This window comes from Dunckerocampus dactyliophorus, chromosome 10, assembly GCF_027744805.1.
Source record: "Dunckerocampus dactyliophorus isolate RoL2022-P2 chromosome 10, RoL_Ddac_1.1, whole genome shotgun sequence".
Taxonomy (NCBI): Eukaryota; Metazoa; Chordata; class Actinopteri; order Syngnathiformes; family Syngnathidae; genus Dunckerocampus; species Dunckerocampus dactyliophorus.
The window spans coordinates 9,035,768-9,274,460 of NC_072828.1; the positions used below are offsets into that span (position 1 = coordinate 9,035,768).

Below are 238,693 nucleotides of genomic sequence, written 5' to 3' on the forward strand. Positions count from 1 at the left end.
CCACAGCCAGGGGAAATATTGGCAAAAGGGGTGGGATTAGTGACTAAACATGTGATCTTTGCACGAGCACACACGTTAGTCACACATATGCAACAAATCCACACGCTCATTCATGTTTTAAGAGCATGTAAGTCTGCCATCAGGGCTCTGAATGAATGATGTCCACATGCTAGCATTGCACTGAAGAAAGCTTAACAGTGACTTTCTCATGTATCGTCTGAATGCACAACGCTGTAGATTGGAACCATGAGCGTGAGAGAGAGCAATACTCTGGAACCTCCACACAATAATAATGTGTTCCAAGGTCAAACTGTTGCCATCATAAAAACTTATCTTAACAGGCATACAAGTGTAAAAAGAAGTGAAGCAGTGTTAATAGCAAAAAGGTGAAAGCGATAAAGGCGGTAGATTTACTAACTAGCCACAAGTGAGCAGATGACATGCAAAGTACTACATTTATTAGCTACGTATTAGTGCATGCCTTGAAGCGCAGCCTTGTTTTGTTATCTCTGTTAGCTGCTAGCTAGTCGCTGTCAAGTGGTTCCTGTCATTTTGTAGCACGCCGATAGGGGGCGCAGAAGTGTTGCCACAGCATAGTACATAATAAGCAGAGCTGATAAAATAGCCACACACTGCAGAAATGTTTGACGAGGGAATGAAGGATGATTGTGGCTTTTTACACGCATGGCAACAACCAGATGTCACGCACACACAGCAAACCACAACAAGTCTCAGGCATGCTTGTATGTCTGAGGCACACAACAACAGAAGTCACATGACTGCCGTGGAGTGCATCTATTTGCAGACTTGCTATGCGCACAAGTCTGCTCAAATGGATTTCTGCTAATCCGCTGCTATTCTCATGAGGCATTTGTCCATACATTACTGAATGAAATCCATGTGAACCCTAAGCCCTCATGCACACCACCTCACTGCCACGCAAACCAGCGCCACCCCTTGATAAATACTATAGTAGACACAACAATAGGTACTACAGTAAGTACTTAGATATATCTATGCATTACATTCCATGTCAGAGTAAGGTGTGACTTCCAATGGATCAACAACCCCAGACCCTCACTGCAAGGAGACCACCTGAACAAGTGGTTGGCCCATTGCGACTCTCCAACCTGTCGCTCTCCGGTCCACAAGCACCTTAAAGCTAACCTCCCAAACAATTAGCATTAGCATTAGTACTGCAATGACGTTTGAGGGTGCAGCGCTTGAGGACTGTTTGGGCATGGGGGGGGGGTTGTTCGCTACCACCTGACCAGCATCATGGGGTTGGGGGCGAGATGTTGGGCCAATAGCGTTTGTCAAGTTGTCCATGAGATGTTAATCCAGCCTCAGACCACTTTAATACAGCGGCCGTGTAACAGGATTGGACATATTAACCCACACAGACATGGCCGCCAGCTGTTGATGGGTGGAGCAGGGAGGGAGGGGCCGATGATGGCGGTGAGGGGGGGGGGTGAAGCCTGGAAAGTGAGAGGCTGTGTGGAGCTTAGCACAGAGTGTCGAAGCCAGGAGGACTAGCGGGATGCTGATGCGGGAAGTGCTCTAGAATCAAGATCTGGTCGGGAAGCTGCCTCTTCATCTTCATTTCCTCTTTGTGATTGTTGTCTTCTTTTGGGGCCTCGCAGCGCAACCTGAGCTTTATGGCCTGCTGAGAGGGGGCGGGCCAGGCAGGTGAGCGACCATGGCGGTGGCGTTGGAAGCCGTGTGGCTGAGGGTGAAGAACGTCTGCAAACAAAATGGCCTCCTCATCATGTCGGTGCTGGCCGTGGTCATTGGATGCCTCTTGGGGTTCTTCCTGAGGACGCGGCGCCTCACGGAACAGGTCAGTCCCACCGCAACATCCTCCCGCCTCCCGACAAGTGTGACGTCACATGAGCTCAAGTATTTCCTGACACACAACTTCATCCCAGCAGCTTTTAACATTTGGCTAGTGTCACGCTAAACAAGAAGCTCCTCCCACTTTGCACCTTGACCGCGATCCTGGTCCATTTAAACTTTTAACTAACTGGTGGACAACAACTGTCTTCTTCATGGACACACCGTCCTCTACGGCCATGTTTGGACATTTTGTTGTCATCCACATGGTGGCCATCTTGCCAGCGCTCGTCTAGGAGATGACAAAAGTTGTAGAAAAGACAAACTCTGAAGGCTCATTAGTGACAACACATAATAATACCACTATTACACGTATTTTAAAGATGCTATGTAAGACCGAATTTTATTTAGTGAACTATTATTGATAGATTTAGTCATCCCGCAGATTTTATTGTAATATGTACGTGATTGATGTATTTAAATATTGTAAAAATTAATTTAAATATTAATAGGTTGTTCTTTGGAAGTACCTTGTGTCTCATGTTGAATCAACGTAGCATGTATGTGATGGTGTTTTGTTGTCAAAATGTTGCTAGCTTTAGCCGTGAAGCAACGATTGGAAACGCTAACAAGTAAAAATGGCTGTCCGGCTTAATGTTCAGTGCTTATTTTATACTTTGATCGACGGGTCGGAAAACTCTGCACACATATCCACGTGCACGGATCCCGGCAAAGACGTATGGCACCAGCTCACAGTGAATTAAAGATAAAGAACTCAAGAAAAAGCAGCTGTACGGAGGATCCGTAAACAAAACACAGCCGTCACACTGTCCCAAAAATAACCTTTCACAATGGAGGATTATCATCCAATCTAATAATTGCGTTCCATAAATGTACATCCAATAGAGTGTGTGTGTGTGTGTGTGGATTAACAATTGAAAAGAAAAAAAGGACTTTGATGGTGACTTATACTAAGATGTCAAGATGTCATGACATTAGTGTACATTCAAGTATGACGAGAACAAATGTGCACGATCCAGTACTAGACTCCTCTTTTGCTTCCGTGTCTTGTGTTTATGTTACATAGATGGTCTAATTTGCATAACTGGCCATGACGGAAGTACATGTAATTTTTTAAAAAAGGATTTAAAAAATGTTTAAACATATATTTTAAGGACAAATTTTTGTGTTATTAGAGTCAACCTGTCAGCTTTTTTTCATTTACATTATGACTTTTTGCTCTATTTTCCTATTTCTGCTGGGTTTTTTGGGGGGGTTTACTGTATTTCTACAATGTGCCACAGGTCCATTAAAAGAAAAGAGAGCCGTGATCCACAAATGCTCCCTGCGCCGCACTTTGGACAGAAGACGTGTTACTAAACGACAGAAGAGTGTCTCTGTGTTGTTGACTATTGGTCCTGCTAATCAAAGGCTGGGGTACACCCTTGTAGAGGTGTTCTGCGTGCTTCCCCACCTTGCCTTACACGGAGGAGGTAATGCACACACTTGTGGAGATGCCCTGTGTGCCAGGATCTCCACTCCTGTGGCGAGTACTTTCCCATTCGTGAATGCATTTCTTAAATGCATGCCGCAAGAAACATTTACTGTCTTTCACTTTTAACATGAACCACGTGGGAATTCGTAGCAGAGTTATGATGCATACAGCCACCTGACAGGTAGAGCCAAAACCATTCGTGGCAAATGCCAATGATCTAAAAGTTTGGAATGTAGTACACAGATAGGTAATCAAAGAAATACAGTATATACGTATACAGTGCCGCTGCATCACAACATATTATAGCAATCCACTGATGCTGTCTATACAAATGTACCGCTTAGTGGCATCAAAGTCAATGTAATCTGATTAGACCCTTTGTCAGTGGTATGATCTTTGAGCGATCCTGTGACACAATTTGGGGGAAAGGGAAACCTAGCTGCACATTTGGTTCTCTGAATTCTTTGAGAAAAGTCTTTTAAAAAGAGAAAAGCCTTTAGTATTAGCACATAGCAATAACATTAGTGTGAATGCTTCATTACACCATACTCCATTGAAGTAACATCTCTAACTAGTGGCATGGCATGCGTATTGCAGTATTTTCACTCCTTTTTGCATGTCAGTGTGAACCAGTGACTGAAAATACATGATATCAAATGTTCATTATTTAAATGGATTTATTTAAACCTCAATGAACAGCTAAAAAAATATATTAATATATTAATATGTGCCCTGCGATTGGCTAGCGACCAGTCCAGGGTGTCCCCCGCCTGTCGCCCGAAGTCAGCTGGGATAGGCTCCAGCATACTCCCACGACCCTAATGAGGAGAAACGGCATCGAGGATGAATGGACGGATGGATATATTAATATATTGTTATTAATATAATAATAATAATAATAATAATAATAATAATAATAATAATAATAATAATAATAATATTACAATATTACAATATTATTATTACAATATATTATTATTATTATTATGTCATATTATAAAATACAAAGATCCATCTCAATTGACAAATTGGGTCAAATGTCTTCATGCAAATTTCTCACGGACGAATCGGCTCTAAGAGCACCACAGCGTGTTTAACCCCGCCCCTCCCCTCCCCCTGGTCAGTATGAACACAGAGATGCCGCAACACATCTTGACCAATGACATTCGACTTTAACAGAAAAAAAGATGAGGAAAAAACTAACAAGCTCCCAATTGGCTGCCAATGACGTGAACCGGCTCCTGTCTTTTATTTCAGAGAGACGATTTGAGCCGATTCGTTCGCGACTGACACATCACTAGTGTGAACAGGCATCATTTTGACATTGTTGGCAGCGTGTGAAAAATCTCACAAGTGTAAATTAAAAGTCACTTTACTCAAGGGTTGTATCGCATTTTTTTACTTCCTGCTTCATGGAAGATGTTGGCTTCTTGTGAGCTGCTATTCTCTCATTTACCTTTCTGTCAACCTTGTCATCAGGTCGGCCATTTTTATTGTTTACATCTTAGGCTGCTGATTGGCTGTAAAGGCCAAGAAAGAGGAGGTCTCGCTAATGAACTAAAAGTAGTTAGTGGACATGCATCCGTCCACAAAGAGCGCTTGTGGTGTTGTCTTGCTAAACGTGTGAGCTGCACACGACAAATGTTTGTGAACGCTGATCCTGCTCTCACACAGCAAACTAAGCTGTGGCTGCTTAATGCCTGCCAGAAAAGCGCTTTAGTCACCATTAGGCCCCGCCCCCCTCACCACGCGGCCCTTCCATCCACTCTCCTCCATCACAGCTTGTCACCTGATGTCCTCTGTTCCTCTTTGCTTCTTCAAACACCACTCATGCAACTTCCGCTTCCTGTTGTTGGCCTCATAGGACAGCTTTTCATAGCTCACATGTCATTATTAATGTCATATATTCATTTATATCATCTGTCATTACGTATAAAATAGTTATATTGATGCCATGTTTGTGTAACTATTATTCTCCCATCATAATGCAAGTTAGGGCAGATGTTCATGCAAGGGCATTTGAAGGGAGATGTAGGTCACCCGCACTCTTCATTCAGTGTTCCCAGCAAAGGAATATTCCTTCTTTAAAGCACACAGCTCGGACCTGGAAGCAAAGCAGCTTTCCCCCCCACTCTTGACTCGCTGCCAGATTGATTTGGACCAAGCGGCGCCGCCACTTCTGGCTGCAGAACACGACAGCTGATGGGGAACAGCTGCTGCGTCACACTGCAACACAGCAAAATCCTGTCAGATCGGCAAACTGCCGCCAAACTGTCACCAGAACCCTCTGACCCGGAAACATGTCACGTCTGTTATCGTGCAACCCGACGTCACAGAGGCATTTTACTGTCAGCCCAAATGCCGTTTGGCATGTCCGAATCGTCTTGTTCATTAGAACACCAACACTGCTGACTTGATGTTACAGTATTGACTTGATGTCACGTTGACTTGATGATGTCATAGTGTTGACTTGATGATACCACAGTGTTGAATTGATGTCATTGTGTTAACATGATGATGTCACGATGTTGATCCAATGACGAACTTTTTTAAAAGAACATTTAGAAGTTCTTTTAAATCAGATGGAATTGTTGCTTAAGTTCATCCACTTTTAGGTGACTTATAAGCCATACTTGATCATACATGTGCACTGTACTCTAGGGCTGGGCATCGTTTGAATTTGAGCAACTCGGGTTCAGATTCTGATTCTTTGTTTTGATTCCGGTTCCTAACGATTCTCGATTCCGATTCTTTTCAGGGGTAGGGTCATAAAAGTTTGCATGGTTTAAATGAAGGTGGTAAACCAAATTCTTGGATGAAATGTCTGAATGTCTCAGTGATGTTTTAAAATTAGGTATGTGAACTTTTTATGAATTACCTTACCATGAATTTCTCACAAGGCTATTTTCAACCAATATATAAATATCAAACCATTGAACTTGAACATAAATGTTTTGAAGTCTCTTTACGTACAGTAGGAATACACATTCACAAATGATTTTTATTTTTGAAAGCCTCATGAAAAACCAATTACACATATCCTCTTGTTTATGGCCTCCATTGCAGACAAGACAAAGTATAACTTAACCATGTTACTGAGTTCCTACTAAGCTGCATGCAGGATATCAAACAAGTACGGTGAATAATAAAACACTTAACGCGAGGTCTGGTCAACTTCCTGGCTAAAGCTAGCGTTAACGTCAAGTCAAGTTGTCTATGAAAAAGTACACAGCCTTACGTTAGCTGGATATATGAGTTGGCCACCGTATTTGCAGTATAGAGTATAATTTGTTTGCTGCTTCAATGGTTGGCATAAGAGCGACGTAATTTATTGTTTTACTTACCTGACTGGAAGAAGTCCGGCGTAGCGCATCAAAAACAGGGTACTCCGTACACCGTGAATCTGGAGTTGTTAAATCATGTTAGTGGTGCACTCTCCTTTCATTCCTGTTCATTTTTTTTTGCAGAATTTAAGCCAACGCGCCATCGCACACATGTTTGAAATGGATGAACACAAACGCTTCATGCCACTTCTTCTTCGTTGGTGTTAAGCGGCCATTTTTTCCGTTCGTTGGTCACCGAAAGTAGGAATCCAAATAAAAAAAAATTAACCATTCTGGGAGAATCAGAATGTTCAATGCCTAACCCTACGGTTCTCATGCACACGTAGGTGCTCATGTTCTTCCAAGCTAACGTTGTGAACACAGAACACGCTTGTTGACCCTAGCATGTTGACCCTGAAGTCACCAGGAGGGTTGGTGTGCTCTCCTGACAGGAAGTGAAATATTTCCAGTTTCCTGGTGAGCTGCTGATGAGGATGCTGAAGATGTTGATTCTGCCTCTGGTCGTGTCCAGGTACTGACCTCGACATAGATCTTACTGGTGTGGCAGAACCTTTTCGAGTTCTGTTGTGTTCCACTTCCAGTTTGATGTCGGGCCTTGCGGCGCTGGACGCCAAGTGCTCCAGTCGACTGGGTCTCATCACTGTATCCTATTACCTTTGGACCACCTTTGTGGCCGTCATAGTCGGCATCATCATGGTGTCCATCATCCACCCGGGTGGCGCCGCTCAGAAGGAGGACTCGGAGGACAGCGGAAAGCCCATCATGAGTTCTGCTGACGCTCTGCTGGACCTGATCCGGTGAGGCTGTCCCACTAAAGTCCTGCTTGGTTCTGGTCATGAAGTGCTTTTTTTCTCCTAATCATCACTGTATCCCTGCAGAAACATGTTCCCGGCCAATCTGGTCCAGGCCACCTTTCAACAGGTGACACTTTAACACATGATCATCTTGTCCGCAATCGTATCATCCGCCTTGTTGGCCATCTTGGTTGTCATCATTTTCACCCATTGTGATGTTTTCCATCTTGCTCCCCATCGTGTTTGCCACCTTGCCCGCCACCACATTCAGAACGCCGACGCAAGTTTGTCGTACTCTGTTTGCGCCAGTATCGAACCAGTAGTGAGTACACCGTGCAGACCAAGCCCACGTTGGGTCAGGCGCAGTCAGAGTCCACCACACGGCGAGCGCTCATCTACGGCATCCAGGACGACAATGGAAGCGACATCCAAAACTTCTCTCTTGACCTGACTCCTCCCCCTGACGTGCTCATTAGCACCAAAGAAGGAACCAGCGACGGAATGAATGTCCTGGGAATTGTCATCTTTTCTGCCACTATGGGTATTGTTTGCATTCTTTGTATTTTCATCACCAGCAGCAGTACACAATTATTTTACTGAAAGGTGAGACTGTACTGCAGACAGCCACTAGGGGTACACTTACGCACATGGTGTCTGAGGGTTGCTGTGATATGCTGTCATGTATTAATCAATGTAGTTATGGATCTTCTTGCAGGTATCATGTTGGGCAGGATGGGTCCAAACGGCAGTGCCTTGGTCAACTTCTGTCAGAGCCTAAACGAGGCCGTGCTTCGAATAGTTGCTATTGTTATTTGGTAAGTTCAACGCATCAGTGGACACAATAAAACAACAACACCAGCTCTCCCCAAGGGAATGGTGATATTGAGGTTTTTCTAATTGCTGATCACATTGTTGTGTTTCCGTGCATGTTTGCCACTTCCTTTCGCCCCACAAGGTACTTCCCGTTTGGGATTGTGTTCCTGGTGGCCGGTAAGATCCTAGAAATGAGCGACCCGTCAGCCATGGGGAAGAAGTTGGGCTTCTACGCGGTCACGGTGGTCTTTGGCCTGGTGCTTCACGGCCTGTTCATCCTACCCGCAATGTACTTCTTTATCACCAAGAAGAGCCCCATCGTTTACATCCGCGGCATCCTGCAGGCATTGCTCATCGCCCTGGCAACCTCCTCCAGGTAACAAACCTCAGCGAGGAACATTTAGCGATGTGATCACCAGTTCGTTTCTTGTGTTGGCAGCTCCGCCACGTTGCCTATCACCTTCAAGTGCCTCCTGGAGAACAACCACATCGACCGCCGCATCATCCGCTTCGTGCTGCCGGTGGGAGCCACCATTAACATGGACGGCACGGCACTCTACGAGGCCGTGGCAGCCATCTTTATCGCTCAGGTCAACAACTATGAACTGGACTTTGGCCAGATCATCACCATCAGGTCAGTGGAGTGGCTCCCATCTTTAGCTACAACCATGGCAAATAATTAGATACACTCAGGTGGTTTGTTTTAAATGTATGTAATGTATATTTGCAGAAACAATTTTGTTAAAAAGTAAATAGTAAAGTTCCATTTATAAATAATAATAGTAATCCACTGCGTGTCCAATGATTAATCAAGTGAGTATACGGAGCATATGATGATTTTTGTGCATATTGTTACATTAAAGGGATAGTTGGGATTTTTTGACATAAAGTTGTATGGCATCCCCATCAGCAGTGTACTACAGCAACAGTGACTTACCTCCCCAATTGGTCCTGTGAGTCCAGTTCTGTCGAAACTACTTCCGCTTAGTTGCTGGGGCCATTTAAGTAAAGAGTTTGGCTTCTCAAAACAATTTGCTATCAAAAGAGTAATACATTTGCATCACAAAAATGCCTCCTCACAAAAAATGACACCTCACAAAACGCTTGGTGTTATACTGTATTTGTCTCCCGCCGTATCCGTCTCAGGTGAGGTCACAGGGACAGCAGCCTAAGCAGGGAAGCCCAGACTTCCCTCTCCCTGGCTATATTGTCCAGCTCCTCCCAGTAGATCCTGAGATGTTCCCAGGCCAGTTGAGAGACATAGTCTCTCCAACGTGTCCTGGGTCTTCCCCGAAACCCCCTCCTGATTTGACGTGCCCTGAACACCTACACAGGGAGGCGACCGGGAGGCATCCTGACCAGATGTCCGAGCCACCTAATCTGGCTCCTCTCATTGCGGAGGAGCAGCGGTTCTACTCGTAGTTTGGCAAGTTTCTTCCGGATGACAGTGCTTCTCACCTTTTATCTCTACCGGAGAGCCCAGCCACCCTAAAGAGAAAAATCATTTCGGCTGTTTGTACCCACAAGCTTGTCCTTTCAGTCACTACTCAAAGCTCATGATCATAAGTGAGTGTAGGAACATAGATTGATGGGTAAATTGAGAGCTTTGCCTTTTAGCTCAGCTCCCTCTTCATCACAACGAACCAATGCAGAGTGCAGACACCGCACCAATCCGCCTGTCGATCTCTCGTTCCATCACAGAAAACATGACATGGAATGCAGGAAGTGAATAACAAGTGTTGTAATAGATGTGGAATAGACGGAGGGTAGGATTAAATAAGCTTTGCTTCTTCCTACTCCTTTTGGACATGTGAAACTGTCAAAGAATGATTCATGAGATGAATTCCATTGTAACCTTCATGTTCAAATAAACTAAACCAAACCAAAACCAAACCACACCAATCCTTTTCTCACCCGTAAACAAGACCCCAAGGTACTTAAACTCTTCTACTTGGGGCAGGATCTCATCCCCGACACGCAGATGGCACTCCACCCTTTTCCGGGCGAGAACCATGGACTAGGACTTGGAGGTGCTGATTCTCATCCCAGCCGCTACACACTTGGCTTGAACCGATCCAGTGAGAGTTGAAGATCACGGGCCGATGTAGCTAGAAGGACCACATCATCTGCAAAAACCAGAGACCCAATCCTGCAGCCACCAAACTGTATCCTCTCAATGCTGTGTCTGCAGCCAGAAATTCTGTCCACAAAAGTAATGAACTCAGCCTTGGCCCTGGCCCTTCCAACCCTCACTGGAAACAAGTCAGACTAATTGCCGGCAATGCGGACCACGCTCTGACACCGGTCATACAGGGAGCGAACCACCTGAATTCGGTGGTCTTGTACCTCATACTCCTGGAGTGCTCCCCACAGTTTTCCTCGAGGAATACAGTCGAATGCCTTCTCCAAGTCCACAAAATACTTGTGGACTGGTTGGGGAAACTCCCACGCACCCTCAAGGACCGTGCCGAGAGTGTAGATTGGTCCACAGTTTTACAACCAGGACAAAAACCACACTTCTCCTTCTGAATCCGAGCTTCAACTATCCTGCGGATCCTCTTTTCCAGAACTCCTGAATACCAGGAAGTGTGATCCCATGATAGTTGGAACACACCCTCCAGTCCCCCTTAAAAAGGGGGACCACCACCCCAGTCTGCCAATCCACTACTGGCATTGCACCCGATGTCCACGCAATGCTGCAGATTTGTGTCAACCAAGACACCCCCAGCATCCAGTGTCTTAAGCAACTCAGGCAGGATCTCATCCACACCTGGGGCCCTGCTGCCCAGGAGCTTTTTGACCACCTCGGCAACCTCAGCCCCAGAGATAGGAGAGCCCACCATGTAGTCCGATTGAGGAGGTCTTTGAAGTATTCTTTCCACTGGTCCACACCATCTTGAGTTGAGTTCAGCAGCATACCAAACCCACCATACACGGTGATGACAGTGTACTGCTTCCCCCTCCTGAGATGGCGGATAGTGGTCCAGATTCTCTTTGAAGTCGTTCTCCATGGCTTCCACAAACTCCTCCCACATCTGAGTTTTTGCCTCTTGGTCTGCCGGTACCTATCAGCTGCGTCCGGAGTCCCATGGCCAAAAATGTCCAATAGGACTCCTTCTTTAGCTTGACAGTATCCCTCACCACTGATGTCCACCAACGGGTTCTGGGATTACTGCCACGTGTGTGTGTTTGTGTGTGTTCAACATGTTGACACTTAATAGAAACATAATCTGTTAATTATGTTTTACTTTTTGTCATTGAAAATGTGTTCACTTCCTGTGTTTAGGTGTCTCTATTTTCTAATTGTAAATATTTACAGCATATGATGATTTTTCTGCATATTGTCAAAGTTCAAACTGTCTAACAGTTGTAAAAGATGAGATAAAATAAACACACTGGGGGAAATTCCTCTGATGCCGTAGAAAATGTACAGTTAAAAACAGAAATTTAAAGTACAAAGGAAGGAGGATAAATGTGACTAAAAATACAAAACTGACTGCATAATGTGAAAGTAATAAATAAGACTATAAAAACAAACATAATGCACACAGAGTATTGCAATAGAAAAAAAATTACACAAAACGCAGATTTGTTTACAAATGTGAGGTATAACGGTATAATGCTTATTGGATGTAAGCGTAATGTAGCTGAACAACCTATAGCAAGGCATGCACAGTTATTACTTGTTTTCCTCAGATGAAAATAAACAAGTCCAATGGGGAGACTGTTTTTTCATGTAGTTACATAAACATGTGGTTATTTTCCTAAAAAAGACAAAAGCTGATGTTTACTTTTTAAAATATTCAGCTAGAGCTTAATTGACATTTTGAATTTACTTACGAGAGTACTGTAGTTGTTCAATAATAATAATCGTCCTTGACTAATCATTGTGTGCGTGTATGTGCTCTTGGCATGCATCCATCACATTTGACCTGTTTATGTTCTTCAACAAGCTTCACTACATGTGTCTACATAATGCAAATGATCCGCTTATCTCTCGGAAAAGCACCCACATGACCTCCATACAGGACCATATTCCCATCATGCCACTGCGTCACCTCTGACCCCCACCTCCACTCATGCTTGTCTTTATTTACCCGCAAGGTCCCTTTGAGATACAACATTTCTTTGTTTGCAGGGAGTCCTTGGCCAGATGGCAGCAAATGATTGAACATTTTTAAAAGACACTAATGGCTTAAAAGAGGAATTTAGAAATAAATACAATAATACTATATGTAGCTTAGCAGCATAATGTAATAGTGTATGTGCTATTAGTAAGTTAAAACAATAATACTGTATGTAGCTTAGCAGCATAATGTAATAATGTATGTGCTGTTAGTAAGTTAAAATAATGAACAGGTGTGTCTGTCCTCCTTCACAGCATCACAGCCACGGCTGCCAGCATCGGTGCTGCAGGAATCCCCCAAGCTGGACTGGTCACCATGGTGATTGTGCTCACATCCGTCGGCCTGCCAACCGATGACATCTCTCTGATCATTGCTGTGGACTGGGCGCTGTAAGTTTGTTCACGAACATCTTCTGGAACCTTTTTAGAATGCATCACCTTTCCCTCCCGCTCTACAGAGACCGATTCCGCACCATGGTGAACGTCATGGGTGATGCTTTGGCCACAGGAATCATGGCACACATCTGTAGGAAAGACTTCATGAAGGAGGGAGACGGGGTGAGTCCGCACTACCGTTGCATAGCAACAACATACAGTACATGCATGGGTACTATTGATTAGGTACACCTGACTTCATAAGTTTCATAATGATGTCATTAATTTAACAGTATTGTTAGCATTCTGGTTGTGAGAGTTGTTTTAATTGTACTACTTTGAAGATATTGTAACAGCTTTGACTTGTGTCATTGTCGCATGACGATATGGTGTTGTATAATGTTGTCTTTGTCCTCCACGTTCACCTTCTTCACTTCCTGTATCCTCACCTCCGCGTGGCATCCAGGTGCCGCTCATCTGTGAGAGTAAGCCGGCGGCCAACACGGCGATGCTCATGAACTGTCACAACAACAACGGCAACTACCGGCTCCCCTCCTCGGGAGCCAAGCACGCCCTGGTGCCCCCCGAGGTGGCTCGCCTCATGCAGCTGGAGGAGGGCGTGCGGCCGCCGCCAGACAGGAAGAAGCCCCGTGTGCCCCCGAGGCACCTCAAGAAGAACAAAGACCACTGCTCTGTGGACATGAACGGCCTGGAGACCAATGTGTAGTCTCCTCCTGGACTTGAACTTCATGTCTATCCACTGGCTCACAGCACTGGTGGGGCCCACGGCGCTCAAACACGTGCACAGGAGAAGGGACGTCAGGCACCAGCTGGTTGTCCATGTTTTGTCTTTTGTCTGAGCTGTGAAGGCTTCACAATAAGACCGATCCTTTAGAACATTTGATGTTCTCCAGGTGGACCCGCACCAGACTGGTGGTGCTAGCATGGAGCTTGTGGATCCAAAGTCACTTGTTGGATTCTGCCTTAAGACAGCGGGGGGGGTGCGAGACACTGATGAGTCAGCACAAAGTCCTTCCATTCATCCATCCATTCATCTATTCATTTAACCATCCATCCATCCATTCATCCATCCATGGCCTGGGAATACCTCAGTGTCCCCCTAGGGGAATTAGAGGACTTCTGTCTCTGCCAGTTGGAGACATATTATTATTATTATTTCATATATGTTGGATTTTTAAAAAAAAGGAAGATCAAAAGTCAGATTATGACCATTAAAGCGATGGTGCCCTGGCACCACCAGATGATCATGGCACTTACTAAGTCTGCAATCAGCTGACTACGTCACACCATGACTATACTGCTCGTAGCCACAAGGGGGCCTATTACATGGTTGCTATGATATGCTGTAATCTACAAATCCATCATCATTTCCAATTTATGACATAATCGGTCAGCGTCCAGTTTGTAAGGGAATTTTAGTTTGAACATAATTAATATCAATACATACTGACTATATATTTGATATGATAGATTGTGACATCATACAGTTTAGTTTTGCATTGAGGTTGTTCAAGTAAAAGAGTTTAGCTAAGTTTGATGTTAGCGTTCATATTATTGCTTTAAAAATCAATAATCAATTAAAGGTCACGTCATGACAACATATGACTTTGGATGTGTGTCATGCATGATGTTTATTCAAATAGAGTTGAAATTAAGGTTGGCTAATAATCATTGTGTAATATGTGTTGATGCAATACCATGTTGTTATTCTATAATTTATAGACGTTAATGTTGTGTCACTATGTGTCATTGTGTCTATGTGTTTGACAGACAAAAGAAGTGACAGTTGTGGTGTTGTCATGTATTTATATGCTGTTAGACGGACGCAAAGCAAACTTTTGCTCACATGTTTGATTCCCATGAAGCTCGGCTAGAAGGACAAGCTAGTCCAACAAGCTCAGACGAGGACACTAACTTTATCCGGTATCCTGCACCAGAAAACTGTCCTGGACCATCCTCAGGTAGGCTGGCACTCCAAAGACACTCAAAGTCTCTCCCTCCCTTTATGATGTCACCTGCTACTCCTCTGTCTCCTCCTCTCCGTCCATGTCCATTCTCCTGAATGGGGCGTCGCCGGGCCCCCCGCCGATGTCGAGCACCTGCAGGTTGGACAGGTGAGCGAAGGAGCTCTCGTCCACGGCATCCACCGACAGTCGGTTGAACCTTGGACACGACCACAAGGTCAGGTGAGACCAGATACCAGCTTATTGCCACTTGGTTGTCGTAACACTACTTGTTCACACTATATGACTGCACTAAACAAATGATATGGACATAAGTGTTGGTGTAACCAGTCTGGGATTACCACGGTCTACCGAATGAGAGTAAAGAGAGGTAGGCATCGAGCTAAAAGCCCAAGCTGTCAACTCGATGTCCAGCGCAACTCTTAACGTCAGGGAGTGAGGTTTGCCAACGCAAACGCATCTGGAGCACTGCTCATAATATATAAATGAATCGAGATGTTACACTCGATTCCTTAGTTGTCCTGTCAACATTTTGAAGAATTGTATGCCTCCAACTCTATGGGAACACTTTGATGAAGACTCTTTTCCAAGGCACATAAAGGCATGCTTTGAAGGAGTTTGCTGTAGAAGAACTCAAACATTCTTGTTTTACCGCAGGAATATGCCTTTGATGTTGGGCGTTCCTTCAAAGGCAGACGCGGGAATGCTGGAGATGCGGTTCCTCTGAAGGTAGAGGTACTCAAGAGACTCAGGCAGGTCAGACGGGATGTGTGATAGTTGGTTAGCAGACAGGTCCAGTGTCTACAATATGAATATCATAAATAACATTATTAAAATGATTCATGGAACACCAAACTAAGGAACATTCACAAGAACATAAACCAAACCAAGTTCATGCACTTAACAATGACTAGGATCATCACACCAACCCCCTGCCACTCACTGTGAGTGCACTGAGCTCCATCCAAGCCCCCTGGTAGATGGAGTTGAGTCTTAGCTCGTTCTCGCTCAGGATCAGCTTCTGCAGCTTGTCCATGCCTGTCAGAGCACCCTCCTCTATGGAGCTCAGACGGTTGTTTTTGACCTCCAGCGCCTTCAGGCTGCGAGGCAGGCCCGCTGGCAGTGAGTGAAGCGCATTCCCCGACAAGTCCAGGGTCTCCAGCAGACGCAGCTTCCTGAAGGCGTCGCGGTGCAGCTTGGCGTTACTCAGCTGGTTGTAGCTGAGGTTGAGCTCCGTCAACGTGTACAACAGCGCTAGGTCGTTGCGACCAATTTCCGTGATGGAGTTGTGGAGCAGCATGAGGGTCTTAGCCCGCCGGGGCAAGCCCCTGGGAACCCGCTCCAGCAGGTTGTTGTACATGTGAAGAGTGTGCAGCTTCTTAAGGCCCTTGGTAGCATGTAAATGAAGCGATCATTGACAAGCATCTCATCAGGTGGACAAAGGAGGTGAAAGGTACCTGGAAGGCAGCCGGGTGGATGAAACGTGAACGCAGCTTGTTGTTGTGCAGTAGAAGATACTCCAGATTCCGAACAGAAATGAGAGCGTCCGCAGGGATGCTGCGGATGGAATTCTTCTCCAGGTGCAGCAGCACCAGGTTGCGAGGGAGACCTTTGGGCACCACGCTTAAGTTGTTGTTGGACAAGTCCAAACACTCCAAGCTGTTCAAGAGGCTGAAAGACACAAGTCCTTAGACCACTTCTTGCTGCTCTTCCTTCACTGTAGGTTCTTGCCTTGTTTCTCCACCTGAAGGTCTCGTTGTCCATGCCGTCGTTGCTGAGGAGGTTGTTCTGAAGATATAGCTCACGGAGGTTTGGCATACTGTCGAAGGCTCCAGCGGGGATTTTCTCCAGCTTGTTGCTCTGTTAAAACATGGACAGATGTGAAGGTTACACCGTCTCATCCTCCAGCGAGCACACAAACATGCTTGTGAAGGACCTTCAAATGAAGACGGTACAGGGTTGGGGGCAGGTTCTTGGGGACGGTCCGCAGGAAGTTGCTGGACATGGTGAGGATTTCCAGATTGTCAGAACCGTTGAACATGTGATCTGGAAGCCCGGCATCTGTTAGCTTGTTGTTGTGGAGATACACAGACCTGGAAACATGCATTAGTGTGCCAGGAGAAGACATTGTGGAACATTCATCATCATACCTCAGCTTTGGTTTGTGGCCAAACGTGTACGGGAAGAGCTTGGTCAGCTGATTGGCAGCAAAGTCGGCACTGACCAAAGAAGGTGGTAAAACCTTCGGCGCTGAGGTTAGCTGAAAGAGTAAGAGCATGTGTTGCATGGATGGAAACATCTAGAAAGTCAGAAGCCGGACCAGGATCACTGAGAGCTCTCAGGAGATGAAGTGTGAGTCACCTTGTTGTTGGCCAGGTACAAGTAAGCCAGTTCTTCCAACATCTCAAAGCCTTCATCTTCCAGGCCTGCAAATCCCAGCAGACAGTCATTCCTACTGCAGCCATCCCATAATATGACGTGTAATATGACACACCATACTGACCATCAGTGGTGAGCCAGTTGTTCTGCAGGTTGAGCGTCTCAAGCAGATGGAGGTGAGAAAGGTGCTCCACTCTTATCTCCTCAATTTTGTTGTTCTGGGACACAGACGCAGACCACAGGTTATGACGACTGGCTCCGCCCACATGTCCACATGTCCTCACGGGTCAAACCTGTAGTGCCAGTTGGCGGGTTGTGTCCGGCAGCTCCCCAGGGAACTCTGTGAGGTCCACTCCGGCGCAGTCCACCGTCCCCTCAGCCGTACAGCTGCAATCCACCGGGCATTCACTGGGATCCGATTTCGCCACAGCGATATCAGGCTGCTTCACTGGCTCCTCTGCCTCTTGTTCCACTGGGACCTGGCCCAGAACCAACAGCCCAGCCAGGACCAGTACGCTGAGGGCCTGCGGGATGGAATGCTTGGGAAAGGCCATGCTCGCTGCTGAGAGCTCCTGTTGCAAAACAACATGTATGCTTTGGATCAAAACAAACTTTACTGGAAACAGAACCTTGTCTGAGACATTTTTAACCATAAAAGTTCTGATGTGAATCATCTTCTGGCTATGCTGGGCAGACAAGACTGTTGGGGGATTCCCAGCATGCACCCAGACAAACAAATTGATCTTTCACTAGGACGGTGTTTAACTTCACGCACTTCTGTCAGTACACTTAAATATGCGTACTATGTAGACTGTGTACTTAGTTCCTGAGGGTGTGAATTTTGACAGTGTCGTGCTGCCCCAAAATGACTACTATTTTTGTGCACTTACTTGGAATGACGATCACAATGTCACAATATATTGGCTACGTAGCCAAGATGGTGATGATACAGTACCTACGATGCACTGCATTTTGCTGTACTTCTTAGGCTGTGTTTTAATTTGCACATTTTCACATTTAGACTTAGCATTTTCAGTGCTTAAGTGCATTCCAACCAGAAGTACAGTAAAATGTAGCGCACTAGTAGTACCCAGATGTGCACTCAAACGCCCCAAATGGTGAGTGTGCAGCACCTAACCATCCTCATCATTGCCAGGAAGGGTAGGGACTAACTCAAATGGTTGCAATTTACAATTAAAAAGGAGAGAAGAAGAGGTAGCGGATAAATATTGCTATCGTCTTTTCCAGTAAGTGCGCATCAAAGTGAGTAATGGATTTGGGAGAGCACTACACTGTCAGACAGAACTGCTCAGTGTGCATAGTATACATATTGAAGTGTAAGTGAACACACATATGCACTCAAAATGCTAAGTATGGAAGTGCACAAATTGAAACAGCACGTCATAGAATGGCATAGAATAGCAAATAGCAGTATAAGGATCTGATTGGACACCTCGTAAGTGCTATGATCTTCTGGCAATGCTGTGACATCATTCCTTCTCTGGCCATGATCTAACCTTTGACTGTAGGAGGTGCTGTGACAGCCTACCACAAAAACAGCGACAACATTTTTCCTCTATGGATAAGGCATCAATCATGCAACATGCGCCATCACGCCCACTATGATCTATATTGTATGACTTGTGTTGTCATAGCAACATGCAACAAGAACAAGAACAGAGGACTCACAACAAACATGAAGCAGTCTTCTTCGACTTCAACCTTTCAGACACGCTTCAGTCCACGAGCACGCTGTCCATAGCAGGCGAGGAGTGTGCTCGACGTGCTCCAGATGTGCGACAAGAGGGAGGGACGAAGAGGAGGGAGGAAGAGGAGGGGAGAGACAGGCTGTCAAGAATCCAGAGAGAAGTTTTCTCTGGTGTTGCCGCCATGGTGGTGCTGTTCAAAGCTCTTCTCCTTCTGGACCCAATCAAAAGTGAGCGAGGGTCCAGCTCTGGTCACAATCATTGAGTTGGATGGGGAAGTTAATGTTTTATGACTATTATGGGATGAATTTGATTACACAGCACACATAAGTATTAGCACACAACAATGACACATGATATCTAGAAAATCAAAGTTGGAGGAAATCAATATCGACATATTTCATGTAAAAGACGTCATGACCTTTGACCTCTTTCTCTCCTTTGAATGTCAGCTTTTTCTGTTTGATTACGAACATCATCACTGCCTTCAAACCTTTTCTATTATTATTGTCTACCTTTATAGTTGATGCTTTTTCTCGGTCAATGGGTTAGTTTGGCTAACTAACCGACTATCGATCGCTTGGTTAGTTATTTTGCCAGTTGATTAGTAAGTCAGTTTGTTAGCTAGTTATTTAGTTGGCCCATCAGTCAGTTGGTTAGTCAGTTGTTTAGTCGGTTGGCCAATCAGTTAGTTAATCAGTCATTTGGTTCATTACTCACTCGGTTGGTTAGTAAGGTAGTCACTTGGTTAACTAGTTAGTTTGTTGGTTGATCAGTTACTTTAGGGGATACCTAAACGTTTTCCAGTGAGGGACGCATACCTGTGGCGGCTGCTGGTCATTCAAGGAGGGGAACGTCATTTTTTTCCAATCTACATCATAAATGTGTTTATTTATATGTCAATTCTGCCATGACGTCCAGCTTGCTAGCAGCTGGAGCATCTTTATTATCTTTTATTTATCTTTATTACATCTTTATTCTTTGTTTTGTTTCTTTTTTCTTTTGTTTGTTTCCTTTTTTAATTTTAACTTTTAAAAAAATATATGCTTTTTTTCTTTAATATTTCAACTTTATGCTTCTAAAATATATATTTTTTTGTCTTTATAGCATGATTTTATTATAATTATAATAATAATTATGACTTTTTTTAGAATGATTAGCATTTTTTTTCTGGTTATTAAATTAATTAAAAAAAATTCAAAATTAAGTTTCCAGAAGTTACATCTTTATTGTTTGTTTTGTTACTTTATTTTTTATTTTCACTTTTTTTTAAATATCCTTTTTTTATATTTCCACTTTATGCTTCTAAAATATATTTTTTTCCTCTTTATTTTATGATTTTATTGTTGTAAAATTATGACTTTTTTCTTGAAAGGTTACTTGATTTCTATATCCTAATATTTTAACAATTCTCATTTTTTCCTCTTATTATATTTATATATTTATTCTCTATTTTTGCTGTTTAATGGTATTGTTAGAATGTTCTGAGGACCATTAAAAAAAAATTGTGGGGGCACAAATGTCCCCCCGCCGCACTTTGGACACCGTGAGTTAGTAAGTTATTTTGTTAGTGAGTTACTTTGTTGGTTTTGGATGCAGATCCATTTAAAGGTGCTAATGGCGGTTGTTGCACTCACCTTGCACTGGGGCCAAGTGAGGCAGTGAGACCCACCACATCTAGCAGATGGCGCTGTGCTTTGTGTGTCAATTGGCAGCCACTTTGTAATACACATTACTACCATCCACAGGACTGGAGTGGACTATGTCATTTCTTTTCTTTTTTCTTTTCTTTTTTTTAAACCAAGACAAACATCAGGATGGTTTGGCCTTGAGGGGATCTGCGTTCATGTCAACACGTGTTTCATGACTTTTGCCACAAGTTAGCATTCTTGTCGATCACAACATATGGACGGCAGCTGTCGCTTGGTTCTGGCGTCCAACTATGACGGACATCTGCTTCCTTTTTATCTCTGTGCGCAATGCTAAGATAAGTGCAAGCTAGCGGCTGTCACACTTGCCGCGTGCAGCTCTGGTGTGTACCTCTGATAATGACACAAATACACAAGTGTTGCTTCTCATGACTTTGTGCTGGAGGGCCTGCTCTCTGTTTGGGGGTTCCATGCACAAAAAGTGCAGCAACACAAAAAGCATTAAATTCAAATAATGTGTGATGTAAAAGTCATCTGCTTGTTTGTAATCATTGTGACAGGTTGATTGAAACCGCTCTTCGTTGTTCCTATACTGACCTCCAAACAATCACTAGTGTGTTACATAATGCAGGAAGTTACACAACATTGTCTGCACTTGAGGTTCGCAAAGCCATGACCATTTATCAGCTTTGCTTGACAACAACTGTTTAGCTTTGCTCTTATTAGAAACACTGCTCCGTGTTATTCAAGCACAATAATATACTAGTTGTTAGCCTACATTAAGACCTACGTACAAGTCAGCATTATCTTTGGAAAGGCAGATTTTTTAATCATTAGAAAGTGTACCTAATGACGTGGCCAAAAGGCGTTGGTGCCAGAGAGCAAATGTTCTGTACATTATAGTGTCTATTTAATAGGGGTGTCACAAGATCTCGTGGGATTAAAACGTGACAAGATTTCTCGTCCAGAAAAAAGCTGGCTTGTTGCCACTAGGCCTGGGACGATAAATTTATAATTTAATTAATCACACAATAAATTAAAATGAACTACAAAATTTAGCTGACCTCAATACATGGCCATGTCCATGTGTGTCTCTTTTCCTCGGCTCCCACCTTGAAGCAGGCTGGAAGAGAGTTCACTCTGTGCATTGGTTTCAGCACCTTGGCACGTTTGTTCCATAGAACAAGAGTGAGTGAGCCCTTTTGTCAGTCATATAGTCTCTTTTTCATGGCCGGTAGCATACAAACAGAGTGCAGAAGAGTGTAACGTAGTAGAAATTATATTAGTAGATTGCAATATCCATCCATTTTCTATGCCGCTTGTACTCATTAGGGTGGTGGGGGTATGCTGGAGCCTATCCCAGCTGACTTTGGGTGAGGGGCGGGGTACACCCTGGACTGGTTGCCAGCCAATTGCAGGACACATACAAACAACCATTCACACTCACATTCATACCTATGGACAATTTAGAGTTGCCAATTAACCTAGGCTGCACGGTGGCCTAGAGGTTTGCATGTTGGCCACACAGGAGATCAGCGAGATCTGGGTCAGTATCTCCGTTTGGAGTTTGCATGTTCTCCCCGTGCGTGTGTGGGTTTCCTCCCACATTCCAAAAATATGCATGTTGTTAGATTGCAATATATATATTTATTTTTTCATTGTACCTTTCTTACAAGTACAAATCCTGTGTCTTAGGCCCAATCTCGTGTAAAGGTCTCATCTCGTAACTGTCCTGTGACACCCTATTTAATATATACAATGTGTATTTAATTTATACAGTATGTCAGGGGTGTCCAAAGTGCGCCACTGGGACCGTTTTAGGACCATAGGTCACTTTTAATTGGCCCTTGGCATATTCTAAAAATAAAATTTATATCAACCTACATTGGATTGGTTTTCACATCTTTAATGCACCAAAAGTCTAAGGTCAGCTGCGATGGTCACATCCTGGTCCATAGTGACTCTCACATCTGCTAATGTGTTTTTTTAATCAAATGTACACTCATGTTGTGATGTTTGTGGAAATGGCTTATTTTTGTTAACCTTTCATTTATCTTCAAAAAAAAAAAAGTCGAAAGTCGATCTTAAAAACATTTATTGAAATCTGCAGCTGGTCGTCACGGTAACTAGAGGCACGTATCAACAGATAAAGACGGGAGGGATGACCAGCTGGTAAGTTAGTCTTTAAGAAATCTTCGTACAAAGAATAACACCTAATAATTACTGTAAAAACACATTAGCGGACAGTGGCAGGATTAGTGCAGTGGCGCTACCTAGTGGAGAAACTGGGGAATGACACTTTCATAAAGAAGAAAGTCATACTTTGAAGAAAGTAATAGCATTGTGGTCCAAGTGGTGTTATAAACACAGCAAACGTCAACATGCTCCAAATTCAACTGCGGCCTGTGTTCAACACACACAGATGTGTGCGGGAGATGACATAAATCCGAAGCATCCCTGCGGGCTACAATAACAGTAATCCCAGAGTGAGCACAGAAAAGGTGGAGCCGACTGAAAGCTGCAGTAGAAAGTGGGTCAGCGCCAGTAAACACATTTGCTGCTGGACGCCACAAGCACAAGTACAGCGTGGCAGTCTGGAAGCTTCTGTCAGGAGCTAACATGGTCAACAAACTACTAGCACAACCTTTACATCATTATTACCATTATCATCAGTGATTGTTAAAAGTCACAAAAGTTTAATGAACAGCATTTCATAGTGGCTGACAAGACATCATGTCGATGAAATGTCTAAATTAGACTGAAGTTAGTGTCAGAGACTAATAGAAAACATGTGTTTCTACTTTTCCACAGAGTCCATCTTTGAGTCTTTCCAGGGGCAGCTTTGCTCTACAGCTTGGCCTTGGCTGGCTGCAGCTGAAGATTCTGGAGCTTCATGGCCAGGCCCATGTTGCCTGTGATCTTCAGCTTGCCCTGGAAGAAGGCCTGCCCGTCAGGAGAGAGAAGATGTCAGTTTGGGCCAAGCTGGGCAGAGCTGGCCCGGGCCGTCATGCACACGCTACTGGCTTGCAGAGTTACCGTGAGAGATTAACTATGGTCGGAAAGTGGGACAAGAGCTTATGGGAAGTGTGTTGAAGCTGGACGCCTGTCAATCAAACCATTTCGACATTTCACACTAAGACTTTTATTTCTCCTTCCTTTGCGTCACCATCGACTTGTTCTGCTCGTACTTAAAATAACTTGGGTCAAATAGGGGCAGGCATGACTAAGTGATTACAGATAGTTTTTTCAGGAGACGTAATTCATCTTGACAGAGTATTGTCTGACCTAAACAGATACAGAACATGAACATCACAGAGTGGATGGAGTGTTTCCTACAGGACTGCAATATATTTGTGGCGGCTGGGAGTTACAACAACTAGTATGAGAGTTATATCACCTTGTCATTTTTGCACTACATAGAAGAGAACCCCTCCTCCTGTGAAAAAAGTACATTTTAAATGAGCTACTTTTTACGTTTACTAGATTTTTAGACCAGTCATCATACTTATAGTTTGGATTGTTGGACATGAAGTTGTATGACATCCCCATTAGCAGTGTAGTGCAATTACAGTGATGTTTCCCTCCCAATTCGTCCGGTGAGCCGAGTTCTGGTCGTTTTTGGTGTTTAAGAAAAGTATTTCCGGCTAGTTGGTGGGGTCACTACAGAGTTTTGCTTCTCAAGACAATATGTGTTCAAAAGAGTAATACATTTGTATCACAAAACCGTTTTCCACGCCAAAGTCGTCAAAATCCCTCAGCGTTTTCTCTCCATTTGTATCAGCGCGCTGCCGCCAGCTGTCAACTGTTGCACACATTACATGAGCTGTTTCACAGTGTTTACTGTTTGGATAGTGAAAGTAAACATTGGGGGAACATTGGTGATGACAGGGTCATTAGGGTCCATCGTTGCATGCTCACCATTTGGGGAGTGTTGAGTGCAACATCCGGGTGCTGACAGTGTACTGCATTTGCCCTAATTCTATTTGACGCACTCATACACTCGAAATGCTAAGCGTAAGTGTGGAAGGGCACAAATTGAAACACATCCCTAGTTTGCTGTCTCAGTGAGCTGCTATGATCGGAATCACAAGAGGACATGAACAGGAAGACAACTTTGGTGACATTTTCTTTTAGAAAAAAAAAGTTTTAAGTACAATGACCGTGTGAATGGAGTTAGGCTCCGCAGGCTGCTGATGTTAGCATGTGTGTTGGTTTCTTTCTTACACTAGACTAATATTTGTGAAAGTTGTCTCTATGAATGCTCACCGTCTGAGGGTTCATCTTTCCCGTCAACAAGGCCAGCAAGTCTGAGTCAGACATGGCGATGGTGCAATCTGCTTTCTTAGCTGATGGACACAAGTCGACATTGTGTTAATGATTGGTGAAGTCAGACAAATGACCCAACGAGCGAGGGCCCTCACCTGTGTCATTGTGCACACAGCCACTGCCGTTCTTCACATCCACAAACCACGTGGCCTCCTGTCCGTTTGGACCGTCCTTCACTTTAAAGGCAAACACGCCCCCGATCTTCTTGACAAACTTCTCTCCTTCCTGTCGAAAGAGCACAAGTATTGAGAGACACATGAGAACATTTTAGCATTAGCAACAAGTCATGTGATCACCTCCTGGAGCATCTTGTTGATCTCCTGGAACACAGCGTGAGCCTTGAACCCTTCCAGTCCATCAGTGGCGCTGCTCCACACGGCCTGAATCCTTCATAGTACAATTAGCATAGTATCAATGATACAGGCTGTCATCCATACCTGCTCACATTTGCATTTGAAATTAAGGGCATTTTTATCGTCACTAATCGCCAACATAGTGGAAGGTTTAAACTCTTGGAATGTTTGTACATACCATCACTGAACACACACACGATGAGGAAACGTGACACAATTTGAACAAGACGATGACAACTGATAACATTAGCTAATGCTAATTAGCCTCACAAATGTGAGCAGTTATCGACGCGTCCAGCAACATTCGTGTTCGTACCTTGGTGTGTGTGTTTCGGGCATTTTATTGCCGCTCTATGGGAACAAAAAAGCTCTTCTAGGTTGTAAAAAGCTGCAAGGTGTCGCTGAACTTTGCTGTTCTTTGCTAACTGCACTTCCGGGTCCCCCTCCTGAACTTCAGACTCGATGTGTCAATGTCAGAGTTATCTCTCAAAGAGTGTCTGCGACAACTGTTATCATTAGCTAATGTTAACTTTACCTCGTTAATATGCGACCTCCCTAATGAGAGCAGTTTATCGACACTTTCAGGAACATTAGTGTCCGTACCTTGGTGTGTGTATTTCGGGCATGTTATAGCTGCGCTCGAGGTACAAAAAAATGCACGTGAAGGTTCTTAAGCGCTGCAAGGTGTCTCTGAACTTTGCTCTAGTGCCTCCTCCCGACTCCTGCTCAACTTCAGACTCGATGAGTCGATACCAGAGTGATCTCTCAGCATAAAACTCGCAACTTCAAACGTCAAGTTCTACTGTTACATTGTTGTACCACGCTCACACTGTCTATAATATAATACAATGATGTTGTAGTGCCCTACGATGGAGTAAAGGCAGCATATTTACACTTTGTTGGAATGATTGTCCCTCGCTCGAAGTAAAGCACGCATACACACACAAAAAACATTCCGTCAGTAATGTCAGCAAAATACACTGCTCTCTGCTGGCCAAAAGGCAAAACTGCAGTAGCCTCATAATACTTGTATTTTTCTGTGATTGGAAATTCTTACTATATGCACTTTAAATCATACTGATGTTTTTCAAGAAATGTCAGTCATTATGAAATTTAAGTTTTTTTCTCGTTTAACTTGTGGTCAAATGTAAAGGTGTATTGTGCAAACTAAATAAAATAATGACTGCTCATGTAAACGTCCATAAAATTTCTATTTCACGAATATTAATTCCATCATTTAAAAAAAGTGCGGATGAGGATACTCTTGGGTTGTTTTGGGGACAACTCTGACCCCATCCACAGTGGACTCCACTGTACTGGGTTTGGTAGTCCACACATGACGTAGGCGTACAAAGGTCACGTGACACACCTGTTCATTTTACTTCCTGGTTTAAATTCGTTTTTAAGTGAACGTGTTTTAAAATTATATGACCTTAAATGCTCAACGGTAAGATTTTCTGTGCGGGGCGACGTTTCGTCAGAAGATTAAAAAAGCGAACAAAGGAAGCTGGTTCTTAGCGAGTAAGCTAACGAAGCAGCAGGCGGTTGCTAACGTTAGCTAGCTGCTCCTTAGCTTCAGCTGTCTTCCGACTTGTCGTTTGGCCTGTGAGCTTCTTCATCAAAGCTTCAGTTTGTTTACTTCACCAGTCATGGCCAAGCTACTGTCAATGCAAAGTTTGGCGTCTTTGAGGAAACCCGCTGGGTTTGTTCGTTCCAGAGTGACTTCATTGGGATTTACAAAGCGAAACTACAGCGGCAAAAATGAATCTTCGTCATCAGAATACCTGCACAGAAGCGTTGTGCCAAGCATGCATTATCAGAAGAGTTTGCCCAGGTAAGAAAAGTTTAAACAAGGTGACCGATAAACTCTCAGATGAATGCAGGTCAAAGTGCGCCATTGATGTCCACCCAAGTGACCGCTAGGGGCGGTGTTTGATTTATACGGCAGCAATACGACCTAATTTATGTAGTTTGACTATTAATATTCAATTTGTCCAGATTACGTATCCCAAAGCTGGAGGAAACCATCAGGAAGTATTTAGCCGCTCAAAAGCCTCTTTTAGACGATGATCACTTCCGGTAAGTAATTAAAAAAAAAAAACTTTCCTGCCATAGCTTTCTTTGTGTTTGTTGAAATCAAGTTTTTTTTGTTGTTGTCCTTCTTCAGAACCACAGAGAAACTGGCTCAAGACTTTCTAACTGGGGAGGGCAAAAGCCTACAAGAGGATTTGGTGGCTCAGGATAAAAACAACAATCATACCAGCTACATTTCTGGTGCATTGACATTTGCTGCTTTTATGGCAGTTGATTATTATTATTATTATTATTATTATTATTATTATTATTATTACGTTGTTCAACCTATGTAAATAAGTAGTTAAATTATTTACAAGCTACATTTAAGAAGACTTTATCATCTCTTTTAGCAGCATTATAGAAAATGAGATTTTCAGTCAAAGCTTATTGATGAGCGTCATGTCTTCGTGCAGGTCCGTGGTTCGACATGTACCTGTCGGCACGTGAGCCAGTGGTGCTGAACTTTAACCCCTTCATGTCGTTCAACCCCGACCCCAAAAGTGAGTACAACAACCAGCTGGTGCGAGCAAGCAACATGGTGTGCTCGGCTGTGCGCTTCATGAAAACACTTCGAGCTGGACTGCTAGAGCCGGAGGTTTTCCACCTCAACCCGGCAAAGAGTGACACGGATGCCTTCAAGAAGCTGATCCGCTGGGTGCCCTCCTCCCTGTCCTGGTACGGTGCCTTCATGGTCAAGGCCTACCCGCTGGACATGTCACAGTACTTCCGCCTCTTCAACTCCAGCCGCATTCCCAAGCAAGGACGTGACGAGCTCTTCACCGATGAGAAAGGGCGACACCTGCTTGTGATGAGGAAAGGCAACATGTACGTGTTTGATATCGTGGATGGCAACGGCAATTTGGTGGCACCCATGGAGATCCAGTCCCACTTGAAGTACATTTTGTCTGACACAACGCCGGCGCCAGCCTTCCCTCTCGGAGTCCTGACCAGTGAGAATAGGGATGTGTGGGCAGGCCTTCGAGACAAGCTGATAGCTGCCGGGAACGCAGAGGATTTACGGACTGTCGACAGCGCTATTTTCTGTCTGTGCCTGGATGACGTGAGCCTCAGCGATCCTGTGCACGTTTCGCACAACATGCTGCATGGCGACGGCTGCAACCGCTGGTATGACAAGTCCTTCAGCATCATCATAGCCCAGGACGGACAAACTGCCATCAACTTTGAACACTCGTGGGGCGATGGCGTGGCCGTGCTCCGCTTCCAGAATGAAATCTTCAAAGACACCACAGAGAAGCCGCTCGTGCATCCGGGCTCCACCCCCGCCGCCGATTCTGTGTCTGCTGTGCGCCGTCTGCACTTCAAGCTGGACGGCGAGCTGAAAAATGGCATCAAGAAGGCCAAAGCCACCTTTGACTCGGCCGTGTCCAAGCTCACCATTGACGCCATGCAGTTCAAACACGGCGGCAAGGAGCAGCTGAAGAAGAGCAAGCTGAGTCCGGATGCCGTCGCCCAGCTGGCCTTTCAAATGGGCTTCCTGAGGCAGTACGGCCAGACGGTCGCCACCTACGAGTCTTGCAGCACAGCCGCCTTCAAACACGGACGCACGGAGACCATCCGTCCTGCCACCGCCTTTACCAAACTATGCTCGCACGCCTTTGTATGTGAGGCAGGGAAGCACAGCGTGGCGGAGCTGCAAGCCATGCTCCACCAGTGCTCTAAATATCACGGGCAGCTCACCAAGGAGGCTGCCATGGGTATGTATGTGCTACCTCCTTCCTCCATTTTGACTGTACTTCTATTATATTAGAAGGATGCTACTTTTGAAAGCAGAAGCTCACAGGTCAATGTTTAGGCCAGCAAGGGTCCGAATCCTAACTTCCTGTTTCTGTGTCCAGGTCAGGGTTTTGACCGCCACCTGTTCGCCCTGCGTTACCTGGCCGGGTCCAAAGGTCAGCCTCTGCATGGCCTGTACACTGACCCCGCATACGCCGCCATCAACCACAACATCCTATCCACCAGTACCCTCACCAGTCCCGCCGTCAGCCTTGGAGGCTTTGCACCAGTGGTACCTGATGGTTTTGGCGTGGGGTACGGTGTTCACGAGGATTGGATAGGCTGCAACGTTAGCAGCTACCCAGCTCGTGACGTGCACCAGTTTCTTGAGTGTGTGCACAAATCTCTGGAGGACATTTTCTGTGTCGTGGAGGGAAAGTCGCTTAGCTGAGGTTCACTCGTCATGAAGAACTTCTGATGCTCTCGGTCAAAATGCGGTAAAATTTTAGACTTACGACATGTGAGACCAAAAACTGAACATCGACTCAGTTTCATCAGGTGTGCATGAGTGAAAAATAGTGAAAATTACACTGGTTCATGTTTACATGCGTGAGGTCTTGGTCACATGATTCAGTGGTTCATAGCCTGCATTGCCTTATCAGAGACATTTCTCTTCTCCTCCAGCCAGAATCGTGTCCTTGAATGTGTGTCAAAACATACGCATCGGTTTGTATAAATGACCATTAAAAGCAATAGAGTTAAGTACATGTGAGTGAGATGTGTGAATGATTTCAAAATAAGATATCAAGTGTATAAGATCATTACACTGTTTCCTGTTCAAGAACACAGATCACATTGTATTCCCAAACTTTAATTAAAATGTAAACCAAAAATCAACAAGCGAGCAAATGTACAAATGCGGTGGTACAACAAAAACATCAGCTAAAGCACTTAAAAGTTTAGATTGGCTTGATCTTGAAGTGTAGACCGATGAGACTGAAGACGAGACATTTGAGGTCCTGCACCAGGTAATAAAACACACGCAGACCCTCAGGATCCCTGGAAAAAAAATGTTTACATTTAGTTTCAAGGCAAGATACTCGTACATTTTCAGCTTTGGACAAACTACTCACTTGGACTGATTGACGTCAATCAAAGAACCAATTTTGGAAGTTGTAAAGGAAATGTGCTCATCCCCGATGACAATCTCCAGCTCCTTAAAAGCCAAACATCAGTTTCACCGACAGTTTTTTATGTTGGCCTCACAGCATACACATGCAGGCTCACACTAATAATGCTATATAAGGAAGCAGTCGTCAAAAACAAACCTGTCTGCCCACTCGGTCTGGAGGCGGCCACAGTGCGTCGTCTTCTTTTGTGATCTCGCTGTCGTCAATGATTCTCTTCAGCTCTTCCATCACACTCTTGTGCACATATGCCTGCCACGGTCAACAACAACAAATCAAACAATGAACTTGCATTTCACAAGTTCAGCTTTTACAGGAGCTCTACATTTACATCATACATCCAAATCACTGATATGATGACGTTATTAGGACTTTGAATTTTACTTTAACCACCTCTAGTTGAAACAACTAACTCTATTTGTATGAATTCTATATATTTATATAATACAGTTACCTCCTTTCTGATCATGACGTCATTCTTGTAGTTGCTGTTGTTTGCATATCTGAGTTTACCTGCAAGAAGAAATCATTGCATGAACTATGAGGAATGAATGAATAAATGAATGGCAGGACGTCCACTTTAAGTACCCTGTAGGCCACATGGCGTTTCTACTGAGATTTCATTGGAAACGTAACAACTGTCACATTTACATTATTTACAGTTTAGATTTCAGTTGATTTTAACTTAAAAAACCTTACCAGATGCGAACAATGAAAAGAAAGAGATTTGAACGTTCGCAGCATGTTTCGAATGTCTGAGGCCTAGCCTAGCCTTAGCCGGCTAGTGATATTAGCTTCCACTCAAAGCGCAAAAACATAAGACGTACCATCAGGTCTGAACTCAAACTCCAGGAACTCGTGTCCAAACTTTCCTTTGTGTCCAACATAATATCTCAAATAGAAGTCACTACTTGACATTTTCAGTTTTTTAAATGTTCCTTTACCGCTAAAGCCCGCCGACACAACCAAGCTAGCGACTGCCACTAGGCGGAGTTTACAAATTCACGCAAGTAAGACTTAATTCTGCGGCCCTGAAATTTGCCTGGCAGGTACTACAGAGCCGTAATTTAGCATGAAACACGTTTAACTGGGGATCACTTGATGAAAACATGTATTTGTTAAACAAACTTAATAATTATAGATACAATTTTTAAAAAGTTGAGACATTTAAAGACAATGCCTTTTCTGAACACAAAATACAAATATGTTCCTCTGCACCTTAAGCGTCGCATCTTAACGACGTCATCACCAGAGCGCCACAAGGACAGCACGCGTTGACTGTTTAGAAGTTTCCCAATGGCGAATTCCTTCTCTGAGGAGCTCCAGCATCTCCTTAACCCGCTTCCAAAGTTCGCCGATCCAGAGGACGACGATGACGAGACGACCAAAGCCAAAGTCAGTGATACTTTCATTGAGGACGACCTCCTCGAAGAGGCGGCGGTCGGCCTCAGCGCCTTGCGGAGGCGGAACACGATCATGCTCGCCGAGACTGACGGCAAGTATTCAGGGAAGGCCGTCTCCCGCAAACAGATGCTCATGGACATGGAGGAAGAGCAGGACTACGACGACGACGACGATGATGATGATGATGATGATGATGATGATGATTATAACGAGGAGGATTTTGATGAAGACGAGAAGAAGAGCAGTATTGAAGAGTTAGAGGAAGATGAAGAGGAGGAAGAACATGAGGAAAGTAGTGATGGTCCTGATGTCACACTTCCTCAAGGAGTTGACTTCCACAAACTGACGGAGGGCATGGATGACTTGGGAGTGAGCGAAGAGGATGACAGTGGGGAGGAGTTGGATGAAGAGGATGAGAATGATGATGAGGAGGAAGATGACAATGAAGATGAGGTGGCCATCTCCACTTTCTCCAAAGAGAAGGTGTCTGAGGAGGTGGAGAAAGGGAAGGCAGTGAGGAACCAGCTGGCACTCTGGGACCAGCTGCTCGAGGGCCGCATCAAGATCCAGAAGGTTTTGGTGAGTGCAAACCAGCTACCTCAGCCTGAAACGTTCCCTGAATTCAGAAGAAGGGGCGGGGCAGAGCTGGCGGGGGCTGTGAAGAACACACACAAGGCCCTGAAGGCTCTTCAGAGGTCTCTGTTGGAGCTTCATGACCAGCTGCTCGAGCAGAACTCTGACACCAGAACCGTCCTGCAGGGGGATGACTGTGATGATGAGGTTGGTGATGAAGAACGCAAACCCGCCAAACACAAACTAGACATGGCTGACTACCCACAGTTGGCGGCCAAGCGTTTTGCCGCCTTCCAGCCGTATCGCAACGCCACGCTGCAGAAGTGGCACGACAAAACCCGACTGAGCACGGGCAAGAGCGGCGGCTTTACGGCATTCGAGCGGAACATCGTCACCCAAGTGGAGCAGGTTCTGATGGACAACGAACGGCTGGTGCGGCGCACTCAGACACGACGCTCCGAGTACCATGTTCTTGGCAAGAGAGAGGCCTCAGACGCCGTCACTGCAGACGTGGAGGAGGCAGCTTCCCTGAAGGTGAACCTTCATCTGAAGGACGTGAACGAGGACATCTTTGACGACGACGACTTCTACCACCAGCTGCTCAGAGAGCTCATCGAACGCAAGACGGGCGCCGTGGACCCCAATGACCAGGTGGCGGCGGGCCGCCAGTGGCTGCAGATCCAGAAGCTGCGCAGTAAGATGAAGAAGAAGGTGGACACCAAGGCCAGCAAAGGTCGCAAAGTGCGCTTCCACGTGCATGCCAAGCTGCTCAACTTCATGGCACCCATGGACCACAGCACCATGAACGACGAGGCCCGCAGCGAACTCTACAGAGGCCTCTTTGGGGGCAGTGGCATGGCCCGAGAGTGAAGGAGGCGTGGTCAGCTTGTCCTTATGAGTAGAAAGAACACGTCAGCTCCTGTCGTGTGTGTGCGTGTGTATGAGTTGTAACACGCAAACACAACATGCTTGTCTGACACGTACGCAATGATTAAATGATTAGTTGTATTTTGGAGGATAAATGTTATTATTGAACAACTACAGTCCTCTGAGAGTTGTTTTGAGCAGGAAACTAAATGAGACACAAAAACAATATAAAACAATCAACCAAGAAGTTAGTTTGACTTTGTGTTTCCTCTCACGTCCTTCAGTGTCACTTTACTCCTTAAAAAAGAAGACAATTTAATACACATGACTTAATTACACATTAGCCTCAGTTGGTGGAGACAGCTGTAACAGTCATTTGAGTACGTAATAAGAAGAAATACAGTGGAAGCTTGGTTAGTGTCATTTTGTTCCAGAATATCAGACTCAAACCAAAACAGATTTTCAGTTTTTCCCTTGAGAAATAATGTAAATCCAATTAATCAGTTCCAGAAAACAAAAATGTTAACACAAACATGTTTTTATAGTTTTACATGCAGAAAACAATTCTAAATACATATTATGAATGAAAGGGATAAATGAACATTTAAGGTTATGCTTAGCTGCACTGAAGATATGGTTCCTGAGTGGCTGTTCCCAAAAACGTTATTTGGCAACGAGATCACCCACAGCCACCTTCCTGTTTTGCCTTGAAATTGTGTCTGGGAATACTCACATCTTAAATGAATATAAAGTAACCTTAAATGTTAATTTATGCCTTTCATTTGTCATTTATATGCATTCAGGATTGTTTTATTCGTTTAAAACTAATTGTAAAACTCTAAAAGCGTGTTTTGTTTGAACATTTTTGAGAGTCAACCCCTGATGACATCATACTGTATACAGGCGATGTAGCTGACTTCCGGTTGCCATTTTGTAAGATAGCTAATAGTATACAACAAGGAAGGATGTTTTGTGATAAAAAAAAAAAACACAATAACACAGTTGGTCAGTGTATTAATAACACGGCAAGATGCGCACCATATTGTACGCTAACATGAGAATTCATACAAACCGAGGCAAAATTGCGACGTAATTTTTTGACGTTAACCGAAAACACGCTAACCAAGGTGCCACTGTAATAAAAGTAAAAACTGTTGTTCAAGGTAGCTTTCTTCAAATGGCTCCAAAAGAGTGCAAACCGATGAAGCTTTTTTTCTTAAAACTCTTTTGTGCTACAATGCACAACACTCTGTGTGGAGTCATTTTTGGGACATAACACAAGAGGTGTAAGACCTGGATAAAAGTTTGAAATCCTCCACAAAAGAAATAAGCTGAAGTCTTTTGTTTGGGAATAAATGTGCTTCTTTCAGTTTGAAGGATGTGATGTATCAGTGGATGCTGCAGCTGAGGCGCTTGGCTCAGAGTCAGCGTGTTGAGGTGAAAGAGCTTGTCCTCCGTGCAGAGTCTCCTCTAACTGCACGGTGGCCTGGGTGCTTCTGAGAGGTTTTTGTTGTCCGTCCCCATCAAAAATATTTAATTTGCAAATTCTGCACACTGCTTTGTCGCCTTCACTGTTCAAGTACAACCAGAAGCTGCTTCCCTTTTGCTTCTGTCATTTTGTACTTTTTTATCCATGTGCATATATTGAAATTCAGCAGTCTTGTCTCTCAGTCACTCTTGGTGTGTTCCTGTTATGGTGGGAATTTCGACTTTTTGGAGCAGGTTCCTTTGGCTCCTAAATGGCTCCTCAGATTATTTTGTTTTGTAACATAAAATTATATCAAATGTTTATTATTGATATGCGTCTGTGTAGGCTCTCAGTTGTACAGGAGTTGTCCATCGAGATTTCTCGGTAATTTCTCAATATTATTGATATGGCTTTATTTTTTTATGCTCAACATGGAACAGATTGCCACAAAAGAGAAATGACAAAATACAACAACAAAGACCCACAAAAAGTCCAATGTATTGTTTCCAGCTATTTACAGTGAACCAACACAACATCAACGGAACATTATACAACAAAATATAAATTAAAATGTGAAAAACTCAAAGACAAAGCAGCATCCAGGTGACCAATTTTTGCCATGGTGAAGATTTCCATTCTGAAACTCAAAGTGCCTCAGCTTTTGTTTCCTGCTGCTCGTTTTCCTCACCTTTCCAGCATATAGTCAGTCTGACGTTCTTTCACACTCCTGTTCCTGTGGTCACGACTGTGATGTGTGTGTAACCCAGGGACACCATAGAGGGGGGAAAAGTTCGGACAATTCCAAGGGCCCATGACTGACAGGGGCCTTAGTATATACGTAACTAATATTGCTATCTGGATGTGATTTAAAAGAAAATATAGTCGATTAAAAATTTGGTAGTAACAGTTAAATATCGACATTGACCAAAGGTAAACTTCCATATTAACTGACCAACCCCCATAGCTACATGAAATGGTTTGGTCCACAGTGGAATGGGGAGAGTGGGGTTAATCCCTGTTCACACCACTGATCTGTATAATATACTGTACCTGGATACACCATACGTCGCACGCGCCCGTGCAAGCCGCTGAAGCCACAGAGACGCCATCTTACCACTCACATCTCGTATGTAGCAGACTACATTGGCACAGCGTACATAGTGTACAAAGCAGACGAAGAGGCTCGCAGAACATCTATATTTTAAATTAAAAAGCGGGGAGATTCTCCCAATCCTTCAAGTAACGCAACCGTCGTCCCTTAAAAACGATTTGATACGTTATTCTCTATCTTTTGGCTTTATTAAATGTACTTTTTCCCCTTCCAATTCTCATTGCCTTTGGGACAAAATTCTACTCTGCACCCTGGCTCAGCACTCCCCTATAGCAATGCATAGTTTTACTCCTCTAGAAAGAGATTTTCATTTTAACTGCATATCCCATCCCTTTTTTCCACTAAAATCCATGGTCATGATCCTTTACTTTTTTCCCTTACTTTCATACAATTCACTATGCTCTCGTCTGTACAAAATATGAATCATCAAAGAGAGTGACTTTGGACAAGTTTTAAAATCATTTAACATTTTGCTGATTTTTTTTGTTTGTGTTATGAAATAGAAATAACCTCTTTTCTGATATATAAACATATTTTAACAAAGGAAGGAACACAGGAATAATATGTAATATAATATGTTATAATATATAAACATTGTCTCCATTTGCGGGTTCATTTTAAATTTGGGTAAACAACAAAAAAAAAAACGTATTTTTTTATATTTGCAAGCAACCGCAAATTATTTAGTAGTCTAGTCGCAGTTGTTTGTTTACATATCCCCCACGGCCCCCGATGTAAAGCCGTTATGCCTCAGGGCCCTGTCACACCTTGACGATTTAGCCAGCGCATGACTGACGTGATGATTTTGATGGCATACGTTGAACTGTGGACGTTTTTTAAAATTTTGGGCGTATACATAGCGTATTCATAACGAGTTCGACGTATACATGACGTATTAGTAACTTATATAGAACGTTTCTAGAACTTATAGACAACTTATACCAACGAATGCGTAGCATGTTGCCGGCGTTCACAACTTATGCCCAACGCCAGTCTAACTTATGCAAACCGCACGGCAGCGTTTGGCCGACAATGACGTGCCGTAGCCTATAAAAAGGCTGCCACTTGTCAACATCACCATCATGCCGAAGACAATTTCCAAGACCGCTGCCAAGAAGTATGAGAGCAGTGACGAAGGGATCCATCACCACCCACAGCCTCCCCCTCCCACTCTCACTCTGATGGTGATGACGCAGGTTGTAACACCTCTTCCCGTCCTGTTAGTTCCATTCCCCAAAGTTGTTTGAGTATTATTAAAGTGTTGCACTGTGCAATACCACTTGAAGGAATACGTTTATTATCGTTCATTGCTGGGGTGTGGTGTCATTATGACGGATGATCATGTATTTCCAGCAAACGCTAACTTGGACAGTAACATGCTGTATTTCTCCATTCTTTTTGAATGTAAATACTCCTATGCACTTTATGTCGACCTGATCAATAATGCTTGATTAAAACGTGCATTGTTTCTCTCAGACGAAGAGCAAAAAAACAAAAAAAAAATGTTAGTTCCATTCCCAGTGTCACAGTGCCCTCTACTGGTCAAGCATGTACAGTATAAATAAGGCGTTCCTACAAGGCACACCATGATGTACTGTATAATGTAATCTATGCAAAAACAACAGCCTCCATCTCCTCTCAGTCAACGCTTCCCAAGAAGAGAGCCAAGAAGATACAGTTTTGTCTCAAGGTATCTTGACGTATTACGACTTGCGCGTAACTTACAAATAACGTGTCTGAACGGGCGTCAACGATCGCATAACTTATTGCCCGCGTATGCGGGACGTATGAATCATACGTTGACATACGTCGAAAAGTTTTGTGCATGCACAAAATTTTTGGACGACTTGGACGTACTACGACGTATGCCGGCGTGCTTCAGCGTGCTCTTAACTTATGCAAAACTTACCCATAACTTATTCGACGTACACCAGCGTATTGGCCAAATTTTTCATACGTTGGCGTGAGTTGGCTAAATCGTCAAGGTGTGACAGGGCCTTCAGGTATGGTATGATATCGACAGAATTTTTTAAAATGATCATACCCGAGTCCTTATGACTAAGGTCAAGCACACCTGTTGTGGGTGTGCGAGGTTAGTCTGTCGTATTTAGTGTGAGTGGGTAACAAACTAACAACAGACTTAACAACTCACAAGTTCTGACATAAGTCATTGTCCGAGAAGTGTTTCTTGTGTCTGGTAATATGGCGGCCGCGTGGCTTCACAAGTCATTGACCAATGGTGTATCCAGATTTATTAGTACAGATCAGTGGTTGAAACACACAGCAACACACATTTTGACCAATCATGTGCAGCTCAACATGTTGACTTTAAAGAGCCGGCTCTCATCACAAAGCTGATGTTTTGCACACTTCCTGAGTGCCCCTCTTTATGGTAGGGTGTTCACTTTGGGAAAATCTTTCTTTGACGACAAATTGTGGTGGGCCCATGCTGCCGTAATGTGACTCTTAGGGCAGTTTCAGGTGATAATGGATCGTTGTAAAAGGTAAAGGGTTTGTTGTTTGTTACATCATGATGTGTCATGATGTATAAAGCACAAGTGCACTCGAGGTGTTTGCCTTCGCTCCTTTTGTTTCTCAGCAAGATGGACTATTGGACTTTCATTAAGTGAGTCTTTAAAAAACGTGTTAGTTAACTGAGTATTGTGACGAAAATGTGTTTTGGTGAATTGTCGTCTACTCTTGTTCGTGTTAACTTTTGTTTCCCTTTAAATCCAGCGAGGAGAAAGCAACTTACAGCGTGACCGATCCCGGTTACCTAACAGAAGCTGAGGGCCCTACTGGTATGTGCGGTTGTGTCAAAAGTCGAGTTGTTGTGGAAGATGTTTGCTTTGAAAATAAACTCATCTCTCTCATCTTCGCCAGCAAAATGTTGGCCGATGGGTTCACCACTGACACTTTAAAGTGGTTAACCATTCTCAACAATGGCTAGGTTGGTTAACTGCTGGTTTTCCACTGCATAGGCCACCATTAGGGGCCTCTTGCAATGGCTGAAGTTGGTTGATCACAATTAGACAGTTTTTACTGGCATTTACCACTTCTGCAGCGGTTTACCAGTTAGGCCAACGCAATAATGGTCATTACAGAGCTACTTGGACATTGTCTAAAATGTCCAAAATGCCTCTGATGGTGGCCTATGCAGTGGTAAACCAGTAATTAACCTTTCTCAAAAGTTTTAGCCACTTTTTGGATTGCTTAACCGCTCTGAGGCACCCCCTGGTGGTGGTGGCGGCCAATGCAGTGGCTAATCTCGCCGCAGATTCACATTTGTCAGGGATACGAAACAAAATTCAACGTTTTGTATGCTGCCCATTTGTGTGCTGAAAACTTTTTTACATTTTAACATTTACATTTTTACACTGGCATATAGATTTCATTTTACTGAGGTGGTTCATCGGGTTTGTTTCAGCACTGTTGGCCCCACCCCTGCCTGAATTTTCTGTCCCCAGCGCTCCACCAGCCAAAATGTTGGACAACATGCCCGGCCATGGAGACACTGTGGCTGGGGAAGGAGGTACAGTATGGAGCCCCAGCCACTTGTGGATATTTCACTGCATGTAAATGAAAACATTAATACGGCCTTTGCCATGTCAGGCGGTGTATTTCATACCTGGGCTTTCAGTCGGGACTTAAGCGACTTAATCCACCTCTTAATACCACCACTATCACGTCACAATTATACAAACCATCAATAATACATAAAAATGCAATATAAGAAGGTGTGGTATTACGGAATTGGGGGTTAATCACTCTTATTTCTGACGCAACAAACACAATTAACCCTTTATCTTGGAATGCAGCGTATTTAAACAACTACAAACTCCAAACCTTTACAACGTAATCTGGTCAGTTCAGAATGGATATTTATCCAACAACATGACAAAAAAAATACAAAAACCAAATAAAAATAGATCACGCTCACCACTGTCTCATAAACTTTGGTCTGGAAACACATGTGCGTTCATGTGAATGTGACTAAGATGCTTGCATATTCCGCTGTGGAACACATACGTAAACAAGATGGCCGCTGCGCTCCGTCGCGGAAGTAGATGCGAGCGTCTTCGTCACTCACACACATGAACGCACAGGCGACGGGATACGCCGGGAGACAAATATATCACGCCAAGCATTTTGTGAGGTCAGATTTTTTTTGAGAAGGCATTTTTGTGATGTACAATATTAATGTTTTGAACGCATATTGTTTTGAGAAGCCAAACTCTTTACTTAATTGTCCCCAGCAACTAAGTGGAACTACATTCGATTTAGGAGACCAAGTGGGGGGTAAATCTCTGTAATGGGGATGTCATACAACTTCACATCAAAAAATCCAAACTATCCCTTTAAGAGAAGTTAAAAAATAGCAAGAGTGTACAACACTGATGGATCTTAAGGAAAAGGTTTTAAGTAGAGCTTCAAAATGCAAAAAGCTGAAATGGGATTGAAAGTAAAAAAAAAATTCAGTAAGCAATTTATTGCAAACAAGCATTAAAGTGAAATAGGCTGTTGAAAAGCTGATGAAAAGTTTAAGACCCCAGCCTTTAAAAGGCCAAATCTTGGAAAAATTGTGGATTCAATGTGATTTTCTTTCATGTATTCAATTCACACTGTCATGATCTCTTGACGGCAAAGGCAAAAAAGCTTTCTCTTGGAACGCGGTGGGACTGTTAAAGAGATAGTTAAGATTTTTTGTCATGAAGTCGTATGACACCCCCATCAGCAGTGTACTACACCAACAGTACCTACCCCACTTGCTGCTTCAAGTGCTTTGTATCTTTCTCTGCTTCAAGTCTCGTGATGTCAGCTTTGCGTTTTGGCAGATGCTCATTCATGTAGCGTCTACATGAGTCTACTTCGTAGACATTTGTGCCTCTCATCTTCTTTCCCTGTTTCAGCAGTGCAGTTTTGAATTCCCTGTTGGTGAACTTAATGATGACAGGTGTGGTGTTGTTTCTGCTCCATAGTGGGATGCAAGTTTCGATGGTGTTGATCTCTACCTCCACCTCCTTTGAATGTAGGAAGTTGGCAATCTCTTGCTTTGTTAAACGGACGACCATATCCTCTGGTTCTCCTCTGTTATGAGCTGCTCTCTTTTGGCCTGGGTGTAAGTTGGAGCCCTGTGATGATCACTTCATTCATTCGTGCGTTCTGATTCAGCTCATCAATTATATTTTTCATTTGCTCAATGATATTTTTCTTAGCTTCCTTCTGGTGGTGTGCAAGGCAGCATATCCACTAATAGAGCCTCGATATCATCCTGTAGGACATTGATATCCTTGCATAATGCTCTTATTTTCTTCCATTGGGTTTTTTAACTTAAGCGCAGCACGCAGGGCAGCATTGTCTTCCGATAATGCCTTGATATCATCCTGCAGAACCTTGATATTGTTGCATAATGATCTATTTTTCTTCAATAGGGTTTTTAACCAGTGTTTTCATTTTGCTTAGTGCATTGGTGTCCTTGCTTAGTGGTCTATTTTCCTCTCTAAGGTCTATGACATCACCATGGAGCCTCAAGATGATATCGCTGAGGTTGATGTTCTGCGAACTTAAATGTTGAATATGTGTATACAGAAAACTTTCTTGCACTATTGCATTATTGTGCTACTGTACGCTCTTGCATTTCATTCATCTCGTCTTTCTCCCACAAGACGTGTAATAATATGAAATCCTACTCATCCAACAGCCAGACTAACCCTTTTTCTGATTTTGAATCCGTATTTCCAGGGCCAGTATCTTTCTCTTTGAGTTTGACATTGTTGCTAGGCAACCTCTTTGAACTTCAGCAGTTAGCCTGTTAGCTTGAGTGCGAGCAGCTATTAGCACTTGTAACTTGTTTATTTCAAGGAATCTGTACCTCTTTCCTATGCGAGTTCAAGTTGAGGGAATCAGCAAGCAGTCTTGGTCTTGTGCTTGTGAACTGTAGTCAGGAGAGCACCAAAATAGTTAACATTTCTACTATTGTCAGCAGAGCTCTTGCCATGTGAATGTCCTCTCCAGTCAACAACTAGGAAAGAAAAAAAAGTCTCCTTATGGAACAAAAAAGTCAAGTGATAGACCCAAAAAAAGTCACCAACCATGAGCTGGAGGATCCGATTGGCTGTCTGTCAAGACAAGGGACGATCCTCGGCCTCATTTCTATGTGTACATAGAAAGTTTTATCATCAATGCTCATGAAAAATGGGAGCAGAAAAGTGTTGGGTTTTTTGTGTGTGTGAGTATGTCCAGTATGCTAGTATATACGTATACTTTTTAATAGCACCATCTGGCTCTCACAGTGTCTGCTGAGAAATGTTCTGGATGGAGTGAGAAGTATACAGTGTCTGACAAAGGTGAGTACACCGCTTACATTTCAGCAACCATTTTATTACAGTTTATCTTGGACAATCTATTGAAAGTAAGTGTAGTAGTCGTGCCCCCGGGATGCAGTGAATGAAGTACAGGTAAGAGTCTAATGATTCAGCAGGTGAAGCGGAGGTGGCAAAGACTTGACAAACAGCGAAGCACCGTGAGGAGTGTTGCTCTAACAAAAAGCGAAGTGCTGCGAGGAGAGGAGCAGCACTGGAGTAGCATAAGAAGATGCAGTGGAATGCATCCAAAGCTAGGTTTAATGAATGTCAGACCGTCATACAAGACGTGTGTCAAAATCTCATACAATGAACCAGCAACTCCAAAGTCCACACACATGCTATAATAAACCTAATTATCATTGAGCACCAGCTGTGACTGGCAACTTCCTCAGAAAGGAGTATAGAGAACTCGAGCACATAACAGAAAATAGGGAAAACAGGAAATAAATTGAGTATTTGAGCAGAAAAAAAATGTATCATTGACAATGAGTCAACTCACAGATGGTCTAAATAGCTGGCAACACAAGTGCATACAAAGATAACTGTCTTACCTGCAGTCAAGTGCGGTGGTGTGTCATCGCCTGGGGCTGCATAAGTGCAAGTGCAGGTCGTTACTCTTACCAGTCTTACGTGATATTAAGACAAAAATGGCTGTGTTTTAAGGGGACAGTAAAAAGTGGTCAGTCACTTCATTAAGCATCAGTATAGTGTGAACACTTAAGGTGGCTTGAATAAAGGGGATGCACTATCCCTTACAAGACCATAGGACCTCATTGAATGTATCATCAACTTCTATTAGTACTCTATTAGTACTTGTTGTACCATACAGCCATGCATGAAATTTGAAATAATGACATTTAACTCTCTGCTTCTGCCATCTGAGGATTTGTGTCTCCTTCGATGCCCATCCACACTACTCTTCAGCCCCAATATGGAGCTTACCAACAGCAGTGGAAGTAAGGCTCAAACTATGATTGCAAACCCAGTGCTCTTGCAGCTGAGACAATGCATATGTGGATCTCATTCATTTGCAGCTTTTGCAGTATGCCGTTCATAAATGAGATTACAGCACGAGAAGCCATTGCTCTGTGGGCCTCCAGCAAATGTTCTTACAATTTTGCACCAAAAGATGGGATGATCACCACCATGGAGGCTTTTAATACCTATAGGGTATGTGCGTGTACGTGACGGTACATGGCAAACAAAAATGTCATTAGACCACCGCAATTTAAATGTTTTTTTTTTCCAGTACCGCCTGGAAACCTTCACTGAGTCGCGATCTGCGGAGTGGAGTCACGAGCCGTACAATGGTATGTCACTGTTACCTTGTTTATCTCCTACCTTGCAACTGTCAGATTATCATTGTTAGTAGAGCCCGACCAATATCGGCAGGCCGATATACACTAGGTCCCCAACTTACGAACATGAAGGCTGCAAACAAAGACAAGGCTGCAAACCAAAAACAGAGCAATGTGGTCTATTCCATCCACTGTAAAGATGAGGAATGCAATGAGCACTACATTGGGGAAACTAAGCAAATGCTCCAAAAAAGGCTTTATCAACATCGCAGGGACAATTCGAGTGGTCCTCAATCAGCAGTACATCTACACCTTAAAGCTACCAATCACTCTTTTCAGGACAGCGATGTAAAGATTTTGGCCAAAGAAAACAGATGGTTTGAAAGAGGAGTAAAGGAAGCTATTTTTGTCAAACAACAGAGCCCATCATTGAATCGGAATGGTGGTTTGAGGTTTAATTTGGACCCTGTGTTCAGCAGGTTACTGAGACCAAAACCCACAGCTCTTAGTCTTGCAAATGAGGTGAAGCCAGGGCCGAGCCAGAACAATAGATGCTAACGAGCCAGTATCACAGTCGTTCATACCCAACTCAGGGAGCGACACTTCCTTTTATCGGAGGTGTTAATAGCAGGAGAGGATTAGACCACAACTCCGCCCAGGCTTAGTGTAAGGAACCAATAGAAGGAGGGGGTTTGCACACCAATTCCGCCCACTCTTACTGTATTTAAGGCCTAGGCTACCAGCACTTATTAGTTCGCTGACGAAGCTTTTTGGATGAGGAGCGAAACGTCCGACACCTTCACAGAAGTACAGATGACGTCTCAAGAAGCCTTTTCCTCGATGGACAACTCCTGTACGACTGAGAGCCTACACAGACGTGTAGCTGATACAGTATATATATCTTTCTGCTGCGCTGGGATCCATGTGTGTGTGCTGCCTGCATGCACCTGGCCCTTCCCCCTCTCACACACAGCAGCGCTCTCCCTCTGCCGCTCTCTGCCGTAGGAAGAGACGCTTTAGTCATGAAAAGAAACTGCATTTTTGTACACGCTGTCAGGACACATCAAGGAGAACATTCTAGAACATTCTAGCTTTCCTGACTACACCTCATGAACACAAGATCAGCACTGCTTGCTGAATCCCCCAACTTTAACTTGGATAGGCGAGAGGTACAGATTCCTTGAAATAAACTAGTTACAAGTGTCGATACCTGCTAGCAAGTCAAGCTAACTGCTGAAATTTAAAGCGGTTGCCTAGCAACAATGCCAAACACAAAGCAAAATGATAATGGCTCTGGTTTTACGGACTCAAAATCAGATAAAAAAAAAAACAACTCCAGGAATCAAAGATTTTCTCAAGAAGACACAAGAGAACGCCGACTCAGATTAAAAAAACAACTCCGGGATTTGAAGATTACTCTTGAAGAGTACTCTTATTACAAATAGTGCAAGGAATTGAGAATCTGCAGTTAAAATCGGTGCAAAATTCTGCAAATATAAGGATGAATGTATCGCTTCTGAAAGCAGAAATGACATTTAATTACAATAGCCTCCATGAAATGATCATGGATGTCCATAATGGTGTCACAAACATTATGGAAGAAAACATACCAAATCACTAAAAAGAAGTCAAGGAGTTGCGGACCTGAGTGCTGCTCTTAAGGAGGTCAAAACCCCTGTAGAAGATATCAAGAATCTGCAGGACGGCATTAAGGAACTGTTGAAAGACAATGCTCCCTTGCGCTCTGCTCTTAAGGAAGCTAAAAACCCTAAAGAAAATACAGCATTATGCAAGGATGTTAGGGCTCTGCAGGATGATATCAGGGCATTATTGAAAGACAACGCTACCTTGCGCACTGCTCTCAAGGAGGCTATAAACCCTATGGAAGCTGCCTTGGGCGTTGCTCTTAAGGAGGTTTAATGACTCTATGGAAGAAAATAGAGCATTATGCAATGATATCAACATTCTACAGGATGATATCAAGGCACTATTGAAGGATAAAGCTGCCTTTTGCACCACCCTTGAGGAAGAGAAAGCAAATGAGAATATCACTAAGCAAATGAATGGATGTAGATATCAACAGCTTGGACACTTGTGTCCCACTATGTAGCAGAAACAACACCACACCTGTCATCGTTAAGTTCACTAACAGGGAATTCAAAACTGCACTGCTGAAACAGGGAAAGAAGCTGAGAGGCACAAACGTCTACATGAATAAGCATGTGACAAAACGCAATGCCGACATCGCCAACAAAGCACGAGACTTGAGGAAGCAGAGAAAGATACAAAGCACTTGGAACACCAACGGTAAAATCTTCATCAAATTAAATGGAGGTCCAGGAGAAGCAAGGTGCTTGTGGTCAACGATATCAACGATCTGGATACATATTAAAGATCACATTACTATGACAATGAGGACAATGGAGGATGTAACGTACAAGAAAGAACCATGCAGCTAGAAGGACTACATTGAATAACAATGACCTCAAAATAATTGTTGCCAGGGCCAGCTCAACAAAGAAATCAAATGAGGAACTCATGTATCTACAAGTACATTCAGTGACACTCACAGTGCAACACCAAAGACGGAGGATGTGGATATCAACAGGGGAGAAAGGAAAGGATAAAAAAGAAAAGGAAGGAGGAAAAAAAAAATATATATATATATATTTTTTTAAATACTGTAATTACCCTCTGTTGTACTTTTGCACCTGCACGTCGACTACCGCATCTTGGGATCGCTCAACGTTCCCTAACAGATGGTATTGTTAGTTTACTACGACCTTCGCACCGCCTCCTCACTCTATTGTTCACGTACACACCCATTCATGGCTGCTTCACGCGTATCCTGTTAGATCCCATTCCTCAGGCTCGTTCACTAAAATTTTTATTTCTTTCTTTTAAAATTGTGTTTAAAAAAAATCAAAGATGGAAATTAATTTTTAAAAATATTTATCCGCTACTTATATTTTTATAATTGTATTACCTTCTTTGAATTAATTTTTAAAATTATTTTTAAACACTACATTTTTTATTTTTGTGAACATGTTAATATGTGCGCACACAAATACAAAATGGCCACCAAACTGTCTATAGTGGCCACTTTTGCCGTTTCCCTTCAGCGGCCGCTATAGACAGGTTTGACTGTATATGTGTACCTGTATACTGTATATGTGTGTAAGTATGAAGAGGGGGTAGGATTAAATAAGCTCTGCTTCTTCCTACTCCTTTTCGGACATGTGGAACTGTGACTGTAACATGAAGCATTCAATGTACAATATGCATGTTCGAAATAAATTAAACCATAACCATAACCATAGTTTTCATGCAAATTTTAGAGAGCGTAATACAGCGATTTAACGTCGTATGAGTTGCTGTTAATTCACATGTCCACCATTGTCTCAGACTGTACAGGGTTTTAAAAGTGAAATGCAGATATACACAGTGTCCCACTTCAGAATTCCATGTAGGATTTCCAAGGGCTCATCCATTCATAAGTTAATGTCTTCATTCAAATCATTTTGAAAATGTTCTCAGTAATGTATTTAGTTGTCATTTGATATATTGCATGTTTTGAAAGCAGCTGCATCGTTACATAACATTTTTAGTCCCTTGTATTGAGTCCAGTAACGTGATGCTTGCTTTGATTATTTCTAATTTTGTTGTCAACTTCTTTTTCCACTTTTAAATGCTTGCTGCAGCATTTGTTTTTCAGCTGTTTGCAAATACTCAGTGGCTGCAGCTTGAACTTTTCGATAGCTAGTAAATATGACTAATTGATATTGGTAACATGTTTTTGCGAATATCCGTCCATTCATCCATATTCTATGCACTTTCTATAAGACTTTTATAAACACTTCAGTTTAGTATTAGTTGAGAAACATCTCACATTTGCCTGTGTATTATCACTTTAAGACCAATGCAGCCACTTGTTTGTATTTTAAAATGCTCAACTATAGTATCAAACTCTAGGCTAATTACCAAAATGCACTAAATGTATATATTTTCATTTGACAAGCAGGAGGGAAGAGTAAAGTGTAGAGGAGTTGAGCATTTTAAAACAAAACCAAGTGGCTGCACTGGGCTGAAAGTGATAATACATAGGCCAATGTGAGGTGTTTTTCAACTAATACATGAATTGTTTATAAAAGTCTTAGCGCATAGAATATGGATGGATTTGTGGACAATATTTGAGAGAAATGGTGATATTGTGTATGTGGAAAAAGTTTTAGATCTTTGTGTTCATCTTATAAAAAATGGGAGCAAAAACAAAAGTGTTGCGTGTGTATTTTGACTGTATTTTGAGAATTGTAAGAATTTATGTTCATGTACAGTATATATACTGTATATACTGTGTATATCAATGCTCTTTTTTCATATATTGGCCGATGTATCGCTTATTGGCTGATAAATCGGATATCGGCTTTTTTTCAGCCAATATCGGCGTCTGCCCCAAAAATCCTATATCGGTCGGGCTCTAATTGTTAGTGTTACTCATTTTGTCTTCCATCTATTTTCTATGCCGCTTATCCTCATTAGGGTCGCGGGGGTATGCTGGAGCCTATCCCAGCTGACTTCGCTGGGGTACACCCTGCCTCTCGCAGGGTCGCCAGCCAATCGCAGGGCACATATAGACAAACAACCGATCACACCTATGGACAATGTAGAGTGGCCAATTAACCTAACATGTTTTTGCTACATGGGAGGAAACCGGAGTACCCGGGGAAAACCCACACACGCACAGGGATAACATGCAAACTCCACACAGAAATGCCCACTTATTGATTTATTGAAAAAGTTATTAATTGCTTAACTCTGCCAGCACTCGGCTGTTTAAGATAGCAAGCATGTTACGTTCTTTTGAACAGGCCAACCAGTGGATGCATGCGGTCAACCACCTCCAGAACCCTGGAATATTGCTGCAACACCCCCCATTTATTTTGTGGATGGCCAGCAGGTCATCAGAGTTCCCTACACTTCATTTTTGAAGGTTTATAACTATCTCTTATCAATTTCAAACATGTTCAGACAAGAATCTGTCTTCTCCTAATGGAGAGCTTTTGATGAACAGAGCTGCCACGTTTGCCAAGAAATGGGGAAAAAACCTTGCAATGACTGTGACTGGAATCGTGATTGCATGAGGATGAACAAGTAAGACATTTCTCTTCAGCTCATTTAATTTCTCAAGGTTTTGTGATGATGAGTCTCATTTCTACGCGGTTGTCACAGCTGCCGCCACTGCCAGGGGCAAGGATTCACGGAATGTCCCACATGTCAAGGACGACGGCAGCTTTTGGTCTACATGAAACTGACTGTAACATGGTGCTGTTTCACTTACTGTCACGCGAACACGGCTGCACTCTTGACTTTATTATGCCAAATTGTAACAATTACCAAAACAAACTATTATTGCAGGACAAACAACTGTGATGACTATGTGGTGGAACAGCCCAGTGGCCTAAAGGTGGATAACCTCAGTAAAGTGTCTGGTGTGGAGCTTTTCAGAGACTGTCAGTACTTGGTAAGATGGGGGTTTTTTTTTCAGTAAAATGTTTTTCCGAGCTCATTTTCTCACAGTGCATGATTTAATTTACAAATTGTCCACAAAACGTATTGGGGCACGTCAAACCTGGAAGAGAAACTAGAAAGAAATTTGAGTTAGTCTCACTGTTTTGCAGCTACAATAGTAGCGTTCTCTCTTCTGTCTGTGAGAACTTTTGTCCATTCATCCAGAACAACCTCAACAGGTCAGAGGCCAAGGTCAAATAGCACATGTCCAACAGTTAACTGCCCAAAGTGCTGTACAGGAGCCAGTAAAACACAAAACTACACAACACAGCTGATAATAAATTATACAACGGAAAGGTAAAAACGATGGACAAAAATAATAACACTAATAAAACAGTAAAAACAATAATAAAAAAAACATTTAAAAAACAATGCCCAGGTTAACCTGTGTGGAAAGCCAGTCCATAAAAGTAAGATTTCAATAAAGATTTAAAATGCTCCAGTGATTGTGCAGATCTAATGTTTAAGGGCAGGTCATTCCAAAGTTGCGAGAGTTAAGATTAGATCTAGGAGTGGTTAAAAGGAGCTGTGAGCTGGACCTCATAGTTCTAGCGGGAACGTAAACAGTAAGTCAGATACTGTAAGTATGAGGGAGCAAGACCAGGTCGGTGATGCTCACGATCAAAAAGGTATTTGAGGGGGTTGAGTTGGGTGCACACTGCAGAACTCCTCACAAACCTCATCGAGTCGTGGCTTTATGGACTTGCTTTGTGCGCTGAGGCACAGTCCTGCTAAAACTGAAGAAATGCCTTCCTCAAACTACTGGAAGCACAAAAGTGTCAAGCATGTGTGCCTGTCCCTTTGTATATAGATAGTGTGTGTGTACTAATGAGTGTTTTCCTCGGGGCTGTAATCTATTTGAGGTGTGGGTGTATGTACATACACGTCATTGTCTGATTTGCATTATTGACCGTGACTCAAAACTCTGGTCAGAGTGGAGATTTTCAAAAACTCAAGTGTTTGTGTGATGATGGGTAAAAGTGAGCTTTTTCATTTATGTCATAAGAAATGTGCGACAGAACAGAACATGATGTTATTGGCTTAAGGGTGTTGATCTCATTTTGTGCAGCGGTAGACACGCGTGCATGCGCCTTATAACGCGCACGGGTGATTTTAAAAAAAAAAAGTTTTCCTGGGCTTTATGTAAAGATAACGTACACGCCATTGTAAATGTCATAGCTCATTATATGGATGAACACGTGTTATAATGTGCAACCAAGGTATGACATCTACTGGGCGGAGTTGAGACGACAAGCTACACAGACAGTCTTATTACGTGTTTGTGAGCGAGGACTAACACATAGTGTCAAATCTAAAAATAAAAAAAATGTAAAAATGTTGCAGTGGCGGGTGAAATCTAGCTGTGGCAAACCACTATAATTAAATGAATGTACGGCTAACACTGGTAATAGATTACATGCCACGGTGTAAATTAAACTTTGTCGCTGACAAGTTTAGCATGCCTAGAGGTTTTTCTATCAATCAAAGTTTACTTACTGTATACAGTTGTCCCTCGCTACATCATGGTTCGAACATCGCTCCCTCACTCTATGGCATTTTAATTAACAGTAATTAATACATGATGGCTGTCCCATGGTTGACTGGCCTATTATGGCATTACATTACCTTGCCACTGCATGTAGTCAGCAATGGCATGTCCGGCATGATAGAGTTCATGATGTGGTACGTTTTTGGCTTTTGTCCTTCTTCCCCACTCTGTTTGAAACCTTTTCTTAAGTTTATAATAAATAAATTGAAGCCTAACTCGATAGCTCACGAGCATGCTGTGTTTACAGACGTGGCCATCGTGGCTATTAGCGATATTGTGTAAACAAAGAATAACAGGAGTGTAAAAGTGAATATAGGGGTGTTATTTCAAGCCTACGGAGCTCTAATAATGGTACAAATTGTGTTTAGAAAGTCATAAACAGGTTTTCTATGCTCCAACTACGAAAATGTCCTGTTTATGAGTATTGAATCCTACTTCGGAGATTTACTTAGTGATCGGGTCTGGAAGTCCAATTAACAGCGACAAACGAGGGATGACTGTCCGGTACTGTGTTTTGCTGTCACATGCTACATGAGGAGAAACTTGGATGAAAAATGTATTTAGACTTCAGTGTGTTGTTCTTTTCAGTATGCAAAGTCCATTCCAGTATTTAAAGGTTGTGTTAAAACTCCCCCACCCCTCTTACAATATATTGTATGACTTTGTCCAGGTGTACCCGGTTTGTGGTTTCCCAGACACTGCTGTGGTAAATGCTGCTCAGCGTTTAGTCCGCGAACACCAGGGCAATTTTGCCCTGACGTCTCTCATTCTGCGACAGGTAATTGTGCACTCTCTACATTTATAGCGCCAGTTAATGTGGTAAAACATCATTTTATCCTTGGTAATGGAAGAAATGTCTGATGGCATTTTGGTAACACACCCATTCTGCTGCTTTGTCTCCAGCGTCAAATTATTGAGCTGATCCCTGTGACCAAGGTTACCTACTTGTGGAAAGAGGAAAAAAAAGTACTCTTTGTTTATGGAACTGAACTGGAGGTCCGTGCAGACAACCACCCCCCCATTAGTTGCTGTACCTTGATGTAACTGCAGAAGCCGTCATCCTGTCTGCCTGTTGCGACTGTGAAATCATTTCATTTGGTGTTTGCCAGTGTATGTTTCTTCTGGAAAGCCACGAATGATGCGAATTTCAGCTATTTTAAGGGAAACAATTCTTTTGGCTCAGCTCAAAGAGACTGCTCTCGTCTCCCAAGTGACTCCGCAGGGTTTTTGTTGTTGTTGCTCAATTAATTCATGAGGAAATTATGTGTAAAATGAATTTGTAAGGTAAACATGTCAAATCAAATGCTCACTGTGTGTACAGTATGTTCAACATGGAACTGATTACTACAAAATAAAAAAATACAAAACCGAGACCCATCTCAATTAAGACGAAAAGATGCAATGTGATTGTGTGTATTGTTTGTACATTTCCAACTATTAACGGTGAAACAACATCAACAAAGCATGGCAGGGTGGAGAGCGTCTGCACTCCCCGACCTGTTCCTGGAGCACACCTGTTTGCGCATCGGCTTGTCGTGCGCTGATCAGATGAGAGGGCATTTAAACACAAGCCTGTAGTGGCTCGAAATCTTTGTTGCTCCCGTGCGTTGGTTCCTCTCCTCTCTGGTGGGTCCGTGGGAGTTGTGCTCGTGACGGCGTTTGGAGTGGCCGTTTGTGCAGCGGTCACCTGGTGTTCCCGCTACTGTGCTTTTGCGGGTGAGTTCTACGCACATCTTCTACGTGAGATGTGCGCGAACAACTTGAGCCAACTGGTTCGAGAAAGGGTTCATTTCTCGAAGCTTCATGTGCACACGAAACCCCCTACTGGCCAGGTGTATAATCACAGGCAGCTGTTTCTGAACCACATTGTGTAGGATTCATTGAATTTTTGTGTCCATGAATAACAAAATGTATGACCAAATAATGTCTCCACATACTGTAAATGACCACATATTTGTATAATAAAATAGTTATTGAATGTATTGTTTGTGTACATTTTCCCCAAATGGTACTATCATATATGGCAGGTTGTGTGATGTTTTTCTGTCACTTGAGAAAGATGGCATGGCAGAGGACAGTGAAAGTGCTTGTGGAACTACAGTATGAAGAAGGCACTGAATATGCTTGTGTAACTAGGACAATGATGTATGGGACGGGAGATTTTATTCATTTTTATTAAGAAATAACACTTTCTCAACAGTTTTTGGCTGGTATTAAACGATTTCTTTTTTGGCACAACTTCTCCAGCCTTTGAAGCAGGCAGACAAGCAGGTTCAGTGTGTGGGCGATGCAAATATGATTCAAGATTCAAGAGTTTTATTGTGATATGCACAGTAGAACAGGTAGTTCTGCCATGCAATGAAATTCTTGTTCTGTTCATTCTCCCAACAGAACGAAAGAAAGAAAAACACAAGAAAATGAGAACAGGAGAAACATTAATAACAATAAATTAAGCAACAACAACAGAAGAGACATTAGCTTTTCCAAAATGGGGACTTGGAAGAGCCTTCAAAGCACCTTTCATGTTGCTGTAGACTTTGTTACAGGATGCTATTTGCCCTCGGACAAACAAAACACAAATATACTTAATAATCCTTATTACTATTTTTAAATTTTTATAAAAATTCAACCTTAGTGGGGATCTGCACTTACTGAATGACCTTCTGGTTTTATATGGTCATTAAAGTATTGCTAAAACAACACATCTAATGATGGCCAAAGACTTTTGCACAACCCACATATCCAATTCAAAACAGCAGCATCTCCCTTATTATGTATTTGCTGGTAACATTTGGGGAGAACAGTCCCGAGGCTCTGTGTCCACAAGACACCGAAGTCCGATCTCCCTGGCAAGCGGCAAATGTCCCCAACCGGACTGCCCAGTCCGGTATATCCTCCGTCCAGCAAGGCCTCCGCGAACACACAGCACACACATATGGTGCCGAAGCTCCAGCTTTCTCACACAGGCAACCATATTGGGAGCACCATCAGTGACCATACATGTCACCTTATTAGTGACTCGTTAGCATCTATTGTTCTGGCTCGGCCCTCAGCCCCGGTAGGAATTTTCAAAATTCCTACCTATTTCAAACCAGTAAATACCCTGAGACAAAAATGAGTGCATCCTAAAGACAAGGCTCCAAACCAAAAACAGAGCAATGTGGTCTATTCCATCCACTGTAAAGATGAGGAATGCAAAGAGCACTACATTGGGGAAACTAAGCAAATGCTCCAAAAAAGGCTTTATCAACATCGCAGGGACAATTCTAGTGGTCCTCAATCAGCAGTACATCTACACCTTAAAGCTACCAATCACTCTTTTCAGGACAGCGAGGTAAAGATTTTGGCCAAAGAAAACAGATGGTTTGAAAGAGGAGTAAAGGAAGCTATTTTTGTCAAACAACAGAACCCATCATTGAATCGGAATGGTGGTTTGAGGTTTAATTTGGACCCTGTGTTCAGCAGGTTACTGAGACCAAAACCCACAGCTCTTAGTCTTGCAAATGAGGTGAAGCCAGGGCCGAGCCAGAACAATAGATGCTAACGAGCCAGTATCAGAGTCGTTCATACCCAACTACAGGGAGCGACACTTCCCTTTTATCGGAGGTGCTAATAGCAGGAGAGGATTAGACCACTACTCCGCCTAGGCTTAGTGTAAGGAACCAATAGGAGGAGGGTGTTGGCACACCAATTCCGCCCACTCTTACTGTATTTAAGGCCTAAGCTACCAGCACTTGTTAGCTCGCTGACGAAGCTCTTCGGATGAGGAGCGAAACGTCCGACACCTTCTTCACAGAAGTACAGATGACGTCTAAAGAAGCCTTTTCCTCGATGGACAACTCCTGTACGACTGAGAGCCTACACAGTCTCATATGTACAGTTTAACTCATATGTACAGTTTAATAAGTAAAGTTATTTACACTTTAATAGTTGAATAAATAACTTTTTATGGTCGTTTGCAATATCTGTTATTTGAAAGTGTGGTTGATGTGCAACATGTATTGGTTGTCAATCTAACTGTTAGTAGCAGTCTGTCAGTCATTTCATGTCTGTATTGTCATTGGGTCTCTGTAAATGTGACAGCCAATCCAAAGTGTTGAGGGCGAGACTAAGAGCAAGTGCAGTTTAGACAGAGGGAGCCAGAAGCAGAGAGACGTGATCATCGGCGGAGTCACTGATCTGTATAATGTATCTGGATAGCTCATTGGCGATGACTTGTGAAGCACACGGCCGCCATATTGCCACTCACAAGAAACACTTCTCGACAAGCTTTTTCGTTCGTGGTGAACTTCTTTTATTAATTCAGATTGGACACAAATTTTGTCTTAAGATGCCTGCATGTGCAGCTATTAACTGCACAAATCGCCAGTTCAAAGGCTGTGGACGAACATTTCACCTGTAAGTATGATTGAAATGTAGATTTATGATTGATAATTTAAGGGTTTTACAATGTCGATCTCTCAGATATTTTCGATCATGTAAAATTCCTCTGATTAAATGTATGTCCAGAATTGATACGTTTATATAGCTCTATAATAGCTAAGAGGAAATTTACGTACTTTTTTGTTATATCATGATATATGTATTTTTTTAAGGGACGAAGGTTGCGTTACTTGAAGGAATGGGAGAATCTCAGTGCTTCCATGATGTTTACCAGGCATTGTATTCAGTGCAGTTAGCAAGCCAGTTTGCATACAATTGACACGGCATGACCCTTCGTTTGGATAAACAACCTTTTTTTTTTTTTTTTTTTGCTGCTGAATGACTGACGTAAAGGGATTCATTCATATGATATGTTCTGGAAAATAATATCACTGAACATGCATACCGGTATGTTTGAGATTGCAAACAACGTATTGTCTTACCCAAAGCATATGGTTTTGTTTCAGTGTTGTTGTTGTTTTCTGTGTGTGTGTGTGTGTGTCTGTGTTTATGGTTATTACGCATTATGGTTATCACATATTATTTCTGTGATTTTTGTTCAAATATATTTCTATATCAGAAAAGAGGTTATTTCTACACAAATAAACACAAATAAAAAAAATCAGCAAAATGTTAAATGATTTTAAAACTTGTCCAAAGTCACTCTCTTTGATGATTCATATTTTGTACAGACGAGAGCATAGTGAATTGTTGAATTAGTGGAAAAAAGGGATGGGATATGCAGTTAAAATGAAAATCTCTTTCTAGAGGAGTAAAACTATGCATTGCTATAGGGGAGTGCTGAGCCAGGGTGCAGAGTAGAATTTTGTCCCAAAGGCAATGAGAATTGGAAGGGGAAAAAGTACATTTAATAAAGCTAAAAGATAGAGAATAACGTATCAAATCGTTTTTAAGGGACACAGGTTGCGTTACTTGAAGGATTGGGAGAATCTCCCCGCTTTTTAATTTAAAATATAGATGTTCTGCGAGCCTCTTCATCTGCTTTGTTCACTATGCACGCTGTGCCAATGTAGTCTGCTACATACGAGATGTGAGTGGTAAGATGGCCTCTCTTTGGCTTCAGCGGCTTGCACGGGCGACGTGCGACATATGGTGTATCCAGGTATATTATACAGATCAGTGGCGGCAGCACACTGGTAAGTCAGTCTTTCTCAGTCTTTTGGAACTACAGTATGACAGATCATTAATGGAATTGTGATAATTGTGAATTACCGATGTCAAAATCATTCTGATGTGTTGTAATGTTTATGCAGTGAGATGGGTGTCTTTGTACGGTACGGAGCACCAGAGGGGACATGGAGAAAAAAAAATATGATGCGTTCCGTCGCAAAACTTTTGCGAGATAACGCAAAACTGTTTTGCGTTCCCTCGCAGAACGCAAAAAAACTGTGGTAAAGCTGGAAACATATTCACATATTCAAACTTCCGGGATCAATAACCCCAAAGTGAATGGTTCTAACAGAGTAAGCCATACATATTTCCAACCGTGGCAACACAGACAAACAGCTACAACACAGTTTCTATCAAAACGAGCCGTCTTCTGTGCATCCATCCATCCATTTTCTATACCGCTTCTCCTCTTTAGGGTCATGCTGGAGCCTATCCAGTCTGACTTATATTAATCTCTATGAGAAGCGCAGGGACCGTCTACAAATGTCTTCTTTTTCTTCTGTATTATGTCGGTTGGCATCAATGTTGACAACTCCTCAGTAAGACAAGTGTCTATTGGCTGTTCTGGAAAGCGATATATGGCGTCATTGGCTGCAAATATATTTACTAAGCAACACTTTGTGAAAATTGACTTTTACATAATTTAGGGCAATTTTCATTAGGTTGTTAAAAAAATCACTTCTGTAATGTGTAGGACCACAAAACAAAAATCTAAAAGTCCATTTTCACAAACTTGTTGCTTCGCATACATTTTTGTAGTTCTTAACATAACCCAGGTGTTTTTATTTACTTCGTTAATCTATCATACTTACGTTAATCTATCATACTTCTGTTTTTTTCCTACATCTCTTACAACCTCATATACAAAAAACATGCAAACTAGCCAACGATGTCATGTATGGCCTTCCAGGACACCCAGTAGCTATTTTTCTGACTGAGGAGTTGGCAACATTGATCCCGGCTCATTTTGATAAAAACAGGGAGCTGTTTGTCTTTGTTGCCACGGTGGGAAATAGTTATTGTTTACTGTGTTAGAATCATTCACTTGGGAGTTATTGATGCCGGAAATTTGAATCTGTGAATATGTTTCTAACTTTACCGCAATAAGTATACGTACATGGAAGTGCAATGCCCTTAAACAGTTTTGCGAGGGAACGCAAAACAGTTTTGCGTTATCTCGCAAAAGTTTTGCGAAGGAACGCAAAACTGCTTTGCGTTATCTCACTTGCCTCAGTTGAGGTCAGTGTTCATGACTCCACCATAAGAAAGACACTGGGCAAAAATGGCCTGCATGGCAGCGTTCCAAGACAAAAACCTCTGCTGAAGAAAAAGAACACTGAGGCCCGTCTCATCTTGATGATCCCCAAGACCTTTGGAAAAATACTTTGTGGTCTGACGAGACAAAAGTTGAACTTTTTGGAAAGTGTGTGTTCCATTACACCTGGCGTAAAAGTAACGCCTGCATTTCAGAAAAAGAACATCATACCAACAGTAAAATATGGTGGTGGTAGTGTGATGATCTGGGGCTGTTTTGCTGCTTCAGGACCTGGAAGACTTGCTGTGATAAATGGAACCATGAATCTGCTGTCTACCAAAAAATCCTGCCATCTGTTTGTGACCTCAAGCTGAAACTGACTTGGGTTGTGCAGCAGGACAATGATCCAAAACACACCAGCAAGTCCACCTCTGAATGGATGAAGAAAAACAAGATGAAGACTTTGGAGTGTCCTAGTCAAAGTCCTGACCTGAATCCTATTGAGATGCTGTGGCATGACCTTAAAAAGGTGCTTCATGCTGGAAATTAATATATGTGGCTTAATGGCAACAATTCTGCAAAGATGAGTGGGCCAAAATTCCTCCACAGCGCTGTAAGTTGCAAGTTATCACAAATGTTTGATTGCAGTTGTTGCTGCTAAGGGTGGCCCAACCAGTTATTAGGTTTAGGGGGCCATCACTTTTTCACACAGGACCATGTACGTTTGGATTTTTTTCTCCCTTAATGATAAAAAGTTTCATTTAAAAACTGCATTTTGTGTTCAGTTCTGTTGTCATTGACCAATATTTAAATTTGTTTGATCTGAAACACTTACGTGTGATCAACATGAAAAAAAGTAAGAAATCACAAAGGGGGCAAACATTTTTTCATGCCACTTTGTAGACAAACCATCAGTCACACTTACGTTTCCATTTATGGACAATTTACAGTCTCTAACTAGTCTAACAGAGAGGAAGTCAGAGTACCCCGGCTCCACACACACACAAACACACACACACAAGGGGGGCATGCACAATCTACATACATACTTCAAAAATTAGAATATACACTGGACATATTATACGTCTTATTTCCTGTGTAATGTTGCTTTGTTCCGACAGTAACCCTCCCAAGCATTCATTTATACTGAGTTTACATCTTATGCATGGATGTCCAAAGTGCGACTGGGAACAGAAAAAAATCTGAAAATCTTCCCCAAAGTGTTTCCACAAAGCTGGAAGTGCAAAATTAAGATTCACATTCAGATGAGCTGTGTCCCAATACTTTAGCTCCTACAGAAGGTCCACGTCAGCTTAGTTTGTCCTTCATGGTAGGTGTTCAGCACAGAGCAACATTGTAAACTAAACACTAAATATTACTTTGTTGTATTCTCCTATCAACAAATATGTTGCTGAGCCTGCCAGAAAATATATCAGTGTCTTTCCATGTGATAAATCTTTCCGGCCCTGTTCAGACTTGTCTGTTTTTATTCTGTTTCGTGATCTAAAGGGGGAAATGTAATGGCAATATTATATTTTACAAGAATTCCATTTGATTTCCCATTGAACAAGTATTGGTTGTAGTTACTGTATATTCATCGGTGGCAGGCTGTGGTTTTGGTACCTGGCCCTTGGGTGGGCATTTAATCCACCTCTTAAGACCACCACGATCATTACAAATATACAAACTATCAATAACGTACATGAAAACCTGATATAACAAGGCGTGGCATTACAGCAGGGGTCCTCATTATGTAAGTTTGAACCACACATAGCATTCTATATTGCTTGTCCTTATAATAGTTATGGGTAAGCTGGCAGGGTACACACTGCACTGGTCGCCAGCCCCCTCCTTCGTCTCCAAGTGCAATGTCACCATTGTTTCTGTGGACGCCCACCAGGAAGACAACGACCCAGGCGGCTCGTCCAAATGCAAAATCCAATATGTTGGTTTTGATCTTCAGCAACGGAGACGATGAGAGGCAAAATGTTTTTGAAGACAACCTGAACAGTCCAGTTGTGATCAATTCAGTGCCCTGATAACTAATTTGTTGTGTCACGTTAAACACAAAGCTAAGATGAAGATGTTTTATTTCAATAGTTTAGCACATATTGACCTACATTGGATGGACACACAAAAACGTTTGGACACCCTTGATCTACAGGAAGTAAAAATGAGGAGTATTTGTAGCTTCTAATAGCTTGCACCCTTCTAGGAAAACTTTCGAGTAGATTTGGGTGTGTGTCTTTGGGAATTTGTGTCCATTTGTGAGGTCATTGTTTAATAGGTTGTGTGGGAGGAAGTCAGAGTACCCGGGAGAAACACACACACACACACACACACACACACACACACACATACAGGGGGGCACATGCAAACTGTACACATGTACTTCAAAAATTAAAACCATCCATCCATTTTCTATACCGTTTTCTCCTCATTAGGCCGACTTCGGGCGACAGGCGGGGCACACCCTGGACTGGTCGCCAGTCAATCGCAGAAAAATTAAAACCATTTAAATTAAAATATACATTGTATATACTGTATTATCCCTCTCCTGTGTAATGTTGTTTTGCTCCAGCCATACCGTAAAGCACCCGTGTATTAACCGCACCCCCATTTTTAGGCTCACGGCGGGGAAAAAAAAATGTTTAGTTCATAAATGCTTGCCAACTCTTTCATCTCAAATCAACATGCGTAAAAGTACTAAGCAATTTCAAAAAGAAGAATAAAGAAGAAATCTGAACTTCGGCATCTAGATCTTTAATATTATGGCTAAGCACAGATTAATAATAATAATAATAATAATAATAATAATAATAATAAATCGAAATAAAAAAAATTGCAATTTTCAGAGATGTTTTCATATCTTATTATCTTTCACTGCTTCTCTTTTTCTCTATTATTTTATTGCATTGCTTCAGTGTGAATTTGAATAAACTCCAACGTTGTATTGTATTTTACAAATGCAATGTTTTAATGGAAGCTTAGGTTAGCTTCAGTGTATATAGAGATGGTTTCACTGTGTGAAAATACAGACACCCGTCAGATAAGTTAGTTGCATACACAAGAATTTTCAGCAACTGTACAGCAGAGGGCGCTAAAGTCAAAGCAACTGTCTGACTTACAGACGACTATTCTAAAACGGGCTTCTCGTCAATTTCTGCGTCTGGTCACAGACCTGTCATCGTGTATAAACCGCACCCCGATTTTTTGCTTCTTACCAGTGGAAAAAAAGTGCGGTTTATACACGGTGCTTTACGGTATATGCATTTGCACGTCTATTAATTAAAAAAATGTTGTATTGCTTCTGTAAGTTGTTTGCGGCCTGCACTCAGATAAATGTGGTGCTCTGGAGAGGCCAGATGTGTCGTATAATTTGTTGAATGCGTCAGAGAAGATATATCACATATGCCGCTGCTCTGCAAATTCTTGGCTCCAGCAGCTTTTAGAAGGTTGAATTCTAGAAACACCCTTTTAACAGTGTAGATTTTCATACCCTACTTTCTGTGCAATATGCAATGTGCCTTTACTGCCTCACTCAGATTATTTCTTTTGTCATTTGTCACCTCTTGTGTCACGTCCCTGCACACCTGCAACATCCTCCAGCATGACCATTATGGCGGTGGGGCAGTGCTGGCCTCTCGAGGCATGTCCTTGGTGTGCTACAAAGACCTCCGTGCGATAGAAAGACCGAAACTAATAGATAATACCATTGAAAGGGTCATAGAACAATGCCATTTCAATTCACACTGAAAAATTGCTTGCCAAATGCCAATAAAATGTCAAAAGAAGATGCAGGTAACAGTGAGATTCACCAAGTGCAGAAAACGGAGTTCTGCAGGCCCGTGTCTTTAGTCCTGTTTCCATTCCATTTTTTTTTCCATTCCATTTTCCTCCGCTTATCCGGGTCCGGGTCGTGGGGGCAGCAGTCTTAGTAGGGAAGCCCAGACTTCCCGGTCCCCGACTACTTCCTCCAGCTCCACTGGGAAGACACCAAGGCGTTCCCAGGCCAGCTGTGAGACATAATCCCTCCAGCGTGTCCTAGGTCTTCCCCGGGGCCTTCTCCTGGTTGGGCATGCCCGAAACACCTCACCAGGGAGGCGTCCGGCAGGCATCCGGACTAGATGCCCGAGCCACCTCAGCTGGCTCCTCTCGATGTGAAGGAGCAGCGGCTCTACTCTGAGCTCCTCCCGGATAACCGAGCTCCTCACCCTCTCTCTTAGGGTGAGTCCCACTACCCTACGAAGAAAACTCATTTCAGCCGCTTGTATCCGCGATCTCGTTTTTTCGGTCATGACCCAAAGCTCATGACCATAGGTGAGGGTGGGAACATAGATCGAACGGTAAATTGAGAGCTTTGCCTTCCGGCTCAGCTCTCTCTTCACCACGACCGTCCGGTACAACGACCGCATTACTGCAGACGCTGCGCCAATCCGCCTATCGACCTCACACTCCAACCTTCCCTCACTCGAGAACAAGACCCCGAGATACTTGAACTCCTCCACCTGGGGCAGGACCTCATTCCCAACCCGGAATAGTCCTGTTTTATTTCATATAAAATCTGCACACTTTTTAAATTATAATTGCTACTTCAATTAATTTTCATCATTTATTATTTTGTGTTATGTTTGTTATTTTTATCGTGTTTCACTTGCATGCCTTTTATTGTATCTGCATTTTATCAAGCGACTGTGAGTGTAATTTTCCCTTGGGTTTAATAAAGTATGTCTGAATTTTGTTTGCTGAAATTGCAGATGGTACAAAATTGAGCAGAGAAACAGGGATTCAAACGTCCAGTGGCTAAAACAGCATTTCTGTTTTTTGAGAAGAAAAGAAATCAATTCAAACAGTCAGCTCTGTATTCCATTATAGTTGTTTGCCTGTGGGTCATCAGCAAAATAGTATTGAGCAAACTGGATATCAGATATTTGGTAATGAAAGGGGAAGTAAGCAGCTCATTCTACTAAAATCATTTTCAGGGTAGATCGATGTGTTCTTGCTCGATGGTCACCTGTGCATTCATGTGGATGTGATGACGACACTTGCATCTTCTTCCGCTGTGAAACAAAATGGCTGCGGTGCTCCGTCACGGAAGAAGAGTGGCATTACCGCGAGAGACAAATATAACGCCGAGCATTTTGACTCTTTACTTAAATGGCCCCAGCAACTAAGCAGAACTACGTGGCTCGTCACGCATCTCCGACCAGAACTGGACTCACGGGACCAAGTGGGGGGTAAGTCATTGTTGATGCACTACACTGCTGATGGGGATGTCATACGACTTCATGTCAAAAAATCCAAACGATCCCTTTAAGGTCACAATTCATTTTGATTTTCACTTTCAGCTTCACTTAGTTAACTGGAGTCAGCCGAGGATTATAAATTAGGCTCACTTCTGTTTTTGCTAGATTTCCAATGTAGCTCTCTTTATTTCTGGCAAATCCTCAGCATATTTTGATTTCTTGGTTGGAAATATGCTACACCCCAGGCTGGACTCACCGGTCAACCACTGGATTTCTGGAGGGAAGGTGATGGAACCTCAGGAAGAGTCTGTGATCAGTCGGCAAGTAACAGAGTAAGGTACCTGGGTTACAAAGTAGCAAACTTAAAAATTATTTGAAGCAAAACATCCGTATTTTAGTGACTGACAACATTCTTTTGTTCCTTTTTTTTTAACAGAATCTTAACATATCATCGGACGAGCATGCGTCACAGCTGAAAAACTGGTTGGTTGAGAAACAATTGTCAGCCCCGGCGGTCTACATGGCCACCTGCTTTAGGGACACCAGTTGGAACATGGACAGAATCACTGGAGAGTTGCCTAATGATCAGAGGCATGTTAAGTTTAGGATCAACTTACGGCACATGGAAGGATACATTGTTTTAGTCATGTGTGTGTTTGCCGTTATTTTTTCATCACTACATGCTGCGCGCAGTGACACGAACAGAGAGAAAACAGAGTGACTGAGAGGTCCGACTTTTTTTTTTTAGAGCAACGGTTTTGTGATGCAAATGTTACTCTAATAAACGCATATTGTTTTGAGAAGCCAAACTCTTAACTTAAGAGACCCCAGCAACTAGCCGGAACTACTGTCTTCCACAAAGAAAACCGACTAGAACTTCTCACGGGTCGAAGTGGGGGGGTAAGTCACCGTTGATCCACTACACCGCTGACGGAGATGTTATACCACTTCATGTCAAAAAATCCCAAGTATCCCTTTATAATAATGAAATGTGAAATTATAAGAAGATTGACAATTTTGTATTTTAACCAATTTGGACCTGACGATGACCCAGTCAGGTAGGTGGGCTGCACGCATGTTTATTGTATTGATAAACCATCAATGGTTGTGGCTTTTTAGTTCAGTTCAATACTGAATTGGGGAGGGGGGGAGTCTCATGTGTGCTTATTTGCCATGACCCTGAAGACTATAAAAAAAATGTACACTAAGTCCCCAACTAACGAACACAATTGGTTCCAGACGACCGTTCTTATGTTGAATTGTTCTTAAATAGTGGAAAATGTAATATTACCAATGATATAGGTACTACATGTACGTGTATACATATACAGTATATGTGTATGTATGTAAATATGAGTTTGGATGCAGTAGTAATATTAAACGAGGATAATTAATGAAAAAAACAATAATAAAAGTGATATAAAAGTACGTAATGATAAATGTTATTTACCTTTGAAGAGGAGTGGCCGAGCATACGTAGGTTGTGGTGGAGGAGGAGGAGATATTGAAAAAAAAGTACAAATGGTCGTCGTCGTTAGACTCTTCTAAAAGAGGTAGTGTTCTATGGGTGGTGTAGAATTAAGCAGGCCTATTAACTCTTCATAAACTTTAATCACACGCTCTGTCCGGGTTGTATAATTTAGCTTTCCATTTAGCTTTACACTGTATCTCCCCAGCGTCTAACTCTGCCTGTGTTGGGCTCATTAGCGCTAAAGCTGCATTAGCAGTGTCACAGTGCCCTCTACTGGTCAAGCATGTACAGTAGCAGTATAAATACTGATTGAGCGACTACAAGGCAAAATAAAATAAAACATAGACCAGTCGGCGAGTGTGCGCTAGTCGGGTGTTCATAAATTGGGGACCTAGCGTATTTGGAATATTAAGTACAAGGAAAGTTTTACCTTGTTGAATTAGAGATGCACTGAATGTTTTTCAAATTGTAAACCTCGGTAGACTATCTTAAAATGATCATTTTTCTTGTGAGTACCAGGAAAATGATTGTCATAATGTCTATTTTTTATTTTAATTCTACTGAACTTGACATTCAGTCTTTGTTATTTTTACTAAGCATTTGGGTTAGAATATTTTAACTCATCTGCTGGGTTAAAATGGACTAACCCAACGTGCTGGGGCAAAACAACCAAAGCTGGGCGGGTGCTGTAGTAATAGAGTCCCTTAGTGACCCAGCGGCTGGGTTACAGTTGGGCTATTTTCAACCCATCATTTTTTAGTGTGCATCTTCCTAGCAAATGCTTTTGCGTTTATTTTTTCAGTGGCGAAAAAAACCTTGAAATAATTTTTCTTCTTCTTCTTCTTTTAGTTTAATGGCGGGTTGCAACCATGACTTGAAAAGGTGCATACCGCCACCTACTGTACATACTGTTTCACTATCTTTCCATTTATTTTTTAACTCTGTTATATGTATATCTACTTCAGGTTTAGGAAATAGCCAGATAGGAATATTGCTTATGGGTGTAGAATTATTAATATGTATATTTTTTATGTTATATTTATCTATTTTATCTTTAATTACCCACCCAAAGCTATTACTTTTAGTTGTATTATACTCCCAACATTCCTCTATCACATTCTTGGCCAGATGTCCATGCCTACATCCTTTAAGTCTACTCCAGTATGTCAACATAAGTTGATCTCTTCTCAGGTCATACGGTACTTCTCCTAACTCAACCTGCATTGCTTTAATTGGTGTTGATGTGATTGCACCTGTACATATCCTAAATGCTTTGTGAATATTTCTTTCTATTTTCATTAAATGTGTTTTAGCTGCAGCTCCATATACAAAACTTCCATAATCTATATTTGCTCTCATCAAAGCTCTATATATATATATATATTAGTGACTGTTTATCTGCTCCCCACTCCTTACCTGTAACAGCTCTCATTAAGTTTATTATCCTCTTACATTTCTCTTCTACCTTTTCCACATGGGTTTTCCATGTGCCTTTCTGATCTAGCCACATACCAAGATATTTAAAATGATCTACTTTTATCATGTTTTGTCCATATAGCATCAGGTTCTGATTTTTTATGCCTTTTTTCCTGGTAATCGTCATGTAACATGTTTTATTGGGTGATAGCTTAAATCCCCAGTCATATGACCATTGTTCTATCTTCTTTATTGCTTCCTTCATTTTACTTGCCACATTTATAGAATCTCGTCCCCTTGCCCAAATCACTCCATCATCTGGATATAGGGCCGACCCAATCCTTCTATCCAGATTCATGAATATATCATTTATCATTATGTTAAACAAAACTGGACTAATTACACTCCCCTGTGGTATACCATTTGCTATACTGTATTCTTCTGACATCTCTGATCCTATTTTAACTTTGAATTTTCTGTCCGATATGAAATCAAGGACCCAGTTATAGAACCTACCTCTAATTCCCATCCTATAAACCCTCCCGCCACATGGAATCATAAGCCTTTTCAATATCAAAGAATACAATATTCATCAACTCTTTCATTTTAAAGGTTTTCTCTATTTCATTACTTACTCTAACTACAGCATCCATTGTTGATCGTCCTTTTCTAAACCCACACTGATAAGTTGTAAGTAACTCTCGACTTTCAAGGAAATAGTTAATTCTTCTGACTAGAACTTTCTCCATCCATTTGCATAGATGTGATGTAAGAGCAATAGGTCGATAATTCACAGGGTGTTTTGGATCCTTACCGGGTTTATTAAATGGTAAAATTAATGCACTTTTCCATTGCTTTGGTATTTTTCCTTCTTCCCATATTTTGTTAAATAAATATAATATTTTTCCCAACATATTTTCTGGTAGGTTCTGGAACATAATATAACTCAACTGGTCTTCTCCTGTTGCAGTATCTTTACTTTTATTTAATACTATTAGCAATTCATTGATATTAATTTCAACATCCATCACACTCTCCTCACTATCCTGTTTTAGTAACACATCCCTATTCTTTTTTATCATCCTCTCCTTCCCTCGTCTATGATTTTCATCCAGATGGTCTCCACTATGCACCCCTGCAAACTTTTTCCCCAGCACATTTGCTTTTTCTTTATCAGTCACATACATTGTTCCCTTATCTTCTAATATAGGTATTTTAGTAAACACGTTTTTCCCACTCATCTTCTTTAACATTGACCATACATCTCCTATCTTAATTTCCCTTCCTATGGCAGAGCAATAATCCCTCCATGCGTTTTGTTTACTGTTTTTAATTACTCTTCGGGCTATAGCTTTTTTCCTCTGATAATTTATTACATTTTCTTGGCTGAGGTTCTTCCTTAACCTTCTTAATGCGCAATTTCTTTCTTTTACAGCTGTTGTGCACTTTTCATTCCACCATGGAACCATTTTCCTTTCCCCTCCAATTGACTTACACGGTATACTTTTCATTGCTGCCTCTATTATCTTATTTGTGATCTTAACTGTGCATTCCTCTATGCCACCTTCCATTGATATTGAATTTGCTGCTTTGCTACATTCCTCCCTGAATTTTCCCCAATCCGCTTTTGAAAAGCACCACTTTTTATGTCTGTGTCTTTCTTTGATATCTACTTCTGCGTTTATTGTACAACTTATCGGAAAATGGTCACTTCCTATACTTGTGGTTTCATTTACATACCATTCACAGGAACTTGCCAAGCTATGTGAGACCAGAGTTAAGTCAATGCATGACATTGTATTTGACCGTATATCTATTCTTGTTCCATTTCCCTTGTTTAAGCATACTAACTGTCTGATATCCATGAGTTCTTCTACTACTATTCCATTGTGATCTGTTTGCTTACTTCCCCATAAACTATTATGTGCATTAAAGTCCCCACACCAGATCTCTCTACCACCATGCCTCCTTATTATCTTCTCCATTGTTTCAACATCTAGTAGTTTACAGGGGTTATATATATTAATAATGATTATATTTGTATTTGCTTGATGTATTTCAACAATCACGCATTCTATTTCATTTGCTGTTGTTATTCTATTATATATTATTCCATCCCTCACAAATGTTGCACACCCTCCCCCTTGGTTTTCTTTTCGATCGAATCGCACTGATTCATAGCCATTCAACACATAATGAAATAATTTATCGAACAAAGATCGCCGTTAAACGACAAAAAAAGTAAACCGGAAGTACTTCACTGACTCTTTCACCGCCGGTGTTCCCCTCAATGTGACGCCATTAGATAGCTTCCGAGCTTACAAAAACACTTTGTATTAATAACTGTTGCCAAGGCAGGAGTAACAAGATGAGTACCATGTTTGCAGACACAATCCTCATCGTTTTCATCTCCATTTGTACTGCCCTGCTAGCCGAAGGTATGTTTTGTCTGCTAACTGGAAGCTAATTGTACTCCATCTCTGCCAAATACGGCACTTTAACGCATTTAAGGATGTAGTGGAACGCTGTAATACATTCACTGACATTTTTATGGGGAAATAATCATCGTGGGCCTTAAAATAACATTTGTATCAGTTACCAAGCGGGACTTGCCTGCTAAGACAACAGCTAATCCCTTTAAGGCTGACGCTGTGGAAAAGATCATTTCCGGTCAAAGTGTAATAAAAGTCTAAAGACATGCAGGTCTTGTGCATCTTCTCCTAAAGACACGAGTGGTTTCAGCGATGGATTAGTTGGTCAGAAATGTGTCAGGGTTATGTGTAAGCTGTTTTCTCCTGTGGTGTGATTGTTCAGGAATCACTTGGGTGCTGGTGTACCGCACTGAGAAGTACAAGAGGCTCAAGGCTGAAGTGGAAAAACAAAGCAAGAAACGTACGTTTCACAAGATGCACGTATGAATATTTGTTGTGTTTGTTCACCTCCGGTAGTAATGTGTCTTTGCTGTAGTGGAGAAGAAAAAGGAAACTATTACAGAATCTGCAGGACGTCAACAAAAGAAGAAGATAGGTAACATTGTTTTCAAACACAACAATGGTTCGTCACGTGCAGCCGAAATAATGTGATTACATGTCGGTGTTTTTCAGAGAGACAGGAAGAGAAGCTGAAGAACAACAACAGAGATTTATCTATGGTGGGAGACTATTGAGTAATTGATCAGGTTGTTGATTCAATGTAATAAGAACAACAAACACATTGTTTATTTCCAGGTGCGAATGAAGTCTATGTTTGCCATTGGCTTCTGCTTCACAGCTTTGATGGGCATGTTCAACTCCATGTAAGCACACAGCAGCGTAGACTATGTATTGAATGTGCCGCATCACATTTTGTCAGGTATGTTGTCAAGCTCACCACTTTTTGTTTCCCAGTTTTGATGGCAGAGTGGTGGCCAAGCTGCCTTTTGTTCCGCTGTCTTACATTCAAGGGCTGTCACATCGGAACCTGCTGGGCGAGGATTACACTGACTGCTCCTTTATTTTCCTTTACATCCTCTGCACCATGTCCATCAGACAGGTATCTGATCTTATGTAACTTTGTTTATTACTGCTTTGATTGCGAATGACTGAATCTGCTGTGCAGAACATCCAGAAGATGTTGGGCCTTGCCCCCTCCAGAGCGGCGACCAAACAGGCGGGCGGCTTCTTGGGACCTCCTCCCCAGGCAGCCAAGTTTTCCTAATCAACTTCAGGAGTGACTTCATTGAACTGCAACAATTGGAGCCGTTTTGCTATTTTAACCATGAATTGACACAATAACCATCTGTCTCACTCTGTCATTTCTTACACGAAAAATAAAGTTTTATTGAGACTTGTTAATTATTTTTATCATCACTACTGGAGCTTCATCTTTTCCACTGCACTGAGCCAGCAGGATGTGTTGATGATACATAGACTATAATAACAATATTGTCTCCTTACGTTGCTCAAAGTACACACACTTTACTAATATTGTAGAAATAGTATTAATGTTATTTGTTCCCCTCCCGGAGAATCAAATGGTAGTGTAAACTAGAATATGATGTAAGCTTTTTAAAAATACAAGGTATACCAATGTGTTCCCAGCAAGGACTTCGGTATTCTAGCAGGGGGCGTGGCTTTGTGAGTTTAGGCGTGTTTTGTTAAAGGGGGCGTGTCAGCAAACAGTACACTATATAAAGACTAAGCCAACCCCACCCTCTGCCAGCTAGCGGGTATCTTTCGCTCGTATTGTAACAACAAGTTGTAGAACAGAACATGGCCCAGTCCGTACTCGATGCTATGCCCGCCGCTTCCACAGGCACCGTGGTCCTCAACGACCCGCTCAATTTCTGGGGCGGAAAGCGTGTGGCAGCCAAGAAAGGAGCACTTTCGGAGGCCGTCTACGAGCCGGCCACTGGTAGGGTAACCTGTGACCTCATAACAGTGGCGACATGGTGTGAAATACTTGCATGTCGCTGGTCATACTTAATGGGGGCAGGGAGGGTCACGATATCGACATGTTACATAACTCTTCCTACTACTCGGCTCTTTCCGTTTGATTACTTTTACGTGTGTGTGCGCAGGCCGCGTGCTGTGTGACATGACCCCCTGTGGCAAGGAGGACGTTGATGAGGCCATGGGAAGCGCCCAGGCCGCCTACCTGCAGTGGAGCAAGCTGGCGGGCATGGAGAGAATGCGCATCATGCTGGAGGCTGCTCGCATTATCAGAGTGAGAGATGTGCTAACGAGCAGTAAAACATGTTATGAACAACCACATCATTTAACTCTTTCACGCACCGACCACCTCCATTGCGTCGCACAGCGTCCAGCCATCGGAGCATCAGATGACGTCAGGGCCTGGCGTTACGTTTAAACTTGGGTTGACCTATAAAATAAACTAATATTTCAAAAACGAAAGCAGCGCAAACGTTCATTTTAACTGCACAAAACAACACTAACGTAGCACAAGAAAATGAGACTGTTTAGTGTTTCATTCCGAGCATGTGTGTGTGTGTGTGGGGGGGGGTTATGTAATCGGGCAAAACGTAAATGTTAATGTCTCCAAAATGAAAGCAGCACAAAATATTCATTTTAACTGCACAAACAGCACTCATGTAGCTCTAAAAATATAGACTATTTTGGTTTAATTTGGAGCATGTCGGGGGCTGGGTAAATTTTGTTGAGCTATAAAATAAACTGTAGAAACTCAAAAACGGAAGCGGCACGAATGTTCATTTTAACTGCATAAAACAGCACAAACATTGCACTAAAAATGAGACTATTTGACTAGAGTTTTGAGTGGGGTGGGGGGGCAACTTCATCGCTGATATTGCTCATTTTTACTTTACTTTTTTTCAACATCCTATAAAAATGTATCAGCACACTTATTTGTGAACGATTTAAAAACATTTATAAGATAATGTAAGTGTTAAAATAATATTACATTACATTATTCCCTTTTATTACATTCAGTCGTGAATTGTGCACAATTAGCAGAAACTACTATTGCCTCTCATTTTGATCCTTTGAATTTTTGCCCCCAAAGCCCTCCTGTGTCCTCTGACTGATTCCTTGAGTTTGTAAACAATATAACAATATCTGAGTATAGCAACATATTTCAGCAACAAAAACACACAGATATTTGTGGAAAATAAACAGAAGACAACTGAAAAATATACATCTTATCATGCTAGTGTCAACCCCATGCTACCCTGGTATAGACAGCAGTAGTGAAAGAGTCTAAGTGATGCACTTTGACCCCAGGTGAGAGGTCACCTCTTATGAAACACATCTTTTATCAATGGTCCCTTCAGGAGCGCCGGGAGAAGATCGCAAAGTTGGAGGTGATCAACAACGGGAAGTCGATCACTGAAGCTCTGGTGGACATCGACATCGCCTGGCAGTGCATCGAGTATTTTGCAGGCCTGGCGGGAACGCTGGCAGGTCACACTTCTTTAAAGGCAACCTTACAGCTTATGACATGTAGAACACATTATTCATGGTTGTTAAATAGATAATAGGTGATATAATATTTCAAGAAGCATCACATCACCTCCAAAGTGCAGCCCGGGGAGCATCTCCAGCCAGCATTTGTGAAGATACAATTACAAAAAAGAAACGAAGGGGTGGGTGGGGGCCACAAGGTATAACGTAAGGATGCAATGTTGACATTTTAATGCTAATAAGAAAGCTGACATGCAGGCTAAATGCTAGTCAGCGCCCCCTATGGTGTGGAGTTATTTTATTATTTTTAATTTTTTTGCACCACCCTCAGCTCCCTGACAGTGTAAATTTGTGGTGTGTCCCAGCAGGCCAGCACATCCAGCTTCCCGGTGGAGCGTTTGCGTACACCAGGAGGGAACCTCTGGGCGTGTGTGTCGGCATTGGTGCCTGGAACTATCCCTTTCAGATCGCAGTCTGGAAGTCCGCTCCTGCGCTGGCATGTGGTGAGTTTGTAAACAACACATTTTCCCGCTGTGGCGACAACCTTCTCAGCGCCCCATGACATTGGTGTTATCAGGCAACGCCATGGTGTTCAAGCCCTCCCCCATGACGCCTGTGACCGCAGTCATATTGGCCGAGATCTACAAGGAGGCTGGCGTTCCTGACGGGCTCTTCTGTGTAGTACAAGGTGGCGCCGAGACCGGCACCTTGCTGTGCCAGCACCCGACGGTCGCTAAGGTGTCCTTTACGGGCAGTGTACCCACAGGGAAGAAGGTAAGCACTTCCTGGAAGGGGCCATGAACGTCCATTTAATTGTTCAGGTCAAGCCCCGCCTGTCGTCTGTTGTGGGCTGGGATTGCTCAGAGGTGAAAGCACATTTTACTGAAAAAGTTGTCCCCCATGAGATCGCTAACACGTAGAACCACAACGCTGATGGTGGAGATGTGTGTTTGCAGGTGATGGAAATGTCAGCCAAGGGCGTGAAGCAGGTGACGTTGGAGCTGGGTGGGAAGTCACCGCTCATCATCTTCAAAGACTGTGAGCTGGAGAACGCTGTGAAGGGAGCCCTCATGGCCAACTTCCTCACACAGGGAGAGGTGGGCATCTGTAATATCCTCAATTTTGCTCCGGAGCTCCTCGCCAAGCTTGTCTCCTCACTCAGGTCTGCTGCAACGGGACCAGAGTGTTTGTTCAGAGGGACATCATGCCGCAGTTCCTGGAGAAGGTGGTCAAGAGGACCAAAGCCATTGCGGTCGGTGACCCTCTGCTGGATGGAACACGCATGGGAGCGCTGATCAGCAAGCCCCACCTTGAGAAGGTTCTGGGTTTTGTCAATCAGGCAAAGAAGGAGGTGAGTTAGTTAGTTGTGGTGGCTATGCTAATGCTAAAGCTAAGATAGAAGTGTTGTCTTTTCAGGGCGCCAAAGTGCTTTGTGGTGGAGAGATGTTTGTCCCCAGTGACCCCAAACTGAAGGGAGGCTATTTCATGTCTCCCTGTGTACTCGGTGAGTCCACATTGGACACAGTTTTCTTTTTTTGGGACATTCAGGTCAATTTCAGCCACCCTTTGAACAGACGGATCATCCTAAGAGCTCATTGTCTTTTTGTACTTGCGTGATTAATGATCAGCCCAGTCGGCTTTTGAGCCAAAGCTTGTGTTGCCTTCTTTAAGGCTCGTCTTCACTTCTTTCTTGTGTGATGTTCATGCTGCCTCAGATGACTGCAGGGACAACATGACCTGCGTCAGGGAGGAGATCTTTGGACCCGTTATGTCCGTCCTGCCTTTCGACACTGAGGACGAAGTTCTGGAGCGGGCCAACAACACCACCTTTGGACTGGCCTCCGGCGTCTTCACGAGGTGAGCACAACAATGAAGACCGGCTGCCGGCTACCGACTGCTCCAAAAGGTGGCAGTATTTCACGTCTGCCGTTTGTCCTTCAGAGACATCTCAAGAGCTCACAGAGTGGCCGAGAAGCTGGAGGCAGGCACATGCTTCATCAACAACTACAACATCAGCCCGGTGGAGGTACCCTTCGGAGGGTACAAGATGTCAGGTGTGCAAAACCTTTCAAAATAAGGTCCAAACATGATGTGTTTTTCATTGTGAAAGTAGTGGCAGGAAACCTTTTGCAATTCAACCCATCCGAGGATTTATTGCCACCCACTCCGTCATGATGACCTCTCTGTGCTTTTCCAGGTTTTGGCCGAGAGAACGGCCAGGTGACCATCGAGTACTACTCTCAGTTGAAGACCGTGGTGGTGGAAATGGGCGACGTTGAGAGCCTCTTCTGAGGGGCTTTTGTTACTTTTATTTGCACAAACATCAGCGCCATACACGCCTTTTTTGAGAACAAAAAATTTGGTGTCGTCCCTGGTTATGGAACTCAAGAACAACCTGCTTATTAAATGAAAATGAAATAAACAGTCTTTCTTTTGTTTTCTCTGACTTTCAGAGTGCTTTTTGTCCACCGACAACTTCGCTAAGGTGTTTTTATGTCATCTGCAGGACGTCATTTTGATCTACCACTGTTGGGAGGTTCCCCCCACCTTCTGAACCAGAAAAGTGGACTTGAAGTGACCTGAAAAAAACAATACAAAGTAATCGTTTCTTGGCTGTTAGGGTCTTAAACCAATAAAAGGAAGCCCATTTAGACACGTTCATCTCCCATCCCTGCAGCTTTAATCTAAATGTGTTTTACAACATCAAATTATATAATAATCAAATAATACATTTATTTTTTAAGTGTCTTAAGTCGAGAGCATTACATACAAGTAAAGGTCCAAATATTTACGATACATGACATATAATTCATTGTCAGTGTATGTGAAGACAAGTCAAATGCAGTGGCCACGGCCACCCCACTGGCCATCTAGACATTTCTGTTAACTTATTGCCACCGCTATGTGAGTAATGAAAACTTTCTGGCTCCGCCACTGGTCAAAATGAAATAATAAACAGCACGCAACAAGAATCGTAAACAAAATGGCAACAAACGGCACTATATATGTGTAAGTACACCAGAGAATTGACAACCATTAAGAGTTTTGAACGTCAATTCCAAACGAAGTCTCTTGTTTTGAAAAGAGTGAACCGGAAGTGTTTCCATCAATAATTGCATTTAGATTTCACATTAGCTTGTTTCAACATGCAGGTAAGTTCGTGCTAAAATAAACCAACAATGTTGACTTTTAAGTGACAGGTGTTAGCGTTTAAAGAGATTGCATTCGGACTTTATTTGCGTTTAGTCTATCTCCGCCGACTTGGCAGTAAATAGTACTAAGTAAAAACTGCTGGCAGGCGTTAGCTTTAGCTGCCGTGCTACTGCACCAATAACATGAAAGATTGTTTACATTGTTATTGTCGAAGTGAACAGTGTTAAACACGTTATAACATCGCCCTGGCTCAAAAGGATTTAACTTCAGTCAAGGAACTATGTGTGACGCCGGGCGAGATCATTGCAGTTCATTCATCATGATCAGTCCAAACATTCCCAAATACTAAAGCTTTTCCGCAAGATGATACGATGGACTGAAAACAGTTAAGCAGCAAAGATGTCATAACACAACCTAAATTGTGATTGATTGACTGAGCAATAGATAGATGATAGTAGATAAACGTACTATTACTATACTCTTAACGGCCACTGGGAGGCATATTTGCATCTTCAGATGTGCAGCCTGATACAAGTAGTCTTCCATTCATTTCTTCTTCAGTGACGTTAAGGCTGTGTTTCAAATGGAATACTTGCGTCTGTACACTTGAGTATGTACAGGTATACTATGTACGCTCCTGAGGGCGTGAATTTTGCCAGTGTAGTGCTGTCCCAAATTGATTAGTCATTGCGCGCTTATAAAAAAATTACCATGGCAATGTGTATGTGCTTCCTCCTCTGTCTTTTTAAATTGAGAAGTGAAACCACTCAAGTTACTTCCTCTCCCTTCCTCTACGAAGCCAAAATGGCGATAGGGTCCATTGGTGCACACGAACCATTTGGGGGAAAATCCGGGCACTTCATTTTGCCGTACTCGGTGTGAACGCACTTATGCACTGAAAATAATAAGTATGTATGTCAGAGTGCCAATTGAGACAGTCTCTGTCATGTTCTGAATTGTCATCCTGCAGCAGCGGGAAGAGAAACAACTGGAATCTTCGTTGGAGTCGCTCATCACGCAAGTGGCGCATGTGAAAAACGCGCTTCACTCGTTCATCTTCAAGCTGGAGTACGAGCGACTGACATGGTAAGGACACAATGGCGTCAAGAAGCTTCAACATGTTTAGCTCCAATGTATTTGTCATCCTCACTTTTTGTTGTTTTTGTCTGTCAGGCCGTCGGTTCTGGACAACTTTGCTCTCCTATCAGGGCAGCTGAATACCATCAATAAACTTCTTAAGAACGAGAAGACACCGTCGTTTCGCAACCAGGTCATCATCCCACTGCTGCTGTCTCAGGATCGTGATGACGATTTAGCAGTGAGCATCTTTGGCGGGATGGAGGCAAGGATTCTGCTGTTTCCGATCGTAATTTTTTTTTTTTTTCCGTTTGTGGTCCGTCAGAAACTAACTGAGCAGCGCGTCCCCGTCTTCAGCCACGAGATTGTTCCGGACTACCTGCGTACAAAACCCGACCCCGAGGTGGAGGAGCAAGAGAAGCAGCTGAGCGTGGAGGCGGGTCGCATCGGCCCAGAAGTGGCGCAGGTGAACCGGCGTTCCGGTTGGCTGATTGCTCGGAGACAGACCGACTAAACCGGCAAGTTTTTCCCCTGCAGAAACAAATCCAGACGCTGAATAAGTTGTGTTCCAATCTGCTGGAGAAACTCAGCAACCCTCGCGACGACAGAGATGCAGAAAGCGCAGGTAGGTCAATATATTAGAAACACTCGTCATTGTGATAATAAACACATGATTGTTAAATGAATTGCATTATTATTATTATTTGTGTCTTTCTTTAATAGAATACTTCATGAATTGTCCACTGACCGTTTGATGGACAGATGTTCATGAAATAACCACATTTATTCATTATTTTCAGCCATGAGACAGAACAAAGCCTCCTTCAGCCCGGCTGACACCAACGCTCTGGTCGGAGCCGTCGCCTTCGGAGAGGGCCTCTCCAAGTGTCGGCCGCCTGGGCCCGTGGCGCCAGGACATCCAGGTCAAGGTGCCATGATGAGTGGCGGGCCCACCTTACAGCAAGTTACCATCGGTGGTGGTGGGGCAGGCCAGCAGGGGGGGTTGGGAGGACCTGTGCCCCCACAGCAGCAAGGACAGTCAGGTAGTGACCATGCTGCTTTCACTTCCTGTCTGCTCCCACTCTCTATGGTGCTGATGTTGTTTGTGTCATTGCGAACCTCAGGAAAGATGCCAGGCAGCATCAAGACCAACATCAAGTCGGCCTCAGCCTCCATGCACCCCTACAGCAGATGAGTCTCTGCCCACATGTCAATTAGCAGCGTCTCCCTGGGCAACCACAAACAGCCACATGTCACTTGCACATGTGAGCCACGAGATGGCAGCATGTTAACATGACTTTTCCATTAAAGCAGTGACACAAGTGATGGTTTTGTATTTTTTTCTTCAATGGGCCACGCGAACATTGAGCATTTAAACTTTGGGAGCATTACTACGATAATGTGTACCTAATCATTTGTCTGTACCTAAACTATGGGCATACCTAATCATTTGGCCTCACATATAACTAATATTTTGGGTGTGTCTAATTTGGTCATAGCTAAGAATTTGGCTGCAGGCGTTGTAAATTTTGGAAAAACTCAATTTTGGCTGAATGTGTGCTATAAACAACAGTGTGTGTGTGTTTGAGGAGGCAGGACAAGTTGATGCAGAGTGACATCAGCATCACCACCACGTCAAAAAGTCTCATGTTTAGCAGAGATAAGAGTTCCTCTATTCAAAGTACTAACAACCTTGAAGTAGCTTCAGGCGACAAAAACACTCCTACACACAAAAAAATCACTCTTACGCAAACCAACATTTCAAACTTTGGAATCACTCACATATCGTGGGCGGAGGACATCTTGACAAACTTGACACTGTCAACAAACTGCCAGCAGAAAAACACAGCAGCTGACCACGCCCCATTTTAAATAATACATGTTTGCGTCATAATTTACCATTGGTCAACGTCAGTGATCTTACACAATTACTCTCATCCATCCATCTGTTTTCTATGCCGCTTATCGTTATTAGGGTAGCGGGGGTATGCTGGAGCCTATCCCAGCTGACTTCGGACGAGAGGCGGGGGTACAAACTGGACGGGTCGCCAGCCAATCGCAGACGGAATTACTAGCAGCTTCAAATATAACTTCACATGCCCAAATGCTATCATATTTACAGTAGACTTCTCCACATAACCCGGCTGCTCCGCACAGGCTTCGCTTTATTGATTTCCATTCTCAGTTTCGGGTCCACTCCTCTAATTCATCGCCTCCGTTACGGCAAATAAACTACATTTTTACATTACCATTGATTAACCCTGCCAGCTCGTGAGCAGCCAACCCAGCCATCCCGCCAAAGATGCTCACTGCTAAATCGTCATCACGATCCTGAGACAGCAGCAGTGGGATGATGACCTGGTTGCGAAACGACTGCGTCTTTTCGTTCTTAAGAAGTTTATTGATGGTGTTCAGCTGCCCTGATAGGAGAGCAAAGTTGTCCAGAACCGACGGCCTGACAGACAAAAACAACGCAAAGTGAGGATGACAACAGCTAAGGAGCAGCGGCCAACATAAACGTCGTGTTTACTTAGACGGTACACTTTAACAATAACCCAGCTGTTATAACGTTACAGGAGAGAACGAGCACCCGTGAACGTACTAACAGAATTGATTAGCAGGAAGCAGAACAGTAAATAACACAAACCCGGAAATGACTACTTACGTTACCGCCTTACGTCATTACGTCAGGCAGTATCCCGTTTCTGCTGAAAAAATCTTGAGGCGCAAACAAAGGCAATATTGTTTTAGTCTGTTCATGATATGAAAAGAACAAGTTGTCCATATGCAGCCACTTTTTTTTTTTTTTTTTTTTATAAAAGTGCAGCAATTAAAATACATGCAACAAGTAACACAGCCAACATTCTATCCTGGACAAAAGATTCCTTCACTAACTCAGAGTTCATGATCCCATACATGTGTTTACATGTGTAAAAAAAAGTCTTTATTGGGATTGTTGTCTTTTTCGGCTCCCCTTGAGGCAGAAGATGATGCGTGATAGGGACTCCGCCCATGTAAAGCTCTCCTGGCAATAGCAAGACTTGTCACATTGTGATGCAAAACGTTACATCTCAAAGATGTCGTAAAGTTTCCAGCATTTTTACAAATAAATCCAAGATGGCTTCTGCTTACTTGCACATGTCCAACATTCCCGAAATGGAACGTCAACAATGAGCTAAGACAGGAAGTTCAAAGGACAGGACAGAAAGTGGACAATAAAATGTCAATCATTTAAGAAAGAAAGAATGTTCTTTTGGAGCAGAGTTACTGTGGAAATGTCCTTACGCCGCAAGAGAAAGAGTACAAAATGGCAAATAGTCACATCAGACATCAGTTGGACGTGTCTGAGTGGACGCTTCCCGGTCCTTCTGTCGGCGAGGTCACTGAGGATGGCGTGGCCGCGTCCTGCCAGCCGCCATTTGTCTGAAAGCAGAAATCATGATTAGATAAAACTGATGTCATTGACTCGCGACGTGAAGCTGGTGTTGTTCCAATCATCGTTTTTAATTCCCACACAAAAAGTGACGGAGTAATCTCACTCGCCTCACTTGAAGCAGGGAGTACACACGAGCAAGAACAAGTAGAAGAAGAAGCGGATAAATATTGCGATCGTCATTTTTGGTAAGTGCACAACAACCGTAATGGATTTGGGACAGCACTGTACTCTCAAAATGTGTGCACTCAGGAACTTAGTAAACAGTGTACACAGTATACTTATTGAAGTGTACTGACGGAAGTATTCTATTTCAGACACAGCATATTTTAAAGATACAGTACAGAGATACAGCATGTCCTCATTAAGTATGAATACTGTAGTGTAATTATAACAGTGATAATAATAATAACACAGTGAAACCTGTTTTTTTTGTGCTTTTCATACACACAACAATTTTCAACGAAATGTCCCAGTTTTCGTACACCGTCTTGGTTTTTGAACACTGCGCGTAACAAACTAGTCCGTTCGCCCATGTGCCATTTGCGGCACCCAAACAAAGCATCCCACTCGTTGGTGACTCAGTCTATGTGCTTTTTTTTTGTATTGAGTATGACTGCTAAATAACCCGCCGTGCAGCCAAAGCCAGCACTATGATAAAAACGGTGAGTAACACTATTGAATTAAAAGAAATAACTCGTAGTAAAGTACGGAAGTGGCGTACGTGTGGCCGATCCCGCCAGGATGTGCGGGAATAAGTTGGCATCAACAATAATCCCAGCCTGGCGAAGAAAGACAAAATCAAGAAAGCTGCGAAGGGGTAAAGATGTTAACAAAACAGAGATCACAAACAATGGAAGAAGTCCTTATGGAGTACGATTCCTCTTCCAAACAAAAACCTCTCCTCCTCACTCGTCATCTTCCATGCGCCAACTAGAGTCTTCAATAAAAGGTAAAAATGATGTTAAATGTTAATTTATCCATTTCATTAGTCATTCATTTTTACGTGTCATTGGTTTTTGTATGTAAAACTATAATTATCATCTATAAAATGGATTTTTGTTCATATTTTTTCAGTGTCTGAATGAATTGGATGCACATGATTTTGTTTGTGAAAAAAATGCTTTGGTTTTCCTCTGACTTTTTGGAACTGATGCCTTTGAACCAGGTTTCACTGTATACACTCTAGGCACAGACAGCAAAGGAGAGGATGTGGTGCACGTGCGTGCACGCTGGCTGTCAGCGCCATTAGCAGGCTGTAAGGTGACGTGAGCGATGCACTTGGAATGCTGTCCCAGTCGCCACGGAGCTCTCCTTGTGTCTGTCGTATCGATTTTCCTTTTCCCGACACGCCTTGTCGCTGTGGATTTCCTCCTGCTACCCGCCGCCAGCCAGCAGACCCCCCCTCCCTCTAACACCCCCCTACTTACGGCCTTCATCCTCCTCTGTATGTGCTGGCGGGAAACGCCAACATGGGCGAGATCACAGAAAGTCATCACCTGCTCGTCGCTCACGGCGACCCTAGCCGCCACAAGCACCCCCCCCCCCAAACAACACAACAACCTCAGAAGGCTAACGTGACTCTTTTTTTTTGTCTTACATGAGTGGAAAGAAGACTGCTTACATTGAGGCCTTGAGGACTGTACATGTGATTGGCTGGCACGGCTTCACTGTAGACGCCCGTCTGACTGATGACATGACGCAGACGGTCCACCTGGGGGCGACACACCAGTCAACAACAACAATGACCTCATCACTCACATACCCATGAAAAAAAATGGTGACACTAAACTATTTCCTTGTTAAATGAGAAAATAAGGTGCTAGCGGTTAGCGTTTGTTGTACCTGCGACTGCACGTTGGCGCCCAGCTGAGCCCCCTGGTATGAGTCACCATTGAGAGACTGGACGCTCATGAACAGGTCGGCCGAGTTGGACATGTTAAAAGATGCAGCAGAACCTGCGTGGAGACACCAGCGGTCCAGTCACCAGGTGCGTTAGTGTAACAGCAGCCTGAACAAGCGACATGCACGCGCGAGCAAGGAGCACCACGTTCGCTAGCAGGGGCATCTGTTAGCAGTGTTTAATAGGATGAGGATGGCCTCTTTAAAACACACAAAACACTATTAATGCTGTCTGATCACACTAGAGACTGAAACAGCAGGTATCACGAATGCTGTTGTTAGCAAATGTTATGCTGGTTAACAACGGCAGCAGGACGCTTTAGTGGGTTTTTGGTGTGTGTTTAGAAGTGAAGGCATGAGAAAAGTATTATTTTACTATGACGTAATCTATCTCTTCTAGAAGGAAGCTAAAATAAATCCTTTACTGAGTTGAACAATAAACTTAGCATTATAATCTAATCACATTAAAAGTCATAATATTCCTGTTGAAGATAAAAGACTACAGTTGACTTTTCAGCGACATCTGTAGCTCAGTGAAATGGCAATGAAACGCAACATTAATTAGCATTTACAAAGAAGACGTAAAGTGTTTTTTCGCCACAGCCTTTCATTGCCTTCTCAGTGCAGGGGAGGACGTGAATATTAATGAGGAGGGAGGGGCTGAGGCCCCGGCGTCGCTATGGCATTGGTGTCGCTAGTGTCCCGCGACCAGCAGCTTTGGTTCCGCTTGGAGTCACAAGTGGATCAAAGCCAACGTTTGCGTATCAAAGTGGACCACAACCAGGACCAGAGACTTCCTGTCTCACCTGCAGAGTTTGGAGTGGCGGGAGAATTTGCTCGGCTTCCGTGTGACGACGACGCGTTAGCCGCATTGACGGCGGTTCTGGCAGCGTACATGTTGGCTTCTTCCTGGAACTTACCAATGTTTTTCTTGTATCGGATTCTTTTATTGCCAAACCAGTTGGAAACCTGAGCAGACAAACCACAAAAACATCAATCACGCATCTTTCTGGTCAGGCGATTCCTGGGTGGTCGGGGCCTCTGAGTTGTCACCATCATGATTATGCAAACTGGTAGCTATTAGAGATAATGCTAGCCGATATTAAATGGCAATGCTGAGAAGTTAACATGCTTTCATTTAGCAGGGAGCACTTATGTCAACGACTACTTTTACTTTCTGTTTCGACGTCAACTGCGGCCTGTCGAGGCACCAAACTGATCGAAGTGCTCCTTCTCCTGGTTCCTGCAGTTCTTATCCATGTCAACTGATCAAACGATTATGACTTGTGACTCCCCAGCAGTGCCACAAAGGGGAGTACCTGTGCAATGGTGATGGCGCACTTTTTGGCCAGCTCCTCTTTGGCCTCCTCGCTGGGATAAGGATTACTAAGGTGGGAGTAGAAGTACTCGTTGAGGATCTCCGTTGCTTGCTTGTTGAAGTTTCGTCTTTTACGTCTAAAAAAAGGCAAATAAAAACTTCTAACGTCAGCACAAAGTGCTTTACCTCCGACTAAAGAAGAAGCTACGTGATTGGTGGCAAGTAGCACACACACACACACACACACACACACACACACACACACACACACCTGGCGTCCAGGAAGCGCGAGCGCAGGATCATGACAGCCTCGCACGTGCTCTGCTTCAGCTGCATCTGGATGGAGCTGAACTTGCGATGGATGATGGTCACCATGCGCTCGATTTCCTTGGCCGAGATGGGCCTCGTGCGCGACTGCTCCCTCAGAAGGTTCATCACGTGTGTCGTGAACTCGCTGCACGCCTGCACACACGCAGACACACGGCTGAGCATGAGCAGGCTGCACTACAATGTTCTACAAGCGCGAGTGGTCTGGGGGGGTTGCCGCTGTCGCGCTGACAGCATCAAAGTCTCAACAAGATCCAACTTTGACCTGAAAACAAAAATGTCCTGACAGAGCGTACAGTTAGTCGTCAGCTGACCTGTTCGTACTTTTCCAGTTCTGTGTGGTAGATCTGCCGAATCTGAGTCAGCTTGGCTCGGTAATCCGAGTGCTCCGCAGAGTTGTCCGCACCGACTCCGCCCCCCACTGCCACCGCTGCAGCTGCGGCCGCCACCGAGGCCCCACCCTTCTCCGGCCCGGACACGCCCTCCGCCAGCAGCATGTTGTCCAGCCTCATGATCTGAGCATCGGGGGGGTCCTCCTCTTGAGCACCACGGATACTTAGCACTGTGAAGCGCATGGAGAGGTCAAAGGTCAGTGTGATGACAATGAGTCCTGCTGTACTTGCAGCCCCGCCCTGCTCACCCCTCAGATGGAAGATGAAGAAACAAGCTGTGTTTACGTCAGTCATTATCAGCTAAGGGCCAGCTAATTGATTGTTGCTAATGTTGGCCTAGCTACACATCAGTGCTTCTCAAATGGTGGGGCAAATAGTGAACTGTCAGGGGGGAGTGAGAGGCAGGGAGAACTTTCAGTATTAGTGCAGATGTGCAAACATGTATTTATCGTACTCAGCATGCAATTTGACACTTACCATTTTTTCCTGACTATAAGTCGCACTTTTTTTTCATGGTTTGGCTGGTCCTGCAACTTGTGCTCCAGAGTGACTTAAAGTATATATGTTTTTTTCACATTGACAGCCACGAGAGGGCTGCCAGCATCTGCTACTCGTATCACTCCTATCAAGCCTCCTGCCACTGTTTACCATGTTAACATCAACTCACAAAGGCAACTGAGGGGCTGACTATCCACACGGAAATGTTTTCAGGTCAAAACGGCAAAGCATTTTATCATTTCAGCCTCTCATCCACATGAGAACGGCGTTGCATTTCACTGGTTTCAGGTCCGAGTTCAGTCTGTATTTCTCTACAGATAAATAACTAATTACAAATGTTTCTCGATAGTATTTCAAATGGAGGGAGCGCGAAAACATTTCTATCCCCCAGTGGGGGCATGAAAGAAAATAATTGAGAACCACTGCTATACACACACACACACACACACAGAGGGGGTTCTGATCAATATGTAGATCCAAAGCTGGTGCTGGTGTCACTTTGAAGTCCTGAGTTAGAAAATTCCAAGTCCATGCACTTGTCTGGACCACATCCTGGTGGAAGACGGCTAGCCCCGCCCACTCCATCCACACATGCTCTCACACACACACACACACACACACACACACACAAGCGACTCCCTGATGGACCATCGTGTGGCCTCAGGCCTGGAGCGAGAGAGTAAGTGGTAGGCCCTTGTCATTAGAATTGTCCTTGGTGGGCCAAGCTCATTGAAGACGTCTTTCAAAGCAGGCCAAGCACGGTGCCACTCACATGAGCACCACCCCCACAGATGATGAGCTCTTGATGTCCACAGGATGTGCGTGTCTTGTCAATGAGCGTCCATAAAACCACCTCTAAACAGACATAGTGTGCTAAGCTAACTAGCTAGCTAGATCAAGTGTCTTCCTCTTCTGAGCAACAACGAAAGGAAGACTTCATATATCACAGCCTATCATATACATATATTCAAGATTCAAGAGTTTTATTGTCATATGCATAGTAAAACAGGCAGTTATACTAAGCAATTAAATTCTTATTCTGTTCATTCACCCAAGAAAAGAAAGAAAACACAAGAAAAAGAATAAGAACATAAGAAACATATGTACCAATAAATTAAGCAACAACAACAGAAGAGACATTAAAACAGATATAAATAAATAAATAAATAAATAAATAAAGTGCTATGAGTGTGTGCGTGTGTTGCGTGCGGCGTGTGGACTTTAAAACTCCTGTAGCGTCTGCCTGATGGTAGGAGTGTGAATAATGAGTGTTGTGGATGTGTGCTGTCCTTGATGAGGTTGTTTGTTCTTCGTAGGACTCTAGTTTTATAAATGTCTTGCATATATATATATATATAAACCTGTCAAACCTGTCTTAGCGGCCACCTGTATAGAACGGCCACCTGCCTATAGCAGCCACTGAAAAATCCCCCCCAGCAAATTTACATGTTATAGACCCTGTGTATAGCAGTCACCTGTCTAACGCAGCCAGCGGCCACCCATTTTGTCTCCCTTGGTCAATATCTGACTGAATATAGCAGCCAAATTACCAACTCAAGTAGAAGCTTCATGCAAGAAAAAGTTTCGTTTTTCAATCAATGAAGCCGTCGTGTGTAGACTTTAATTACTGAGTCCTAGCTCAGTCACAATCATTCACAAGATCCACACAAACTGTCAGTTGTTCCACATAAAAAAGCTGTCTTCTTTTGAGCTTGCTATTTCCTGGTCAAACATGTAACTTTAAGAGCATTTGCACCAAAACATTACCGCAAATTAGGCTGGGAACAGGACGTGCTCCCAGCGACGCTACAAAAAAAAAAAAAAAAACATACGCTAGCATGCATGCAGCAGCGGGAGCAAAACTGAGTTCGGTTGTACTTAATTGAAGTATTTTAGAATGTACTCACGTTATTTTTGATCAATCCTCATCCACAAATCCATCAAAGTCCTCATCTTCTGTATTCGACACAAACAAAGCCGTCTTCTTTTCCGTTCGCTACTAGTCTGTTAACTTGTCAGTGTTATTCAGCTCCGAAGCAAAGAAGGAAACTTCTCCTGTTTCTTCTGCCAACTTTATTTATTGAACGCGGCCACCAGACAGCAGCTCAGAACACACACACATCTCTCAGCATCGTCTCTCCTTCCTGCTTGCCCACAAGGCAAAGGTTAAACAAGCCCCACTACATAGATGTCCAGCCAATGCCTGTAAGAAATGACACAGTTTATTTCCTGGTGCGCACTGGTCTATACCGTAATGCCGCTTGTTGTGGGGAAGGAGAGACTCACGTCGCCGATGCACTTTAATGGCTTTATTAACAGCGGAGAACACTGCAGGACTTTACATCCACGCCAACATAAACACACTTCCCAACTCTCTCCAAACTCACAGCTAGCACTGAGCCTCGCTCTCCTGCTCGGGACGCCCACCGTCACTTCCCGTCACTTCCTGATGAACTAAAGCTGTAATGACACTGCCGTATAAAAAGTAAAATATTAAAAATAAGCGTAAGACATTACTAGCACAGCTTTGTTCTGTGGGTCGTGGATATATTCTATCAGTTATTATTAAGCCTCTAGCTTCCTTTTAGTAAGTAAAAACCTTGGCTATGATTGCACTACATTGTCATGTAGACCTACAAAGTACACTTGGAAGAACAAGAGGTGAATAAATGTATTGCAACTGATGTGAAACTGATGAGGGGTAGGATTAAATAAACTTTGCTTCTTCCTACTCCTTTTTGGACATGCAAAATTGTGAATTGTACTATGTGATGTGCTACTGTTTGACTCATGCATGTTCAGGATTAAAACCATGAACCATGATAATAACAAGCCTAGTAGTGCTGTACAACTTTTATCAGCAGTCCGCAGTGCCCTCTACTGGTCAACATTATTATAATTATTATTTTCCCTTTTTTTTCTTTTTTTTCCTCTACTGGTCAACATTCAAACTGGACGCCAACCTGTCTATAGAGGCCACCTGTCTATAGCGGCCACTTTTGCAGACTCCCTCTAGTGGCCGCTATAGACAAGTTTGACTGTATATACAAGTACATACACTTATACAGCACGTACGTGAGTTTGTGTGAGAAACAGTCTTGTCCCTTCAACCTCCTTCGTCTTCGTAGTCCCCCTGAAACTAACTTAAACAATTAACTTAAGTTACAAATTAAAATTTTGCACACAGCATTATCGTGTAGCGTGTGTGCGTTTGTCTGTGAGACCAGCTGACTCTTAGACTCTTTGAGTCGCGTTTCGAATCAGGCTTGTCCTCCTCCTCCTTCCTGCCTCCACTTGCGCTCCTGATCAAGACATCTCGTGAACGGTAGGATTGTTTTTGTTTTTCAGTTTTATTCATGTACAGTAATCTTATTTATTACCTTATTTTATATTGGAATGTTACTCTACTATGTTTATGCTAACGTTTTCTTATATTTTCCCACCATATTTGGTAGACTTTAAATATTTTGAAGTGCCAAAGAGGTGAGTTTGGGAAGATCTTGGAACGGATTAGGCTATTTACATGTATTTTACGCTTCGTATAACATAAAAACCCTATAACATAATGGTTGTCGGAACGGATTATTTACATTGTAGGGGCATCTACTGTATATATATACATACATACATACATACATACATACATATATACATAAATATATATAAATACATATATACAGTACATACATACATATATATACATACATATATGTATACATACATATATATACATACATATATACATATATATACATATACATATATATACATATACATATATATATATACATATATACATATACACATATACATATACATATATACATATACACATATACATATACATATATATATATACATATATACATATACACATATACATATACATATATATATATATATATATATATATATATATATATATATATATATATATATCTCACAGCCTATCATGGCAAACCCCCCATACAAACCTGCCCCAAGCCGAGTAGACGGCCGCTTTAGCCTGTGACACATTTCAAGTCACAACGATTAAGTCATTAATGGCAGTAATTAATCGCTCATTAGCATAATTAATGAAGTCTGAAGCAGCGCACTTGTAGCAATTGTGTGGTTAGAGCCCCCTCCCTTGTTCCACTGCTCCACATTAATTACTAGTAATGTTAATTAGCCACTTTAACGAGGTAGTCTGACTATTAAACGTCACACACACATTCATTTCATTAGGTACACCACCTAACGAGATCAATACAAATTCATATTAATGTAATAAGAACTCTACTGCATCATACTGACAACTCTTTCTAATACACAGACACACACTCTTGCACTTTATGGACGGCCATCACATGAACTAGTGGCCAAGAGGGGGTCCAAAGGATGGTGCTGGGCACTGGGGGAGACAACCCCCCCTCCCCAAGACAATAATAACCCCTCCATCATTAGGTGGACCTATTGAGGTCAGAGACTACATGCAAATGTGGGTCAAAACCACCCCCCACCCACACACACACACACACACACACACACACACACCCGCCCCTCAAAGGAAGCCATATTCAAGACGATAAGAAATAAGTTCATCGTCTGTTCCAGGGTCAAACAGTGCCCAGTAAGTGTAGATGCCATGCTTAAATTGATGACAAAGTGTCCTCAGACAAGAAGAGTGTCCTGTTAGACTAGAACCTCAGACCAGGCAAAGCTTACCAACAACTTTTATCTTGCTCGCAAACACTGTCTATCAACACCAAACACAATACTGATAGTCCATGATGGACACCTGCGGCCAACAACCTCCTGCTGCTGGTGTGACACATGACAGCTTATGTTGGCGCATTTGGACCAGAACCAATGCTTTTTCTCAACTGTTTGATTTTGCAGAGCGTTCATCAACATATTAAACAGCATCGACATGCTTTACAGGACGTGAAATGAAAAGGGAAGTTTGGCGGCAGGCTAACAATGGAAACGTAAACAGGAATTGGAAACATAAAAGACCATTTTAAGATGAAAGTCAATGTGTGAAGAAACAGGAAGTGCATGCCGCAGTCACAATGTCACTAGTATGCTATACCATGCTATGTAGAGACCAACCCCTCCAGTTAGTGGGTGGCGCTAACTGGGCAATCGTTCATGTTACTAATGAGCTACGACGATTTGAGGTGATAACGCACCTCTGTAAGCTGTTGCTGCCATGACGTCAACATGACATCATGCCGCCATCACGACTTCATCATGACATCATGCCGCCATCAGATTTCCTCTTGACATCATTGTGCTGCCATCACGACAGCTTCCTGACTTCATGATGCCACCATGACATCATCATGCCATCATCACAACAGCATCATGACGCCACCATGGCATCGTCGTGCCACTATCACATCTTCCTGACATCCTCATCCCGCCGTCACAACATTGACATGACATCATCATGAAGCCACCATGACATCATAATGCCACCGTCATGACAACTTCCTAACATCAGGCTGCCGTCACAACATCATCTTGATTTCGCCATGACATCATCGCGGCGCCATCATGACATCTTTGTACCACCATCACAACCTCATCATGACATGTCACCATCGCGACATCACCATGCCGCATCGCAACATCATAGCTCATGGTTTCCAGACATCATTCATGACGTTACCATCACAACATCATGAAGCAACCATGACATCACCATGCCACGATAATGAGCGCCACGCTAGCGTCTGGTGGAGATCAACATGCGGCGGCCTGCTGGGAAGTGATGTAAGGCTTTGTCGCCATGACAACTAAATGAAAAGTAAATAAGCTCCATTAGCTTCACGGTGCGTCTAAAATGAAACGTGGACGCCATCGAGCAGGCAGAGGTTAGAATAGCACGGTCAGCTGCTCATTAACAAGCAGGAAGTCACAAAGGGGGGTTGGGGGGGTGTTTTAATGTGACACCTTGAGGCGGATAATGAGGCGAGAGCGCCGCACCACGGAGGAGTTCATTAGGCCGCTGCTGAAGGATCCTGCCGGGCCCTGCTAACGACATGTGAGGATTGGGACGGGACACGGGATGAAAAAAACATGAACGCTGTCAGCTGTGACGCCCTTTGGAACCTTCTGGAATGGCCCAGTGGACACTCGTAGACCCGAGAGCAACATCACACAAGTGCAATTAAAATGCAGCTGTCAGACCCCGCCCCCTGACTGCTTTAATGTCAGCCACCTTGGCGCCATCTATCTCGACGACCACAAAGTGACACACAAACACACACTTTAAATACACAAGTAATCCAAATTCAGCGTAGTGAGGAATATTCCAATCCATTCCAGCACATATGTCACATACTGTATGTTTGTTTACAGTCAGTGCTATAGTGCCACCTACATCATGTGTTCTAACAGCACGTTTTGTCAGTACAATACTGGTTAGTCAGTGTGAGAGGCATATTACAGTATCAAAAATGGGCATGATTAGGGCTCTTTATGGGTACAGCCATTATTTGCGTTTTTTTTCACCATTTCCGGGGGGTCTTGAAACATAACCCTCTCTGCACCTATGTTACTCTTACATACACTATGTCACTGGCTGCTTAGTTAACCTTACATACAGTTTTACGTTAGCCACTAAGCAGACATGATGCACACTGTATGAGTGTAGTGTGTGTTAAATATCACATGCAAATGAAAGGAGAAAATCTTTTATGGCTTTAATGTGGTCTGATGTGTGTGTGCGTGAGTGCGCGCATGTGTGTGTGGGAGCCGAATGAGAGCTGAAAGCGTAGCAAGATGTATGTGGGGATTGGGGGTTGTATGGCGGGTGGGATGGTTCTGAGATGGGGGCTCCCTGCTTGGTGTGCCGGGGGCTTTGCGGGGTGGGGGGTGGGGCTCACTAGTGCCTGGGGAGTGGGGTCAAAGTGGACTAAATGTTGATGAGTGCTGATTTCAGGGGAGGGATTTCAGGGTCTTGCTCTGCTTTAACTGTGTGTGTATCATGTTGTCATAGCGATCAAAGCTCTTGATCGTTAGTGTTTCAGCAAGCAGACTGAATATTATGAGCTGTCACTAAGGTCACCTACTTGACACCGTTGACCTCTGACCTCACTAGTATGTACGTCACATGTGTTGGCGAAGCTAAGGGTCGACATGACGCGGGCGCCTGGCTACATTTGCAACCCCCCTAAAAACAACATGGCGAGCCCCTCCATGTGAAACATTACACTACACAAACATGGCCGCCAGAAGGTGGTGAGGGAATAAAAATAAACCTTGAGTCAGCAACACTTTTGTTTGACACGCAGAAATTTCTGATGACGACAGTTTACTTACGCAACATTTATAAATCGCGGCAACGCAACACTGACCCGACACAACTTGAAGAACGATCACGTACATCATTGGTGGTTCATCACACTAAATGCACTAGTAGGGAGCCCACAGCTTACAAGACAGTTTATTCACTCAACAAGTTCACATTTTTAATTGACGCTAGCTGAGTGACTGATTAGTCGGGGAAAGCTAGATCATTCTAAATATCAATAGAATCGATACCAAGACTAGTATCAATATCACATCAATACTAACATAATACTGATATTTTTCAGTTCTCTTCTATGTTTATTTTCACATGTATCTTGAGTGTGTTTTTGTTGTGTTACTTATATTGTTACATGGACGATGTTGTTGGTGTCAAAAGTATTTGAATAGTAAGTAAGTATTTTAATAACAGCCAAGTGTATTTTTTCCCCCTTTTGGCTGTTATTTTACACTATTTATTAATTTTTAGTTTCAGGTATTCACACTGTGATGATCTCATGATGGCAAAGGCAAAAAAGCTTTCTGTCTTCGAACGGGGTGGGATTGCTGAGCTGCATAAGCAAGGCCTCTCACAGCACACCATTGCTGCTGAGGTTGGACGCAGTAGGACAGTCATTTCAAACTTCATCAAAGATGCTGAGGGTTATCCAAAAAAAAAAGACCAAAAAAAACATCACTGGCCCTGAGCCAGAGGATCCGATTGGCTGTCCGACAAGACAATGGACCATCCTCGGCCCAAATGAAGGTTGTTACTGGTGCCGTCCAAATAACAGCATCTGCGAGAGAAGACTTTTAAGAAGAAAAAAACGTCTTGAAAGGCCTCGTCTCCTTCGACGCCACAAAACTGCCTGTTTGGAATTTGGACAACAGTACCAAAACATGGCAGTTGTGGAAGGCAGAAGAAAGTTTTTATTCTCTGATGAGAAAAAATGTAACCTTGATGGTTCTGATGGCGTCCAACATTACTCACTTGACAAGGAGATCCCACCTGAGATGATTTCCACACGGCACAGTGGAGGGGGCTCCATCATGATCTGGGGTGCTTTTTCCTTCAATGGAACTTCAGCTTTTTCAACAGGACAACGCTACAGTTCACAATGTCCGCCTGACAAATGACTTCTTCCAGAGGAAAAACCTCACTCTTTTGGAGCATCCTGCGGGTTCCCCTGATCTAAATCTAATTGACAACATTTGGGGATGGACAGCAAGGGAAGTTTACAAAAATGTTCCAGACAGTGGATGCCCTCCGTGAAGCCATCTTCACCACCTGGAGCAACATTCCCAATAGCCTCCTGGAAACACTGGCATCAAGCTTGCCCAAACCAATTTTTGAGGTGATTAACAAGAATGGTACAGCTACTCATGACTGAGTCCTTTTTTGAATATTTTAATTTCTATTTTAGGGGGATTTCCAACTTTTGATCAGCTGATGAACAGCCTATTTCACTTGAATGCTGGTTTGCAATAAATTGCTTACCGGTACTCAAAAATCTTTTTTGTCTCACACCCATTTTTACTTTTTGAATTCTGAAGCTCTAGAACCTCCTTAAGATCCATCCATCCATCCATTTTCTATACCGCTTCTCCTCTTTAGGGTCGCGGGGGCATGCTGGAGCCTATCCCAGCTGACTTCGGGCCCAACAGTGCAAAATGTAAATTCTTGCAAATTTTCAACTGGTCTTAAGATTTTGATCAGGAGTGTATATACAGTGGTGTGAACGAGTGTTTTCCCCCTTCCCGATCTCTTTTTTTTTCATGTTTGTCACACTTACCTGTTTCAGATCATCAAACAAATTTAAATGTTAGTCAATGACAACACAACTGAAAAAAAATCCCAGTTTTTAAATGAAACTGTTCATTATTAAGGGAGAAAAAAATCCAAACCTACATGGCCCAGGTAAAAAAGTGATTTGCCCCCCCTGTGAAAACACAACCTGACTGAGATTAATATCAGTCTGGAAAAGGTTAAAAAACCATTTCTAAAGCTTTGGGACTCCAGCGAACCACAGTGAGAGCCATTATCCACAAATAGTGAAAACATGGAACAGTGGTGAACCTTCCCAGGAGTGGCCGGCCAACCAAAATTACTCCAAGAGTGCAGCGATGACTCATCCAAGAGGTCACAAAAGTCCCCACAACAACATCCAAAGAACTGCAGGCCTCACTTGCCTCAGTCAAGGTCAGTGTTCATGACGCCACCATAAGAAAGACGCTGGGCAAAAAGGACCTGCATGGCAGAGTTCCAAGGACAAAAACCACTGCTGAACAAAAAACAACATTAAGCCTCGTATCAGTTTTGCCAGAAATGTGTCGAATTGTGTCGATGCCAACATTTGCAGTATTGCCCACCCCTGCTAATTAGGAAACACGCTGCCCTGGTGCCAGACTGGTGCAAAATACATTAATAATATCTAATGAACTTAACAACCATTCAAGTTTTGTTTTTTACATTATTTGCATGCTACCAAAGGTCAGGTCACAGACTAACAAGGACATTGTTGTTGAGACCAAACAACTTCCTGCTATGAAAGAACACATTTGAACATTCCTTCCTGTACTTTTGTCATCATTCACTGCCAACCCTGGCAGGTTAAACGTTCACGCAAGCGTGTTAGTGTGCCCGTGTGCATGTGAGTGAATGCAGCTGCCGAGATGACAGGATGCCCCACTCTGATGAATATGTAGAAATATTTACTTGTCAACATGACAGCAGGTCACATGACAGGAACCGTGTGTGGATAACCACTCAAGACAAAACCACACAACAATACACATAACTGGAACACAATAATCACGCGACACAGTAACACAAACAAACAAAGACGGCGTGATAACATTCGCGGCAGACATGAAGTTAGCGAGTTACTTGAACTTTGGATGAACTCCGACACACACACCAAGCAAGAGGGCCTTCTACCCCCCCCAAACAAAGCATGAGAGCAGCAGGTCACATCACAATGTAAACAAAGCCGGCGCATGTGCTCAGTGTGTGTGTGTGTGCAGAGCTGGTAACTTCTCGAAAATTCAACATCATCATCATCATCAAACATGGCTGACATGTCTCATACTCACACCAGGACAAAAAAGTGTGTGTGTGTGTGTGTGTGTGAGGTGGGTTGGGGTCGGGGGGTACCTGTTTTCTCTTTGATCTCACACAGAACACTGAAGAGCGCTGGCTTCATGCGGTCACAGCTCAAAGCGTGTTTCCTGCAACACACACACATGCACACACAGGGAAAACAGGTATCATATTTAACATCACTTATCGTAACCAAGTTGAAACAAGTTCTCCAATTAAAAAAAATATATATCCTTCAACAGCATTTGTTTAAGGCTAGAAATTAAAGTGGGAGTGTGAAGAAATGCATTCATTGAATAATTCATTAGGAAATGGATTCAAATCATTCATTCATAATTCATTAAATCATTATCAAAGTATACTATTTATTTTTTAATCAAGCAGCATAATTGACTGTGTTAAATGCAACTGATAACATACAGTGAATTCTAATTACAATTCAGTTTCGGTAATGGATATTTCATAAGAAGGAAAATACAGCAATAATAATAATAATAATAATTAGTATTATTATTATATAATTGCAATAAATGAAAATAGTCACCTGGCCTGAGCTTCGTCCAGACTTTGGTCAGTGATGGTCATAATTTGTTGTAAAATGTCTCCAATGTCTCCAGTGTCTCTTCGCTCGCTTCCGTCCATGCCGACCCGCGCGTGAGCGTGCATGAGCCGCGGCTGCTCGTCCATCACACACGCACACGCAAAACACAGGCAGGGCAGATTCCCTGTGGTGCGTGAATGATCGCGCACGCGTCGCCGGGAGGTGCCGCTTGTGAAGGTGAGCTTCTCCCGCCACTTCACTAATTAGTGCACGGGGAGAAAAAGAGCCTTTATTTCCCGCGCTCCATCCTGGGGCTTTTTGTCACCAGCACAGCCAGGCTCCGCCCACCCCACACGAGCTGGAATGGGAGCGCGTGTGGCCCCACCTGGAGGCTGGAGGAGGGGTGACGTCACAGGTCAGCCCCCCCCCCTCCCCCGCCCCCATAACACCACTCGATGCACAACAAAAACCTTAATACGTCATTAAACCCATTATAATCATTATGCCACGCATGGCAGCCATGCTGCTAGTGGCTTACAGTGCTTCAAATAAGTTGATTTAAATATTTTTATTTCTTATTGACTGGCATCTATAAAAACACGTTGAGACACTCAAAGCTTTTACACATGGACCAGTCCCATGGCGGTCTACAACCAAAGTAGTCACATGTGACATTAGATGCTACTTGTTGTTGCCTCAGTAACATGCCATGTTTTTACTCTATGAAATCACAGTGGTGCCTCATGAAAGCTTCTTCCAAGTGGGGTAGTGACCCACTGTGGCCATTGCTATTTATACTGTCATGTGCATTGCTGCTAACTACAGGACTGCAGTGGGACATGTTGTGGACCATTTTTCCTTAACGGAGGTCTGCACTCTAAGTTTTTATGTTGTTTAATGATGAAACAAAGTGAAAAGTTAAAAAAAAAATGTTTACGTTTGATTGCTTTGCCTCGTTAAATGTTTAGTGCAGGCTTTCCATCCATCCAAATTCCAACGCGCTTCACCTCATTAGGGTCGCAGGGGCATGCTGGAGCCTATCCCAGCTGACTTCGGGCGACAGGCGGGGTACACCCTGGACTGGTCGCCAGCCAATGGCAGGGCACATATAGATAAACAACCATTCACACTCACATTCATACCTATGGACAATTTAGAGTTGCCAGATAACCTAACCTGCATGTTTTTGGAATGTGGGAGGAAACCGGAGTACCCGGAGAAAACCCACACACACACGGGGAGAACATGCAAACTCCACACAAGGGAGAATCGGACCCAGGTCTTCCTGATCTCCAGACTGTGGCCAACATGCTAACCATTAGACCACCTAGTGGAGGCTTTGTTGTACAGCAGGGGTCTCAAACTCACGGGCCGCGGGCCATTCGCAGACCACCAAATCGTATCTTGCGGCCCGCGACTGGACATCAAAGAGTAGTGTAACTGCAGCCTGCAACATCCGGGCAAGCTCAGTGTTCCTTCCATACTTACAGGGGCAAGTAAACACCAACACTGAACTAACAGTGGTGTTATCACATGGATGTATTGTGAATTGTATCGTATCGTGAGGTACCCTGAGATTCCCAGCCCTACTCCCAATACTTGATGCGGCCCAGCCTCACCCAGACGCTACCTCCACTGGGCCCCAGTGAAACTGAGTTTGAGACCCCTGTTGTACAGTAACATAAAATGAACGAAAAGATAACCCGCGTGCTGCCTGATGGAAGTTCTTCCACGTGAGCGCGTACATGAAATCATCCCAAGAAAGCCACACTGATATTACCTTCACAATAGCCTTCTTGTCTGTTAGCATCTTCTTGTCTCTGTTAGCGCCTGTTAGTATCGTCTCGTCTCCATTAGCATATGTTAGTATCTTCTTGTCTGTTAGCATCTGTTAGTGTCATCTTGTCTTTTAGCGTCTTCTTGTCTGTTACCGTCTGTTAGCGACCTTGTGTCTGTTAGTGTCTTCTCGTCTCTATATCTGCGAGTATATTCTTGTCTACATTAGCATATGTTAGCGCCTTGTCTGTTAGTGTCTTAATGCAAACAGAATGATCAGAGACAAGAAGACGTACAGACGCAAACAGAAACGTCTGTACGTCTTCTTGTTTCGATCTCGTGTGTCTGTTTGCGTCGTCATGTCTCTGTTGCATCTGTTACGTGTCTTCTTGTCTCTGTTGGCATCTCTGTTAGTGTCTTCTTGTCTGTTAGCATGTGCTTGCTTGAGCTGCTAAACAGTCAGAAGAAGCAGCAGCAGCAGCAATCGAGGTTGAAGATAAACGAGGAACGCTGAATGCGAACCATGCTGACTCAGCGCTTTGTGGCGCTGACCCTGAGTGGTAAAATGCAGAAAGGTTTGTTTTAATGCCTCTCCAATAAATGGGACAGGAGGCACCAATCCATTAGATGGAGATGTTGTTGTTGTGCTGCTGGCGCTGCTTCAAGGTTAACCTCTTACACGCGGCTGATTGGTGGCAGGAGGTTAAAGGACGCATTAACATGCATTAAAATATTAAATCATGGCTCCATCTACTATATGAGAGCAAAAACAACAACATAAAAAAGCCTTTTAAAATTATGAAGGTGTTTGATGGAGAGTCTGGGGGACGAGCGCACTGTAGGCGGGAAAAGAAAGCTGACAGCTTCTTTTACTAGCGCCTCTGTCACCATGGAGACCAAAAGGGAAGCAGCCATCACTTCTGAGCCCTGCATGCAGCCTGGTGGTCTGCAGAGGGCGCTAGGGAAGATGCATTCTACACCAACTTGAAGGTTGACGTTTAGCTGGTCATGACCCTCCACACCAGCAGGTGGCACTCTCTGTTTGGTCACTGACAAGCAGCGTTGTTGTTGTTGTTGGGTCCAGATGAACCAGACAGGAATACTTGTCCCGTCTCAAATGTAATTCTTCTCTCAGTATACTTGAACAAGTATACTGTACACACTGTGCGCTTAGTTCCTGAGTGTGCGAATTTTGCCAGTGTGCAGTCATCCCTCGCAATATGGCACTTTGGTTAGCGCTCTCTCGCTACATCGTGATTTTTCAGGAATGAATTAATGAATGATCGCCGTTTCATGGTAGTCTATTATTAGTCAAAACATATTGAAATACAAGTGATACGTAGCATTCTGGTCACTATGTGGCAGTAATGACACAAAACATTGAGACATTACCTTACATTACCTTAACACAGCATGAAGTCATGAAGTCAGCCATGGAATGTCCAACATGATAGACAAAAAAAGTTCTCCTCCCATTCAGTGTGGAAGTGGTAAGGTTTTGGCTTAGGTTTAGAAGAAATAAATTCGAGGCTAACTGATTAGCTCGCTAGCTTGTTAGCTCGCTCGCTTGCTAGCTAGCTAGCGGCCGTCTCAAGTCCCTGAAGCATAAGAGTTGCGCAGTGTGTTAAATAAATAACAGGAGTGTAAAAGCAGCGGCGGAGCTACCCCACGGCTAGGGGACAATTTTGACAAACACGGCTCTGTGGTCCAGAACATTAGTTCAGCGTCATTGCCGTTTGCGCTTGGACGCATTTCACTGCAGCACACAACTTTACGTGTGGAGAAGCTGTCAGTAAAACCGCGTTTTGCGTGAACTGCAAGCGGTAGGTAAGTTTTCCATGATTACTTTGGTCGGTTACAGTCAAGTTTTCTCACTATGTTGACTTTGACTTAAATTCTGAAGCGTGATTCAGCACATACATCTGTTAAGAATGGAAGCTCTCTGTAGCAGCATGAGTGGGCATGTAGTCTAGAGTGAAAACAGGCGTGCCGATCGGCATCCACTTCCGTATTGTGCCCTGCGCGGGTTTGGCCGCCATGATGGTGAGCAGAATCCAGAAACTATGCATTGAAAACATGTCCTCAGCACACTGCTCAGCTATTAATTGCTCTAATAGACGGTCCAACAGCAGTGGCAGCACTACGTGGTGGCCACCCCACTGGCCATCTAGACAATTCAGGTATCAACGTATTGCCACCCCTATGTGAGTAATGGTCTCACCTTGGCCACCCCAATGAAAAATGTCTGGCTGTGCCACTGTGTAAAGGTGACTACGGGTGTTATTTCATATCTATGGGGCTCTACTGACGTTAAAAACACATTTGGAACATCATAAACAGGTTTTCTATGCTCTAACTACAAAAATATTCCATTATTAACATTGAATCCTATATCACGGAAATGAATTTATCGCGACAGGTCTGGAACCAACTAACCACCATAAACGAGGCAAGACCGTACTTCAATAAGTACGCAGTGTACTTCAATAAGCACACTGTGTACTTAGTTCCCGAGTGTGTGAATTCTACTACTTCACCGTCTCTCTGTTTTACTGGTGAATTGCAACCACTCGATTGCGCATCTGCCAGTGCACTGCATTTTGCCATACTATTCAACGTGAACGCACTTATGTACAAAAGGCTGAGTGTGAGTACGGAAGTGCATGAATTGAAAAACAGATTTAGTTGAAGGACGGAAGTGCGCCAGTTGAGAAGCAGCATAGCATTGGAATTGTGGGAGGAGCTTGTGTGAGGATGCTACCTGGAACTTGACAAATTAAGAAATCATGAAACTGGTCCATAGTTAGTGGCTTTCTGTATAGAGGACAAGATGGAGGACACAAGGGAGTCCAGGCTCACCCTTACAACAATTGCTGTTGTTGGATCATCTCAGTTTTCTTTGTTCTCCCTCCAGTGTAAGATTGTCCGATGTAGGGAAGACTGCAGGATGTGTCAGCAGGGTGACAGGTTCTTATCAACCATACAGCCCCCTTCTAGTGCCCCCAAGAAGAATAACAATAAAGAGAGAACCACTCAGGACTCTGGAGCCAAGTTTCTGGAATGTTCTGTTCCAATTTGCATGACTAAAGAGGATGTTCCTTGTCGTGTAGCATTTCATGCAGCTGACAGAATTCCCGGGCCATTCCTCGTCTCTCAGCGCTGTCAGCAACGTGTCCGAGTGCTGACAGACTGACAGCGAGCGGCAGGCTTCCTTTTCCAATTAATACTTGGGAATCAAATACTTCATCCTTCATTGTGACAGCACTGCTCAGCTGGGGGGGTGTGGGGGTTTGCTGCCAAGCGCTAACAGCTTGTCCCAAATCCACCTGGATTACTGCGCATTGTTTGTAGGTGTGCGTGTGTGTGTTTCTCTTCTTCAATGCAAATGAAAGCATGTCACTAGAACACGGCCCCCCCTCCTCCGCCCGACCCCTCTTGCATCCCTCCTGACATGTAGCAGAGACAAAAAATGTAAAGTGGCTTATATGAACACCTGATAGGTCAGTTTAGGACAACAAGCAAGAAATATGTACTTAAGACAATTTGTGTCTCAACTGACTTCAGTACACTTCAGTAAGTACACTGAACATTCAAGGTAGTCCCTCCCCTTCCGGTATGCAGCCAAGATGGCAACTGTAGAGGGTGGTTGGGGTCCATCGCTGCACACTCACCATCCATTCGGGATGTGTTCAGTGCAACTTTCGGGTCTGCGAATGCACTCCATTTTGCATGAGCACGCTTATGCACTCAAAATGTGCACAGCGAGTGTGGAAGCACATGAATTGAGACACAGCCTTAGTTGGAATGTAAACGTTAATGCTGTGTCTCAATTGGCACACTTTCAGCACTTCCATACTTTCAGTTAGGCTTTTGAGTGCCGTGTGTTCACATAATGCAGCACACTGTCAGTATCCGGAATCAAAACGGTCAAAATGGTGAGTGTGCAGTGATGGACACTTACCACCCTCAGTAGTAGTCATCTTTTTGTTAGTGTTTGTTGATTTCATTTTTAAAAATGAAAATATTTTGTATATATTTATGGGGCAATCCAAAGGTTGGTAATAATGCTCTGTTGAGTCATTTCCAGTAAAGGCGCAATAACATTGATGAATTTGGGACTACACTGTGACAGTACAGTCGTCCCTCATTTATCACGGGTAATTGGTAACCGACTGCAATAAGTGAATTTCCACAAGGTAGGATTCAATATTTAAAAATGTAATATTTTTTGTATTTAGAGCACAGAAAACCTGTTTATGCCTTTTTTTTTACCATTATTAGAGCCCTGTCATCATGAAATAACACCCCTATAGTCACCTTTGCGCTCCTATTATTTTTTGTTTACGACACATTGCGCAACTGTAATGCGCAGGCTACGGGATCACTGCAAGGACACAAGAGACGGCCACAGTTTTAAGCACAGCATGCTAGCGAGCTAACTAGTTAGCCTCCAATTCATTTATTCTAAACTTACGGAAGGCTTTCAAACGGAGTGGGAAAGAGACAAGGTAAGAAGCCAAAAACATACCACTTCCACATGCAATGGGAGGAGAACTTCTATTCACTCTATCATGTCGCACATGCCATGGCTGACTACATGCAGTGTGACCTTAATCTGAAATGTCTCAATAATGTAACATTACTGACGCCTAGTGGCCAGGTACTTTATGTACCTTGGCTTTCAATATTTGTTGCCTAATAGGCCACAGTCAATCATGAAACAGCCATCATTAATTAATTAATTAATTTCAAAAAACACAATAGAGTGAGGGAGCGATGTTCAAACTGCGATGTATACGACTGCATACTCATTAAAGTGTATTGACAGAAGTATTCCATTTGACACACAGCACTAGACTTGCTGAGAGTGCGCTGCCCCCTGCTGGCATGGAGTGTTGTCATTGTTGTTAATTGACAGCTGATGGGCTGAAAGCAAAAAAAGGAGGGGGTGGATGGTGCAGTGCTGTAACATGAGGCCTCGGGGGTGACACAGAGGAACTGGGAACTTTCCAGTCAGTCGCTGTGAAGATTAACATGCAAACACTAAGAAGTCTTTTGAGGAGGCGACGTTAACACGCTCCAAGACACCCGCAGGCAAGTTCCTCAAAAAAACAACAACAACAACAACAAGCAGCTGAAGACGCCTCATATTGAAGTTTTGTCTCATTTGGCTTCAAATAAAAAGTGACATCTTCCACCATATAGACAGTAAACTCACACGACGTGCCCGTCCATACATTCATGCAACAGGAAGTGACCTCTTGTGATGTCTCTGCACTTTACTGAGCCGCCACTGTTGCTTATTACATCACAGACTACTTTGTTTTCAGCCATAAAACAAAAACTAAATATAACAGCACTTCCTGTTAGGACACACTCTGTTAACGAGGAGTGCTAATGAGCTCAAAGAAAGTGTTAACGATCACAACCAGGAAACAAGATGTTGGCGAATGACAACAAATATGACAGCTTTCATTGCATCAGAAGAAGTGCTGGCAGTCCAATTAGAGACGAGACATACAAAGTGTGAACATGAGAAGAAATGATGAAATGATGACATGTGGGTGCAACAAAACATGCTGTTAAAAAAAAACAAACTTTTTCTTCTTCTTGGCCACAAATGTAACCATAAAGCGAGCTGCATGTGTATTGCTATGGCAGCCAAGGACTCAGTGTCACCCACAGGCTGCAATCTATTTGTGGCTGTGGTGGGTTGGCGAGTGGTGGCGCGGTAATGTCATTGTCTAATTTGTTTATGCAGGCGCAAGTAAGAATTGCAATGGCCACTGTAGGACAGAGGAGTAATGTTGTGGGAGATAAAAAGGGAGTAACAAAAACATGAAAAGCAAAACAAACAGAAGCACAAGTTCACTTTGTTCTGTCGCTTCTTTTTGTTGCTTGTTTTGAATGTCACAAACAAGACGGAGCCATCTGTGAGCGCTTCAAGGGGGGCAAGGGGCCCACAGCAGCTCGTCAGGAGCGATACGCGCTTTCATGTCCACAATTGCTTCATTGATAAGGTTTTTTTTATCAAGAGTTAAGATGTCACACTTTGACGGTCTTTGAGGGAGGAGGTGGCACCCAAGTGAACACGTATACATAATCCATGATGCTGCCACAGCTTCATAAATCCACCAAACAGACACAAACACATCTGTACCTTGGCCACTCGAAACCAGTTACATCCCAAGAGACCTTTCACCCTTTTCAGAAATGTCCTTTTAGCCTCCAAAAGTCTCTTCACTAGATTTGTCATTCATCACGCTCGTTTTTTTATTTATTTATTTATTATTTTTTTATAAAGAGTATCTCAAGGGGTCTCTTCCATCCATCCATCTTCTATCCTCACTAGGGTCACGGATATGCTGGAGCCTATCCCAGCTATCTTGAGGCGTCTGCTCACTAAATGTCATTACATTGGCAACACTGATCCCTCCTGCTACATCTTCTTATTCTCTGTGAATGGGGTGTGTTAACACAGACGGTCCCATTATAATGTGTTTATGACCGAGGGCGAACAGGGAGCACCAAATATATTTGTGGAGGGAAACACTGAGACTGAAGGACCACCAGTGATGACATCAGCAAATTGGACCTGAGTCGCTATTGGAACACACACACACACAGAAGGTGAGTGTTTAGTCATGTGACAACTGGCGTGAGAGGCTGACGGGTGTCCAGAGTCATTTGGCTAAGTAAGGACAATTACACAGGAGTATGATTTAGGGGACGAGGTCACAACAGTGATCTCAGCAGATGAGATGAAAGTGGGCACCAGTAATGGCGGAGGCGAGGGTGCCAGGAGGCGGCCCATTAGGAGGCGTCAAGACGGACAAGAAAAAGAGGGAAACAACGAGAGGAGCAATTACAGAAGATGAGCGCAAAGTGATGGCGGGACCTCAAGTCATCCTTCCCCGGATCCCTCGTGACAGAGTCGCACCAATAGCTGCAAACGAGGCGACATGGCCCGGTTTGGCCCGGGTTCTGAGTCATTAGACCAGCTCATCAGTCAGCAAACATTAGCTTAATACTAACATCACCTGACTTTGACCACGTGAGGGAAACCTTCCAGGATGACTTTGTACTCATACCTCATGCTTATTACAATAAACACTACTGCAATGTTAGCTTAGCCATGCTAATAACCTTTAAACAAGCGCTTTTTACTTGAGGAAGGCAGATGATGCTCTCCTGCCCCCCTGGCCGCACGCCACTGGCGTAACGGATGCCAGCTGGTGCAGGTGTACATTGGTAAACTTCACTCGGGTAGTGCTCTCGACTCTCATTATGTTTTGAGGCGGGAGGAGTGCGGGGCTGGCTCAACCTTACATTAGCACGTAAGCTCACTTCGAGGGCTGCTGGTCTGTGTGGACATCAGCAGCTACATGTTACGCTCACACTCACGTGTTCACAGCATCCAACGCCACGGCGGCAGCCAAGGACGCAAAAAGGTTGACGGAAGCCTCTGTCTGCCTCCTCGCAAAAGTGACGCAAGCCTTCTACATGTGACCTTCGCATGTTCGCCGTGTGTGTGTGTGTGTGTGTGTGTGGTTGGGTCAAAGGTCAGAGGGAGAAGAGCGTGACAGATAAAGATTATCAGCACAAGGAGGTCATGTCCATCACATGTGTGAGTGAAGTATTTAATTGTAGTTATTTGTCAAGACATGGAGGCACCGTGCACCTGAATACACCACAATGGAGATGAGACAGTTTATCACACGTCGAGTCAGACCCATGGAGCCCACCAGACTGGACCACACAGACCAGAGTGGTGAGCTTCCAACAGTATGCTCACAAGCTAGCTAGTTAGCCCTTTCAGCCAGTAGAAGCAGCAGGTAAAGTTGTTTTTGTGGGTTATCGTGTTAATTATTTTGAAGCTTCATTCTGATTGCTTCCATCAATATTTGATTATGTCAAAAACCATATACGAACATTACTGAATGACGTCTGACAAAGAGCTGTCCTACATGTGTGTGTTAATTAAATGACATTAAATGACATCCAGTGAACGAAGAAGATCTAGTTTCAATTAAAGAGCTTTAATTGAAAAAGATGATTGTAAATGTTCTATTATAAATTCAATTACCTCAACATAATCTCATATAGGGTCTAATCAGCCTTTTCTTTGTGTTCATCCAACCAGGAGGGAGGACTAATTACTGCATCCTCTACTATGCTAACACACATCTGGGTCACGGCACGCACACACACACGCACACACACACACACACACACACACGCACACAGACACACGCGCTCAGGTAGATTGTATATTACTCCTATTTTACAACTACGTATTTACACACTACACAGTAATAGTAGCCTTCACCAGTTAGCGTTAGCTCCCATGCTCCTTTATAGCAGTTGTGTCCAAAGTGTGACACAGGGGCCATTTGTGGTCCACAGTTAGTTTTTTATTGGCCTGTGGCTGAGCTGTGATTCAGGGGTTGGGCTACGGGGGGCAGTTGTGTTTGCCCGCTAGTTAGTGCTAGCCAAAAAGAGAAGAAGAGTTGCTGAGTGTGTCTTGCTGTAGGGCCTACGTTCCCAAAGTGGGGTACAATTGTACGACGCCGTATTAGGACGACATGGGGGTGGGCGGGAATCTGAGATTTCGAGAATAAAGTCATAAATTCATGAGAAAAAAAGTCGTACTATTACCTTTGCCCAAGGCCAAAGGTCACATAAGGCCCCCCTTTTCAGAGGTGTCTCAGGCAATGCCTGTTACAGATTATCACAATACACTAGGTCCCCAATTTACGAACACAATTGGTTCCAGACAACCGTTCGCAAGTTGATTTGTTCGTAAGTCCAACAAAAGGTAATATTACCAATGATATAGGTACTACATGTACGTGTATACATATACAGTATATGTGTATGTATGTAAATATGAGTTTGGATGCAGTAGTAATATTAAACAAGGACAATTAATGAAAAAAAAAGAATAGAAATGATATAATAATACGTAATGATAAATGTTATTTACCTTTGAAGAGGAGTGGTCGAGCATACGTCGTTGTGGTGGAGGAGGAGGAGGAGGAGTTATTGGAAAAAAGGAGAAATCGTCGTCATCATTAGACTCTTCTAAAAGAGGTAGTGTTCTGTGGGTGGTGTAGAATTAAGCAGGCCTATTAACTCTTCATAAACTTTAATCACACGCTCTGTCCGGGTTGTATCATACAGCTACAACTTAGCCTTCCTTCCTCCTGTTCCTCTTCTTCCTCTACCTGTTGGTCCCATTAGCAGTGTCACAGTGCCCTCTACTGGTCAAGCATGTAGCAGTATAAATATGGAGTTACCACAAGGCAAAATACATGAAAATATAGACCAGTCAGCTTGCGTTCGTATCTCCGAATGTCCGCATGTCGGATGTTCGTAAATTGGGGACCTAGTGTAATCTGGGATTTTGAGAATAAAGCCGGAAATTTACAAGAATAACGTAAATTTACGAGGAAAACTTTTGTTTACAGGCATTATCTGAGACAGCTATGAAAAGGGGGGCCTTATGTGACCTTTGGCTTTGGGCATGTAGAGGGGGCGGGGTAAGGAAGGCGGACGTGAGAAGGGCTAGACATGCTAATCTGTGTTCAACTGCTGTTTTGCTGCCACGTTATAAATAAAAGCTTGGCTGAAGCAAGAGGAAAGTTTCTTTCCTTCCTGAAGAGCTATGCTCCATTTTCCCTCTGACTCGCGTGACACGTAATATTATGACTTTTTTCTCATAAATGTCTGACTTTTATTTTTTCTCTGAATTTCCGACTTTATTCTCGAAATCCCCCCCCCCCCCCCCCCCCCCCCCCCCCCAATGTGGCCCTAATACTCCGTCGTACAATTGTAATGGGGGTAAGCGAATAAAAATTAAAAACAATTGGCGTCCAACACTCACAATTATGAGTACGCCTGAACGCCTCACGGCGCAAGAACACAGCAGAAAGGAGACAGAGTGAAGTTGTTCATTGCTCTGTGTGTGTGTGTGTGTGTGTGTGTGTGTGCATCATATGAACAAATAAGTAAGTTTGATGATTATTTCAATAAGTGTTTAATCTTGAAGATTTCATTTATAATGGTGTTTCAATCCCCGCACGGCGCAGCGGCGAAAACCTGTCACTGTGATGTTTTGTAAACGCCAATAAAAGCCTGATTTGTGCCTCATCGCCATTCCAACATTATAATATTTTATACTCTTATCAAACAGAGCTGGTGAGCTAATGTCACGGTACGCCTTGATGACAAAATAAAGCTTTTGTACTTGTGTCAATTTTTCTTCCTATGGCTAACGATCCAAAAAATGACAATAAATCCAGAGAGAGTCCAGGTTGATACTGCCATGCTTTGTTTGCACTGCACAGGAAGTCCCTGTGCGTGTTTTAATGCAGTGTGACAAGACAGTAGTTATGCTGCTATTCCACACTACTTAGTGATAACGATGACGTTGACAATACTGCAACACATGCTGACATAAACTGACCCAATTTTCGTAGAAATGACCCCTTTGGCTGCATGTCGACGTCAAACTAAGTGGGCACTTTTTAGTAATAAGAACACGGTGGACCAGGACTTGATGAGTTGGTCGTTGGGAGAGACTTTAAAGGGTTACACTGTGGTAAGAAATGCTAATATTACGCTTTGAAGGCAGACTGACACTAATGTATCAGGAAAACATGTAAATAAAGATGGTAATGACGTGAGGAGCATTTCAAGAAAACAACCAGTGTCAAATGGGGCTGAGAGGAAGTAGCTCCTTGAACATTCTTCTTCTGACCGCTGACCTGTGCAAGCTCACCTCCCACGTGACGACTCGTGCGCCGCACGTGCAAGAGGGCTTTGATTAAAAGCGTCTCGGCGCTCTCAGCTGGCCTGTTCCACTTCTCAAAAGTTCTCCCATTAGTCTGCTAATTGACTAGCTAGCTTGGCGCTCCGCTAACGAGGTCGCCGCAAATGAACTGAAAATGTTTTGCTGTTCAATTAAATGTACTCAAAGTCCAATTAATACAAAAAGTTAATTGTTTTCAAGGGGAGGCGTTCCTGTGTGCTGAGGGTTAAAGGGCAACAATTACATTTTTTTTTACCCAAGAGGCCCATTGCTCCTGTGGCTGCAAACAAACGTACAGGCCTACTGCGTCTCAAATGGAATACTCCGGTTAGTAGGCCTACATGGTGTGTACACTATTTAGTTCAGCAATCCATGAAAGTACTCTCCTTGCGCACTTACCAGCAATGACGATCGCACTATTTACCCGTTTCTTCTGCTCTCATTTGAATTGCAACCACCCAACGGAGCATTATTGCCAGCATTTGGATCGCCCAATGAAATGTCAGCAATAGCTTTACAATAATTCAACAACATTTTCGTCATTATTTCAAGTTTGGAAAGGCTTGCTAGTCTGCTACTTGGCCAAGATGTAGCAATGTTACAAAATGTTGACATTTGTAAAATCGAGTTTGTGATTAATTCTTTAAAGCATGACTTGAACTTTTAATTTGATACCTCATTCACTTCTCTACCCCAAATATTCAAGAAGTTAGAGCAGATTTTATACCGGAAAATAGTGCCTTTGGTCCCCATTGAGGCAAGACAAAAGCTGTGATCGACCCACGCACCTCGGCAAGTACAACCGTTCTACAACATATATCATCACGTAGGCTGTGAAAATCTGTCTTAAATGTCAACGGAGTAGCCATTTACATTTTTTTGCTAATCAAAAAGTCCAGGGAAGAAAGTCAAGTGTCATACTTTTCATGTATGTGCCTCACACTGCAGTGCAGCAGCATGCTGTGTATTCATTTTCACCCCACACTAACCACAAGAAATACCTAGCTATCTTGATGACAAGGATGGATAAAACCCACCATCCACTTCATATTTGAGAAAATCTGTGTTTTTTTAGGCATGATGTGTTATAATAATAAATAATCCATATTTTATTTGCTTTTATATTTACAATCAAAGCATCCATATTGAAAATAGGACAATGCAAACGCCACATGTAGTACTTCCGGGAAAGGCCCCCCCAACATATTTCACACAATAAGATTTGAATGAGATTTCATCTGCAGATAGATATTGAAGTGAATTAATATCCTATATACATCTTATCCTGAAGCTCAGATTCCTGAGTTTGAAAGGCTTAAAGTTAGACCTAACATTCGAAAGATTCGTTTGAGTCGATGTGGTCCAACACTCAATAGAAATCCGATACAAAATTGAAGAGGAAAAAGTAACCTCCGTAACAAACAATTGTATAAGAATGAAAACACACCCGATATCCAATGAAAAAATTGCCTTTTTAAAAGGAGGTCCGCACGGACTCTCCAAATAAAGCGCGCATGCACATTGTCACATAGGGGTTTTGTAACATTGCTACAAGATGTCGACTACTGAGGTACTGCATGCAAAAGGTTACATATTTGCTTTATTGACTCTAAAGGGCTCAGTTTAAGTACGGAACTGCGAAGCAGTAAGACTGAACCACCTTTAGTTCAATATAGTAAAATAAATAAATAGCTACTATATTTCAGTACATGAATTTAATTTCTAAAATACGTAAATGTATTTTTAAACGTTACGTCTGATATAAAGTTGCATAGCTGGAGTGATGGCGCCACCGTGTGGGCGGAGGGAACAGTGACGTTTAATTTAGAGTGGAAAAATAACTCCTTTTAATTTTACGAAAGGCTCTTCTCATTAGCACGTTCATAGTTTAAAGCTATTCTAATTACGTCTCAAGCCGTTAAAAAAGGCTTATCTTGGGGTTTTGCTTCCCCTGCAAATGTTTGCACTAAAGTACGATGTGACGTCACCACACGACACAGACTTCGTGTGTTCGACACTCATTGGTCCATAGTTAGGCGTGCGTGTGACGTCCCCGTGTGTCGCAAAAACGCACGTTATGTAGCTGCTGCAGCTTAGCTAACCAAGTCAATCAATAATCAATAATTACCATCATGACGCTGACGAATTAGTATGATTAGCTGCTCGTGCGGTGGAACATACTGGCAGCTTCATGGGTGAGAGGACAAATGAATGATCATGACCATCATTAGATGGTTGTTGACATCAGTACTGAGCGCTCATATACATCCACTGGACACAATAGGTACACCTGCACACTCATGAGCAACATGGAATGTTCTATACACCTCTTGTACTTTTTACTGTCATCAAATATTCATGTACCGTTACATTGAACCCAAAAGTGAACATATGACGAAAATGACTTCAACGTATTATCCATTCATCCATCTTCTATGCCGCTTATCCTCACTAGGGGGTATGCTGGAGCCTATCCCAGCTGACTTCGGTCGAGACTGGTCGCCAGTCAATCGCAAGGCATACAGTATATAGACATTCACAGTATATAGATATTCACATATATTAAAATGTATATTTACATTTATTCTCATTAATAAATATATTAGTTTATAATTGTATTATATTCGTGCCGTCTGATGTAGTTATACAGTATTTACATTGTGAGCGTCTTAGAAATGCAACAGGTAGCCATGTGGCGCTATGACCGCTAGATGTCGCAGTTTGATGTCTACTAAACAACAAAACCTGACAAACTCTACAACCTGACAGCTAGTTTATATTAGAATGTTTGACATGCTAGAAACACCAATTAGCAACTCAGTGACTTCTCATTATCAGAAGTTGAAACTGCCAGAATTACGTCACTCGTTGGAAATGATTTAATTTCCTTTTTGTTGTTCAAGGAAGTTGTGTACCGTTGGCTTCTACAGGGAACAAAATGTTCTGAGACTTCTGTGTCGCTTGGTGGCACTGTGTTCGTTTACTCGGTATACAAACATTTGTAGTCATTTATCCTTAAACCACAGCTTAAGTTTCTTTTCGTTCCCTTTCTGACCTGACCACAGGAATTAAGTTAATTTCACTCATGTGCTCGTTAACCCATCTCTACGTCACAGGAGGCGCGCGGTCACGTGTGGCCAATCAGACGCGGCGAGCACGCGCTTTGGAGTTATAAAAGAGGCGCGGTAGAGGCAGGCATGATTGACAGTTAATGAGTCGCTAAAAAGCTTTACTTCCATACCTTACGTCATTTCGTGCTCGTATCACGCTCGTGCACGTCTCACCTGCGCGTGTGCCTTTATTCCAGGTTGTAGGTTGTGACAATGTCCACCTCAGCCAGTTCCAAGCTGAACAAGGTCGTCAAATGGCAGTATCTGGACCTCCCTCAGGGAGACAAGGTACAGGCCACGTACATCTGGATTGATGGATCTGGAGAGGGTCTCCGTTGCAAGACCAGAACTCTGGATTCTGAACCCAAGACCATCCAAGGTAAGACCTGGAAAAAGCATCAGAGCATAGGTAGAAGCGATCCTATAGTTTTGGGGGCTTTGGCAAAAATTCGTAGGGGCCCCTTTGCATAGTGCCACTGTTGTAGAAATTCAGTTTATCAGCCCTTAGGGACCCCATGCAGCCCACTTAGGGGCCCCCTAGTTGCCACCAGTTGCCTGCCTTGCCTGGTGGCAAGCAGCTTAAATAGTTAAAGTTGCCATTCATGTTTAAAAATAAAGTGTTAGGGAGGAAATCAGATGAGCTGATGTTTGTGTGCCAGATCTTCCTGAGTGGAACTTTGATGGGTCCAGCACGTACCAGTCCGAGGGTTCCAACAGCGACATGTTCCTAATCCCGGCCGCCATGTTCAGAGACCCCTTCAGGAAGGACCCCAACAAGCTGGTCCTCTGCGAGGTGCTTAAGTACAACCGTCAGCCTGCAGGTATGTTCCTCACGCTGGCAGCGACGGGTAATGCACCTGCCTCTGAGCTGCTGTATAACCCTCAGAGACCAACCTGCGGGAGAGCTGCAAGCGCATCATGAGCAAGGTGGAGAGCGAGCGGCCATGGTTCGGGATGGAGCAGGAATACACACTGCTGGGCACAGACGGACACCCCTTCGGATGGCCCTGTAACGGCTTTCCAGGCCCACAAGGTGAGTTGGCTCCGCCCACATTGCTGCTCAACGTCAGGTGGGCCTGACGTGTTGTGGCTTCGCCCCTTCAGGTCCGTACTACTGCGGAGTGGGTGCTGACAAGGCGTACGGACGCGACATCGTGGAGGCTCACTACAGAGCGTGTCTCTATGCGGGGCTCCAGATCTGCGGCACCAACGCAGAAGTTATGCCCGCCCAGGTAACAAGCGTTAATGGGTCGGAATGTTCCACAAGCGGTGTAAGCCTGCTGACACTTGTTGTGTTTCAGTGGGAGTTCCAGGTGGGGCCGTGCCAGGGCATCGACATGGGTGACCATCTTTGGGTGGCTCGCTTCATCCTGCACAGAGTCTGCGAGGACTTCGGTGTGGTTGTGTCCTTCGACCCCAAACCTATCTCGGGCAACTGGAACGGTGCTGGCTGTCACACCAACTTCAGCACCAAAGACATGCGTGACGACGGCGGGCTCAAGTGAGAAAGAACTGACTGGCTGCCATGACTGCGTGTTGAGAGTGACATCATGTTTGTGTTTATGCAGAGTCATCGAGGAGTCCATTGAGCGGCTAGCCAAGCGACACCACTACCACATCAGAGCGTACGACCCCAAAGGCGGGCTGGACAACGCCCGCCGCCTGACGGGCCACCACGAGACCTCCAACATTGGCGAGTTCTCGGCGGGCGTGGCCAATCGCGGCGCTAGCATCCGCATCCCGCGGACCGTGGGCCAGGACAAGAAGGGCTACTTCGAGGACCGCCGCCCCTCAGCCAACTGTGACCCCTACATCGTGACTGAGGCGCTGGTGCGCACATGTTTGCTCAAGGAAGAGGGGGAAGAGCCTGTTGACTACAGCCAATGACATGCCATGTGATCACATGTTTTTTTGACACTTTTTTTACTTTTTCAATTCCCGTCTTTTTTCATTTGTACTTGTCTGCCGTTTAATAAAGTTGAATTTGTATGACAAGTCTGCAGCATTCATGTCACATCACGACAGCTTGCGTTAGCTTAGCATAATATAGCCCAACAAAGCATCTTTTCCAAATACACTACCTCTGATGTGGAACACAAGACGTTTGCATTTACAAACAAGGAAATAATGGCAACACCAATAATAAAAGCATTAAGTCTCATTTTAACATTGTCCTAAGTGTAAAAAGAAGTGAAGCATTTGATGGCGTCAACTATGTGACTGGTTTATTTTTCCTGGACCTGTTGAACTGTTGGTGAAATGTTATTCGGTGTTAAGTCTAGAACTAGTTTGAAAACGAGCAGCTGTGAAAGCACACCACATGACCACATCTTGCAGCATCCCACTGACCTTCAACCCCAACGGGGACACATCCTCTGTGGGTGAAAAACATTTAGTTGCTAATGGTTCAATCATCGCTTGCAAGGATTAACAAAACAATAGAAAAGCCAAAGCAACAGAAGCATTAATGAAGCGACTGTTAGATGACCAGCGTCAACAAAAATGGCTTCAAACAAGTGTAAGGCACCATCATGTTAAGGTGGCTTCCCTGCAGGGAGGTGAAACAGTACTAGCACAGCATCTAAATGGCTAGAAGTTCTTCCAGCGCTACCAAACACAATGCGCAGATGTTTGCAAGCACCCCGAGGTGTTAGCTTCTACAAATGCTATCATTTCTTTGGTTGTCATTTCATAGTTTGTGTTGCCTTGATGCATATCTAGCGTCCCCTGCAGATCAAACACTTGGATGAGATCCTGGTTCTGCTAGCCCACTTGAGTCCACTGAAGTCAATCCGCTAATGAGAGTCCACTTGGAGGCGCTGCAACTAGTCAAATGTTCCCTTAACAAGCGGCGTGTTGGGAGTGCATTGGTTCAGTTTAAGTCGTAACAAGGACTGTCTGTGTGTGTGTGCGCGCGAAGCACGTAGCTGAGTGCCTAATTAGAAGCATGAGCGCGATGCCGCTCAGCTGACCTGAACATGACCATTTATGCCATTTTGTTAACTTTTTTGCAGAGGAGCAGATTAACCTAGTTTAGCATGACCACACATACTTTAATTGTCAAGTTGACAACTTGAACTGCACACACACACACACGGTACACTTTAGGGCTTAATTACGAGCTAATTACACAACATAACCAGCTTCTTCACAGCGCAAGCGTCTTATTAGCCTATTTTATGGTAACTTAGAACATTAGCAGTACTCGAGTGGAACAACACCGACATTAACAAATTATTTCGCTATAATTTAAAAACACCACTTGTAAGACCTGCTACTCTCTGATCAGTTGTGTCCAACCACACTTCATGGCCTGCATTAATGAATAAAAACGCTTAAAGTGGAGTTTGCTGTATCAGAACATGTGTTGGGAGCAGGGCAAATGAAAAAAAAAAAAAAAAGTGGGGTCACTGGGTTAGCATGCTAGCATCATGCTACGTGATAGCTGCATGCTATATCGGTGTCATCATACAGCATATGTTTACCGCTTTCCTGAGTGGCCCGTACAGTAAGACGACCTACAAGCTCGTCACACGTGACGAGTCTCGTAAAAAGTCACCTGTTGACATCCTATACTCCTCGTCTAAGAAGAGATTTGTGCTGAGTCTCTGAGAACCAGAGGACTCCAGCAGTGTCAGCGCTGATTACACAGACACATGCTGACATGTTTTAAGTGTGAAATGGTGATGAACAGTCAATAGAGATAAATATTGACCTGCGTGGGTGTGGCTATTGATGTGTGACGTCACATGAACACACATCGTTGATGATGATTGTGTTAGATGATATGACGCCTTGATCCAATCAGGAAGAGATTAAAATCAACAGTGAGCTTGTCCACTTTGATCCCAACACACACAGCCACTCATCACACACAATGGGCTGGACGATCAGAGGTCACGTGAGCTTGCACGAACACCCTCGTGTCCTGCTGGCACAAACATTATTAACAAAACGTTACTTTTATATCTTGTAGCATTACCTAACTTTTTTCCATGCTGCCTTTTATTTTGTGTGTGTGTGTGTGTGTGTGTGTATATGAATGATGAATGAATGAATGTAAACACGGATGGATTCACGGCTTTCATCAGAAATTACAATGTGTCCTTCTCACACACACACACACACACACACACACACGCGCGCGCGCGCGCGCGCGCGCGCGCGCGTGTGCGCACAGTGCACGTGAGTAAGTTGTAAACAGTGAGGAAATGGAACATGTTAGTTCTGGAAGAGTACTCAGCCACATTCCAGTTATTGTTCTCAACTGGGAACATTTCGTCCACGACAACATCCAAGAACACACATCAAGGCTCAGCCAAATGCATGAGCAAAATTAGGTCAAGAATATGTGTTATTCGTACTCTTTGTGCTTCGACATAAAAACATGAATGAAGACAGAATGCAACATGTTCTATAGAATACATGTCATGGAATGAAATGGACATACAACAACAAAATTACCATCAGCACATCGCTTTTTTCCGTCACTGCTGCTTTTATGTGGCGCCTTCATGCATATTGCACGTCTATGCCTTCAACATTGACTGTATGACACCAAACGTTGTCCTTCGAAATGATAAATATATCATGTTTGTCTTCATGGTGGACCAAATCTACACTTTTTAGTTGTTTCGTTTTACATACACGACGTAAAAAGACTATCACTGTTAAATATGTCTGCACATCCTGTATCTATACAGTGGGACATATACAGGGTCTCCTGCACATTTCAACGAGTCAAATTTAATACTTCTAAAGACCATAAGGAATACAATTTAAGACCCATTTGACATTCTTACTGGTAAAAATGCACGCACTAGCTGGTTGTGCTCGATAAACGGAGTTCTGTTTTGTTATAGCATCTTGAAAAATCTAAAAACATTTAAAAGCAAGACTGAAGTTTCTGCATTCGTTTTAAAATTGTACTTAAGACATGTTATGAGATTCTAAAATATTTGTAGACATTTTAAGGCCTCACACTCTAATAATTATAATAGTTTAGATTTTTTTTAAGTCAGAAATGTACCTGTACATGTATGCGGTGGCCAATGGTGGCCACGAGACATTTCAGATATCAACTTATTGCCACCCCTGTGTGAGTAATGGTCTCACCTTGGCCACCCCAATGAAAAATTTCTGGTTCCGCCACTGAGTGGGACATACACTGGGACATATTGTGCAGCATATTGTGAGACAGACAGTGACACATAAGGGAAGAGCAAGCAGCTCAGTCATTCATCTTGAATGAAAAGCATAACACACAAAGTCCTTATGTGCCATGACAATGTGTCCACACACACACACACACACACACACACACACAGGTTTAATCCACTTGGCTGTGTGCGTCACGTTATAGATGTTAAGTCTTTTAAGTTTGATACCCTGCTGTGCTGCAGCCACACACACATGCGCGCGCGCACACACACAGTGCAAAATGTTAGTGTTGTTCTGTTTTTGTTGTTGTTGTTTTTTACCAACTTACCACACAGAACATTTGTACAATTAATGTCAGCTTTTATGAGCAAAAAAAAACCGAATCAGAATTGACCCATTGTGTGATCGTAGCCAAAGTGTGAGGACCACATGATTCCTCTGCTTTTGGCAGCCATGAAAAGTGGAGCAGTGGAGGGGGCAGAGCATCCCTTCAAGTGTCCCCAGTGTCACTAGGCCTTCAAGACAATGTACAACCTGCGCAGTCACATGCACACGCACGCCGGCCGCAAGCCGCACAAACGCATCACTTACATCGCCGTGCTCTGGTATTGCGCTACACCTCTATCATCCTACACATGCATACCTGTGCACCTATACATCTTTGTGCATCTGTGTCTCCGTCCATGTGTATCACCCTACAACTTTATGCGTGTGCACTTGCAGCACTGTGTACCTGTATCTCTGTACACCTACTGTATATTACCATACGCCTGACTCACCACACACTTACATCTTTGTACTAGGGCTGTCAAATGATCAAAAATTGTAATCAAATGAATCCGTTTTAAAATTAATCAATGTGATTTGCTATTGTGCCCATTTTTTCTCTATTTTATGAAGACAAAGATAAATGACAGGAGACAATTATATTTATTTGTGTATATTAACAGCTCCAAATGAACTGAAAGTTTAAATCAATCTAAAAGATAGCACAAGTCTGAAAATGTATTTGCCTATCGCTGGTCTCCTTAACAGTAGCAGAATCACACTTTAATCGCATTATGAGCCATGGAAGGTCGCTCGCAACTTAAATTAAAATCACGTTTTGAGTGTAGATGTATTTAGTGGGATTTCCGAGCGTACTCAAATGCATCAAATTGTATTTGATGCATTCCGTAGTAAGAGTTATGTTAGTGAGAGATAAAAACATCCACTTACTGTTTTCTTACTGCTTATTTAGAGCGCGCGCGCACATACACACACAAATAATAAAGAAGGTTTTTTTATTTTCTGAGTGTCAGTGAATGCAACTCACTGTTGTTTAGTAACAATGAGGAAGTGTTTGTGAGTTGGAGAAACATATGGCATTGGAATTGCACAGCTGTTGATGTGTTCATGTCAGAATAAGGCTATTAAAGAGCGGCAGACTATGTGATTCTGTGGGGACACTAGTGTGGCTCCGTCTGCTGTCATAGAGAGAGATGTGGCTTGACATGATGCACATGCGCTAATGGCGGTAAAACTTAACGTAATTAATGAAATACCTTAGCTACTGCCAATAACGTGCTATTTTTGACAGCCCTACTTTGTAGACTTAGGTCTTTGTCCCCTTGTATCATGCATCGACATTCACCAGTGTCAACACACCGTTGCTTTTTCCTACTCCTTTATGGACATGTTGATTTGGGCAAATGCAACCATGTGATGTTCCTTAATGTAACTAAGCATGTCTGAAACAAATACCATACCATACCACCATGCATTGGAGTGCATGGAGGGTCAAGTGTTACGTGCAACAACAATACTACACACACGCACCGCTATTGATGCTAAACACAAGTTCACAAATACGCTTATCAATGAAATCACTTCGTGATTGTTATATCAAAATGATTGAAAGTGTTTGTAAAGTGCTCATTTCAAGACGTTTATTCGATGAACAATAAAATGTATAAATGCTCCTCCAAACATAAATGATAAAAATAACTGTAGATGCTTGAAACTATAAAGTCTTTCACTGCACAGGTTGAAAATGAGCAATTTAATAACAAAACACAATTCTGTATTGAGATGGTCATTTCCGGCTTTCAGGTATTGCACATTTTACTTTTTTTTAATGTGAAGGTAACAATATTAAACTTAATATAAATATTTATCAACTTGAAGATTTGCACTTCTTGTCCATGACTGTACATCACATACGAATTTAAATGACCACATTTGAATTGAAGTTAAAATTTTGCTTCCTCTTTTACGTCAACTTTGTGAGTCACAAGGAGTGTCGTACTTCCACTTTAAAGGGTCACATACAGTATATACATATACTATACATACATTAAAGTGGATATTCCTCTTAACATTTACCATGTATGTATGGTTACCTTCTTCAAGTGTGTATACTGTCACTGCGGTACATTCAATCAAGCGCACCCTCACCGCCAGCTGAGAGGTAGAGCCTTTAGGTGATGAGGTCATTTCCTGCAAGCAGACAGGAAAAAGATGAGTGTGTGCTCATGTCTGATAGAACAACATCAGAACTTCACTTTACCTGTGATCAGTTTTGTGTGTCAGGGGACTTGGACTTGAACCATCCATGGAACCATCCTGACTTTTTGCTCTAATATCACACAGAGACCCGTCACATGTCGGTTTATAAAAATATATTAATAATAAAACTGTTGGGCTCCACGCACCTGTGAAGAAAGCTGCTTGGTCAGCTGAGTGGCACGAGAACCCTCTGACACCTGGTCCCGCCCCCAAAAGACAAACAGACATCCAGCTGAATGCTTATTAAAAAGAACAACAAATGCAGGCGGCTGTCTTTGTAGTCAGTTAGCAGTGCTACTCACTGGCGTCACTCCAGAGGGCAGCACTCCGCCTGTTGGAGCGAGCCAATGAAATCAGAAGATGCCAAGAACCTATGGTAAACGTCATGTGAAACTCACACTGTGCTGCTACCAGCCACCTACTTCCATGTGGTGAGTGGCTTCCAGCCTCAGCACCAGCTGTGTTCTGCTGAGCTGCTGAGGTTGCTGGGTAGGTGTGAGGTGTCACTCCTGGTATCGGAGCTTGGGCCTCAGCCCTGCAAGGAGGACCTTGTTATCTCTTTGTTGGCGCTAAAGAGATTGTACATGTTTCTGTACCATTCCTGAGTTCCTCTGACATTCCAGGAGGACTCTTGTCCCAAAGAGTGTCCATCCACAGTTCTGCTCCCGTAAAGAGGTTCTTCTTGTGGACCCTGACTGTCACTGAAGTCAGGTTCTGTTGGTTAAAAAGCAGCAAAAGCCGTCCAACAGCGCCCTCTAGTGGCCACAGCTCACTTGACAAGATGAATCTCTACCTGAGAAGTGCTCTTCAGCTTGAAGAACAGCTTGTTGGACCTCTGACTTGTCAGAACCTTCCTTCTGAGCACAGAACAACAAGATGAACCACACGCAAACAATCAAAGCAACTACAAGGCATCAGTCAAGTCTGCACACATAGGCAAAAATGCATATACTAGTTTTATACTATTATAAAATATTAAAAACGTTATGTTTTAATACTTTAATACTATTAAATACTATTAAAAATGGTTTATATTGTCTTGCCAAAAAACCATTGTGCCTGGCACGCAGTGCTGTCAGCCATGTTGGTTCCTGTCTGGCGCCACCCAACCCAACCACATTAATTGGACCGTCTGCGTGTGTGAGGCGCTCAGCCAGCTGAGGAGGAGGAGGACCTTCATCACGTCATGTTGTCATTACTTATTTGTTAATGACGAATGAACATATATTGATAGAAACTCTAAGACCACCTTAATGAGTTCCTCAGTCAAAACATAGAAGACTTCTGGCTGCGTGAGGAGGGTCCGGCCGACCACCTCACAGTAATGAAATGCCTGACAAGCCAGTCCACAGTCCAGAAGACGAGTGGCGTACAAAAACTTGAAGACCTGGACAGCAGGACGGGACATTATATGGACAACACACACTGCTCTTCAGCAATGTAGATCAGTCACAGGAAGAAGAGCGGCCATGTTGATTGTAAATGAAAACATCTCCCGATACTTTTGTGTCGTGTTGCGTCTTGTACCTGGAATGATGGGATGGAAAAGTGTTTGGCACCAAGTGTCTGGCAATACTCGTACATTTCGGTGCGGCGGATGGCAGCATTGGAGGCGAAGCGCCTAAATGTGTCCCTGAAGGAGACATGACGCAAGTGAGTGTACAAACAAGTTAAGTGTCTCGTCAGCATCTCAGCTTACTTGTGGCTACAGCCCAACAGAACCATCCTTGCCGTTGTCTCAGTGAAGGCGCCGAAAGGAACGCCACTCATCAAGTAGCACACGTGAGCAGCGTGCACAAGGCCTCGGGAGGCTGCATGTGGAAAAGCATCAGTGTGCAAACACCCCCTCCAGGAAAATAAATGGCCACCAGTCACGGCATCCTTACCTAGCGTATCTCCCATGGTGACCACAGCTCGCTGTCGGAGAGTGGAGTCTCCTGTCTCATTGGACAGCATCACGGCCAGGTGAGGGCGCCAGTCGGCCCGGTTGAGGTCACCGCACTACTGAGTGAAGACACAACAGCAACAACACATGACCTGAGGACACATCTCGGCAACTTGCGTGTGTGTTACCGTGGCGAAAGCTGGGATTCTGCCTGACAGAAGCTGAAAGAGAGTCTGCAGTGGGTCGGTGGCACTCAGCTGTCCAGTGAACCTGCCAGCAGAAGGTCATTGGACATCTTGTCATATTGAAACGTCCCAGTCTATGGACCGTCTCTTCCATAATAGTCCCAGCATGAGTTGCCATGGGAAAGAACATTTTCAAAAGTGTACAAGCTAAGGTGACACCAGCTACGACAAAACTGGACTCAACATGTCCTGAAGATCTCTAGAATCTTCCGCAACGGGAGGACAAATAAAAGGACAGGAGATACGCATGCAAGGTGAGCATCCTTCTCTAAAGGTGCAGTATAGCTGTGCTACATGCATCTCTGCTAGGAGCCCGCCTCCCAGTCAGAGAAGCTCTTCACCTGTCCAGCACAGTGGTGTAGAACCTCATGTCCATTTTGCTGGCTAAAAAGAGGGCATGTCCCCACATGCCGCCACCCATAGCTGACTCCAGAGCCTCCTGTGAAGCACATGGCAAAGTATTAACACAACGTCATCATTTGAGGTCAGATGACATGGGACAGGACCTTCTTTCTCCCGGCCAATAGCAGCTGAGTGTAGCTGTGCAGACTTTTCTTAGATGTCTCAGCACTGCAGCCTCCTGTCAGGAGGTCGTCTCCCAGGCTGGGGGGTGCCTCGGCAACACTGTCCTCGCTGAAGTCGATGAGCGCCGTGTCGTTGGACACAATGCTTCCGTCTGAGAGTGATCCCTGCATCAGCAGCTCCGCAACATCGGAGCCAACTATTTGCTGGAAGGAGAGCGTAACAAGGAAATGAAACATTTGTTTCATGGCGAGTTTGCGGCACTCCTCACTTACGCCATTCTGTCTGCACAGCAGTACCAGGATCTTCCACAAAAGGGCAGCAGAGCTCCCATCATGCAGTTTGTCATCTTTGGTGCAAGACAACGCGCTCTGGTGAGCGAAGTCAATAGCATCCACTTTGTGCAACTGTTCCCTAAAAATAAAAGAATTTGACAATGGACCTTCATGGAGCGACAACGACTTTGTGAGGTGGTCGGTACCGAGTTAAAGGTCCTGGAAAGTTCCTCATTTCCTGCTGCTCCTGTGTCTCGCTGAGGATGACCTTACGAAATACAATACATGAAAATAAAATGGGATCAAATCAAATAAACATCACTTTACCTCCAGACTGTGCATCTCCACTTGGCTCAGGCGTTCCCGTGCCGAGTGACCCGGCGTGACCTTCACAAGCTGACCCGCAGGACCAAAGCTGACCATGGCATGAGGGACAGGGAACTTGAGAGGAGCCGCCGAGCGAATTAGACCTGCGAACGTGAAGCTCAGACGTCTGATCAAGATGAGATGCCACATGATGTTGGAAACTTGGAAAAAAAAAAAAGAAGACTCACCTGAGGCGGGCTGTGGGACCGGCTCGGCTTGTTCACCTCCATTGATGTACTGACTGAGCTCATAACTGCTAGATGACAATCCTGAAGCTCTGGAAGCTTCTAATAAGTCTTCGGTGTCTTTGGGAGGATGCTCCTCCTGGTCTCCGAGGTCACATGATGCTATATTTGCATAACTTCCAAGACGTCATGTGACAAGACAATGAAATAAAGAATAGTTTATAAAGAACATGCTAATAATGTTCTACTGGCTACTTTATTACAACCTTTGATTGATTGACAAGTCAGTTTCTAATAACATGTTACCATAGTTGACCTCTTCTTTAATTAATGAAAGAAAATTGATATGAGGTAGTCCTTCACACTTTTACTGCTGCCAGGAAACTAATTACAGCAGAGCGGTCGTGGCCTCACCTACAGGCGTAGGAGCTTGATGTTCCGCCATGATGCTGCTCCGCCCCCCAGGAGTCCTGAGACCACCAGGAGGCATGCTGGTCTTGGAGGTCACAGCAACATGTCATGAAGGGTGTGGTTAGCAGTTGAGGTCTCAAAGAGGTAGGGCGGCCATCTTACCTGCGCTGTAGTAGTCGTAGTATGCACAAACTGCACCGTAGTCCCACTGAGTGTATGCTTGGTAGTCGTATTCTCGCCTTGACAAGCACAGCAGCCATCTTTGTTATGTCAAAGCATTCTTCAGTCTTTACAAAACACACACCTGCCGAGGGGGCGGCGCTGGTCCGGGGGGGCACTGGAGTAATGCAGGCTGTTCTCAAGGTTCTGGACGGGAGTGGCAGTAGGGCCAATACAATGCTGAGTCCAGTAGCGATGATCAGGACCGGGCCAGAACCTGTCAGCCACCCTGTGCTCCGGCCCTGGAGGACCCTGCTCATACCTGAAGCGATGGTCCCTGTGGGGGCGGTGGTCAGACTCTGACCTTGGCCGACCTCTGCGGTCCATGGTCAGTCCACAGCTGAGGGGTGGGGCACAGGTTACCAAGCAACAACTATTTCTGCTCAACATAGAAAGTTGAAACAAGATTTACTGTCTTTAGCAAGGTGGTGCTGACTATTGGAGAAAAATCACACTACACGCAAAAGAAGAAGAAAATATAATTTAAAGGTGATTTGTTGTTCTTCTTACCTCTCTGAGATGCACAAGAGGTCAAAGTTAATCCAAGACTTCCACATAGCAGGAAGCAGATGATAGCAGCAGGTCAAAGGTTAACACGCACAACATCAGTGTGTTCTGGGTCAGCTGATCAGTCAACTTCTGGGTGCAGAGAGACAGCTGTGTATACAAACACTCAGCATGTCTTTCCTCGCAGTGAAGCGCAGCAACATCATGTGCCACGTTGGCGGGAAATACGACGCTGTGATCTCGGGTCAGATTTAGCTAGCATCAGTCAAAGAAGACGTGACGGCAGACTGATCTCAAGTCTGCAAGTGCTACCAATAACAATCAGCAGGGGCGCCGCAACCGAAGAAACGAAAATGTTTGTTGTAAAAGTTAAAAAGTGCTTAAAATTAGTAAAAATGTTGCAGAGCACAACAATATAAAAGAAGGTAGGTTAAAAGAATTAAAGTGCATCAGTAAAGTATCTGATTTTAGGTTTAAATGCTTAAAACAAAATCTCAATCGGCTTTGGCCACAGGGTGCCGCTGTTTGCACAAAGACGGCCGGTGAAAAGCTGGCGAGGCCTTGTGACCGGTGGGCGGCATTTATGCAAATGAGGGCGGAGCTGAGGCTTTGAAGAGGCTCAAACTTTGCGTAGCCAACACAAGTATCAGAACCAACAGAACTCTGCGGACACAAACATGACGCTTGAAGAGAATAGTGGAGAAAACACTTCTGAAAGGTGAACAATTTTCAGATTTTTTAAGACTTTTATTGTTCTTACTTAGCAATGTCATCTTGTTTATATATATATGTGTATATATATATATATTTTACTCTGCTCAGTGCACTGATGCTCTAAATAGCTCATTAGTTTTTATCAATAGCTCATTAGTTTTTATCAATGGTTGTTAAATTAATTTAGGGGTGAAGCGCTGCAATGTTAAATCATCCAAAGTGACTGTCACACATTAATTGGATTCTTGTGCTGATTAGGATGGAGTCCGTGGCTCAAGCCTTGGAGGAGGTTCTGAGTGCAGCCTTACCTCAGGGTTGCATCACTGTGGGTGTCTATGAGGCTGCCAAGTCTCTCAATGCGTAAGTCCCATGCAAGATGGCCGCCTCCTCGGACCGTCATTGCTCACTCACTTCCTGTTTGCAGAGATTCAGACAACGTGGTTTTGTGTGTACTGGCCTCTGACGACAGCGACAAACACGACGTGGCGCTGCAGATCCACTTCACGCTCATCCGCGCCTTCTGCTGTGACAACCACATCGACATTGTGCACGTTGCCAACATGCGGCGTCTGGCTGAGCTTGTGGGTGGGGCCAAGGCCGGAGGGGAACCGCTGGACCTGCACTGTGTTCTGGTCACGGTTAGTGTGTGCACATGAAGCAGTGTGAGTCGGTATGACTGTGTGTGTTCTGACCTTGTGTGTCTTTGATGTTCCATCAGAACCCGCAGATGTCATCTTGGAAGAGCTCCGCTCTGGGGATGCTACAGAGGTTCTGCAGGGACAGTCGCCGTTGGGACCAGTGGGTTCCACTGGTCCACCTGCCAGAACGATGAAGTGAAAGTATGCAGTCGTACGTGTTGATCTCAGTGTGGACATCTTTGGAGGGAAAGCGGAATGCTGGACCGGGTCAGGAAGCAATGACTCAGCAGTCTAGAGCTCGGATTCCCAGACAGGAACAACATGAGCAATTCCGAGACTTCGATGAAGGTTGTACACAGTGATGAAGAGGTTCCGGTGGTTTTGGGAGCTCACTGGACTTTGTCAAGTGTCAACAAGTTCTGGTTCTATCAGAGCAGCCCCCCTCCCTTCTCATGCTCCAAATGTCTGTTTCTGTGCATGGCTGTGAAGCAGCAGCAAATAATAAATGCCAATAATAAATCAACACATCTTGTCATCTGCTCTTTACGCTCATCTGACATGTGGGCAGGCCCGAGAACCACACCCACATGTCACCATGACAATTAAGAAGCTGATTGATGCTCACCCTCCTGTCCCAGGAAATGTAGCAGTTAATAAAAATGCTCAGCATTTTCCCAGAGTTCGTTGCAGTCAGCCATGAAGATGTCCTGAGAAGGCGGGGACCACTCACTGTAAAGCCACATTCTACAACCAAACAGAAGCACTGGAGGCTGATCACGTTGAGGAAGCAGCAGACTGGACGTCCGCATAGAAAACCCACATAATCACAGAGGTTAAAGGTCAGGACAACAAAGGCTTCATTTGACCTAACACCACCACAAAAGGCCACGGCTCAGCGCTGCAAGCTAGTGCTAATGCTACCTCAACGTCAGTCAGTCAGCCTTCACATGCACAGCATAGGATGCATGACGTGTGCATGAGCAGATATGTGCACATTTAGAAATGTGAAGCAATGTCAGCGCCGGTCTCCACGCGTCCTGGTGTCAATACACACACACACACACACGTAGTTTGATTCATGACTTTAGCGTCATAGCTAAAGACAAATGATGTTTGACATGTTTGCTGTGTGTCCTGAAGGAGAAGAAACAGGAAGCATGCATCCCGTTAATACCGCACAACCCCCCACCCCTCCCCAATATCCCACTCCCGCTCGCCCACTCCCTTCCGCTTCCTCCACACAGGAAACGCCGGCTTGTGAAGTAGCGGTGATTAAATGTGAACTGGAGGTCTTAAAATAGATCCTGCACATGAGACTATTTCCAGCAGGACTACAAGCTGATGACTTGTGGATAATTCCAGACAGACCGAGAACTCTGTGATGGGATGGAGTCACGTGACTCATTTTACATTTCCAACAATTCATTTTTTAAAAGTATTTAAGATGTTTTTATTGTGCTGAGGTCAACAGTGTAATGCTGGTTGCCACAGTTAACAGACTTAACGTACAGATTGACGCAAGCTCGCTTTGCACATTTGACAGGCAACAGGAAGTTGACTGATTAGTCGGCACTGGTAAATGAAGAGTCAGCACATGCAGCAATGACATCACTTGCTGTCTCATACGAGCATGTCAACATTCAGATGAAAAAAAAAGTGAGGGGCCAAAAGAGGATTCTTTGACTATTGCTCATCAGCAAACGTTATCTGCCCATTAAAATCCTCAACTGCCTGGCAACAAGCCCATACCTGTCAACCCTCCCGTTTTCCCTGGGAAACTTGTGTATTCTGCCCTTCGTTCCCTGCGCCCTCCTGTTTTAACAGTTTTCCGTATTTTAACTTAACATCCTGCAGCCAGTCAGGTCAGACCTTCAATATAAAAGCACACCAGCAAAATACACTCAAAACAAAAATATAAACGCAACACTTTTGTTTTTGCTCCCATTTTTTATGAGATGAACTCAGAGGGCCGTCTAGGGCGTCTAGTGGTTAGCATGTTGGCCACACAGCCATAGTCTCACAGTCTGGAGATCGGGAAGACTTGGGTTCGATTCTCCCTTGGGCATTTATGTGTGGAGTTTGCATGTGCTCCCGTGCGTGGGTTTTCTCCGGGTAGTCCAGTTTCCTCACACATTCCAAAAACATTTTTGTTAGGTTAATTGGAGACGCCAAATTGTCGATAGGTATGAATGTGAGTGTGAATGATTGTTTGTCTATATGTGCCCAGCGATTGGCTGGCGACCAGTCCAGGGTGTACCCCACCTGTCACCCGAAGTCAGCTGGGATAGGCCCCATATCCCTGCGACCCTAATGAGGAGAAGCAGCATAGAAAATGGATGGATGGATAAACTCAAAGATCTAAAACTTTTTCCACATACACAATATCACCATTTCTCTCCAATATTGTTCACAAATCTGTCTAAATTTGTGATAGTGAGCATTTCTCCTTTGCTGAGATAATCCATTCCACCTCACAGGTGTGCCATATCAAGATGCTGATTAGACACCATGATTAGTGCCCAGGTGTGCCTTAGACTGCCCACAATAAAAGGCCACTCTGAAACGTGCAGTTTGGTTTTATTGGGGGGGTCAGTATCTGGTGTGACCACCATTTGCCTCATGCAGTGCAACACATCTCCTTTGCATAGAGTTGATCAGGTTGTCGATTGTGGCCTGTGGAATGTTGGTCCACTCCTGTTCAAAGGCAAAGTTAAAGTTAAAGTTGCTGGATATTGGTGGGGACTGGTACACGCTTTCATATATGCCGATCCAGAGCATCCCAAACATGCTCAATGGGTGACATGTCCGGTGAGTATGCTGGCCATGCAAGAACTGGTACGTTTTCAGCTTCCAAGAATTGTGTACAGATCCTTGCAACACGGGGCCGTGCATTATCCTGCTGCAACATGAGGTGATGTTCTTTGATGTATGGCAAAATAATGGGCCCCAGGATCTTGTCACAGTATCTCTGTGCATTCAAAATGGCATCAATAAAATGCACCTGTTTTCTTTGTCCATAAGGCCTAGCCATACCATAACTCCACCACCATGGGCCAATCGAGCCACAACATTGACATCAGAAAACCGCTCACCCACACGACGCCACACACGCTGTCTGTCATCTGCCCTGGATTTATCCGTGAAGAGAACACCTCTCCAACGTGCCAGATGCCATCTAATGTGCCCATCCAAGTCGGTTACGACAACGAACTGGAGTCGGGTCGAGACCTCGATGAGGACGACGAGCATGCAGGTGATGTTTCTGACAGTTTGTGCATAAATTATTTGGTTATGCAAACCGATTGTTTCAGCAGCTGTCCGAGTGGCTGGTCTCAGATGTTCTTGGAGGTGAACATGCTGGATGTGGAGGTGTGGTTACACGTGGTCTGCGGTTGTGAGGCTGGTTGGTACTGCCAAATTCTCTGAAACACCTTTGGAGACGGCTTATGGTGGAGAAACAAATATTCAATACACGAGCAACAACTCTGGTTGACATTCCTGCTGTCAGCATGCCAATTGCACGCTCCCTCAAATCTTACGACATATGTGGCATTGTGCTGTGTGATAAAACTGCACGTTTCAGATTGGCCTTTTATTGTGGGCAGTCTAAGGCATACCTGTGCACTAATTATGGTGTCTAATCAGCATCTTGATATGGCACACCTGTGAGGTGGGATGGATTATCTCAGCAAAGGAGAAGTGCTCACTATCACAGATTTAGACAGATTTGCTAACAATATTTGAGGGAAATGGTGATATTGTGTATGCGGAAAAAGTTTTAGATATTTGAGTTTATCTCATAAAAAACGGGAGCAAAAACAAAAAAGTGTTGCGTTTATATTTTTGTTGAGTGTAATATGGTTGCACCACAGTATGTTTTACACCAGCGCTCCTCCTTCCGGAAAACTATTAACCAACTCACTTATTTTCCCCAATTTTCTGGAAACGTCTCTTTTCAGATGCAAATGTTGACAAGTAAGCAAGCACGGGCCCATGCTCTGGTCCCACACAAAAAAAGGCGGGACAACAATGCTGAGACGGTATCACCGTGTGCAGTGCAGGCGCTCACAAACTGAAGCTCTAATCTTGGGCGCTTTGATGCTATCTGCTAGCTAGACTGAAGTGGGGCTCCGCCCTCCCCACCCCTTGGGAAGCAGACAGCCTGATGCAACAGAGACGACCACAATACATGCCAACAGGGTCCTGTTTCACTCCGTTTTGCACAATTGGGGCGCTAATGCAGAAAAACCAGTTGGACTGTGTGTGTGCATGTGTGTTGCATGAGACTCCAATGACAGGAAGCAGAAAAAAAATTATTTGATTGGATACATGCACACACCTGGGAGCAACACATGCACAGTTCAGTTAATGCAGACAGGCTGATGCATGACTGGGGCATGCAAATGTGTTGCATGCAGACGTACAACCGTTACTCCCTCCAGGTGGATGATTTGCATGGAATTAGAGGGAGGGGTGAGGTTAGGAGACACTGAGGGTCCAGTATGAGATAACCTTTAAGAATGAGGTCACACTGGTCAGCCTGAGGTGAGAATGAGATCACCAGCCTGTGAGGACCTTACAGGTTTGTTTCAGAGTGTGCAGGTCACATGACCTCCCTAGGACAACCGGGCCAGCTTGCCGTGCTGTGTCATCCTCTGCCACAAGACTCTGCAAGTCCACTCATCATGAGAGCAATTTGGACAAACTTAGAGAAATGTTTTTGACGCACAGCAGAATGTGAAGTATGCGGGATGGGACATCTTCTCGTCGCTTTGTTGAAGAAAGCATTCCCAGTCAGAGGACGCCTGTCTGGGGTGTGTGTGGACGACTGGAAGATGATGCAACCTGCTGTCATCGCTAAACAAACTTTCCTTTCTAGAGTTTACAATAATAACAACTACGTGCGTGCCGTGAGTCCAGTTGTGGTCGGAGATCCGTGACGCAGAATGCAGTTCTGCTTAGTTGCTAGGTCATTTAAGTAGTTTGGCTTCTCAAAACAATATGCGTTCAAATACATTTCATCACAAAAATGCCCCCTTAAAAAAATTTGACCTTACAAAACGCTCTGCGTTGTATTTGTCTCCCACGGTATCCCTGCACACTGTCGCCTGTGCATTCATGTGTATGTGATCAAGACACTCACATCATCTTCCGCTGTGCAACACATACGTAAACAAGAAGGCCGCGGCCCTCCATCGCAGAAGAAGAGTGGCATTGCCGCGAGCATCTTCATCACATACACATGAATGCACAGGCGATGGGTACGCGAATATACAGTACAGTGCATCCGGCAGGTATTCACAGCGCTTCACTCTTTCCACATTTTTTTTTTTTTTACATCACAGCCTTATTCCAAAATGGATTGAATTCATTTTTTCCTCACAAATCAAATTCTATATACAGTAACCCATAACGACAATGTGAAAAACGTTTTTGTTTTAATTGTTGCAATTTTATTAAAAATAAAAAAACTGAAAAATCACATGTACATAAGTATTCATAGCCTTTGCCATGAAGCTCAAATTGGGCTCAAGTGCATGCTGTTTCCACTGATCATCCTTGAGATGTTTCAGCAGCTTAACTGGAGTCCACCTGTGGTAAATTCAGTTGACTGGACCTGATTTGGAAAGGCACACACCTGTCTATATAACGCCCCAGGGTTGACAGTGCATGTCAAAGCACAAGCATGAAAACAAAAAGAATTGTCTGTAGACCTCTGAGACACAGGATTATCTCGAGGCACAAGGCTGGGGACAGTTACAGAAAAAAATCTGCTGCTTTGAAGGTTCCAATGAGCACAGTGGCCTCCATCATGCGTAAGTGGAAGAGGTTTGGAACCACCAGGACACTTCCGAGAGATGGCCGGCTATCTAAGCTGAGTGATCGGGGGAGAAGGGCCTTAGTCAGGGAGGTGACCAATAACCAGATGGTCACTCTGTCAGAGCTCTAGCGTTCCTCTGTGGAGAGAGGAGAACCTTCCAGTAGGACAACCATCTCTGCAGCAATCCACCAATCAGGCCTGTATGGTAGAGTGGCCAGACGGAAGCCAGCCCAAAGCAGCCTGCCTGGAGTTTGCCAAAAAGGCACCTTAAGGACTCTCAGACCATGAGAAACTAAATTATCTGATCTGAGGAAACAAAACTTGAACTTTTTGGAGTGAATGTCAAGCATTATATTTGGAGAAAACCAGGCACTGCTCATCACTAGGCCAATACCATCCCTACAGTGAACCATGGTGGTGGCAGCATCATACTGTGGGGATGTTTTTCAGCAGCAGGAACTAGAAGACTAGTTAGGATAGAGGGAAAGATGACTGCAGCAATGTACAGAGACCTCCTATCTCAGACTGGGGCGACGGTTCATCTCTCAGCAGGACAATGACCCTAACCACACAGCCATGATATCAAAGGAGTGGCTTTAGAACAACTCGATGAATGTCCTTGAATGGCCCAACCAGAGCCCAGACCTCAATCCAATTGAACATCTCTGGAAAGATCTGAAAATGGCTGTGCACCGATGCTTCCCATCGAACCTGATGGAGCTTGAGAGGTACTGCAAAGAGGAATGGGTAAAACTGCCCAAAGATAGATGTGCCCAGCTTGTGGCATCACTTGAGGCTGTAATTGCTGCCAAAGGTGCATCAACAAAGTATTGCGCAAAGGCTGTGAATACTTATGTACATGTGATTTTTCATTTTTAATGAATTTGCAACAATTAAAAAAATTCTAATAATTCATTGTCATTATGGGGCGTTGTGTGTAGAATTTTTAAGGGAAAAAAATGAATTTAATCAATTTTGGAATAAGGCTGTGACATTAAAAAATGTGGAAAAAGTGATGCGCTGTGAATACTTTCCGGATGCACTGTAAATGAAAAACAATTAGCGCGTAACACCCTTACGAGCGCACCTGAACGCCTCATAGCACAGAGCGCGCAGTCATAGCAGAAAGAAAGAAGGAGACACAGCATTAAGTTCTTCATTGCTTTTTGTGAGGTATATGAAGTAAGCAAGTTTGATGATTGTTGTGTATTAAAAGTGCTTAATCTTGAAGGTTTAACTTATATTGGTGTTCCAATCACCGCACTGTGAAAACCTGTCAATTTATGTGCATGTAAGGATGAGAGAGAGTGCAGATTCCCCTAAAAATGAGGTTTTTGTCGTTGCTTGTATGTATTTGTGTACTTTGGATCCTGCTTTATCATGTTTGTTCAACTTTCCCTTTCCATTTGGTATCAAATTAATATGCAGATTTAAATCATAGCGATTGCAAGTGGACAGAAGTGCAAGTCAGCTACAACCCATTCAAACGAAAGGATCCCAACATCCGTTTGAAATAAAAGACATGTAGGACGAATACTTAGATATTTTATTCATCTCCAAGACAAATTGACGTCATATCTAATTATCAGTGCTCATGTAAAACTTTACAAATATTGACCATGCAAAATACAAATTCTGGAACCAGAATTACTCACTATAAAATTAAGTTACCAATTAATCATCTTTTAATATTTCAATGTAATGAAATGTTAAAATGTCTTATGTTTTTTGAAAGTGTGCAGCAGTTGGGGGTACATGGCTTCAAGTGAAATGTCTGAAGGGATACGCGACTGTAAAAAGTTTGGGAAACACGGGTTTACATTAATTTACAACCTACAGGCTTTATTTTTGAAACATTGAAGATGTCAGCGCTCCCGATTTGGAGGAGCGGGGGACTGCAAGGAGGCCCACCGCTGCAAGCAGGCGCTACTTCCAGTCATGTGACCACCGCAGACGACGACTTGTTACATAATGTGGGTGCACTAACTCTCCCAGACAACACTTAGCAGCCGTGTGACTTCACAACAACAAATGATTATGTTTGCTAACACGCGAGCTGCAATTCACCTGTTTTTTTCTATTTTTTTTATCCATAGCACCCGCTGAAGACGCCATAACCAAGCACAGCGGCGAGTGATGAGATACTGTATGTTGGGCTTTCGTCAGTGTGCTGGCAAATGCTGCCACCATGTGGACAAAAGGTGTTATTCTTGTACAATCCATTACAGGCATATTCCGTACTATTAGCGATAGAAATGTAACACTATTAACAGCCAAATTGAAATATAACACTATTAGCAGTATAAATTCTAAGTACTGTTATACTATTTACAGGATAAATTAACACCATTATCAGCATAATTTTAAAGTAACCAATAAACTAATAAAATGAAAAAATGATAACTGGATCAAATAAACTTAACCTCTTCTGGTTAACTCACCATTGGGGGCTGATGGAAGATCACAGCTCAGATCTTTGTGGAGGTCCACTTGCTGCCACCAGTCCACATCCAGTCCCGGGTCATTTGCTACTGGTTGGCAAGGCCCATCAGTGAAGCACGGCCCCTGTTGGATGAGGACTGTAAAAAGACTAAGATGATTTAGAACTTGTCAGACTCGATTTGGACTGAGCAGATTCAGAACCCCGCCACCAAAGAGACACACCAGTCAAGGGTGTAAAAAACGAGAAGTTGTTTATTGCTTTAAGAACGTTGTGGAATGGACATGTGAAGTGGATCAGTACCACAGTCACCATGTTTGACGCATCAATTTTTTTTTTTAATCTTACACGCATCACCTTCTTTTACACTGACCCAGCTGACTTGGAGCCGGTACCGCCAGCTGCCAGTTTGTCTTCCATCTTTGGTTCTACGAGACACAAAGTCCTGTTCCAGAAGGTGAAGTGGATCAGTAATACTGCCACGAACAAAACGTCTACACAACAGAAAGAACAAGTACAAGGAAAGTAAGAAGACAAGAACCTGTCTCATTGGGTCCAAACAGAACTTAAGAAAATGTAGCACAGCCACGACAGAATTATTCATGAAAGTCTCTTGATCCAAATGAAGTTCTGTGTCTGAGCGTGCTGCCATCATGGACCCCGCGCCCCTGTGTTTACTAGCACCGTTCGTCCAGGTCAGCATGACATGGTATCCACCGGTGACGGTTCTGACGCCGCCCTTCCAGTGCGGAAGCGGGCCATGGTATCCCCGGGATCACATGTCGTCCTCATCTTCTTCATCCTGAGAGGAACCGGCCTGCTGGGCAGTGCTGGCAGACGCAGCCGCCATCTGGGCCTGCTGGGCCGCCTGCTGCATCTGAAGCCACTCCTGTTGGGCCAGTTCTGCCTGCTGCTGCCGGGCCTGCAAATACACACGCACACATACGCACGCACGCACGCACGCACACACACACACACGGACGGACACCAAACCACACCCGTCACACGCTGACAAAACTGACCCTTTTCATTGACCAGTGATCACTAATGAGCTCTGATTCGTCTTTATTCATGTTGGATGATGCTGGAATAGTCAAGACAGTACATGACATGCTGCAAGGCAGACATGGGCAACTGGCAGCCCGGAGGTCAGACACTGCCCTTGCCACTGATTAAGTTCCAATTTTTAAAAATGCTGAAAATTATTGTAATTACTATCGCCCACTAGCAAGGGGAAGTCGTAACTGGTACTTCTGTGTGAGACACGCACGGGTATTGCTCCATGTCAGCTACCAGTCAGTAGTCAAGACATTTGATTGAACACCATCATAAGAGATGTTGCGGACACTCGTGTCTACATTAGAACCTAAGGACATGAGATGGTGACTATTCTGTATTGTTAAATTACTTACTACAGTCTCTATAATATAATTTGCTTAAGTAGTGCCGTTTGTTTCTGTTTTGTTATTGTCGTTGCAACTTCTGTTGTTCTTGTCCCCGCACTCTCCCTTCTATTTTCTTTTCTATCCCCTCCTGCTCCGGTCGCTTCAAATTTGTATAACAAAACATAAAATAAAGTTAAATAAAAATCTATATAACAGGAGAAGAGTATCTTACACGTTTCCCTGGCAGAGCAAATCTGTTTAGCAGGTAAGGGCAATTAGACCAACAATACCATCTGCCCCATTGGCCGGACAGGGCACAACCCCCCCCCCAAAAATATAGTATTGTGTGGGTGTGTTCGGACCGGCCCTTTTAGCAGGACCAGTGAAATAATGCTAAGAGTCTCAAGTAAGGTTTAAATTTTAATCTTAAAAACAGTAGATACAAACAATTGCAATGCCAGACTAATGCCAATGACAGAAAGAACTGGTCAGCTCACCAACCAGTCTTAGCAAGGTCCACATGATTTCCAAAATGAAACCGAGTGCCTTGGTCTGATCTGGCTTCAACCAATCCTCGGTTGGGAGGGCCGAGCATCTCAGCCTGACGACAGATGGGATGACTCATAATAAAGCTCTTTGTGTGTGTGTGTGTGTTTGTGTGAGATTAAGTAAAAAGAACAGCATGCATTTTGTTCATGTTATCTCTCTGTTATGAACAAGTGTAAATATGCTGCATTACTTATCCAAAACAGAGTGGAACGTATTCCATCTGAACAGGTGTATCCATAAAAGGACATAATGTAGTTAATATGTTTAGTGATTCAAAAGCACGTTATGCTTAACATGTCATGCGTCTTGCTGCATGAATGGTGGACATATATGGTATACTGAACCATATCAGGCGGTGATGACTATCGGATGTTTACCTTGGCAAAGAGCTCCTGCTGCTGCCTTAGCAACTCCTCTTCAGGTATTCCCAGATTCTCCAAGCGGGAGCTGGCCTTCCTCCTCTTGAGGGCAACAGTCTTACACTCCTGCAGGACGTCCTTCACCTCAGTGATGTAGGAGGCAAAGCCCAGGCTCTCCAGAGCTGTGGGAAAGGAGGGACAGGACGTTAAGGTTCCACTTCTCCTCCTTGAGGGGGTGTCAGTGTTGTCAGTCGGTCAGTCACTCACCATTAATGACGTGCTCTGGCGAGATGGTCTTCTTGTCGGACTTGTTGCAGATGTCGTTGGCTTCAGAGGAGATTAGGTGGATGAACTCAGTGCAGCAATTCACCACCAACTCGCGCGCGTCATTGGCCACGCGCACGTTGGGCAGCGTCTCCTTAATCATCTTGTTGATGGCGGCGCGCGGGATGGTCAGGTCGTCGTCGTTGCCCGAAGATGAGGCCATCGTTACGGAAAGCAGCACTAACGCAACTAATTAAAGCCTCACTAGAGTTGGCTGAGTTATGTTAGCTCGCCTCAAAGAAAACAGACGTCACCTGCTAGCTAGCTCGCTAACATCAAAGCTGAAAACGAAACAAACAGTCCCCGTACAGGTCAGCTGCTAGCTAGCGTGACAAACATCAAACATCCTCACTAGGACTTGTTAAAAGCAAGCAACACGTAAAGGCCAGACACATGAAGCTAGCTAGTAGCCGTGATTAGTGAAAGAGTCCAGCAGACAAACAACAACACGACATGAGAGCATGGCTAAAGCTAGGCTAACAATGGACTAGCTCGATCGGGTGGATCACAAAGGTGGATTAAAGCAGCATTGCGAGCCTGCTGGATTTGGAAAGTAGTCAATCAAATAAGTCAAACAAACGTAAAGCCATTAAGACATAAAGTGATTTTACATGAGTCCCACAAATATCAGCCAACGTTCGCCCGGATATAACGACAGAAAAAAACGGAAGTCGGCACGAGTCGCTTAACAACTGTTTACCGCCGCCTAGTGGATTTTTAGTAAACTACGCATTACGCACTAAAGTACACCGTTTGATGGTTTATTTTATCATTTGGCGGGTGGCACAGATGAGTATCATCTGATGTTTTTAAGACTTATTTATCACTAAAACCCCTATGTGATTAATAACTATACACGTGAATGACGCGTCATCCCTTCTGCTGACAAAGTACAAACATTGAAATGCTACACCCTGTGCTCTTGTTTTATTGTACTGCTAATGAAATGATGTATTACATACGATACAGAGCCAACACTTAGTGGTCACTTCATTTGGTACACAATGTAATAAACATTCAAGGAGCATCTCATTTTTGATAGCGCAGGTGATATAGATCAGGCGAAGGAGCCAAGATGGAGGTGCTCAGTTGCTCTTGTCGGTGGTGAAGCTCCTCCTGCTCCTCCAGCGTAGCAGCTTGAGGAAGTTGAGGCTAGCGTTGAAGACCTTGTCGTGTTCAAACACCATCTTGTAGAAGGTGTCAATGGGCAGGTCGCCGCTGGGGTCTGCGTACTTGAGCGTGGTCATGGGGGTGTACAGTGTGTTGGTCTGGTGGCGGAAAGGCGGGTTGTCCATGGTGATGATCTTCAGAGTGTGCTGCAGGAGACAAAGAGATGCAGTTAAGAGGAAGACGAGAACGGGGAGCAAGAGGAGGACACTACCTCGGCCACGTCTTCGGCCGTCTGCCCAAGCGTTTCAAATATTTGTTTGTAGTTCTTCAGGTAGATGTTGGTAAACATGTCAGCCGTCACTTTGTCTGCGTTGCTGAGGTCCGTCTTCAGACCTTCTTCGTACACTTTACGCTCAAATTCTGTGATGACGGGGCCCGGCTCGATCAGACTGATGCTGAGGAGGGAAAAACATGTGACAGTGAAGACCATACATGGACATAAATACTGGGACACTACCAGGAATTTGAAAATGTGGAATCCTTCCTAAAGCGGTCCCACAAAATTGGACACATACAGTACAACTGTCCAAAATGTCTTGAAGGTGAAGACTCTAGTCCAACCTCTCATTGCTTCATTCAGTGATTAAGAGCAGTGTGATTTCTATCTGGTGACCTTCCAAACAATGCAGGAAGTCAATGACAGCTGTGGGATGTATTCTGGACCTGGTCTCGTCAGTCTACTGTGTAAAAGGCGGGCGGAGCTTCTTGAACAGAACCTTACTTGAGCTTAAACCTCAGCGCTTGCACGGCCAAACTCTCACAGAAGCCCTCCACAGCAAACTTGGATGCAGCGTAAACGTCATTGAAGAGGATCCCTGAAAGGCGCACAGAGAGGTTGACAAGAAGAAAGAACAGGTTTTCAGGGAGCACACATTCTCAAGAAGAACAAGTTCTTAAGAAAAACAAGTTCTCATGATGAATAGGTTCTTATGAACATGTTCTTGTGAAGAACATGTTCTCAACCAGGCCTCACCTTGGATCCCCATGACGCTGCTAATGACCACGATGTGACCTTTCTTGCGTCGCTTCATATCAGGAAGGATCTCCTTGAGCAGCCTAACCAGTCCAAAGAAGTTGGTGTCCATGACGGTCTTCATCTCGTCGATGGACTGGCACTCGATGGGTCCGATCAGGCCCATGCCGGCATTACTGACTGAGACAGGAAGTCAAGCAAAAATGGACAGGAGTCATGGAGGACACACGGTGGGGGCAAGGACTCACTGAGGACATCCACCCTGCGCTCGGGAAGGCTGTCCACGCAGGCTTTGATGGAGGTCTCGTCGCACACGTCCAGCTGTTTGATCTCCAGAGTGCGGCCTAGCGTGCGACCGGCTGCCTCCACCAGCGGCTCGCCCTTGCTCAGGTTCCTCATGGTGGCGTAGACTGCAGCCAAAAGACATACAACGTTATTTGGACACGTCTTCTGCTCAAGTGTGAGCGTGTCTGTCCAAAAGTGATGGGAGGTGCCCGCACATGCTTGCAAAAAGTGGAAAAGCTGCAAAATCTGCAAAAAACATTTCTAATAACTTGAAATAAACAACAAAGAGTCAACTCACCATCCGTTAGCTGCTAGCAGGAGCATTTTACACTGACTTTACACAATAACGGCGGACATTTTAAAAGGAAACTGTCAATTATTAAACATATTCATTGGCATTTGCTGTCTAATACACGATATGCAAATTGTTAGGTTGAGTGGTCGATACGTCACCCACTGCCCCTTGTTGCTTGGCAGAGTTCTAGTCATTTCTGTGCCCAATATGCTATTCGAAAACACTAAGTTTTGGGAGAAACAGGAAGAAGGAAAAAATCTGAACTAAAATAAGTTTATCACTAACATTTTCTGACATTTTAGTACACAGACGTCGGTCAAAAAAAATAGACCAGGGATGTCCAAACTTGTTCTACCAAGGACGTCATACAGAAAAATCAAAGGATGTGGGGGACCGCTTTGATATTGTCATATATTTTTTAAAGTTTGTAAAAAAGCTAAAAATTGACATAACCAAAGACAATGCCTTGTGTTATAAGTTAATATTAACATTTAATTTTTTTCCTCTTTACATTGTGCCTTTTTGCTCTATTTTTTTTATTTTTGGGGTTTTCATTTTATTTCTACAATGTGCTGCTAGCCAATAAAAAACAAAGCACGGGCCACAAATGGCCTCCAGGCTGCAAGTTGGACAACCTTAAAATACACAAGCAGCCTTCTTTTTGCTCCTACCATGTGACCGCTGACCGTCAAACATGACCTTCACTCCTTTTCTACAGCATCCTCATCACACACACACACACACACACACACACACACACACACACAGTACAGGTGTGTTTTACCCATGAACCTCTTCTTTTCATCCTTGGCGATGCGTGTGGCCAGAGAGAGGCCGATGCCTGAGGAGCATCCAGTGATGAGGACCACCTTCTGGGTCATGGCGTTGTGTGGAGCTGACGAAGACGTGAGATTGTCCAGAGCGCAGCAGGTGCTTTCCTTTAATTCCCGCTGCTTAAGCCTCACAAGTGCAAGTCAGCAGAGCGCTGCTGATGCAGGACGTCAGTGCGGCGTGTGGATAACACAACAAAACAAAGCGATTGCCACTCCAAAGCTGACGTTTATTAAAAAGGTGTGTTTGCAATCAGCAGAAAAAAAGACAATTCCACTAAAAACAAGCAAAGACAGGACAGGGTAAACATGTGACAATCACATGATCCTCGAAGGCAGGGTGTCCAAACTTTACAGTTTTTATTTAGTTAAAAAAAAAAAAAAAAAGACTAAAACCAACCTCATATGCTAGTTAAAGAAAAGACAACCTGCATGTCAGCGTCAACATTTAAACTTTTTCTCCGTACATTCTGCCTTTCTCCTCTTTTTTGCAATTCTGCTGCTGTTTCTGAATTGTTATAATGTGCTGAGCCCGCAATTGGCCTCAAGGCCGCACTTTGGACAACCCTGCTCTAGGACATGAAGTCAAGTTAGGTTGAGTCCTCTATTAAATCCCCCACCCCCTTTTGGTCCACGCCCACATGGCTGTGAAACATGTGGACTGGCTAGCTGTATTTTCTTTTTCAGAGTGTTGTTGTTAAAGAGCTGCAAGCTGATTGGCCGCCAGGCTGAGGCTGACTAAGCTACATGGCAAGCAGGAGCGTTTGCATGCTAATGTGCAACTTGCAGGCTGGCCAGAAGGTCTTTGTCCCACAAGGTGGGGTCCCAGGCCATGAACCAGCCAGTGAAGGAGGGGGGCTCCTCCCCATGTTTGATGATGCAGATGGGGGTACCACGGCGACCGGAGGGGTCAGAGTTCACATAGTCCTCGGCTGAAACAAACAGAGGTTTGCATGAGTGTCTTTCCACATCTAAAAGTTCTAGTCCATCTTACCAATGCGCATGCAGCCACTCTTCTCCGTCTCGTTGGCGTCCTTTCCGATCCAAATGAAGATCTGATCGGGAAGACAAACGTTAGTCTCCGCTCACGTGAAGACAAAAATGTTGAAGACGTCAGGAGGAAGCACCTGATCATGAGTGTCCAGAATCATGATGTCATCGGTCTCCAAGTCTAACTGGTCCAAGTCTCCAGGGACTTCCTCCACCTGAAGACGAGACGCTTGTCACAAAGTACACAAAGATGTCTTTGTCTCACACAACACAACATCATCTCACAATCAGTCTGCCCGTGGCGTTGGAGCATCCAAAGAGTCGAGGACACTGCAAGACTGGGTCACGCAGGACCAGCGAGGTTTGGTAGCTCTTCTTCCCACCCAGCGCCTCCCAGAAGCTTGCTGGTGGCGAGCAGAGAACAGAAGTATTTAGCCTGGCAGCACGGTGGGATCAGACCTGCGCGTCACCACTCACTTGGCTCCTTGGTCTCCGCCACCTCAGTGGGGGTCCCACCAAGCATGCCCGCCACGTGTTTAGCGGCTACCATCTCCTCCGCTGTCGCTCCACGGCCCTTCCACAGGAAGTTCCCGCTTGGGGATTTGAGCACAAAAATGTCGTTGGAGTTCAGAGACGAAGCGTCCGGCGCCACCTGAGACATGAGACCAGAGAGCAGTAGGGTCAGCTTCTATTTGAGATGCCACCCTCTGACGCAAGCCCACCTCCACGGCCCGGGTGGCTTTGGTGCGGCTCTGGCGGATGTGAAACAGTCGCTTGGCAGATGCCACCTTGTCGCCACCCTTGCGGGACGTCCCACCCTGGTGGACCACCAGGGGTTTGCCTTTAAACACACTCAGCAGATGAGGAGGTTCTTGGCCTTGAGTGACACGGACCTGAGCAGAACCAACACCACCACGCAGCTTAGCATCCCCTTGATTGACAACAACACTGGCTACAATGACTTGGTTCATGCTAAGCTAACCAGTGCTTTGTTGACAAACAGAAGAGACAACAATTTAACCAAAGTTACTTGAGTTGCGATGCCTCCCATGGAATCATCCAGGTTGACAGCCAAAATGGCGGAGGCACCCAGTTCGTCCTTGGAGCACTTGTTTCCTTGCCTGAAGGAAGCGGTGGTCCACTGTCAGTCAAATATTTTGGTGGTTGTTGTCTTCTAGCTTTATTGATAGCATCTTTAGTAAAGCCATCGACTCCTAAAGATTGAGAAGCACGCTAGGAGCTAGGAGGGCTCACTGACCAGATGTAGATGATGTGCTTTTCTCTGCAGTCATTGTAAGAGTAGAGCACTAGGTAGCAGTCGCCTCCAAAGAACTCTCCATGGGTGGAGGGGTCCACCAGCACCTTGTCTCCTCCTTCTACACGCCAGATCTGGGAAGAAGACACCAGCACAACTTTGAAGAGCATCAGAGAAGAGGCGGCGGCAGGGTGGCGAGCCTACTGACTTGGACTTTGCCCGAGCCGTCGTCCACCATGCCGTGCTGGGCAGCCATCCTGGTGTTGTTATGGAGGCTGGAAGCGTCGAAGGGAATCTGCTCGACGACGGCGATCCTCCCGATGGTGTATGGCTTGCTCGGCCCGGTGCTCTCGTCCTTGTCCATCCAGTTCTCAAAGTACTCCTTGAAAAGTGTGGTTTCAGCCCCTTGCGGCAGAATCTGGATCTGCACGTGTCAGAACCCCGGAAGAAATGAGGACATTGCTGGATGTCAAAATAAGATGGAGAGTTGGCTGAGGAGATTACCTGGCAGTGTGGGGAGTAATTTTTGTCTTTGATGAACTTTTTGGCAGCTTGAAAACTGTGAGAGCGTTCATCCTTGCTGGCATCAGATCCTGCATGGTGGACACAGGCGTCAAAGCAGCTCAACGCTAGCAAGCTAACTTCTTAGCAGAGAGCAGAAAGTTCAACAAGTTCTGGTTTAGTGCACATGAATGTCTGATGTGGCATCTTTGTTGTTCATCAAGGAGAACTTATAGATCACCTATAGATCAGTGTTCCGCAACCAGCTTATTGAGCCAAGGCACATATTTTACATGGCCTTTTATTGTGGGCAGTCTAAGGCACACCTGTGCACTAATTATGGCGTCTAATCAACATCTTGATATGGCACACCTGTGAGGTGGGATGATTATCTCAGCAAAGAGGAAGTGCTCACTATCACACAGATTTAGACAGATTTGTTAACAATTTGAGAGAAATGGTGATATTGTGTATGCGGAAAAAGTTTTAGATCTTTGAGTTCATCTCATAAAAAATGGGAGCAAAAACAAAAGTGTTGCGTTTATATTTTTTTGAGTCTATGTACGTTCTGTCATCTAGTGGAAGAGCATTTTATTGTTCTTCCTGCTACTTTGACAGCACTAGCATAGATAGATGAACAAAGTTTGTAGTAAATAATAATAAAGTAATTTTTTTTACCAATTAAATGAAATTGGATCATTTCTGATCTTCCACCGCACACTAATTCAAGATTCAAGAGTTTTATTGTCATGTGCATAGTAAAACAGCAGTTATACCATGGAGAGGGTGAAAACCTTCAAGTTCCTTGGCACACACATCAGCGAGGACCTCACCTGGTCTCACAACACCCAACAAATTATGAAGAAGTCCCAAAGGAGACTGTACTTCCTGAGAAGACTGAGGAAATTTGGCATGCCCACCACAATCCTGAGTTGCTTCTACAGATGCACTATCGAAAGTGTCCTTACCGCCTCCATCACTGTTTGGTACGGTAACTGTACAACACGTGATAGGAAATCACTCCAGCGGGTGATCAAGACCTCACAGAACATTGTTGGGGCAGCCCTCCCCTCACTGCAAGACATTTATAAAACTAGAGTCCTACGAAGAACACACAACCTCATTAAGGACAGCACACATCTGATGTGTGTGCCAAGGAACTTGAAGGTTTTCACCCTCTCCACCTCAGTCTCATCAATAAACAGGGGTCTATGCGGCTCCTTTTCCCTTGTTCTTGGGTCAGTGATCATCTCTTTAGTCTTATCTGTATTGAGAAGGAGATTGTTATCACGACACCAAGCTATGAGGTCCACCACCTCTCTTCTGTATGATGTTTCAACACCACCAGTGATCAGTCCGATGACTGTGGTGTCATCCGCAAATTTAATGATGCTGGTGTTGTTCTGGGAGGCCACGCAATCGTAGGTGAAGAGCGTGTAGAGGAGCGGACTCAGCACACACCCCTGTGGGGTCCCAGTGCTCACAATTCTTGAGCTGGATGTGCGGTTGTGGACTCTGACTGACTGGGGTCTGCCTGTGAGAAAGTTAAACACCCAGTTACAGAGGGAGGGAGACAGGCCAAGTGTGAGGAGCTTATTTGTGAGTTTGTGGGGGCAGACTGTATTAAATGCAGAGCTATAGTCTATAAATAGCATTCTGACGTATGTGTCCTGGCCCTGTAGGTGAGAAAGGGCTGTGTGGATGGCAGTGTTGACTGCATCATCCGTGGACCGGTTCTGGCGATATGCAAACTGTAGGGGGTCCACAGTTGCCGCCGGGATGCTCTTTTTGATGTGGGTCATGACTATACTTTCAAAGCACTTCATAACAATAGGAGTGAGTGCTATAGGGCGATAGTCATTCAAGCAGGTCACGTTGCTCTTCTTGGGTACGGGCACTATGGTGGTGGACTTAAAGCATGTCGGTACAGATGCTTGTGCAAGCGACAGGTTAAATATGTCAGCAAGCACATCAGCTAGCTCTGATGAGCAAACCCGAAGTGCACGTCCTGGGATGTTGTCTGGCCCTGCTGCTTTTCGTGGGTTTGTTTTGTTTAGAACCCTGCGCACATCAGCTGATGTCACCATGAGAGGTGAGTCCTGTGTGCTCCCCAGGTTCAGCCACCCTCTCTGCTCATCAGGAGTTTGGGTGTCAAAGCGGGTGTATGGCAGTGTATGCCATGTATGCTAATGTATGGCAGCACAGTGGTTTGGAATCATTGCTACAGATAACCTTTAAAAAAACCTGAAGAGAACCTCTAGCCCTGTCACGATAATCGATAAATTAATCCAACGATAAAAAAAAAAAAAAAAAAACACCCAACAAGTTGATCATTTTGCCACCTTGATAAATTGACATGTGCATGTATGCCTGTTTTCCCTGTCTCTCTCCCACACAGGCTGGATGCCAAGAGGGTTCACTCTGCATGTATCTGCATTGGTTCTATAGTGGAATGAACAGAGTGAACCCTCCTCTCATTCAGCCTCTTTGTCCCCCAGTAAGTGGAGGCGGAGCTACTAGTGAGAGGATACACACAGTGCTAGCAGTTAGCAATTTAGCAAGGAAAAGCTAATATGAATGAAGGCACAAAAGCCATGGTTTCTAAGCAGAATGCTACAGCCCCAGTGGGAGGTGCAGCAGAGCCTTCGTCCCGACAGTCAACACTTATAGATAAATATATACACATACATACACACAACAAAAATATAAATGCAACACTTGTTTTTGCTCCCATTTTTTATGAGATGAACTCAAAGATCTAAAACTTTTTCCGCATACACAATATCACCATTTCTCTCCAATATTGTTCACAAATCTGTGATAGTGAGCACTTCTCCTTTGCTGATATAATCCATCCCACCTCACAGGTGTGCCATATCAAGATGCTGATTACTGCACAGGTGTGCCTTAGACTGCCCACAATAAAAAGCCACTCTGAAACGTGCAGTTTTATCACACAGCACAATGCCACAGATGTTGTAAGATTTGAGGGAGCGTGCAATTGGCATGCTGACAGCAGGAATGTCAACCAGAGCTGTTGCTCATGTATTAAATGTTCATTTCTCTACCATAAGCCGTTTCCAAAGACGTTTCAGAGTATTTGGCGGTACTTCCAACCAGCCTCACAACCGCAGACCTCGTGTAACCACACCAGCCCAGGACCTCCACATCCAGCATGTTCACCTCCAAGATCGTCTGAGACCAGCCACTCGGACAGCTGCTGAAACAATCGGTTTGCATAACCAAATAATTTCTGCACAAACTGTCAGAAACCGTCTCAGGGAAGCTCATCTGCATGCTCGTCATCCTCATCGGGGTCTCGACCTGACTCCAGTTCGTCGTCATAACCGACTTGAGTGGGCAAATGCTCACATTCGATGCCGTCTGGCACGTTGGAGAGGTGTTCTCTTCACGGGTGAATCCTGGCTTACATTTTTCAGGGCAGATGGCAGACAGTGTGTGGCATCGTGTGGGTGAGCGGTTTTCAAAACCGCCACAGAGTGGCCTTTTATTGTAGGCAGTCTAAGGCACACCCGTGCACTAATCATGGTGTCGAATCAGCATCTTGAGCAAAGGAGAAGTGCTCACGATCACAGATTTAGACAGATTTGTGAACAATATTGGAGAGAAATGGTGATATTGTGTATGTGGAAAAAGTTTTAGATCTTTGAGTTCATCTCATAAAAAATGGGAGCAAAAACAAAAGTGTTGCGTTTATATTTTTGTTGAGTGTATATACACACACGTATATATGTATACATACATACATACTTTAGTTTTTTTTTTTTGTTTTTACAGATATAAGATATTTACTCTTAAAATAGATAATTTCTTTATCTTGGCTGCTAATAGAAGGTATCACGCTAGCCAACTACCTTTCCAGATAAAAATCTTGTTGTCTTTGCCGTTGTCCACGATGTAGCATTCCTTCTTGGAGAGCAGCATTTGCTTGAAGGGACTCTTGTCGGCCACCTGAGTTACCTTCATCTCTTTGCTGCTGGCGTTGGAAACCTGCGGAGAAACATCTTCATGGCTGACGTGTTCTCGTTCAGTGAAAGCGAGTTGATGTGTTCGTACCATGTACAGCGTGGCCGGGCTGTGTACGTGCGCAGGTGTGTCGCAACTTCCCGGCGGCAGTTGGGGCAGCGGTCCTAGCACCTGAGAATGTTGACATGGTCGTCAGAACACCGCCATTAAGTTGAAAGAGAAAACTACACGACAAAACAAAGTCAAAGACTGTCACTGACAATAAGATGGAAATCTGAAAAGTCATAATCTATTAAAAAATATTCTATTGTGTCTTTTTTTCCCCAATGCCAAAACTTAATGGCAGTATTCTAGCCATCCATGAAAGCAGCTGATGACATCATGAGGTCACCTTAATGACAGTTTCCGGCTCAGAGCCCTCATCGATCAGGTGCATCGCCGCTCGTCCTTTCCGCTCGTTGTCGCGAATGTCGCGGGCGACCAACGTGGCTTTCAGGCGCTCGTAGCGGTTGCTCTCGCTTCCCGCCCAGGAGAAGATGTCCTGTCAATCACGCCGCCAGCACAGGTCAACCAAAGGGTCAGCACAGATACAGGTGCCCCCAGGCCCTTGAGCGAGACTCACCTTTCCCAAGTCGATGATGAAGCAGTCTCCTTTGTTGAAGCTCAGCCACGACAGGTCCACCTCGGTGGCTCGGATCTGATGGCGACCTTTGACCTTCAGCACGCGCTGGACGTTGGCCTCGTTTGTAATGATGTGATTAAAGCCTGAGGCCACGCCTCCTTTCTGAAGCGCAGGAGAGAAGCATATTCTAGTAGGAACTTCCAGCCGTGTCAGCAATAATTATGATATAGTCATAAGACTAATACCAGATTAATAAATAATGTAATGATATTTGGACAGAACATGCGGCCAAGCTGACAGGTCACCTGGTACTTAATGCCTTTCTTGAAATAGCCCATGAAGTTAATAGACTCGTAGTTCTGGAACTCGGTGAACTGTGTGGCGGCGCCTTGCAGGAAGTCATCCAGTTGGGTCATGAAAATGGCGGCGGCCCCTTGCTCGTCCTGAGACGTCTCCGCGCCTGCATTAACACACCGTGGCCGTCAAGCACAGACTTGTGGTTCTGATCCGTGCACTGCGAGGCGTCATGGGTACCGATCCAGGTGTGAATGCAGTAAGCCGGCGCCTCGGTGGTGAAAAGGACAATGTAGGAGTCTCCAGTGTAGAAGTTTCCGTGGACTTCAGCCGGGACCGCTTTCAGGTCCATCTTCTCCACGCGCCACACCTGAAGGCCCGGCTTTTTTCCCGCCGCCTCAAACTCTTTGTGGGGCGCCATCCTCTTCTAGACCTGACGTGAAAAAACAAATAAGCAAGTAGCTCACCTGAGAGGGAGGTTTTCCTTGCCTCTGTTGCCAAGATTTCATGCGAGTTGTTTTTCTTTATTTATGAGGGGCTTGTAGACATGCTCCATGTGTCAGGTAACTTGAGATGACTTCTATTGTTGTAGGAATACAATGACTTAAATGTGATCTACTTATTTATTCCAGAACACACAAGATCTGTTGCTTGTCTGGTTAAAGTCATGGCTCGCCGGGACATGTGCCGCCTCACCCGACTTGTTCCTCTGCTATTACCAAGATTATGGGATGGTCCCTCCCTTCCTGGTTTGGATTTAAGCTTCACATTTCCTGAACTCAAACACCTCAATGACATACAAAAGAACAACTTCGTTCTGTGTCTCTAGCACACACGCCCTCTCAAAGATTGTACATCGGGAAGTTCAACAAAGAGAACAATGTTACGAAGTTCATGTTTAAACATTTCGCTTGGGGGAATGACAGAAAATAAGTGAGAACCACTGCAACACACCAACAGAGACTGTCAACAGAATTGATGTCTCATGTGTGACGGCATCGATGCGCACCCTTTAAGCTCCAGCAGCTGTCAGTATGAGCAACACATTATCGATACAGTTTGGATAATGTGCCGCAACGCTTCAACGTTTTCAGCAGCGCCGAAGAACAAAAAGGCTGAAAACCAAGCGGGCACAGCTAAGGAAAAAATGCAACGAAGCTACACTGCTGCTGGAGAAGCCAAGCAGGGAACGAAGTACTCACGACACACGACAATAGTGGACCAGAAAGCAATGAACGTGAAGTACCACGAGGCAGGGAGAAGCAGGAGTCAGACGAGGAGCGGGGAACAATATGGCAAAGTGTACGCCAAACAGTACATTTAAAGTAGTCCAGCCATAATTGGCTGCAGGTGTGTACAGGTAGCTTCTTCCAGGCCAGTCAGCAGTGTGCCTGTCTGTAACAGATTACAGACAGGCAGCAGCACCACCACAGATCATGACGGTTACCTGCTGATGATTGAGGAAGTTGTCACAGAAGAAGTCTTTGTGTTGAGCTTCACGTCTCACTGAAGCACACCACTTATATAAGGTAGGGTGTCAGGAGGTGTGGCCTCGGCCCCACCCTCAACCGATGTGTCAGCATAGACACACCTCCGCTGTCCTAGTCAGTTATGGAGAACAAAGTTTGTTTTCACTGTTAAAATAATACATGTGTGACTTGCTAGCATTTTTTAAAATTTAGCTTTAGCTTCACGACCTTGTAATGTTCTTCACTGTGCTCGTCTGTGCCCCCCGCTTTGACGCTTGGCATGAAGGGCACACACACACACACACTCGCTCTGAGGGTGTGATTGTTATCCTCAGGTTGGGTTGTGTTCATTGCATGTATTACCGTGTTGTTGGCTGTCGGCGTGTGCAGACGGCAGAAGAAAGCAACGCTATGTCGCCTCACATTAACGTTGCTTCCATCGCGGCGAGCAGAGTCAGCACATTTTTCCTAATTGTGAAGTGTGAACACAATGCGGCACAAACACACACACACACACACACGGATGAACACAAAGTCTTGTCCCAACTTGAGCGGACCAGAACAAACCCGCCTGTGTTTTGTGTTGCAAAAGTGCAGAGGGCGTTTTGGATCAGCGCCAGTCACAGCTTTCACAAGAATGTCGCTGAACCAACATGGAGCAGGTCTAAGATGGTGGTGGTGAACTTGTCTCTGACTCTAAGCGAGGAGTTCTGCAAGGTTCCGTCCTCAGGCCACTGTGATGGCACACGCAATGAAGAGTCAAGGATGATTGTTATTCGTTAACAACTACACTACTCTGTTTAGTCAATCAAAAAATGTCAATAAGGCTAAAAGCTGAATATTTCAGAGAGTCAAAGTGAGCTTTTGTCGTTCTTAGGAGAATATCCTGCATGCACAACCACCGCCAACACTGGTGGGCACCGGAGAGAAAGCGGAACAGAAACACTTATCGGATGAAGCGGCCTTATTTTCCGGAAAATGTAAGTTCTTTTCAAATGTAAATATCCTCCATTGTCCTCCCTTTTGGACTGCAAGTCAAGAACTGCTCGTCCTGCAGGTCGGCCTTGACTACAGGAAACGCATCCTGCGGCCCGGCTTTCTCAACATGTTTTTCAGGTGTGGCATCTTTGTCATCTGCCGTGAGACCGTCCCACTGTGTCACCATGTGATGTGTGCTGTGTGTCGTCAGGGAACCCCCGGCTGGTCCAGTATGTGTGTTCCACTATAGTGACCTTCAGGAACGGTTTGGTGGCGCTGGCACAATCAGGCATTGTCATGCAGGGTGTGTTCTGCTGTCCCGAGGGCATCGGGCCCGACTCCAACCCGCTGAGGACGCTCAAGGACCAGTACTGCGTCACCAGGGCTCCATGTCCCACCCATTACCGCAAACTAAAGTAAAGCTGCACTTCACGATGAGTAGCAATGTTACAAAATTATGAAACTTGTAAAATCAAGTCTGTGATTAATTATCTCTGATAAAGCATGACTTGAACTTTTAATTTGATACCTCATTCACTTCTACCCCAAATATTCAAGAAGTTAGAGCAGATTTTATATGGGAAAATAGTGCCTTTGGTCCCCATTGCTTTAATATTGAGGCAAGACAAAAGCTGTGATCGACCCACGCACCTCGGCAAGTACAACCGTACTACAACATATATCATCACGTAGGCTGTGAAAATCTGTCTTAAAAGTCAGCCGTTTACATTTTTTGAGAACCAAAAAGTCCAAGGATGAAAGTCAAGTGTGATATTTATCATGTATGTGCCTCACACTGCATTTTCACCCCACACTAACCACAATGCAAACGCTAAATGTACAGCATACCTTTTATCTTTTGCTATAACTCCAGTACGTGAGTTTGAAAGACTTAAATTTGTACTTCATTTTCCAAGCACAAATTTGACTTGATGTGGTCCAACACTCAATATAAATCCGACAGCAAATTGAAGATGAAGAAGTAATCTACCAAATAAACATGTATACGAATGAAAATACACACAATATCTTGTGAAAAAATAGCATTTTTAGGGACGTCCTACAGAGCACGCACACTCAGTCAGATTTTTTACATCGCTAAAATATGGGTTTTGTAAAATTGCTACTATGAGCAATATCTCCACTAGTGATGGAAATTTAGGCTCTTTCTAGAGAGCCGGTTCTTTTGGTTCGGCTCACTAAAAAGAGCCAACTCTTTCGACTTCCAAGTGGCTCCTCAGAGTTTTATGTTGTCTTGAATGAATGTATTACCCAATTACGTGTATTGTGTAAAATGAATTACTAATGTCAAATGTTTATTATTGAAATGAATTTACAGTGTTCGCTTGCTCTGTCACAGGTTTTTTTTATGCATTTTCTTTTTCTGTTACAGGCCGAGCCTGGACCTGTAAGAGGAATTGCATTGTGGGAAGTTGAGTGTCTCTCTTCCCTCTGTCTGCACCGCCCATTTTTTTCCGTGTCTTAATTGGCTGTCAATTGGCTGGCATTGCCAATCAATCTCCTGCCATGTCTCCCGCATCATCGCTAGCTTGCTTGCTAGCTTGTAAATGAATCCTCGGTGCGTCTGCAGCAATGTGTTTTAACAAGGATACAAAAACGCTACAGTACAGCGGAACGGCGCCAGGACCAAAAGGCACGGTCACAGGAGTGAAATATTCTCGTGTTGATCATTAAGGTTGATCGTTCAAATTTTTTTAATTAAGCTACTTCTCGGATTTCACATATTGGGGGCAACTTTGGGAACCTATCCCCCGCAATAAATGAGGGAACACTGTATTTAAACTTCAGTGAACACAAAAGGAGCCATCTCAATAGACAAATTAGGCCAAAATAGGTCAAAGTCCTAACTATTTAAAATCAAACAACACACCATCAACAAAACATAAATGAAAAAGTGCAAAACGGAAAGAAAAAGCAGCATTCAAGTAACAGTTGTCTTTGCTGAAGACTAGCATTCAAAAAAAGATGTGCCTCAGGGACTGATTTTTCCTTACCCTTTCTGTGTCTGGCCAACCCGTCTCCCTCCCTCCTGGCCTGAAGTGTCGGTCACGAGTGAATCGGCTCCAACAGCACCACAGCGTGTGTTTAACCCCGCCCCTCCCCCTGCTTAGCGTGGACACAGCGACGCCGCCACACATCTTGACCAGTGACATTCGCCTTTAACAAAAAAAAAATGACGAGGAAAAAACGAATCTGCTTCCAATTCGCTCCCAACAACGTGAGCCGGCTCTTGGAGCCGATTCGTTCGCGCCCAACACATCACTAATCTCCACCTTCAAGCACTTAAAAAAAGAAAGATATGCTCATGATAAACATTTGATTTTATTTCTATTTTGGATCATTTTGTGAGACAACACGTGAATTAACAAACGTCTCGTCGGTTAGTGCAAACACAGCTAAAGAATGAGACAAATTGAACACAATGAAGTTCTGCCCTCTAGTGGCCCCGCCGGGACTGCTAGCTAGCTGAGCTGTGCAGGAGACGAGCTAGTTAGCTTGTTCGGTCCAACGTGTGATGCTAAGCTATGAATTCATGAGACAAAACAAACATTTCCTTCCATGAATAGGATCATGTGGAAGACATGAAGGACATTCCTCACAGAAAGTGACAGCAAAAACAGGAGTTTTCAACATAAAGTCACATTTGTCATCACTTTAGTGGGTTTTTTTTGTTCACAACACAACATGCTAATGTAGCACACTTTGCTAGCAAGCACTGAACAACAAGGCTCGCTGCTAGTATTAGCATCAAGGCATTTAGCTGTGTAGTTGTCACACAATGTGTGTGTGTGCATGTGCGTGTTACGACAGTACTTCCAGGGTGACAGCTCCTGTGTGTTTCTTCAAGATGGCGACCGCCTGCTCGTGAGTGACACCATCCAGTCTTTGACCGTTGACGGACAACAGCTGATCACCTCGCTTCAGGCGCCCATCCACTGCCGCCGCGCCCTGTGTACAAACAACCACACACATTTAAAAGAGTCTAAGGAGCAGCTGTACACATGCACAAACACCGCCGCGCCCTGTGTACACACGTGCACACACATTTAAGAGTGTAAGTAGCAGCTGTACACATGCACAAACATGTGCAGGCACACACACCTTGCTGAAGACAGTTTTGACATAGATGGGAAGATCTCCATGTGTGCTCCCAAATCCTCCAACGATGCTGAAGCCCAGTCCATCACTAGTTTTTTCTAGACGGATGGTGCGAGAACGTGGACCTCTGCAGGAGGGACGGGCAGGTTAGTGCTGGACTGCAGTGCGTGTGTATGTGTGTGTGTGTATACTCACAGTGTGTGTGCGAGGTGTGTGTCATCAGTGTGAGAGGACAAAGTGGACATGTTGTCCAGCTGACTGAAGATAGCACTCATGTTAGTGTCTGCCACCACCTGACACACACAAGCTAGCGTTAGCATCCGACTGCATGTTTACACATCATGCTAACATGTAAGAATGCTAGCAGCTTTGGCACAGCATAGACCAGGGGTGTCAATCCCATGCCGTGGAGGGCCGAGACACTGCAGGCTGTCTTTCCAGCAGTCACTAAAGCAGGTGATTTTAATGGTCAAGTCCTCCTTCAATGTGAGGGAAGGAGCTCAATTAAATCACCTGCTGGAGAGAAAATCTGCAGCGTTTCGGTCCTCCATTGACACATGTGGCATAGACGCTAGCATTAGCTATTAGTACATGTACACACCTGGACCATGCTCGTGCTAGCGTCCGCGTGTGTGTATGTGTGTCTGTGTGTGAGACCTGCAGACAGATGTCTCCACGTGTGTGTTTCATCATGTTGACCACGTCGTCATGTGACAGACCCTCCACTGATTGATTGTTGACACTAACAAGCCTGTCGCCCACCTAGACACACACACACAGTCATGTGGTTGAAAGACCACACACACACACACACACACACCTTGAGTTGTTGTGTTTTGGCGGCGGCGCCATCGTCTTGAATCATGGCGATGAAGATGGGGGCATCTCCTAATGGACTACCCCTGCCCCCTGCTATGCTAACCCCCAGAGAGTCACATGCACCCTGAGGAGGACAACAAACAACATGAGTCAAAGGTCACATGGGGAGGTTCTGTGTGTGCGCATGTGTGCATGTTACCCTGGTGATGTGCACGGTGCGGATGCCAGCGTCTGTCAGGACAAGAAGATGTTAGAATGCTAACGCTCTAGCAGCAAGTGCAAAAGTGACGGACCTGTGTTTTCATCAGGACAGGAAGTGACATCATCTTCGTCTGACATTATGCTGCGGCTTGGAGCTAAAAGGTCACTGCATGGGCTGGAGGTCAGCGTCTTCAAGAGGGGAGGGGTCGCAACACTTTCTCCTCCAATGTTATCCTTCTACAACAAAAATGTACATTTGAACACTCTGGACTGTCCCTCATTCACTGTACACCTGGGAGTGAGGTGTGTGTGTGTGTGTGTGTACTCACATGTGACGTTGTGCAAGTGGTCCAGGAAGCAGCTTTGAGTCGGCCCACTTCCAGGAGGACAGGACCTCGTGCACACTGTGTGGAGATTGCAGAGGTCAAGGGGCAGGGCTAAAGCCTCACTGTGTGCGCACGCGCATGTGTCACCTTTAAGATGGCGGCCACAGCTTCCTGGGAGGCGTGTTTTGTGTCGCGGCCGTTGACAGACAAGATGAGGTCTCCTTGCATGAGACGACCATCCAGCTCGGCAATGCCCCCTCTGACCACCTCAGAGATGAACACGCCACTGCCGCTCCTGCACACGTGTACGTTGCATGTTATGACTACGTTATACGTTACTGTATGTCACATGTTACATATTATGTTACACATTACGTCACATTATGTGGTTATGTTACGACATATTGCATATCGCTGTTTGATGTTACTGTTTGTTACATGTTTGTTGCGTGTTACATGTTACATACAGTATGTTCAATGGTTATGTTACTGTATGTTACATATTATGTATACTGTATTTATGTTACTTGGTTATGTTACAATATGTTACATATGACATCATATATTATGTGGTTATGTTACGACACGGGCCACACGGTGTTCTAGTGGTTATCATGTTGGCCACACGGTCAGGAGATCGGATTTCTGTGTGGAGTTTGCATGTTCTCCCCGTGTGTGCGTGGGTTTTTTCCGGGTACTACGGATTCCTCCCACATTCCTAAAAGGTTAGGTTAATTGGTGACTCTAAATTGTCCATAGGAATGAATGTGAGTGTGAATGGTTGTTTGTCTACATGTGCCCTATGATTGGCTGGCGAACAAGTCCAGGGTGTACCCCGCCTGTCGCCCGAAGTCAGCTGGGATAGGCTCCAGCATACCCCCGCGACCCTAATGAGGAGAAGCGGTATGGAGGATGGATGGATGGATGTTACTATACATGCGATATTACATATCGCTAGTAGTACTACATGTTGTGTTACATATTACATATGTTAAATGGTTATGTTACTGTATGTTACATACAGTTGTTACATGGTAAATGTTACATATATATGTTATATATATATATATTACATATTGTCATTACATGTTATGTTACTGTATCTTACATTACATGTTATGTCACACATTTTTGACTGCTGTATGTTACATAAGTTACATGTTATATTACATATGTTACACTACGTTATGTACAAACAGTATTACCCATGTTATGTTACATATTATGCTACAGTATGTGTTATATGTTACTACAGGTTACATATTGTTCTTACATGTTATGGTACATACAGTATTACTGTACATATTATGTTACATGTTACGTTACATATTATGTTATCATGACATGAGATGAGGCCGCGGTCATTAAGGCGGGTGTGGACCTCTTCCCGACAATGCTGACACCAAGCCCTCGTCCGCTCTTTCTGTGGAGGTCCACCAAAAAGACGTCCAGGTTCTGATGGTGCGGGTAGCAATCCTCGTCCCTCAGAACCGTCAGAAGAACTTTGGACGGAGTCTGTCTGAGTGCCAAGATGGCCTCGTCATGTGACGCCCCCCGCAGATCCACACCGTTCACCTGGAGGCCATCACCACCATCATCATCATCATCATAACCATCAGGGTGGTGTGGAGAAGAGTGAGAGAGTACCTCCAGGATCCTATCTCCCGCCCACAGTCGACCATCTCTGGCTGCTGCACCTTCTTCATACACCTCATGGATCACGATGGCCTGCTGGGCGCGCCACACACACACGCACACACACACATGCACGCACACACACTTCAACACACAATTGACTGGAAGTCCAACACTTAAGTTAAGTTGAGACTACCAGTTGCGTGTCTCTCCCTCCTACGACACTGAGTCCAAGTCCACTTCCACCTTTCCAGATCTCCAAGGTGGTCTCCTGACCGGGAAGCACCGCACAGTGCCGAGGCTCTGAGGAGGCGCAGCTTCCTGCCGCTCAGCGTGTCAACAAATCAATCAGTTGTTGTGCGTGTGCACGTGCATGTGCATGTGTCAGCGCGTGTCTGTACCTTTGATTGTGTCATGTGACGCACCCCCACCTTCGCTGCCGGACCACCTGCCCGACTGATTACACACTTTGGTCAGTTTAACAGTCATCAATAACCTCAATGACTGATGAATGTTATTATCGAACAATGACAGTGTTTTCTTTCGTCAATCCAAAATGTATCGACCAATCAATGAGTGCTCATTCTTGATGGACCTCTGATCACATGACACGCACTGACCAGGCCAAATCGATGGATGATGCTCCTTACCTGCTGCTCCGTGGGGGCCTTGGCAGCCTGCTCATGTTTTGATGTCTGGAAGGAAACAACAAACACTCTTTCAGCAACACGCCTTCAGGGGTCAGAGGTCAACGCACCTGGCCAGCGTACCTCCACAATGGCGTCGTCCTCCCTCAGACTGCAGGGGGCGCCGTCGCTGGTTCCTTCCGCCTCTTGGCTTGTCTCGTCCTGTGTGATATCAGGTGACTTCAGCAGCACCAGAGGGTGTCAGATCGTTTGCATATTTAATTATCCTAACCTGCATGTCTGAGGATGGGAGGAGCATCACATTGTCTGGGGGGCGGGGCCAGTCCGTGGGGGTAGAGTCTCCTGAGGGCGGCGGGGAGACGCTTGGCTGGGCAGATTGACAAGAAGTGAATAATGACTTCTCCACCTGGGCGCCACTGACCAGGAAGTCGTGTGTGTGTGTGTATGTGTATATGTACCTCAGGGGTGGTAGCAGGGGGAGAGGGGAATGGAGGGACGGCCATGTTGTTTATAGCATCTTGGTTTCTGCAACAAACAATGTCAACAACAAACATTTGATGACATCATCAGCTGGGCAGGGTTCATGTTTCTCCAGCTGATTGGACAGAAGTCAATCATCTGACCTGACATCAACCACCACTTGATGTTGTCATGTGACATCACGCTTGTTGTCACGCAAAACAAACACAATCTGAAATATGGTTAATAAAATCATGACAACAAAAAGTCCTTCTTGCCTGAGCAGGATGAGTTTAACCTTGGAGGCGGAGCTCTTGATGATGGCCGAGGCATTCTGGTGACTGCGCCCGTAAAGGGTGTGATCGTTCACCTGTCAAACAAGTTTAGGATATCATCTTGTGACAATGACAAATGATGATGGTGATTAAATACAAAGTTTGCCCTAAATGTCATCTGTCAGGCTGCACAATGTCATCTTTAATCAAATTCCACCTTTCCCCCGCCACTTCTGAGACATACAGAGGTTAAAGACGAAAGCGTGGCCTCACCTCTAGGAGTTCGTCTCCCACATGGATGCGTCCGTCGCGTGCTGCCACCCCGCCGGGATGAAGGCCCACCACAAAGATGCTGAGTCGGGAGCGGTCGCGGTTTCCCGCAAGGCTGAGACCCAAACCTTGCCGCTCCTTCTCCAGCTCCACGCACAACAGCTCCCCCCGCAGGTCGCCATAACGCTCACACCAACGCTCTGCAGTGGCGAGGATGGCGGCGAGGAGTTAGCATGCTACAAGTCCCTCACGGAATCATGCTAGGAACCTTTAGCCTTTGTTAACATGTTAAGCATGCTAACTCTAAGCTATCTTTTAAAGAGCTTTGTCGCCACAACACAGAACAGACGCCAAAAAGGACACAAAGAGAAAGGTGACCATGGACTACAAAACATCTCTTCCCACTGTACCCTCATGCTGATGAGCATGTGCACAAACCAGTCGTGCACGTTAATAAGGACGCCACTGTTATCTGAGCAGGAACCTGACAGGTCAGCATTTGAAAAGGTGATAGGTCAGCATTGGAAAAGGAGAAATAAAATGTCCAGCAGGTGGTGCTAGTCAGTGTCAATGAGCTAAAGTAGCTGTAGCTGCTGCATTTACCATTCAAGCTAACATGTGACAGACTGGCTTCACCTCAGGTAAAAATCATATCATAATCATATCCTTATTATGTTTGCTATTTTTTGGTACATGTTAAAACGTCCACTGTCTTTAAACGACGTTAGCACTCCTGCTTTTCAGGATATGCTTGTTTGTTTACGAATAATCTCAGCAGAAAAACATGTCAGCCTTCCCTGCACAACATGCTGAGCTGGCATGAATATCCATTAGCATTTTTGCAGCAATGTCGGCATGGTAGTAAATATTATCGGATAGCTGATGAAGAACGAGGCGTGAGGACCTTGGGTGTTTGTCATATGACCTATCAGACAGCAGTAATACACACACACACACACAGGCTCATGCAGAAAGCAGTTATGAGGCTGTGTGTGTGTAGGCTACAGCCCCCCCCCCCACACACAGACACACAATCAGTCGCGAAGGAGATGCTGTCACTTTCAAAGAAAAAACCCACTGCAGCATGACGCCTGTGTGTGTGTGTATACATGCAAAGAGGTTAAAGGTGACCTCCACATGGAGGTAGCATCTGTGACGTAATCACTGTGGCACACACGCACACACTAACCTGACAGGAACATGGTCCATACTTCAGTGACGACGTCCAAACGTTCACATCCAGAAACACAGCGTGTGCAAGCGTGTGTGTGACAGAGAGCGTGTGAGAATGTGTCTGTGCACGTGGCTGTGCTGCTGCGATATGAGGCAGACAGCAAGCGACGGCTATGTTATACGCACCCCCATACCCATCAGCCCCCACCTGACTCCACGCTAGTACAGCGCCCCCTCCTGTACAAATAACACACTAACATGCTAACAACATGGAGTTTATTATTATATTAACAACACGTCTAGCAACTACATATGAATATTGTTTTTCAAATAGAAAAGACAGCTTCCTACTCTGTCTGTAAGGACACAACATGAAAAGCTGTTTATTCACATGAATTTACAAACACAAAATCGTGTCATTCATTGTCAAAATGAAGTTATTCATGATATAATTAAATCAAGTTATTATTTGCTTCATTCACCCAAACAGAAAGTAGCGCTCCACTGACCACGCCCACTCCACACTACTAGCCACACCCACTTAACCACACTCACTGTAATAGGCACTCCCACTAGCAGCCAACAAGATAAACCCACCAACCAGCAGCAGTAAAGCCCTGACAAGCCCCACTATCTGTATGAGATGCGCCAAACAAAAGCAAACAAAGCAAAAGCAGCGACAGAAGAAAAAATTAACACATTGCCACTTTGTAAAAGGGGGGGGTCATACAAGGCCTGCAAAGACAGAAAAACACTTGTTAGTGTACAGCTAGATGCTAACTGCTAGCAGTGATGATAAGGGGACACAATACACACACACACACAACTGCTGTCATTAGGAACGCCCCCCTCGTCTACAAGCGAGCCATCTATAAGATTGACTGGTGGAGGAATGTGACAGGAAGTGTGTGCCACTGACCTTTGGCCTGCTTCAGCTCTGAGCTCAGCTCCTGCTCCGATTGACCGGGAGGCCTGTAAGGTGGCGGCTGCCGCACAAGAGGCGGGGCTAATGCTGGCCCCTGCAGTGGGACACAAACAATGTATTTTCACATTCTGACTCATTGAGGGGATTACCATGGCTACTAGATGTATATGTACTGATATCACCAGTTATCACAAGTTGTTGGTACCACCAAGTAAACGCTCACACATTTCTTTGTGGCTTCACTTCTTACCAGAGAGTGTGTCCTCTTGTCTGCCTTGTGTCTTTTAGACGTGGCCACTGGTAGAGACACCGCCTGACACACACACATACACACATGCATTCATTTTTTACATGAGATGTTGGTGTGTACATGTAACATCCTAATTATCACACAAACAGCAAACTATTTAATATGTGTGTTTGTGTACCCGTGGTGTAGCAGACAGACTCTGGACGATGAAGACGACAGGACTCAAAGCTGATTTGATGGCATTGACAGCCTCTTCATGACTGGCAGCTCGCAGGTCCACTCCTGACACCTGAGAGACACACACACACATTTCCATCACGTGAGAGGACAAAAGAACATTCATTCATGTTTGTTTTCAATTTATGAAGACAAAGTTTCACCATGAAGTCAAACAACACAATCAGACAACAAACAGCTATCACACTGGGCCTGCAGCTCATAACATGCCAGATGCAGCCATTAGACTGGACCCTCAGATGAAAGTGTTGCAGGTGTCCTATCCCACCTCCAGGATCTTGTCTCCAGTCTTCAGACACTGGGTCCTGGCAGCAGGACTTCCAGCTAGGACCTGCTTGATGAAGATTCCCTTGAGTTCTTCTCCGTTCCTCAGACGCTTGATGACGTGATGACCTCCCACGATGCTCAGGCCCAGCGACTGGCCCTCCTCAGGCCACACCTCCACCCTAAAGAACACACACATGCACAATAGGAGCCCAATATGGCACCGAAATGCAAATCCCACCAATTCTACCTGCGGGGGGGTTCCCAGTGACTGAAGGCAGGGGTTTCCTCGCCCTCACCCTCCTCACGCTCAGGAAGGTCGCTGCGTGCACACACACACACACAAAAGAGGTGTCAGTCATTAATTGACTGAAAGTGAAACAGGTGACCTACTTGTGACCTCTTCGAGCAGCAGAGAAACCTCCTTGACTCCGCCTCCTACTCTTCTCCATGTTAATCATGCTCATGAACCTCCACAAAAGACAACAACAAAGTCAACGACTTGTCTGCATAACGCAGGAGCAAACTAACAAAATGAGACGCCTGTAGCCAGCAGGGGGCGACAAAAGCCCAATGACAAACTGAAGGAGCTACTGACTCTGTGTCTGCATCTGTCACAGTGACTTCTGAGTCGGCCTCCATGTCTCTGGATTCACCTATAAATACACACACACACACACACACACACACACACACACACACACACGCACGCACGCACAAACATCATTTTATCACACCATTGTTGGAAGCAGAGCAGAAGCAATGTTAAAAACTATGTTTCACCTGGAAGTTGGACATCTCTCGCAGTCTGAAAGGAAAACACACACACACACACACACACACACACACACCAGTACATTAGTGTTGAAACATGTACTCTATGGCAGTGGTTCCCACACTTTTTACAGTGACGTACCCCTTCAGACATTTGACTTGAAGCCATGTACCCCCTACTCGTGCACACTTAAAAAACATAAACCTTTTTTAGTCATCATTAACTTGAAATATTGAACATGATTAATTCAATTTATAGCAAGTCATTAATTCTGGTTGAACAATTAGAATTTTGCATGGTCAAATTTTGATTTTGAACGTTTTACATGAGCACTGATAAATTGATAAGTATCTGTCCTATACAGTATCTTTAATTTCAGCTGGATCTAGGGATCCTTCCGTTTGAACTTGGGTTGAACTTTGAAGCTTTACTTTTGTCCACTTGCAATCACTCCAATATAAGTCTGCATATTACCGTAATTTGATACCAAATTGAAAGGGAAACATGATGAAGCAGTATCCAAAGTACAAAAATACATAAAACCGGCAATAAAGCTTCATTTTCTCTTTCATCCAGACACACATATACACTACCGGTCCAAATTTTTTACAAAGGTAAGTGGTGAAGTGCCAGAGGTTAAAAAAAGTTAAGGTCACCCAAAACTGAAAAATAATGTGTTATTTCAGAATGATACAAACAGGCCTGTTTCAGGGACCACCAAATGGGTCAACACTTTAAAGCTGTTCTGCAGAAATGGAGGTTGATCAAGCCTTGGCAGTTGGTGCAACTACTTCCTACAGGTGTTCCAAGTTTGGGAGTAGTTACTACCTCCTCTGTCTGCATAAAAATAGTGTTCGACACACTGTGGTACTATACCCTCGTGAACATCAGTTGAACAGCATTGTACTGGAGAACGTAATGTGTTGCTTCAAAAATGGCCAGAAAAAAGGGAATTAACAATGGAAGAGAGACAGATCATCTTAACACTTAAAAATGTAGGTTTTTCCTCCAGAGAAATTGAAGTGTTCTAAAACTTTTGACCATTGACAGCCTTTCACAGTGTGGGGATTATAACATCGAGTCTTCAACATTAAATACTCTTAATGCACAACATAATATCAAATAAAATCAAACTTACTTATTTGTTCATATAACTCTCACAGAGTAATGAAGAACTTCATGCTTTGTCTCCTTCCTTCTTTCTGCTCTGACAGTGCGCTTTGCGATGTGATGTATTCAGGCACACTTGTATTAATGCCTCTTCTGTTGTTGTTGTTTAATTTATTGGTATTTATGTTTATGTTTCTTATGTTCTTATACTTTCTTGTGTTTTCTTTCTTTTCTTGGGAGAATGAACAGAATAAGATTTTCATTGCATTGTATAACTGCTGTTTTACCATGCACATGACAATAAAACTCTCTTGAATCTTGAATCTTAATTGTGAGTGTTTGTCGCTAATCGTTTTTCATTTATATTCACGTACCCCCTATGACGAATGAGCATTAAAACATGAGTAAAGAACCAGCAAGGTTCTAGAATTCCCTCCGTCTTCTCGCCATAAACACATTAAGATGGTAACTCGCCTCGCCAGTTCCTCCCGCTCGAAGCAAGGACGCCAGCTTCCACTCTTCCCACGACGGAGGAGCTTTTCTGGGAAGGGAGCTCATCTTCTCCTTTATCTCTTCTTTCTGCTCCTCATCATCCACAGCCATCTCCCTGCCCTCCTCCACAGGAAGGTCAGAGGTCAGAGAAGGGGTGGCGTAGCGAGGCAGGCCGCCATCCAGGATCAGCTCTGGCTCGTCCTCCATTTGTCCTTGACCAAGGTCATCTTCTGCAGACCCCTGTGTAGAACCACAGGGTCAGAGGTCAAAGGTGATAAGAATGATGTCCGTCTCACAATGATTTGTTGCCACTCAAAAGCTGGCCACGAAGGCCCCGCCCCTCCGTCGTTTGCAGTAAAAGTGTCCTGACTTTGAACGCGGCCTTCATCAGCGTGCATGTAAAGGTCTTCGTCAAGTCGCCAAAGAGCCTAGTCAGCACTTCCTGTTCTAAACGTTACGACGCACACATTAGCCTGCGCCGTGGCGTATTAATGACAACACTTAGGATAATTTCTCTCCGCAAGGACTTTGCTCCTCATCTCTTCATCTGGGCCGAGACGCCGTTTAATGAAGGCGAGGAGCAGACGGCGGTGGAGAGTTCATCACGCTAACAGGATGATTGGCCTCACGCTCGTAAGATTTAAAGAGCCTCGTCATTTCACACCGCCGCCATTAGGTGATGAGGGCCGCTGACATCACATCGCACTGTCACGGGAGAAGAGATGGAGGCTGCTTCTGAACCGTGTGGTGCACGAAGGTCAAAGGTTACCTGTAGAAAAGACTTTGATCTTCAGAAGCAATGATCAAACTTTCAAAAGTGACTTTTCACTGTCTCCAAAGTGCTGTAATGTGTCTGCTAACAGTGGACCGACCCAAAATGCAACGTTTCCCTCCAGAAGTGACTTTGACGACGCATGCACACGACTGCGGCAGATTTCAAAGTTAACGAGCTGTGGTCCTGGCAGGACCACCCACCCTGACACCACTGACCCAAACATCTTCATGGAAAACAACTCCTCAGTTAACATGCAAGGAAAACAGAAAGTGCTCCATCCACACTACCACTGCCACTACTACTACTACTACTACTACTAATACTGTGTCCTGATATGGTACTGCAGTAGTACTTTCTACCGGCGTGTCCATGACGGCAACCCCCAACAACCCCTGCAGCCCCTCCCCCGCTCCACTTAAGAGTGCAGTGATGGTTGTTGAGCTGATGGAGCACTTTGCTGCATCCCCTCATCCAGCTGAGTCAGCAACTCTGTGAGACGGCGGGAAGGAGAAAAGGGAAAAAGGAGAGGAGAGGAGGAGAGATGAAGAAGAACAGCAGGAAGGATGAAGGAGAGGAGGAAGGTGATGAGCAGGGAAGGAGGAGGATGGGGGTGAGGAAAGGTGAGCGAGACGTCGGGGCAGACGAGGATGAAGATGGAGGATGAAGATCAAACACGAAGTACTGGCAAGACGTCAAAGGCATTTTGAAGAGTTGACGTACGGCAGTTAGGAGACATGGCCGCCACGTTGGCGAGTTGTAAATGTGGCATTACCTGCGGTGGAGGCGTCTGCGTGTCTGTGACTGACATCTGGTCGCCATCGCTGTTGGTTCCTCGCTCGCTGCCTTCCACCTGTATGCAGGAAGCTGGCAGTAAATGACCAATCGCCTCCACGTAAACTAAACCCCACCCCTTCTCTGCATGACTTGATCAAAGAAGCACCTGAAGGCGGGCCCTTACCACCAGCGGCTTGCGGATTCCCAAATGGACGGCCCCTGACGGGGCAGACTTGAGGACCTCCACGGCCTGGGCCAGGCTCAGCTGGTCCAGCAGGATGTGGTTCACAGACACCAACTGGTCTCCAGGATGCAGACCACCGTGACGCTCGGCCGAGCTGCCGGGAACCAGAGAGCGGATCACCATCACGCAGCGAGCAGGATCCATTGGGTCCTAGAGAGAAAACACACGGCTCAGCATCTGATGGCATCACTGCTATCAATTTTAACAATATCGCCCTAATTTATTGAATGGTATGATCCTCTGTGAGTGAAGATGCAAAAAACCCCAAAACACACTAGTATTTAATTTCTGACAGAGTGAGACATCCTCGCAATAAAGGGAAGTCTTTGAATGTTGTGCTGGTAAAATAAACAAAAGATGAAAAACGAGAGGTGACATACGAAGATGGCAGTGACCAGCAGGGGGAGACAAAGACCACAGAACACCATCAAGCTATTTGGCAAAGCACAGAGGTCAGAGGTCGCTAATGAGCATGCCGACTGGTCCAGATAGAAAGCGATGAAAGACTCCCAGAACAGGCCATGATCTTAACGAGAAGCCAGAACACTGAAAATAACTAAAGTAAGCTGTCATTGGGATGTAGTCATTTAGCAATAAGAACCAATCAAATTGTATTTCTTCATCATCAATAATTTATTATTGTACTTGTAAAATTGTACTGTGTCATATTCAGAGCTGTTTCTAATATTTTGGTTACCTTATTTAGCTGCATGTGTAGGTACAAAATACATGCGGCTATGATACAGTAGGTGTCCAATGGATACCTGCACATAGGCGATTCGGCATTCTCGACCACACAAATTTATGGTAAAAAAAAAAGTTTTTCTTTTTTTTTAAAATTTTCTCTAAAAGTAGGCAGTTTTTGATGTAGAAACACGTTTCATTCACCTTAGATCAGGAATAATTTACAAATTCGTGGTAATACAGGTAAAATGTACAGCATACATGTACCAGTCCACAATTTTTACATGTTTAGGTCTTTATGCTTCACAGATAATGTTTTCTCATAAGTGTTGGGGTTAACACTTTGGCCGGTGGTTCTTGAATGCACCATAGTTGTGCGACGCAAAGGTGTGTTTAGCTGCAGCCACACTAGCTTTGACACTCAATCCGTCCTCAGAACATGCAGCGAGGTGAACACACTGTGAGATGCAACAGTGAATCTTATGTACAAACTCTCCCCATGTGAATCCAATTCTATCTGTTCATTGATAACATGACATTATCATTCATTAGTGGTGAGTACCTATACATTTTATACTTTAAAATGCGTTTAATAAGAGTGTGAGGCATGTTGAAGAAAGAAGTGAAGGGTTCTGGAGTCTAATCTAATAATTGCAACAGTCACTGTCATATATACAGTATGCATGCAAATATTGATCCCAAATCATAGGAGAACGTGAACATCAATCAAGCAGGAGGTTTTGGACGTGGTGGGGGGGGGAGTGTGCCTTGTGTCCACAATAGACATTTTTATGGGCGTCTAAATTATACACAGATTTTCGACATTCGCTGGTGGTCAACTGAACACAACCCCTGCGAAAATAGGTACGAGGTAGGCCTGTCACGATAACTAATTTTGCTGGACAATAATTGTCCGACAAATTACTGCCGATAAACGATATTATTGTCAACATTATTTTGAGACCATTTATTCATTAATGTAATGATACACTCCTAATCAAAATCTCAAGACCAGTTGAAAAATTGCTAGAATTTGCAGTTTGCACATTTGGATCTTAATGATTATTTAAGTAGAGCTACAATATACAAAAACGAAGGGGGAGTGAGACAAAAAGCATTTTGAAAAGTAATTTATTGAAAACAACAATTAAACTGAAATAGGCTGTTTATCAGCTGATCAAAAGTTTAAGACCATCGCTCAAAAAATAACAAAAAACTTTCCAAACAAGAGCAAAAAATGTTCTCAGTAGGACTCAGTAATGAGTAGCTCCACCGTTCTTGTTAATCACTTCAAAAATTGGTTTGGGCATGCTTGATGCGAGTGTTTCCAGGAGGCTAGTGGGAACATTACTCCTAGTGGTGAAGATGGCTTCACGAAGGGCATCAACTGTCTGGAACTCATGGCAATTTTTATAAACCTCCCTTTCCATCCATCCCCAAATGTTCTCTATGGGATTTAAATGAGGGGAACATGCAGGATGGTCCAAAAGAGTGATGTTATTCTCCCTGAAGAAGTCCTTGGTCAAGCGAGCATTGTGAACTGCAGCGTTGTCCTGTTGAAAAAGCCAGCTGTTCCCACACAGACGAGGGCCCTCAGTCATGAGGGATGCCCGCTTCATAATCTGCATCCGTTTGACAACCCTGCACCACTTGAAGCTCCAGTGTTCCACTGAATGAAAAAGCACCCCAGACCATGATGGACCCCCCTCCACTGTGCCGTGTAGAAAACATCTTAGGTGGGATCTCCTTGTCATGCCAGTAACATTGGAAGCCATCTGGACCATCAAGGTTACATTTTTTCTCATCAGAGAATAAAACTTTTCCACCTTTCAATGTCCCATGTTTGATGCTCCCTGGCAAAGTCTAAATGGGCAGTTTTGTGGCATTGAAGGAGACGAGGTCTTTGAATTATTTTTTTGTTTTTTAAACCCTTTTCCCCCAGATGCCGTCTGATGGTTATTGCACTGCAGTCGGCACCAGTAAGGGCCTTAATTTGGGTGGAAGACCGCCCTGTGTCTTGATGGACAGCCAATTGGATCCTGTGGCTCAGCGCAAGTGTGATTTTTTTGGGTCTACCACTTGACTTTTTTGTTCAATAATGCTCAGGATCTTTCAAAAAATGTAGAATGACTGATTTACTGCTCCCAACCTCAGCAGCAACGGCACGCTGCCTTGCTTATGCAGCTCGACAATCCGACCACGTTCAAAAAGAGAAAGCTTCTTAGCTTTAGCCATCAGGAGGGCATGACAGTGTGAATGCCTGACAGAAAATGAACATTTTGAGCAGTTTTTAGCTTTTATAGCCTGTGGTCTTAAACCTTTGATCAGCTGATAAACAGCTTGTTTTTTAATTGTTGTTTTCAATAAATTACTTTTTCAAAATGCTTTTTGTCTCACTCCCCCTTCTTGTTTTTGCATATTGTAGCTCTACTTAACACCTCATTAAGATCCAAATGTACAAAATGCAAATTCTAGCAATTTTTCAACTGGTCTTAAGATTTTGATCAGGTCTGTATATGGCATAATAATGCGGGAATCAAAAGCAATAAACTTTAATTTGTCAAGAATATTTAACATTGTAATTGGAATGTCAAGAGCTTTTAAATAAAATTAACAAACGACATAATAAATTAAACAAAAAACACAAAGAAAATCAAATGGACTGCAACAGTTGCACTTAAGTAAAAACCAAACACAATATTTCTGATTTAGAATCAGTGTCACTTTTGTTATTGTCAATGTTGACAAAAAAACGGAGAAATAATCGTAAATACGAAAGTTCACATTGCGTGTCAATGCAGACATCAGCTCATTTGCATACTGTATACACTTCCTTGATTCACGTTTAGCAACACTGTGTGTGGAATACGCGGTTTACACTTAATGGGGTGTAGGGTTTTGTCGGAGTTTGGTCAGAGTACATGTTTTGGATGCAACAATATGCGTTTGGTGCACATTGAGGTGTTATTATACTTTGGGAATCACTGACACGTAAGTTCCACCGTATTGCATTATTTATTTAATTGTCTTTGTCACAAACTTATTCACGTCACAAAATGATGATGTGAAAACGGGCAGAAATTGACATCAGATCATGTTTTATACACAACAGGCAGAAAGAAAGCATTCGATCGCGTAGCAAACTAGGCACACAGCTAGCAAGTAGTGCACTCACTGGTGCGTAGTGCGACTCTCCTGACTCGGACAAAGAGACTGAATGACTGACAGGAGGGTTCACTCACTCCGTTCGTTCCACTTTAGAACCAATGCACTCAGGTATTGTGAACCCTCTTGTCATCCAGCCTGTTTGGCAGACAGAGAGGACGAAAACAAACACGCGTGCAAAATTATCAAGTTCGTTTTTATTTATTGAGCGGTTAATTGATTTATCGATTATCGTGACAGGCCTAGTAAGAGGCATTAGATTGTGTACCTAACGAAGTGTCCATTGAATTGCACTCGGCACATGTGTTCTCGTGACAGGACACAGAATGAGGTGTGTGTTGTAGTAGTATGTAGCATGTTGACGAGAGGGCAGTCAAGTTTGTACACTTTAGAAATAATCGAGAGAAAAGATGCAGGAAATGATCTGTTCTGACTGAGAGTAAAGTTTGGGAGGTCGAAGGGCTTAAACAGCCAACCCGTGTAACCGCGAGGACGGAAGGCAAACACCTCAGAGACACTCAAAGCAACGTGCACACTCTCTCCTGGCTGGCGCGCACGTACATTTGGTGCATTCCCTGGTGGTGAAGCCGGGGCAGCGTCGGCGCTGCGCAGCTTGCCAAGTTTGTATTTTTAGATGCACCAAGATGGCTACAGGTGCTGAGAGTCAGAGTCTCCTCCTACAGAAGCGCTACACTTCATTTTGGGAACTGGAAGACCTTTACCATGTCAAAGTATTCCTAGCAGCTGGAAAAAACATTCTAGACTTTTACTTTTGACATGTTTGCACCTCACAAGTTTCATCAAGTTCAATGCAAACTACACACCACATTTCATTGCTGTTGTTCTCATACAACATGTCAACATATATAGATTTCCACGACATACATACACGAGACTGTGCAGTTTTGTAAATACAGTGGATTTGCAGATCTTTGGTTAAAGAATTATTTATTTTCTTTGAAAATATGGCATTTTTTTCACAGAAAACGCATCTCATTTACCCTAAATCGCTAATAATGTATAAATATGTGATTATGCAGATGAAATGTACAGCATACATGTACCACTGTTACAAGGGCCACAATTTTTACATGTTTATGTCTCTATGCTTCATCAATAATGTTTTTTTGCCAAGCGTTGAGATTTCGCACTTTGTTCGGCAGTCCTTGAACACACCACAGTTGTGAGACGCAGAGGTGTGTTTAGCTACAGATGCAATCAATCCGGCCTTAAAACTTGCAGGGTGGTGAACACAAGTTAATATATGATCGTAAACCATTACCGGAATTACAACAGGCAAGCATGTGCATGTGGATTAGGTCGACACGGCTTGGAGAAACGCCTTCTCTAGCCTGATAGCGCTAGCCTGACGACCAGGTTAAAGGCTACACTGTGAATCTGTAAATCTGTTTATGGTTCAACTGACATTATCATTCATTAGTGGTGTTTAATAAGTGTGTAAATGTGTTTAATAAGTGTGTGCGGCATATTTAAGGGCGTAAAACTGGATTGTGTCATAAGTAAACAATGGTAATTGAAGAGACAAGGAGTGGGTTCTGGGGCTCATTCTACTCTACTAATTACAACATATTGTGTCACTTTTATTGCAAATGTTGATCTGAAATGGGCGAAGAACGACAACCTCAAACTAGAAGGAGGGTTTGGTGGTGGTAGTGGTGGTGGGGGGGTGGGGTTGAGTTAGCAAGTCGTGTGTCAAAAATAGACATTTTTTTATGGGTGTATCAATTATTCACAGTTTTTCGCCACTCACTGGTGGTCCCAGAATGTCTACTGTACTTCACTTCAAGCACAGCACTTCTCCAATTATGCGGCCCCATCCATCCATTTTTTATGCCGATTATCCTGCTGGAGCCTATCCCAGCTGCCTTTGGGCGAGAGGCGGGGCACACCTTGGACTGGTCGCCAGCCAATCACAGGGCACATATAGACAAACAAACATTCACACCTATGGACAATTTAGAGTCGCCAGTTAACCTAACCGTTAACCGTTAAGGGAACCAGAGAAAACCCACGCCCACAGGTGAACACGCAAACTCCACACAGAGATGCCCAACGGAGATTGGAACCCAGATCTTCCCGAACTCCTGCTAACCATCCATCCAACATGCTAACCACACAGCCCCAACTATGCTGCCGTAATTTGTAATTCTAACAAGAAAGTACCAAACCCTCTTCATAGATTATACTGATAGATAACTACTACTACTCATACAAGAGTTGTTAAGAGTTGCTGTGATTTTATGATGGAAATGATGGTGCTGGATGACCAGCTTTTTATCATCATTCAAGATACTGGCTAGTAACCCCCTTGGAGCCATGGTTTGTACTTCTTAGCTGCCGTTATTTTCTAAATATTTTGTTAATAGTAGTGATGTCATGATATTTGGTTAGGACAAATTTACAGGTACCATTTGTCAAACTTTTCGTATTTACCTCCAGGTGTGTACAAACTATAGTTACATGAAAATTAAAATAATAAATTATTATAAAAAAAAAAGAAGTTATCGGTATCAGTCTTGAAAGGCAAGAAAGTATCGGTATTGGCTTGGAATAAAATATATCATGCATCACAAGTAGTTATTAATCTACCATAACTCCAGTGTGGGCCGTGCTCGATTAGACATAACACTTTTGCACAGCACTGTACATACACATGCGCATGTATGTAACACACATTCATGCTCTCCTGCACAGTGGTAAGAGATTAGGAGGAAGCCCCCGCCCCCCCGGGCGGGTGTAACATGCATGAAGACCACCCGGGACTTCACCTGGAGTTCGCTCCTCCCCCTCAGCTCAGGGAGGAGGTCTTAGAGGTGAAGCTGCGCCTAAAGACAAAGTACTCGGAATGTGGAGGTTTGGGGGTAGGGGGGTGGGCTGAGAGGCGTTTCCTAAAGTTCCTCCTCAGACAAAGCAGAGAGGATGCTCATTAAAGAAACAGCCATGTTACCTGGTAGTCCAGGATGCTGAAGCCCAGACCTCTATCTGCTTCCTTGTGCAGCTCTAACATGTCAACATCAGCCGACCACAGAGCCAGCTCCCCCTCCTCTTCATCCTCCTCCTCCTGGCTGCGTTCACTCCTCTCGTTCTCCTCCTCTTCCTCCATAGCCTCAATGACCTGCTGTCACATCACATTTCATAAAACTTTCCCCGCTATTAAACTTCTTCATTAGCTATCAACAGCAGGCGGCGCCGGTTGGTCCGTCAGGTCAGCTTACAAGAGGGCCGCAGAGCACCTGGACATCGTGTGGCACAGCCTTCAAATGGCTACGCACAGCAACACAAGTTTAGCAATGATGCGTGATCTCCGTAGAGATTGTCTCAGCTTAGTAAGCTAGTTAGTTAGCTGGTTCACATGTTGCATGGTTATTGTTTTATATGAACCAGTCCTGTGCTAAACCTCACAAAGAAGCCATCAGAAAAGAATTCACCTGCATGACTTCCTGTTGCTCCTGTTGCACCACACTTGTGTTACTGCAGAGAGCCGACGCCAGCTTCATCTCTAGCTGACAACGCACACACACACAACATTTTACAATCCTATCCATGTGGATTATCAGTTGTTCTATTCCATTTTAATTAAAACAAATAAATAATAATAATAATAATAATAATAAGAATAATAATAATAATAATAATATTGAGGATCACAGGACATACGTCCTCCACGCTGCTTCCTGGTCGTTGTCCTAATTCATACTCCGACTCGATTTCTGCTTCCATGTCAAAGGTGGCGTGTCGGCAGCAGACCAGTGTGAAAGGAGGGGGCACTTCCTTGAGGAAAGAGACCACCTCCCGACGAGACTTTCCATACAGCTGCACATTATTTAGCTGCTCCATTTGAAGAGAACACACAAGTTTACATCGTGAACACTGCCACAAAGAGGACAAAGTGTTAGAGCTCAGCTTTGTGAAAAATGTCATTGTGTTAGCTTAACACATAGGCTAGCTGGTAGACATGTAAACAAGGCAAGAAGAAAAACAAAATCAGCTCATCGTTACCACACGTTAGCTAGTCTGTGCTCCATGTCCTCACCTCCAGCAGCTCATCCTCCGGTCTCAGGACGCCATGTTTGTCCACGGGGCCTCCTGGGGCCACAGAGGAGATGTAGTGGTGGCCATCAAACGAGTCTAACTCCACACCGAGCCTCAGCATGTGGACGGGCAGTAGCTGCACACCAACACATCACGTCACATGACTACAGAGATGAAGTCACATGGGGCGGGGAGGCTGTGATGTGTTGCTGTGTCACCTTGGAGGACCTCTGCAGCTCAGCATCGTCTTCAATCACAGGATGCAACTTAATCACCTGCCACACGCACACACACGTCATACACTTAAAACACAACACACAAAGCGCACAACACAACAAGTGGACATCTCACCAGGACTTGGTACTGCGAACCCAAAGACTGCTGCCACTTGGCCTTCAGTGCTGCATCTGGAGCTGATGGCGACATGATTGTAGTAAAATGTTAGCAACAGTCTTCACCTGGCTACGCCCATCAGAGCCTTCAAGGAGTTCAAGAGGAAGTCCTCCTCAAGAGTGCCCATCAGGATTTGGAAGTTTTGATGCTGAAGTACTGGCAGTCTTCTTTCTGACTGTAACACTTGTTGCCGTGGTTACCAGACTGTTAAGGTGTGGTGCAAACATGCACTGCACATCCTGGCGAACATGCCGTTACTCAAGAAAAAAAACAAAACACTGCAGCGGTGGAAGTGTTTAGATTAAATTAGCATTGCTAAGCGCGCCTCCCAACGTCATTAATCTGCAGCGTACAGATGAATAAACAAGCTCGTACATCGCTGCCAGCCTGTCAGACAAGCTACAGCCAGCAGCAGCTCGGTGTGCCAATGGCGAGCGTGGCGTTTCGGCCAATTGAAACGCTAACAAGCAATACAAAGAGAGGGGAGTTCACCTTACATAAAATGTTTAATCTTTTTCAGTTTAGCATAAAACTAATATGTGCTGCTATGGAACATTTGAATGGAAATGTGTGTTTTATTTATTGATCTGTGATTATCAACAACTGAAGCTGACGTCACCACAAACAGGACAAACATGGTCAGCGTGATGACACCTTTAAAGGCCAGCGTCACCTTCTTCGTGTGCGTGTGTGTGTATGTGCTTGCTCACCACTGCTTCTGTTCTGTGTGACCTCCAGTGACCTCCGCAGTGACCCACGAGAAGACTCCACTAACAAAAACATCAGATATGAGAACACACTGACACACACAGTCCATGAGGATAATGAGGTGACATGGTACCTCTGTCTAGGGACCTCTCGAGAGTTCTGGTCTTCTTCCTGACCACCGTCAGGACCACGGTCCGGCCCGTCTGCTTCATCACCTCCACAACTTCCTGATTGGTCAGACCGTGCATACTGACGCCGTCCAGCTGTGAGAACAAAAAGAGAAGAGAGGACAAACTAGCACTCAAAAGTTCTGATGGTCACATGGTTCAGTTGTCTTCTCCTTTACGCCAATCAATCGGTCGTGCACTCGGATGTTCCCGCTGTGATCCGCAGCGCTTCCTGGGACCACATGCTTGATGAACACGCCCACCGCATCTAAGGAGGATTAGAGATGGGATGTTGCGTGACTTTCACGCAAAAGCTCTAGTGTCTTCTGGCAAGCTAACATAAGCTGGAGAAAGTTCTAGCTATTGACAACATGGCGGTAGTGGCAGGAGGCTGCCGCCCTGTGACGTCACAGGAGAAGAAGATACCTTGGCTGGTGAGGGGGTTGTGGCCAACAATGGAGATTCCCAGGCTCTGTCCGTCTTTCTTGATCAGCGGAACCTCGTGGATCTCATACCCTTCCAAGTTGGGCTGATACACACAAACAGGAAGAAGGAAGTAGGAAGCAGGAAGTATCAAGAGACTGACGTGCTGCTCACCATCTTGTTGACTCGTCGCTTGGGAGGCTGCTCCGGAAGTGGAGGGGGTAATGCAGACACTGGGGAAGAGTCTGGTGGTGGCGGGGGAGCCGGGGCATTTATCCTCTGGCTGTACGGGTCCCTAGCGATCAGCATGGTCACATGACTCCCACACGCTTGCAGCACCTTGACCACCTGATCACTGGTGAGACCACTGGTGGGTGTGGCCCCAATGCGAAGGATGTGGTCACCTGTGCGGAGACGCCCGTCCTGATTCAAGGACAAAAAAGACAGGAAGTCGCCATGAAAGCTGAGGTGGAGGGTTGTTTGTATGTGACAAACAGGATGAGACGATATGGGGAAGAGTGCGTTCAATTCCGCCACACTCCAGTCCAACTGCCTCATTCAATCCGCTGAGCTGCACTGTCCTAAACTTTGGTTGACAAGTACACGCTGCAATGACAAAAAACTCCTGCCTGACCCGGAAGGAGGTGGCGCAGCATCGGAAGAAGACCATCAAGTGGTGCCCTCTGCAGGACCATACATACCCTGTCAGCCACGCTGCCTGCGATGAGTGTCCTCACCACCACGCCAGCGGTCTTCCCGCCCACGATACCAAAGCCCAAACCGGAGCCGTCGTTCACCAGTTGGATCTCTTCCACGTGACCCCACTGACCCTTAGAGGAAGACAGGACATTAGACAACAGAGTATATTTCTACAAGAGTCACATTAGCATCTCCATTCAAATGTACTTTTGTCGCTAATCCTTGCTGTGTCACACCCAGGAGTCTTCATTCGTAACAGTGTTTGTCCTGGGCGAGATGCTAACAATTCTAATGCTAACACTGTTGATCTACACACGTCTTTGTCTGTGACCTTTTACATGTTAGGGCAGAGTGGATCTATCAGGTCTCGACAGGAGACTTTGGGACAAGACGTTAGATGTGACGGCAGGTACAAGTCACAAAAACTAACAAATCTATGGTTCAAAGTCGAGTTGCTTCATGTGACCTCAATAGAGGTCTTGGTAGAAGAAAGGAAGGCGGTCGGGAGGCCAGGAATGCGGGACGCGGTTGGGTCTAACCAGCAAGGACAAATAAGAGGGACAGTGTGCGCGAGCGTACTAATGAGGAGGGCAGCATCATTAGACACAAAGCTGACATCACATGACCATCAATTAGCATGAGGGCTGCTTAATATCTAGGTCACTCTCTGAAAGATGCCAAAAGTCAGCAGCACCATGTCCGCCTACACATGAGGAGTGCCGACTCTGACGCTCACTTTGAGGTCGTGAAAAAAGTCAGCTGACTTACAGCAGGTGTCTCTGTGATGTGGGGGTGTGATCTCCACATATGACTGACTTACGTCTTTTGGAGTGCCAGAAAGATGAGCTGTTTAACAATCACCTACCGTGTTTTTATCATCAATGGTAGAGGAGGCAGGAACTGCTGCTGCTGATTCCTTGGGTGGGCGGTCCCTCGCGACCAGCAGGTCCACCGTCTCTCCAGGCTGCTGCAGCAAGGCGAGGGCCTGCTGATGGCCGATCCCCGCCTCCAAGGGGCGTCCGTTTATCACCAGGATCTGATCCCGCACTTGGAGCCGCCCGTCCCTGCCAGTGCCAACACATGGCCAACATCAGCACCATGGAGACGCTGCTCCAATACTTGCTAACAATTTATTAAAAGCGCTGACTAATGGGTCTGAAAAACATGAGGTAGCATTAGTGCTGCTAAAATACTGATGAATGAAGATGAAAACACAGAGAACAAGACATTCAGCGAGCTGTGCTAACGTTACCTTGTTATTGTTAGCTTTACTTTTTACATACAGTTCAGTGGTTCAACTACACGGAATCCCTAAAACTGAAAAGGTCCAACAAGAATCCAGAACTTGAACAAAAACTCCCACCTCAGCTCATCTCCTTGCCTCTTTTTTTTTTGTTAACATGACATATTCTGTGGACAGGTGTTTGAGGGGCGTGTCACCTGTGGGCCACGCCTCCAGGCTGGATGTGTTTGATGAAGACGTCCTGACTGCTGCTTCCTGGATGAAGACCCACCACGCTGAAACCAAGACCGCCTGACTGAGGCCGAGTCAGCCTGATGCGTTCTGTGTGTCGACCCTGAGGGAGCACACACAGATTGGTGATTGAGGTTTTTCGTGTGAGCAATGCTGTGCACGTTCACGTGCACGCACCCTGGCAGCGGACAGGATCCACTCCTGAAGGTCGACAGGTGGGGGCGGAGTCTGATGGGAGGGTGGAGCCGAGCCATTGGTCAGGATGGCTGAGGAGGCGGAAAGGGTGGACGGAGCTGAGCCCCCTGCGCTCATGACCAGCTGACCCTTTTTGGAAAAATTGAACTCGCTACCGGCGGCTGGGGGCATACTGCTCAGCTGCAGACAGGAAGGGGAAGGATGGAATATTAGGAGGACAGTTGCAGGAGTAAAAAGTGAAGCAATTGAGAAACATTGAACTTGTGTCTTATTTATTGGTCTTTCAGTGAACACTAACAGTATTACTAATATTAAATGCTCATAGTAAATGCTAATAATAAATGCTAATGGGAAATGCTAATGGGAAATGCTAATGATAAATATCAAACAGTAAATGCAAATAGTAAATGTTAATAATACATGCCAATGTATTATGTAGGTAAATGCTAATAATAAATGCTAAGGGTCAATGCTGATGCTAATGCTACATGCTAATAGGGAATGTTAATGAAAAAATGCTAATAGCAAATGCTAAGAGTGAGATTGGTGTGTGGGACAGAAGTGGACAGAACAGGACAAAGTGTGGTCACACAGAGACACAAGGACGTGTTGGAATAAGAAGTAATGAAGCAGAGAGTGAGCTGTGTAGAAAATCAATAGATTGCTGTGCTCCGTGAGCAGGTAATCTATTAATGACCTTTACTCTCACATTGTAGAAGCGTATCAGTCTGAGGCTTATTTGGGCCGGGCTGACGGCGCACCATCCAGCGCCATTTCATCAATAGCGGCGGGACAAGGCCGTTAGTCAAAGCGGGACAGCAGATATTAAAGCTTGATAGATCCGTGCACAGGTGGGGGGATGCGAGGGGGTATAAATAAAGCTTCCAACAGCTTGGGCGACGCCTTCATAGACTCCAGTGTGACCTTCGCAGCACTTACAATATGAAGCCTGCCATTATCTTAATTTGGAGCGCAGCTTGTTTATTGTCAAGGCTGGCCGCTGCAGAATACTGATCCACACACACCATGTCCTCAGTGGACCACAGTCTACTTCCTTCATGTGCGCTGTGCTGGCTGGGTTCTGACCTGGTTCCTCAGCTGCCTGATGGAGTGCTGCAGAGTCAGGATGTGCGTGAACAGAGGACTCTGCAGGGTCTCCTTAAGGGTGCCCACACGCTCGCTGTGGTTCCACTCCTCCCTCCGTACCAGCTTGGACTGCAGACGTTCCAGAGCGTCCAGAACCTGCTGGCGCTCGGTCGGCGACACTGGAAGCAGAGTGACGGAGACACACAGGAAGCACTTTCAATGTGGATCATAGTCCCGTGTCTACACTGAATAAAAGTTAGCTCTTCTAAAGTGATGTTACCTTCTCCGATGTTCTCAAACATGGTCATTCCCTCTGGAAACAAAGATGGAAACATAGTTATTCCTCATTCAAGTCCACTTGGAGCCTGACAGTTTATGGTAAAGCTAGCAACGTAATCCGTGTCATAGAAGGAATAAGAGGCCATCGCAAAGTCAACATTGTCTTCCAGTGTTTCCTATAATGTACATTCATTTGTTTGTGGCAGCCTGCCACAAATACATTTGTACCGCCACAGATAGATTTGGCGGTAACCTTTTTTTTTTATTAGATTTTTGCCCTTGCTCACAAACACATTATAGTGGGACTGCTTGTGTGGCTTGTCGTTACAACTGCGTACAGTAGATGGGATTGTAACTTTGCTTTTGAACACACCTCATAAGCATTTAACACAACTGACTTGGTCGCGCATTATAACACATCTGTTCATCTTTATAGTGTCATATTAGACAACTAATGACGTGTACATTATTCAGCGTACACTTAGGCTAGGATACGTCATGATAGTTTTTTTAATCGTCTGTGCGTGTTATAGGGCGTATGCATGTGCATGTACCGGTCCACAGAATGAAACCAACATCCGTAAGTCAATATCTTCATGTTCTGTTGTTAAATAAGGTTTACAAATAAGAGATAATGTTGCACACAAATACTGAGTCCCAGTTTGTGAAAATTCCCACTCTGGTGGGAGTCTTGCGTCATGATCAATTATGCAAATTAGACGATGACGACGTCTACCCGTCGCCAACCCAACACCACAGATAGATCGCAGTTCTCTGGGAAACTTCATTCAAATACTTTCATGGCTACACATTGGGTAAAAAGAATCTAAATCTGTTGAACCTCCATTTCAAATATGGATCACAAGCGGATGTGGCAATTTTAGTTTTAGGACTAAACTTTATACGACCCTTTTAAAACTTAACCTCTGAGCACTTATGATGAAACCAATGTTCTTGTTCACAGTTTAATCTGATCCTTTCAAGAGAAAACTATGGAACAGATTGAGTAAAAAAGTCAAACAACGCGCTAACGAGCCAGTTTAAGACACAGTATACATATATGGTTTTTACAAGGTGTAAGGAAGAATGCAGAACCACAGTGCCTGATATTATTATCCTGAATCCTATTATTTAGTAAGGCATTGTGTATTATCTGTTACATAGTTGTCTGTTTTTTATACAATTAAGCGTACAATAGGAATGTCCCGAGACAGTTCATTTTAACATTACTTTTAAGAAAAGTACAATGAAAAATGAAAAAAAAAATCTATGACAATATATTGCAATCTACTAATTCAATTTCATTGCCTCGCATTAGGTTTTCACTCTTCTGCACTGTGTCTGTGCTGAAGGGCTCACTCTGTTCATGCCGTTGTTCTATCAAACAAACGTGCTGAAACAAATGCACAGCGTGAACTTTCTTCCTAGCTGTTTGGAGGCGAGAGACGAGGAAAACAGACATGCGTGCACATGGTAATATATTGAAAATGAAAAAAAAAAGAGTTAATTTTCATATATTGTGCGATTAATTCATTAATTAAAGGCCTAGTGCCCGTGAGGCAGTATTTATCTTCTGTTTTAATCTCACATCTTGTGACACAGGATCTTGTGACACCCCTAGCATACAATGTTCATTTTGCTCCTGTACTTACTAGTTACTATTCATTCTTTTTTCTATTAATTACGGCATTATTACACATTTTCAATTTACTAATTTCCACACTTTTACTCCTTTGTTTATATTACTGTGAAAGTTAACTACAAACTCTACTATGACATATTTTTATCCTTTCCTTTTATTATTAAAAAATGGTAAACCGGTACATATTGAACACAGGATGTGAAAAAAATATTAGTCATTTATGTGAAACGGAGAAGGGGTAGGATTCAATAAGCTCTGCTTCTACCTACTCCTTTTCGGACATGTTGTATTGTGAAACTGTACACAGGTGATGTACTTTAATGTAACCTTGTTGTTCGAAACAAACTGAACCATTCACAAAATAATTGATTTCATGCAAATGATGTTATATTGTTTTGCCTGTTCAACACAGATCGTTGGCTTAGCATGTAGCGTCATTGTTAACTCACACCGAAACGTTCAACTTCATCATCAGCGCGCACACGCACACAATGCGCGTGCTGCTCACCTATGGACACCTGAACGCAGGAAGTGAAACTGGGCATGTTGGGGGAGGGGCGAGTCTCGGAAAACAATTTTAAGCTAGAAATAAAGCTTGACTGTCGTGTACATGTTACATACTAGTAATGTTTACGATGTTTCTTGTATGTGTCATGCACAGCAGCAGGTTGATTACCAGCAGGTGCATCCGCCTTCTAAGAACTACAACAACCACAACAACACAATAAACACAACCCCTGTGTGTGTGTGTGTGTGTGTGTCAGTGTGTATGTTAGACGTCAACATTATAACATTATAACTTTTCATCTTCAATCACTTCAACAACTTCTCCGTCGACTAGCTGTTAGCATGCTAACTCCTTATCTGAACCCGCCAACCAAAGTATGTTTCGGTTCCATTGTGAAGCTAAAGGCTAAAACCCTCAGACAACAAAGCCTCCATTCAGACGATAGTTGGTTCATCAAGAATTTAAGAGGATTCGAACTGAAATTAAACTTACTTGAAGTGAATCCAGTTTGATACCAGTGTCGCTTTAATGCTGCATTCGCTGACTGTTGCAATTACTAAAACTACACTCCATCGCGTCAGCAGAAACATGTCATGTACACTACACTACATTATCCTTTTCATTACATTGTACAATAAAAAACAAATATAACGATTACAATAATTAAAACGAATTTTAAATATGTGTATGCTTTTGTTTTCCAAATGACAGATTTAACTAATTATTAATCTTATAAATTAAAGCATATATTGCGACTTCTGAAAAGTTGCCTGTGATCAGAGTAAACCTGGTATATTGTCGAGTTCTATCTTTTCCATGAGCCCTGAAGGCGGCACATCGTGACGTCATAGAAGCAAACATGTCGTCCAGTCGGAAAAGGATCGTTTGTTTACGCTCCGGTCTATGGGGCATTTTGTTTTATTGTGTGTATTCCCATTTAAAAATTGTTGTGGCGGAGGACGCGGACAGCTGCGACAACCTGAGACTTGGACAATATCCTTCACATGACCTGTTTGTGTCCCCCTCTCGGAGTTGATGCAGCTAATGCTAACACGGCCAGCATGCTAGTTAGCTGACAGCTAAGCTACGTTAATTCGCGGTGCAAAATAGTGTTGATGATGATATACTATGTGGCAATTTAAGGTGTCATGTGCACATTAAGATGTAATAAATCAGATTTTTGTGGGAATATTTAAAGTGAGGATTCGGTTTTGACTTCCCTTGTGACTCCTTGACTCAGCTCACATATTTGTGTAACGATCCCAAGATAGACGAGAACACTCAGGAGCCTGAAAACTGCAGAGACACCACAGCTTGGGGTAAGTATCAGCATGACTGCCAACATACATGCTCTTCTTTTTGCTAACCAGAGTGTGCACAGTGGAGTGTCTACCAGCTCCAAACATCATCTGTCGCCTGTCCAATGGGACGGAGTTCAGGTTCAGTGGGAAGGAGGTGGGCTTTAACAAAACCATTCCCTGCAGGAATGTGTGAGTATACACAGAAACACACGCACAATCTGATGTCGTGCACATTTTGTCAACACGTGTGTGTGTTGGTGCTGTCAGGAGTGGTTACTCATACAAGGTGGCAGTGGCATTGTCTCTATTCCTCGGCTGGCTGGGGGCCGACCGCTTCTACCTGGGATACCCTGCACTTGGTACACACACACACACACACACACACACACACACACGCCCACACATTCTGTGGTTGTTCTTTTATCTTCTGGAGATCGACATGATGTTGTTCACATTGGCACTTGAACGCACCATAAAGATGTCAGCCAGCTTTTTGTGTTTTCCTCTCAGGGCTGCTGAAGTTCTGCACGGTCGGGTTCTGTGGCATCGGAACGCTCATCGACTTCATCTTGATCGCTATGCAGGTCAGTCGGCAAGTTGGCCATGTTGAAGGGGAGGAAATGGTGCTTCCGGTGTGGGTGCTGGGGGTGTCCATCACCGTCTTACAAACTGTACTGTTAGCCTTTAGCATTGCAGCTAATACTAACACTGAAAGTGTGTTTATGCAAGCGCTAACTAGCATCACGTGGCGTTCAGATTGTAGGTCCATCAGATGGATCCGACTACATCGTTGACTATTACGGTGCCCGCCTGACCCGCCTGTCAATCACCAACCAGACGTACAGGAAGCCGCACCTGTGAGGTCATGAGAAGACGCCCGTTTTCAGATGTCACTTTGTATATGAGAGCCAGCAGACTCGACTTGATGAGATACTTCTTGTTGTTTCTACTTTACAAAAAGGTGATATCGTCACAACATATGATAGCAATGCACAGATAGCATGCCAATGCACCCTGAGTGGCTGTGAACGGTATAGTGATGTCACTATACAGTAAGTGCTATGACCTTCTGACATGATTGTGATTCATGCTGTCTTTAAAATGTAAATTATGTCTTCAAGTTCCTCCATAAGAAGTAAAATGTCTTTTTTTTTTAAAGAAACGACTTTAGTTACGTGTAAAGTGTCATTTGTTAAGTTATAAAAGTGTAAACAAACTATTTAAATCATGTCCATGTCGTTTATTGGACACTAGAGGGCGCTAACACTTAGTGTTGTGCTACAAAATAGGTCTTTCATTTTAATGCTGGAAACAATTGAATACAATCATTGTATTTCAAGATGAAATGAGCAACAAATATAAAAAAAGTCTATAATATTCACTGTGTGTTTATGTGTGAGCGTATGAAAAGACATCCTGTCCCAGCTGGGAAGCAATTGTTCTTTAAGAAATATGTCCAACAGAGTTTGGAAGGTCACATGACCTGCTACAGGAAGAGGAAGTGCCCTCCCGAGGGAGGAGTCAGCCTGTCAAAGTAAATGTCAAAAAGATGAAGAATCATATTTAAACTTCATTTGAACAACCTTGAAGATGTGACTTCTCACTCACCTGGCCGCCAACTAGTGTGTACGTGCCGCATGAATAATTCAAGAGCTGATGACATCATCAGCCATGATCACACAAGTTGTGTGACCATTTGTCTTGATAACCACATTGCATGATGACCTTTGACCTGCCGGAATCACAGGAAATGGCATCCTCAAAGCGCACACACACAGCCTGAGTTCACACCAGGTCACTGTGTGCGTGTGAATTATTCAACTCTTCTTCTGTGGTGGGGAAACTTGAGAGTTGGGAGACTCCAGACAACACCCAACGGTGGGGTGGAACGGGGTGGGGGGCAGTGTGTGGGCGTGTTTATGCTAGCTGTTAGCATGTAGACGACTGCTGAAAACAAGAGAGAAGAATGAGAGAGACGTCGTCTGCGTGTTAGTGTCTTTATTCTGTTGTGGTTCTGTTGCATAGAGACGCTTCCTGTTTGGACAGGAAGTCACTGATGGACACAGGAAGTGGACAGTGGGTGGCGTAAAAGAGGCACAGAAGAGTCTGAGGATGGGCGGATGAGGAAGTGAAGAGGTGAGCAGTGCATGCTGGGATGTCGCCCTCATGGTGACAATGATGATGATGATGTCACATTGTCCCACTGCTTCCTCAAGGGGGCGACACGTTGGAAGTATTGAAGGTGCAGGTTTAGGAAACACAGGTACCCCCCGCACACCCCCACCCCCCTCGTCCCCCCGCCACCATGCTACTGGTGGTGCCCTTCAGCTTCAGCAAACTTTGTGAGCCAAACTTTACGGCCTTGTGGAACCGATCAAAGCAGCATCGACATGGGAGGGTGTTTAGGCGCGATAGTGGTAGACACCCCCATCGACCCCAACTGGACTGAGGGGCGTGGGGGTTTCTCCCAGGTGGTGGGCAGCGCTGGCTCGTTTGAAGTGTTGCCGTGGCGACGCAGATAGACCTATTGAGGGGTTGTGTCAGGATAATGCTGAGCTCAGCACAAACACAACATTGATTGGTCTCCTGCAGGAAAGTATTGGGGGGCGGGGGTATCTGGTCGATGGACAATACATGGTGGGGGTGGGGGGGTGCAGGGAGAGCTTTTCACATAACACTCTCGCAGGGCTTTATCTGGAGGCGGGGCTTTGACTTGTGGTCGTATTGCCATCATGTGTCGTTGTGGCTGCAGGTGACAACGTGCACGCTCACAAAGTCGCCATCAGAACTGGTCACGTGACAAACAATGTGGGCAGCATCCAATCAGGAGGCTGCTGCGATTGGTCGCTATGATGTGGGCGGGGCCACCAGGTGGATGAGGATGAGGAAGAAAGAAAGATGTAAAAGAAAAAAGAATCTTGATCTAATCAAGCAGTTTATTTCCGCATGGAATGAAGAAACACAAAGGAAAAGAAAGATGCTGAGCCATCTTCATCACATCATCATCATCATTACAAGCACACAAAAACAAAAAAAAGAGTGTGTGTGTGGGGGGGAGGGGCAGCATCATGAGTCCAGGTACACAAAGGTGTGATGTCCTCGCTGCCGCACCACAACAACTACACAACAACACACAACAACACAAATATTGCTTTGACCTGTTTTTGACCTTGGCTCACCAGTCGTCGTTGGTCACGACCTTTAGTGACCCTTGAATGTGATCCCTTTGTGGGCTTTAGTGCACGTCAGCAGGAAGGAAGTTCGTGATCACATGACAAAGTGTAAACACCTTTTAGGACTCGTTAAGGCTCGTTAGCGACCGCAGAGTCAAAAGAGGAAGTAGAGTCCCCCGAGCGACGGCGGCTCAGCTTGGCGAGATCGTCACGAGGGGGGAGGGGGGCTTCGTCGTTATTATGGGTTTCTTTTTTTTAGGGACCGACCACTAGGCGGCGCCGGTCGCGTGCTAACTTTGGTTGACAGGAAGAGAAAGAAAAGCCGACAGGAAGTGCAAGTTTTGCATAATGAAGTCAGTAATCAATGTTGTCGTCCCTATCAGGAATTAGCACAACAGGAAACAGGAAGACGTTTTTGCGTCACATGACCAGCACCATGGTCCAAACCCGCCAGGTGAGGAGATTTAGTGAAATAAGCACACCGCCTTTCAAGGTTCTCACAGCCGGTAGCTAGCTGACTTTATTGTCATCAGTTCACTCAACCACTGATTGTCTTCTCCTTTCAGAAAAGTTGGCATTTAAAGTGGCCAAATTCCATTTTACTTGTTGTTACGTGTTAGCTTGTTAGGCTAATCCATTAGCCCACGTAGCTGTCTAGATTCAATTGACTGTTTTAGGCACTACGTTGATTGTTTGGCTGAAGTCCGCGTAACTACCAAATTGTTAGCTTACGACGAGACCCATCGTCTTTAGCGGCCGTGTTAGCCGTTAGCTTATATGCTAATTTGAACAATAAAGTAAAAGCGAACCGTTAGCAGAGTTTGCTCATTTCACAAAAAGTCATCAGTCGGGAGTCAGCGGGTGGTTTGCGGCATTCCTCAAGGCACGTCCACGAGGAATCTAAGCCAATATGAGGATGGCCAGGGGCGGGGCCAGTGGGGGAGGAGGAGTTAACATGAGATAGAAAAGGAAGCGGTGACGTCATGTGACTAACTACATCATCTATATCACTAACACTACAACATGCACGTGTATATATTCTATATGTTCATATTTACTTTATAGTCATATACATAGATAGTAGAGCGTCCTCACCAGGCCACACCCCCTGATTCTAAGTGCTTTGGATTGGACCAAGCCTCTTGGAGAGCCAGCCAATCACGGAGCAGCCCGTTACCAGGCCACGCCCCTTAGAGATTATCTTGCAAACATGAAGCAAGAAGGAAAAAGATCAAAAGTCACATTGTCGTGGATTTAAACAAACAAAACATGTGCTCGTTTAGCAAATAAGTTAATTTCAGTCCGATGAACGAGGAACTTTTAAAGGGATTTCCACCACGAACAAAGAATAAGAAGAATAGTAATAATAGGAATAATAATAGGAATAGTAATAGTAATCGTACATCTTTTGTACCTCACTAGTTTAGAGTCCAGAGGTGTGAGCGGACTGGTGGGAAAAAGAAGCAGCTAGCTTACTAACAAGCTAGCCAACACAATTGCACTTTCCTCACGTCGATATTCCACGTGACTCCGCCCCCTAGCGTCACCGCACTGGAGGAGGAGGAGCCAAAATGATGTGAAGAGAAAGAAAACTGAACAAGCCCCGCCCACTCACAGACTCTTCCATCAAGGGGCATCCTTGTCCTTGGAAAGACCCTCCTCCTGCTAGAGGAGAGGTGTGAGGACTGAGCTGGGAGGGGGGTCCACAGGAAGAAGCTCTGTCTTTCAGTCTTGTTTTCCCCCACCCCCAAAAAAAGAAGGGCTCAGGAGGCGGGGCTGGCACCAAACAAAGTCATGTGACCCAGGCAGTCACCTTACTGGACCTTTGGACCCGCCCGAGCCATGCTGATGCTGCCGGGTCTGGCGCTGGTGGGGGTGGAGTCAGGCGCGGGGAGGGGGAGGGTGCAGGGGCGGGACATCTTTCTTGTCGGAGGAGGAGGGGCTGCAGCCATTGTTGTACAGGTGCACGCAGGGGGAGGGGCCTCTAGAGTCGTTATCCCAGGTACCACTGTGGAGAGACACACATCACATGACTGATGACATCATCACGGCGTCACACCTGCCCACTGCAACCCTGAACTCAGCACAATGCTGCAACTTCCCATTGTCTTGAACTCAGCACAGACACAGACAGCCTAAAAAGTGTGTGTGTGTGTGTGCGCGTGTGTGTGTGTGTGTGTGTGTGTGTGTGTGTGTGTCCAATTTCCCTCAGTCCTCTCTTCCTCACTGTCCCACAGTTCGGGGTTGGTCATGTCTGGTTACTAGGGGCAACCCGACGGCCAAGGATGTGACCACCATAGCCAAACCAACACACACACACACACACACACACACTTTTAAACAATACACACTACTTAGAACATACATTTACGAAAAAGTTTGTTGCGAGTGTGTTGTTGTGTGTGGCTTTGTGTATGCTCCCGACTTGTTGTGATTCCCTTGCTGCGTGTGTGTGTGTGTGTGTGTGTGTGTAGTAGTGAGAGGAGAAGAAGAGTGGAAGGTTAGTTTTTAATCAATACAACTTGCTGACGTCGTGACTTTTCTTCCTCGCTCTGCACTGCAGACTGTCCTCACAACACTCTCGCTGTGTGTGTGTGTGTGTGTGTGTGTGTGTGTGTGTGTGTGTGTGCGTGCGTGTGAGAGATGGTCATCCCCACCAAGAAAGCAGATATCAACCTTACAACATGAAGCCAATGAACATACTAATGCAATTATCCATGTCACATGGTGTGTGTGCGCGTGTGTGTGTGTGTGTGTGAGAGAGGCACCCACGTGCACGTGCACGCTCACACAGACACAAACACAGACATGCATGCGTGCGACAAGTGAAGACAAACAAAGATGGCCGACAGGAGTTTTTTTTTTCTTCCTCTTTCTCCCCCCCATCCCCCCCCAGTGTTCAGTTGAGTCAGCACAATTCACACACACACACACACACACGCACGCGCACAGTCACCTTGAAGATGTGCATGTCGGACGCACACTAACATCACTTCAGAGTGAACTTCACTTCCTGGACGTTACCATGTGACGTGACGGACGCCTGCCTCTAGAGCCGAGGTTCCCAAAGTGGGGTACGCTAATTGTGAAAGGGGGTACGTGAATAAAAATGAAAAACAATTAGCACTTAACACTCAAAATTACGAGTGCACCTGAACGCCTCACGGCGCAAGGAGAACAGAGCAGGAAGGAGACAGAACGTGAAGTTGATGATTGCTCTGCGTGCATCATATGAACAAATAAGTAAGTTTGATGATTATTTTGTGCATTAAGAGTGTTTAGTTTATTTCTATTGGTGTTCCAATCCCCACACGGCGCAGCGGTGAAAACCTGGCACTGTGAGTGGGCATTCCCCCGAAAATTACATTATCTTTGTTTGTATGTATTTTTGTACTTCAGATACTGCTTTACCGTGATTGTTAAACTTTCCTCTTCAGTTTGGTATTAAACTCAGACGCAGACTTAAACCATAGCCATCGTGAGTGGACAAAAAAAGCGAAGCTCACAATGAAGCCATTCGAACAGAAGGATGCCAACATCGATCTATTTATCAGTGCTCATGTCAAACTTTAGCAAAATGTAACCATGCAGAATACAAACATTTGATCCGGAATTACTATAAAATGAATTAACCAATAAATTATCTTCAATATTTCAAGTTAAGATAAAAAGGTGTATGTTTTTTAAGTGTGCAGGAGTAGGGGGTACATGGCTTCAGGTCAAATGTCTGAAGGGGTACACGAATGTAAAAAGTTTGGCAACCATTGCTCTAGATCAGGGGTGGCCATTATGTCGATCGCCAGCTACCGGTAGATGGCCAAGGTAGTTTGGGTCGATCACGTAAATGTCACTTTGTAGTTGTTATATGACATCAGTCAGCTGACAATAAGCTCTGCTCCTGATTCGCGCTTGCTCCCCGCAGCGTTTCCAGCTACACATGAAGATGCAGCTTTCATCTTTATTATTGTGATTATGAATGAACTAGGGCCGCACGGTGGTCTAGTGGTTAGCACGTTGGCCAACACAGTAACAGCTTGGAGATCAGGAAGACCTGGGTTCGATTCTCCCCTGGGCATTTCTGTGTGGAGTTTGTGTGGGTTTTCTCCGGGTACTCTGGTTTCCTCCCACATTCCAAAAAAAACATGCATGTTAGGTTAATTGGTGACTCTAAATTGTCTCATTTGTCTAAATTGTCCATAGGTATGAATGTGAGTGTGAATGGTTGTTTGTCTATATGTGTGCCCTGCCATTGGCTGGCGACCAGTCCAGAGTGTACCCCGCCTGTCGCCCGAAGTTAGCTGGGATAGGTTCCAGCATGCCCCCGCGACCCGGAAGAAGCGGTATAGAAAATTGATGGATGAACCAACTCTGTGGTAAGATGTCTATATCTATAACAAAAGTTATCTGTTCACTTGTAGAGGCTACTGTTTACTGGCTTTGCTTGGCGTCATGAACTCCACCACAGAAATCAGTGTTTTCTACACGTTGGCTTCTTAAACTATTATTTTATGATGAAATGAAAAATGTGCCCATTGGTGAAACCTTTTCAATATGTTGCCTTGACTTCGGCTGCATTGTCTTTTGCATCATCATTTTAAATTCTTGTACATGGGTAATGTTTGATAGCAAATGCTAACTGGATGTAATACATGAACTGTGTGCCCTAATGAACGTTACATAGCTAATTTGACTGACATGTTACCAGTACTCAGGTTATGTACACAACTATTTAGGAGTTATGTGGAATTATCTTTATTTCCATATTGAAGTGAATTATGATAGCAACTACTTTGATTACTTGTCAACTTTGAAAATGTGAACGTGAAATACTAATCATTAATATTTACAATAGAATTTCAGAGTTTACTGGTTACATTTTGTATATGTTATATGTTTTATAGAAAGAAGTAGATCATTTTGACTTATACTTGCATGCTGAGAAAGTGCGTGCACTCCAGATATACATGTATAACCTACATAAATACCTACTCATATTTTATTAAAATAAATATAGCAAATATATATACTTTCTATATTTATAGTAGTAGGTAGATCTTTGGGACTTGGTCATTTTAAAAGTAGCTCGGAGACTAAAAAAGTGTGAGCACCCCTGCTCTAGATGATACCACCCGCCACCCCAGTGTGTGTGTATTGTTGACATGATGACGCCCTCCATCTTTGTCTTCTTGGACAACCACCATCGTCGTCCACGGCAACCACCAATGTTGACCACCATGGGCACGATGCCCACCCTCACACAAAGCTCCAAGCTGCTGCCATCTGCCCCCAACCACCACCCCCCACCTACACAGATACACACACACTCATACGGTACATACAGGAATGCACAGACAGTCCAGTTGATCACCATGGCAATGAGAAGCACGGGACTATTTACTATATGCTCCCTGGGGGGCCCGCTTTCACAAACACTTTAACTGATGTCTGTCCCCCCAGGGCCACTTTTGTTCCTTTTGTTGTGTGTGCTCGCTCGCGCTTGTGTGTGTGTGTGTGTGTGTGTGTGTGTGCGCTTACCTGTGGCTGCTGCGGGATGTTGAAGGCGGGGTCTCGTGGTCCCACGCTGACGAATCGCTGAGCAGGAGATGTGGTGGGTGGGGCCGAGTAGGCTGACGACAACATCAACACCATCTTGTTACTTTCTGTCTAGATCATTTCTATCGAGTCACTTTCTAGTCACTTTCTGTTTAGCCATCTAGTCACTCTGGAGTCACTTTGTATCAGTTTGCTTTCTATGTGGCTACTTTATATCTAGTCACGGTCTATCTAGTTGATTTCTATCTAGTCACTCTGGACTCACTTTCTATCCAGTCACTTTCTATCTAGTCACGTTGTATGTAGTTCATTTCTACCTAGTCACTTTCTATTTAGTCACTCTGAAGTTTCTATTCTTTCTAGTCACCTTCTACCTGGTTACTTTCTGTCTAATTCATTTCTATCTAGTCACTTTCCATCAAGCCACTCTCGAGTCACTTTCTATCTAGTTACCTTCTATTTAGTTACTTTCTATCTGGTCACGTTCTATTTACTTAATTTCTACCTAGTCACTCTGTAGTCACATTCTATCTTGTCACTTCATATCTCGTCATTCTTTAGTCACTTTCTAAGTGGTCACTTTCTAGCTAGTGACTCTGGAATCAGTTTCTATCAAGTCACTTTCTATCCAGAGTCAGTCAGTTTGTGTGTGTGCGTGTGCGTATGTGAGTGTGTGCATATGTATATGCACTCACTGGGCGAGGTGGGTGAGTTGCCTTCTCCCTCAGTGGAGGAGGTGGAGGGCGGCTTGGCGTCGACTGGCAGCGGGACTGGCCGAGCCATGGGGGGAGGTGGCGGGGGTGGCAGCATGGGCGTAGGCAGAAAAGGATTGTGGACTTTTCCCTGGGAGCTACCATTAGGCTGGGGGGGCACAAGGGAGGGCAGGTGTTAAAGAATGACTCACGAATTCAAAAGCCACAGGTCTCTCAGAGTGTGTGTGTGTGTTTATTGATGAAGTGTAGATGCACACGCACACGTGCGCACACACACACAGGCCGTCCCTCCAAAGAGGGATGATTGTGTATTTGACTTGCGTGCGCTTACGTTGAGGAAGCCCACCTGTCCGGCCTGCTGGGCGGAGTCAGGGCACACCAGCTGCACAAACTCCTTGAGGGTCTCCTGGGGGTGGTACCTGATGGCCGGGTGCGAGAAGTAGGAGGCGGGCTGCTGCAGGATGGGGGAGGAGGAGAAATGCAGGCTGGAAGGGGGGGCGTGGGGGCTTGCTGCGGGGAGGGCGGGACAGAGAAGTTATAGGAGGGGGACAGAGGACAGAAGGACATTTAAAAGGGGGCGTGGTCTCAGAGTAACACAAATAAACAGTGACTGACACATGACACATCAGCCACACGTGTCAATCAAATGTAGTCTAACCAAGGCTGTAATTGGACCAAAAGCGTGTGATTGCTCGTTAGTGAAGAGGCCTCGTTTAAAGAGACACTGACAGTCTGCTCACATTTATCATTCTGTCTATGGGGGGGTTGGGGGGTCATGTAGAACACACAAGTCAGGATTAGTTCCACTTTGCAAACTGCATCGCTTCACTGCCTCCTCCTCCTCCTCCTCCCTGACAAAGATGTCTTCCATGGAGGAGGATGAAGAGAAGCTGTGGAATCTTCTGGAGAAGATCCAGATGAAGCAGATGAGCTTTCCTGATTGGCTACTGTAGTGAATGTAATACTCACTCACTCTTCGTTCTAATATGTTTGTCTCGCTTATTGGCTACATTTGAACTTTACACACACACACACACACACACACACACACACACACATAAACACACTTTCCTCCTCTCCTGACGGGGTGGTGGGGGTGTGAGGTTGACAAGCGAGGGTGGGGTAGGGGGGGTACTGGACCTCACCTCGAGGTGCGGTAATGACGGGGCGATGATGATGCGTGAAAGCCGTTCGGGGGGAGGAGTAAGAAGAAGAAGAGGAGGAAGAGGCGGGGCCAGTAGGTGGAGGCGTGGCCTCGTAGAAAGCTGACCTCTTTAAGGCGCCGCCGGCCAACGCCATCCCTGCCAAGAACCACGACCATGAGGGGGAGGAGCTTGTCAGCATTTTCTTTAATACATGAGGGAACTTGGGAAGGAATGGGTACAGAGGGTGTGGCTTATCTTTAGGGGGCGGGGCCTGTGTGACAGCTGCAGCCAGGTGCATGCTGGGAGGATTCTAACACGACTTTCTGTGTCTCTTGATCTGCCCTTCACATCCAAGTGACTAATAAGAGAGGAGGACCCTCCCACCAGACATCCACTTCAACACACAATACAGCCAATGAATGAACAGCTTGAAGATGTCACCAGCACGCTGCCAGATGGGCGGGGTCAGGGTGGAGTAGGCGAATGAGGAGGAGAGTAAAGAAGGAAGGAGGAGGTGACAGAGTGTTTACCTTGTCGGGAGATGAAGGAGCTAGCTAGCGAGCCGCGCAGCTTATATCCTGCTTTCCAACACCGGGAAAGTCGGAATGACAAGCAAAAGGAGGAAAAGAAGGAAGAAGAAAAAGAGAAGCAGCGTGAACATTCCAAAGAACACCAGAGGGGGCACCGTAACGTCACCTTACACACACACACACACACACACACACACACACACACACACACCCACACAGAGTCAGCAGGTTAAAGTTGGCATGAAGTGTGTGTCTGGTGGTGAAGGGGGCATGGTGGTTGCCATGGCGACAGAGTACCTGGCTCCTCGTGCCAGCTGCTGGTCTGACTGCCGCTACCTGGAGAACGACCCTGAGCGGGATAGTAGGACTCCTCCCCTGGACTGTCCACATCCTCCTCCATGCACTTGATCCTCTTGGCTGAGCTGCACACACAGTCACCTTTTAGACTGAGGTCATGATGGACATCAGGTCATGTGTGTGTGTGTGTGTGTGTGTGTGTGTGTACCTGGAGGAGGAGGTGCTGGGGAGGGGCCTCCTCATGGCTCCTGGACTCATGCTGTAGTAGGAGGAGCTATCCAGGTCAGCCAAGGAGAAGTTTGGAGCGCTACCAGCAGCAATGGGCGCTGATGGAAAACAATAGTAACAGTCAGTGATATCATAACTATCATTATATGCTGTTCACTCAACTGCAGAGAGCACCAGGCCATTATTTGTATATTGCATCATTTTTTACAATCATAACTCACAATAATATGTGTATATTAACTAGGGCTGTCAAAAAGAATTAATGGTGGTAACTAATTTATTTTGTTAATTACGTTCCATTGTTTAGTGTAATTGATGCACGCGCACCAGAGCAAGCACGCCTCTTGTTAAGACGGCAGACGGAAGGACAGTGGAGCGTCCCCACACAGTCACACAGAGTCTGACGCTCTTTAATAACTTCATTCTGACCTGAACACATCAACCGCAGTACAATTCCAACACCGTATACGGTATGTTTCTCCAACTCACGCACGTCTCTAGTCCGTTCATCCTGGGAACGACGCTTCTCATTCTCATTACAAGAACGCGAGATGCATTCAGGGACACTCCGAACATCACAAAAACGGCTTTATAATGTGAGTGTGTGTGTAAATAAACAGGAACATAAAGAAAAACATGAAGTGGATATTCTTATCACTCACTTTGTAACTCTTAATTCAGATATACAATTTAAGTATGCTGGAAAATACACTGAAAACAAGTTAATGGACCTTAAATTATGTCAAGTATTTGAATGCAACCCCTCATTGTTCATAATAACACAGTTTAAAGTGCGATTCAAATGTTCTGCTACTAGACTAGTGTTAGAAAAAGAGATTTTTAGACTTGTGTGGTATCTTTTAGCTTGATTGACATATTCAGTTCATTTGGAGAGTTAATACACACAAATATACACTGCTCAAAAAAATTAGAGGAACACTTCGAAAACACATGAGATGTAAACTGGGGTAAAAATGATGTTGAATATCTTTCCTGATAATAAGTGGGTGATGTATTAGTAACAAAATGATGCCACATTATTTGATAGAAATGAAAATGATCACCCTATAGTGGGGGGAAATCAAAGACACCCCAAAAATGAAAATGAAAAAATGATGCAGCAGACTGGTCCATTTTGCTAAAATGTCATAATAGCAACTCAAAATGACTCTCAGTAGTTTGTGTGGCCCCCACGTGCTTGTACGCATGCCTGCCAACATTGGAGCATGCTCCTAACGAGACTACGGATGGTGTCCTGGGGGATCTCCTCCCAGATCTGGACCAGGGCATCAATGAGCTCCTGGACAGTCTGAGGAGCAACCTGGCGGTGCCGGATGGACCTAAACATAATGTCCCAGAGGTGTTCTATTGGGTTTAGGTCAGGTGAACGTGGGGGCCAGTCAATGGTATCAATTCCTTCATCCTCCAGGAACTACCTGCATACACTATCCACATGAGGTCGGGCATTGTCGTGGACCACTGCACCAGCGTAGGTTCTGACAATGGGTCCAAGGATTTCATCCCGATACCTAATACAAGTAGCAGTCAGGGTGCCATTATCTAACCTGTAGAGGTCTGAGTGTCCTTCCAGGGATATGCCTCCCCAGACCATCACTGACCCACCACCAAACCGGTCATGCTGAATGATGTTGCAGGCGGCATAACGTTCTCCATGGCATCTCCAGACCCTTTCACATCTGTCACATGTGCTCAGGTTGAACTTGCTTTCATCAGTGAAGAGCACAGGGCACCAGTGGTGTAGTTGCCAATTCTGGTGGTCTATGGCAAATGCCAATCGAGCTCTATGGTGCTGGGCAGTGAGCACAGGGCCCACTACAGGACGTCGGGCCCTCAGGCCACCCTCATGGAGCCTGTTTCTGATTGTTTGGTCAGAAACATTCACACCAGTGGCCTGCTGGAGGTCATTTTGTAGGGCTCTGGCAGTGCTCATCCTGTTCCTCCTTGCACAAAGGAGCAGATATCAATCCTGCTGAGTCTTGAAGGACCTTCTACGGCCCTGTCCAGCTCTCCTGGAGTAACTACCTGTCTCCTGGAATCTCCTCCATGCGTCCAGGTACCCCCAGGACACCATCTGTAGTCTCATTAGGAGCATGCCCCGACGTTGTCAGGCATGCGTACAAGCACGTGGAGGCCACACAAACTACTGAGAATCATTTTGAGTTGCTACAATGACATTTTAGCAAAATGGACCAGTCTGCTGCATCATTTTTTCACTTTCATTTTTGGTGTGTCTTTGATTTCCCCCCCCCCTCTATAGGGTGATCATTTTCATTTCATTTCATATTCAAGATAATTTTTCCCCCAGTTTAGATCTGATGTGTTTTCGAAGTGTTCCTCTAATTTTTTTGAGCAGTGTATATACAGTAATCCTGTCTTGGCCAAGACGTCACATGACACCATCACCTGTCACAGTAAAGTCAATACTGTCAATACAATACTAGGGGCAACACCTGGTATTTTCATTTATTTGAGGTGGGGTGAATATTTATTAGTAGATGAATTTAGGCATGGCGTCTGTTAGGTCACATCAGGTCTGTGAAGAGGACCTCCTTTTTTAAACTTTATTTTAAAGCTGCTGAACAAAGACAACAATCAGCGTTAAACCTCAACATCCGTCTAATCCCGCGCCTCCAGACAACCCTTCCTTCATTCTCCCCCTCCACCACCTCTTCATCGCTTTATTGACAGAGAACAAGATGGCGGGATGAAAGGAGGAGGAGTCCTGACAAGACCTGCTGGCTAGTCGGACTTTTGTGCTGAGCTCAGCACTGTCCATCTATCACACACACGCACACGCACGCACACACACACACACACACACACACACACACACACACACACAAACACACGCGCAAGCACATTCTTTAGAGTTTCCTTCTGGAAGTGTGAACATTCCAAGTGAATTATGTCATTTATACGAGACTGAATGTCAAAATATTTATCTTCTTGTCACCTTTCATTCCATCCATGTCAGTGACATCACACTCACTAGCTCAATGTAAATACACTATGTTAAATGTTTGTAAATTAAGTACTTCAGTCTAATTAAACAATGTTAACTGAAATTAACTTACATTAACTTACATAAAGTACTTCAGTGTTAATAAACTATTTTTACTGTTTGTACAGTAGTACACAATACTTTGGTGGGAAATACAGTGGTGTGAAAAAGGGTTTGCCCCCTTCCTGATTTCTTTTTTTTTTGCATGTTTGTCACACTTAAATGTTTCAGATCATTAAACACATTTAAATATTAGTCAATGACAACACAACTGAACATAAAATGCACTTTTTAAATGAAACTTTTTGTTATTCAGGGAAAAAAATCCAAACCTACATGGCTCTGTGTGAAAAAGTGATGGTCCCCTAAACCTAATATAACTGGTTGGGCCACCCTTAGCAGCAACAACTGCAATGAAGCGTTTGTGATAACTTGCAATGAGTCTCTTACAGCGCTGTGGAGGAATTTTGGCTCACTCATCTTTGCAGAATTGTTGTAATTCAGCCACATTGGAGGGTTTTCCAGCATGAACCACCTTTTTAAGGTTATGCAACAGCATCTCAATAGGATTCAGTTCAGGACTTTTGAGTAAGCAACTCTAAAGTCTTCATTTTGTTTTTCTTCAGCCATTCAGAGGTGGACTTGCTGGTGTGTTTTGGATCATTGTTCTGCTGCAGAACCCAAGTTCGTTTGAGCTTGAGGTCACCAACAGATGGCCGGACATTCTCCTTCAGAAGTTTTTGGTAGAAAGCAGAATTCATGGTTCCATTTATCACGGCAAGTCTTCCAGTTTCTGAAGCAGCAAAACAGTCCCAGACCATCACACTACCACCACCATATTTTACTGTTGGTATGATGTTCTTTTTCTGAAATGTTACTTTTATGCCAGATGTAATGGGACACACACCTTTGAAAAAGTTCAACAAGTATTTTCCCAAAGGTCTGAGGGATCATCAAGATGTTTTCTGACAAAATGAGACAAGCCTTATTGTTCTTTTTGTTCAGCAGTGGTTTTCATCTTGGAACTCTTTTTTCCAAGTTTCTTTGTTATGGTGGAGTCATGAACTCTGACCTTAACTTAGGCAAGTAAGGCCTGCAGTTGTTTGGATGTTGTTGTGGGGTCTTTTGTGGCCTCTGGAATGAGTCATTCCTGCGCTCTTGGGGTAATTTTGGTTGGCCGGCCACTCCTGGGAAGGTTCAATACTGTTCCATGTTTTCGCCATTTGTAGATAATGGCTCTCACTGTGGTTCACTGGAGACCCAAAGCTTTAGAAATGACCTTATAACCTTTTCCAGACTGGTAGATCTTAATTAATCTCAGTTAAGTTACGTTTTAACGGGGGGACCTTTTCACACAGAGCCATGTAGGGTTGGATTTTTTTTCTTCCTTAATAATAAAAAGTTTCATTTAAAAACTGCATTTTGTGTTCAGTTGTGTTGTCATTGACTAATATTTAAATTTGTGTATGACCTGAAACATTTACGTGTGACAAATATGCAAAAAAATAAAAAATCAGAAAGGGACAAACACTTTTTCACACCACTGTATTTCCCACCGAAGGACTTTGCACTACTGTACAAACACTTAACATAGTTTATTTACAGTACTTTGTACTACTGCTGTGAAAACACTTAACCTGAAATGTCTAGATGGCCAGAGGGGTGGCTGGAGAGTGACTAGGGGGGCTACGGCCACCACGTAGCTCCTCCACCGCGTGCAAGCTCACCGCACAATGACACAACAGTCCGAGCACAATGAGGGGAACTACCGCTGCAGCTACAGAGTCGAATATCCATCGTTCAACTTGAAACTAACTTCACCCCGGTACACCGTGGACATGTCTGCATGGTGGTGTTGCGGGTGGCGGGAGTCGAGTGGCAACCAGCTTTGAGGCGCATTACTGCACCTACCATGTTGGGGTGTGGCCCAGAGTTACTGATGTGTTACGGCAACCGGATCGGCCCAATCATGTGGTGGAAGCCGATGTTATACGATCTTCAAAATACAGCGGATCGGCAGCCGATCCCAATCCTGACGATCGGATCGGGACAGCCCTAGTACAAAGTGCCTCATTGTAAATAATTGAATGTTTGTGTACAGTGGTACAAAAAACTTCAGTGTAAAACAATTTAATGTTTGTGAAATATAAAGTAACTATGTACTTCAATTTAAATAACTATGTTTAGTGTTTGTAAAGTAGTATGTAGACAAACAATGTTAAAAATACACAATTGTACTGTATGTCTATAACATATCTGGTGGCACATAAATATACACTCCTGAACTTTTAAGACCAGTTGAAAAATTGCAACAATTTACATTTTGCACTGCTGGATCTTAAAGAGGTTCTAAGTAGAGCTTCAAAATGCAAAAAGAAAAAATGGGAATGAGACAAAAAATGTTTGAGTATTGCAGTAAATTTATTGCAGTAAAGTGAAATAGGCTGTTCATCAACTGATCAAACGTTTGAGACCATAACCTTTAAAAGCCAAAATCTTACCAAAAATATGGTTTCAATGTCATTTTCTGTCAGGTATTCACACCGTCATGATCTCTTGATGGCTGAGGCAAAAAAGCTTTCTCTCTTTGAAAGCGGTCAGATTGTTGAGCTGCATAAGCAAGGCCTCTCACAGCGTGCCATTGCTGCTGAGGTTGGATGCAGTAAGACAGTCATTTGAAACTTCTGAGAACATCCTGAGGGTTATGGAACAAGAAAGCAGAGATGGGAGAAAGTCAGTGTTTTACAAGTCTCACGTAAGTCTCACGACTTTAATCCCAAGTCTTGAGTCATACTCAAATCAAGACATGCAAGTCCAAGTCAAGACTCAAGTCAGGACAAGACAGGTTGCGTCAAGCCCGAAGTCAAAGTTCAAATCAAGTTGCAAGTCTTTGATTATACACTAAGTCCCCAACCAATGAACACAATTGGTTCCAGACGACCGTTCTTATGTCGAATTGTTCTTAAGTAGGGGAAAAGGTAATATTACCAATGATATAGGTACTACATGTACGGGTATACATATATACATATATGCGTATGTATGTAAATATGAGTTTGGATGCAGTAGTAATATTAAACAAGGATAATTAATTTAAAAAATAATAATAAAAATGATATAATAATACGTAATGATAAATGTTATTTACCTTTGAAGAGGAGTGGTCGAGCATACGTCGTCGTGGTGGAGATAGAGGAGGAATTATTGAAAAAAAGGACAAATGGTCGTCGTCGTTAGACTCTTCTAAAAGAGGTAGTGTTCTGTGGGTGGTGTAGAATTAAGCAGGCCTATTAACTCTTCATAAACTTTAATAACACGCTCTGTCCGGGTTGTATCATACGGCTACAATTTAGCTTTACATTTAGCTTTCTCTCACCAGTGGCTTCCTGTACCTGTTGGTCCCATTAGCAGTGTCACAGTGCCCTCTACTGGACAAGCACGTAGCAGTATAAATATGGATACAAGGCAAAATAGATGAAAAAATAGACCAGTCGGCTTGTGTTCGTATCTCCGAAAGTTCGCATGTCGGATGTTCGTAAGTTGGGGACCTAGTGTATTGTCAATTCAAATCCAAAGTCATCAAAATTGTGACTCGAATCCACACCTCTGCAAAACATCAAGCGGTAGACCCAAAAATCGTCTCAGGGCCGTGACAATCCTCGGTCCAAATGAAGGTTGTGCAGTCCAATAACTATCAGACGGCATCTGCGAGAGAAGAGTTTTAAGAACAAAAAACATCTTCAAATGCCCCGTCTCCTTCGATGCCACAAAATTGCCTGTTTGGAATTTGCACAAAAGCACCAAACATGAGACATGAAAGGTGTAAAAAAGTTTTATTCTCTAATGAGAAAAAATGTAACCCTGACGGCTCTGATGGCTTCCAACGTTAGTGACATGACAAGGAGATCCCACCTGAGATGTTTTCCACACGGCACAGTGGAGGGGGCGCCATCATGATCTGGGGTGCTTTTTCCTTCAATGGAACACTGGAGCTTCAGGTGGTGCAGGGGCGTCAAACGGCAGCTGGCTATGTGAAGCTGTTGCAAGGGGCATCCCTCATGACTGAAGGCCCTCGTCTGCGTGGTAATGAATGGCTTTTTCAACAAGACAAAGCTGCACTTCACAATGCCCGCCTGACAAAGGACTTCTTCCAGAGGAATAAGCTCACTCTTTCGTGTTCTCCCTGATCTTTAAATCCAATTGAGAACATGTGGGGATGGATGGCAAGGGAAGTTTACAAAAATGGACATCGGTTCCAGACAGTGGATATCCTCCGTGAAGCCATCTTCACCACCTGGAACATTCCCACCAGCCTCCTGGAAACACTGGCATCAAGCATGCCCAAACCAGATCTGAGGTGATTAGAATGGCACAACTACTCCTGTTTTGAATGATTTGAACTGATTTTATTTCTATTTTAAGGAGGGGTGGGTTTTTTGAGCTGCGGTCTTAAACTTTTGATCAGCTGATGAACAGCCTATTTCACTGTAATGATTGTTTGCAATACTGTAAATTTCTTACTCAATTTTTGTGTCCCACTCTCATTTGCTCTTTTTGCATTTTGAAGCTCTCGTTAGAACCTCCTGAACATCCAAAAGTGCAAAATGTAAATTCTTGCAATTTTTCAACTGGTCTTAAAATTTTGATCAGGAGTGTGTGTGTGTGTGTGTGTGTGTGTGTGTGTGTGTGTGTGTGTGTGTGTGTGTGCGTGCATGCATGCACGTGCATATGTATGTGTATGCGTGCGTGTGTTGCCAGGGGCGACAGAGGGAGGGCAGAAGGAAGCAGAGCAGGATGAAGCATGCAGGATGTCTTTGTGTGTGTGGTGGGAAAGGCTCCAGAAGAAGGTACTAGAAGGTGCCAAGTGGGTCATTTTCCTGCTTATCTGTTTACATGGGGGTGTTTTCCTTCCTATCAACTTAATCCCTAAATCCTTACCACCATCAGCTCCGACTGCAACAAAAACTTTGTGTTTATGAATTTTGTGTCTCTGCTACACAGTTTGCGTGTGCGTGCGTGCGTGTGTGTGTGTGTCTGTGTGTCGAACTGTTGTAAATATACCATATTGACAGCCAGTAAAATGTTATAAATTAAAAAAAAAAAATCTAAATGTCTGCTAAAGCAAACATGAAGAAAGTAATGACTTCAACTGAAGAACAAGAGCGTTCTCGAAGGGTCCACATCACAATTGTATACAAAATATGTTTTAAACAGAATTGTGAAAGTAATTTTTATGATGGTATATATATAATGATGATGTGATGATATATATAATAAAATAAGTTTAATCATTTATAATAAGTTAGAATGTTTAGCACTGTCAAGATGCAATACGTTTTACATCACTAGGATTTAAACATCGCTATCTTGTTTAGATGTTGTGTTCGGTTGTCATTGCGACGTCGCTAAGAGGAAGTTGAGGACATGAAGAGGACCAGATGATGATGTAGCAGTGTGCAGTATTCAGTCAAGTGACCAATTACACTAAGTACAATACATCACTGACCCCGCCCCTATCTGCCCCCCCCCCATGTGTGCTGCTTTAATAGAATATTGATCCACACACACACACCCATACACAGTGAATTGTGTAATGGCTGCACAACACCAAGGTCACCTGATGCATCTGTGTGTGTGTGTGTCTATTAAATTGGTGTCCCTATTCATGTGTGTTGACCTCATGTTTGTCCATGCTGAACAGGAAGTGAAGTCAAGTCAGCAAAGCGTTGTCATGGTTACCAAACTAACGAGATGTTGTCTTCTTTAATGCTCATTTGTGTTGTTGCACCTGCACACACGCGCGCACACACACACACACACACACACACACACACTAATCTATAAGACATTCCTCCACCGCCGCATCGCTGAAAATCTGCTGACACACACAACACGCACACACACACACACACACACACACACACACACACAGGAGAATGTGTGCGTTGTGTGTGTCAAAGTCAAAGTGGTCCTCCATCACGCACGCACGCACCCGCATGCACGCACACGGACTTTAAAAGAATTAGTGTGAGTAAAAAGTTTTGATCTGAATAGTCGTCACAATGACGATGCAGTGTACTTTGTCTCTTTTATGACGACACTGTACAGTAGAAATGGTTATGATGTCATCAGCCGCAGCCAATCATTACCCAGGAGGGGAAGAGGGGGTCTGGGAGGGCGAGTGAGGATGTGACCTTTAAAAAGTGCCGACGTGCACGAGTGAGTGAGCGAGAGAGAGAGTGACAGTGAGATCTATACGAGGATGTCGATCGCTGCTGCTGCTGCTGGAAAGTGCCTGTCAGCACACTCAGAGCCCCGCCCCCTGGCCCCGCCCCCACCACAGCGCCATCCATCACATCCACATAGTCACACACATACATACACACACACACACACACACACACACACGCACGCGTCGACACGCACGCGTACACACGCACGCGCGCCTCTGATGTGTGAATTGATTATTAAAGTTTTATGGCTTTATTTGGAAGGGTGACATGACCACACTTCCTGACAACACTTGACAATAATTGACAGCATGTGTGTCTAAGTGTGTGTGCGTGGACTTACTTTGCGACACTCGTACAAGTTCAGCCACTGTAAACACTCCTGGTGTGACAAAACTGTCCTGGAAGCCCAAATGACCTGAAAAACACATACACACACACACACACATTAATATCATAACATGCTTATTGTGTGTGTGTGTGTGTGCGCGTGCGTGCACATGCAACTCACCGTTCTCTGCCTGCTCTTTGATGTCTACTTCATTGGACTGGTTAGGGCTCTCTGACTGGCCGCTTTCTGCAAGGATACAGAGACACCTGAGTGTCATGTGACATGTGACCTGGCCTTGACCTCTGACACCCCCCACGGCCGCCCGCCACATCGTGCATACGGAGGCTAGGCCATCCCTTCCTGAACCCCCCACTACCCCTCCTTTCCCAGCATGCACTGTGCTCCCACGCAGGCACATGATTTAGCGGCGGGCGGCGCATCGATCGGCGGCCCTGCAAAGAAATATGAGGCGTCCTCCTGAGGCTGCAGGCCGTGACTCAGGAGACGAATGGCACGCGGCCGGCCGGGTCGCAGGTCAAATTTATGATCACTTCTTGCACTCGTTCATCCCAAAGCTCTTTTTAGGCCAACACCTTCTTTTCTGGATGCTACACGGAAGCAGTGCTCACCAAGAGATCACAGGTCAACAACGGAACACACACACACACACACACACACACTTTGCATGTGAGCAACCTAAAACAAAAAGCATCAGACTGAAACCACGGCAACCAGCGGAGGGATGGAGGGATCGGCGAGGGGGATGATGATGGGTGTGTGTTGGAGGGCACTTTCACACACTGCCCCCCTACCCCTCCACGCTCATTCAGCAGTCATCCCCCCCAGTCCAGGTTAATTAAATATGCAAATGAGGCGTGGGAGCCGAGTGGCCCGTCTGCACCCACCCTCCAAACAGTGATACCACAAACACTTCAAATTAAAAGCCTTACTGCTGTCTCTGGTGGACTTCACAATAAAAGCACACTCTGCAACTTCATATACTGTGTGTGTGCGTGTGTGTGTAAGTGCGTGTCGTCTCATGTGACTGGAAAGGAAGAAGATAAAGGCTTCAGTGGGAAAAGTGCGTTTGAGCAGAGAGGTGTGTGTTGGGCAGAGAGTGACGTTCACACACATTTCCAACATTTCATACAATCATGTTTTTTCCTGGAAGAGTTCCTTGGACGTTCCCACCCGGCTGCACGACTCCGAGCACAAAAACAAGCTATCGATCCCGTTGAGCTTTTAATGAAATGAGGAGACACAATTCATTTTGCTAAGGGCCACAAATCAGACGACGGCCGTCGTCCCTGCAGACAGAGAATGAACATAGCTGTCAATCATGGCGCCAACCCCGCCCCCTGCAAGCATCACGTTCACACTGTAAACTTTACTTTTTTATGCTCCTGAAGCTTCTTTAATTACTGTACAAATGCACAATAAAACTACAATATTAATGATTCTTAAAGGAATAAATATTAGAGGAATAAAACACACATGAATATTGCATTCATTTCAAAATGTTTACCAATCATTTATCACGCTGCTCATATATTCTGTTTCTTTTTTGATCTAAAAATGTCAAGTTTATTCACAAATATTGTGCTAATTGTAACTATTAACAAATAATAAATTATTATTTGAATACGAATACATTTATATGAAATAATAATAATAATGTAAAGAATAATTACGCAGTTGTTAAAGGATCTTCACAACTCAACCACCACGCCGCCATTTTAAAGGAACCCTCTCGCCGTGTGTGTGCGTGTGTGTGTGAGAATCCTGTTTGTCTCCATTGTTGGATGCTGCCAACTGCACCCCCCCCCCCCCCCCCCCCCACACACACACACACACCCTCAAATAACACAAACAGGGATTTTGTCACACTCACTATCACACACTTACCCCATGCCCTGTGTGTGCGTGTGTGTGTGTGCGTGCCCTCTCTCCAGTCTGGCAGCCATCTTAAATCGTTGGCAACCATTTTGAAGCTTCTGTGTGTTTCCTTTGAGCGGCTGCCATGTTGCACCTTCTGCCAGAACAAAAGACGCCACACACACACGCGTACAAATACACAATCACGCATACACACATGCAGTCGTAAACCCACCAAAACCCTTCCAGGACCTTCCAGACTGACGGCCCAGTCACAATGAGAGCTGTAAACTGGAAAGCAGCCAGCTAACTGGTATATGGATGTAAATATGTGTGACCTTTGACCTCTGCTTGGTGAGCAACTAACATTGATTTTCCGTACTTTTCTCCTCAAAGATCCTTCACGCCTGGGAGACGCTTCACTTGACAGTTAAACGAAACACATGCAACATTACATTGATTGGATTTAAATGAGTATAACATAAAAACACATTTAAAATAACCTATTTTAGTTAAGATTTGTAGAGAAGTTGTATAAAAATAAGTAATAATAATGACGATGATGCTAATAATTATAATAATAATAATAGAAGTGACATTAAACATTTATTTTTACCAAAAGCTGACATTTATTAATAGATATCAACTTGAAACGATTTACTTCTTAAATGCTGACCCAACACAAGTGTGCGTGCATGTGAGCGCGTGCACATGCCTGTGGTCAACGGTTCCGCGTGGACGGCGGTCCAAAGCAGTGTGTGTTGAGTGGGCGGAGTTACACTGATGAATTGCTGTATCGATTGAGCGCTGCCTCACTTTCCATAATTATAACTCTCTAATGGAGCATAGCGCGCACGTTCACGTGCACTCGCTTTTAACCATGCGACATTTCCTCTTCCTCTCGTCTACTTCCTCTTTTGCCTCCTTAACTTTAAAGTGAACTTCCTTTCTCCTCACTTTGTCAGTAAGACAATTCACACAATCCTTCACACACACACACTGCTGCCCTCCATCATGTCTCAGCTTACTTGCTATGCCAGACCAGGCCAGACCAGGTCAGACCAGGTCAGACCAGGCCAGACCAGGCCAGTTGTGGTCATTTGTGGTGACCAAGAAAACAAGAAAACAAGAAAAAGACACAAAGAGCAGCAGCGAACATGGAAACGTTGTCATTTGTTGTCTTTGCCTGAGAAGTACACACACACATACACACACACACGCATGCAGACACACACGTGCACTGCAAACAAACAAGAGGAGCGACGATGTTGGCAAAGCACATCAAAGAGGACGTTAATCCTCGTCCTCGTTACTATTAATAAAACAAACATGGCCGCCAATTCAACGACGCCTCGTCGCCGCCATCTAGCTCACTCCTTCACAACAATGTTCCGCCTCTCTGACCTTTGACCTGGACTTACAGGAAGAGGATCACATGTTCATGATGTCACCATACCGCGGCGCCATCTCGCGGCTGTTCTTAATGAGCGTCACCATGGCGACGCATGTCAACGACTATCACAATTCTTCATCACTGAGGAGAAGGAAGAAGAGCACGCTCACATGAACACATGCGCACGCGCACACACACACACACACACACACACACACACACACACACACACACACACACAGAGAAGTGCTGCAGGGAGAAGAGGTCAGCGGTCACAGTGGGTGGGTGGGTGAAGCCGAGTTAGAAATGTAAAGAAACAATCAACGTGCAAGTGTTACGGCGTCCATGTACATGACACCGTAAGAATAAAATACATTTTTATTTAAATTTATTATTCATTCATTTTGCTCTCAGATGATGACCCGAGACGTTTCTATGGCGACATGCATCATCAGCTGGGCCCAAAAGTTAAAGGGCGACATGGCCATGAGGAAAAAAAGACGTTTATTTATATGAACAGCGCCCCCTAGTGGTGTCATGGCGTAACTTGACAGTCTCCTGATCAGTCATGACATGTCATGACTGCTCACCAGCGTGTGTGAGTGTGTGAGAATGAAATGAGACCTCAGTGACCTGTGTGTGTGTGTGTTAATGCTGGCTGAGTAGTGGGCGCTGACTGGGAACAGAACATTCCTGTTTATCCTCTTTTCTTGCCTGATTCACTCAGCTTGAGACGTCAGTGGACACCATATTAACACACACATACACATGCAACACACACACATCACCAACATCTTTTTATGAATAAAGTTGTCATCTTGGAGTTGGGTGAACAGGTGAACAGGTGAAGTCGTGGTTAAGGTAAAGGTGCGTAAGCTGCCATCTGAACTGATTGGTCGGTCTGCCCCCTCCTCTCATGGTGTCACATGTTAGCTTAATGCGTTGTTAATGACCCGCAAAAACACAATAGCACACGTCTGCTTCTCATATGCATATTTCATGCAGACAGATGAACAAATTACATATTTATGGATTAGAAGATCAGGAGGGGAGGAAGTGTGTGTGGGGGGGTGCAGTGCATGCAGGTACGAGGGTCCCATCTGCAACGGCATCTGTACAGCAGGAGAATCCCTGAGGCCCAGTGGGGCGGGAGAATGCCTGTTAGCAGCACCACCAATGAAACAACAAGGCCTAAAACTAAAAACTACAACACGACGAAGGTTTCATTATGCTACAGCATAGTCCCTACGCCGACCCTTCTGAAGCCGTCTTGGTCCTGTTGCAGCTCTTCGGCGGGGGCTGAGCGTGTGACTTGCAATTCTCCTTGACTAGCTATTTGGCTTTCTGTGTAGTAGAAGTGAACCATGGGGACGGAAGCGGCACCCAGATCGTTGTAGAAGCTGGAACTAATTGATGTGGAACGTCACACACCTTTATTGTGAGTTTTATTGTGAAAGAAGTATTATATGCAAGGCTACATACAGGGAATGATGTAGAGTGGAAGCGTGGCCATGAATGCGTTCCAGAAGGTCTGACACTAACCAAAGCGGATCCTAACCAAATAAAGAAATAATGTAAATACAATATATCTGTTGCAGAAGGCAAAAAATTATATCATAAAACATGTTTTTATAGTTTTACAATTATAGTTTACATGTATAAAACAATTTGAAAAGGATATAAATACATGTAAATGATGAATTAAATGAACATTGAAGGTTACTTTTACCTTCACTGAACATGTGACACCACCCTTGTGTTTTGTCATGAGTTACTTCTTGAATTCAATATTGTTTCACCTCAAAAACCCAAAATGGAGTCCAAGAAAGTTGAAAGTGCCAGCATTTGAAAAAGAAGGTGAGAAACACTACAATGTATGCAAACCGAGGCAAAATTATGGCAGAAATTTTAACCCGCTAACCGAGGTTCCACTGTGCTAAAAAAAAAAAAGCCGACCAATCACAGCTCTGCAGTCCACGTCGCCGTTCACACGCGGTTAGATTGAGGGTCACCCTCAGCGACATGAGAGCCATGACAGTCTAACTATGAAAACATGAGAGCAATGAGGGCCAACCTCACAACATGACAACCATGAGTCAACTACAGGAACATGAGATCCATGAGAGTCAAAAGCAAAACTAAAGCAACATGAGAGCCACGAATCAGCCTCAACAACATGAGAACCATGAGTCAACTACGGAAACATCAGTGAGCCTCAGCAACGTGACAACCACGAGAGTCAACCTCAAAAACTTCAGAAGCGCAGGAGTCAACCTAGCCAAACTACGACAACATGAAAGCCATGAGAGTTGCCTACATCGACATGAGAGCAATTAGCCGACCTCAGCAACGTGAGAGCAATGAGAGCCAAGCTCAGCAACATAAGAACCACAAAAGTCAACCTCAGCAAGATGACAACCATGACAGTCAACTACCAGCAACATGAGAGCCACGAGTCAACTTCAGGCGAACTATGTCAACATGAGAGCCATGAGAGTCAACTACAGCAACGTGAGAGCCACGAGTCAATCTCAAGAACATGAGAACCATGAATCAACTACGGAAACATGAGAACAAGAGTGAGCCTCAGCAGCATGAGAGCTGTGAGAGTCAACCTCAGTAACATGAGAACGATGAATCAACTATGGGAACATGAGAACATGAGTGAGCCTCAGCAGCATGAGAACTGTGAGAGTCAACCTCAGCAACGTGAGAAACGTAAGAGTCAACCTGAGCAACATGAGAAGCGCAAGAGTCAACCTCAGCAACATGAGAAGCGCAAGAGTCAACCTCAGCAACATGAGAAGCGCATGAGCCAACCTCAGCCAAACAACGACAGCATGAAAGCCATGAGGGTTACCTACATCAACATGAGAGCAATGAGCCGACCTCAGCAACATGAGAAACATGAGACTCAACTAAGTCAACCTTAGCCGAACTATGTCAACATGAGGGCCATGAGAGTCAACTACAGCAACATAAGAACCATGGGGAGTCAACTGCAGCAAAATGAAAGGCAACTATGTCAAAATGAGAGCCCCGAGAGTTAACTATGTCAAAACAAGAGCTATGAAAGTCAACTGTGTCAAAATGAGAGCCATGAGGTCAACTAGGACCTGAGAGTCAGCGGGGAAAAGTGATTTTGTTAGCTGTGATGAGTCTGATGACGAGTGAGGTCATCAGCACGGCCATGTTAGCGAGGCTGAGCATGAACATCTATCTTGTGAAGTAGGCGCAGCAGTGGGAGGCGGGGAGCGCTAGGGGGGTGTCAGTGGGCGGGTAGCGGGCTGCGAGTGACTTGTTCTGGAAGCTAACAACCTTAGCGAGGATAAGGTGGCTGATCCTCCAATGCTAGGCTCATTATTGTTGGAGGGGATTTGGAACTGCTTTTTCCTGTCTGGTTGGGGGGGCAGGATGGGGGGATTACGTGCTGTAAAGAGGGGGAGGTGGGGGAAGTGTGAGAGGGAAACATTTATGCCATTGAGATGATCCATATTTTTAGTTTGCATAGCTGGCTAATGCTAGCTCATGCTAATGATACTAATAATACTAATACCATGATGCTGCATTGGTGGTAGTCTTCATGAATTGTACATTTTATAGCCGCTGTAAGTGCTAGTGCTAATACAAATGCTAAGAAGGCCTCCAATATTTACATACATTACATTATAAAATGCATTTGGCTAGTAAGCATGCAGGGTAACACCAATCATGTTTAGTCAATTAAAGTTCATTAACACATTTGTTCTACAAACTTCATAGTCACATGGTGCGTCAGGAGGCAAGAACACGTATGACACCTTGATGCTGCACTCATCTACTTTCTGTTGGGTGTTGACGCGTCCCTACAAGCAGCATGACTGCTTGTTGTCGCAGTGGCGAGCTCAGTGACGCGAGGCATGCGGGTGGGGGTGTGCGGGGGCGCACGGTGCACAGTAAAATTCACAATCATAAAGCGGCGGCGCTTAAATAAGTCAATGGACTGATGTGCTGCATCATGAGATAAGAGGCCGCATGAAAGCCAGAGGCGGGCGGCGGAAGGGGTGGGGTGGGGTAGGGTGGGGGCGACCGGGGCGTCTGAGGTGGTGGGGGGGTGGGGTTGGCCCTCATTAACATTCCCGCGCTGCAGTGACTCAGCCCATTCTGGTAATGGAGAGCCACGGCCACCTAAAGATGGAGATGGCCATTTTTCAAGACGCTCACACACACGTGCACACTTTCTATATAAATGATGCTCAGCACTTACGAGCGCTGCAAGGTCGTTGTGTTATCTGTGAAACTCTTTTGACTTTTCCACCATTTTTCACTGTTTCATTGCGCTGCGCTGTACAATAACGTAAATTCATCATTTATATGTATAATAACAGTGTACGGTATATGTACTGTACATGTGATCATGGATAAGAATAATGTAAATGTATAATAATGAAACAGTAATTTGGGATGCTCCGATCAATATCAGGCGACTTCTGTAAAAAACACGTGATCGCCTTATGCCGATAAACGCCTTTCAAAGGCGATCACAAAAAACGATCGGCATGCAGCGGCAAATCCTACATGTCTGCTGTGTCACGGAGGGTTATCAACAAAATGACGCGTCTCGTATTGAGCTTGACACAAGCTACGCCAGTCCATGCCAGCGTGCTTGATCACTCCCTTACCAAACCTATTGTCATTCGACTATTCTTGCATCTTTGTTTACACGCTTTGCCTAGCTGTCACTGGCTGTACTTTACATTGGCAGTAGTTAGCTAGAAGCTAGCTGGCATTATCTGCCTAGCTTCTGGTCTTTTTACCACAGTGACATGTTGTTTTTAAAACAGCTTGTTTTTGTCCCACGGGGAAGCCACAAGTGGACATCACATTGACAGGGTACGTACTAAATTTTCAAGCGTCGCGGAACAACTTTACTCTCTTCTTGTCATTACACTAATTACGTCTTGTCCTCAAAACACACATTTGTGTGTGGTTGTTTAATGAATATAAAGACGTAGCGTGTCCAGCCTTTTGATGGTGATGCTGTCACAGGGGTCTCCTATCTCACCAGCTGATTTTGAGTAGCTCACAAAGAGTCAAAGAATATTTGCTTCAACTTTTAGTATTTTTTTATTATAACTGGTGACTGCAGACTTTTTGCCTTTGAATAATGACAAATCCCACATTCTTAATCTCACCAGCCCACATTTGTTCTGCCAGCACTGTGCGCCTGTGTAGGAGTGTGTCAGGGATACACATTCGTGACTGACATGTTTCATGTATGTCCATATGTATATGTGAGTATGTCTGAGTGGGAGATGACAATGAATGAACTGTGCATGGGAATACAGTGTTTTCCACAACGTCAGCAAATTATGCTCTCAAAACGAAGTTATAAAGGCCAAATCATGCGGTCTGTGGGCCAAATACTATCAAAGGTAATTGTTGTCTTACCTTTGAAAGGTAATTCCTTGGGATTTGGTTTGGGCAGTAAAACGAGTCAATCACTTCCATGCAGCACATGAATGAGGCATCTTCTCCGCTCCCACTCTTGCCACATCCAATATGGCGGCGACGGTGACGTACAGCTCAGTGTAAGAAGAAGAAGCGAACCGACTGTGTTTCACGGCTCCACTACAACTCCTATGACCACCACATACCCAGAAGACGATGACGTCACAGACAGGCAGACTGAATTGAGTAACATCTAACGTCTTTATCATTAAAAGTGCTCAAAAAACACACATCCATATAAAGCCTGCCGTGCTTAAAACCAGTGCTTCATTTCCTAGCATCGATTCAATCGATTGATTACCTTTTAAACAATGTTAGATCAACACATATATGTCGTCCTGAATGGAAACTTGAGAACCCAGATCGATGTAGTTGAATCGTAGGAATACAAATCGATGCATCGATGTAGTGATGTAGTGAATGGATCTTTACAATTAATGGAGTAATCAGAGGAATCGGTTAGGCCATAGATGGACCAAATGAATATGAAGCAAACACCTACAGTTAGTGGTTGGGTCCGCAACACATCAGAAAAGAGGCAAAAATGCGCATCACTGTTTTCCAAAGTCAAAGCTGATGTGTGTGAATATCTTGTTTTGACTAAAACACAAGGATAATAGGCCTGCCTTCATGGATGCCGAAGAAAATTTAAAAATATTCACATTTAAGAGGCTGAAATACATATTTAAATAAAAAAAAGATTAATCGATGACCAAAATAATTGTTGATGAAATGGGTAATCGATTAACCATCGATTAATTGATTAATTGTTGCAGCTCTAATGACAAATAAGCACAAAATAGCATAAAGACCATGGCCATAAGTTGAGGGTTCTAATAGTGATGAAAGTTGGAGACCCCTGCAACCTGGACACTTTATTTATTCTATTTTAAGTTAAGCAGGACACATCTCTATTTAATACAGATATTCATTTGTATTACTGGTATTTTATTCTGATAATTTTGTTATCTTGAGCTAAAACTAATTACTGAACAGTTTATTTCCCATGTATTAATATTACTCCAAAACATGCATCAAATTAAATTCAGGTTTGTGTCAAATAGTACCAAAATTGTTTCACACTAGGGCTGGGTGATATATCGACATTTTTAATATATCAATATTTACTTAAAGCACGGTATCAAAAACAACCATATCGTTCATATCGATATAGACTGGATTTGCGCTGTATCTTCCTTTATCTCTCTGTACTGTGTGTGAGCTCCTGGCCCCGTCCTCCTCCATGCATGCAAGAGGAGGGAGGAGGGGTGGAACAGAAGCCCGGCTGCTCAGTCAAACCAACATTGCCTGCGGTGGAAGAATGTGGCCCTAATACGCTGTCTTGCTCAGTAATTTGGAGGTACTTTGAATACAGAGCGTAAGAAATCTTTTTCACCACCTTAAAACTTGGCACGAACTCCAATACAAGGAATGTGTGAAGCTGCGCGCTGCCACAACACAAAGCGGTGTCCTATCACATTGCTAAAGATATGGTCCCCGCTGCAACAGTGGAAAAAACAGATTTAGAAACCTGCTGAAAACAATGGACTCGCAACGTCCAGCGAGCTTCACAGTCACAATTATTTAGCACGACAAGCTGTACCACAAATGTAAAAGGAAGTCAGACAGTTGCTAAGCCTGATGCAGTTGACAGGTTGGTGTTCCTGGAACAAAATAAGGACATGCTTGTGTCTTCTAAAAATGTTTACCTAAAAAATACTACTGGGCACTCCTTCATATTTTGTTCTTTTGTGCTTTTGTTATTAGCTGAGGATTTGATCATAGCTAAAGATTTGTTAGAAAAAAGAGTTTATATTACTTTTTCTATATTTATTTAAAAAAGTGAATGGCCTACTTTATTTTAGTGGCTATTTTTAGATAAGATTTTTTTTATGTGCATCTTGCATGAAGCTTTAAAACTTCAAAAAAAACATCCTCATGTTAAGTATTTATTGTAATAAAACACCTTGACATGCATATTTGGCTTTGATTTTGTCTAAACTCACTTTGAGGAAAAAAAATATTGGGATTTACAGGTATATGTATATCGATATTCAACCTAGATATATCGGGATATGAGTTTTGGTCCATATTGCCCAGCCCTATTTCACACAAACAAAGGCAAAAAAAAGACAATCCGCCCAAACGTTTATTTTTTAATAATTACCTATTTGCCAGGGGCCCTTGGAATTGTCTAATGGCGCCCCTGACCAATAGTACCGTAATGTATAAAGATGATCTTTAAAATGTCCACATCACTTTGTCATGTTACAAATAAATAAAGTTTAATGTCTAGAGCTGCCCGCATGGAGCCGCATAGACCCCTGTTTATTGATGAGACTGAGGTGGAGAGGGTGAAAACCTTCAAGTTCCTTGGCACACACATCAGCGAGGACCTCACCTGGTCTCACAACACCCAACAAATTATGAAGAAGTCCCAAAGGAGACTGTACTTCCTGAGAAGACTGAGGAAATTTGGCATGTCCACCACAATCCTGAGTTGCTTCTACAGATGCACTATCGAAAGTGTCCTTACCGCCTCCATCACTGTTTGGTACGGTAACTGCACAACACGCGATAGGAAGGCACTCCAGCGGGTGATCAAGACCTCACAGAACATTGTTGGGGCAGCCCTCCCCTCACTGCAAGACATTTATAAAACTAGAGTCCTACGCAGAACACACAACCTCATCAAGGACAGCACACATCCACAACACTCATTATTCACACTCCTACCGTCAGGCAGACGCTACAGGAGTTTGAAGTCCAGGACCACAAGGCTGGCAAACAGCTTTTACCCACAGGCCATCAGGCTCCTCAACGAAGCACTCGCACACGCCGCACGCAACACACGCACACACTCATAGCACTTTATTTATTTATTTGTATTATTTACTTGTATTAATGTCTCTTCTGTTGTTGTTGCTTAATTTATTGGTATATATGTTTATGTGTTTATGTTTCTTATGTTCTTATTCTTTCATTTGTTTTCTTTCTTTTCTTGGGAGAATGAACAGAATAAGATTTTCATTGCATAGTATAACTGCTGTTTTACCATGCACATGACAATAAAACACTCTTGATCTTGATCTTGATCTTGATGGTGGTCTAGTGGTTAGCACGTGGGCCAACACAGTAACAGTAACAGCTTGGAGATCGGGAAGACCTGGGTTCTATTCTCCCCTGGGCATTTCTGTGTGGAGTTTGTATGTTCTCCCCGTGTGCGTGTGGGTTTTCTCCGGGTACTCTGGCTTCCTCCCACATTCCAAAAAAACATGCAGGTGAGGTTAATTGGCGACTCAAAATTGCCCATAGGTATGACTGTGAGTGTGAAAGGTTGTTTGTCTATATGTGCCCTGTGATCGGCTGGCGACCAGTCCAGGGTGTACTCCGCATGTCGCCCGAAGTCAGCTGGGACAGGCTCCAGCATGCCCCCGTGACCCTAGTGAGGAAGAAGCGGTATAGAAAATGGATGGATGTTTAGAGCTGTACAGTGGGATATTGGGGAAATATCCCCCGCTGACTTTAGAAGTTTATCAAAGATATGAACAGTGCATCATTTTTAATGGTAGGTTTATTTTACCAGAGATATACTAAATGTAACAAAATCCAGAAAAATAACATTTAAATAAAGGTTAAACATTAATTTGTATTTTATTGCGGGAAATAAGTATTTGATCCCAAACCAACCAGCAATAATTCTGACCCCCAAGGACCGGTTATGTGCCCACCAAGAACACAAACTAGTCGTGTCCCCCTATACTCGTTATGTGGATAAAAGACACCTGTTACAGAAACAGTCTCTTCTATTCAAACATCACTCCACCACCATGGGCAAGACCAAAGAGCGGTCAAAGGACCTCAGGGACAAGACTGGAATGGACTATGACATCATCAAGAAGAAGCTCGGTGAGAAAGAGACCACAATAATTTCTAAATGAAAGAAGTACAAGATAGTAGTAATTCTGTGCTTGCAAACAAGGGTTTCTCCACCAAGGACTGGGCCATGTTTTGCATTGGGATCAATTACTTATTTCTCTCGATCCAATACAAACTCATTTCTGGACTGTTCATGCCTTTGTAAGACGATAAACTTAGTAAATCAGCAAGGGATAAAATACTTATTTCCCTATTGAATTAAAGTTTTAGGAGATAAACAGGAAGTGATCAAGTTCTCCTTGTAGTCCAGTTTGCCAGCTTCCTGTCCAACGTGCGCGCGCGTACATGTGTGCCATACGAGGACATGGGAAGGGATCAGCCACTCTGAGAAGGATCAGGTCAGGTCCAATTGAACACACCCCGTGACGCAGGAAGAAGCAAACGACTCTGTCTCGGTCCAGTTAGTCAGGTGACCGCCAGCAGACTGATGGCGTGCGACATCGTGGCAGATTGACGCCAAAGCGGATTTGCGGCCTGAAAACATGGCGACGTGAAAGTAAAAACCATCTGTACACCTGAAACTGAGGTCACCCGAGGTCACCTCCATCTTTCATCAGACCACTTATGACCTCTGACCTTCATGTTCGTAATGAAGCAGATAATAATAATGTTGATGTTTGTAGACAACATGATGTCATAGTTTAATGAGATTTAATGAGGATTGCTGACGCTAACAAGGTGTTAACGAGGTAAAGTCACTCTGCTGTCACCTCACACGACTTTGTTCATCAGATCACTACACACAGACACACACATCTAAGCGAGCAGCTCAACCCCCATGTGACCCTCCCCAACAGAACAATGTGGGTCAGTAGTGGTCAGATGTACAGCAGCTAATTAGCCACATAGCAAACATATTGATCTGTAAACACAGGACAAACTAGTTCCTCCCCACCAACCCCCCTTCTGTTTTTTTTTTTTCACTTCCTGTTCACAAACATGGCCGCCTGCTGTGGTCACATTGATCCTCGCTCGCCACACCACAGGAGGTCTGGGACGTGTCACCTCCCACTTTGGTGCCTCGCGCACCTCGCTTCTTCTCTCTTTCACTTTCACTTCTAACACAATTTTGTGTGTGTGTTTGTGTGTGTCAGTCAATAGTGTCATTAAGCTGCCATGCAGTCAGCTGCTGGTGCGCACACATGCACACACATACTGACACACACACGATTGGCTGAGAGTCAGGAAGTTAAGACACACACGTGCACACTTAGAGACCAGACCAATATTTTACAAAACAACCCCGCGTTCCATTCTCACGTGTCCAACATGCACCCCCCCGTCAAAGAACTAGTCCTTTTTTATTGTTGTGGGGGCCAAAGCACCCACTCCCCCAACACACACACACACACACACACACAGTTGAACTGCAGAGAAGCATCACAATTTTAAGGAAAAGGAGGAGGGAGCGCCCCCCAGGAAGAAAGTGCAGAAGAATTCCTTCATCCTTACGGCCTCACAGGGATGAGAGAAAGCTTTCTTAAAGAGGGTGGGGGCAGTATGCTGTAGGCAGTGGGATTTAGGGAGGTGGGGGGGGTCGTGGGGGTATAATGGTGGTCTACTTCCTGTGTCTGTCAGCTTACATCTTCCCCCGGGTTTGCCCTCCTGCCCCCCTCCCCCTCCTGGCTAAACACTCTTCTTTATTGACAACAACTTCCTCTGTCTGGATGCTTCCTTACCCCGCCCCCCAGCTATGATCTGCTGCCTCCAGCACCGCCCCCCCAAGAAAGGCCCCTGACCCAACACAACAAAGATTGTTCCACATAAACAACATTGAGATGAGGACTCACTCTGCCCTGTTTGGATGACCCCCAACCCCCACCCACCCCGTGCTCTCCGCGGAGTGAGCGCGCTGCAGGTCCTCCTTAAAAATGGAGGCGGTGTAGTCGGTCTGACATTTTCATTTATGGCTGAGCTTTAAAAGCAATATGGACGCAATCACTGCCCCCCCCCTCCTCTGCAACGGTAGGCAGCCTACTCATGTGACTCGTGCCAGCCAGTCACAGCCGCTCATGATGCTATTATTGTGATTGCCATGATGACAGAATCACAGCTCTAAAGAGTAGAGTTCATCTGATACACAAAAATGAGAATTCACTTTTTTAAATGATTGTTTTTATGGGGGTGGAAGTATCTCTCTGTCAATGTTCTCATGACAGTGTCATATGTAATTAGGCTTTGGTGGAGGTCTGCATGAATGAAGCTCAGCTCCATATTGTCCTTTTTTAGGCAGCACGAGCAGGACGAGTACATATTCTCATGGAGGTTATTGAGTGCACATGTGTCCTCACATGTGTGTGTGTGTGTGTGTGTGTTTGTGTGATGACGTCTGTGTCTAAAGTTTCACAGCTCAGCAGGAGAGACTGCATGCGCACACACACATACACACAGTAAGTCAGATAGCGTGTCACGTAGCATGTGTGTGATAAAGTGTGTATGTAGACGTGACATGTATTCATGATGAATGATTGTTAGCAGGACAGAAAGATATCGACTTCCAGCGTGAACACAAACACAAAGCAGTACACTGCACCATTAAAAACTGAAAAAGTTCAATAGGTGAACAGTTTGCCAGCATTTACACAACTTCTGGTTTGCACTACAGCAAACCACAGGGCGAAAAGAAGCAGATGTGAAAGAGAAAAAGTCCAACAACACAACCTTGAGGAACTCCAAACATCCGCTGCTCTGATGTCACATGACCACTTGCTCTCAGGTGTCTCATGTGTTGACACCCCCCAATCCACCCCCGTTCCGCTGTCCAGATGGAGTGGAGCTTTGTTGCTGTGTGGACACCATAACAAAGATGGCTGATTAAATATCAGGAGGCGGAGTCAAGTGCCACAGTGAGAGAGAGATGACTGGACAATACTGAAGAGAAAGATTAATCTTCATCGCCGCTCTGACTTGCACGTATCTACTGTCTTCAGAACAACGTGTGCTCTGTGCCGCTAAGCTAACCATGCTAGCAGTTAAGTGTCTGCGCGCACTGCAGCACTGCCGTCACTGCGCACACACACACAGCCTGCCAGAGAATGTTTGATGAATGTAAAAGTCAATAAAGAATCTATCAAAGTGCCAAAGCAAGTTTTAATCAGTCTTTGTAAGCGGGGGGGGGGGGGGGGGGGGGGGGGGGGATGAAATGAAAGTTCTGGTCCAGTTGGATCAGGGAGGAGACTGAAGATAGAAGAGTAGGAAGAGGAGGAGGAGGAGGAGGAGGAAAGAGTACCAGCACCTTAAAGATGGCTGTGTGATTTAAGTGCAGGGGGAGGAGGGGTGCGGGGGTTAATAGAGCCTGCAGCTAATTGCAGTGGTGACATCTTTAAGTCCAACCCCTCTCTAAAAGACCTTGGACATGCTGACACAGGACGACAGGAAGGAGACAAGGAAAGGAAACGATGGAGGGACACAAAGAGGAGGGAAGAAACAAGGAGGGGAGCACGGAGGGACAGGATGGGCGCATGTGTGTGTTGGGGGGGGGGGTCAGGTTCAGAAAGAGGAAATGAAACTTTTCATGGAACGTCACTGAAGTGGTGGAGCCTGAGCCGTACAAGCCCCACCTCTAGTGTTGCATCATGTGACCAGCTGGTGTAATTTTGTCACATTGAACCTTTTGAATCGGTGGTTTAGTGGAGGCCTGTGGGGCTTTTCTGTCAGCATGGTGGCGCTGCGGAGGAAAAGTGTCCACGTCGTGGTGGCCAATGTTGGGAGACCAGCAACAAGTTATGCAAATTAGATGCTAATGAGGCAAAAAGTCAAAGCCAGGAGGAAGACAAATGTGGGAATGAGGAAGGCAGCTTCCTTCTCTTCCCCTTTCATCCCTTTTTCCATCCGTTCATGCCCCCCCCCCCCAAAAAAAAGTAGCCATTGACATGCTAATGCCGATGTTGCTTGTTGTTGTTTCTCAGTTTGTTGAGTCTGCAAGGAGGTGTTGTTACGGCAACCTCACAATGGAGGATGAAGAGGAGGACGAGGACGTGGGAAGACGTCCTACACTACCCATGAGCCTCAGCGACTGTTGCCATGGTGATGGAAGACCGCAAATGCCTTCGCTTAGTGGGCGGAGTCAAACACAGAGGGGAATCATGAGGCGGGGCCTGTTTGCTAAGTCAACACTGACTCTGCTAACGAGGTCATAGGTGAGCAGCCCCTCCTCAGTGGGCGTGTTCACCTGCAGGGTGAGAACACTCCGCCCTCCCACATTGAGCTGTTGAAGCAGCCAGTCAGCATACCCCTCGTCACTTCGTCATTGTTTACTGGCTGTCACTGCCTAAATTGTTCTTGCAGTGACCTGGGGGGGACTGGGCTGTCGGACTGGGACACTCGTGCCTGATGCAGTATGTGTCTGTGTGTGTGTGTGTGTGTGTGTGTTGGGGGGGGGGTCAGGTGGTTCAGTGAGTTACAGTGAGTCGCCAGGCAGAACCTCACAAAGTCCAACTTGGAGGACACGTCTTTGAAGAGCGTCTCTTTAAGAATGAACACTATTACCTTATAGACACCCCCCTCCCCCACATCCCAACTGCACCCTTGAAAGGCGGCGCTGACCCGAGGACGTAAAGCGCGGGTCCAAATGAATTGCTCTGCGGACCATTACGACGAGGAGCTGTCCTACCTGTGCTGAGTCAGCAGCTCCGCTCACTCCATCCGTCTAATGGACAGCGCCGGAATTTCATTAGCGGGAAGCCGCAGTGCACGTGTACTCTGTCTGCGTGTGTGTGCGTGCGTGTGTGTGTGTGTGTAAGTGCACGTACGGGGGGACGACCCCTGCTGTCCTTCCGTGGAAACCCCGTTCATCAGCAGGACGTCTGTTTGTTTGTCCTACACATGCGCACGTGCACATTTCCATCCATGATGACATCACTCCGTGCATGTCAGGTCAGACTTGGTACTGGGCTAGGACGTAGTCTGGGAATACCAGTGCTGTGTCTCAAATGGAATACTTCAGTAAGTTTACTTGAGTGCGCTTTTTAATGGTGAATTGCAACCACTCGATGGAGCATTATTGCCAACATTTGTATCAGCCCATAAAACAACCGCCAGCGTCTCAAATGTACAATCATTCAAAATTAATTTGTTATGACTTTTTCTCGTTTGGTGTACCCCCGGCTCAAATGAGGCCGAGATCACGACGTCGCTTTTTGTTTGGTAGGCCTTCCCCTTCTGCTACGTAGCCAAGATGGCAACTATTGAGGGCGGTAAGTGTCCATCACTGCACATTTTGACCGTGTTGAGTGCAAAATCCGGGTAGTGACAGTGAACTGCATTTTGCTGTACTTCTCAGTGTAAACAAATTTAACGTATGTACTCAAAATTAGGGGTGTCTCAGAATAGTCGACTAATCGCCGATTCAATTCGGAGGAGTCTGATTCAACTATCAATCTCACCATTGAATCATATAAAAATGTGATGTGATCAAGAGTGTACCATTCTGACTACAGTCGTCCCTTGCTATATCGCTCCAGCACTCTATTGCATTTTTTTTTTTTTAATTAATAAATGATCGCTGTTTTGTGGTTGACTATGGCCTATTATTCCACGTAGAGGTGGTAGGTTTTTGGCTGCCTATTTTGTCCTACTTCCTCACTCAGTTTAAAACCCATTCTTATGTTTAGACTAAATAAATCGGAGGCTAACTAGTTAGTATATTGCTATGCAGTGGCCGTCTTTGGCTAGCAGTAGTGTCAGAGTGTACGTCTGTGTATGCCAGATTCGTGTCAGACTGGCATGAAGTGACAAATGTCATAGTGAGGATGGATGATGAGGCTAATGTCAATCTTTTTTTTTTATGAACGATCAACCAACATTACATTTGAGATAATACAACTTTCCCAATGCTAACGTGTGAGTTATTATGTCTTATTATATCTTATCATACTTACTTATCATACTTATCATATAACTTATTATACGAGTATAAAAGTGACTATAGGGGTGTTATTTCATGTTTACAGAGCTCTACTAATGGTTAAAAACGTTTTTAGAAGGTCATTAATAGGTTTCCTAAGCTCTAACTATGAAAATATTCCATTGATTAATATTGAATCCTACTTTGCGGAAATTCACTTAACATGGTCAGGTCTGGAGCCAATTAAATGCAATAAATGAGGAATGACTGTTGGAGGGTGCCCATGGCTTTTGCTGAGCATACATTTTTACAAAAAATGTCTGTTTTTGTTATAAATAGCCTATTTTGATACAAAAACAGCCTAATTTGAGTTAATAAAGAACTGAAAATGATGTGTGTGTTTAACAGAAGAACTATACTCACCATGCATGACTAATCACCCACTTCACAACAAGGTAAGGCAAGTTTATTTATAGAGCATAATTTGTACCGAAGGTAATTCAAAGTGCCTCACAGAAAAAAAGGATAAAATGACTTCATAATATCATTCCATAAAACATAAAATCATTCTGAAATCATTACATAAAATGTAAAAAAAAAAAAAAAATCATTCCATCCATCCATTGATTTTCTATGCCGCCTATCCTCACTAGGGTCACGGGGGTATGCTGGAGCCTATCCCAGCTGACTTCAGGCGAGGGGCAGGGTACACCCTGAACTGGTCACCAGCCAATGGCAGGGCACATATAGACAAACAACCATTCACACTCACATTCATACCTATGGACAATTTAGAGTCGCCAATTAACCTAACATGCATATTTTTGGAATGTAGGAGGAAGCCAGAGTGCCCGTAAAAAACCCACGCATGCACGGGGAGAACATGCAAACTCCACACAGAGATGCCCAACGGAGAACCCAGATCTTCCAGATCTCCTGACTGTGTGCTCAACATGTTGAAATCATTCCATAAAACCAAAAAAATAATAAGTGAAGAGTGCAGATAAAATACTTTCAGTTGCCATACGCACAGTAGAGCCTTTTCAGCCCGGATTTGAACATTGTGAGTTGAGGATAGTCGCACATCTTCTGGAAGAATGTTCAAGATTTTGGCAGCATAAAACTGAAACGCAGGCTCACCATGTTTAGTCCTGACTCTGGGCAGGGGTGCAGGAGGACCTAAGGCGAGCGCTAGCTTTGAAAGCTCGGAAGACCGTCAACATCAATGGGCTTATTGGCTCATAATGGCTCCTAAAAAATCCTCCAAATTGCGGAAGTATTTTGAAAAGGTGAAAGATGACTCCAGAAAGTGAAGTGCAACTTGTGTCGGCAGCTTCTTACGTATCACATGATAACATCCAACAGTATATCATATGAAACAGGTAAGGCTGTTAGGCCAACCTCATTTTATATCCCGACATTTTAATACAATAAATTAGGCTAACAAGGGTTTTGGCAAGTTGTTGTTTTTCAAGCCATGTTGTTCTACTTTTGTGTGCACTTATCTGATGTGTGCCATTTGACTATTCCTTGACTATGGACAAAAGCGAACAAATCACGTTTGACTATGAAAATCCCTCGTCAAAGATAGCTACTAGCCCATCCCCAGTCCCACACTGAACCGCTGATTCTGATTGTGGTTCTAAGGAATCATGACACCGCCTCGCCATGGTCGCTGGCAGCACCTCCGAGTGGCGAACGAGAGAAAGACGTGAATAATTCAGTTAGTAGCTCAGCTAATTGTTGACTTGTCAATAATTAAGAACATGTGACCAGCAGCTGCACAACACAACAAGCAGCTCTTTGTGTCTTTCACCTCCTGGACACACGCCAAGCAGTTGTGCACGTCCCCCCATCAATACAGACTGGCGACCCACGACCTCTCCAAGCGAAATAAAAAAAAAAATGTCAAGGCTGACTGATATTAAGTAAGTTGTGTCTTCGGTTTGGAAATATGCAATTTGAAACCACCGTACAGTGCTCGGAGGAGGGAGTAAGTAAGGTGTCTTTCTTTAATACTTCTAATCTCATATCACACCTCAGGAAGAATCACACGCAGAATTACACACATCTAGCGTACCTGCAGTAAATTCATAAGCAACGGGAGACGTGTTGAATGAGCCCAGTTTATAATTTTTGATTGTACTAGTCCAGAGTTTCATACTCTGCGCTTCGTTCTTATACGGAGGTTTGTGCCACATACAAATGTGTACCTTTCCAAATTGTATCGTTGCCAGCATTATATAGGGCTCTATGAAATACGTTTTATTTTTCCCCAAATTCCGTTCTTTCTGTTTTAATTTTTTAGAATTCTGTTTTTTACCTTTTCCACTTACTTTACCAGCATGGAGTGTGTGCTATTTGGGTTAGTGAATAAAAAGTCCATTAATTAAATGCAAAAATCCTTACATTTATTGATGCAATACATCATTGGCCAATTTTGTCCAGTAATTGAGAAATGGATGTAGTTTGGCTAACTTTTCTAATGGGATGCCAGCCTCTGCACACATTGCTACAAAATGTTCAACAAACTGTAATGCCCGTGCTTGTGATTAAGGAAGATGTAGTCGCCGATGTAATTCCAATCGCGTTACTAATGTAAGATATTTTTATGACACCCTTATTTTGTTCACACAATTAGACAAGATGTGGCCAACAGTGCTCTTATTTTGAAGGCCGGAAATGTGTTGTGTGTGTTAAGAATATCGGTTTATGGTTAAGACGAGCCTCTCGTCTTTTTTCACTCAGAACCTGCATGTCGTCAGCAGGCATTGTAAAATGGTCCTTACATTAAAGCGGTAAAACATAGACACATCGGTGAAAATGTACTCATCCAGTCTTGAGTCGCACACACACAGCTGCACTAGCATGCTGTGCTAAACTAAGCTAACCCCGCTAGCTTCTACTCACGCTCTGTAGGAGAGGAGTTTCCAAGGTTTTTTGCCTCAGTTTCGACATGTTTAGTGGTTTTTGTGACGAGACTCCACCACGATTGAGCGGTCTGCCGGGGAAAATACTTCCCCACACGAACTTTCCCTCTCCTCACGATGACATAATTTCATTCACATGTCACTTTCCAGTAAATTCTGTTTTTATTCCGTGTGTCCCCTCCTGATTCGCTGCTGCTCCCCCATGGCAAAGATTAAGTGGTGAACAGACGTCCCAAGCGACACATGGAGATGCAACTTCCATCTTTATTATTGTGATTATGGATAAACTATCTCAGCGGAAAGACGCCTATGTTTAGAACAAAAGTTGTCCATTCACTTGTAGCGGCTAGTTATCTAGAAAAAAACAGTTTGTTTGATGCCTTTGCTTTGCGTCCTGAAAGCCATTATAAAAATATGGTTTTTACACTTCTGTTTGTTACACTATTTTTTCAGAATTGATTGGAAAATGTGCCCACTGCTGAAAAAAAATTGTTATATGTATGTTTTATAGTAAGAGATTATGTCAATTTGTAACTTGCATGCTGAAAAAGTGTGTGCACCCTGATATACATGTACGACGGTATAAATACTCATATTTATAAATGTAGTAAATATATGTATTTTCTATTTTGATAGTAGGATGCAGATCTTTGGGATTTGGTCATTTTAAAAGAAGCTTGCAGGCTGAAAAACTGTGAGCACCCCTGATATAAAAGGAGTCTTCGGTGAATTTATTGTGTTCTTTTAGATGACTTTTGGTCATGATTTTTTAAATGACTTTTAGACGAAATGCTTCAAGTATATATGACACTTTTTCTATAACTTACGTTGCATGCTACAGTATTTGTCTTATTAGTTTGAGGGAAGAGCTGCTGCTAATACCTTTATCAGTTGATTTCAGTATCTGTAATGAAGACCTGGACATAATCGGTATGTCAGGTATCGGTAAGAAAGACAATATCGAGTATCTCTAGTTTTCACTTTCTATCAGCTAACAGCAAAAACACACATACAACGAGACGGTGTAGAAACTTTCTTTGTGTGACACTTGATGGATGAACATGCAGCTCATTGACACTATGTGTCTGTGCGTGTGTGTGTGTGTGTGTGCGTGTGTGCACTTCAAGAACCACAACACAGTCAGTGCGTCATGACGTGATGGCAGCCATGTTGTGTTCTTCTCAGTGCAAAACACACACACACACACACACACACACACACACACACACACACACACTGCAGGCTACGATGGAGCTCATCATTTTAGCGTCCTCATTCAAGAATTTTTTACAATGTTGTCTGAATACCTGTCACCTAACATGACCCTCTGTCTGTCTGTCTGTGTGCGTGCGTGCGTGTGTGTGTGTGTGTGTGAGAGAGAGATCCAGCTCCCTTCTGAGCTCTTAACGAGATTTGCTATCGTTAGCCGTGACCAGTCGTCCCAAACAACACACAGGACTCCTCCTTGACGACAAGAAGTGAGCGGTGGCTTGCACATTCATGATGAATATCATCAGCTGTCATTAACATCTTTCTTTTAAACCATTGATCAGCACTTGACCTTTCACCTTTTCTTCTGTTCTCTGTGTGTGCGTGCGTGCGTGTGTGTGTTGGGGTGTGTGTGTGTGTGTGTGTGTGTGTGTGTGTGTGTGTGAGCTAATGAGGGGCGAGACTATCAAACAGTCACATGATAGAGGTCTCAACCTCTGACCTCCCAGCACGTGCTGTGTGTCGCTGGGGCCGCTGCCCCTTGTCAACTCATAAATTAGAGGGGGCAGAGGGCACGGGGGTTGACCTTTGACTCCAAGCTTGTCTCTTTCACACACACACCCACACACACACACGCACGCACACGCACGCATGTCATGACTTTTCCAGGATGTAATTTCTAAAAGATCCAGTGCAAGACAAAAGGCGTATTCGGTACTAGCTGACAGCTCATTGGTCATATCAATCTGCCAATCACATAACTGCCCCGCCCCCTTCCTTTAGCCTCTTGACCAGAACAACACATTGCAAGACGTTGTGAAGTCTGTTAACAAAAGTTTGACAGCTAACAAGAAATTGCCCAGATTGCACTCACCTGCGTGCACGAAGTAGGCCAGGTAGAGGTCCAGCTCCTTGACGGAGACGCCGATGTGATGCGGCTGGACGCACAGACTGGGGTTGGCGCATTGTGGCGATTTGACGAGGCGCTCGCCGTCTGTACTTTCCAGAGGAATTCCCTTGAAGAGGATGACCATGACTAGGTCCAGGCGCCACACCTTGTCAGCCTGACGCAGGCAGTCGATGCGTCGCATCTTGCCCTTCTGGTCGGGGTTGGACAGCACGCAGCACGGCGCCTTCTTGGCTGTCACCGTCAGCACGAAGTCCTCGCGGAACTCAGGCCGGATGTCCTTACGCAGCTTGGCCAAGAGGCGCGACGCCCACTTCTGTTTGACTTCGGGTTTCTCGCCGAGCAGCTCGTCCTTGACGGCACGTTCCTCCTCTTTGGACATCCTCTTCTCGTGCTTCTTGAAGTACTTCCTCTTCCTGGCCTGCAGGTTAAACCACGTGTAGGCGAAGGCGCGCACGTGCGGCAGCAGAGCCTCGATGAACGGATGGAACTCATCCTGGGAACAACAACAACGTCAGTCAGCATGATTGTAAGGCTGCGTTCACATTGATTCGGTACTCAGTATTCCCAAAAGCTTCTAAAATATACTTTTAAAGAGCCGCATTGTCATGCACACAGAGGAAGAGAGCAGAGCGGAGAGACAGCAATTCCAACCTATTTTCTGTCACATACAGGTCATTTCTGCATGCTGTCATGTTAACACAGGTCTGTCTTTGGTCCGTGCAGCGTTCACATTGGAGCTCAACTGAAACAAACCGCACCGCACGTACCAGCCAAGACACATCTCTCAAGCACGACATGTGAACACACCCTAAGAGGCCAAACAGACCAACGCTCTTCTGGTAAAGTCAGCACAAAAGGTGTTGAATGAGAATGTTTTTGTCATATTGCTACTGATGCTTCTCCAGTCAGGAGGTCGCCTGCGTCTTCAATAGCTTCAGACTGCAAACAGGACAAAGTGGTGAAACGTCATTCAGGTGACGAAAAGAAGCAATCCCTAGACAGCGTGGTGGCACAAACACGAACGCGAGAACGCGTTCAGATGCCACGTTGGAGACAACAGGTCGTTTGGGGGCCCTTGCACCTGCTCTTGTCACAAACACAGCCTTCATTCATTACTGTGCTTAATTAATCATAAGCACGCTAACACTTTTTATTTTCATCTTGGGTTTTTTTTCCATTTGTGATTTTTTTTATTGCTTCTTGTGTGTATTTCTTGTTTTTATTTAGGGCAGCTGTGAACATTGTCAAGCCTTTTGCCTTTTCAATCCTATTGATTAATTAGCATGGCAACATTGTTGCTGTATTATTAGGATGTGAACATTGACTTGTAGCAACGTGCAACAAAATGTTTCTTTTTTTTTCTGTGTTCCATCTTCAGTTGTTTAAATTAAAATTTGAACTTGAAGCGTCAGAGCGCCAGCTGCACGGCGTTCTTTAATCTAACACCCCCCCCCCCCCCCCCCCCCCCCCCCCCTCCGCCCAGCCCCCCTGGTCGCGGGCCCTGAATACAACACATTGTTTCTTCTTGGAGGCGCTCCAAGTCGACGGGTTTGTCTCTCAAAGCTCCTCCAGCGGCCCGACCCGCTTCACCGGCGCCGGGTTCTCACTGCAGGACGACCCCAAACACCGCCACAAGAGACGTGTGTGTGTGTGTGTGTGTGTGTCCTCAGGCGGCCATTAGGAAACACACACATTCCAGTGAGCGCTGCAGTTGTAGATGTTGGTCGGAGGAACATTCCAACATTCCTTACAGTGTATCACTTTTTACACTACACTCTAACGAGTCAGCCATTTAATAAGAACAAATCCTATCAATAACTATTACAGACTAACAGACTATTTTTACAATAATTTGTCACATGAACACTCTTTCAGCAAGATGGTCAAAGGTCGTATTTTCCTTAAACGTTTAATCATTGCTCTGATGTCACAGCCACCAGGAAGTTAAAAAGAACTCTTCACCACTCCACTGTCATTGCTATGATATGCTGTGATGTAGTCATCAGCTTCTTCATTTTTCTTCATTTTGATGAAGTTTCACTAATGTGACGCTCATGAGGAGATGATCTGATGTTCTAGAATGTTCTGGAATGATGGAAAACAGACAGCTTTGCTCGTCATCATGAATGACACATTCAACAGTAATACATGGGGACATCTCTTTTTTTGCAGTAAGCCCCCATGAAACACACACACAGCAAGACAGGCAGCTTGCACGGGGGACACACTGCGAAACGTGCACGCCAAGTGGAGTTGAGGACCACCAAGAACAAGAACAGGACATAAACCCCCCCAACCACCCACCCACCCACCACCCCGACTGCTGTTACTTTTTATTTTTTATTTTCAGTTCACGCCTACACCCCCACAACTAAGACATCATCAGTCTTTTATTGCCAATCAATAAGAACGAAAAAAAGCAATAATATACGTTCATATTCTTTACACCTCAGTCTTTTCTTTTTACTTATAAAGATGAACATTTATTTTCATCTGCTTTGACTTTGACATTTTACATTTTATTGTAACACAAACATTTTAATTCATGATGCTAAATGTTCTTATTAGATTCTTGCTGTGGAATTTCAATCCATATATACAGTAATACAGTCAATATTCATAGATGTCAATTAAAACAGGAACACAGAGTAATAATACATTATTTGAAAAATAAACTCATGTATGTTTTAACCTACATTGGGGTGAATTTGAAATTTGTTTTGTATTTTTGTTTTTTACTGCCTGATCCTCACATAAAAAATCCCCAAATTAATTGCATTAATAATCACATAATTAATCACATTAATAATCACACAAGTGTCTTCATGCAGATTATTCAAAAGGCATCGCATGAAAAACATGACAAATGTTCTATTTATGGATGCTTATGATTTAAATGAAAATACTATTTTATAAGTGATAAATCAGCTGCAGGCCGAATTTGACACACACTTGTAAATGTTGAAATGAAATAAAATTACTTGCTGGCATATTTCAATGAATGTCATTTCATTTAAATTGCACAATTGCAATTTTAATTATTGCAAATAAACATGCTGCAGTCTGACCTTTGACCCTGAATGCGAACAAGAGGACACAACGACAAGTTCAATTTCTTTACGCACACACACACACATACACGCATACACACATACACACTGCAGGTCGTCTGCGGTCTCAATCACGCACGTTTACACACGCAAGAATGGCTGTACACACGCACGCGCATCAGGGGGCCGGCACGTCAGCAAAGTTTGACACAAAGTTGACGCGCGTGTCCGAACTTCAACGGAGCGTGTGTGTGCACGTGAACTTCAGCAAAGTTTGACGTGCGTGAGAAGAAGCGCGTGCACTCACCTGCGTGAGACATAGAGGAGAGTACATGTCTGGTCCACTGTGCGCGTGCTCGTATGTGCGTGAGAAAAAACTGGTGGGGGGGTGGAGCCCTCCTGTTGCCCCCCCCAAGCTCTCACATTTCCAACCTCGGCTGAACTTTGACCCCGCCTCGGCTTACACGCGCTCTGCGGACCTGTTAGAGGCCCAGGGCCGTCCAGCGTCAAACATGTCAGCTTCAGGACAAAAAGTCCCGTTAGAGAAGTCCAAAGTGTCGCGGAGGAGGACGGAAAGTCCGCTGAGGCGGGACCGAGCGAACCTCTACAACGTCCCGAACCAGCATGTCAAAGCGCCGGTCCGCCGCCACTCGCCTATTCGCCCTGCGGTGCGCTGTGGTCGGCCTGCGGCACTGCCGAGCCCCGGGAAACAGGAGAGAGCGGGAGCAAGCGAAGAAGGCAGCCGGGATCGCCGCGCTGCCGCTCGGCCGCCTCGCCTCTGAGCGCCCGCTGACTGCTCGGAGGATTTATAGGAGGAGCGCCGCCTCCTCTCTCCTGTCCTGCCTGCTGCTGCTCCGAGCTCCGGGACCGACACCGGGACCGAGACCGAGACCTCCGCTCTCCGCCAGAGGACAGTCTGAGTGAAACCTCCGTGCGCGCGCGCGAGCCCTGCAGCACGAACTGATCACACGCTGGCTATCGATCTAGGGTGTGCGTGTGTACGTGCGTGTGAGTGCATTAAGTGATTGTGGCCGCACGAGCAGACTGCTCAACTTGGAGAACAACACCAAGGCCACTCAACTGCTTTTGGTTCTGGTTCTGGTTCTGGTTCTGATTTGTTGTGTTTGTGGGTGACCACACACTCTTTTGTCAACAAGTGGAAGACCCTTGATGACTTCTAACCTCTGGCAAGTCTTGCAAGTGCATTATGGGACAAGTAGTGTTTCACATGTTTTTACTGAGGTCATACAATCAGAGATGACATCACAGGGGGCGAGGCTAACAGACAGGAAGCGGGTGATGATGTCATGAACAGAACATTTTATAATCCTAACCGGACAACAGGACAAGGAAGAAGTAATCTAATTACAGCAGTCCACCTGGACTCATGTGACTTTCACTTCCTGTTTGTGTCATGTGACACTATTTACTACTTTAATAGCAGTTTCTGTTGTTGAGGCACTTCCTCAACTGTTGTGATCAGTCATGTCACAATGACATCACAAGTGCACACACACCATTTAGAGGCTGCAGCGAGTGAAGAAAGTGCGGACGTGATTACATCAACTTCCTGTACGGAATCCTGCATGGTAACACAAGATGGCGGCTTGTCAGTTCAACGTCATTCTCGTTCTCGGTAACAATGATGGGTCACGAAGTCACAAGTTGGTAAGCTTCTCAAAAGAAAGCATGTGTACAAACTGCAAGCGTCGCAGTGACAGCAAACAAACAAGCAAAGAAACAAAGGAGAAGAAGAGTTGACGGTGCAACTCCCACCCTCCAACATGAACCAATCACATGTGCACAGCAATGTAAAAAGTGAGCATGGACGTCGCCATGGAGACGGGCTGATGTTGGCAGCCTTTTGGGCAAAAAGATACACAAAGTGTGTATGTGTTTGTGTGAGACGGGGGATGGGCTCCACCTGCTCCCACTGAGGCGCTGCCAGGCTGGACCGACGCCAACAGAACCAGCGGGCCTGAAGCCTCGCCAAGCTCGCTCGCCCAGAGAGAGAGAAGAAACAAGGGCGAGGAGGAGGAGGAAGAAAATAAGGTCAGGAAGGAGGAAACGAAAACAAGTCCAAAAGTAAAGACGAAGAACTAAATAAGAACAAAAATGATTGACAGCTCAACACAAGTTAGTGTGAAGGCTAAAGGCTAAAAACAAGACCACATCAGCTTGGTGGTCCAGCACCTTCCCCTGAGAACCAACACACACACACACACACACACATACAATGTCATCAGCGCATGTGAAGTCCACTTCAACCAGTCCACCACACTGTGTGTGCGCGTGTGTGTGTGTGTGTGTGTGTGAGGATGAAACAGGAAGCAGTTGTGTGGTGAAGTGATGAACAGATGGCCTGGCAGAGCACGGGGAGAGGCCGGAACACCCCCCACCCCCCGACTGAATTTCATTGATGAGAGTCTGTGTGTGTGTGTGCATCACATATGTCCTCACACAGAAACATCAAGCGAGTAGCAGCCAATAGGATGGCAGCATGTCAAACTGTGACACGTCTTCATGTTTGACACAAATATTCAAATCAGCTTCGTGACCTCTGAACAAACATGTCTCATTTACTCCAGTTAACTAACTAGCCAGCTAACCAGCTAACTAGTTAACCGCATTGCAAAATAAAGTGTGTACATTCAGTTTAAATGAAACGAGGAGGAAAAGAGTTCAAAGAAACATCAGCTAAGACTTCAAGCTAACAGGAAAAGTGTGACGATACCCATAGAAGAGGAGATGGAATGTGTGCAATGTGTTGATATTTCCTCTTCATGCTCATCACCTTGTTCCTCACACACACCTTTAACCTGCTTCACTTCTTTTTACACTTAATAAAGCTTTTATGATGGCCACAGTACTTATTGATTATTTCCCGTGGAAAACATTGTTTTGAAACTCAAACACTTCATAATCCCTGAACAACCCGTGTTCCACCTTTGAGGTGCCACTGTAGAGTAACTATTGTAGAGTCAGTTCTGGTCATGTGATCTGGCGTACATTAACAAGCCTGATGATCGCATGACACACAAAGGCTTCCACCAGCAAGAACACACACAAACACACACACAAATAGTAACAGACGTGCAGTCACTCCCCGAACACGAGTGAACGCAACAGAGGACACCTGCCAGCTGTTCACGTAAAAACAACGTGCCCACACAGTTGGAGACACACACACACACACATACTACCACATACACATGCTAAAGTATTGTGATACAATTCCAACAACAAAATAATTCACATTATTTGCGGGTTGTTGACGTTACTGTCAAGTGACCAGCGACCTTTAGTGACAGGGAGGCGATGCAGGGATTTCAAAATAAAAATAGAAGTGTCCTTCGTTTCCAATGATGACACTCTGTTTACGTGATCAAGGTTTTTACGTAGCTTGTCTTTACGTAGCATGTGTGTCTGTCTACGGGGGGCGGGGCCTAGTCTCCTGCGGCGTGACTAACGTGAGGAGACGGCGCCAAGGTGGCCGCTATCTCCCTGCAACATGCATCGCTCTTTGGGCCTCCAACTCTCTTTCATGTCTTCACACTGCACTGCAGGGGAGTCATAATAATATAATAAGATTTAGTCCAAAGCTGCTCTTTGCTGTAACTCATTTCTGTGTGAGAAATGCGATATATAAAAATGTCTAAACATAAATATTTACTAATGACAGTTGACAAGAATACAAGCTAGTTGACAGAGGGTCGCCACTGCTTCTATTTTCAGTGTAATGTCTCCCTCTAGTGGTCACTTGCTGCTATTACATTACATTACTGTACATTACGCTCCAATACATTACAATAACAGTGGCTGCTAGACAGACCAGACACAATCAAGAACACCACGCGGTTACATGTAACCATAGCTACATAAGGCATCACTGAAGAGACCACGCCCCTTTAAAGTCCTCAACAAAGTTTTTTCTGTTTTTTAACAAACAAGTGAAAATAAACTGTTACACGCAGGAAGTCCATCATCACCGCTCACCATGTGTGAACGTGTGTGTGAGTGTGTGTAGGTGAGTGATGAACATGGCGGGGGTGATGAAAGATGCTAGGAGAGGAAGTAGGACACGTGGGGGAGGTGGTAGGGGGCGCCATTACTCATGGTTAGGTCCAGGGAAGATGGAGGGCGTGGACGATGCACCTGGGCACGCGTCCAGACATGTTTGTCAGGAAATCTGGATCCTTCCATTCACGTCCTGCCACGGGGGCACAGGGGGCGCCGTCCTCAACCCCCACAGAGGCCAGCATGTCCTTGAGGCAGGACACTCAGGCTGAACACATGACAACATGAAGGACATGTCCTCATGTGACACATGTCATGGGGAGGGGGGAGAAGAAGTGTGTCCAGGTGTGAACACGAATGGCTGAGCGTTGCCCCACAGGTCATATGTTGAACTACACATGTAGACAAGACAACAAACTACACTGATGACATCATCCTACAGCCCCTACCACTTGAACATCCTCCTACTACCCCCTTGACCATCTGATGCGCCTCTTTCACACACTCACCCTGTCTCTGGTGGTCTCCTCTCCCACATCCTCCCTGCACACGCACACACAGGCTGGGATTCCCGCCTGTGGGCCGGATAAATAGATGTTCCCTCCCGAGAAGAAGTGGGTCAGAACTTATTTCCGCAGAGCTTAACGAGAAGCACATGGCTGCTGTTTGCTCTGTAGACCCCCCCAAACACCGGCAACCCCCACCCAGCCGGCCGCTCCCCACAGGCATCGTCATGCGGGATGAAGACGGAGAGGGGAGGATGTCCAGCACACAGCAAAAAGCATCACATTTAAACACAACATCTTCCTGGGAATAACAGCAGCCCAGGACGGGTTAAGGGGCCTGGTGGGTGGAAAGGGGGGTGTTGTCCTGTGAGATTGTGTTCATCATGTTTGCAGCCGCCAATCACGGTCTCGTTCGCTGTGACGAGTCAAGTGTCAATCATCTGAACAAGCGATGATGTCATGTCACAGCAATGGGATGGTCACAGTGTTGACCTCTGACCCTTCAAAGATGGCGTCTGAGCGGCGGCACGCAGGCGGGACCAGATGGTGGGCGTTAATGAGCCGCCATGTTGCTGGCGTGAGGAGAAAGCGTGTGATCAGATAGCAGCAGAGTGCTTCCTTTGTTTACGGCGCCGCTCCAATAAAGACCACCGTGCCCCGCCCACTTGCTGACTTTTATTAGTGCCCCCCCCACCCTTACCGTGCCCAAAATGCTTTTAGGGGAAAAAAAACTTAGTTGTGCTGAAACGACACAGCGGTGACCACAATATCAGCAGTGAATTCTAGAATCTCTCTGAGGAGAACATCTCCCACTGAGCACAGCTGCAGTCATGTGATGTTCTCGAGCATGCTAAAGTGCTAATATGTGCTATATCACCAGGGTGGGGGCGGCAGGAGAACAACAGCCCACTGGGGGGGGTCTCAGGGAGGTGAGCAGGTATCCATTGCAGTCACATGACACCATGACAACATAGGGGGGGAATTGTGATGAATCATCACTGCTGTAGGGGTCGGAGGTCATGGAAGAGTGTGACCTCTAACTTCATGACCCCACCCACATGACCTCATTCAGTGAGCACGCAGAGGTCAAGGGTGAGTGTGAAGGTAAGCCCGCTGTCGTTGCTTCTGATCTCCAGCTTGGCCTTGACCTGCTCGACAGGAAGCAATCAAGAGCTTCTTTGGAGACCAAAACATCCTGTCTGACCCGGTCTGGTTCTGCTCCTCTTTCCACTTTATTTGACTAGCCTAAGAATAAATAGTACTCACCTCCATGTTTTCAAACTCAATAGGAGGATTTCTTCCCAAAGCCACAGTTGGGCTGTAGTCCTGGTGCTGGTGTGGACCATGAGGTCCAAAGTGGATCCATGCTCTAATCAGTCACACATCTGCACATCCCAAATTGTTTCCATCTAACTTCCACGAAGGCTTAACTCTACACACGTGAACAAGGTAATGCTGATCTTTCTGCCAGGACCTCCGGCTATGAGCCTCGCTGGTGTTGCAAGCTAGCAGGCTAACTTGTCTGCTGACTCACAAGCTAATTTGTGAGCTAGCTGAAGCAGAAACTAGTTAGGAACAACTCAAATAACTTGTGAGCTAACCTGCCAACTAAAAAGTCAGCCAGTTCGCAAAGTTTTGAGCTAAGTTTATGTGCTTTGACAACGATTGCAATGTGAGCTAACTAGGGTGCTAATTAGCTGAAAAGATTAGGTTTAAAGGTTTTAAAGACGTTTGATAAGCAACGTTGTTGTCGTTATCAGAGCGACCAATGGTGTAGCATGTGGGCGGAGCCTAAGCGTGCAGGTGAAACCAGAGAGGAAGCTTTAATGAAACAGATTGGGTGTCGCCAGGACAAACTGTCGCCACGGAGACCAGAGAACACCATCATGGTCTCACATGAGCGTGACCCCCGCTGCAAACCTCCCCCCTTCCTCATGTGTGGGGGATTAAGCAGGGAGCCAGCTGTAGTCGTGGGGGCGAGGGTGGGGGGAGTTGTACACGATGCCATGGCCTCTTCAAGGTGACCTGCTGCAAAAGCTGCCGTGAACATCTGTACACAGACCCGGCCTGACCGCCATCAGGCAAAACTCAGACCCTCGTCACCCACACTGGGGGGAGTCATGCATGGGACAGGGGGTGGGTGTGGGTGGGTTGTCCTAGAGACATTTTAGAGACATCTACACAAGCTTTCAACGGAAAACATTGTGAAGAACACCTTCACCTCATATGCTATATGTGCAGCTAATGATGCTAATGATGCTAATAATCCCTCCCACAGTGGCCCAGGTGACCCTTGATGCTGCTACCAGCTGCTCGTCCTCGTCTGCCCTGGGGGGTCAACTACAGTGTGGTGGTCTTGCTGCGAGCCCCCGACTGGACAGCTGGAAGCAATGTGCTCCTAACGTATTGTAGCGTACATGCTAACTAGCGCTGTCGTGCTAACGCTAATCAAGGACTGGTAGGAGGTCGCACCCTCCCAGAGTAAGCACAGCTAATGCACGCTGCTATATTCTAATGGGGGGGGGGGGGGGAATGGGAACATCTGGCTGCTGGGCTTTAACGAGCTAAGTAGTGGCCGTTCTCATTACTGAATGAAACACTATGAAAGCATTACTGGAAAAGATTCATGACATCACCACGTGACCTACCAGGTCAAAGGTCACTCAAAAGACAGCATTGGGACCACAAGTACAGTCACCAAGAAGACCTTCATCATCATCATCATCATCATCATCATCATCATCATCATCATCATCATGCTATTGTCCTCCCAGCAGGCCGTCAGCAAACAACAACAACAACAACAACAAGGCCCGAAGAAGAAGAAGCAGCTGCCTTGGCTGCTTGCCATCTTTCTCGTGGGGGGGGCAGGCATCAAGCAGCATGAGGAGGAAGAAGGGGTCGTTTAGGACGTACTTAATGAAACATTCAAATAAAGACAGAAGAAAATGTTAAGGGATAGTTCTGATTTTTTGACATGAAGTTGTATGACATCCCCATCAGCAGTGTAGTCCATCAACAGGGACTTACCCCCCCCACTTGGTCCTGCGAGCCCAGTTCTGGTTGGATTTCGGTGATGAGAAACGTAGTTCCGGTTAGTTATTGGAGTGGCTTAAGAAAAGAGTTTGGCTTCTCAAAACAACATGCGTTCGAAAGAGTACATTTGCATGACAAAAATGCCTCCTCGAAAAAAATCAGACCTCACAAATCGCTCGGCTTTACCTTCTCTGACGTCGTATTAATGCTCGCTACCGGTTGTCCATTGCTGTGTGTGTGATGGAAATGCCTGCGACCCTCCATCTTCATCCGCTGTGGAATACATAAACAAGGTGGCTGCAACGTTGCAGCGGATGCATCTCCATCACACACACAGCAATGGACAGACGATAGCAAGCATTAATATGACGTCAGAGAAGGTAAAGCCGAGCGATTTGTGAGGTCTGATTTTTTTCGAAGAGGCATTTTTGTCATGCAAATGTATCACACTTTCGAATGCATGTTGTTTTGACGAGGCGAACTCTTTTCTTAAGCAACCCCAATAACTAAACGGAACGACGTTTCTCATCACCGAAATCCGACCGGAACTGTCCTCATGGGACCAAGTGGGGGGGTAAGTCCCTGTTGATGGACTACACTGCTGATGGGGATGTCATACAACTTCATGTCAAAAAATCAGAACTATCCCTTGAAAGTGTTCTTAGCCTTGCTTGGCACCAGGCCTTAGCTTAGCATTGAAGTCTAGTTTATGATCATAGCCTATCTTAGCATCGGAGTTTAGCATAACATCTTAGCCTATCTTAGCAATGGAGTTGTAGTTGTAGTTTCAATGCAGCATCACAGCCTATCTTAGCTTCTGGTACCATGTTGGTGACCTCACAGTGACCTCACAGTGGCCGCCGGCTGCTGGGCTCACTACTGGAAAGTCACGCTCTGATTGGACGGCTGGTCGTGCGCCCAGAAGAAAAAGAAAAAGCTTGGTTGTCATGGTTACAAAAAAAACAGCCTGGGGGAGGCAGTTGGGGATGGGGGGCAGCAGACAAGTTAAATCTTCAATTTCCTCCTCTAATCTTTCGAACATGACAACGACCTGCGACTCACCAACCAATCACATGACAGCTTACACATCACATGACCACACAACAAGATGAAGAGGATTCTGACAAGAAAGTACAGCTTTTTGGTTCTGCCACCTCACCAGGCAACGACCAATCAGATCCAACATGATTCAACTTTGTTAACGAAATAATTTCACCAATCAGGTGATGGGGGGGGGGCCCTGAATGCATGAAGGAGGGGCCAAACGATGACTGACAGCTTGACACCACACACATGCACACACACCATCGTCACAAGCTGATTACATTTTCTGCTTAGAAAAAAATACGATTTAGTAACTAATTATAATTAATTTGCTGCCACATGACTTCATCCCTTGCATGTGACATTTTTAATGATGGACAATATAAATGTAAAATAAACTCATGTGTCAAAGTTGTCAAAACGTCTCGCAAATTTGTATTTACTGTGAAAAAACACAGACGCACGCGCGCGCGCACACACGCACGCACACAAGCAGGAAATAAAAGGCGTTCAAATGTGATGAATTTAAAGTGAGTTAATATGCTTTGTTCCTTTAAAGCGCATTGTACAATATTTTCATGAGATTAAGTAATAAATGTGTGTGTGAATAAAAACCTTTTAAAATGTTCATTTTCACGTTGCTGTCAAACCATGAAATACTGTTATAATAATATTATATATTCCCTATTATTACCTGTTGTTAATATTGTTTTTAGAATTACTTTGTTATTTAAAGGTGCACACATTAAAAGTAATTTCATGTTGTGGTGAAATAAAATGTCGACAATTCAAATTAAGTACATGTAATTCAGCAAAATAAAGTGCTTTAGAGACGTCTGTTTGGTCTGCTTAAAAGAAATGTATTTTCAATGTAATTGAATTGTATGTAATAACCGAACACACGAGCATTACAATGAATTAAACGTCATTTAAAAGTCAGATAACAACAGAACATTTTCAAAATAAAACTCCACTTGATTGTAATATTTCACGCAAACACCCACACTTCAATATAAATAATTTAGACTTTATTAATGCCGTATAAAAACGGATTTTTATGGTAATGCACATTTAAATCAACTTTACATAATTATTTTGATGATTAAATTAACACCGGATTCTAAATAATAATGCTAACGATTTTAAATCCGAAACTAATAATGTCAAAACACAAAAACAAGACACTTTTAAAGAAGACAGAGACAGCCATTGAGACAGCCTCGCGCAAGGTACCGTCCGGCGGACATGGACCTGCTGGACTCGGCCGGCGCACGCGGAACAAAGCGGCACTTTGCTACGTGTTTGCTCAACTTTTACTGTTGATAAATAGAAAAAAGTCAAGGTTCTGACTCACCATCCACCAGGTTCTGGCTGAGATGTCGTAGCACAGCTGCCATTTGATGGAACCTTCTGCGCTTTTTCCCGCCATGGCGCCGTCAGTCAGCTTCATGTGGTGCGCTCGCTCAGCGGAAGTCACACACCTGATTGACACGAGGACATGTGCACGTCCGCTCCAGAACATATGGGCCGTGCACGAGCCACGACCAGGACAACTACAACTAGAACTAGAACTAGAACTAGAAGAAGAAGAAGAGGAGGGGAGCTGCTCAGCAAGGTGTGCGGACCCCCCCCCCCTTTTCAATAACGCCCTCCTCCCACACAAACACACACACACACACACACACACACACACACTAAGAATAAGTTCTATTTTTCTGTGAAATTATTTCAGGCGTTTCACTGCTGATTTTGTTGACCAAAATATTCCATTTTAGCGGCAACAGTGAGTGTTAAAATAAAACAGTAATTTACGAAATGAAATGAACGCAGCCTGGACATCTTTGTATTTATTTTATAGCAATGGTATGATTTATACTTAATACTATTTATTTGATTTCAAAAATGTTTAACAAAGTGACATTAAACAACCTTTACACTTCAGTTCACATGAATGGAAATGTAAGAGGAAAAATTATTTAAAAAAATCTAAAATCATAAACAATAAACAAACAAAAAATGACAAAAATCAAAAACTATTAAAATAGTAATAGTGACGCTGCGTTCTTTATTACAGTATTTCCTGCGTAAATGTTCTTGCTGTTTTCAGAATTTCAGTAGATTCCTGCTACTGACGGGGCTTATGCCTCGCGAATAGCAAATCCTGCGAGGAAATGAGTCGTTCATAAAAAATGTCTATTTTTGACCACTCTTCCTCCTCCAAACCCTCTTGCTAGCTTGACATTGACGTTCTCCTCCGATTTTGGATCAACATTTGCAACAAAAGTGAATGTTGTAATTATTAGATTAGCTCCGGCTCCGTCTCTCTTTAATTGCCATTGCTCACTCGCGACAAAGGAAGCCATACCAAGCTAAACGCAAGCCTTAAATATACCTCACACACTTAAAAACACATTTTAAATGATAAGACGTATCGGTACTCACCACTAATGAATGATAGTGTAC

The 238,693-nt window shown here is 44.3% G+C and overlaps 20 protein-coding genes across 39 annotated transcripts; 10 read left to right on the forward strand and 10 right to left on the reverse strand.

Moving 5' to 3' along the window:
* The first annotated feature begins 1,497 nt into the window (after positions 1–1,497).
* On the forward strand, positions 1,498–14,399 carry slc1a7b (solute carrier family 1 member 7b). Of its 2 annotated transcripts, none has more exons than XM_054788874.1 (11): positions 1,498–1,840; positions 7,104–7,183; positions 7,254–7,469; positions 7,551–7,600; positions 7,696–8,007; positions 8,182–8,281; positions 8,422–8,655; positions 8,719–8,913; positions 12,661–12,795; positions 12,864–12,963; positions 13,247–14,399. In XM_054788874.1, exons 1-11 carry the CDS (start codon positions 1,700–1,702, stop codon positions 13,505–13,507), a joined length of 1,824 nt encoding a protein of 607 aa, XP_054644849.1. In that variant the 5' UTR covers positions 1,498–1,699; the 3' UTR covers positions 13,508–14,399. The 2 variants fall into 2 exon arrangements, with proteins under 2 accessions (XP_054644849.1, XP_054644848.1); XM_054788873.1 differs by having other exon boundaries at positions 7,551–7,593; positions 7,776–8,007.
* On the reverse strand, positions 11,411–19,043 carry podn (podocan). Its single transcript, XM_054788870.1, has 11 exons — positions 18,834–19,043; positions 17,438–17,716; positions 17,269–17,362; positions 17,127–17,191; positions 16,916–17,025; positions 16,702–16,858; positions 16,510–16,625; positions 16,223–16,436; positions 15,709–16,152; positions 15,418–15,566; positions 11,411–14,964 (listed from the first exon to the last, which is right to left on the reverse strand). Exons 1-11 carry the CDS (start codon positions 18,840–18,842, stop codon positions 14,820–14,822), a joined length of 1,782 nt encoding a protein of 593 aa, XP_054644845.1. The 5' UTR covers positions 18,843–19,043; the 3' UTR covers positions 11,411–14,819.
* A 3,253-nt stretch (positions 19,044–22,296) lies between these two features.
* Positions 22,297–29,755, forward strand: cpt2 (carnitine palmitoyltransferase 2). The gene is made up of 5 exons (XM_054788869.1): positions 22,297–27,012; positions 27,177–27,257; positions 27,346–27,452; positions 27,668–28,969; positions 29,111–29,755. The coding sequence occupies exons 1-5, from the start codon at positions 26,828–26,830 to the stop codon at positions 29,437–29,439; spliced, it is 2,004 nt and encodes a 667-aa protein (XP_054644844.1). The 5' UTR covers positions 22,297–26,827; the 3' UTR covers positions 29,440–29,755.
* scp2b (sterol carrier protein 2b) lies at positions 22,578–25,944 on the reverse strand. 2 transcript variants are annotated; one of them, XM_054788882.1, is made up of 5 exons: positions 25,782–25,944; positions 25,122–25,212; positions 24,921–25,050; positions 24,766–24,845; positions 22,578–23,442 (listed from the first exon to the last, which is right to left on the reverse strand). In XM_054788882.1, the coding sequence occupies exons 1-5, from the start codon at positions 25,802–25,804 to the stop codon at positions 23,347–23,349; spliced, it is 420 nt and encodes a 139-aa protein (XP_054644857.1). In that variant the 5' UTR covers positions 25,805–25,944; the 3' UTR covers positions 22,578–23,346. The 2 variants fall into 2 exon arrangements, with proteins under 2 accessions (XP_054644857.1, XP_054644856.1); XM_054788881.1 differs by lacking the exon at positions 25,782–25,944 and adding an exon at positions 25,495–25,748.
* An 88-nt stretch (positions 29,756–29,843) lies between the features above and the next one.
* Positions 29,844–31,179, reverse strand: magoh (mago homolog, exon junction complex subunit). The gene is made up of 5 exons (XM_054788880.1): positions 31,003–31,179; positions 30,630–30,688; positions 30,317–30,427; positions 30,122–30,204; positions 29,844–30,047 (listed from the first exon to the last, which is right to left on the reverse strand). Exons 1-5 carry the CDS (start codon positions 31,091–31,093, stop codon positions 29,948–29,950), a joined length of 444 nt encoding a protein of 147 aa, XP_054644855.1. The 5' UTR covers positions 31,094–31,179; the 3' UTR covers positions 29,844–29,947.
* A 244-nt stretch (positions 31,180–31,423) lies between these two features.
* On the forward strand, positions 31,424–35,090 carry aatf (apoptosis antagonizing transcription factor). The gene has a single exon (XM_054788875.1). The coding sequence runs from the start codon at positions 31,472–31,474 to the stop codon at positions 33,020–33,022; it is 1,551 nt and encodes a 516-aa protein (XP_054644850.1). The 5' UTR covers positions 31,424–31,471; the 3' UTR covers positions 33,023–35,090.
* A 2,894-nt stretch (positions 35,091–37,984) lies between these two features.
* Positions 37,985–51,743, forward strand: LOC129188856 (protein SSUH2 homolog). Of its 2 annotated transcripts, XM_054789939.1 has the most exons (12): positions 37,985–38,224; positions 38,335–38,399; positions 41,892–41,945; positions 42,847–42,919; positions 42,998–43,133; positions 43,213–43,273; positions 48,130–48,251; positions 48,333–48,412; positions 48,491–48,583; positions 48,677–48,782; positions 51,049–51,156; positions 51,282–51,743. In XM_054789939.1, the coding sequence occupies exons 1-12, from the start codon at positions 38,139–38,141 to the stop codon at positions 51,420–51,422; spliced, it is 1,125 nt and encodes a 374-aa protein (XP_054645914.1). In that variant the 5' UTR covers positions 37,985–38,138; the 3' UTR covers positions 51,423–51,743. The 2 variants fall into 2 exon arrangements, with proteins under 2 accessions (XP_054645914.1, XP_054645915.1); XM_054789940.1 differs by lacking the exons at positions 37,985–38,224; positions 38,335–38,399 and adding an exon at positions 39,657–39,754 and having other exon boundaries at positions 51,282–51,742.
* A 15,892-nt stretch (positions 51,744–67,635) lies between these two features.
* On the forward strand, positions 67,636–69,208 carry tmco1 (transmembrane and coiled-coil domains 1). Its single transcript, XM_054789725.1, has 7 exons — positions 67,636–67,817; positions 68,194–68,271; positions 68,347–68,406; positions 68,484–68,530; positions 68,607–68,674; positions 68,766–68,910; positions 68,977–69,208. The coding sequence occupies exons 1-7, from the start codon at positions 67,748–67,750 to the stop codon at positions 69,073–69,075; spliced, it is 567 nt and encodes a 188-aa protein (XP_054645700.1). The 5' UTR covers positions 67,636–67,747; the 3' UTR covers positions 69,076–69,208.
* Positions 69,209–69,559: 351 nt separating this feature from the next.
* On the forward strand, positions 69,560–73,743 carry aldh9a1a.1 (aldehyde dehydrogenase 9 family, member A1a, tandem duplicate 1). The gene is made up of 11 exons (XM_054789701.1): positions 69,560–69,771; positions 69,938–70,083; positions 71,168–71,297; positions 71,666–71,800; positions 71,875–72,071; positions 72,254–72,394; positions 72,460–72,648; positions 72,714–72,801; positions 73,013–73,154; positions 73,239–73,351; positions 73,495–73,743. Exons 1-11 carry the CDS (start codon positions 69,630–69,632, stop codon positions 73,587–73,589), a joined length of 1,518 nt encoding a protein of 505 aa, XP_054645676.1. The 5' UTR covers positions 69,560–69,629; the 3' UTR covers positions 73,590–73,743.
* A 644-nt stretch (positions 73,744–74,387) lies between these two features.
* On the forward strand, positions 74,388–76,849 carry med8 (mediator complex subunit 8). 2 transcript variants are annotated; one of them, XM_054790059.1, is made up of 7 exons: positions 74,388–74,449; positions 75,421–75,536; positions 75,624–75,768; positions 75,853–75,993; positions 76,065–76,152; positions 76,328–76,570; positions 76,652–76,849. In XM_054790059.1, exons 1-7 carry the CDS (start codon positions 74,444–74,446, stop codon positions 76,720–76,722), a joined length of 810 nt encoding a protein of 269 aa, XP_054646034.1. In that variant the 5' UTR covers positions 74,388–74,443; the 3' UTR covers positions 76,723–76,849. The 2 variants fall into 2 exon arrangements, with proteins under 2 accessions (XP_054646034.1, XP_054646033.1); XM_054790058.1 differs by lacking the exon at positions 74,388–74,449 and adding an exon at positions 75,136–75,326.
* Positions 76,850–77,203: 354 nt separating this feature from the next.
* LOC129189216 (pre-B-cell leukemia transcription factor 1-like) lies at positions 77,204–94,658 on the reverse strand. 2 transcript variants are annotated; one of them, XM_054790679.1, is made up of 9 exons: positions 94,320–94,658; positions 93,830–93,903; positions 82,822–83,069; positions 82,452–82,642; positions 82,182–82,317; positions 81,783–81,831; positions 80,806–80,918; positions 80,585–80,674; positions 77,204–78,950 (listed from the first exon to the last, which is right to left on the reverse strand). In XM_054790679.1, exons 1-9 carry the CDS (start codon positions 94,460–94,462, stop codon positions 78,858–78,860), a joined length of 1,137 nt encoding a protein of 378 aa, XP_054646654.1. In that variant the 5' UTR covers positions 94,463–94,658; the 3' UTR covers positions 77,204–78,857. The 2 variants fall into 2 exon arrangements, with proteins under 2 accessions (XP_054646654.1, XP_054646653.1); XM_054790678.1 differs by having other exon boundaries at positions 81,669–81,831.
* A 14,295-nt stretch (positions 94,659–108,953) lies between these two features.
* On the forward strand, positions 108,954–111,990 carry LOC129188692 (glutamine synthetase-like). 2 transcript variants are annotated; one of them, XM_054789590.1, is made up of 7 exons: positions 108,954–109,100; positions 110,213–110,394; positions 110,675–110,836; positions 110,902–111,048; positions 111,120–111,247; positions 111,317–111,516; positions 111,584–111,990. In XM_054789590.1, the coding sequence occupies exons 2-7, from the start codon at positions 110,229–110,231 to the stop codon at positions 111,900–111,902; spliced, it is 1,122 nt and encodes a 373-aa protein (XP_054645565.1). In that variant the 5' UTR covers positions 108,954–109,100; positions 110,213–110,228; the 3' UTR covers positions 111,903–111,990. The 2 variants fall into 2 exon arrangements, with proteins under 2 accessions (XP_054645565.1, XP_054645564.1); XM_054789589.1 differs by having other exon boundaries at positions 109,079–109,189.
* Positions 111,991–117,107: 5,117 nt separating this feature from the next.
* LOC129188822 (protein transport protein Sec16B-like) lies at positions 117,108–121,945 on the reverse strand. The gene is made up of 19 exons (XM_054789849.1): positions 121,615–121,945; positions 121,204–121,376; positions 120,977–121,119; positions 120,856–120,917; positions 120,359–120,788; positions 120,194–120,291; positions 119,796–119,877; positions 119,609–119,723; positions 119,422–119,533; positions 119,250–119,355; positions 118,972–119,109; positions 118,766–118,879; positions 118,516–118,579; positions 118,319–118,436; positions 118,121–118,257; positions 118,024–118,053; positions 117,869–117,930; positions 117,724–117,792; positions 117,108–117,653 (listed from the first exon to the last, which is right to left on the reverse strand). Exons 1-18 carry the CDS (start codon positions 121,719–121,721, stop codon positions 117,730–117,732), a joined length of 2,154 nt encoding a protein of 717 aa, XP_054645824.1. The 5' UTR covers positions 121,722–121,945; the 3' UTR covers positions 117,108–117,653; positions 117,724–117,729.
* Positions 121,946–122,920: 975 nt separating this feature from the next.
* On the forward strand, positions 122,921–124,206 carry LOC129188765 (growth arrest and DNA damage-inducible protein GADD45 alpha-like). The gene is made up of 4 exons (XM_054789743.1): positions 122,921–123,055; positions 123,310–123,411; positions 123,476–123,689; positions 123,770–124,206. Exons 1-4 carry the CDS (start codon positions 123,015–123,017, stop codon positions 123,881–123,883), a joined length of 471 nt encoding a protein of 156 aa, XP_054645718.1. The 5' UTR covers positions 122,921–123,014; the 3' UTR covers positions 123,884–124,206.
* A 7,980-nt stretch (positions 124,207–132,186) lies between these two features.
* Positions 132,187–135,232, reverse strand: dr1 (down-regulator of transcription 1). 2 transcript variants are annotated; one of them, XM_054789810.1, is made up of 3 exons: positions 134,511–135,232; positions 134,262–134,425; positions 132,187–132,872 (listed from the first exon to the last, which is right to left on the reverse strand). In XM_054789810.1, exons 1-3 carry the CDS (start codon positions 134,728–134,730, stop codon positions 132,726–132,728), a joined length of 531 nt encoding a protein of 176 aa, XP_054645785.1. In that variant the 5' UTR covers positions 134,731–135,232; the 3' UTR covers positions 132,187–132,725. The 2 variants fall into 2 exon arrangements, with proteins under 2 accessions (XP_054645785.1, XP_054645786.1); XM_054789811.1 differs by lacking the exon at positions 132,187–132,872 and adding an exon at positions 132,910–133,936.
* Positions 135,233–135,479: 247 nt separating this feature from the next.
* zgc:109982 (uncharacterized protein LOC553564 homolog) lies at positions 135,480–138,218 on the reverse strand. The gene is made up of 6 exons (XM_054789840.1): positions 138,075–138,218; positions 136,959–137,120; positions 136,711–136,890; positions 136,459–136,552; positions 135,949–136,132; positions 135,480–135,883 (listed from the first exon to the last, which is right to left on the reverse strand). Exons 1-6 carry the CDS (start codon positions 138,169–138,171, stop codon positions 135,653–135,655), a joined length of 948 nt encoding a protein of 315 aa, XP_054645815.1. The 5' UTR covers positions 138,172–138,218; the 3' UTR covers positions 135,480–135,652.
* A 111-nt stretch (positions 138,219–138,329) lies between these two features.
* scinla (scinderin like a) lies at positions 138,330–148,257 on the reverse strand. Its single transcript, XM_054790898.1, has 17 exons — positions 147,217–148,257; positions 146,010–146,202; positions 145,781–145,935; positions 145,476–145,637; positions 145,245–145,394; positions 144,944–145,024; positions 144,742–144,877; positions 140,870–140,958; positions 140,574–140,789; positions 140,369–140,499; positions 140,141–140,231; positions 139,833–140,003; positions 139,588–139,762; positions 139,396–139,514; positions 139,248–139,325; positions 139,115–139,175; positions 138,330–139,052 (listed from the first exon to the last, which is right to left on the reverse strand). The coding sequence occupies exons 2-17, from the start codon at positions 146,188–146,190 to the stop codon at positions 138,892–138,894; spliced, it is 2,157 nt and encodes a 718-aa protein (XP_054646873.1). The 5' UTR covers positions 146,191–146,202; positions 147,217–148,257; the 3' UTR covers positions 138,330–138,891.
* Positions 148,258–150,478: 2,221 nt separating this feature from the next.
* On the reverse strand, positions 150,479–179,520 carry patj (PATJ crumbs cell polarity complex component). Of its 5 annotated transcripts, none has more exons than XM_054790895.1 (48): positions 178,956–179,515; positions 176,315–176,347; positions 176,035–176,213; positions 174,931–175,128; positions 174,720–174,856; positions 174,145–174,343; positions 173,282–173,410; positions 172,755–173,003; positions 172,584–172,686; positions 172,337–172,425; positions 172,124–172,253; positions 171,993–172,052; positions 171,241–171,302; positions 171,108–171,164; positions 170,891–171,025; positions 170,515–170,685; positions 170,286–170,360; positions 169,805–169,975; positions 162,928–163,137; positions 162,742–162,819; positions 161,177–161,434; positions 159,601–159,625; positions 159,416–159,473; positions 159,211–159,288; positions 159,068–159,139; positions 158,822–158,999; positions 158,495–158,605; positions 158,317–158,379; positions 158,061–158,160; positions 155,972–156,168; positions 155,702–155,793; positions 155,423–155,489; positions 155,236–155,331; positions 155,088–155,165; positions 154,968–155,012; positions 154,719–154,773; positions 154,514–154,638; positions 154,330–154,410; positions 154,064–154,257; positions 152,830–152,977; positions 152,686–152,760; positions 152,449–152,593; positions 152,355–152,386; positions 152,157–152,279; positions 151,994–152,098; positions 151,532–151,629; positions 151,340–151,463; positions 150,483–151,186 (listed from the first exon to the last, which is right to left on the reverse strand). In XM_054790895.1, exons 2-48 carry the CDS (start codon positions 176,340–176,342, stop codon positions 151,040–151,042), a joined length of 5,430 nt encoding a protein of 1,809 aa, XP_054646870.1. In that variant the 5' UTR covers positions 176,343–176,347; positions 178,956–179,515; the 3' UTR covers positions 150,483–151,039. The 5 variants fall into 5 exon arrangements, with proteins under 5 accessions (XP_054646871.1, XP_054646870.1, XP_054646869.1 ...); XM_054790894.1 differs by having other exon boundaries at positions 150,484–151,186; positions 154,330–154,413; positions 169,805–169,972; XM_054790892.1 differs by having other exon boundaries at positions 150,484–151,186; positions 154,330–154,413.
* tm2d1 (TM2 domain containing 1) lies at positions 179,298–181,550 on the forward strand. The gene is made up of 6 exons (XM_054790909.1): positions 179,298–179,456; positions 179,709–179,782; positions 179,845–179,953; positions 180,032–180,123; positions 180,275–180,348; positions 180,521–181,550. Exons 1-6 carry the CDS (start codon positions 179,323–179,325, stop codon positions 180,623–180,625), a joined length of 588 nt encoding a protein of 195 aa, XP_054646884.1. The 5' UTR covers positions 179,298–179,322; the 3' UTR covers positions 180,626–181,550.
* Positions 181,551–182,686: 1,136 nt separating this feature from the next.
* Positions 182,687–237,782, reverse strand: nfia (nuclear factor I/A). Of its 9 annotated transcripts, none has more exons than XM_054790900.1 (13): positions 237,585–237,782; positions 224,542–225,070; positions 216,345–216,467; positions 201,167–201,232; positions 200,999–201,073; positions 191,384–191,501; positions 191,176–191,300; positions 190,879–190,926; positions 190,349–190,504; positions 189,550–189,713; positions 189,186–189,351; positions 188,473–188,564; positions 182,687–184,945 (listed from the first exon to the last, which is right to left on the reverse strand). In XM_054790900.1, the coding sequence occupies exons 1-13, from the start codon at positions 237,750–237,752 to the stop codon at positions 184,931–184,933; spliced, it is 1,845 nt and encodes a 614-aa protein (XP_054646875.1). In that variant the 5' UTR covers positions 237,753–237,782; the 3' UTR covers positions 182,687–184,930. The 9 variants fall into 9 exon arrangements, with proteins under 9 accessions (XP_054646875.1, XP_054646874.1, XP_054646877.1 ...); XM_054790899.1 differs by having other exon boundaries at positions 189,535–189,713; XM_054790902.1 differs by lacking the exon at positions 237,585–237,782 and adding an exon at positions 227,935–228,640 and having other exon boundaries at positions 189,535–189,713.
* Positions 237,783–238,693: the final 911 nt, after the last annotated feature.

Excerpts from the sequence above, each read along its gene's own strand:
- dr1 (XM_054789810.1), bottom strand. The coding sequence starts at position 134,730 with ATGGCCTCATCTTCGGGCAACGACGACGACCTGACCATCCCGCGCGCC. Across the intron at positions 134,426-134,510 it reads GCCAGAGCACGTCATTAATG|CTCTGGAGAGCCTGGGCTTT; the intron begins GTGAGTGACTGA and ends CCTTTCCCACAG. Across the intron at positions 132,873-134,261 it reads AGCAGGAGCTCTTTGCCAAG|GCCCGGCAGCAGCAGGCAGA; the intron begins GTAAACATCCGA and ends GTGTATTTGCAG.
- zgc:109982 (XM_054789840.1), bottom strand. The coding sequence starts at position 138,171 with ATGACCCAGAAGGTGGTCCTCATCACTGGATGCTCCTCAGGCATCGGC. Across the intron at positions 136,891-136,958 it reads GCGCAGGGTGGATGTCCTCA|TCAGTAATGCCGGCATGGGC; the intron begins GTGAGTCCTTGC and ends TTCCTGTCTCAG. Across the intron at positions 136,553-136,710 it reads CAGCGTCATGGGGATCCAAG|GGATCCTCTTCAATGACGTT; the intron begins GTGAGGCCTGGT and ends TGCGCCTTTCAG.
- podn (XM_054788870.1), bottom strand. Across the intron at positions 17,192-17,268 it reads CAACTGGCTCACCACTGATG|GCCTGGAAGATGAAGGCTTT; the intron begins GTCAGTATGGTG and ends TGGGATTTGCAG. Across the intron at positions 14,965-15,417 it reads ATCAAAGGCATATTCCTGCG|GTTCAACCGACTGTCGGTGG; the intron begins GTAAAACAAGAA and ends GTCGTGTCCAAG.
- aatf (XM_054788875.1), top strand. The coding sequence starts at position 31,472 with ATGGCGAATTCCTTCTCTGAGGAGCTCCAGCATCTCCTTAACCCGCTT.
- aldh9a1a.1 (XM_054789701.1), top strand. The coding sequence starts at position 69,630 with ATGGCCCAGTCCGTACTCGATGCTATGCCCGCCGCTTCCACAGGCACC. Across the intron at positions 71,801-71,874 it reads CGCTCCTGCGCTGGCATGTG|GCAACGCCATGGTGTTCAAG; the intron begins GTGAGTTTGTAA and ends TGGTGTTATCAG. Across the intron at positions 73,155-73,238 it reads GCCTCCGGCGTCTTCACGAG|AGACATCTCAAGAGCTCACA; the intron begins GTGAGCACAACA and ends TTTGTCCTTCAG.
- cpt2 (XM_054788869.1), top strand. The coding sequence starts at position 26,828 with ATGGCCAAGCTACTGTCAATGCAAAGTTTGGCGTCTTTGAGGAAACCC. Across the intron at positions 27,258-27,345 it reads TTAGACGATGATCACTTCCG|AACCACAGAGAAACTGGCTC; the intron begins GTAAGTAATTAA and ends GTCCTTCTTCAG. Across the intron at positions 28,970-29,110 it reads CACCAAGGAGGCTGCCATGG|GTCAGGGTTTTGACCGCCAC; the intron begins GTATGTATGTGC and ends TTCTGTGTCCAG.
- scinla (XM_054790898.1), bottom strand. The coding sequence starts at position 146,190 with ATGGCGCCCCACAAAGAGTTTGAGGCGGCGGGAAAAAAGCCGGGCCTT. Across the intron at positions 140,500-140,573 it reads ACGGCTCGGGCAAAGTCCAA|ATCTGGCGTGTAGAAGGAGG; the intron begins GTCAGTAGGCTC and ends TCTTCTTCCCAG. Across the intron at positions 139,326-139,395 it reads ACGCCACGGGCAGACTGATT|GTGGAGGAAGTCCCTGGAGA; the intron begins GTGAGATGATGT and ends TCTCGTCTTCAG.
- magoh (XM_054788880.1), bottom strand. The coding sequence starts at position 31,093 with ATGTCAAGTAGTGACTTCTATTTGAGATATTATGTTGGACACAAAGGA. Across the intron at positions 30,205-30,316 it reads CAGACCGAGTGGGCAGACAG|GAGCTGGAGATTGTCATCGG; the intron begins GTTTGTTTTTGA and ends TTGGCTTTTAAG. Across the intron at positions 30,048-30,121 it reads ATTGACGTCAATCAGTCCAA|GGATCCTGAGGGTCTGCGTG; the intron begins GTGAGTAGTTTG and ends TTTTTTTTCCAG.
- scp2b (XM_054788882.1), bottom strand. The coding sequence starts at position 25,804 with ATGCCCGAAATACACACACCAAG. Across the intron at positions 25,051-25,121 it reads TCAACAAGATGCTCCAGGAG|GAAGGAGAGAAGTTTGTCAA; the intron begins GTGATCACATGA and ends CTCTTTCGACAG. Across the intron at positions 23,443-24,765 it reads GAAAGATGAACCCTCAGACG|GCCTTCTTCCAGGGCAAGCT; the intron begins GTGAGCATTCAT and ends CCTGACGGGCAG.
- patj (XM_054790892.1), bottom strand. The coding sequence starts at position 176,342 with ATGACCATGTTTGAGAACATCGGAGAAG. Across the intron at positions 172,426-172,583 it reads CAACCCCCTCACCAGCCAAG|ATGCGGTGGGCGTGTTCATC; the intron begins GTATCTTCTTCT and ends AATCCTCCTTAG. Across the intron at positions 155,166-155,235 it reads TCCCATCCTCAGACATGCAG|GACGAGACAAGCCAAGAGGC; the intron begins GTTAGGATAATT and ends GATATCACACAG.
- LOC129188822 (XM_054789849.1), bottom strand. The coding sequence starts at position 121,721 with ATGACATGTTGCTGTGACCTCCAAGACCAGCATGCCTCCTGGTGGTCT. Across the intron at positions 119,724-119,795 it reads GAATCCCAGCTTTCGCCACG|TGCGGTGACCTCAACCGGGC; the intron begins GTAACACACACG and ends TTCACTCAGTAG. Across the intron at positions 117,793-117,868 it reads CCAAGCAGCTTTCTTCACAG|AGCAAAAAGTCAGGATGGTT; the intron begins GTGCGTGGAGCC and ends GTGTGATATTAG.
- slc1a7b (XM_054788874.1), top strand. The coding sequence starts at position 1,700 with ATGGCGGTGGCGTTGGAAGCCGTGTGGCTGAGGGTGAAGAACGTCTGC. Across the intron at positions 7,184-7,253 it reads CTGCCTCTGGTCGTGTCCAG|TTTGATGTCGGGCCTTGCGG; the intron begins GTACTGACCTCG and ends TTCCACTTCCAG. Across the intron at positions 8,282-8,421 it reads ATAGTTGCTATTGTTATTTG|GTACTTCCCGTTTGGGATTG; the intron begins GTAAGTTCAACG and ends TCGCCCCACAAG.
- tmco1 (XM_054789725.1), top strand. The coding sequence starts at position 67,748 with ATGAGTACCATGTTTGCAGACACAATCCTCATCGTTTTCATCTCCATT. Across the intron at positions 68,531-68,606 it reads ACAACAGAGATTTATCTATG|GTGCGAATGAAGTCTATGTT; the intron begins GTGGGAGACTAT and ends GTTTATTTCCAG. Across the intron at positions 68,911-68,976 it reads GCACCATGTCCATCAGACAG|AACATCCAGAAGATGTTGGG; the intron begins GTATCTGATCTT and ends TCTGCTGTGCAG.
- LOC129188692 (XM_054789590.1), top strand. The coding sequence starts at position 110,229 with ATGTCCACCTCAGCCAGTTCCAAGCTGAACAAGGTCGTCAAATGGCAG. Across the intron at positions 111,049-111,119 it reads CGGCTTTCCAGGCCCACAAG|GTCCGTACTACTGCGGAGTG; the intron begins GTGAGTTGGCTC and ends TCGCCCCTTCAG. Across the intron at positions 111,248-111,316 it reads CAGAAGTTATGCCCGCCCAG|TGGGAGTTCCAGGTGGGGCC; the intron begins GTAACAAGCGTT and ends GTTGTGTTTCAG.
- med8 (XM_054790058.1), top strand. The coding sequence starts at position 75,162 with ATGGCAATGTGTATGTGCTTCCTCCTCTGTCTTTTTAAATTGAGAAGT. Across the intron at positions 75,537-75,623 it reads GAGTACGAGCGACTGACATG|GCCGTCGGTTCTGGACAACT; the intron begins GTAAGGACACAA and ends TTTGTCTGTCAG. Across the intron at positions 75,769-75,852 it reads ATCGTGATGACGATTTAGCA|AAACTAACTGAGCAGCGCGT; the intron begins GTGAGCATCTTT and ends GTGGTCCGTCAG.
- LOC129188856 (XM_054789939.1), top strand. The coding sequence starts at position 38,139 with ATGATGTATAAAGCACAAGTGCACTCGAGGTGTTTGCCTTCGCTCCTT. Across the intron at positions 38,400-41,891 it reads AGAAGCTGAGGGCCCTACTG|TGTCTGCTGAGAAATGTTCT; the intron begins GTATGTGCGGTT and ends TGGCTCTCACAG. Across the intron at positions 48,413-48,490 it reads GATTGCATGAGGATGAACAA|CTGCCGCCACTGCCAGGGGC; the intron begins GTAAGACATTTC and ends CGGTTGTCACAG.
- nfia (XM_054790899.1), bottom strand. The coding sequence starts at position 237,752 with ATGTTCTGGAGCGGACGTGCACATGTCCTCGTGTCAATCAGGTGTGTG. Across the intron at positions 201,074-201,166 it reads CAAAGAGCAGGCAGAGAACG|GTCATTTGGGCTTCCAGGAC; the intron begins GTGAGTTGCATG and ends TGTGTTTTTCAG. Across the intron at positions 188,565-189,185 it reads CAACTCACCCACCTCGCCCA|CCTACTCGGCCCCACCCACC; the intron begins GTGAGTGCATAT and ends TGTTGTCGTCAG.
- LOC129189216 (XM_054790678.1), bottom strand. The coding sequence starts at position 94,462 with ATGGACGAGCAGCCGCGGCTCATGCACGCTCACGCGCGGGTCGGCATG. Across the intron at positions 83,070-93,829 it reads TGAGATCAAAGAGAAAACAG|TGCTAAGTATCCGTGGTGCT; the intron begins GTACCCCCCGAC and ends TGCGCTTCACAG. Across the intron at positions 81,832-82,181 it reads GCGCCATCACCATTGCACAG|GTTTCCAACTGGTTTGGCAA; the intron begins GTACTCCCCTTT and ends TTGTCTGCTCAG.
- tm2d1 (XM_054790909.1), top strand. The coding sequence starts at position 179,323 with ATGTCGTCCAGTCGGAAAAGGATCGTTTGTTTACGCTCCGGTCTATGG. Across the intron at positions 179,457-179,708 it reads GACAACCTGAGACTTGGACA|ATATTTGTGTAACGATCCCA; the intron begins ATATCCTTCACA and ends GACTCAGCTCAC. Across the intron at positions 180,124-180,274 it reads CCTGGGATACCCTGCACTTG|GGCTGCTGAAGTTCTGCACG; the intron begins GTACACACACAC and ends TTTTCCTCTCAG.
- LOC129188765 (XM_054789743.1), top strand. The coding sequence starts at position 123,015 with ATGACGCTTGAAGAGAATAGTGGAGAAAACACTTCTGAAAG. Across the intron at positions 123,056-123,309 it reads GGAGAAAACACTTCTGAAAG|GATGGAGTCCGTGGCTCAAG; the intron begins GTGAACAATTTT and ends TGTGCTGATTAG. Across the intron at positions 123,412-123,475 it reads GCTGCCAAGTCTCTCAATGC|AGATTCAGACAACGTGGTTT; the intron begins GTAAGTCCCATG and ends TCCTGTTTGCAG.